Source organism: Rattus norvegicus, chromosome 1 (assembly GCF_036323735.1).
Source record: "Rattus norvegicus strain BN/NHsdMcwi chromosome 1, GRCr8, whole genome shotgun sequence".
In the NCBI taxonomy this organism is placed as follows: domain Eukaryota; kingdom Metazoa; phylum Chordata; class Mammalia; order Rodentia; family Muridae; genus Rattus; species Rattus norvegicus.
The window spans coordinates 210770432-211040905 of NC_086019.1; the positions used below are offsets into that span (position 1 = coordinate 210770432).

General features: G+C 50.4%; 20 protein-coding genes, 1 long non-coding RNA gene and 1 pseudogene across 90 annotated transcripts; 11 read left to right on the top strand and 11 right to left on the bottom strand.

The window, feature by feature from the left end:
• Window positions 1–14719: 14719 nt before the first annotated feature.
• Gstp3 (glutathione S-transferase pi 3) lies at window positions 14720–17274 on the bottom strand. Of its 4 annotated transcripts, none has more exons than NM_001398780.1 (7): window positions 17219–17253; window positions 17040–17075; window positions 16525–16631; window positions 16320–16407; window positions 15352–15455; window positions 15141–15248; window positions 14720–14965 (listed from the first exon to the last, which is right to left on the bottom strand). In NM_001398780.1, coding segments are annotated over exons 1-7 (633 nt in total). In that variant the 5' UTR covers window positions 17220–17253; the 3' UTR covers window positions 14720–14776. The 4 variants fall into 4 exon arrangements, with proteins under 4 accessions (NP_001385709.1, NP_001127980.1, XP_006230799.1 ...); XM_006230737.3 differs by having other exon boundaries at window positions 14724–14965; window positions 16971–17075; window positions 17219–17274; NM_001134508.2 differs by lacking the exon at window positions 15141–15248.
• Window positions 17275–33679: 16405 nt separating this feature from the next.
• On the top strand, window positions 33680–39510 carry Cabp2 (calcium binding protein 2). 3 transcript variants are annotated; one of them, XM_006230924.5, is made up of 7 exons: window positions 33680–33831; window positions 34744–34951; window positions 37002–37032; window positions 37670–37804; window positions 38368–38477; window positions 38594–38741; window positions 39275–39510. In XM_006230924.5, the coding sequence occupies exons 2-7, from the start codon at window positions 34790–34792 to the stop codon at window positions 39298–39300; spliced, it is 612 nt and encodes a 203-aa protein (XP_006230986.1). In that variant the 5' UTR covers window positions 33680–33831; window positions 34744–34789; the 3' UTR covers window positions 39301–39510. The 3 variants fall into 3 exon arrangements, with proteins under 3 accessions (XP_006230986.1, XP_038957245.1, XP_574595.3); XM_574595.9 differs by lacking the exons at window positions 33680–33831; window positions 34744–34951 and adding exons at window positions 35652–35723; window positions 36239–36397; XM_039101317.2 differs by lacking the exons at window positions 33680–33831; window positions 38594–38741 and having other exon boundaries at window positions 34413–34951.
• Window positions 39511–48723: 9213 nt separating this feature from the next.
• Window positions 48724–52173, top strand: Cdk2ap2 (cyclin-dependent kinase 2 associated protein 2). Of its 2 annotated transcripts, none has more exons than XM_006230902.5 (4): window positions 48724–50662; window positions 50971–51071; window positions 51159–51291; window positions 51917–52167. In XM_006230902.5, the coding sequence occupies exons 1-4, from the start codon at window positions 50581–50583 to the stop codon at window positions 51949–51951; spliced, it is 351 nt and encodes a 116-aa protein (XP_006230964.1). In that variant the 5' UTR covers window positions 48724–50580; the 3' UTR covers window positions 51952–52167. The 2 variants fall into 2 exon arrangements, with proteins under 2 accessions (XP_006230964.1, NP_001102968.1); NM_001109498.1 differs by having other exon boundaries at window positions 50505–50662; window positions 51659–52173.
• A 963-nt stretch (window positions 52174–53136) lies between these two features.
• Pitpnm1 (phosphatidylinositol transfer protein, membrane-associated 1) lies at window positions 53137–66558 on the top strand. 5 transcript variants are annotated; one of them, XM_039083707.2, is made up of 25 exons: window positions 53139–53335; window positions 54261–54379; window positions 55780–55994; window positions 56083–56204; window positions 56367–56591; window positions 57320–57382; window positions 57924–58250; window positions 58337–58432; window positions 58522–58629; window positions 59414–59475; window positions 59566–59816; window positions 60652–60841; window positions 60946–61053; window positions 61283–61440; window positions 61525–61724; window positions 62405–62575; window positions 63080–63244; window positions 63406–63554; window positions 63643–63753; window positions 64139–64255; window positions 64423–64571; window positions 64665–64814; window positions 64888–65071; window positions 65317–65445; window positions 66051–66556. In XM_039083707.2, the coding sequence occupies exons 2-25, from the start codon at window positions 54302–54304 to the stop codon at window positions 66312–66314; spliced, it is 3792 nt and encodes a 1263-aa protein (XP_038939635.1). In that variant the 5' UTR covers window positions 53139–53335; window positions 54261–54301; the 3' UTR covers window positions 66315–66556. The 5 variants fall into 5 exon arrangements, with proteins under 5 accessions (XP_063124228.1, XP_038939641.1, XP_038939635.1 ...); XM_063268157.1 differs by lacking the exon at window positions 57320–57382 and having other exon boundaries at window positions 58525–58629; NM_001008369.1 differs by lacking the exon at window positions 57320–57382 and having other exon boundaries at window positions 53185–53335; window positions 66051–66558.
• Window positions 66559–67041: 483 nt separating this feature from the next.
• Window positions 67042–78260, bottom strand: Aip (aryl-hydrocarbon receptor-interacting protein). Of its 2 annotated transcripts, none has more exons than XM_006230700.5 (7): window positions 78122–78260; window positions 73754–73963; window positions 70413–70592; window positions 68558–68746; window positions 67896–68072; window positions 67654–67795; window positions 67042–67355 (listed from the first exon to the last, which is right to left on the bottom strand). In XM_006230700.5, the coding sequence occupies exons 2-7, from the start codon at window positions 73850–73852 to the stop codon at window positions 67150–67152; spliced, it is 993 nt and encodes a 330-aa protein (XP_006230762.1). In that variant the 5' UTR covers window positions 73853–73963; window positions 78122–78260; the 3' UTR covers window positions 67042–67149. The 2 variants fall into 2 exon arrangements, with proteins under 2 accessions (XP_006230762.1, NP_758830.2); NM_172327.3 differs by having other exon boundaries at window positions 78076–78203.
• A 69-nt stretch (window positions 78261–78329) lies between these two features.
• Window positions 78330–87304, top strand: Tmem134 (transmembrane protein 134). Of its 12 annotated transcripts, none has more exons than NM_001078647.1 (7): window positions 78330–78545; window positions 79411–79475; window positions 79882–79971; window positions 80074–80150; window positions 83125–83169; window positions 83318–83371; window positions 83446–83809. In NM_001078647.1, the coding sequence occupies exons 1-7, from the start codon at window positions 78372–78374 to the stop codon at window positions 83526–83528; spliced, it is 588 nt and encodes a 195-aa protein (NP_001072115.1). In that variant the 5' UTR covers window positions 78330–78371; the 3' UTR covers window positions 83529–83809. The 12 variants fall into 12 exon arrangements, with proteins under 12 accessions (NP_001072115.1, NP_001072116.1, XP_063124237.1 ...); XM_063268167.1 differs by lacking the exon at window positions 83446–83809 and adding an exon at window positions 87285–87304 and having other exon boundaries at window positions 78372–78545; XM_039083754.2 differs by having other exon boundaries at window positions 78372–78545; window positions 83481–83809.
• Cabp4 (calcium binding protein 4) lies at window positions 86792–102000 on the bottom strand. Of its 4 annotated transcripts, XM_063269824.1 has the most exons (8): window positions 101909–102000; window positions 98268–98324; window positions 97396–97707; window positions 91357–91387; window positions 91133–91276; window positions 89357–89466; window positions 88405–88552; window positions 86792–88300 (listed from the first exon to the last, which is right to left on the bottom strand). In XM_063269824.1, the coding sequence occupies exons 3-8, from the start codon at window positions 97489–97491 to the stop codon at window positions 88272–88274; spliced, it is 558 nt and encodes a 185-aa protein (XP_063125894.1). In that variant the 5' UTR covers window positions 97492–97707; window positions 98268–98324; window positions 101909–102000; the 3' UTR covers window positions 86792–88271. The 4 variants fall into 4 exon arrangements, with proteins under 4 accessions (XP_063125894.1, XP_038941382.1, XP_038941368.1 ...); XM_039085454.2 differs by having other exon boundaries at window positions 86792–88552; NM_001108926.1 differs by lacking the exons at window positions 97396–97707; window positions 98268–98324; window positions 101909–102000 and adding an exon at window positions 91791–92201 and having other exon boundaries at window positions 87702–88300.
• Window positions 94907–97402, top strand: Gpr152 (G protein-coupled receptor 152). Its single transcript, NM_001401680.1, has one exon. The coding sequence runs from the start codon at window positions 94913–94915 to the stop codon at window positions 96470–96472; it is 1560 nt and encodes a 519-aa protein (NP_001388609.1). The 5' UTR covers window positions 94907–94912; the 3' UTR covers window positions 96473–97402.
• On the bottom strand, window positions 99426–99877 carry Rpl35a-ps6 (ribosomal protein L35A, pseudogene 6; annotated as a pseudogene).
• A 5-nt stretch (window positions 102001–102005) lies between the features above and the next one.
• Window positions 102006–107445, top strand: Coro1b (coronin 1B). 3 transcript variants are annotated; one of them, XM_006230774.5, is made up of 11 exons: window positions 102006–102142; window positions 102787–102989; window positions 103308–103430; window positions 103535–103664; window positions 103880–104061; window positions 104147–104266; window positions 104812–104916; window positions 104997–105142; window positions 105935–105992; window positions 106631–106894; window positions 107001–107445. In XM_006230774.5, exons 2-11 carry the CDS (start codon window positions 102789–102791, stop codon window positions 107124–107126), a joined length of 1455 nt encoding a protein of 484 aa, XP_006230836.1. In that variant the 5' UTR covers window positions 102006–102142; window positions 102787–102788; the 3' UTR covers window positions 107127–107445. The 3 variants fall into 3 exon arrangements, with proteins under 3 accessions (XP_006230836.1, XP_006230835.1, NP_062095.2); XM_006230773.4 differs by having other exon boundaries at window positions 102018–102156; NM_019222.2 differs by having other exon boundaries at window positions 102130–102149.
• Window positions 107446–108161: 716 nt separating this feature from the next.
• Ptprcap (protein tyrosine phosphatase, receptor type, C-associated protein) lies at window positions 108162–110321 on the top strand. Its single transcript, NM_001024289.1, has 2 exons — window positions 108162–108204; window positions 109529–110321. Exons 1-2 carry the CDS (start codon window positions 108202–108204, stop codon window positions 110117–110119), a joined length of 594 nt encoding a protein of 197 aa, NP_001019460.1. The 5' UTR covers window positions 108162–108201; the 3' UTR covers window positions 110120–110321.
• A 71-nt stretch (window positions 110322–110392) lies between these two features.
• Rps6kb2 (ribosomal protein S6 kinase B2) lies at window positions 110393–117125 on the bottom strand. 6 transcript variants are annotated; one of them, NM_001010962.2, is made up of 15 exons: window positions 116931–117080; window positions 116578–116618; window positions 116359–116479; window positions 116007–116075; window positions 114414–114561; window positions 113005–113062; window positions 112828–112928; window positions 112606–112696; window positions 112433–112523; window positions 112214–112321; window positions 111678–111740; window positions 111490–111567; window positions 111293–111400; window positions 111092–111204; window positions 110393–110804 (listed from the first exon to the last, which is right to left on the bottom strand). In NM_001010962.2, exons 1-15 carry the CDS (start codon window positions 117006–117008, stop codon window positions 110615–110617), a joined length of 1458 nt encoding a protein of 485 aa, NP_001010962.2. In that variant the 5' UTR covers window positions 117009–117080; the 3' UTR covers window positions 110393–110614. The 6 variants fall into 6 exon arrangements, 4 of the variants coding, with proteins under 4 accessions (NP_001010962.2, XP_063124245.1, XP_038939718.1 ...); XM_063268175.1 differs by having other exon boundaries at window positions 110399–110804; window positions 116359–116474; window positions 116931–117019; XR_005488929.2 differs by lacking the exons at window positions 110393–110804; window positions 111092–111204; window positions 111293–111400 and having other exon boundaries at window positions 111486–111567; window positions 112407–112523; window positions 116931–117125.
• A 963-nt stretch (window positions 117126–118088) lies between these two features.
• Carns1 (carnosine synthase 1) lies at window positions 118089–128880 on the bottom strand. 6 transcript variants are annotated; one of them, XM_039101318.2, is made up of 10 exons: window positions 128619–128879; window positions 128233–128259; window positions 126187–126460; window positions 125376–125465; window positions 124624–125111; window positions 124206–124380; window positions 124036–124121; window positions 123113–123344; window positions 122703–123018; window positions 118089–120333 (listed from the first exon to the last, which is right to left on the bottom strand). In XM_039101318.2, the coding sequence occupies exons 2-10, from the start codon at window positions 128233–128235 to the stop codon at window positions 120261–120263; spliced, it is 1737 nt and encodes a 578-aa protein (XP_038957246.1). In that variant the 5' UTR covers window positions 128236–128259; window positions 128619–128879; the 3' UTR covers window positions 118089–120260. The 6 variants fall into 6 exon arrangements, with proteins under 6 accessions (XP_038957246.1, NP_001414721.1, XP_017445769.1 ...); NM_001427792.1 differs by having other exon boundaries at window positions 122738–123018; window positions 128619–128700; XM_039101319.2 differs by lacking the exon at window positions 118089–120333 and adding an exon at window positions 120340–121858 and having other exon boundaries at window positions 122738–123018; window positions 128619–128880.
• A 7309-nt stretch (window positions 128881–136189) lies between these two features.
• On the bottom strand, window positions 136190–143218 carry Tbc1d10c (TBC1 domain family, member 10C). Of its 3 annotated transcripts, none has more exons than XM_006230840.5 (10): window positions 142961–143218; window positions 142605–142782; window positions 141790–141889; window positions 141322–141429; window positions 141129–141235; window positions 140853–140967; window positions 140173–140238; window positions 139869–140058; window positions 137139–137293; window positions 136190–136863 (listed from the first exon to the last, which is right to left on the bottom strand). In XM_006230840.5, the coding sequence occupies exons 2-10, from the start codon at window positions 142754–142756 to the stop codon at window positions 136516–136518; spliced, it is 1341 nt and encodes a 446-aa protein (XP_006230902.1). In that variant the 5' UTR covers window positions 142757–142782; window positions 142961–143218; the 3' UTR covers window positions 136190–136515. The 3 variants fall into 3 exon arrangements, with proteins under 3 accessions (XP_006230902.1, NP_001075449.1, XP_063124262.1); NM_001081980.1 differs by lacking the exon at window positions 142961–143218 and adding an exon at window positions 142943–142960; XM_063268192.1 differs by lacking the exon at window positions 142961–143218 and having other exon boundaries at window positions 142605–142948.
• Window positions 143219–144144: 926 nt separating this feature from the next.
• On the top strand, window positions 144145–147762 carry Ppp1ca (protein phosphatase 1 catalytic subunit alpha). The gene is made up of 7 exons (NM_031527.1): window positions 144145–144267; window positions 144726–144857; window positions 144990–145220; window positions 145725–145829; window positions 146781–147004; window positions 147086–147220; window positions 147321–147762. Exons 1-7 carry the CDS (start codon window positions 144213–144215, stop codon window positions 147429–147431), a joined length of 993 nt encoding a protein of 330 aa, NP_113715.1. The 5' UTR covers window positions 144145–144212; the 3' UTR covers window positions 147432–147762.
• Window positions 147539–212607, bottom strand: Rad9a (RAD9 checkpoint clamp component A). Of its 7 annotated transcripts, none has more exons than XM_063282223.1 (12): window positions 212282–212607; window positions 209019–209224; window positions 154457–154527; window positions 153893–154021; window positions 153415–153529; window positions 153234–153333; window positions 149958–150067; window positions 149765–149874; window positions 149626–149690; window positions 149402–149539; window positions 148466–148676; window positions 147539–148379 (listed from the first exon to the last, which is right to left on the bottom strand). In XM_063282223.1, the coding sequence occupies exons 2-12, from the start codon at window positions 209026–209028 to the stop codon at window positions 148284–148286; spliced, it is 1155 nt and encodes a 384-aa protein (XP_063138293.1). In that variant the 5' UTR covers window positions 209029–209224; window positions 212282–212607; the 3' UTR covers window positions 147539–148283. The 7 variants fall into 7 exon arrangements, 6 of the variants coding, with proteins under 6 accessions (XP_063138293.1, XP_063138250.1, XP_063138223.1 ...); XM_063282180.1 differs by having other exon boundaries at window positions 153234–153301; window positions 153415–153621; XM_063282153.1 differs by lacking the exons at window positions 209019–209224; window positions 212282–212607 and adding an exon at window positions 154610–154781 and having other exon boundaries at window positions 153234–153301; window positions 153415–153621.
• Clcf1 (cardiotrophin-like cytokine factor 1) lies at window positions 167332–176633 on the top strand. 3 transcript variants are annotated; one of them, NM_001399752.1, is made up of 3 exons: window positions 167332–167407; window positions 173310–173476; window positions 174705–176633. In NM_001399752.1, the coding sequence occupies exon 3, from the start codon at window positions 174784–174786 to the stop codon at window positions 175201–175203; it is 420 nt and encodes a 139-aa protein (NP_001386681.1). In that variant the 5' UTR covers window positions 167332–167407; window positions 173310–173476; window positions 174705–174783; the 3' UTR covers window positions 175204–176633. The 3 variants fall into 3 exon arrangements, with proteins under 3 accessions (NP_001386681.1, NP_001386680.1, XP_038941403.2); NM_001399751.1 differs by having other exon boundaries at window positions 175200–176633; XM_039085475.2 differs by lacking the exon at window positions 167332–167407 and having other exon boundaries at window positions 173054–173476; window positions 175200–176633.
• Pold4 (DNA polymerase delta 4, accessory subunit) lies at window positions 185679–187432 on the top strand. 2 transcript variants are annotated; one of them, XM_006230841.5, is made up of 4 exons: window positions 185679–185982; window positions 186258–186347; window positions 186541–186652; window positions 187197–187432. In XM_006230841.5, exons 1-4 carry the CDS (start codon window positions 185886–185888, stop codon window positions 187219–187221), a joined length of 324 nt encoding a protein of 107 aa, XP_006230903.1. In that variant the 5' UTR covers window positions 185679–185885; the 3' UTR covers window positions 187222–187432.
• Window position 212608: 1 nt separating the features above from the next.
• LOC103691274 (uncharacterized) lies at window positions 212609–215554 on the top strand. The gene is made up of 2 exons (XR_590564.4): window positions 212609–212977; window positions 214685–215554. It is a non-coding gene; the product is annotated as an uncharacterized LOC103691274 (long non-coding RNA).
• A 618-nt stretch (window positions 215555–216172) lies between these two features.
• On the bottom strand, window positions 216173–224544 carry Ssh3 (slingshot protein phosphatase 3). Of its 20 annotated transcripts, none has more exons than XM_063269833.1 (14): window positions 224406–224544; window positions 223047–223084; window positions 222247–222474; window positions 220983–221101; window positions 220836–220907; window positions 220589–220654; window positions 220292–220480; window positions 220093–220186; window positions 219769–219897; window positions 219604–219650; window positions 218792–218938; window positions 218360–218560; window positions 217997–218270; window positions 216173–217110 (listed from the first exon to the last, which is right to left on the bottom strand). In XM_063269833.1, the coding sequence occupies exons 1-14, from the start codon at window positions 224542–224544 to the stop codon at window positions 216826–216828; spliced, it is 2028 nt and encodes a 675-aa protein (XP_063125903.1). In that variant the 3' UTR covers window positions 216173–216825. The 20 variants fall into 20 exon arrangements, with proteins under 20 accessions (XP_063125903.1, XP_038941431.1, XP_038941428.1 ...); XM_039085503.2 differs by having other exon boundaries at window positions 220093–220198; XM_039085500.2 differs by having other exon boundaries at window positions 220274–220480.
• A 36-nt stretch (window positions 224545–224580) lies between these two features.
• Window positions 224581–236999, bottom strand: Ankrd13d (ankyrin repeat domain 13D). 3 transcript variants are annotated; one of them, XM_006230842.5, is made up of 15 exons: window positions 236704–236999; window positions 235984–236119; window positions 235739–235855; window positions 234985–235030; window positions 234759–234902; window positions 234358–234547; window positions 228058–228124; window positions 227573–227654; window positions 227312–227373; window positions 227084–227214; window positions 225985–226142; window positions 225763–225879; window positions 225505–225668; window positions 225333–225424; window positions 224581–225090 (listed from the first exon to the last, which is right to left on the bottom strand). In XM_006230842.5, the coding sequence occupies exons 2-15, from the start codon at window positions 236020–236022 to the stop codon at window positions 224877–224879; spliced, it is 1623 nt and encodes a 540-aa protein (XP_006230904.1). In that variant the 5' UTR covers window positions 236023–236119; window positions 236704–236999; the 3' UTR covers window positions 224581–224876. The 3 variants fall into 3 exon arrangements, with proteins under 3 accessions (XP_006230904.1, XP_063124290.1, NP_001101984.1); NM_001108514.1 differs by having other exon boundaries at window positions 224717–225090; window positions 235739–235863; window positions 236704–236938; XM_063268220.1 differs by lacking the exons at window positions 227084–227214; window positions 227312–227373; window positions 227573–227654; window positions 228058–228124 and having other exon boundaries at window positions 235739–235863; window positions 236704–236998.
• A 2828-nt stretch (window positions 237000–239827) lies between these two features.
• On the bottom strand, window positions 239828–260582 carry Grk2 (G protein-coupled receptor kinase 2). The gene is made up of 21 exons (NM_012776.2): window positions 260335–260582; window positions 248515–248591; window positions 246539–246612; window positions 246315–246416; window positions 246121–246195; window positions 245918–245979; window positions 245343–245394; window positions 244988–245079; window positions 244523–244622; window positions 244360–244438; window positions 244144–244274; window positions 243808–243902; window positions 243629–243736; window positions 243391–243457; window positions 242999–243099; window positions 242277–242343; window positions 242102–242197; window positions 241681–241843; window positions 241397–241533; window positions 241194–241307; window positions 239828–241114 (listed from the first exon to the last, which is right to left on the bottom strand). Exons 1-21 carry the CDS (start codon window positions 260445–260447, stop codon window positions 240950–240952), a joined length of 2070 nt encoding a protein of 689 aa, NP_036908.2. The 5' UTR covers window positions 260448–260582; the 3' UTR covers window positions 239828–240949.
• Between the last annotated feature and the right edge of the window lie 9892 nt (window positions 260583–270474).

Genomic DNA, 270474 nt, shown 5'->3' on the forward strand with positions numbered 1-270474 from the left:
CTGGCTGGAACTCTAGGGCCAGATCTGACAGTTCTGATTTCCTTGAGGTCCCATGTGCACAAACACAAAGAGACATACTTTTTTTTGGGGGGGGGGGGGGCTGGGGACCGAACCCAGGGCCTTGCGCTTGCTAGGCAAGTGCTCTACTACTGAGCTAAATCCCCAACCCTGAGACATACTTTTTAAAAATAAAAATTAACGAAATAAACATCTGTTCCTAAAGGCTACCACACACAACCTCACTGTTACACACACCCAAGTGTGTTATCCCACAACCTAAAGGAAGGGAGGGAGGGGAGAGGGGAGGGGGAGGGGAGGGGAAGGAAGAGGGAGGTTACAGAGAGAGAATGAGAGAGAGAAAGAGGGAGAGAGAGAGGAGGGGGAGAGAGAGGAAGGATTGAGAGAGGGAGGGAGAGAGAGAGGAGGGGGAGGGGAGAGGGAGAGGAAGGATGCAGAGAGAGAGAGAGAGAGAGAGAGAGAGAGAGAGAGAGAGAGAGAGAGTTAAAGTTGAATTGACAGCCACACTACTGTCTTCCCTCAGTCTGGCTAAGGCCTGCTTCTTTCTCCAGGCTCCCCTTCCTCCCTGGCTTCTCTCTCCTCCATGTCCTATCTCCCTGGGTAATGGGGATTTGGACTATTCAAGCAGTTGTGAGTAGCTATGTCTGTGTCTCACTCCCCCCAACCCCCCAGCCATTCCCCTTCCCCCAGAACAGTCCAGGCCTTTCTGGCCCTTCAATAGAGCACAGACATGTGTATGGGGGTGTTAAGGGGCTACTAGATTCCTAGTCCATGTTGGACCCCAGCCTGAGCCTGTCCTTTCTTATATGTGTTCATCTACTTCACTCTCGGTTCCTCCACTTGCACCCAGGGTGGAAGTGCTGGTCCCCAGTATGTGGATCCTTGATGGGCACACATAGAACTCAGTGGCCCTCAGGAGCAGCCGCACGCACTCCTGCCTCATATTCTCACCCACTGTCAGCTCCCTCTGGCCCCAGTTCTCATTAATGAGGGTCTGGGCCCTCCTTGAGTTCTCGGATCTTTTCTCTTGCCTGGTGGAATTGCTGGCTCCTAACCATGGGCTCTGTTTAGACTGCATGAGCTGGACTTGAACTTGTAGCAACTCCTCTGCCTCAGCCTCATTGCTGGAATTACAGGTATATATCACTGAACCTTCTACTCTGGTCTCAGAGGGCTGGGTAGATATGAATGGAGAGAGGGGAATCTCTGCCCCCCCCCATACTTTGGGTTACTGCCTCATTCAGAGCATCTGGCCTGAGGGCTAGAGGACTTTATGTAGTAACACGTGTAGATTTTTGACCTGTAATCCTATCACCTGAGAGACAGAGACAAGATTCCTGACTAGCTAGTCAGGCGAGCTGGGATTAGTGACCTTGAATTAATTTCTGCCTCAATTTAAAAAAAAGAAAAACAACACAAAAGCAGAGAGCAATCAAGGACAAAGCCTGGTGTCAGTTTCAGACCTCTACACACAGTTGCACACATGTGAACATGCATTCATACACATGCAAAAACCCACAGAAATACCACATGCACATGCAAAAAGAGAACTGAGCCGAGCTGAGTACGATGATGTGTGACTAGAATCCCAGCACTCTGAGGCAGGAGGATAGTTACTGCAAAAGAAACCTGACCTGTAGACCGAGGCCCTGTCTGAAATGACTTCCTAAAGTGTCATGAAGAAGGCTGGAGAATTTTGTCTTCCCACCAAGGAATCCAATCCCAGGGGGAGGTGAACTCCAGTTCCACAAACTGTGTGTTCTCATGCCTGTGACACTCAGATAAACAGGAAACTCCCAGGGGGAAGAAGAAAAGGGGAGGGGGGGATGGGGGCGGGGGAGGCAAGGGGGTGCTGGAGGCGGGCCAGCTTCTCTGGACAAACCGATGGGATATGTGTGGATGTGAGGGTTTTGTTGCTGAATCATAGTGACTGACTACTTTTGCTACAGTTTATCCATTTACCAGCTGAGGCGCAGCTGAGCTCCTGGGACCAATGGATTCAGGGGCCCTACATGGTTGCACATTGGTTAGGTAAACAGTGGGGCTCACGAACTGTGTGATAGTGTGCAGCAGAAAGATGGCAGAATCAGGTCAGAAGAACACGTGTAACTTGCTAAGGTGCTGCCTTGGTAGCTGGAATATTTTCCACTTCCACCAGTGCTGTGGAAGAATCCTTCCATCCTCCCCAGCAGGACACAGCAGCAACAGCTGCAGCTTTCTTCTTGCCCTTCTCATGGCTGTGATGCATGGCTGTGGTAGAGGACTTGCTCCCTCACACCCTTGCTTTTTTTTTTCTTTTTTTCTGAGCACTGAGGTTTGAATTCCAGCTGGACAGTGGGTTGTGTTAACTTAGTTTCTTGTGTTGAGTTTCTTTTCCTGGACTTGTCTGCATAGCTGGCTGTGCTGTGCCCTGTCTTTAATTTCAGCAGACAGAAGACAAATTAGTAGACCTCTGTAAATTTAAAGCCAGTTTGATCCATGCCCATCAAAGCTACTTCATGAGACCCTGTATCAATAAATAAATGACTGAAAAAATCAATCTTCTGCATATTTTAATAGGATTTCCCCCCTAACTATTCTCTTCTAAAATGTATTTATATAGGTGACGCCATTGACATATGAGATATACCACAATCCCCCTACCAAGACTCAGTGAACATCTCAAAAGAGGGGGGCAGGAAGGAGCAGAGGATGGGGAGGAGAGCTGTGAAATGCTGTCTCCTGGCTACCACACTCCAGAACTCACCAATTACTACCTGCCAGCATTATCAAGCCAGCCATTTTAGCATAGATGAGGATGGGGTTCTGCATGTCCCACCCCATACTGTGGAGCTATGGGCTGTTGATCGTGGCGTAGAATAAGGTAGAAAAGGCCAATTATAAAAGAGAAAAGAAAAAAAAAAGACCAATTATCAAATGCTGATTTATTGATTTCTTTGGTGACCGACTTCGAAGCGCTGATTTTACTGCCTGTTTGCTAAGCCTACTTCCCTCGCTACAGACTGACTTGCATAAGTAGCTGGGACAGTGAGACTCTGCCCTTAACAACCTGACAACCAGCTGACCAGTCTATAGAATCTTGCTTGCTTGCCCCACCACCATGTGGTTTTAAGTATAAAATAAAAATACAAACTGGGGGGTGGGGATTTAGCTCAGTGGTAGAGCGCTTGCCTAGCATGTGCAAGGCCCTGGGTTCGGTCCCCAGCTCTGGAAAAAAGAAAAGAAAAAAAAAATACAAACTGGACCCAGCAGCCTTTCATGAGCTGACCTGGCTTCCTCCCTCTCTTCTGTCCTCTCTAGTGTTGGAGTGCTTATTTCAGAAACATCTCCACAATTCTGGGTTGCCCTCCCCTGCCCCCATTTAGATCTTTATCAGAAAGCCTGTAGCTCTCAGACATCTCCGTCTTCGAGGCTCTGGAACTGGGAAGGACATGCCCCAGGATGATTCCAAGGTTCCCTTCCAATGGCTTAAAGGAACCATAAGAGCCAGGGCTGAGCCTCTCCATGGAAGAATAGGCTAGGCTAGGCATCCAGATCAGGTAAGGACCCCCACATTACTAGATATAATTAATAAAGACAAACATTTAAAATATCACTATGGCACTTCGTTATTATTGCTTTGTTTCTGATATATACATATATATGTATATCATATGCACATACATATACATATACACATACATATACACATACACATACATATACACATACACATATACATATACACATACATATACACATACACATACATATACACATACATATACACATATACATATACACACATACACACATACACATACATATACACATACACATATACATATACACATACACATACATATACACATACACATATATACATACACATACATATACACATTCACATACATATACACATACATATACATATACACATACATATACACATATACATACATATACACATACACATACATATACACATACACATATTTATACACATACACATATTTGAGACAAAGTCTTACAATATAGGGTAGGCTTGTCTGGAACTTTCACTAATACTCTTGTCTCAGACTCTCATGTGCCAGGATTATTATAGCATCAGCCATCATCCACGACCACCATGAAGGTTTGTCAAATTTGAGAAGCCTGACTAATGTAAGCAGAAAGGAGATTTCTGAACCAGGCATGGTAGGGCACACCTGTTATGCACCAGAGGCTGAGAAAATGACGTTTTCTGTCTGGTGCTTTGCTAACACATAAAATATATAACATTTTTCTAGATTATCTTTTCTGACGTCTCCAACACATACATATATCACTCATCATTTTATTCTACACTTTAAGGTGCCATACATACATACATACATACATACATACATACATACATACATATGTACATACATTTGCTTATTCATTAGCCATGTGGACTCTAGCCCAGGCTGACCTCAAACCCTCCATGTTCTGGAAAATGATCCTGAACTTCTGGTCCTCCTACTTCTGCCTCTTTAGTGCTGGGAATGCAGGTGTGTACCACCACACCCAGTTTCTATGGCACTGGGGGTGGAACTCAGGACTTTGTGCCTGGTAAACATACATTCTGCAAACTGAGCTACAAGCCCAGCCCGATATATTTGTATCTAAGATAAGGTCTAGGGATTTTGGGGAGGTTGGCCTGGGGCTCCTGAGCTATAGTTGTCTTCCTGCCTCAGTTTCCCATGTAGTTAGAACTGTAAGTGTCGCTTACTGCAACCAGCTTTTTATATTCTCATCTTTCCGTTTTATATAGTATATAAATCTGTTATTTACTGTTTTAACGTTGAGAAAATCATTTACTTACTATGTTGTGCAAGGGAGTGTCACATCCTGCTTGGTGGCAGATGTCTTTATCTGCTAAGCTGTCTTGCTGGCCCTTCAAATTTTTCTTTTTTGTCCATTATTTATTCTGTTTTACATCCATAACTGTCCTTTTTGTGCTCTATATTTCTAGAATGTGCACTCTCTGTGTGTACATGGTTCTGCAGACCGCTGTTGTAGTTGAGGCATCTGGAACGTGTGAGCGTGCGCCCCCTGGTGGTTAGTCTATTGTTTTACTTAGCCAAACTATGGCCTATTAAAACTCTGGTTTTAGTTGCCAAACAGGCTAGCCTGTGGCTTCGAGAGAAAGAAGCTGAGTTCCAGGGAAATAAGGTGACAGCCAATCTCTTGTCACCCACAAGCAGAGCCTGAGACAAGAGGTTCTTCTCAAGACCCTTGGGGCTGGGAGGAGGCTTCCAGATCTAATATGTCAGTCCTAGGGCATTTGAGGAGAAAGCATGGATGGGAGAAATTCCATCTTCGCCCGAGTGCCTCTCCCCAGCAAAGTCTGCACCCATCTGACTGGGAATGCCTGCGGCTGCATTAGGTCAGTAAGTGGCAGTGTAACAGCAAGGACAGTCCTTCCCCAACCATGGCAGTGATGAGGACTGGGTAACAATGGTTCCTCAGCCTCTCTTTGCCAATACCCTCAGGCACCCTCCGTCTCTAAGAAGTATGTCTGCTCAACAACCCCCAACTTCTTGGGTTTTTTTTTAACATTGATTTTATTTTATATGCATGAGTGCTTCCCCTGCATGTGTGTATGTGCATCATGTGCACGACGGTAAGAAGAGAGTGTCAGATCCCCCCTAGAACTGGAGATGTGAATGCTTGTGAACCACTATGTGAGCATGCTGGACACTGCACCCAGGTCTTCTGAAAGAGCAGCCAGGACTTCTAACCACTTAGCAGTCCAGCTTTTTTTTTTCTCAAATTTTTTTCCTTGAAACTACTTCTCTGCAGTTTGCTACTGGAGTTGAGGTTAGTGTGTGCTAGGTCTCCACAGAAAAGGGCTCACACATGGAGGACCTTGGCCATCACCTGCCTCTGTAGATAAAATTTTGTTGGACCGATCTTGTATATTTGTTTCAAGACAGGGTTTCTCTGTGCAGCCCTGGATGTCCTGGAACTCACTTCAGGCTGGCCTCTAACTCACAGAGGTCTGCCTGTGTCTGCCTCTTTTTTTTTCTCCTCTTTCTTTCTTTCTTTCTTTCCTTCTTTCTTTTTTAAAAGATGTATTTATTTATATGAGTACACTGTCACTTTCTTCAGACACACCAGAAGAGGGCACCAGATCTCATTAGCCACCATGTGGTTGTTGGGAATTGAACTCGGGGCCTCTGGAAAACTCTTAACCACTGAGCCATCTCTCCAGCCCCTGTCTGCCTCCTGAGTGCTGGGACTTAAGGTGTGCTCCAGAACTACCCAGCCATGCCTGTCTTTTACATGGTTGTCTGTTTGCTTTTGTGCAATGGCAGTGGTGGGGAAGATGAACCCCACAGCTACTGTGCTGTCACAGAGATTAAACGCATGCTCTCCATCCAGTGTAGAAACTGCTGACCCCTTGTACCGTGTCCCCCAGACACTGAGTCGTGAGCATCTTTCGGTGTCATTTGCTTCACCAGGGTGGTTGGTATGGAGTGCCCCAGGGCGATGTCCAGCACCTGCCGACATCCCTGTACTGACATCAGGGTCCAGGGTGTGGGAGCTCCAGACATATTCCTGCAGTAGGCTCAGAGGGTGGTCAAGCAGCTTCGGATACTGCCTCACAGCTCGGGGGCAACAGAGAAAACGCTACTGAGCTGGCTCAACATCTTTTCACAGACAGACCACGGCCCCCTCAGAGTGAGTGCTTCTCTCCATAGAATGACAGATCCACTGCTCTGCAATGTGCCAAAGTCACAAAGGCCTCCCAGGAAGCAGAGAGCACGAGGGGAATCATCAGCACTTTTTACATACCTTTCTGTTACATTTTGGTATGAGTGCATGAGTGTGCGTGTGCACACATGTGTGTGTGTGTGTGTGTGTGTGTGTGTGTGCTTGTGCTCACACAAGTGGTGCTGTGGAGGCAAGAAGACAATCTGCTGGAGTTGGCTTTCTCACTCTATCACATGAGATCCAGAAGTAGAATCCACGCCATCCAGTTTGGTAGCAGGTCCCTTCACTCACCAGCCATCTCGATAGCCCAAGGTTCTCCATTCTGACCCTGTGCAAATTAGGCTTTGGTGTGGACATCTAGCTAGGGAGATGTCCCTCTAGCCTCTGTCAGTCGCCACCTCCAAGGGCCTGTTTTAGAGGTGAGGAGGAGGAGGAGGGGATGCACAGCAAACACTGCCTTGGTGTCTGCAGTGGCTGGCACTATGTGAAGTTCACTGTGTGTAGCCTAGAGTCCCGAGTGGGTGGCTAGATGATTGCCTTGACTTTGTAAAGGTGTCAGTGGCAAAGGTTAGGGAAGGGAAAAGGGAGGTGCTGTCACCGAGGCCTTCACAAAGTAGCCAATTATAAGTTAATGTCTGTAGTTTATAATACCAGAAATGAAGTCCTCGCTTTTTTTTTTTTTTTTTTTTTTTGGTTCTTTTTTTCGGAGCTGGGGACCGAACCCAGGGCCTTGCGCTTCTTAGGCAAGCGCTCTACCACTGAGCTAAATCCCCAACCCCATCCTCGCTTTTAAGATAGGGCCTCACTGTGTCAACCAGACTCACAGGGATCTGTGCTTCCTGACAGCTGGGATTAGAGTGTGTCTATATAAATAGAAAATATGTAAATAAAAATGTATCTTTTAAGTGTGTGTGTGTGTGTGTGTGTGTGTGTGTGTGTGCGCCCACATAGGTATGTGCATGTGAGTGCAGTGCCCAGAGAGGCCAGAAGAAGGCAGCAGATCCTTAGAGTTGATTGTAAGTGGCTGTGAGCTGCTCCATGGGAGTTCAGAGTTCCAAACTCCCATCTTCTGGCACAGCATTATGTGGCCATAACTATTCCACCATCTCTCTTGCCTCATAGTTTTAGTTTTGTTTGTTAAATTTAAATTTTTTATCCTGATCCTATATGTTTGTATATGCATGATGTGTGTCTGTGGGTGGCGCTTGTGAGGATCAGAAGACAACTTTGTGAAGTCAGTTTTCTCTTCCACCTTCAATGTGAGCTCTTACCAACTTAGGTTTCCAGGCTTGCTCCACAAACACCCTTATCAACAAAACCACCTTGCCAACATGCTTGTGTTTTTGATGTGTGCTTGAGATCAGTCTCAGGACCTTGGACATGCTAAGTTATTACCCTACTACTGAACTACAACCGATGATATGATTGTTAGTTTTGGATACATTTGGATACATTTTCGTGATCCTCCTGCCTCTGCCTCCTTCAGCAAATCCTACCGATGTGCGCCACCACAACCGGCTGGATACATTTTCAAAACAGGGTTTCTTTTTGTAGCCCTGGCTATCCTGGAGAATTATTACTATTATTTTATTTATTTATTTATTTATTTATTTATTTATTTATTTATTGAGAAAGCAAGACTCTATAAAGAGGGCAATGTGGTTACTGTAATCTCTTTTCCAAAATGAGAAGCCGAAAATAGTGCAGTACTTTCTGAGTGGGGTTGGCAGACGGGGGCGCTGCTCAGGAAGCAGATCAACCCAGACTGCTCCTAGCAGACAGGTTACAAAATAGCAGTAATAAACCATTGCCTCAAAATCCAACCAACCAACCAACCAACCAACTAACCGACCGACCGACCAAACCAACCCACCCACCCACCCACCCAACCAACCAACCAACCAACCTGCCAACCAGAGAAAACACTGGAAACCAGCTCTAAGAGTTAAAGTGTTGACCACCAGGGGGCGCACGCGTGCAGAGGCTGAGGCAGAGGGTCGCTCCCATTCACCAGCCCTCATGAGCATTTTAATGTTTTTTGAAGAATGCTAGCTAATATTCTGCCAGCATGTTTCTATTGTTTGAGTTTTGCATCTTGCAGGCTCTCGTGGCCACAGTTGCTGGCCTAGGTCCCCAAAGTGCTTTTCCTGCGTTTGTTCCAGAACAGGCGCGAGCATTCCTTCTTACTCTGTCCCTCCCACGCCATGCCCCTTGCCGCGCTTCAATCTACCTTTTCAGAGTCGTGCCTTTTTTGGCAACTACAACAATGCGTCTGAAATTTTGCTAAAGTTCTGTGAGCCATTTCAGCAAGTCAATGAACCACTGGAACCCCCAGTTTGGCAGCAAATTTGTCGGGGTACAGGAGGTTTAAGCATTCTTTAATCCCACCGGGGAGGTGGAGGCCGGTGGGTCTCTTTTGAATTGAGGCGAATCTGATCTACATAGTGAGTTCCAGGCTAGCCAGGGCCACGATGTAAGACTCTGTCAAAAAGAGAAGAACAAGACAAAAAAGGAAAGAAGGGCTGGAGAGATGGCTCAGTGGTTAAGAGCACTGACTGCTCTTCCAGAGGTCCTGAGTTCAATTCCCAGCAACCACATGGTGGCTCACAACCATCTATATTGAGATCTGATGCCCTCTTCTGGTGTGTCTGAAAACAGCTACAGTGCACATATATACAATAAATAAATAATTCTTTAAAAAAGAAAGAGGGACTGGAAAGATGGCTCAGTGGTTAAGAGCACTGATTGCTCTTCCAGAGGTCCTGAGTCCAAATCCCAGCAACCACATGGTGTCTCACAACCATCTGTAATGGGATCTGATGCCCTCTTCTGGTGTGTCTGAAGATACCTACAGTGTGCTTACATATAATAAATAAATCTTTAAAAAAGAAAGAAAGAAGGGGCTGGGGATTTAGCTCAGTGGTAGAGCGCTTACCTAGGAAGCGCAAGGCCCGGGGTTCGGTCCCCAGCTCCGAAAAAAAGAACCAAAAAAAAAAAAAAAAGAAAGAAAGAAAGAAAAAGAAAAAAAGAAAAAGAAAGAAAGGAAGGAAGGAAGAAGGAAAGAAAAGACAGGGAGCTTATGACTGAGACTGATGTGACTAAGTCCTTCCCTTGGGGTTCTGTGCTGACTTGGGGCAGCTTAGTGTGAGAATGGAGTTGAACAGTGAGTGTAGAGATAGTGTTGAGCATCTGGTAGTAGGAATGAAAAACACAGTGTGATCCCTCAGGTCTGGTGCAGACATCCGCCTCTGCCTGCTGGACCATCCCTGTTTGGAGGACTAGAACAAAGTCCACTCTCTGTTCTGGGCACTGCTACACCAGCCTGCTACTGAAGATCTAGCTAGGCCAAAATGGAGCTGTAATACCATCTATTCCTGCCTGCTTGACCACAGGAAGTGCTGTCGATGACATCCAGGCCCTGGGCATACACATGTCCCTCTCTGATCAAAGATCCTACCTGCCCTCATCCATGTGCCTCTTAGGAATTGTTTTGTTTTTGCTTTTCCAGAAAGGGTTTCCCTGTGTATCTGTGGCTGTCCTGGGACTCACTCTGTAGACCAGGCTAGCTTCGAACTCAGAGATCCATTTGCCTCTGACTTCCAAGTGCTGAGATTAAATGGGCGGGGGAAGTACCATGCCGGCATGATAAAGACAGCACAGAGACTCATCATTCCTTCTCCCCTCTGCTTGGCTGGTAAAGCCCTTCTTTCTCAACAGGAACCAAATCTTCATGAGTTAAACAAAACTGACCACCATGGGCATGTGACCTGGGCCAGCCAATCATTAGCCACATCTTCCTAGCCATAGTGGTTCCTGAAGGATGAACCTGAGCCGTGGAGCCCTGACAGTGAGGCAGCCCCAGAACACACACTGCCCTGCCAGAAAGCAATGGCTCTGGGCTGGCACCACTAGATCTAAGAAAACCTCTTAGTGACATATCCATATTTCCCATGCTGGAGGAACAGTCTGCCCAAGAATGGAGTCACACAGGCTCTCACAAAGCCTTGGTATGGGCCTTGCAAGGCTCACTAAGAAGGCAGGCATGCAATTGTGTGAGCTGATTCCAGTCTGGTTCTCCACTGAGGCCTATAGTATCCTATGGGTTGCTGGGCAAGGGGTGTCTTGGTATGGGGATAAAGGTGCCGCCTTCATACAGTTTTTCCATAGATTGTCCTGGGGACCCAGCTATAAAGTCAGTGCAGCTGGCAGAGCAGCAAAGTGCATTCCTGCCAGGAGTTTTCCCACTGTAGGTCACTCTTGTTAGCAAAACAAGATGGCGAGAAGTGCAGAGCAGCAGGGAGTATTTGCACAGTGTGCATGAGGCCCGGGGCCTCCAACTCTAGAAGGCGGGGAGGAGGGAGAGAGTGAAGGGAAGAGAAGGGAAGGGAGGTTAAGGTGAAGAATATTAGGTAAGAGAGCAGGCACTGGGCTTGTTACAGCCTGAGACCTTGAACTACATGCCTACAGGAGACAACATATCTAAAATACACAACGCAGTGCCTGGACACATTATGCACCATCAGTAAACGACTGAAAGCAAATTCTCTGACTCAGAGGTCTGGCCTGAGCCGTCAGCTTCTGTGCTGTACCGGCCCTTTGAGAGCAGAGCATTGGTCACTAGGCCATTTCCCAGCATGCATAGCTTTACCGGTATTCACCTGGGATTTTATTTGTTTGATTTTCGTGACTTTTCTTTTTTTCTCTTTCTTTCTTTCTTTTTTTCTTCCTTCTCACTGTCTTTTTCTTTCTTTTCTTTCTTTCTTTTCTTTCTTTCTTTTTTTCCTTCTTTTCCTGGAGCTCTCCTGTAATTCAAGTTGACCTTGAACTCTGTATATACCCCAAGCTGGCCTCAAACCCATGGTCCTCCTGGATCAACCTGCCTAGTGTTATGATTACAATCAAATGCCACTGTGCTGGCTTCACAGCCCTTTTACTATTTTTAAGAAGTAAAATTTCAAAGAAACAAAACAAGGAAGTCTATGAAAAGTTTCCTCTTCAGAGGCTGAGAAAACACATAAGATTTCCTACTTCTCTGTTTTGTGTGTGTGTGTGTGTGTGTGTGTGTGTGTGTGTGTGTGTGTGTGTGTGTGTGTTAAACATGTGCATTCTATATGTGTGCACAAGCCTTCGTATGCTTGTGTGTGGAGGCAGGGGGTTGATGCAGTGTGCTTCCTTTGTTGCTCTCCACCTTATTTTTTTTTAAAAAAGATTTATTTATTTATCTACTTTATGTATGTGAGTACAATTCTTCAGACACCAGAAGAAGGCATCAGATCTCATTACAGATGGTTGTGAGCCACCATGTGGTTGCTGAGAATTGAACTCAGGACCTCTGGAAGAGCAGTCAGTGCTCTTAACCACTGAGCCACCTCTTCAGCCCCCCCCCCTTATTTTCTGAGGCAGTAACCCAGAGGTTACTGATTGTGAACACACACTGGCCAGCGAGCTCTGAGGATCCTTCTGTTCCTGGCCTCTCAGCACCAGGCGAGAGGCATGTGCTACCATGTCTGGCTTTCACATGGATTCTGGGGATTTGGACTGAGGCCCCAAGTGTAGCAAATACTTTACTGACTGACTTAGGTCCGCAGCCCTTTCCTCTTCTTGTTCACACACCGGGTTCTGTATGACCAGATAAATCCAGATTCGGTGGCCAAGCAGCTTAAACACTTTCCTCACCCGATCACAAGTGTAGGGTCACCTGAGTGGGCTAGCATACACCTCGTGGTGTTACAAATCCAGGTCTGTGGTCCACATCACAACAATGGTTACTTGCAAACTCCAACCCCTAGGATGGGAAGAGGTGTCCTCATTCTGAGGAGGCAAATTCTAGGGCTGACAAAGCCAATGGTACAATAGTCCACGTGCCTGTTTTCCCTCGATTGGCTAGCCTTGGGTCACATGTTAGTCCTGCATCTAAGGGACAAGACCTGGCACAGGAGGAGGATGCTGGGGACTAACACAAAGTGGAAGGAAGAGATGCCCTGGCGGGCGGTCGGTGGGTTGGAACTGGGCAGCCATCCCAATGTGTATGTAACTTTGCCTTGGCTGAATTTACTAGCCAAAGGTCACAGCGCCCTATTTTTGGAACAGCAGGAAAAAGCATCTGCCTCAGACTTGCAAAATGGTAACTTTCCACAAAAACAGCCCAGGCAGATCAGGAAGGCCTATAAGCTTCCTGCACCTGAACTTCGTAGGAGAGGTTACTGCCTCACGTGGTCTGGTGGTCATATTTTTAAGACGAAAGCAGCCCCAGGGGCAAAAGTCTTCCTGTCATTTTCTGGTGTGCAGGGGCAGCATCTCTGCCTTCTGGCAGAAAATAACCATTCAGGCACCAGTGAAAACAAGGCTCCTCCCTCCAGCCTCTGGCTAAAGTTGGCAGAGGAATGTTCAGAGCTCAGGGGTGGGGGTGGGTTTGTAGCGAAACAGGGAAGCACTGGGACAGGAGAATTTGGAGGACTGGAATATCCGTGGATAGAGTGAGAAGAGACTCCTGTCTGGCGTTCACCCCAGCTTCGTCCCCCCAGGCGTACAGAGCTGATGCACAGCCTTCCTAACCCAGACACAAACACCCAGACTGCTGGAGTTTGGACATGACCCAGATTTCTGCCATTTGACTTCAGCCTGAGTATTTAATATGTTACTACCACGCCTGTGTTAAGTAGCCACTGCCCTTGGGCAGAGAACATGCAGAAGTTTCTGGGGATGTTTAGGAAAGAATGCAGGTTTAGTATCCACCTGCCTGAGTGCAAAATCCAGCTCTGGCCTCAGTGCAAGGGAGAACAGGCCCAGAGAGGGTCAGCTATGTTTCTATGGGACCCATATACAGGTAAGAGCAGCTTAGAGAGTCCTGATGGCACGGCTGAGTCCCCTCAGGGTATGAAGAGCAGGACACTCTCTGGGAAGGTGGCAGCAAATAGCAGTTGCTCTAGAGGCAACACTAGGAGGTGGTGGAGGTTCCCATAAACTTCCTGCCTGTAGGACATAGCTGAGGAGTGCAGCTCAAGGGCTAAGCCCTGATCCCAGGTCTGAACTCTAATCCTCGGACTAAGTCCTCATCCCTGAGCTGAATCCTGATTTCAGTCCTAAGACCGGCTCTTCATGGTGAGCTCTGACCCCTGGGTTAAACCTATTCCCTGAGCTGATGATCCCTGATCTCAGGTTGGAGTCCTGATCCTCAGGCTGATCCCTGATCCCTTCTCATTTCTCAGCCCTCTCAATCCTAGGAGGGCTATAAAAGGGACACCTTTTGGGAGAATGAGGACAGTCCCCTTGAATCTACTTTCTGTTCTATCCCTAGAAGCAGCTGGCCAGCGCTTTAACCTGGGTACAAAAGGCTGTTCCACCTCCCCAGCTGGAGAGCAGATCCAAATGCTCCACCAGTTTCCAAATGCTCCCAGTTTGAAAACAGTAGGGAGCCCCTGGAGCTGCAGGCCTGCCTTGGGACCCTTGCACTAGGCACTTGCTGATTGCCTGCACGAGGGATAGGAGACTCCAACTGTCCATGGCCTCAGATAACAGCACATGAGGTCACATGCCTGCACATGGGACAAACTCAAGTACATGTGTCACTCCTGAGGGTAAGTATCTGCTCAGAATGAGTTCACAAATTGAGGCAGAAGCTAGCTAATACCCAAAGGAACCTTGTAGGATTAAAGGTCAGTCAACTCCCAGCAGGAAGTCCTCTAGTGGGTCCTGGAGGTTTAGAGCCCCAAAGACCCTCTTTCCTGGCAGCTCTGGGCCTGATATTTTAGCAATGGTGGCTCTAGGTGTCAATCCTATAGAGTGTCCACTGTGTCTTCACCTTTGCCCCTTAAGCCCACAGTGCGGCTTCCTGCCATTAGTTGTTTTGTTTTTGTTTTTGTTTTTTGAGACAGGCCCTGACTGTCTTGGAACTCACTTTGTGGACCAGGCTGGCCTTGAACCCACAGAGATCCACCTGCCTCTGCCTCCCAAGTGCTAAGATTAAAGGTGTGCTAGGCACTGGCTCCTGCCATCTTTTTTATTGGTCTGGGCTGTGGGCTGGGGGAGGCAGGTGGGCTCACATCTTTATGCAAGCAGCAAGGAGACGGTTCACATGCTCAGGAGACTCCAGGAAGGCCTTGAGCTTGGGTCGGGCTTTGAGACGCGCTACATAGGCGGAGAGCAGGGGGAAGTCTTTCAAGTAACCAGGGAACAGGAGCTCTAGGTTCAGAAGTAAATCCAGTAGGCGGTAGTCGGCGAAGGAGATCTACGGGACAAGGGTGTGATACGGCTTCAGCTGAGGCAGGATGGGTTGAAAATCCATGGAGCAAGACACTGGATGCTTCCTGCTTCTACCTCATTAGGGAACTTGGCCTCAGTTTACCTTTCTGAGAAAGGATCTGACAATGAGTAGGTTGGGGAAGGCCTGACCCAGTGCTTACCTGGTCACCAACAATGAAGCATTGGCCACCCTTGTTCTGGGCCAGAAGAGTTTCAAATGGCTTCAGGTGTCCTGGAAGCTCCTTCCTATATTGGCCCTTGTCCTCCTTCTGCGGTCAGAAATGACCCCGTTGGGGGATGTGCAGCCAGATAGACCAAAGTGATTTCCCTTTCCTGACCACCCTGTGGCACTAGCCTATGGCCCCTACATACACAGATATGGAGATAGTGCCATGCAATGCGCCTGAACACGTCTTCCAGTCCGTCGTTCACCATGTCCACCAGTGCTGCCTCTTGCTGGTCTTTGCCGTAGAGCCCTGGGTCAGCAGGCAAGCAGCCAGCTCAGGTTCTGTAATCTTCTCTACATGCCCACTCAGACCTCAGCCTGGGCCTATAGGGCCCTACTCTCTAACCTTGCTTTGGAGGTCTTCCCTGCCTACCTCAGCCATGCCTTACCTTCACAGGGAGGGTACCAACCCCCAGGGCCAAAACCAACTGAAGCCCAGACCTGTTTTGGGGGCCAGACCTGCCATCTGGATCTGTTATATTAAGGAAAGACAAAGACTCTGGCTCGTACTCCCCCTAAAACAATCTGTCTACCTGTCTATCTCCAGGTTATCACAGCATTGTGGAACTCCAGCCATCCCTCTCCTAACCAGACCCAGAGAGAGAACAGCCTGCCTCTGCCTCGGCCCTGCCATTCTTCCCCCCCCCCGGAGCTGGGGACCGAACCCAGGGCCTTGCGCTCCCTAGGCAAGCGCTCTACCACTGAGCTAAATCCCCAACCCTGCCATTCTTCAAACAGGCGAGACCTCCTCACTGTGACTGTGGGTTTCCCAGACTCATGTATGGCCAAGTTAGAAAGACAAAGGACAGGAAGGTCTACTGGGAAGCATCTAGCCCCAACTCACTGTCACACATAGGAACTCATAGCCTCTTATGGAATGTCATTAGAAAAATAATACCACTTGGAAACTCACAGCCCCTGGCTGTACGAACAACAGGCAGCCCAGCAGACACGGGTAGCCTTCTGGAACCTGGGCCCTGCACCATCTCTAGGGTAACCCACTTGCCCTCCAGCCAGGTGGGACATTGATGGCTGCAGGTGAGGCCATTCAAAGCCCCAGGACATTTTGAGGAGCATCTGCTGGTGTCTTTCAGGGCTGGGCTTCAGGACTCACCGAAGGAGTGGCCCAGGTGCCGTAGGATGGCATTCGATTGGTACAGAGTGAGCTTTCCATCCTGGAACTTGGGGATCTGCCCAAACAGCTAGGAGAAGACCTCTCTGTAAGGGGTGCTGAACCTAGCTGCCCCAGCCCTAGACACAGCACCCTAAGGCTGCGTGCGTCCCAATCTCAGACCCACGGGGCAAGGGGAGACACTCACACAGGAAGCCTTGAATGTGCCTTGCTCCCAAACATCCAAGGTCACCACCTCCTCCTTCCAACTCTGGCCCTGGTCGGCTAGCAGCATGCGCATAACCTCACAGTGCCCTGTATTGGGGTGCAGGATGGGGATGAGGCCACAGCGAAGAGACCCACCCTCAGAGCATCCTGGGAGAGTTTGGGAGACTGGAAAGCTGACAAGTGGACTAAACTAGCTTGGGAGCCTCGAAGGGAGGGAAAAAATGTGGTGGTAGAGGCCATGTCCTAACATTATCTTGGCAAGCCAAGACCCAGCCCCACCGGCACAGGGAAGGAGGAAAAGTGACAGACAGTGTAGCTGCCTATGGAGGCTAAGAGGTCAGTCCTGGCCCCACCAACCACAATTGTAGTCCCGCCCCAAGTCTCGGTCTTGCCCCCAACGTGGTCTTGGCCACATCCCTCCAGCACCAGTGTTGAGGGGTTCCCCAGGAGTGACTATGGCTTGTGCCCTTCATCTTGAAAACGCTGAGGCCACACCTCGGGAGGGGAAATAGATGATGGTGTAAGGTGGCACTAGGACAGAGAGACAAAAGGCACGATTAGGGAGGACCCTGCCCAGGCTGCAGGACCCAGGGGAAGGTAGAAGTGGGGATAGGAGGTGGGAGTGAGGCTGTTACTTTGCCCCTCCCCCCCCCCACCTCCGGGTTCCTACTCACTGTAGGGCAGATGCAGTGTGGTGCAAGCTCAGCAGAAACAAAGGAAGTGACCCGGGGGCCTAATATTTACAACGAGGCTCCACCCCCTCAGATATCCCACACTGCCCCAGAATCACGTTTTCGAGTTCAATGTACCAGGTTCCTGGCAGGCAGGGTAGATTCACCTTCATGTCTGTGGTGCTGTTTGCAAGAGGCACACATGGTAAGCCTCACACCTTAACACGCCCAAACCATGCGGATTCTTGTGTCCTCAGGGGTTTTTGGACGGTGGCTTACATGCATGAAGTTCTCCAGCCAAGAGCACATGGTATAATAATAAATGCTCCTTGTAAAAATAAGGCAATACAGAGAGGCGGTGGTTAGAAGCAGAAGCAAGAGGATCTCTGAGTTCAGCCCAGTCTAGTCTGAGAGTTCCAGGGACAGCCAGCACTCAAAATACAAAGAGAGGCAGCCCATTCAAATTCAAGGCCAGCCTGGTCTACACCAAGATCACCAAGTCAGCCAGAGCTATATAGCAAGTACCTGTCTTTTCAAGAAAAGAATAAAGGGATTTTAACTAATGAACCATCCCCTCTTGTCTTGGTGATACTGTAACAGGAAACTCTTAGGGAAGAGTTAAGGCTTACATGTATCAATCCTCAAGACTAGCACTTTCCTGTCTCATAGAAACAGAAACTGAAACATAGAAATGAAGTGACATGCCCAAGGCCACACAGCTAGTAAACAGGATTTAAACAGGCTTGATCTGGTCAGTTCCCTGGGAAACTCACTTTGTCTGTCTGTCTATCTATCTATCTACTTATCTATCTATCTATCTATCTATCTATCTATCTATCTATCTATCTATCTATCTATCTATCTATTGAGACTGTTTCTCTGACCTCTGTGTAGCCATGGCTGACCTGGAAATTGCTGTATAGACCAGGCCAGTCTCAAAACTCATAGAAATCCACCTGTCTCTGTCTCTGTCTCCTGAGTGTGGGATTTAAGGATTGTGCCACCACTGCCAGGCTGGGAACCTCACTTTTTTTTTTCTTTTTTCTTTTTTTCGGAGCTGGGGACCGAATCCAGGGCCTTCCGCTTGCTAGGCAAGCGCTCTACCACTGAGCTAAATCCCCAACCCCGGAACCTCACTTTTTAACTACCCCTCCATACATTCTTGTTGAAGAGAAACAGAATATGTCACCTCACAATATACTTCTGCAACATAAACTGCCCCACTGGAGCACAGGGTGGTAGTGCAGACCTGGACTCTTAGTGCTGTGAGCTCCAAGGAGGAAGGTGCTGAGGGACTGGAGAGGCGGCTCAGTGGCTAAGAGCATGCACTGCTCTCGCAGAGGATCTGCATTCAGATCCCAGCAGCCACACCAGGCAGCACACAGCACCAGCTCCAGGGAGTCCAAGTCCTCTGGCTTCAGAGGGCACCTGCACTTACAGGCACATCCCCTCCACACATTAGTAAAAATAAAATAAATGTTAGCAGACAATGAAATAAATCAGAGCCAGTGAGAAAGCTCAGGGAATTCCCACCAAGCCTGATGACATGAGCTCAATTCCTGAAACCCACAGTGAAAGGAGAAAGCAGACTCCCAAGGGTGCTCCTCTCATCCCTCCAACCACTGTGGCATGCACGCACGCACACACACACGATAGTAATAAAATAAAAAATAAATAAAATTACCGCAAAACTGAGGCAGTTGAGAACAGCTAAGGTGTTAATAAGTGAAGGTGGTGATAAGAATTTCTTCATATCCCTCCCTCCGTCTCTCCTTTTCTGCTTAAAATGTGTGTGTGTGTGATGGGTGTATGTGTATGTGGCATGTGTGTGTGTGTGTGTGATGGGTGTATGTGTGTGTGGCATGTGTGTGTGTGTGTGTGTGATGGGTGTATGTGTATGTGGCATGTGTGTGTGTGTGATGGGTGTATGTGTATGTGGCATGTGTGTGTGTGTGTGATGGGTGTATGTGTATGTGGCGTGTGTGTGTGTATGTGTGTGTGTGTGTGTGTGTATTGTGTCTAACTGTGAGTGTTGTTTCTCACTGCCATCTACCTTTCTGAACAGGACAACAGGTCCCACACTGGGCTGGAACTCATCTAGCAGGGAAGGCTGGGGGGCCAGTGAGCCCCAAAGACTGACCGTCTTTTCTCCATTACATGTTCAACCTTTTGTGTTGTTTGCTTTAATGTGGGTCATGGGAGTTCAAGTCAGGTCTTTGTGTTTGCAAGGCAAGCAGCTCACAGTCTGAGCCATCTCCCAAGCCTGGGAGGCCAATCCTCCTGACACACCCAGGACTCCAGCCAGTCCCCCACTAGGGTCCCTCGATGGAGCAGAGCTCTCTGTGGGTCAGAGCTACAAAGAACCATCCATCTGGAACTTGGGGGCACCAAGATTACCCCAATCAGGAGAACCCTAATAACCAAGGCTCATGGCAGGGAAGCAGTTCCCCTCCCTTGAGCCGGCAGCACTGTGGGGCTAGGAGGGAGTGGAGGAGGTGGTGCCAGAGTTGGGCTCTCATCCCTGGCTCACAGCTGGGGGAACATCTGCCCAGCACAGAGCCGCTTACTAAGAGCTTTCATAGAAACGATCTCATTTCATCCCCCAAGCATCCCTGGGAAGAAGTTATAGAGGAAGGGAGAGGCGTGTTGCCATTATGCTGATGGGACATGGTATCTCAAAGACATTCCTTCCTTAGGTAGAAGCATCACAGACTTGGGAAAGCAGATGCTATACTTTGAATAGGTGACCCCCAAAGGTCTATGTATTAAAGACTTGGTTATCAGACTGTGGTACTGTTAGCACAGTGGTTTGCTACCTGTGGGTCACAACCCTTTGGGGGACAGGGGGATCGAACCACCATTTCCCAGGGGTTGCACATCAGATATCCTGCATATCGGATATTTACATTCAATTCATAGCCGTAGTAAAATTACAGTTGTGAAATACCAATGAAAATAATTTTATAGTTGGGTGTCACTGCAGCATGAGGAACTGTATTAGAGGGTCAGAGGATTAGGAAGGTTGAGAACGAACAACTGTGTTAGGAGAAGGTGGAACTCGTGTGTGTGTGTGTGTGCGTGCGTGTGTGTGTGTGTGTGTGTGTGTGTGTGTGTGTGTGCCCGAGCAAGTTTGCACATGCACATCAGAAGTCAAGGTCAAAGGGTGTGTTTGTCTATCACCCTGCACCTTAATTTTTGAGACATGATCTCTAGCAGGGCTCTCAGTTCGGCTCTGTGGGCCGGCCAATGAGCCCAGGAATTCTCCACCCCTACCCTTATTTCCCCCTAGCACTCTGGTAACAAGACTTGCTGCTGTGCCCACCTTTTTTTTTTTTTTTTCCTTTTCTTTTTTTTTGTCGGAGCTGGGGACCGAACCCAGGGCCTTGCGCTTGCTAGGCAAGCGCTCTACCACTGAGCTAAGTCCCCAGCCCCATGCCTAGCTTTTATGTGGGTGATGGGAATCTGAATTTAGGTTCTTGTGCCTGTGTGATAGGACTTCACCAACTGAGCCATTTCCCCAGTAGAGGAAGTTAGGTTGCTGGTTGCATGCATGCTCTGAAGAGAATGTAGAGAAAATCAGCCCCTCTCTTTCTCTCTGGGAAGTGAACAGTTTTGTCTACACATGGTCCCACCATGATGGGCTCCCTCAGCACAGGACACCAAGACCACAGTCTGAGCCTTCTGAGCTATGAACCAAAGCACACCCTTCACTTCCTACACTGCTGACTTCAGAAATTATGGTCGAGAAAAACTACCTGGTAAATTAATTAAAGATTGATTGAAGAAAGAACGACTACCTGACATAGGAGATCTTTCCTTTTTTTAAGATTTATTTACTTATTATATATAAGTACACAGTAGCTGTCTTCAGACACACCAAAAGAAGGCATAAGATCTCATTACAGACGGTTGTGAGCCACCATGTAGTTGCTGGGATTTGAATCCAGGACCTCTGGAAGAGCAGTCAGTGTTCTTAACCACTGAGCCATCTTTCCAGCCCATAACCCATAGGAGATCTTTCTGTGGCCATGTGGGCTATCCCTCTTCACAGAGTTCTCGGGTGGCTGTCTAAAGATGAAGTTCTTCAGTTCTAACACCCCAGAAGCAGATCCTTGACAGTTCAATGGGCCAAGCAGCTTCCTCTGTTTACGCCCACCTTGAGACTGTCTGTCTACCCACACCTATTTTTAGGGCAATTTAAAGACATAAAGTGCCTTGGTTTGTGTAAAGTTCACCCTAGTACAATGGATATTCTCTCGGCTTTTCTTTCTTTCTTTTCTTTTTTTAACTGTATAGGTGGTTGGTCTGCAAGTTCAGCATGGGCATACACTGCCTGAAGAATCCAGAAAGACATCAGACACCCTGAAACTGGAGTTACAGACAGTTGCAAGCTGTCATGTGGGTGCTGGGAATCGAACCAGGGTCCTATAGAAGAGCATCCAGAGCTCTTAACCACTGAGCCATTTCTCCAGCCTTGTTCTGTGGGTTTTAATATATTCAGCACTGAGCAACTGTCACCGCTGTCCAAGTCCAGAACACTGTCATTAAACCCCCAAAGAAGCCCTGAGCCCATTAGCAGTGACTCCTCATCACGGGGTCTTCCATTGCTGGGAAGAGACTGTTGTGAAATATAAAGTAGTGGTGGTCGGGTAAGAGAGTACCTGGCAGGCCCCTGCCAAGGTGTCCCCCTGAGAAACCACACCATGTGACAGACCTGATATAAGGGTTGTTTATTGCAGGGGAAGGGGAGTGAAGACTTGGAGAAGGAGTAGAAAGAGAACAGAGAAGGACAGAAAGAGAGGAAGAGAGGAAGAAAGGCTGGCCAGGAACATGTGGGAAGAGGGGGGAGGGAGAGGGAGAGAGAGAGAGGAAGGGAGGAAGAGGAAGAGGAAGGAGGAGAAGGAGAAGGAAAGAAGAGGAAGAGGAAGGAGGAGAAGAAGAGCTGAGGTAGCAAGCAGTCTTCTTAAACGCTGCCAGGCCACCCACAACTGGTGGCGGCACAGGTAGTAATGGTGGCAGGTGATACACACACACACACACACACACACACACACACACACATACACATATACACACACATACATACATATACACACATACATACACATAGACATACACACACATACATACACATACACATATACACACGCATACATATACACACATACATACACATAGACATACACACACATACATACATACACACACATGCACATAGACATACACACACATATATACACATACACACACACACACATATGAGGCAGAAAATAAAGTTAAATAGGTTAGGAAAAAACCTTTTTCTTGAGTGTATATTTGAAACCTTTAGGCCCATGGACTTGGTAGTTGGGGGAGAGGAGTTCCCAAACCATGGAACTGGGGGAGGAAGCCCAGCCTCTGGAATAGGCAACAGGTGGGAAACTGGGGCTGTTGACTGTCAGGGGTACTTATCCAGATGGAGTCCATTTGACCCATGAGAGGTGGATCCAAGTGGGTTTCCTGAAATTTACTACACTCTTTTTAGGTTTTCAAAAGGAGATAAAATTTTGGCTCGTTAAATTGTTTGTATTAAAATCCATATTGGAGAAAAAGGTAGTAGATACCATCTTTGTGTCATAGTAGAGGCTTGGTAACAATTTTTTGTTAAAACTATGAGACTCCTTAAGGTGACCTCAGGGAAGAGAAACCTTCTGCAGAGCAGAAGGGGCAAGTGGGGCTTTTTCCTTCTATCTGGAAGACTAGATGCACATAAATTTAGAATAATGATAAACATGTTAAGTCTATAGTTAAAAGATAAAGGAAACAAAATCTTGAACTTGTGACTATGATAATTGATTGTGTAGTGGAATGTTTTACCAGAACTAGGGTAATAATTGACCAGAACTCCATTGATCGATGTTAGAGCTCTGAACTTTTTTTTTTTTTTTTTTTTTGGTTCTTTTTTTTTTTTCGGAGCTGGGGACCGAACCCAGGGCCTTGCGCTTCCTAGGTAAGCGCTCTACCACTGAGCTAAATCCCCAGCCCCTGAGCTCTGAACTTTTAAAGTTTAAATTACAGCTGAAACCTGTTTACCTTTTACCTGTTACCTGTGAGCAAGGCAAACCTATCTGCTTTTTAAACTAGAGTTCTGGCACCTTGACTAGCTAGTGAATTAACTAATGAGCTACCACCGTGGTGGATCACTGTGGGCTGAGAAGCTCATTGCCTGTTCTCAAGTTATCAAGCTACAGTCAGCTTAGTCAACAATGTAATCAGAGATCTGAAAGGATAACTTTTAATGTAGAGGCCATGTATTGATTAAAACAACAGAGATTAGTCCATAGTCCGCTGCCTAGATAGTGCGCCCAGGTTCGTGTGGTCTCTGCGGCATTGCAGGCAGAGGAAGTCTGACCATTAAGCCCAGCAGATGAGGCTTTTTTCTGTGGAGGAGGAACATGGGAGAGATGATTTCACCCTGCCTTAAGACACATTTTCAGAGCTCGCAGGAAGGCGAAACAGCATAAAATAGCAGTAGAACAGATGAAATGATTTAAAAATTATCCATACTTAAACAACATCCAAATCCCTACTACATTAGATCTAGTGGAAAGAAAACCAAGAGGTGGATTTAACCAAGGTGGCTGGTGGCAGGAGAAAGAAACAGAATCCGTTCACACAAGCACGCAGTGGCCAAATACCAGCAAAGACACAAGTGGTTAGACACACATTCTAAATTAGCCCTTGTTAATCAGAATTACCTTTATGATCTTGAAATTTCATCATCATATAAGAAACATTTTAAATCAGGGTTGAATCACATACACAGTGTATTGTAAAAATATAACTTTGATTTTTATCATCACACAAAAATCCACACCAATTTAAAATATGAGACTTGTCGCTTTCTTAGTCTAAAAGATGACAAAATAATAAACTGTTCATTACGGTTGATCAGTTTTAGAATTGTTGCTTCATGTGATATGGTTTTCTTAAGATGGTAAAGTCACATGATTACTAATATCTAAAACATTTTTCCTCGTAGGTATCAATTTTTGTAATTTTTTTCCTTAAATGAGAGTTGCATCCAAATTATATGGATATATACATAGAGTTAATCCAAGTTACATACACATAGGGTTGAATTTGAGTTACATACAAATATATATGTCCTAAACAAGAGCTGAATAAAGCCAAATATTACTGTAGGTTATATAGATTTTAATCCATAGCCAATGAGCAACTTATAAATCCTTAGATGAGAGTTTACAGCATAACCTTAAGATAAAAAAAAAATTGAGAGCAAAATGTAAAGAAATCAGAGATAAAATCTTTTCAAGATTGGGAAAGTAGAATTTTAATGTAGGACAGAGCAAATGCGTATAAGATATTTGAGATCACTTGTCTGTGTCTGTGAGAATCTGGAAATAGTAATAAAACCTGAGTCTACGAAGAAGAGAGACAGCCTTCCTAGTGCAGACCAGCTGCAGGAGTGAGGAGGGGTGTGCAGGACCACATGGGCAGGCTGAATTTGGAATAAAATTTACAGGCAAATGTTAACTCTCAGGAGTCCTTTAACTGAGACCAGGCATGAAGAAATGGGGTTTAGAGAAAAGAGAAATAGAGAACCCCTTCCCATTTCCCCAGTCGCTCGTAGTATTTGTAGAAATATGATTGGAAAGACATTTAGGACCAGTGTAGAGGCTGGAGGTTTTCTAAGAGGCATCCCAAGAGGGGAATGAGAGGATCATTCCTGTGGATGAGAAAGGGAAGTGGAATATCACTGCAGCCTGTAGTCGTGGGCATCCTCAGACTCAGAGAGGAAGAACGAAGACCAACCACAACTCAATGGGGGTCAGTGGCTTAGCCCGGCTAAACCAGAGGAGAGACTCATTGCCTGGTACCAGGGGTTTTGAGGAAGCCAGAAGGTGAGAAGGGGAACCGAGCTCTTGTAGAGGGTATCATCCACAAAAAGGTTTGAGGAAGAACAGAGGAGGGCACAATAGCCCGGTTAGGCCTGCGGAAACGGCAGGGTTGCAGCTCCGAGGACAGGACAGTCTGTGAGTTCCTCGGGCTCCGGGAGAAGTTAAAAAGACCAACAGGGAAACTTACCTAAGTGTCATTGGTGGATGGGGTGATGAGGGATAGGTGAGTATAGTCGCTGCAGGTGGTGGCAGGTTGGATATAGGGTCCTGGAGTGTGACTTAGACCCACGAGAAGCAAACACAGGAAGAGCCTCCGGAGTCTTTTGGTGCCAGTGTTACGAAATAAGATGTGGTGGGGGAGGGGGGGGCGGGAGGCGTGAGGAAGTACCTGGCAGGTTTGTGCCAAGGTATCCCCCTGAGAAATCACACCACATGACAGATCTGCTAAAGGGGAATTTTATTGCTTTTTGTAGGAAAAGGGGGAGGAGGACTTGGTGAAGTGGTAGAAAGGGAGAAAGAGAAGGGCAGAAAAAGAGAAAGAGCAGAAGAGGCTGGCCAGGGAGGGAAGAAGGAAGAGAAGAAGGGAGGGAGGAAGAGGAGGAGGAGGAAGGAGAGGAAGGGGGAGGAGGAAGAGGAGGAGAAGGAGGAGGAGGGGGGAGGAGGAGGAGGAGGAGGAGGAAGAGGAGGAGGAGGAGGAGGAGGAGGAGGAGGAGGAGGAGGAGGTTGGCTGAGATAGTAAGCAGTCGTCTTAAACACTGCCTGATACACTGTTACTAGGTCACTGGGAGGAGTCTAGCAGAATTGTCTGTAAGCCAACAGAGACACCATGACCAAGGCTACTCTTATAAAAGAAAACATTTAACTGGGGGAGATACAGTTCAGAGGTCTAGTCCATTATCATCATGGCAGGGTGCACTGCACCATACAGGCAGGAATGATGCTGGAGAAGGAACCGAGAGCTCTACATCTTTATCCACACACAGCAGAACAAGACTGTGTGTCACACTAGCTTGACAAGGGGAGACTTTAAAAGCAGCATGACAGTGACACGTTTCCTCCAATAAGGCCACACCTTCTAATAGTGCCAGTACCTATGCGCCAAGCGTTCAAACACAGGAGTCTATGGGGACCATTCCATTCAAACCACAACACCAGAGCACCAAGGATTTTCGTCTCTGCCGAGTCATATGAATAGACTCATACAGTATTTATTTGATTTTTCTGGCTCCTTTCACTTAGGGTGATCTTTTCCAAAATTCATCCGTGTTGGGGCATGTGTTAATACTTTATAACTTTTTGTTCTGCTTTTTGAGACAGGATTTCCCTATGTAGCCTTGGCTGTCCTGGAACTTACTTGGTAGATCAGGCTGGCCCTGAACTCATAGAGATTATCCAGTTTCTGTTTAAAGGCATTAAAGGCATGTGCCACCACCACCTGGCTATTTTACAGCTTTTTTCAAAATAATTTATTTCTTTTAATTTTTTGTACATTTTTTTGCCCAAATGTATGTCTGTTTGAGGGTGTCAGATCTTGGAGTTACAGACAGTTGGGAGCTGCCATGTGGATGCCACTGGGACCTCTGGAAGAGCAGTCAGTGCTCTTACCACTGAGCCATCTCTCCAGTCCCCTACTTTATAACTTCTTTATGGCTGAAAAATACTCCATTGTATGGTGCTGGAGAGGTAGATCAGTTGGTAGTGTTTTCCTACCACACACAAAGCTGGCTTGTATTCAGTCCCCAGCACCTTATAAACCAGCCATGATGGCTCCTGCCTGTAATCCTAGCATGCGGCAGTTGGAGGTAGTAGGTTCAGAAGTTCAAGGTCATCCTCAACCATGTAGAGAATTCAAAGGCACCCGGGACCACACGAAACTCTGCTTCAAGAAAGAAACCACGTGTGGTTTTTGCCATTGGGCATGACTTTCTTTCTTCCTTTTTTTTTTTTTTTTTTTTTTTTTTTGAGGTAGGGTCTCCTTTTATAACTGAAGCCCACCCTCCTCGCCAGTGCTGGAATTACAGTTGTGTGCCACCATGCCAGCCTAGATTCTGGACTTACTCGCTGTCTGCTGATGAATCTTTGGGTTGTTTAACCCTAGCTGCTACAAATAATGACTCTAGGTTTATGGAAGATTATGGGGGCTTGTTGTTGGTTGGTTGGTTTTTAGACAGGGTTTCTCCGTATAGCCCTGGTTGTCCTGTAACTCACTCTAGACCAGGCTGGCCTCCAACTCACAGAGATCTGCCTGCCTCTGCCTCTTAAATGCTGGGATTAAAGGCCTGTGACACCACCTGGCACTCTTTTTTCTTGAGTACAGATCTAGGTTTCAACTTTGGGTTTTCGGGGTCATGTGACCACTTGTTATAAAGGACACTGGACTCACTTGGGCAGTGGTCACGCCATTGAGAACTGCACCATCAAGCTAGAGCACTCCCACTTCTCTAGGCCTCACTCACTTTGGCCTGTGTGCGGTGCTTCTCAGGTGAGGCTTAGCCCATGGGGGACAATGTGAAGACTCTAGGAGTGTGGGGGTGGGGGCAAAACTTGGTTTTGAGAGAATAAAAGTTGCTGTCTATAATAACATTTTACCTATCTTGACTCTAGGTGACTCTGAGGTCAGGAGCCACAGGCCTCAGATGATTTAAAGTCCAATTGTTAAAGAGTAATGGTTAAGTAAAGGATTAGTTGCTAGGGCTCCTTTCTCACTTGGAAGCCTTGCCTCTCACTGGCCAGGAGGAGGGAGGCTTGGAGCAATTAACTTTTATTGAACCAGGAGAAGAAAGTCACTCCCACAGAAAGAAAAACTTTCACACAAGCAAATGTGCATAGAAACATTCTTACATTCATACAGACATCCATACATATGTGTACCTTTTTGTTGGGCCCAACAATCTGACCCATCAACTTAAATACTTACACATACACATCTACACTTACCGTCAAATATATATATATATATATATATATATATATATATATATGTGTGTGTGTGTGTGTGTGTGTGTAAGTACACACACACATACATATATATGTATATGTATATATACATATATATATGTGTATATATATATATATATATATATATATATATATATATATATATATGACAGAACAAAAGCCCAAGCACCAGTGTAGAAAGAACTCACTCATTCTGGATGAAAAATAAGCTCCAACCTTCATTGCATAGAGAAAGAAAAAGCTCCTATCTTCCTATTGCTAAATGAAAGAAAGGAAGCCGAGTCTGTTAGAAAAGAGCTCCGTCCTTGGTCCTTGTGGGTAAGAAGCCTGCTCTATCCTGTCCTGGTAAGAAGCCTGCTGCTGCTGTGTGCTCTCTGTGGCTCCTTCCCTGTTCTGTGCTCCACCTGGCTTTGCCTCTCTTCTCTTTCTCCCCAGCTCTGTTGTACTCCGCTGTCTCTCTTCTCTTTCTCCCCAGCTCTATTTTGCTCTCTCTTCTGCTTCTATTTCACTTCTACTCTGTTTCTCGTCTGTTCTCCTCCTGCCTACTTAATGTTTTTAGGAGAATAGATCACATGGTATTCCAAGCCTCTGTTTTCAGAAGTTCACAAAAATGCAAGCATAAATTCAAATTATAAATGAATAAGGAGTTATGGCAGCGGTGTCACATGCATTTCCATTAAGGCTGGCTATCTAAGTAAACATTCATATCTGTCTCTAGCCCCACAGGATCATTGAGAATCTAAGACTATCAATCTAAGTTAGCACGTTTCTGTCAAAAGGCTTATCATCTGCCTCGTGTCTCATTAGTACTGAAGTTTTGTATAGATAAATCCAGTCAATATTTTATCTTCTGTCCTTGCACCTACAGTAAATGATTCATTCTCAGTTTATGGCCTTCAGTTATCGGATAATAGTTTACAGCCTAAAGATCGTTATCTTTTTTTTTCCAGAGCTGGGGACCGAACCCAGGGCCTTGCGCTTGAGCCAAATCCCCAACCCCAAAGATCGTTATCCTTAATCCTAAATCTGTTACACGCCTACTTTCTATCTTCATGCAATTAAATTATGACATATGAAGGCTTGCAGAGTCCCATTTGCAGTTTTCATATTACAGAGGGCCCAAAATTATCTGTATAATTTTAGGAATTCTATAGGATCACTATTAGGAATTAAGAAGCCATCTATTTGTCTGCATAGCATCACCACAAGACAGTAGTACACCTTTGTTGATCTGCAGAAAATCTGCCTGAGGGGTGGACTAATGCCCAGGAATTGTGATGTGAATTTAATAATGGCAGAAAAGGCATATCAGTAGCAAAAATCAATCCTGAGACAAAGTCTCTTGGGTCTTACCTCCAAGAGTTCATCCATCTCAGACCGTGCCAAAAATAAAATAAAACAAAAACAAACAACAGGTGACCACTTCAGGAAAGTCATCCACTAACCTTAGCCTCTCCTTGAAGACTTCTGACAGAGATGACATTATCTTTGTCATCAGAGGTGTTGCATTTGAAAGTCAGGGGATGACAGACATATCTTTACTCATGTGTTGATTATGTCAATAAATGATTAGGGAATACCTTTGTAGCTATGGTTTCCACCCTAAATCATGCTTTATAAACAATATAACCCTGACTACAGAGATGGCGAAATTGGTAAAGTGCTTGGGGTGTAAGGATGAGGACCAGAGTTTGACCTCCAGAACTGAGGTTAAAGATGCTGGTCATGTTGGCATGTAACCTTAATCCCAGTGCAAGGCAGAGACATCGGGTCCCTTGGGGTGTGTTAGCTAGAAGGCCTATTCTTCTTGGTGAGTTGCAGGCCAGTGAGTTATCCTGTCTCAACAAAACAAGGTGGACGGTGCAGAGACATTTATATAAACATCACACACACATGCACACACAAAAGCCATGTTGTTGATCTGCAGAGAATCTGCCCAATAGGGTGGGCTGATGTCACCTGGAGAGGCTAAGGCTAGCAGGTGACCTTCCTGAAATGGCCTTCTGCTTGGTGTCATGTTATAATACTAGGTATGGGCTCCCAAGGTCTGGTTGCCCCCAGAGACAAGGAGATAACTCATACACCAAGTGATGGTATGTAACCTTGTCCCCCAAGTTATCCCTGATTGGTCAGTAAAGATCCCCAGCCTGTAGCTGGGCAGAAGAGAGGTAAGTAGGTGGGCTTTGGTTCCCAGGGGTGGGGTGTGAAGCAGAGACCACAAGGGAGAGAGAGAAAGGTGCCATGGAGTTAAGGGATCAGGAGGACAAACAGATCACAAGGGCCTGTCAGAGTAAGAGCAGCCCAGGTGACAAGTGATATCTTGGGGTTATTTAACAGGGGAGTAGACAAAATAGCGTAGAGAGTTAATATCTGCCCAGTTCTAGTGCTGTCTAAACTTATTATAAATATAAAAGTTTTGTGTCTTTTATCTGGGAACTGAATGATCTAAGGTGGGATAGAAACCCCAATTAAATAGTATTATTTACTACAACGGAGATTATAACTCAGGCACTGGGGTTCATGCCTGCACGTCCAGCACTGAAAAGGCCAAAGCAAGAGGGTTGCCATGGATTTGAGGTATCTTTACTGACCATCTGGGTTACACAGTGAGTTCTAGGCCAGCTTAGGCTACAGAGTGCGACCAGATCCAAAAAGGGGGTGGGGGTATAAGATTCTGCACCTGTGACTGAAGAGATGGCTCAGCAGGTAAGGGCACCGGCCACGCCTCTAGAGGACTCGGGTTCAATTCCTAACATCCTTATGGCAGCTCACAATTGTCTGTAATATTCATGCACGGGCTGGAGAGATGGCTCAGCCGTTAAAGGCCAGACTCACAACCAAAAATGTAATATGCATGCAGGCAAAATACCTATACACAAAATAAAATAAAATAAATATTTTTAAAAGATTCCTGCACCTGCCCTCTCCCTACCTCCATCCATTTGTCTTTCCTTCTATTCAGTCATTTATCCATTCAACAAACACTCACCCATTAGTGCAGTTGGAATATTTTAATAAAACCTGGCACAAGCCACCTCAATGGCTATGTTCCTGAATGAGACACACACACACACACACACACACACACACAACCTTTCTAGACTGAGCTGGGTAACTGCCTGCCCTCCATGCTGTTAGAATCTACCTCCTATCAATAACTCCGAGTTACTACTTACTAATGTCTATGTCCCATCTTGGCTACTCTTAACTCCAATTGGTCAGCCTCCTGGACCACGTTCTCTTGGCACAGAGCCCAGGGTGCTCTCCTTGTTTCTCTACCCATGGCAGCTCTTGTCTCTCTCCTACACACTTTTCTAAGGCATGGTGGCTCTCTCCCCCTTGCTCCTTCCTCATGGTCCCAAGCCCAGGAAACCTAAACCCCATTTATGTCTTTTCTTTCCAACTATTGGCTGCCGGCATTTTATTTACCAATCAGAACTAACTGGGGGCAGGGTCGCTCAATGTCTTACTTGCGGACTCTCTTGTCTTTGGGGGAAACAGTTTTGGGGGACCCATACTAACATTGGAATGCAAGCATTAGGTGCACCCACTACACATCAGTCCACCAAAATGCCCACATACTAATCTACCCACCCAATTAACCTTTACCACCTTAGTCATCCATCTTTTCATTAACCCTTCCAATATCTCTCTAAGCAATCCATCTATCCACTTACCAACATTTGGCTCACCAGATAGTGTCCACCTACCCATTCATCTATTCATGTATACATCCAGCTATTCAATTTCCCCTCCACCAACCCAACCGTCCATCCATCCACCCCTTCTTCTATCCACTTATCTCATTATCTACCCTTCCAACTAGCCACTCATCCAGTCTATCCTGTTGTCCAGCCAGCTGTCCTTCTACCACTGCCAAAGGTTCTGATCCTGACAGACAGAAGGTTCCAGAAGGTTAATCTCCTGCACTCAGACCTGGAGACCTTGGAGTTGACACTCTTGCCAACCCCACCCTCTTGTCACCAACCCCCTCTGTAGAGGCCACCACCTCTTGTCTCCTGAGGGCATCTACCCAGTGTACACTGATCTATTGATTCTCAACCCTGGACACCAGGGTTTGAACCTGTTTGGCTAAATCATTATGAGTTAATTGAAAACACCAAGATGAGCTTTCCAGGACACTGAGATGCAAGCCAGGAGGGGCTTCCAGCCAGGAGAAGATGCCTTTGTCCTCATGGGAAACCTTTGCCTACTAACTTTTGACTAATTATTTCTCTAACCACCTTGGACTATACTTTGAGACACGCATTTCTCATTACTTCCTACCTTCCTAGAGAGAAATACAAGGTTAACCTCCATTTTTGTTTGTTTTTTTTTTCAGACAGATCAATGAACTCATGACTGTTCATGCCTATGTTCCCAGCTACTTGGCTACTTGACAAGAGGAAAGGAAAAAAGAAAAGAAAAAGAGAGAAAAAACAGAAAGGGGTGGAGATGTAGCGCATGAGTGGAGTATTTACCTAGCATGTATGAGGCCCAGGGATCAATCCCCAGTACCAGGAAAAAATGAAAAGAAGGTCAGAAGGTAAAGTACTTTCCCAGGGGACCCAGCCCTGTCGGTCCCCTCTAAGACCTCACAGAACATAAGAGAATATGCTTTCAGGGGACTGTGTTTGAGGATGTCCCTGCCTGGTGCAGAGCGGCTGAAGAAGGCCACATGCTAAGTCCTGTGAACAATAACCAAGAACCCTTCCCGCCCCCGACCACCTGCCCAGGGTCCACACAGCTTTCAGTCTTGCCTGTCCCAGATCTCAGAGCTTTCTTCAGGTGTGTTCAGCCTGTCCCCTCCTTGTGGACGCCACTCACTCCCAGTCACCTTATCTCATCCCCAAGCACAGCAAGTCCTCCCGCCGACAGACAACCTGTGGAACCGTCCCGTATTTTCTCACTGACTGTAATCCTACACTGCCGAAGGTGATGCCCTACCTCATCAAAAGTTTTAGACGTGAGGCTGGTCGTCTGCTCCCAGGCAGAGGGTTCAGACCTGGCACTCAGCCAACTCCACCCTCTGGTGCCCCATCTTCCTGTCCATACTTTCTATAGAGGCCACCAATACTCTCCCCTGCCTCCCAAGGGCTCTGCCCGGTGTTACTTGAGGGTTCCAGGGCTCTACCAGATCACTGTTGATGACTGTCAGCCTCATACAGGGCTACTTAACATCAACAGAACGAGCAGAGCCTTCCTCCCACCTGCCTGGGTGGGTGTTCCCAAGTACAGACAGACTGCTTGGTGGCCCTTGCCTGGTTAGACGCACTTGAGGCTGAAGTCTTCAGAGAAGGTGGGGTCTTTTGCGTGGTCCCTGCTGCTGGCCTGGGACTAAAATCCACCCTAGGGTTTCTTTTATAACCCAGACTGGTCTGGAACTCACTATATAGCTAAGGATGACCTTGAACTTTTGATTCTTCTACCTCCGGGTATTTTACAGGTCCACAACACTACGTCCAGTTGTTCTGAACTGTATTGAGCCCAGGGCCTTTCTGTATGCTAGGCAAGCACTCTCCAAGGGAGATGGAGGCCCCGCCTTCGCCCCACTCTCCCTCCAGCCTTGAGGTTTGCACGCTGGTCACTGAGTCGATGGTAGTCACTAGCTCAGATGGCAGGCATGGCATGCATGGGATCTTGTTCCCTGAGACAAAGGCTGATGCAGAGGGCATGTGAATAAATCATGAGGGGCCCACAGCAGGCCAGCAGGCCATAGCTGACCTCATTCTGGAAGTGAGAGTAAGCAGCTGCGTGGTGAGTGGCTGGGGTGTGGCAAGGGGCAAGGGGCAAGGGGCACCATTACCCTTGTTCCTTGAGAAAAGCTTACAGGTCTGGGTGGTTCACTCAGGAGGTGGGGAAGCAGAGGTGGAAACAAAGGTATCCCGGGGCTCCAGGTGGGAAAGAGAGGCGCAGGTGGCATACTTCCCCAGAATCTTGGAGCTGTCCTGGGAAAGTGAATGGTGGAGGAGTAGGAAGGGCAAACAGACAGAGTGAACTGAGAAAGAGCCCCTGGGAAACAGTGAAAGGGCAGAAAGAGAGAGGGAGAGGAGAGAGAGAGAGCAGACAGGTAGACAGACAGACATATATACACACAGAGAGAAAGAGACAGACAGACAGAGACATACACATATACACACAGAAACAGACAGACAGAGACATACACATATACACACAGAGACAGACAGACAGACAGACGCAGACAGAGAGACAGGGACAGAGGGACAGAGACAGAGACAGAGAGGGGCTGAGGGGAACAGAGAGAGGTTAAGGCACAGAGAGAAACTGAGGAGAACAGAGAGACTGAGAGGGCCTGAGGGTCGTGAGAACACTGCTCTACCAAGACAGAGATGATAGCAAAGGCCAAAGCAGATGGAGAACGAGCAGGACACGGAGCAGGAAGAACACATTGGGACACCAGCCAGAGAGGTGCAGGCAGGACATGGGGCCGAAGGAGGCCAGCCAGCTTGGGAGCCAGCGAGGAGCCCAGGGTGTAGTCTGTGCTCCTGTGAAGGTTGGGAGTGCTCTAGGAGGAAGGTGAAGAGTTCAAAGTCGGACTGAGGGAGCAGCAATGGAAGACAGTAGTGACCTTAGAGAAGCTGGGCTCTCCTAACCCCAGAGCTAGAAACGAAACATAGCCACAGCTCGCACTGGGCCACCTACCTACAGGTTGAGGAGACCCAGCTGGGACAGAAAAGGTACCACGCCTATACCCATGGCCCTACCCGAGGGCCCAGCAGATGGCAGCCTCCCTGAAGGGGACTCCAGTCCATCCACAGGCACCGCAGGACCCAGCCAAGACATAGCCAGCCCTACTGCCCGCAGACGGGCCCTCCTCCGTGAGCTGGAAGCCCAGGTGCAGGCTGCCTACGGACAGGTAAGGGACACAAACTGTTCTTTACTAAGGGACCCCAAGACTCAGCTGACTATAAAACACACCCAGAACCAAATCCACATATAGGTGACCAGAGTGGTCAGGAGAAGCTAGAGAACCCATATGCCACCTCTGTTGACACTGAGGGATCAGTACCCAGAGTTGGCCCTCCATGCACTATGTCCAGCTTTGAATGGATACAGGGTTTTGACAGGCGTGCACAGGAACTTCAGACTGGGCGGAAATAAAAGCAGCTAGGTTCTCTCTCTCTCCGAGGACTTCATCCTCCAGTCCCCAGTTGCCACACTAGGAGTTGGGAATCCAACTGGCACAAGCACTGGGTCCTTACTTCTTCTGGAGGGATCCAAGCATGCTTCTGAAGGGGCTGATTGGAGGAGATTAGTGCAAGGCTGAGAGACGGGTTGGTTGGGGGGGGGCACTGTTCAGAAGACCCTCCTGAGGAAGATCTGGGAGACTGTGCCTTCCAGGGGGCCTTTCCTCTGAGTAAACCCACACACACACTCACAGAGATACTCAGAGATAATCCCGGATTGGATTAGGGCCCAAGCCCCAGGCCCAGGGCTCCCCGCCTGCCCACCCGCTCCTGATCTTGCCCACAAAACCCCAGGAAAATCCTCTCCAGTGCTCCCAGGCTGTCTCTGGAAACAGCAGGGGGCTGGCAGAATCCACAGCATCCTCCCAGGACTCAGGACCTGGCATGGTTCAGAGACCCATGGGGAACTGTGCCAAGCGGCCCTGGCACCGGGGGTCTAAGGTAGGAAGGTGAAGGGGAGACATAGGCCAGAAACCTGGGTGACCCCATGCCTTGGGCAGATAGTACCCAGAGATGTGGTGGTATTGGGCTGGGTTAAAGATTGGCTCCAGAGGAGATGGAGGGGAGATCAGTATGCCTTCTTTGAAGGAGATGTTTTCCTGGACTTCCCCAGGCTTGCCTAGGTCTCCCCTGCTAAGTCGCTAGGCCAGCTACCCATTCTGTGCAGGTTTGACTCTCTCAGCCTTGACCAGAGTGACCAGAGCTAGAGGCCAGGTCTTGTTCTGCCACAGTGAGCTGGCCAAGGCCATCACCTCTTCTGTGCTTTAGTTTACTCAACTGGGCAGTTAGGGGTGAACTCTTCCAGCCTGGAGCTGGGTCTTGTGTACCTAGAGGCCCCTCCCCCTCTGTCAGGTGCTGGGCTCCAGAGCGAGGAGCAGCTGGTGAGGGCTGGAGAGGGGCTACAGGAGACCTGGCTACGCGGGCATTGCTCCAGCTCATGGCTGACTTTGCCACAGGAACGCTGGCAGTGGCCTGGATCCCCCCTAGGGGGCTCCCGCCCCAGCCCTGGCCCCAGAGCTGAGGAGCAGGAGGGGACACAGGGCTACTCAGTGCTCGGCAGCCTGGTGGGGCCAGCATGCATCTTCCTCCGACCCAGCATCGCCGCTACCCAGCTCGTATGTACGGTCACTCTGCCTGCCTGCTGCTCTGGTCCCTTAGCCTCATCACTCCCAAGCAGGCGTGAAGGCTAGAGAGGATGTCAGAGGAAAGACATGCAACCCTAGGGGTGGGGCAGAGCTCGGGGAACCCCTATGCCAGGCATGGGGTTGGGTAGAAACCCAAGAAACAGCCACCTAAGAGTTGGGGGTGCAGCCCGGTGGTGGAGTGCTTGCTTGTAACAAGCTCAGGGTTCCATCTCCAGTACTACAGAAATAGAAAGGAAGTGTTTTCTATTTCTGACTAGACAGGTGGGACAGTCCTCAGGAGAGGGTCAGGGGGCAAGGCAGACCTGCGGAGACGTTGAGGCCAGCTGGGTAGAGTATGAGGTTCTGTCTAACCCTGGGATCTACCTCTGTTAAGAGGAGCTCTATACCTCAGCAGACTGTGGGGACAGGGGTCCTCTGGCAGGTTGCAGGGAAAAGGGATCCCTAAGACACCTAGACAGCTGAACAGAACTGGGTAGAATAAGGCACAGGCTTTGGGTACACTGTGGGGCAGGCTGGATGAGAAACCCGGAGACGTGTGGGCCAAGGAACTCCTAACCATCTGTGTACTCTGCAGAACCGAGAGCTGAGACCAGAAGAGATCGAAGGTAAAGGGGTCAGGGAGGGGGCAGTTGAGGTGGGGTGTGGGATGGGGATTACAAGAAGAGGTTTGGGGCTAGGGCCTCTGCAAGGTCCAGGAGGAGCGAGAAGGCCATGGAGATGAGACTGGGCAGGGAGAGGTGGCAAATCCTCCCTTCTTTGCCAACCCCCTTGGTCTCATTGACCACACTGGTCAAGGGCTGCTTCATATTTGTCCATCTGGCTGACACTTCCTGGATGCCCACTGTGAGCCTTGTCCCTTGCTGAAATCCTGCTAACCAGGTAGATAGCCCCCACCTTCTGGAGACAGCTACAGCCGCTGATGGGTAGAGCACTCTTAGGAAAACCTAAGGATGAGCTGGCCAGGAAGAAATGGGCAGGGAGCTCTTCCTAGTAGCTTTTCTGTCCCTTCTCCCCTCCCACCTTCTCCTACCTTTTATCTCCTAGAAGAGACATACTAGATGCTTCTTATGTTTTGATGAGAGAACAGAATTTAATACCACACGTGCAAAGGCCCTGGGGTAACTAATGGAACTGAGGTTTAGCCACAAGAGGGGATTAGAGCCAAAGGGAAAGATGGGCTGGCCCCAGCTGGCAGGCAGGAGGGCGGGTTTAGGAAGGGACTAACCTCACTCTGTCTGGCAGAACTGCAGGTTGCCTTCCAGGAGTTTGACCGAGACCGGGATGGCTACATCGGCTACCGGGAGCTGGGTGCCTGCATGCGGACTCTGGGCTACATGCCCACGGAGATGGAGCTCATTGAGATATCACAGCAAATCAGTACGTGCTTCAGACCCACCCGAGCCTCAGGCCCTGGCCCTGGTCCAGCCCTGAGGTAGCTGCATGGGCTGTTGCAAGAGCCCAGGATATAGTTGACATTAAAGGGAGAGCCCGTGAACCTGCTGGGAGAGCAGGGAGGATGACATGGTTTCCATTCACCAATAAAGAGACTAAAGCTCAGAGAGAAGTACTTGTCTAGAGTCACACAGCAGGGGCTCAGGGAAACCAAGAACCTGTGTCTTAAGAGCCCAGCTGACTGGTGACACATGCCTTTAGTCCCAGCACTTGGGAGGCAGGCAGATCTCTGATTCTGAAGCCATCCTGGTCTACAGAGCATGTTCCAGGACAGTCAGGGCTACACAGAGAAAACACACAAACTACAAACAGAGCCTAGCTGAGGACAACTCCCACAGGAGCTGCTGACGATGCAGTCGTTGGCACTGAGGAAGGACAGACCAGCTAATGCCATGAAGGAAGGGGCCAGGGGTCAAAGGAAGGCAGTGGGTTGGGGACCATAGGTCAGGTGCTAGGCTGGGGTCTCTAATGGATGGATGTACCCTCAGGTGGTGGGAAGGTGGATTTTGAAGATTTTGTGGAGCTGATGGGTCCCAAGCTGCTGGCAGAGACGGCAGACATGATTGGCGTGAGGGAGCTTCGAGACGCTTTCCGGGAGGTGCACCTGGGGTGGAGGGGAAGGAGAGGGTGGGTGAGACTATGGGGCAGGGACTGAAGGCTGAGTGGATTCAGGGCTCAGTCTTTGATCCCATGCCACCATCAATGCTGCCACAGTTTGACACCAACGGGGATGGCTGCATCAGCGTAGGGGAGCTCAGGGCAGCCCTCAAGGCTCTGTTGGGGGAACGCCTCAGCCAACGGGAAGTAGATGAGATACTCCAAGACATTGACCTCAATGGAGATGGCCTGGTTGACTTTGAAGGTAACACTTCCTCTGCTTAGCCACACGTGCCCTCCAGGATTCTAAACAAGTGGTCCTCAACCTGTGGGTTGTGACTGAATATCAGATATCCTGCATATCAAATATTTCCACAACGATTCATAACAATAGCAAACGTTATAGTTACAAAGTAACAATGAAATAATTTGGTGGTTGGGGTCACCACAACATCAGGGACTGTATTAAAGGGTTGCAGCATTAGGTAGGTTGAGGACCGCTGTTTCTAAGCAGTCCCCAGTTATCATGGAGGGTCAAGGAGGGAGGGATGTCATACTCCCTAGTGGCGAGGGAAGAAATTCAAGTCAGTTCTCAGGAAAGCAAAAGTGCTTACTTGGGGAAAGGAAACAGGGAGAACCAAGACTGTAATCTGGGCAACTGAGGTCCCTCCTGCCTGATACACGGATGCCTTTGAAGGTCTCCTCAAGCATCCTTTAGCCCACCCTGGGGCAGGCAGAGCTGCCTCATCTCTAATGGGATCAGGAGGGTAGACCTAAAACCTTGGTTTGTCCCGGCAGAATTTGTTCGGATGATGTCTCGGTGAACCTGTGTAGCAGCTGGAGTGGACACGCCTGGAGGATCCCAGCCTCCGAACTGCAGAGGATCCTATATGTTCTTTGAAGGTCATTGTGTTCAGGACTGTGCATCTCCTCCCCATACCCTGCCTGGGCACAGTGTCCTCGCCTGTCATCACCCCATATTTTGTCCTGGTTCCGTAGCAATAAAGCAGCTCCCAGCTTGTATATTCCACTCATCCTGAAAGTGTGGTCTCTGACCCCAAAAGTTAAGTCCTGGAACTGGGCTAACTACAAGTCACCTCAACTGTGAGCGCCAGAGGGTGGAAATTCCCTCTTCTTCCTCTCTGGATCCAACCCAAAGCAAGTGCCAAAAGATATCTCTGAGCTGGGCATGATGGTGCTTGCCTTTTATCCCAGCACTCTGGAGGTAGAGACAGTTGGAGCTCTGTGAGTTCAAGGATGGCTTTATCTACAGAGCAAGCTCTAGGACAGCCAGGGCTACATGGTGAAACCTGTCTCTGACCCCCTCCTCCCCTCCCCAAAAAGAAAAACACAAAGAACAAAAAAGACATCTTTGAACTGATACACACACACACACACACACACACACACACACACACACACACACACACACCAGGGCTCCTCCTGGTCTTTGAAATTTCCAGGACAGAGTCCTTCTCTCTGCTCTGTCACATGTACTCCTGCTCCAGCCTGGGAGGGGCACCGCTCAGAGCTCAACCTTCAGCATCCAGGAAGGCGCTAGCTGGCAGAAGGGCTCCCCAGGAAGCGCATCAGTCTGAGAGCTAGGACTTCTTTCCTCTGGGAGCCCCCAGTACTTCCTGAGCACGGTGAGAAGGAACAGGATTGGCCAGCCCTGCCCATTTCAAGGCCCCTCTAATGGACAGTCTATGCTGGTGAGCCTTTTAGCATAGAGGGTAGGACCCACCTAGCAGGAATCAGGGACTCCTTCCCTAACCAGCTGCTGTCCTTTTTCTTTACAAGTATCCCTAACCCAACCTAACCTAAACCTCCACTCTACGAGAGACCCACATCTCCACACACAGAGCCTTTACAGCCCTGGTTCTATAAGCAGCTCCCAGCTTGTATATTCTACTCATCCTGAAAGTGGCCTCTACCCACTCCCACTTTGTAACAAAGTGCCTCAGACTAAGTAAAGTAGAAACATTCTAATTTAACACTCTCATGTCAAGAAGTTAGGAAGGCCAAGACAAGATGCAGGCAGAGACAGTAGGCAGTGACACGTCCTCGTAACCCCAGTGCTCAGAACACTAAGGCACCAGATCAAGAGTTTGAGGCTAGCCTTAGCCACATAGTGAGATCCTGACTCAAAATGGGAAGAAAGGGCAGATGGTGTGGTGGTTCACAATATTGATACCAGCCAGACTTGCCAATACACAGAGAGACCATGTCTTGAGAAATAAGAGGGAGCTGGTTACGGTAGTGCACGCCTTTAATCCCAGCACTCAGGAGACAGAGGCAGAAAAATCTCTGCGTTTGAGGCCAGCCTGGTCTACATAGCAAGTTTTAGGGTGTGTGGTTTGCATATGCTTGGCCCAGGGAGTGACAGGATAAAAAGGTGTGGCCTTGTTGGAATAGTATTGTCACTGTGGGCATGGGCTCAAGTCCCTCACCCTAGCTGCCTAGAACCCAGTCTTCCACTAGCTGCACCAATGCCTGCCTAGATGCTGCCATGCTTCCTGCCTTGAGGATAATGAACTGAACCTCTGAAGATGTAAGCCAGCGCCAGTTTCCTTATGAGGCTTGCCTTGGTCATGGTGTCTGCTCACAGCAGTAAAACACTAAGACAGAAATTGGTACCATGGGTGGGGTTATTGCTGTGATAAGCCTGACCATGCTTTTGTTTGGAAGAATGGATTTTGGGACTTTGGATTTGGACAGCAGTGGGATGCTTTAAATGGGGCTTAATGGGCTATCCTAGTAGGAATATGGAAGACTTTGCTGCTGAGGGTGATTTGAACTGTGTGGACCTGGCCTGAGAGGTTTCAGTGGAGAATTTCAATGTGTGGCCTAGAGATTGTAGTACTTTGGGGGAATATGTGGCTGCTTTTTTCCATTGTCCGAAGATTCTGCCTGAGACTAAGGTGAAGAGATTTAGATTAATTGCTTCAAAAATGGAAGTCTCAAAACAGCCTGGTGTTAATTCTGTTGTGCCGTTACTAAAGTTCACTCTTAAGAAGAGCATTTTAATAAAAAGGAGCAAGCTGAGAAAGGGAAAATATAAAATATATGGCTCAAGTATTAAAAGGATACCAGGAAGCGAAATGGAACTGAATCATGTATTCAAGGATATTAAATTGAATTAAGGGAATAGTGAACTTGGGGCAAAAATCCCAGCCAGCTAAGTTTGGGTCCAGGCACGATAGTACAAACCTTTAATCCCAGGAGGCAAAGACAAGCAGAGCTCTGGGTTCAAGGCCAGCCTGGAATAGAGCAAGTTCTAGGTGAAGAACACACCTTTAATCCCAGAAGACAGGCATGCAGATCTCTGAGTTCATGATCAATCTATAGAGCAAGTTCCAGGACAGCCAAACCTACGCAGTGAAGGAGTTGGAAAAGAGGAAGATGGTGATAATGTAATGGAATAAGGGGGCCACGTTCCAGCCCCAGCAAGCAGCAGAACCTGGCAGCTTTGGCCATGTGGCTCTGGCTTTAGAATCCAGAATAAAAGGGACCACTAGGAAAATCGATGCTAGTTAACTGGAGCTAAGAAATTAGTGGTGGTTAAAAAAAAGACCAGGATCACTGAGGTGAAATCTTCTGGGAAGTGTTTTTTCTAAGAACACAAAGAAGCTGTGTTCCAGAGATAGCCAAGGTTGTACCTCATGCTGCAGCTGTACTTGGGAATGTGTGAGAGTCGCCCAGGTGGTACTGGTTTTGAAGACCTGAAGGCATCATGAAGAACAGCTGAGGCCTGGCACTGTGAGAGGCCATGGAAGGCCATTGGTGAAGGTGCAGCCCCAGCTGCAGTTGATGGCCCAGGACTGAAGGAGTCATGCAAAGGAGTTGAGGCTTGGCACCATGAAGAGAGCCTGTGAGAGACTATTGGTGAAGCCTACTTGCAGTGGAAGACCCCAGTGTACTGGAGATGCCAGTACCATGGGATGATCACCGAGAACAGCAGTGGCAGTGGAGTGGATCACTGAGCTTAGAGTGCTACAGAGGGCAGAGCTGGAGATGGGACCCAAGCCCTTAGGAAGAGCACAGAAGATCATGTGTGGATCCCAGACATTGGAACAAGAAGCTGTAACATTGAAATTGCCTTGGAGACCCCAAGATGCCAGAGCCGTGGGCTATCTGCTGAGGAAAGTTGCTAACAGGGAGTGGAACCAGCCCAGGAGAAAGAGGTTTGTTGCAGTCAACAAAGACGGAAAAGGAGTTGGAGACCTGGAGACATGGAGACATCAGACATGGAGGTGCAGAGTTTGGACTTTGTCCAGCTGGTTTCCTATCTTGCTGTCCTCATCCACTAGCAGCTTCAGATGAAGATGTAGGACTCTCAGCTCCTCCTGCATCTTGCCTGCCTGGATGCTGCCATGCTCTTGCCTTCATGATATTGAACTGAACCTCTGAACCTGTAAGCCAGCCCCAATTAAATGTTGACCTTATAAGACTTGCCTTGGTCATGGTGTCTGTGCACAGCAGTAAAACACTAAGACATAGGGCAAGATTATAAAGTCTCAAATAATGAAGAGGAGGAAGACAGTGGGAAGACGACGTCAGCTGCCAATTTCTGACTCACACACACAAATGAATAGGAGTTGGGGGCACACTGATCCTCACGGGATGGTCTCAGGTAGAGCAAAGAGGCAGCCCCAGCTTCCTGAGCAGCATCTGGACTCTGAGGTGCCACTGCTGGCTTCAGCAGCCTCAGCACCACACATCCTGCAGATCCCAATTAATCCTTAATCCTCAATTAAGTGATCCCTACTGCCAAGCCTCCAGCCTTGAGTTGCCTGAGCCCCGTGACTTTTCCAGAAGCTGACACAGAGGGTACCATCCACGAGAAGATGTCTCTGCAGGAGCTGGGAGTGGCAACCCCAAAATTGATGGGAAAGCAGGCGGGGTCAGATGCTTACTGCTCCCCACAGCCACTCGAGCCTCTGCATATGGATGGTGAAGGCCACCAGAGAAGGTCTTAGTCACAATGTGTCTGCTGACACTGAGAGTGCCCCATGCTCTCGAAAGAGAGCCTCTAGTGCAGATGTTCGGAAAGATCCCAGTTGGAATAGGTCGGGGCTAGAAGGGAAGCTGCCCACAAGCAGACTGCGGAGATCCTGGGTTTCCCAGCTGCTGATCTATGCTTGCCCAGGAGCAGGCTCGCTGCCCGGCTCCCGAGCTCAAGTGTCCTGTGGCCTTTGGGCTTCCAGGATCAACTCAGTTCTAAGTCAGCAGTGGCTCACTCCCAAAGTGGCACTCTTTCCGTATCTTTGAACCAAGTCGATTCTTTGCTTGTTCTCCATGCTCCATCATGGCATCCTACCTTCTAGATTGATTTTTAAAAATTACACACATTAAAGTTTGCTCACTGGTGAATAGTTAACGTCTTCCACTCACCCTCATAGAATCATAGGAAACAGTCTCAGCCTCCTAAAAACACTGCCTAGACTTGAATAACCCTGCTCCACTCCAGACCCCTAAGCAATCTCCTGACCCCTAGCCATCTGCCAGTCTTCTGGAAATTTCCCTTTTCCAGCAAGCTGCGCTGTGGGGATCATACACACTGTAGCTTTTCTTCACTTAGCACCACACACTTCAGATTTATTTATGCTGAGAGGTCCACTCACACCGGGCACCACTCTGATGTGCAAGTACGTGGTGAAGAGATGGGACAAAGGAGAAGTGGAATGGTTCGAGCACTACGAAGAGAGGCAGAGCTGGAGATGTGAGGGTGGAGAGGAGCCTGATGTGAGCTGCCTGCCTTGCCACGTGAGGCTATGATGAAGTCCCTGCCCATGCTGCTGCTGAGGGCCATGTCTGGGTCTGTGACCGTGCAGCAGGAGGAGTCTGTGTCTATGTCTGTGGCTCATGTTACCACCAAAAGCCATGTGGGTGTCCCTGGTCTAGGCTGCCCCTTGGGAGCATGTTGATGTTCGAGAGCTGGCCTCGGTGGCATGGGAGCAGGAGAGCTGGCCCTGCCCCCTGCCAGCGGCAGTTTTGTGTGAGTTAGCTCGGGCAGTGCTGGAGAGTTTGCCCTGGTGCTGTGGGCACAGGAGAGCTGGCAGGCTAACACAGTTACCACCCAGGCCCAGAGCCAGGGTTATGAGTTGGCTCATCCCGACATCTACCCCATCTGTGAACTGCATGTGAAGGAGCTGGTTCTGCAGATGCAAAATTGCAGGAGCTCCATGACACAGAGGACACAGAGCAATGACAAGATATCCAAGAGGAGTCCCACCGAGGACCAGTGTTGACAGTGTAGGCAGAGAGAGGTCTTGATCCAGACCAGTGACTCATTGCAATGAACATTTGCAAGTAAAGATGTATAGACAAAAGGGTATACTGTGTTGGGGTTGGGGATTTAGCTCAGTGGTAGAGCTCTTGCCTAGCAATCGCAAGTCCCTGGGTTCGGTCCTCAGCTTCCAAAAAAAAAAAAAAAAAAAAAGGCATACTGTGGGACACACTGTGACACACTACAGCTCCCAGAATGAGATGTTTTTTATTTTCTCTTCATGGAGAGGGTGCAAGGGCAGAGGGCAGAAGAACGGGGAGATGAATGGGATTGAGGTGCCTGATGTGAAATTCACAAATAATTAATACAAAGTAAGAAAAAAGATTCATCTATGTCATTGTTGTATGGAGAAATGGCTCGGCAGTTAAGGCTGCTCTTCTAGAGGACCCAGGCTCTCTCCCCACCACCATTATGGAGGCTCACTCTCTCTGGCCACCAAGGGCATTAGGGATGCATGTGGTGCATAGACATACATGGAGGCAAAACATCAATATGTATACAATAATAATTAAAATAAAAATATTTTACCTGTGATACTTTATGCTAGATATATGATTTCTATGTTGCCGAGTAAAATTCCATTGTTTGGATACACCACAATTAATTCATCCAGACACCTTTTTTTTTTTTCTTTTTGAAATAGAGTCTTTCTATGTAGCTCTGACTGTCCTCGAATTTTCTGTGTAGACTAGATGGTCTTAAATTCTGAGTTCTGCCTGCCTCACCTCCCAAGTGCTGGGATTAACTGCAGGAACCATGACACCCACCTGTTCCTATTCACCCATCGAAGGGCATGATAGTTTGTAAATTACATTTGAGACAAAGTCTGGCTCTGTTACCCAGCCTGACCTCAAACTCATGGCTATGGTCCTCAGTCTCTGACTGAGCTCTGGGATTCCAGGAGTGTACTATGCTTGAATCCTGACTCTCTCCTCAAAGAGTCACGTGTTGAAGGTTTGGTTCCCCCAGTTCACGCCACTACTTAACTAGGAAGAATGGAAGCTCTCGGATGTGGGCCTTCTAAGGTGAGGTCACTCTTCTTGCAGGGGACAGTTCCTGGACATTCAGATCCTGGATCTTCATCTTTTTTCATGTTTCATGAAAGTTTCACAGCCATGAATTGGACAGGTTCCCTCTGACAGAGGCTCCAACCAGAGTAGAACAACATCGAACTGAAACCTGAAGCCATGAAACGCCCTAAGCCTTCCTCTGGGCAACTGTCCGAGGTGTCCTGTCACAGGAGTGGAACATCCGCCCTGTTGCAGGTCATAAAACTGACAGAAGCAGCCACACGTGCTCACTCTGCAGGGACAGACATCCTCAAATCAGTTGGTCATCGCCCATTCTCTGGGTCATTGTGGTAAGACTATAATTTTGGGAGAAGCTACTGGACTATCTTCTGTGGTCGCTGTGCCAGGTGTTCCCACCAATGGAGAAGAACTCAGGCTGCCGATGTCCTTGTCAGCCATTGGCGAGGGTCAGTTATCCTGGCGAGGTGTAGAGGTATCTCTCTGCTTGTGAATCCATTCATTTGTGAACATTCTAGTATGAAACTTTACAAACATAAAGCCGGTTGTGAGTCTAGCCTTTAACAGCCGAGCTGTCTCTTCAGCCCTAAAACGTTACAGACATAAAGTGGGGAGAAATATACAGAAACACAATTTGGAGGCAGCAAAATGGCTCAGTGGTAATGGTGCTTGCTGCCAAGTTTGACGACCTGAGTTTGTTCTCTGGGACCCACATGGCAGAGGAATCGACCACCTGAGTCCTGTTATGTTGTCTTCCAGTCACTACATATGCACCATGGCACATGCAGCCACACACATAGAGCCCCACGACACACAGGATTAAAAAAAAAACAAAACAAAAAAACCAACAAAGAACAAAAAAACAAAAAAATAGGTTTTTTTGCTTTTGTTTTGTTTTGAATTTGCAAAAGACTGGAGAGATGGTTCAGTGGTCAAGAATACCTACCACTCCAGAGGCCCTGAGTTCAATCTCCAGCACCCATGTTGGGTGGCTCACAACTGCCTGGAATTCCAGTTCCAGGAAATCTGTCAGCCTCTTAGGGACTCCTTAGGTTCCTGCCATGCCTTGCCCTGCCTTGCCCTACCCTGCCCTGCACATAGCCACACAGGCACACAGACATACACATAATTAAAAATAGAATACATTTTAAAAGTACTATTTATTTAATGAACACTGTAGCTGTCTTCAGACACACCAGAAGAGGGCATCAGATCTCATTACAGATGGTTGTGAGCCACCATGTGGTTGCTGAAAATTGAACTCAGGTCCTCTGGAAGAGCAATCAGTGCTCTTAACCGCTGAGCCATCTATCCAGCCTGACTTCTTTTTTAAGTAAAGGAAGAACAATGTTAGCTATTCATATAAAGTTACAGATGGTTGTTGAATGGGTCAGCCTGTGAGGTAACTGAGTCTGTGGGTCTCACTTCACCTCTGATCTGGATGATGCCATTCTGGAAGGTTCCCAAAATGCAGGTAGGCTGGGTGACTCACACTGTAAGCCAAGCTTAAGAGGCAGAGGCACTGCTATGAGTTCAGGTCTAGCTTGAGCTATTTAGCAAAAATCTTGTCTCAAAAACAAATACACACAAACCCCAGGGACTGGGATAAGGATGTTTATTCTGCAAGCAGGAGGATCTGAGTTTGAATCCGTAGTTGAACATTGAGGTAATAAAGCCAGGCATGGTTGAATGTTCCTGTGACCCCAAAATTTAGGGGCTGGGGTAGAACTGGGGGGTCCCTGGCCAGTGGAAATGTGAACTTCTGGTTCAGTGACACACCCTGTTTCAAGGCAGTGGGGCAAACAGCAGTAGATGAAAACACCGGATATTCTTCTCTGACCTCCTCAATTATACGCATGAACTTTAGCACCCACACACTCCCATCTATGTAACACACACACACACACACACACACACACACACACACACACACACAATTACAGGCTGGGGAAGGGTCCCCCTGATAAACAGGGTAAGAGGCCTTTGCCAGTTTCCCCCTAGTGAGCAGAGTCTGGTCTTTGGGTAGGCTGCAGCTGTCAGCTCTAACCTTCGGGACACATCCTGTTCCTCAGGGAGGATCCACTCTCTAAAGAGGAGGACCATCCAAAATCACTTCAGTACAGTGTTCAGCCCACTCTCACTTCCCCCAAATGCTTAGAGCCGAACGCTTGTGTGTTCCCTTAAACTCACATGTGCACCCCTAGTTCTCACTGAGGCTGAATCTAGAGGAAGGTCTCTAAGGAAGAAGTGAAAAATGAAGGTCAAAGGGCAGGACTCTTACCTAGAAACCCTTTGTGAGGTCAGGAAGAAAGCCCACACCAGGAATCCAGGAGGCTGGTGCTCTGACCTCAGACTTTTAGCCCCTAAGCTGTGCAAAAAATAATCTTCTCGATTTAAACGACTCAGTCCATGGTATTTTGTTTCGTTTGGATATTACTCAGCCCCACGCGGTGAACATATGGAGCAACGGAGAAAGCAGGAAGGCTTAAGGCTGAATGAAGGGGAACTGGGGCATTCCTAAAAGGAGTGTTTTACAGAAGCTCCTCTTCACACACTCCTACCCACCCACTGGAGCCTTTCCCTCAGTGAAGTCTCGTTGACACACGTGGGGGTTATCTTGGGTGACCTGACCAGAACTTTTATTTTTTGGGGGAAGAAACCGGCACTGACTTCATGATCCTCCAGCCTCAGTTGATGTTATAAACTCTCACCACCATCCCCAGTCGATATTTTAATTACTCACTACAGAATTCTAAAGAGGCATGACTAAAAGTCAGGGTTTTGTTTTTAATTTAAGGAATTTTTTATTGTTTGGCTTTGGTGTTTAAGATTTATTTTATGTATTTGAGTACACTGTTGCTGTCTTCAGATACACCAGAAGAGGGCACTGGATCCCATTAAAGATGGTTGTGAGCCACAATGTGGTTGCTGGGAATTGAACTCAAAACTTTTGGAAGAACAGTCAGCACTCTTTTTTTTTTTTTTTTTTTTTGGTTCTTTTTTTCGGAGCTGGGGACCGAACCCAGGGCCTTGCGCTTCCTAGGTAAGCGCTCTACCACTGAGCTAAATCCCCAGCCCAATAGTCAGCACTCTTAACCGCTGAGGCATCTTTTTGGCCTTTTGTTTTTCAATAGTCTTAAAAAGGGAGATTTATTTAGTTGAGAGTGGTGGTACATGCCTTTAATCAAAGCACTTAGGAAGCAGAAGAGGATCTCGGTGAGTTTAAGGCCAGCCTGGTCTATATATTGAGTTTCAGGTTAACCAGAGCTAGATAGTGAGACCCTCTCTCAGAAAAAAAAATATATATATATGTCTAGGGTGTTTTCCCAGACTGTATGTTTGTGTACCACATGTTTGCTTAATGTCCACTAAGAACAGAAAAGGATATTGGGCCCACTGGAAATGCAGTTACAAATGGTTCTGAGGCACTGTGTAAATGCTGCGAATTCTAACCTGGGTCCTCTAGAAGAGCAGCCTGCCTTCTTTCCTGCTAAGCCATCTCTGCAGCCACTTTTTTCTGCTTTTTTTAAAAAGAGAGTTGGAGCTAAAGGCATGGCTCAGCAATTCTGAAGACATAGATGCAGGCATATACACAAAATAGATCTTTTTTTTTAATTTTAAAGTGAATTGATTTCAAGGAAATAGGAATGAGATGGCCAGACCCAGGTAGGAGTTTCATTAATGAAGTCAGAACAATAATCAACTGTGCTTCCACCCATATAGGGCCGACTCTCTTCTCTATTTCTCTGCCCACTTCCTAGTTTATCGTCCAGGTATTATTATCCTCATGTTTCATACGAGGAAACTGAAGCATATTAAGACAAGAATCTGTGGCGAGTGCCTGTAATCCTTAGCATTTGGGAGACAGAGCATCAGGAGTTCAAGGTCATCCTTGACTACACAGGGAGTTCGCGTTCTGACAGGACTACTTGAGACCTTGTCTCAATCCCATCCAACCCGCCAAAAGGAGAACCCAGGAGGAAACCATCAATGAGGTGCTGAGATTTTAGCCAAGATCTTGACCCGGGTCCTGACTTGACCTAACGCAGTCCTTCAGTGGAGAAGGTGGGAGACTTAGGGTTCAGGCCTTGAGCAGTGTCGTCAGCTGCCTTGTACCCACCTGCCTACTAGACATAAGGTGTAAACCAACCTAGAGAAAGAGCTTGGTAAAACCTTTGGTGAAGGAACCGTTGCCATGGGAACAAATACAGGCCTGAGGCGCGCGCGTGCGCAGAGGCGAAGGGGGGGCACCGAACCGGTTAAAGGTGACGTAAAACGCTCCGGGTAGGGCGGAGGGTTCATACTGGGGGAGCCGTGGCCTTGTGAGGGAAGTCACGAGGCGGTGAGAACTAAGTGTGTTCGGCGGCCGGCCACACACTACCGGAGCAAACCGCGGGGACCAGACTGGCCCGCTGCGGAGGCCCCGCCTCTCGGACCTCGGGACTAATCGGATTGAAAGCGCGCCGGCCCCGGGCCCCGAACTCGCCAATTGAGGAGGACGGCGGTCACCGCCCAATCCGGGGCAGACAGGTGCGAGGTCCGGAAGGTGGAGGCCAATCGGAAGCGGTTGCGGCCTGCAGGGGCAAGATTCAGCCAATGAGGAGGCTCGAGTGACAGCTGAGCACACCAATCGAGAGTGAGGAACGGTCGTGCCCGCCCGCCCTTCCGGCCGGAGCTCTATTTACCAGGGGCGTGCAGATCGCTTGCCAATCAGAGTGCGGCTGAGCTGCCGGACAGCCAACCCCAGAGGAGCGGCCGGCTGGCGGCCGCCGCACTAAGGAGTTGGGATGTCCTACAAACCTATCGCGCCCGCCCCCAGCAGTACCCCCGGCTCCAGCACCCCCGGGCCAGGCACCCCGGTCCCTACAGGTGAGGCGCCAACTCCACCGTTGCTCGTCTTATTCGGGCAGTCGAGGTCTTGTAGAGAAACGGCTCGAGTTTTGCAATACAGGGCCTGCTAGGCGAGCCTGGCTCAGCCTCAGTTTGCTAGCCTGAGAAGTGGGCGTGGTCACGTAGAGATTGTAGGTGGAGCGCAAGGGGGAGGAGTGTGTCTCTGAAGTTGTTCAGAGTGGAATGAAGAAGCATGCCTTTGGAGGTGGTCAGGAAAACGGTCCTGGGCTTGGAAATCTGTAAGGAGGTCCTTGTCACACTCTAACCTCTTACTCGTGTCGTTGCAGCCGGAAGTGTCCCATCGCCATCGGGCTCAGTGCCAGGAGCTGCAGCTCCTTTCAGACCACTGTTTAACGACTTTGGACCGCCGTCCATGGGGTATGTACAGGTGAGTGTGGCTAAGAGCTTGCTTATGGATAAGGACAGGAGATGCCCTCGGGGTCTGAGGTCACAACTGTATTTTCTTTTGACACAGGCAATGAAGCCACCCGGTTCCCAGGGCTCTCAGAGCACCTACACGGACCTGCTGTCTGTCATAGAGGAGATGGGCAAAGAGATCCGACCCACCTATGCTGGTAGCAAGAGTGCCATGGAGCGCCTGAAGAGAGGTAGTGAAGCCAAAGCCCACCCTTGTTCTGCCCAGGACACAGACATTAAGAATTATGAATATTAAGACATTTCAGTAAGGATGGAGGATATCTAGAGTCAGTTCAGGACATTTGGGCCAGCCTAGATTAGAACAGAACCTGTCCAGGAAGGTGTTTGAAATGAACTTGAGTCAGTGTTCAAGAAGGTGCTCGGGAACTCAGGGTGAATGTGAGAATTAGCCAAACCCTTAATCTCATCCAGCCACACTAGATTAGGGGTGATCTTGCTGAACCGTGAAGGGCGGGAAGTGTCTGCTCTGCAGGGTGACTGTGGGAGGTTTCTGAGGCCCTGCTTCTTACGTCCCCATCCTACCCCGCCCCACCCCAGGTATCATCCATGCTCGGGCACTAGTCAGAGAGTGCTTGGCAGAGACAGAACGCAATGCCCGCACGTAACAGGAAGCACCTTGACCTCTCCGTCGGGACCTTTCCGGCCACTGCAGAGCACCTGCTTCTCCCTGGCCTTTGCCCCAAGTTGCTTCCTATCCTGGGCTTCCTGTCCTGTGTTCCTTGGTGGGCACCTTTCAGGAACCAGGTAGCAGATCTTCATCCAGTTGGCTGTACAGACTGGTCTCTCCCTCTGCAGGAGTGCTGAGAGGCCACCGTGAGTCCCATCTGTGACCTGATCACAGTGCTGATCTAACTGGAGCTTCCTCTCTGTGGTCCCACCACATGGCACTTACTCCTTAACTCTTAGTCCAGGCCGCCTCCTCCCTCTCCAACAGGGGTGCAGAAGGCCTCCCTGCCTCATCTCTGGGGCCACAGCTGACTCTTTTTTTGGTGTGTCTTTTACTAAATATGCCCTTTTTATATAAATAAAAGATGATTTGGAGCCATTCTCTCGGCTCTGAGCCTTTCTGTGTGTGATTCCTCTGGGGGAAGCCTGCTTGAACCTATGCCTTCCCACCCTGTCCTTTGCCACCTCCAGCTCTGTGCCTTCCTGCTGGGGGAGTAGCTGAAAGGCCAGAGCACCAGTGGTGGGGAAGTCTGCATAGGGAGGTGCCACCAGAGGGCAGTGTAGGGCCTTGGCTGCCTTCACAGCTGGAGGTACTGTTGGGCAGCCTGAGCCTGAAGGGCCCTTGCTCTGTACTGTTGGGCAGCCTGAGCCTGAAGGGCCCTTGCTCTGGATTGGCAGGCATGCCTGGCAGGGTGGAGATACCAGTTCACCGAAGTCCCACCTTTGAATGCCTTAATGCCCCTACACTACCCTCCACTTTAAACTATCTTTGGAAGGCTCCGGATTCGCCAGGTCTCTGACTCCTTAGGGAGGCAGTTAGAGGCTCCCTTCCCCCCAGCACCTGCAATCCACTGTCCCGACAACTTCCACCAGGCTGGGTGTGGCTCCATGAGCCAGCTATGGGTGTCTCAGCCTTTGTACAGAGTCAGAGCAGTTAGATGGGTGGCCGAATTTGAGAACCTAGCAGACATAGTAGAGAAGGACTTTGGCCCCATTAAGGGGATGGCCTCTACCCCCCTATGTAGCTAAGTAACCCTGTAATGCCAACCCTAGGCAGAAGCAAGTGAGAGCTTCCAACTTCTGTCTAACTGGGGTACAGCATTTCCTCTAACCTGGGATCCAGCCAGGAGGGCTGCCCTGGCTGGGCCCGGGTGGGAAATGAAACCGAGAGTCTTTGGGGTGTACAGACAGCACAGAAATAAAGAACTGGCATTTGGAGACCGGCCACTTCCCAGTCTGCCTTGAAGAAGGAAGGCAGGGACCAGCCCTGCTGCACCGCGGGCGGGGCTGCCCCCGACCCTGCCGGGGTGGGGAGGACTAGCCCAGGAAGGGGGCGGGGCGGCCGCAGTGACGCGGCGGGGAGGGACAGCAGGGGCGCCGGCGGACAGACTGGGGGAAAAAGGTCGGGGCTATGGGCCGGCTCCGCGCCTCCAGAGGGTCGGGCTCCGTCTGGAATCCGAGGCCGAGACTGGGGGCACAACGAACTCCCACCTTGTGGCCGGCCGCCCCTGCCTGGGTCGGGTGAGGGGCGCCCACCAAAAGCTAGAGGTGAGCGGGGACGTTGGTGAGCGGGCAGATCAAGAGCGCGCCTGGCTCCAGGGACGCGGAGCAGAGGGAAGTGAGGACCGGGCCTCTCGCCTGCCCGCTGGGTGCGAGGTGGGGGTGGAAGGGGTGTCTGCAGCGGAACTGTGGCGCCAGGCCGGGACGCAGGTGGGCAGAGTGGGCCTCCCAGGGCGGAGGCCAGAAGGGATACCAGTGGACCGCTCCTGCACCAGCCTGGAATGGGCAACTTCCAATGGGAAGATGATGGGGTGGCTGTAAGGACGAATGGAAAGTCGGTGAAGACCAAGGGTGCATACAGTTCAGGACCCGCGTCCCGGCTAGAGTGGTGAAAGCAGGTGGGAGGGGGTGGCCGGCACGGAGGTTTTTTTCTGGTGCCATAAGGTAAGTTAGCATTAGTAGAGTTGCACAGGCTCATGAGGGCTGCTTCCAGAGAGACACCTTGGTGGACATGGGTCTAGGTGGACGTCTAGGAGTGAAGTACACGGAACCCCACCGACTTCGGGGGATGAAGTGATGAAGGGGGCGGGTTCCTAAGGTTCTGGTCTTGGAAGCCAGGCGCGGTCCGGAGGGATGCTGTTTTGGTAAGCGCTGGACGCGGACGCAGTGAAGATGCGAGGATGGCCTTGCGGCGTGTCGGCTCGCATCCGCCGCTCTGGGGGGCCGCGTCAGTGCGCGGTTGCCATGACGACAGGCGGGCGGGGGGCGGGGGCTACGTGGAAAAGAGGTCAGCTCTGAGCCTTTCTGCTGCTCTGGGCTCAGCAGCGCGGGAGGCGACACTGGGTTCGCCTCTGCCTCCCCCGCGGCGGGCCCAGGCATGGGGTTCCGCGGCCCGAGCCCCTCTGCAGGCGTGCAGGGCTCGGTACCGCGCACCACCGCCCTGCACTGACTGCCGCGCGGTACCCTGCGCTAGGAGGAGCAGAGGCCGCACACGGTCAGCGGAGCGGCTTCAGGATGCTTATCAAGGAGTACCACATCTTGCTGCCCATGAGCCTGGACGAGTACCAAGTGGCCCAGCTCTACATGATCCAGGTGAGAATGGTGGGGAGGGCTATACTGGAGCCATGCTTCATGGTGGAGTGAAGAAGGAATTCGCAGGCCTCAGGGGGATAGTCCCGCTGGATCCCCCACAACCAGTTCCTTTAGTGGGTTCTGTAGCCCATAAGAAGAGAGAGAGACATCATCCTCTTTGGATGTTCAAGCAGAAGGGTGGGACAGAAGGGCAAGAAAGGCCAATGGGTGCTTTCCATCCATTAAATACCCAGCCTACATATGGTCTCCTTTAATCCTAAGAATCTGTAATCCTGTCGGGGGAAGGGAATGCAGTCTTGCAGTCTATGAGGAGAGTGGGGAGCCAGGAACACTAGGTGGTAGGTAGCTTAAGCAGGGGTTTCTGGGGAAAGGTGTAGAATCTGGGCATTCCCAAGAGATCAGAAAAGAGATATGTGGATCAAGACCTCAGACTGTGCTAGGCACAGGGCAGGCAGAACTAAATGTTGAGGAAGGCCTTGGCTGTGAGAAAAATGCTGGCTGGAGGCAAGCCAGCAGGGCTTTAGGTGGTCTGAGCTATATGTTCTTTAGGCCTATAGAATCTGCATCTAGGAGGAGAGAGGGCCATATCTCACCTTGTGGGGGTTGAGTGGGCCACATCTGGGCTTCAGAGCTATGAAAGGATACCTGGAGGCTCTCACACACTGAAAGATGTCACAAAAGCTGGGAATGAGGTTCCAGAGGGAAAGGGCAAGTCAAGTCTGTTGAGAGGTGGTCTTGTTGCTATCCCATGAACATACTCAGCATGCTCTTACCAAGCTTGCGCAAACTTCTCTCCTTTGAGCCCCCATATATTCAAGCCATAGCTATGGCCCCTCCCTCAGATCTGTGACCCTCTTACAGCATTCAGTTTCCAGGTCTTCATCCTTGCTGCACCTCCTTTTCCTTGTGGCACTTACTGCCTTCCTGTTTTCTGTTTCCCTCTGCTGCAGCCTAAGTTGTGCCAGGAGTAGGTGCTGTCTGTCAGCAAACGCCAGTTCTACATCACTCACCCCCAATTAATGGCAGGATCAACTGCTAGGTTGCAGAACCCCGTGGGAACTGGGCAGAATCCATGATACCAACTCCCAGAACTTTACAGGGACTTGAAAAGGCTATGCAAGCTGCAGAGATGGCTTGGCTGTTAAGAGCGATTGCTGCTCTCGTGGGGGATCTGGATTTTGTTCCCAGCACCCACATGGCAGTTCACAATCAACAGCTATTCCAGTATCTGGAGATCCAATGTCCTCTTCAGGTAGCAGACACGCAGGTGGTGTACACACATATGTAGTCAAACACTCAAACACTTTTTTAAAAAGGTGATGCAAAGAATCAGAACCAACCCGGGGACCCCAGAATTTAAGCTCGGGGCTGAGCTCCCTATTTTCTGTCCTGGGCTGCAGAAAAAGAGCCGGGAGGAATCTAGTGGTGAGGGCAGTGGTGTGGAGATCCTGGCCAACCGGCCCTACACAGATGGACCCGGAGGCAATGGGCAGTACACACACAAGGTGTACCACGTGGGCTCCCACATCCCAGGCTGGTTCCGGGCACTGTTGCCCAAGGCTGCTCTGCAGGTAGAAGAGGAATCTTGGAATGCTTACCCGTACACCCGGACACGGTAAGTATGTGAGCCAGGCACAGGCTCAGGACTGGGAAGAAAACAAGTGTTGTGCACACAGCATGACTCTCCTACTGCCCTCTGCCAGGTACACCTGCCCCTTTGTGGAGAAATTCTCCATTGAGATAGAGACCTATTACTTGCCTGATGGGGGGCAGCAGCCTAACGTCTTCAACTTGAGCGGGGCGGAGAGAAGACAGAGAATCCTGGGTGAGGCCTTCTTGGGTGGTCCCTTGCCGTTGACTTGGTGGGCAGTCTCCAACGAGCCCCTAGTCTCATCTTCCTGTCTGTGAAAGGCTTTTCCTCCTAATCCTTGGGGTGGTCGGTGGATATTAGAAAAGGTTTGCTTAGTGCTCACGGAAACCCCTTCAGATACCATCGACATCGTGCGGGATGCAGTGGCCCCAGGAGAGTACAAAGCAGAAGAGGACCCTCGGCTGTACCGCTCAGTCAAGACAGGCCGAGGGCCACTGGCTGATGACTGGGCACGGACAGCAGCCCAGACAGGACCTCTCATGTGTGCCTATAAGCTGTGCAAGGTTGAATTCCGCTACTGGGGCATGCAGGCCAAGATTGAGCAGTTCATCCATGATGTAGGTGAGCATCCGGATGAGGAGTACCCAGCATGCACTAGGCCTGTGTTTGGAACCAGGAATGCTCCCAGTCACAGGAGAGGGGAGAGGGGAACAGTAGAGCCTGGCTAGGAATCAAGGGAGCCTGCGTTAGGGTACCCAAAGAATTAGGAGGGCAAGGAGCTGGCAGTATGGTGTCTGAGGCCCATGCTATCTGATACTCAAAGACGGTGCTGCCTTAGTGAAGCCTCTGTGAGTTTGGCAATACTGAGAGCCTCTCGGGAGGGTCACCAGGTGAGGATGGTCACCTCACAGATTTGTTGAGGATTGCAGGCCTAGGAGCGCTTTGATTCCATTACTGCTTTCCTCAGGATGCCCTCCTTTCTCCAGCACTGTGGCCCTGATATTGAAGACCCAGTTTAAGCCTCTTCTGAACTGAGCCCTGCTTCCTTGTCGGGTCTGAGCTGGGCCACCTGCAGACACATAAAAGGACCATACCCAAGGTGGTACAGTCTCGTAGCCTGGGCTCTACTTCCTCCACTACTGACCCCCTGCAGTGGTTCCAGCAAGCTGGGAGGCATCTCAGCACCCTAATGTTCCTTTCTGACATGAGAAAAGGAGGGGACGATAGTGACAGCCAGTGCCTGAGTGACTGACATGGACCAGATCCTTGAGAGTCACTTACAGCAGGATCTCCCTTCACACCCTAGACAGCACTCTAAGATAAGAGCTACCGCTGTTCCCATTTTGCAGATAAGGACACTGAGTTTAGAGAGCGGTGCAGACTCCCCTGTAACGCTTTTGGGAAAAGCACAGGTAGGAAAATGGAAATCACCAACATATAACCTCTGTTAGGATGCTAAGGCATTTCCGTCCGAGGTTTGCAATCCAACCGTTACTACTTTACTTCCTAGATTCTTTGGGGTCTCTTAACTTTCTTTCTCTCCTTAAGACGATATGAGAATGGGTATCATCTTTCTCTCCACCCTCTTGAGGATTGCCAGAATTTCCATTAACTATTAACACCTTCATTAACCGTGACATTTCATTAACTGTTACTACCTTAATTAACTGTTAGCTCCTCAGCAGGAAGCCAGGTGAAAGCAAGCCACAAGCCTTGGTCATGTCTGCTAGAGCGACTGCATCAGTGCTCAGAGGGGTCAGAGAAATAGACCAGAAAGGACAGGGGGACCAATGTCCGTCTCCTGGCCTGTCCTCTAGACAACACAGGCCCTGCTGTACTTGTGGGTGGTATGCCTAAGGGAGTCGTTACTTAACCTTGACGCCTGGGTATACAGCTGCACTGGCAGGGAAATGAGGGTGGGAGGCATGGTTTTGACGTCTGGGGCTTCTGCAGGTCTGCGCAGGGTAATGCTTCGGGCCCATCGCCAGGCCTGGTGTTGGCAGGATGAGTGGATTGAACTGAGCATGGCTGACATCCGGGCACTGGAAGAGGAGACAGCACGTATGCTGGCCCAGCGTATGGCTAAGTGCAACACTGGCAGTGAGGGACCGGAGGCCCAGACCCCTGGGAAACCCAGCACTGAGACCCAGCCTGGGACCAGAACGGCTGGCACCCCTGATGGGCCTGAGGCCCCTCCTGGCCCCGACGCCTCACCAGATGCCAGCTTTGGGAAGCAGTGGTCCTCATCTTCCCGTTCCTCCTACTCATCCCAACATGGAGGTGAGACTGGGGTACAGGATCCAGGAATGGGAGGGAGCCACACACCCAACCTGGGCTCCCAAGCTGAAACCCAGGTGGTCCTGCAGGTGGTGTGTCTCCACAGAGCTTGTCTGAGTGGCGCATGCAGAACATTGCCCGGGACTCTGAGAACAGCTCCGAGGAAGAATTCTTTGATGCCCATGGTCAGTACAGAAGCCACATTTGTGGAGGATGGGGTTACTGGAGAGTTCCTAAGTCACCCTAGCCATGACACAGCGCCCTGTCTCCTCAGAAGGTTTCTCAGACAGTGATGAGGTCTTCCCCAAGGAGATGACCAAGTGGAACTCCAATGATTTTATTGATGCCTTTGCCTCCCCGACTGAGGTAGAGGGGGTGCCAGGTAAGGATCTCACCCCAGGATACCAGACACCAGCACTCTGTGTGCCACAGGGACTTAGAACAGCTCAGCTCTAAGTGAGCAGGACCTGAGAGGAGTTTCAGTCTGGAGAGAGTTCCCATCAATACCTAGTTGGCAAACTGATGGATAAAGGGTGGAATGATGGAAGAGACAAGTTCAAACAGGTCCAGGTGGCACCAGGGAGGGACTGCCTGGGTATCCAGGAAGGCTTCCTGTTAGTACTGATGTCTATACTGGGGTTTTAAGGATTGAACCAATGCTGTCCAACAGAGCTGTTTTAAGACAGTGGATACCTGTGTGGTAACAACCAGCACCATGGGACTAGCAGCCACTTAAGATGTGGGGCTTACCTTTCTTATTTTGCATTTTATTTCATTTTAATATAAATAACCACGTGTGGCTTGTGGCTCTGGCTACCATGGTATTCCCCTGAGGTGATTGCTGACACTGTTGTTTATCTTTTAGGATTTTTCTTTTCTTTTTTCTTTTCTTTTTCTCTCTTTTACTAAGTAACCCTTTCTGTATCCCCTGTATCCCTGTATCTGTATCCTCTGGATCCCTGGTTCACTGCATCAAATGGGTCAGAGTGAGAAATTTCCTACTTTGTGGTATCATCACAGGGCCAGCATGAGGAAAAGCCTAGAATGTAAAATGGTCTGGAGGTTTGGGTGGGAATAAATTAGGGGACATCAGGCAGTCACCTGAAGGGCCAATGCGAGGGTTCCGGTGATCTTTGATTCCCCTCACTGGTTCTCCATTGTCTTAGATCCTGCAATCATGGCTACCAAAGGCATTGAAGATGAGGCCCGAGCTCCCAGGGACTCAGAGGCAAGTATGTTCAACTACTCTATGTCCGTGTTCTGCTCATTTGCTGGCTGGCCGCTGATCTGACACTCCATACCCCACTGTGTCCCTCAGGGCCTGGATGGAACCGGGGATCTAGGGGTTGAGGCATGCTCTGTGCATGCCCTCTTCCTCATCCTACACAGCGGCAGCATCCTGGACTCTGGCCCTGGAGACACCAACTCCAAGCAGGCCGATGTTCAAACACTGAGCACAGCCTTTGAGGCCGTCACCCGAGTCCATTTCCCCGAGGCCCTGGGTCACGTGGCACTGCGGCTGGTGCCCTGTCCACCCATCTGCGCGGCTGCCTATGCTCTTGTCTCCAAGTACTGGCCAGGGGTGGAAGGGTGGAGCACACACAGGGTCCCCAAGAGGCAGTCATCTATTTGGGGTGCTCCCAAGATCAGGGCAGTTCTGAGGGTAGAGAGAGGAATCACGCACCCGGATCAGTCCTGATCACGAATGAACCAGTTCTATATTGGTTGGTTTGATTTTGTTCTTACTGCTATTTTATGTGTATGGGTATTTTGCCTACATGTCTATCTGTGCACCTCACGTGTGCTACAAGATGATACCTGATAACTTGGGAACTGGAGTTTCAGTTGTGAGCTGCCATGATGGTGCTTGCGATCAAACCCGGGTTCTCTGGAAGAGCAACCAGTGTTCTTAACTGCTGAGCCACTGCTCTAGCCTCTGACTTTGCTTTTTTGGAGACATGGTCTCACTTTAGCCCAGGTTGGCTTAGAACTCATAGCTGAGGTTGGCCTCACCTTGTGGGGATCCTCCTAGTTCAACCTCCAGAGCAACTGGTTCTCAATCTGTGGGCCTGGATTTCCCCAAAGACCGTCAGGAAACATTGATATTTACATCACAACTCCTAACAGTTGTGAGGCAGCAGCAGAAGTAACTATGGTTGGGGGTCACCACGACATGAGGAACTGTATTAAGGGATCGCAGTATTGGGAAGATGGGGAACCTCTGCTCCTAGTGCTAGGATCACTGGGTGCACCCTCATGCCTGGATCTGAATAGACCCAGTTATGGGCTCCACCTCAGATGTCCCTCGGGTCTGACACCCCACAAAGGACACTTGCTAGCAGGCCCAGGGGAGTTGGTGGCAGTGGTTAAACTGAAGCCTTCCCCCCACTTTCTCCTCCTGCAGCCTGAGCCCCTACAGCCATGATGGGGACAGCCTGTCCCGCTCCCAGGACCACATTCCACTGGCTGCTCTGCCACTGCTGGCCACCTCATCCTCCCGCTACCAGGGTGCCGTGGCCACTGTCATCGCTCGCACCAACCAGGCCTATGCAGCCTTCCTGCGCTCATCGGAGGGCACAGGTTTCTGCGGGCAGGTCAGGGGTTAGACAGGCTACCAGGAAGCATCCAGTACCCATGCAGCTGTGGCCCCATCTAGGTTGGTGACATGGCCTCTCAGTTGTGCCACCTTCTCACTCAGGTGGTGCTGATCGGAGATGGTGTTGGTGGCATCCTGGGCTTTGATGCGCTCTGCCACAGTGCCAGTGCAGGCACAGGGAGTCGAGGCAGCAGCCGCCGTGGGAGCATGGTCAGTGTGGCCAAACCCAGCCTCCTCAGGAGGGTGGTTGTCTCCATCTCTAGGTCTCTGCCCCCCTGGAATATGGCCTCTCTGCATGTGGGCAGGGCCCCAGTTGCAAAGTTGAGTCTCCTATGGGACTCTGCCTGGTCCAACCCCAAGCCTGTGTCCTCACTTCCAAGTTAAGTAAGAATCAGAAGGTCTCAGGCTTAAGGATGCTTCTATCCTTCGTTCGTTCTAGAACAATGAGATGCTCTCCCCAGAAGTTGGTCCAGTACGGGACCCGCTGGCAGATGGGGTGGAGGTACTGGGTCGTGCTAGCCCAGAACCCTCAGCCCTACCTGCTCAGCGCACCTCCAGCGACATGGCTAACCCGGATCCTGATGGCTCTCAGAACAGGTGCTATCTCTGCCCAGTGACCCCTGCCCTAAGCACAGGCTGGACCTCAGAGGCAATAGCACTGAGTTTCTTCTTCCCTTACAGCCTACAGGTAGCCCCCACAGTTACCTCTGGGGAGCCCCGTCGTGCAAGCACAGCCTCCTGTCCACCTGCCAGTTCTGAGGCTCCTGACGGCCCCACTAATGCTGCTCGACTGGACTTCAAGGTCTCAGGCTTCTTCCTCTTTGGCTCCCCACTGGGCTTGGTGCTGGCTCTACGCAAAACCGTCATGCCTGCCTTGGAGGGTGAGCCCTGGGTGTAGAAGGGTTGCTCTTCATCTGCTTCTGTTTGTTCCCTTCCCCATCTCTGCTAGCCTTGCTGGCTCACTGGAGACAAGGGAATTCCTACTGTTCTTCCTCAGTGTGGAGTAGTGGCCTGGTTAGAGGGGGAAACGGAAGGCCCAGAAAGGATATGCCAAGGCTAGGTTCTAAAGCGGATCAGGAGGAACTTCTTGTGGGAAAAGGTATTCTGTATGAGAAGGGGCTCCCAAGGCTGGGAAGTTGGCTCAGTGGTTAGAAGCACTTGTTGCTCTTGCAGAGGACCTGAGTTCAATTCCCAGCACCCACATGGCATCCCACAACCATCTGAGCATCTGACACCCTTTTATGACCTTCATGGGCATCAGGCACACACATGGAACACATACATACATGCAGGCAAACACTCATACACATAAAAGGCCACATGCAGGAAGTGCTCCATCCCATAATACAGCAGCCAGTGAAGGCTTCCACTGCCGCTTGGCCAGGACACCCCTGCAGTGCCTGGCTTAACCACACTCTCCCCCCTAGGCTGGAAGAATGGTACACACCTTTAATCTCAATACTTGAGAGGCAGAGGCAGGGTAATCTTTGTGAGTTCAAGGCCAGTCTGGTCTCTACAACAAACAAACCAAACCTCTCCCTTCTTTCTACTGGGTCCGCAGTGGCTCAGATGCGTCCAGCCTGCGAACAGATCTACAATCTCTTCCATGCCGCTGACCCCTGTGCCTCCCGCCTGGAACCCCTGCTGGCCCCCAAGTTCCAGGCCATCGCCCCCCTGGCTGTACCTCGTTACCAGAAGTTTCCCCTAGGAGATGGCTCATCCCTGCTGCTGGGTACAACTCCCCTGCCCCAGCCAAAATTAATGGGAGAGAAGGACACAGTAAAAGACAGGAAGTAACTCCCACATCATAGATAACCTCTCATGTCACCCCTCTCAGGTACAAGGGTCACTCCTCCCATAGACAGTTAGGGTCCCTAGGAACCTTTTGACCTGTGCCAAGTAGGAACCAGTGACTAACTAGAGAGGGGACTGAGGGGCATTGGCATGTTAGTGTGCACGTGTAAGACTGTACCTCCATGTGCACTTGGTTGCATGTACTAGCGGGGAGCATGTATGTGTTTTTGTGTTTTGGGGTAGCAAGCATTCTGGTAGGGATGTTATTGACTACTGCATACAACTACAGACAACACTGTCTCTCCCCTGAAAATCTTCAGCTTCAGCCAACTAGAGAGGCTAAAAGGGCAGAAAGTAGAGGCCCAGGAGCTAAGTTATGCTGGGACCTCAAGAAGAAGAGACACAGGGGCAGCCTTGTGCTTAGGTTGGTTCTCTTCCCCAGCTGACACTTTGCAGACCCATTCGAGCCTCTTCCTGGAAGAGCTGGAGATGATGGTGCCCTCCACGCCCACCTCGGCCAGTGGTGCCTTCTGGAAGGGCAATGAATTAGGCAATGAGCCGGCAGCCCAGCCAGCAGCCCCCAGCACCACCAGTGAGGTGGTTAAGAGTAAGTGAGCCAGCACTGGCCTGCCCTGCCTGGAAGAGTATCACTTCAGAAAGTACATTGTCCTAGGTGGACGGGAAGGAGGGAGGGAAGGTCCCCCATAGACCAGGTGATGGACAGTGGCAGCAGGCCACCCTGACTCACTGCCCACCATGGCTATGTAGTCCTGGATCGCTGGTGGGGAAACAAGCGCATCGACTATTCACTGTACTGCCCTGAGGCACTCACCGCCTTTCCCACCGTCACGCTGCCCCACCTCTTCCACGCCAGCTACTGGGAGTCGGCAGACGTAGTGGCCTTCATTCTGCGCCAGGTGAGTGGAGTCAGGGATGTGGGCCGGAAACCAGGAAGCCCAGGACTATGGAAGAGGGCCATTGTTTCCTGCCTGGTGTCCTGAGCAGGTCATTGAGAAGGAGCGGCCACAGTTGACAGAATGTGAGGAGCCATCCATCTACAGCCCTGCCTTCCCCAGGGAGAAGTGGCAGCGCAAACGCACACAGGTCAAGATCCGGGTATGTGCCTGGCTGCCAGGAGCCAGCTCAAGCATGTCCCCAGCATTCCCAGGGTCCTGGCCTCGTATCCTCCTTGCCTTGGCTCTGCCCCTGGAAACCTCAGGTTCCTCTGCCCACTTCTCCTGAGCCCTGGTTGTTAGTCAGGCTGGATCCTCATTCACCCTCACCTGCCATCCTCTGCATCCTGTCTAGCTCTGACTGCAGAAAGCTTCCCGGCTGCATACTCCTGTGGGTCCACAGATGCTCCCATGCTCAGCCTCTGTGGTCTCCCATGGCAGCCCTGTCCCCTCGTGCTCCACCCTCAGAGTGGTCCTGAATCCAACTCTTTCTCCCGACATATACATCCGTCCTCTCCTGTCCCAGCTCACCCTCTCTTTCCCACCAGAACGTCACTTCCAACCATCGGGCAAGTGACACCGTGGTATGCGAGGGCCGTCCCCAGGTGCTGAATGGGCGCTTCATGTACGGACCACTGGACGTGGTCACACTCACTGGCGAGAAGGTCAGGACCCGATGCCCATGCTCCTGGTGTTTCCTACCCTGCCCTAACAGCTGTTGATCTGCCGATCAACAGCTTGAACTTCCTGCCTGCCTGGCCAGCCTCTGCTCTCACCTGCCTCTAAAATAGTACATAGGAGTGGTCTCCATAGCCCTTCCCACCCCTGCCAGGTGGATGTCTATGTCATGACACAGCCCCTGTCGGGCAAGTGGATCCACTTTGGCACAGAGGTCACCAACAGCTCAGGCCGTCTCACCTTCCCAGTGCCCTCAGAACGTGCACTGGGCATTGGTGTCTACCCTGTGCGCATGGTGGTCAGGTAAGCAGTGGGTACTCGGGCTCCTCCTGTGGAGGGAGCCGGGCACTGCCCGCCTCACCTATTCCACTCACACCATGCTTCCATGGACCACAGGGGAGACCATACCTACGCCGAGTGCTGTCTGACTGTGGTGTCCCGAGGCACAGAAGCTGTGGTCTTCAGCATCGACGGCTCATTCACTGCCAGTGTCTCTATCATGGGCAGTGACCCCAAGGTGCGCGCTGGCGCAGTGGACGTGGTCAGGTAGGACCCTGGGCCCCACCCACAGTGACTGGTCATCACTCTGGACTGGAGCTGACAAGACTCCATCTCACAGGCACTGGCAGGACTCAGGCTACTTGATCGTGTATGTAACTGGCCGGCCTGACATGCAGAAGCACCGTGTAGTGGCCTGGCTGTCGCAACACAACTTCCCCCATGGTGTTGTCTCCTTCTGTGATGGCCTCACCCATGACCCACTGCGACAGAAAGCTATGTTTCTGCAGAGCCTGGTGCAAGAGGTATTGTGGCTGAGAATGGCCCTAACCTGCCCTCACCCCATTCCTCATTGACAGTGGTCCCGCTCTCCTCAGGGCCCTTGTCCTTAGGGCCAACAGGGGAGATTAGCTATGTTGACTAGGACCTTGCCCCCGTCTCTTCACAAATAACAGTGCCCCTGAAACAGCAATTTGGGGGAGGGGGTGCATGCCATTCCACTGGCCCTATGGCTCCACAGGCGGGGCTGCTGACCAGCTTTTCTACACAGGTAGAACTGAACATCGTGGCTGGGTATGGGTCACCGAAAGACGTTGCAGTATATGCGGCCCTGGGACTCTCTCCAAGCCAGACCTACATTGTTGGTCGTGCAGTGCGTAAACTGCAGGCACAGTGTCAGGTAGGACCCAAGGGCAGGATGGGAACAGAATTTCAGAGCCAAGGCTAAGGACCACCCAAGGTGTTGAGTCCTGCAAGAGAGGGCAGATGTAAGGCATTTGTGGCCCCAGGAACTACTTCTTCTTCCTGGGACAGGAGCGATAGGCTATACTTGCTGTGTACAGACCAGAAGTGATCACAGGCTGTGACTGTTCAAGGTCTCGGATACAGATCATCTTACCATGGCCTTGGGCAGGTTCTGTGACCTTTCTGAGCTCGTTCTGTGGGGAGTGAATGGTGCTAGCATTATCTATACTCATTAGCTTATAACAAAGGTCTCATCATCACTGCGGGTCAAAGGCTCAGGGCTAGGCCTGAGCTTCCTCAATGCTAAATGCTGTTATTTCCCCAAGATGCCAGCTTGAGGATGAGTCAGGTCTAGAGAGAGGCAAATTGGGAGTAGAGCCAAGGTGCCTGGCTCAGTCAGGGGTACTACGTAGTGGGAGAAAGTTTCCTGATCAGGCTGAGCCAGGCTGCCACTGCCAGCGTCACCCAGTCTATCTACCCTGTGCATGAGCCTTAGGGAAGGCTAGTAGTTCCCTCATCCCTGCTTTCTTCTGCCCACAGTTCCTGTCAGATGGCTATGTGGCCCATTTGGGCCAGCTGGAGGCAGGCTCCCACTCCCATGCCCCCTCAGGACCTCCAAGAGCTGCTCTGGCCAAGAGCAGCTATGCTGTGGCTGCCCCTGTGGACTTCCTCCGTAAGCAGAGCCAGCTGCTTCGATCCAGAGGCCCCAGCCAGGTGGACCTCGAGGGCCCAGGAACACCTCCTACCACCCTGGCCAGGGGCAAGACTCGAAGCATCAGCCTCAAGCTAGACAGTGAAGAGTGAGCAAACCGTGGCTGGACCTGGGTTATTTATTGATACTCAAGGGGCCTGAGTGACTGTGGGAGGCTGGGGCCTAGACCTTTGGCCCCAGCCCTGGCCCCACACCCTGTATGACTACTCCTCAGTATTACTTCCCTTAGTGGGGGATTACTTCCTACCCCCGAGGGGAGGAAGGAGGGAGTGGGCTAGGGTCCAGCAGCTTTTCCAATGTGTGAACCTATAAAATTAAACTGCACTCTACCAAGGCCTTTCCTGTCTGGGACTCTGAGGTGCTAAAAGGGGCCAGGACCTGCTCAGGGTCATAGAGTAGGGCAACTGGAGCCCCTTCACTTTCACTTTCCCCAAGGGCCCTGGCTGTACTTTCCTAGGGCATTTCCTAGATAGTCTGCCTATCCCTTCTCCTGTCCTCAACCTCAGACACTGCTTGAGTCATGTGGAGTCTAACTCTACAGCTCTCCTCACCTATGCCCCTAAGGAAACTTCTGTCTCCAAAACCAAAAGCCAAGGACTGAGGGACCTAAGGCTGGAACTGTGGCCTGTGTGAACCATGCCTGCTTTCTCTACAACTTAATACTAGAGGAAGCTGGTACTTGCCAGAAAGAAACTCCCAGAGACTTTACCACAAACCAGTAGGGAACTAGGTAAGACCCTGAATTCTTCCCTCCCACTGACTACCAAGCACCTGGCCACTGAGGACCAGCCTTCAGGACGGATTAGCTCTGCAAAGCCAGAGAGATAAATAAGGCCTTTATATACACAGAAGCACAAGGTGGCAGTGGGGGATTGACAGGTGGTGGCAGCAGTGGGCTTGGCAGGGCAGGGCAGAACTGAGGTCCTGTTAGTGGGAAAAGATGCCCCGGAAGCGGGCTTTGTCCTCCTCATCCTTCTGCCGGATCCGTGCCTCCAGGGCCCGCAGCTCTCTGCTTACCACAGGCGCCAGGGCAGGGTCGAGCTCCAACACCTTGGCAAAGTCAGCCTGGGCCTCCTGGGCATTCCACACAGCAGCATGGGCCTTACCCCGCTTGAAGTAAGCCTTGACATTGTCTGCGGGGACACCAGAAAGCAGAAGGCATGCAAGCGGCATGAGAGGAGACTGGCCAGCCTGTCTTCTGGCACTAGCCCACCATGGGGAGAGCTGGTACACTCTGAACAGCAAACCACCCATCACACTGTACCACTCATACTTCCTGGACACGACCCCTCCCTGCTGGCATGGAAGCTCTGGTCAGGCTCTTGTGGGGAGCTCAACTGAGGGAGATGTTAAAGCTGAGGGTCAGGACCAAGTGCCCACAGCGCTGGGTGGGAAGAGGCCAGTCTGAAGTGCAGAGGGCCTGGTGCTCACCATCATACTTGTTGAGGATGGAGGAGCAGTGATCCAGCACCTCATAGTACTCCTGAGCCACCAGCTTGCACTGGCAATAGTTGAGTAGCAGTGGTGTGATCTGCAAGTCCAACTGGATCCAGTCGGGTGATCCAGGCTGCTCCTGGGGTGTGGGGAGGCAAGGACAGTGGAGACGATGAGACCTGGCCCTAGCCTCTGCTTCCTCCATGTGTCCCTCCCCACACATGTCCCTCTGAGGATACCTTCATCTGCAGGTTCTTGAGGCAGGCAATGGCATCGTAGTACTTGGCAGCAGCCTCCTTCACCTGCCCCTCACGGTATAAGCGGTTGCCCTCTTGGTGGATGAGTGGTACTGCCTTTGCTTTCTCCTCATCTGTCATTGCCCATGGGTCCTGCTGGTAGGTGCCAGGGCTCTCCACCTGCCAAGGCAGGAACCAATTCAAAGCAGAGGCCATGGGGCACCTTGGAGTCCTCTGCAGCAAACCTGATCAGGCCTCTGACATTAGGTGCTGGAAACCATGTCCCCTGACCACTTGTCTCTCAGCACGCACTCATCAGCCCCTGCATGCCGGGGCATACGGAGTACCAAGTACTTCACGTAACAGTGAGGATGATGGCAGACACCCACGCCCTGGCAGAACATGTTCCATGGGAAGTAGCCTATGTAGACAAGAGGAGCTACCTAACCCCTCACCTTCAAAGCACGGCCAGCTGTGGAGGAAAAGATGGGCTCAAGGACAAAGCACAAGAGTCAAGGTGGTGATCAGTGAGGCCTGAGAGGCATGGGGCCCTAGGAGCGTCCAGTTTTCCTATCCTTGCCCCTTTCCACAGACCAACCCTGGGCAGCGGGATACAGGAGGTAAAGGGGGTTAGTGTCACTTTGAGACAAAGGGGAGGGTCTCACCTTCAGCATCTCGATGTGGAAGATGAGGGGTTGAGGGTTCTGCTGCAGGGCGTCCAGGTCCGCATGACCCAGGGAGCTATGCTCATGCATTTGAGCAATTCCACAGCAATGCCGCTGGCCCTCCAAGGGGTCCTTGCCCTCAGCGATGTTGCGGAGGCTCTTGGCCACCAGAGGATACAGGACTGTGTGCTGCAGGGGGGAGGCAGAGGCACCGTCAGTGTTTCTCAGGTGCTCACTGGGCACAAGAGAAGTCTCAACATCACCACCCACACAGGGAAAACCAGGAGGCTTTTCTCCCTCTGCTTGGTTTCTTCCTTCCTTCCTTTCCTTTCTCCCTTCTTTCTTTCTTAATTTTGTTTATTTTGTTTTTCTTTCTTTGGGGGAGGAGAGTGGGGTTCAAGACAGAGTTTCTTCATGTATCCCTGACTATCCTGGAACTCACTCTTTAGACCAGGCTGGCCTCAAACTCAGAGATCCCCCTGCCTATGCCTCCTGAATACTGGGATTCAAGGTGTGCATCACCGGTGCCTGGCTTCCACCCTCACAGTGGAACTTTGCCATGATCTCTGGCCACCAAATCCAGCACCTGCCTAATTCACAAACAGACCAACAATTCCCTTCTGTGTCCTATTGGTCTTGATCCAGTATTAGGCTCTCCTCTTTCTCCCCTCCAGGCCCACAAGCCAAGCTCCTTACCACATCCCGTTCCCAGCACCACCTCTTCCTTCTGCTGCCCACTTCTATTCGTGCAAAGGCCCACCTCAGAGTCAAGCACAGGGCAGCAGCTTCAGATCTCCAGGGGAACTGGGCGTGGTGGTGTACACCTTGGCAGATGGATCTCTGAGCCCTGAGTCTGAGGCCATTCTGGTCTACATGGTAAGTTCCAGAACATCCAGGACTACAAAGAGACCCTGTCTCTAAAATCAACACAACCAAACAACAACAAAAACAACAGCAGCAACAACAACATAAAGAATCCCCAGGGGAGCTGCCTGGTGCATTGGTGCAACCATTATTACTAAAGAAACCATACCTGTTTCTATCTAAGGAGTAGGACTGAGTATGTAGCTCAGAGGTAGTTAACAGCCCAGCATGTGCAATGCCCTGGTTCAGCCCTCAGTACCAGGACAGACAAAACACTGGAAAGACGGAAACAGAAGACTTAACCTAGAACCCTTAGAAAGATGTAGGGATGGTGGAACTCATATAATGGACTCCTCACTGTCCCCTGCTCTATGCACACGGTAGATTACCAGCAGACATCCACACGCAGATGGTTTTGGACAAAGGGCTCTGCATTGGCTCCAGTTGGAAGCAAGAGGTTCCCAGTTCCCATCATGTGTGGGTACAATTAGACAGAGGCCAGATCCTGACTATCACACAGGACATGAGGGTAGAAGAACCCAGAAGAGGGGTTCAAGAAAACCCTTAGCAGTCAGGGGGACTTCCCAGCAGTGATAACCATGAATTGGCTTTGAAGCCTGAGGAGAGGGCAAGTGATAGGAAATGAATGAGAAGGAAGAGCAAGGAGTTCGTTGTCTAGGAGCAGACATGTGAGCAGCCACATATAACCCACCCTAATAGTGACCAAGAGCCATAGAATGTGAGGTAATGGGTCCTATGGGCCAATTGCAATTAAAAATGAGTCCCTAGCTGAAGTCTGGTTTATGGACCAGGAAGAGAATAGAGACCAGGATGCAAGCCTGGTGGTGGTTTGAGAGAATGCTAAGATTAAAGGCATGCATCACCACCTCCCATCTTTATTTAGGCAGTTTGTGGCCAAGCCAGGGCAGGGGCCCTGAGGATCAGACATAGAGCATGTCTAGACAAATGCCGCAGAGCCCAGAACTGTTACCTTGACATCGCAGAGGAACTGGGCCGTCTCCCCCTCACGCATGGTACGCACGATGGTCTCCCACACAGGCAGCTTGAACTTCTTGCCGATGATGAGCTCCATGGGCTTGCCGCGTGCTCGGCTGTCATCTATGACGGAGCCCTCCGGGTCACTATGCAGCGTCCGGAAGTGGAAGGTGGCCTGCGAGACCACATGGGACATCAGGTGAAGGAACAGAGCCCCACTAAAGTCCCAGCTCAAATACAGTGCTTGTAAACACAAGGGATGATACTCTCCTCGGACCGCCAGCTAGCGCTGCACCTGGCTCTATCCCATCATCTCAGTGAGAGCCACATCTCAGTGAGAGCCACGTCTCAGTGAGAGCCATGTAAGGACAGGGAAGCAAGAGGATGAGAGCCCGTGGATACTGGGGGACAGGGCTGAGACAGCTCATTTTCTTTTTTTTTTTTTTTTTTTTTTTTTTTTTCCGGAGCTGGGGACCGAACCCAGGGCCTTGCGCTTCCTAGGCAAGCGCTCTACCACTGAGCTAAATCCCCAACCCCCCGAGACAGCTCATTTTCAATCATGCTTTCAACATAGGCCTACTGAGCTCCTACTATATGCCTACACTCTGTGTAAGACACACAAAGAAACATAAGACGCCACAGAGCCACTGAGGAGCTCCCACGGTCTTTCTAGAATAAAGGAGGGAGAGCCAGACGAAACCATATGCTATGTTAGTGGAAAATGAATTTGCTTTTTTTTAGCATTTTAAGAAAAAAAATTTACAGAAGTAGGGCAGGGGTTTCTCCAAGGAGGCAAATTTTAAGCAGAGAATAGGAAATAAGAAATAAAGAAAAGAGTGTGTCAGGCAGGGGACTTAGGTAGTAAGTTTCTAGGCCAAAGGAACAACAGGTACAAAAGCACACAATGGATCAAAGTGTGGGGTGTTCAAATCAGCAAGGCCAGTGCCACAGTGTGAACAAGGAGTGCAGACTCCACAGAGTCCCAGCAATGAGTAGGGTTGAGGTCCACAGGCACATAGACCATGTTGAGGAAGTGAGTTTTTACTCTGAAATGAGAGCCACTGGTTGGCTCCTAGCAGAAGTGGGATATAATCCAATTTAGGTTCTTGTTGCTGTGATGTGGTCACTTTTAAAGGGATGAGGATAGTAGGAGGGGGCAAAAATGGACAGTTTCTGTATGATCCTGGCAACTCTGCCTGGACTAGAGTCAGCACATGGAACAGATTAAGACTGTGTGGTTGGGGTTGGGGATTTAGCTCAGTGGTAGAGAGCTTGCCTAGCAAGCCCAAGGCCCTGGGTTTGGTCCCCAGCTCCGAAAAAAAGAAAAGAAAAGAAAAAAAAAAAAAAAAAAGACTGTGTGGTCATAGCTGGGCATGGTGGCTCCCATCTTTAAGCCCAGCACTCATGAGGCAGAGACAGCTGTATCTTTTGAGTTCAAGGCCAGCCTGGTCCACAGAGTAAGTTCTATGACAGCCAGAGCTACACAGAAACCCTGTCTCAAAAAAACCAACCAACCGTCCAAACAAACAAACAAGAATACTGTGGTGCCATTCCAACATCAAGGGCAGAAGGGTGAGGGGAGGTAGACACCCACATTTGGGTGTAATCTGGGCATGGAGTCATTTCAAAAAGTTGACTCTAGATAAGATCATGTTAGAGTGAGGGCAGCCAGAGGAAAGCTTGAGACGGAAATCTCAACAGGATATGGTTAGCTGAGCCCACACTCTTAACTGGTATGTGGCTGTGCTGACTCTCTGAAGTCGGTTTCCACATCAGTAAAACAGAATCACCCATACCTGTCTAGCACTGTGGGAGATGAACCATGAACATGAACCTCCGGGTTCACTGGGCTGGGCCTTCTCTTTTACTTTTCTTCTTGGGATAAAATCCAAGGCCTCTACATCCTAGACTCTACCACTAAGCCCCATCCCTAACCCTGGTGATATTTTTATATTACATTTACTTATCTATTTGGGGGCTCACATATGATACAGTATTTGTATGAGATCAGAGAACAACTTGCAGAAGTCACTTTCTCCTTCTGCCATCGAGGTCCTGTGGATCTGACTCAGGTCATCAGTCTTGGCAGCAAGCACCTCTATTCACTGAGCCACCTCACCACTGGAAGACTGTCTGTGCTGCTGACCCCCCAGTGATTGTTTAGTCCTGCCTGCTCCTATTTGCTGGGTGCCCCTGCCCACAACTCCTCTGTCCTTGTATTGTATCCTAGTCTGTTCCATCTGGAATCCCTCTTACCGGGCTTCCTCCAAAGCCTGCTCTCTACCTCCATCGCTCTAATTTTTAAAGCTGTGTCTCATTAAGTATCCCTGGCTGGCCTTGAACTCATGATGTAGCCCAGGCTGCTCTTTAACTTTCAATCCTGCTGCCTCAGCTTCACCAGTGGCTGAGATTGTAGGCCTATGCCACTAGGCCCAGCTTGGAGATACCTTTTTCAAGCAGGGCTGATCACTGCCACCACAGGCCTGCTCTCTCTTTCTCTCAGCATTTACCCTCACATCAGGTTCTCTGCCTGGTGGCTTAACACCACGGGCCAGCGGGCATACTTTCATTCACAGAATTCTTCCTTTCGACTTCACTGGTATCAGCTCACACGGTTATTAGAGATCTACAGCAACAGAGCAGGGAAACCTAGAGATACGGAGTGTCTCAGGGAAGGGGTACCTGAGCTCGGTGCCCAGATATGAAAGCAGTGCTACCAGCTATCAGAAAGCTGATGTAGGAGTTTGGTCTGGAAAACTAGATCGCTGGGACTCTGTGTTTTTTAGTTCCAGGACCTCAGTTTCCCTATGTAAACAATGAGGGTTGCCCTAACTGCATGAGCTTTGAGCCTTCAAGTACAGGTATCAGCACTGAGGTCACACCCACACCAAAACCCCCATTTTGGGATGACACAACACACACAACACACACACACACACACACACACACACACACACACACACACACACACCACACACATACATACACACAACACAGACATACATACACACAACACATACACACACACCACACACACACACACACACACACACACACACACACACACACACACACACACACACACACACACACACACACACACACACCGGTCCAATGTAGTCCTAAAGCAAAGCCAAGGGGCGGAGTAGACATATCTGAATTTACTCCCACTTAAATCCAAACCAATCAGCGTCGAGCTCCGCATGTAAGAGGTAGGGTGACTAGCAGCTGCGCTTTGGGCATGCGCAACCTCTCACCTACGGCCTCCTCCCGCCTCGCATGCGCACCGCGCTTCAGAAGAGAGGCTGGGAAAAGGGGGAGAGGATGGACACAAACCTTAGTGCCATCCTGAAATTCCGGCAACTCTCCTCGGCCCTCCTGTATCACACGCTTTTGGATCCCGTCCTCTCGAAGTCTTGCGATGAGATCCGCCATCCTCCTTCCCCGCTGCTCCCTTTCGGCAACTTCCGGACTCGCTCGGTAGCTTCCGGACCTGTTTCGGCAACTCCTAGAGCCTGGGCAGCTTCTGAGCAAGCGCCATTTTGACTGAGGGCAGAAGCCAAAAAGGGAGGGAATGAAGGAAAGAGCCGTGATTGGTTCTTAATGCTGCGGCTTTACCGCGGAGCTGGGGGCGGGCCCTGAACCTGCTTAGGGGCGGAGCCTAACCAGTGGGACGCGACTGTGGCCTCCCCTGCCAGTTGTGCTCAGTTGGCTTTATTGGGACTGCAGCTCTAGTAGCTGTGTGCCACTCCATTTAAGTTATAGATGCCCTATTTAACGGCATTCCAGTTAGAAAATAAAAAACGAAAAAAACAGCTCCACCTGTGTATTCCCTTTGGCCCTTTTTATTTTGCATGCTTAGCATAAATTATGACATCTAGATTCTGGAGTCTAGATTCACTTGTCTTCAGAAAAAAAGGGAAGGAAGCCTGGTGTGGTGACACACACTTAAAATACCAGTACTCAGAAGGTGGCAAGCAGAAGGATCAGGAGTTCAAAGTCATCCTTGGTTATACATAGGCCAACATGGGGTACGTTAAGCCCCTCAGTTGGTTAAATGGTTTGTCTTAAAAATAATAATAAGTGGACTGGGTTGGGATGTAGCTCAGTGGTAGATTACTACTTGGAATTGTTTAACTATCCCCTCCCCACCCTTACCCCTTAAGAGTTTAGGGTCAGTATCCCCATGGGAACCCCAACGCGTTGGGTTTGGATGAATCTGGGTAGTGCATAATAAGTGCCCCTACATATTAGAGAAAAAATGGATGGTAGGAAAGAGCTACTTTAGGGGAGAAATGGTCTGTCTCTCCTCCTGGAATCTAGCTGTAAACAGCAGCTGTGAGACTTTCCTGCTCTCACAAGGTAGGGGAGTCTTGGGACCTCTGCAGTGTCTTCATCCCTCATCATAACCAGGAGGATTAGTGTGTTTCCCCTGAGCCCCAGGTGCTAAGTGCTTCACACACTTGACTGCTTCACTTTCCAGCAAGAAGTCCTCCGAGAAGGGCTTCTGAAGGGAAGAGGAAACACACTTGGTTTTGTTTTCCATCAACAGAGAGCTTACAGGCAAGCTATACCGAATGTTAGTAAAACATAATCTGCTGTGCTCGTGTTCCAGAAAGTACAACAGAAGGAAGGCTGACTGATATGGCTGATAAGTATACACCACTGCATGGAAGATATGAACAGATAAAAATAATATATTGGGCTGGCGAGATGGCTCAGCAGTTAAGAGCATTGACTGCTCTTCCAGAGGTCATGAGTTCAAATCCCAGCAACCACATGGTGGCTCACAACCATCTGTAACATCTTCTGGTGTGTCTGAAGACAGTGACAGTGTACTCATCATATATAAAATGAATAAATAAAATCTTTTTTAAAAAGCAATTTAAAAAAAATAATATATTATCCAGGTGGCTGTGGTGCACACCTTTAATCCCAGCACTTGGGGGGCAAAAGCAGGCAGATCTCTGAGTTCAAGGTCAGACTGGTCTATAGAGAGAGTTCCAGGAGAGCAATAGCTATACAGAGAAACCCTGTTTTGAAAAACCAATAATAACAATAACAACAACAACAATAATAATAATAATGTTAATCTAGGGACTGAGGGTGTATCTCACTGAGGGTGGAGCATTTGCCTGGCATTCGAGAGGCCCAGGGTTCTTTCTCTAGCATACACACCCACAAAGTAAGCTAATTGAATACACTACATAATCCTACCAATATTCTCAGTGAACTATCGGTCATGAAAAAATACTGTATGGGCTGGAGTGACGGCCAGCGGTTAAGGGCACTGGCTACTTCAGGGGATGTGAGTTCCATTCTCCACACCCACATAGGCCTTCATAACCTCCTGTTCCAGCACACTAAATGTGCTTTTGTGGCCTCTGTGGGCACCAGGCACAGGTATAATGTACATACACATTTAAAAATGCTGTATGATCCCACTTACTGAAGTGTCTGCACAGGCAGCTCATAGAGACAGAAAGTAGAATGGTGCAGTGGGAATGGGGAAGTTGTTTTTTAAGTAAATAAGGACTGAGTTTCTGTTTTACAGAGTTAAAAAGCCCTACAGACTGACTGGCCATACAATACTGTGAATACATAACTGAACTGGGCAGTTTGAAACTGCGAGGGTGGCAAGTTAATGTTATGTGTATTTTACCCCAAGAACAAATTTTGTCTCAAACACACACACACACACACACACACACACACACACACACACAAATGCAAGATGAGACAGACTAAAGAGCAAGTAGTATTTCTCCCAATGATGTAAGACTGGCATAATGTGAGATAGATTTATTACACAGACAACTTAATGGGAAAAGTACTTGAGACAGAGTGGTAGGATGGCTCTGTGGTGTAGAGTGCTTGTTGCTCTTCCAGACAACCAGGGTTTGGTCCCTAGCACCCACATGGCCACTCACAACTATCTGTAACCCCAGTTTGAGGGATCTTCTGACCTCTACAGGTCCCAGGCACACCATCTGATACACTGGTATGCATGCAGGCAAAACACTCATACACATAAATTTATATAAATTTATATAATTTATATAAAAGAATGTCAGGGCTGGAGAGATGGCTCAGAGGTTAAGAGCACTGACTGCTCTTCCAGAGGTCCTGAGTTCAATTCCCAGCAACCACATGGTGGCTCACAACCATCAGTAATGGGGTCCGATTCCCTCTTCTGGTGTGTCTGAAGACAGTGACAGTGTATTCACATACATGAGATAAATAAATAAATCTAAAAAAAAAAAAAAAGAAAGTACAGAGAAGAGAGGGTCTGGTAAAGGCATCTGCCACAGGCTGATAATCTGAGTTAGATGCCCCTGAACCCACATAGTGGACAAAAACATGCCTACTCCCAGTAAGTTCTCTGACCTACATGTGTGCCGTAACATAGGCATGCACACACAGACTTGTGTGCAAACACAATAAATAAATATGTTAAGGCAGGAGGGAGGAGAAAAAAGGAAGAGGAAGGAAGAGTGACAGAGGAAGGAAGGAAGGGAAAGGGAAGGCAAGAAGGAAGAAAGAAACCATGTGTAATGGTCAGCCTGTAATGCCATCATTAGGCTGAGCCAGGAGACCTATGCATTGTCTACATAGCAATTTTCAGCCTGGTGAGAGCCACATAGGAAGATGCCAGTGTCGAAAATACCTCACCAATCAACCAAAAAGGCCAGGGAAGGAGAGAAGCATCTCTTTGTGTCCATCAGAACTACCAGCTCTTAGGAAACTGGATGCCACCATGGCCTGAGAGAAAGGCCTTGGGGTAGGTGTTAAGGTAAACCCCCTATGACCTAGACAACCACCTGCTGGAAGAGGAGGCCTCCTACCATCCATAATAGACAGCAGTGATCTATGCATGAGGCAACCTCAGCCTGATTGCTGTGGGGATGAGTGCTGGAAGCCCAACTGGTACCTCGCCTATAGTCAATAGAAACAGCAAACAAGAAGCATGTGGAAAAATGGAAAAATGCAAACAACAGAATGCACTTGATCCGGGACACCATGTTTGTAAATTGCAAACACACCCACACAGAAGACAATGCCATGTGTGGGACGGGACAGGCAGGGTCTGTTGAAGCACTGTGAGGCTAGGTCTTGGGAGAAAAAGGGAAAGATGGAAAGGAAGGGGAGGAAAAAGGGAGGAGGGAATGGGAAAAGGGGAGGGAAAAATGAATTACAACAAGCAGAGAGGAGCCTCTTTCACCATAAACTGAGAAATTGGGTTGACTCAGTCCTTTATGGGAGATCATAAAATGAGAGGGTGGTTGGACATGGAGGAGGACAAACACTTTGTGAGCTAGGAAGATGTAGGTTCAAATCCCCGATGTACCACTTTGGCAAACTGCCTACTCGGTCCTGTCACAGATATTTATTGAGCATCTATTCAGTTCCAAACACTCTTGAGCACGGAAGAGAAAGCAGTGAACAAAGAGAAAGCTTCGTTGGAAGCTGTGGTGAGTAGGATGGAGGAACAGGTCCAAGAGTTTCGATAGCACAAGAGTGCGAGCTAGAACGCAGGCCACCCCATGAGGTTTGAGCAGCTGGGCATAGAAAGCAGCCACACATCCACCCACACCCACCAACCCAACGCCCCACCTCCCCTACCTCCCCAACCTTCCCCACACCCACTCCACTCTTACAAGAGCAAGCCTAGATAGTTCCGTCACAGCCCGGGCTGTCGCTCACCAAGGTAGCCTCTGGGTGGCGCCGCGAGTCCCGCTACCCGCGAGACTCTGACGTGATTCCCGAATCAACTCGGCATTCTGCACTCAGGCCTGTGGAGGAGGAGCGGGCAGGGCGGGGCCGTTGTAGAGGGCAAATCTTCGCTCCTAGGGCTACAGGGCAGGGCCTGCAGGGGCGGGACCTGTTTGGTGGGCGGGGCCGTGGCGGGCCCAAATGGCGGCGGCGGCGCTAGGCGCCTAGGCCGGCGGGGGCCATGAGCGCCGCCCGGCCCCAGTTCAGCATCGATGACGCCTTCGAGCTGACCCTGGAGGACGCGGGGCCTGGGCCCGAGTCGAGCGGGGTCGCCCGCTTCGGGCCGCTGCACTTCGATCGCCGGGCCCGATTCGAGGTGACTGATGAAGAAAAGCAGTCCCGGCTACGCTACCAGGTGAATGGCCCTGCTGTCTCACCTTCTTGTCCGGGATAGGGCGGGGCCCCAGGTCCGGCCCCGGAGAAGTCTAATGCCGGAGCCTCTTCCTAGAGATGCCAGCGGAGCGGAAAACTGTCCCCTAGATGTGTCTGCTCGTCCAGAGTTATGTCCTTGCCCTCTGAGCTTCTAGTTCGGTCCCAATGCAGCTTTGGAGAGCTGCAAACCCAGACTAGGAACTCAGGCCTAAGTAACAGTGGAGAACCCACCTGTCCTGTAGAGTGACACCCCAATATCACTCCTTGGAGTTTGGGGAGTACTTCCAATCTGAACCAGACCTTGTCGGTTCTTACAGCATCCCTTGGGCCCCAGGCCACATGACCTCTGGAGAATCTGCATCCCCTCTGTTTTGAAAATCATCCTAAAAGTGGAGGTCCCCACACATGATGTGTTTGCTCATCTCTTAATTTCAACCACACCATAAATCATTGTCTCAGGTAGCTTCCCCCAACCCTATCGTTCTTTGGGACATAGGAAACAGAAGCCTGTGCTACGCTACACCAAATCAGAGTCTCTATGTTGGGTCCCTGAAAAATCCTAAGGGCCCTATTTGAGTGGTCACCTGCCCCTGGGAACCATGCTGGCAGCCCTCCACCCACTCCTGCTGGCTTCTGTGCTGAAGCCCCCAACAACCACCTACTTCCTACCCAGGTTTTGGTTTCTGAATCATCAAACCAGTTTTGCTGGGAGGGCAGGGAGAGCCAGGGGAGCAGCTAGCTGCCAGACCTGCCAGGCAGATGCTGTCTGGTTGCTTTTCTCCTCACCCCAGAGGGGAGTGAAAAGGCCCAAACCCTGAAACCTCTTTGGACCTTATGTTCTGGAACAGAATCTGGAAAATGATGAGGATGGAGCCCAGGCCTCTCCGGAGCCTGATGGGGGAGTCAGCACCAGGTCAGAGCCAGGTGGGGACCCACTCTGCATCCCAGGCCCATGTCTCAGGCTCCTGTTTGCAAGAACCTGCCCAGTCCCCAGCCAGATGCACGTATCTGTCGTGTAGGGACCCCAGCCCTATTTCCCTCGTGGGATCTTCTGTCCAGCTGGGTCACCTTACCCCAGTACCCCGTGCCACCACCTCATCACTGCCGGGCTTTCTATATTTGAGGAGTCCTCTGTTTAACCCAGTCCCCACCCTTCCCTTTTTCATTCCTCTTAACACACACCCCATTCTATAATTCACTCTCACCCCCCTACCCTTGACCTCTCTATCCTGCAGAGGTTAACCTCAGTCCCTATATTTACCCTGAGTTTATCTCTGGACTTTATCTTCCCCTCCCGCCACCGTCCTTCTGTCCTTCAGGGGTTCTGGGCACATGTCTATCCGTAGCTCCCAGTGGTCCTTCAGCACCATCAGCAGTAGCACCCAGCGCTCCTACAATGCTTGCTGCAGGTAAGAGCCTCCTCACTTGGGGTTCAGCTTCCAAGCACCTTCAGCCCTGGCTCCCTGCCTGCTCCACCTCCTTGACCTCTGTCTTGCTCTCCTGCCACCCAGCTGGACCCAACATCCTTTGATCCAGAAAAACCGCCGGGTAGTGCTGGCCTCCTTCCTGCTTCTGCTGTTGGGACTAGGTGAGTGTCCTACAGGTCTAACTTCCTCCCTCCTATGAGCAGATTCTGAAGCCCCTTAGCACTCTAGGCCTCCCTGTTAGAACTGAGCAAGTGGGGCTATGAGAGGATTAGCCCCACAGCCCTGCTCATCTGGCCAGAGAGGCACAAAGGGAGGGAAAAAAATGGAACCTAAGTACCGGTTCAGTATTTTTGTCTTGTTTTGTTGTTGTTATTGTTCTTGTTTGAGACAGGAGTTTCTCTGTGTAGCCCTGGCTATCCTGGAACTCACTCTATAGACCTGGTCTGGAATTCTACCTGCCCCTGCTTCCCTAATACTAGGATTAAAGGTGTCCACCACCACCACCACCATCACCCAGCCTTTTCTTTTTTTAAGTTTTTTTAAAAATTATTTTTTATATTTTTGTTTTATGTGTATGCAGATGTTACCATGTGTGAGCAATCTCCAGGGAAGTCAGAAAAAGGGATTGGATCCCTAGGAGCTGGAGTTATGGAGGGTTAGGAACCACTGTGTGGGTGCTGGGATCCAACCCTGGGTCCTCTGCAAGAGTAATATATGCTCCTAACACTGAGCTGTCTCTTCAGTTCCTTACCCGCTTTTTGAAAGACAGCGTTTCATATTGCCCAGACAGTGAGGTATGATCTCGAACACTTGATCGTTGTGCCCCTGCCTTCCGTATTCTGGGATTACAGTTATATGCACTATGCCCAACTCACTTCCTGTTGATTGATTGGTTGGTTGGTTGGTTTTTCAAGGCAGGGTTTCTCTGTGTAGCCCTGGCTTTCCTAGAGCTTGCTATGTATATTAGGATGACCTCAAACTCAGAGGTCCTGCTTCTGCCTTACAAAAGCTAGGGTTAAAGGCATATGGTGCCTGTGCTCCCCCCCATTGTTTGGGTGTGTGTTTGTTTGTTTGTTTGTTTTAATTCAACCTGTTTAGTCTGCCAGAGGACAGAGAGGTAACAGTTCCCATTTATTCTGTGTTGCCTGTTGGCAGGTCCATTTTTTTCAACCTTACAGAAGTGGCAAGTGAGGAGCAGGGTCCAGAATCTGTTCCTGAAGGCAGTCCAAGTGCTCAGGATACTAGTGTCCCTGAGGCCAGGTATCAGGCCTGCTTCTCCTGTGATCTGTGATCTGACCAGGACCTTTCTCCATCCCACATTGTTCAGTGAGGGAAACTGGGGTCCAGTATAGGCAGATTTCACATCCACATATTTCTGTCTTCTTTATGGGACTGAGATGCAAAGTTCCAAGGCATCCAGGGTTGGGATCAACACAGGGCCATAAAGAAGGACCAACTGTGGCTGCCTCCCTAGGTCCCCTTCCCTTTCTTCTCCAGGAAGGTCAAAGCTCCCAGCCATCTAGGTCTCTAGGCCAGAATCTAATCTCCACCTCTTGGGGGTTTTTTTTGTTTTGTTTTGTTTTGTTTTTTCTTTTCTTTTTTTCGGAGCTGGGGACTGAACCCAGGGCCTTGTGCTTGCTAGGCAAGCGCTCTACCACTGAGCTAAATCCCCAACCCCTCACCTCTTGGTTTTTGAGTGTAGGAGACAGAGCTGCAACTTGCTAGCACCACTTCAGGCTGGGCATTGGTGACACCTACTGCTAGCTTCTCCTCAACCCAGGAAAGCAAGTGTTGATAGCATCCTGGTGTGGGAAGTAAGGACCCGAGCTCAGGCAGGAGAGTGGGCTTCCTTGGGTTGCAGCTGGATAGCAGATGGCCTGGGGTTGAGACCTGCCCCATGACTGCCAAGCTTTGGGATCACCAGAAAGCCACCAAGGGCTCTAGGCATGTTGTTCTAAGAAAGGATGTTTACTCTAACCTGCAGCCGGAAACCAGGGTCAGGGAATGAGTGTGAACCCTGTTTTTGGGATGCTTTTTGTAGAACATGAAATATACAAAAGTCCATGGTGGCCCCCTGGCTGTACCCTCCCCCAGCAGTGAGTCCAGCTATGACCTCTCCAGCAAAGGCCATAGCCATGCCTCAGATAACGTGCTGTCCCAGAATCCTCTCCCAGGTTTTTCTTGTTCAGTCATCAAGTGCTGGAAGCTCTTAGAAAGTTTCAGGTGCCCTCCAGACTCTAAGACTTGGCTGTGCTGTTCCCTCTGCTGAATTCTCTCTGCCTGGATTCTCATCTGTGGCTTCTCCTGTGTCCCACCAGGTCATGGTTTAGTTTATCAAGTCACACAGGGCCTGGCGGTCCAATCATTCCTGCCCTCCCGCCATGCTTAGAGGTCACTGTCTCCCTGGGCTGAGTTGAGGCAGTTGTTTCAAGCTCCCACACAGACCTCTTTCCTCACATAGATCATAGCTTTCAGGATCTTGTGGATCCGTCCACTAAAAAGGCCATGGAACAGGGACTTATCCATCCTTCTGTCACATTCTTTGATTTGTGTGTATGTGGGCGTAGGAGGAGGGTAAATGTATGTCACAGCTCAGCAGAGGGAAACTTGTAAGAGACAGTTCTCTGCTTCCACCAGTTGGGTCTAAGGAATTGAACTCAAGTAGTTGGGCTTTGTGGCAAACTTCTTTACCCACTGAGCCATCTTGCTGCCCCCCCCCATCTGCCTTTTGCAGGGGGTGGGAGGGATACAGGGTCTCTTTATATAGCCCTGTTTGTCCTGGAACTCGCTATGTAGACCAGGCTGGCCTCAATCTCACAGAAATCTGCCTGCCTCTGCCTCCTGAGTGCTGGGACTAAAGGTGCTTGCCACCATGCCAGGTGCTTTTTGCACCAGCCCTGCCTGCTTTTTGTGGTGGAATTCTTAGTACCAGCCATTCAGAGAGTATACTGTAAAACTCCTATTTCATAGCTGTTTCCCAGGGCCTGCCCACTACCCTTCCCTGAAAACATAGCTTGGTGAGCATCCTGGGAGGTATTCTGCCCAGGGAATATCAGTTTAGGTGGGAGATCTATCAGGCTGAAACCTGCCCTCACCCCTCCTGTCCTTACCCTCCACAACCCCATATGTGTGCAGTGCTTATCCTGGTCGGCGTGGGACTGGAGGTGGCCCCCTCACCAGGTGAGTTTCGTTCCTGCCTGGGTCTTTTGGCAAACCCTCCCAACTCCCAGCACAAATTAGCCACCCTCCTGGAGAGAGGGAGGTCTTCCCAGGCAGCCATCGTCCCAGGGACCCCTGGTCCTGAGCTGTCTGTTTCTTTCTACCATAGGTGTTTCCAGCGCCATCTTCTTTGTGCCAGGCATCCTACTGCTAGTCCCAGGAGGTAAGAGTGCTGTGAGAGTGGGGCATGGGTGGGACAGGGACAAGTACCTTCACTGACAGACACCACCCCCACAGTCTACCATGTGATCTTCATCTACTGTGCTGTCAAGGGCCGCCGGGGCTTCCAGTTCTTCTACCTGCCCTACTTTGAGAAGTGAGCTGCCAGTGGCTTCCCAGTGATCCAAGGCCTCAGGTCACCTCCACGTGTCCACAGGGTATTCCTCCAACCTACACCCGGTTCTGTCCCTTTCACCTGGAAGACAGAGGCCCTCTGAGACCCTCACCACCACCAGGCCTCTTTGGATTTGCTCAGGAAGTTTGGGACATGCCAGCCTGGGGATATTGCCCTTATCTGATGTGTGCCTTAACTTATCCCTGGGCCCTGGACTCCTGGGTTGGTTTAATTTTGTGCTAATAAAAGGGTAATTACTTCCAGCAAGGACAGTTGCACTTTTCTGCCCCACCAGGCCTGGCCCAGCACACTAATAACCATAGCTTCCTTCTACAAAGGTTTAGTAAATGACTCACCTGGGGCTGTAGAGGACCACCAACCTCCCATGGCAGCAAGGACAACCTGGATGATCTCAAGTGTGCCCAAGGTCACCATACGTCTAGGGCAGAACTGGATGAAGAAGTAATCCCAGCCTCTCTGCCTTCAGCCCTGAGGAGATTCAACACCACACACACACAACCCCCAAACACACACACCTATGACAGTGGCTCTGGTAGCCCTAGCCAAGGGCACTGAGAGGTGATACACGCTGGGGCCTAGAGGCTGGTACCCTGGTGCCCGCCTGGCCCTGTAGCACTAGGCTGTCATAGCTGTCTCTAAATGTGGGTCATGTACAGGCAGCAGTGCCCCTCTACCAACCCACTGCCCTATTTCCAGACCCAGAGGTTGGGAGAACCAGGGAGCAGAGGGTGTGGGATCATAGCTTCTCAGCAGAGCAGCACAGTGACAAAGAGATACTTAGAATCACCAAATATTTGACACATCTCAAATGTTTAGAAAATCAGGACTTTTAATAATGTCTGAAACTTAAACAAGCAAAAACTAGAATCTATGGAAATCTGAGCTCACAGTAGTTCACGTGTAACATGCTGTGTGGAGAACTTCCCTCAAATCAAGTCTTAGAATCCTCATGGGCTCAACTCCATTTCACAGATGAGAAGATTAAGGCCCCAGTTTATAGGTAGGGACCAACTCACCAAGGACAAAACCACAACCCAAGCCCCTTCTAAAACCCAGGGAGAGGAGAAAAGAGGGAAACCAGGCTGATGTCCTCTGCAGACCACCAGAAGACCAGCTAAGTGGGTGTCCTTCTTTCAGACCAAACCATGTGTGTCCACAGAGAAACAGCAGGATGCTGGACACCTTAGAGTCCTGTGCTTTAATTGAATGAGTGGACGGACACCTAGTCTTTGACCCACTCCTCTCCTGGCCCACCAGCCCTTCCAACCTCAGACCTGCAGTCAGAGCACCTTAAGTAACTTGATGCTCTGCAAGTAGCTAGGACTATAATAGCTGTACCAGAGTCTTGTGAGATGGCTCCAAGCATTAAGGCTCTTGCTGTGAAGACTGACAACCTGAGTTCAATCCCGGAAACCCACACGAGAGAAAGAGAAGACTCCCACAGGCTCTCCACACATGCCCCATAGGACACTTGAGCACAAATACATAAATATGATTTTTAAAAACAGCCAGGCAGTGGTGGCACATGCCTCTAATCCCAGCACTTGGGAGGCAAAAGCAGGCGATCTGAGTTCAAGGCCAGCCTGGACTACCAAGGGAGTTCTAGGACAGTCAGAATCACACAGGGAAACTCTACCTTGAAAAAGGAACAGTGAGGGCTGGAGAGATGGCTCAGCGGTTAAGAGCACTGACTGCTCTTCCAGAGGTCCTGAGTTCAATTCCCAGCAACCACATGGTGGCTCACAACCACCTGTAGTGGGATCCAATGCCCTCTTCTGGTGTGTCTGAAGACAGCTACAGTGTATTCATATATAATAAAGGAAGGAAGGAAGGAAGGAAGGAAGGAAGGAAGGAAGGAAGGAAGGAAGGAAGGAAGGAAAAGTGTCCAATGGACAACTGGGGGAGCTGGAGGTGAGCAGTGGACAAAGCAGCTCGCCCTGCGACTTGGGATCCGAGTCAGAATTTCCTGGCCACACATAAAGCTAGACACAGTACTGGATGTTTGCCATCCCAATTCCTACAGAGATGGAGACAGGAGAATCCTCAGAAACTTACAGGCCCAGTGTCAGAAGTGCTAAGATAGCAGAAGCCACTGCCAGTCTCAAAGCAGACATGTTGGAGCAGCTGAGACGTCTTCTGACCTTACATGTGTGCTATGGCAAACTCGCGCCAAGGAGGTAGTGAGCCTCCATGTGGTCCTTTGTAAGAACCATTGGGCCACCTCTCCAAAAAGTGACAAAGACAAAAACCCAAGCCCATAGTTTATATTGGCGGTGCATTCACACAGTTATAGTAGGATAAACAATAATGAAAACATAGAATGAAAAAGGAAAATTACAAAACTGCTTAAAAAGAAAGCTGGCAAAAACTGGATGAAAGCAGTTATTAAACTTACCTCACAGCTTGGATTTGAACCCCAAGTCCTACTGTGTAAAGGGGATGGGAAGTCCCCCAACCCATCTTCTGCCTTCCACATGTGTGTCACAGCAGGCACCCTCGCTCACAATAATTTTGCTTTTGTTTTTGTTTTTTTTTTGTTTTTTTGTTTTTATTATTGCTTTTGTTTTTGTTTTTTTTTTTTTTTTTTTTTTTGGTTCTTTTTTTCGGAGCTGGGGACCGAACCCAGGGCCTTGTGCTTCCTAGGTAAGCGCTCTACCACTGAGCTAAATCCCCAGCCCCTGCTTTTGTTTTTTTAAGACAGAGTTTCATACTGGAAGGTAGATTCAGACACCTTTAATCCCAGAACTCAGGAGGCAGAGGCAGGCAAATCTCTGGGTTCAAGGCCTACGTAATGAATTCCAGGATTGCCTGGGCTACACACAGATACCCTGTCTCAAAAAACAAAACAAAACAAAAGCAAAAGCAAACAGCTTCACTGTGTGCGTAGCCCTGACTGATTGGCCTGGAACTTGCTATGTAGAACAGGCTGCCCTCAACCTCAGATCTGCCTTCCTGTGTTTCCATGGGGCTAGCATTAAAATGTGGGCCACCATGACTAAAAAGAACTTTTAAGTGAGCAGACACGAGTCAAATTCCATTCTTTGACCCAGTATAAATCACTTAAAATTGTAACCAATGAGGTTTTTCTTCTGTTGTTAAAATCACATGATTTATTTGAGAATGAAGGGTCATACATGCAACATCCTATGTGGCAATGTCAGGACAACTGTGGGAATCAGTTCTCTCCTTCCACATGTAAATCCCAGGCAGGGTCATCTTTCTTTCTGGCTTTTCTCTTTCTTTCCTTTTTTTTTTTTTTTTTTTTTTTTGCACTTGAGCCCAGGACCATGCCAGTACCAGGCAGGCACTGTATCACTCTGTATCACTAAGTCACACTCCAACCCAGAGCTTGCCTCTTGCTGGATAACTGACCAAATCCAGATGACACTGATCACACCCCACTGGTGGAAACAAAAACTCTAAATGGACACTATAAGCAGTATCTCTTTATCTTGAGACACACTGATAGGCTTAAAGATTTCCTTAGTGGCTATAGTAGGTGGTACTTGCCTTCAATCCCAGAATTTGAGGGGAGGAACAGAAGAAGGAGGGTCTCTGTGAGTTCCAGGACAGCCTGGCCTACATAGGTTGTTCAAGACCTCAAAAGAAAAAAAAAACTTATTTCTTTCCCAACCTCCTACTTTAAATCAGAATTCTTCGCTTCCTCCTTGCCCCTCCGCTGGGTTATTGAGTGGTATACTGTGTATCTGTTCTCTTCCAGGCTAACCTTCAATGAAGTCACAGGGACAAGTGCAGAAAGGCCTGACCCTTCCTCACTTCCCTTCATCACCTTTGTCTCTGCAGAAACTTTTTCCACTCAAGGCCCTGACCGGTCACCCTCAGCCCTGCCACTCTCTCATGCCTGAGTCTTCTTCTCGGTTCCTTTTCAGACTTTGGAATGTAAGTAGGTGACTCGTGCCTTCCCCCTGGGATCTCTGTCCCTGGTGAGTGTTATAATCTAGGTGCCCAAAATTCAGTCTGGAACTGAATTCCCCGACGCCTGCTCACCCCTGAGGCCCAACACTGAGCTCTGGGCCAGCCCTTCCTCTCAGGTTCTTTCGGTGTTGGAACTTCTGCCCCTTTTGCCTGGGCCTCCTATATATACAGAGATTACTAGTGTGAGCCACCACACACAGATTCAGATTCAATTTTCATTTATTTATTTATTCATGGTAGGAGTGGGGTGGGGGTGGGGGGATAGAACGTTAGCATACCAGAGAACAACTTTGTGAAGTTGGCTCTCTCCCACCTCACAAGCTTCAGGGATCCAGTTCAGGCTTGGGAACCAAAAATTTTACCTGGTAAGCCATTACCAGGCCCAAGTTCATTTTTCAAAAACAACACTTTGTACACACAAGTAGTGGGAAGTGATCAAGTCCCCCTCTCCATTCACTGCATCCTAGGAATCCCCCTCAGGGCACTGTGCCTCATTTGTTTGAATGCAGATGGTGCAGGGGAGCCCCCTACCACTCCAGGATCTAAAGAAATTCAAATCTTGTTCTCCAGTGAGAGCTGCAACCAGCTTCAATTTTTTTCCCCTCCACAGTTTGGGGGTGGGAGGAGAAGATAGCACAGGCAGACCCTGGAGTCGGGTGTGGTCAGAGGTAAAGTACCCTAGGGGTTAGGGGAGGGGTATCTCTCCCTTGCATAGCCTGGTTCCTGCTGCTGTCTTGGCCCCCAGGGGCAGTATGTTGTCCCTGAAGGTGCCTCAGCCTGTAGATAGCATCATTACAAACTCTGCAGGAGAGAAGGGAAAGGAAAGGTCGATCCAGGTCAGGGACTGGAGGAGGTTCAAGGTGCTAGAGGCATGGGAGAGGTGTCTGTCTGTAGGGGTGACTCACCGTCAAAGTCTATAGTGCCATCGCCATTGAGGTCCATGTCTCTCAACATCTCATCCAGTTCAGTGCCCTCTAGTGGTTCCCCCAGCAGAGCGGGTGCTGCCTGCCGCAGCTCCGCCACTGTGATCCGTCCATCTCTGTCCTTGTCAAACTGTCAAAGTAGAGTCCAAGCAGGGCTCAAACGCCATGTTGCCTCCATACTTGGCTCTACTGGCCTCGTTTCCTTTTTTATTTAAAGCAGAGCCTTACTATGTCCTCCTGCCCAGACTGGCCTCACACTCACAGTCTCTTGCCTCTGCCTCCCAAGTATTGGGATTAAAAGTGTGGACCACTATGCTCCCATCTTCGGCTTTAGTTGATGGGTTTGTATGGTTGAGACAGTGTCTCCTGCAGGCCAGGCTGTCCTCAAACTCAGCACAGCCTTGAACTCCTTATCCTCCTGCCTTTTCTACTGCCCAAGTCCTGGATTACATACATGTGTATACCACCGAGCCTGGGTTTCTTTGGTGCTAGGAATTGAACCCAGGCCTTTGTGCATACTAGCTATACACTTTATCAACTGAACTACATCCTATTCTTGGTTCTACTCTTTTTTTTTTTTTTTTTTTTTTTGGTTCTTTTTTTCGGAGCTGGGGACCGAACCCCGGGCCTTGCGCTTCCTAGGTAAGCGCTCTACCACTGAGCTAAATCCCCAGCCCCTCTTGGTTCTACTCTTGACCCTACCTGATGCCAGGCAATGATGCTACTCACCAGCTGTCTAACCCTCCCCAACTTCAATAACCAACATTGTCTCCTATGGTGGGAAGTTTCCCTGATTTGAAGACCTGAACTAGGAGTCAGCCAGCCTGTCCCTGGACCCTAGTCTTGCCTCTCTGGGCCTCCTGAAGGCTGAGGCTTCCTAGTAAGAATGTAGTCCATGTTTGCCACCCATTTGCCACACCCTTGTACTTCTTACCTCTCGGAAGGCGATCCGCAGCTCCCGCACACCCAGCATGTGAGCTGTCTCCTCCCTCAGTTTGGGGCTTATCAGTTCCACAAACTCTTCAAAATCCACAAAGCCCCCCACTGTGGACCCAGGCAGAGCATCACAATCTGCTTGTCGGCGATGCCACACTCTGTCTTTCCACTAGGGTTCTGAATCCACAAAGGCACACCTAGGTCCTTGCTCAAAAAGGGGTTTCTTGCATACTGGGGGTCAGGGATGCTCCTGATCTCCATGAAGCACCAGTGGGCCCGAAAACGACCTGGCTTCAGAGCAGGCAGCCCAAGTTCAAATCCTGTTGCCATCTGAGACCTTGGGTGGCTTACTAACCATCCTGCTCTCATCCTGGGATGGGCCTGGAAGGAGCTACTCCATGGAACAGGGCTATGGCTGCTAGAAAACAGGGCTATAGGAGCTAAGTAGAAAGCACTAAGCACCTTTCCAAAGCACTGCCACACCATCCAAACCCAAGACGCCAATAGGCAACTAAGACGCCAATAGGCAACTAACAACTCTGGGGGACCAAGATGAATGACCCCAGATGCTCTTTGTGCTTGAGGCAGGGTTTCTCTATTCAGTCCTCACTGGCCTAGAGCTCACTAAGTAGACTAGATTGGCCTTGAACTCATCATAGACACCCTCCTGCCTCTGCCTCCCCAGAGCTAGTATTAAAGGAGTCTGCCGCTGCTCTGTTTTGGGGGCTTTTTTGTTTCATTTTGTTTTGTTTTGTTGGTTTTTGTTGTTTTATTTCGTTTTTGTCAACTTGACATAAGCTAGGGTCATCTAGGAGGAGAGAACTTCAGTTGAGCATTGCCTCCCTCAGACTGGCCCATAGACCAGTCTGTGGGGCATTTTCTTGATTAGTGGTTGATGTAGGAAAGCCCTTGTGAGTGGTACAACTCCTGGGAAGGTGTTCCTGGAAGAGCAAGCTTGGAAGCAGCATTTTTCTAGTTTCCATTCAGTTCCTACATCCAGGTTCCTGCCTTGAGTTTCTGCCCTGACTTCCTCAATGATTGAATTGTAAAATATAATACAAAATAAATCATTTTCTCTCCAAGTTGCTTTTTTTTTCCCCTTTTCTATTTTTCGGAGTTGGGGACTGAACCCAGGGCCTTGCGCTTGCTAGGCAAGCACTCTACCACTGAGCTAAATCCCCAACCCCTCCAAGTTGCTTTTGGTCATGGTATTTATCACAGCAATAGAAAGCAAACCAGGATATGCAAATGAAGGGCAAATCCCATGCTCCTCTTGGAAATTGTAAAACTAAAGAAAGAAGCCATAGGGGCTGGAGAGATGGCTCAGAGGTTAAGAGCACTGACTGCTCTTTCAGAGGTCCTGAGTTCAAATCCCAGCAACCACATGGTGGCTCACAACCATCTGTAATGAGACCCGATGCCCTTTTCTGGTGTGTCTGAAGACAGCTACAGTGTGCTTAATAAATAAATAAATCTTAAAAAAAAAAAAAAAGAAAGAAAGAAGCCATAGCAGCAGAGGTCTCCGTGGACAAAGGTGCTTACCACCACGCCTAATGACCTGAGTCTCAGTGGACCCCTGGAACTCACACGATAGAAGCATTCTTTTCCACCAACAGCTAGCTGAATTCTGACCTCCAAATGCACACTAGGGCACACACATCCCATCCCCCACTAATAATACCTAAAAATAAAGGTAAGAAACCATGGCCCACCCACCCTCTGGGTAACCAGGCTGGCTCCCAACCCACTCACCCAGCAGGGCCCCATCACTCACTGCGCATCTTCACGTGCTGGGACACTTCGAGCAGCTCCATCTCCGTGGGCATGTAGCCCAGAGTCCGCATGCAGTCACCTAGTTCCCGGTGGCCGATGTAGCCATCCTGGTCAGTGTCAAACTCCTCAAAGGCAGCCTGGAGCTCTGAAGGGATTAGCAGAGGTCAGGCCAGGAGGCCAGACTCGGGTCACCTTCACCTCCCAGCAACAGCAAGGGACACTCACCTTCCAACTCCTCAGGGCCCAGCTCACGGTCCTGTACAGGAATAAACCAGCATGTCCCAGTCTGCCACAGCTCTCCCAGCCTCTGCAAGTGCACTGGGCAGGGCTGGCCCCACCAAAGCAGCTGAAGACAGTTGAAATCCTAGAGACTCCACAAGCAGAGAGCAACCTTCTCCCCATGCTTTTGTAACTTCAAATGCATTTCCAAGATATCAGGCGTGAGGTGTGGTGTTGCCTCTGCTTACTATACCAGCTGGCCTGAGGCCAACCTTTTCCCTCACTGGCTTTCCTGATCTAGGGCACAAAAGGCCACAACTCTACCCTCTCTTGTATTTCTCAATCTGAGGCACAAGAAGCAGGAGGCCTTGGCATACAGGAGCAGGAAGGGATAAACATGAGAAGAATTACCCTCAACCGCCCCTCCTAGACCCCCTGACCTTTCCAAACATGCGGTTGAGCAGGGGCCCATAAGTCCTTTGGGCAGCATCCTGTTGAGGGTCAGAACGGTGTCGGTGGGACTGTCGGTGAGAGGCTTGCCGGGTAGGTGCTGAGGATGGTTCCTCCTGCCCCACTTTGGTCCTTGAGGAGTTCTTGCTGCTTCCTGAGGCCTCAGAGCTCTGGCTAAAGGACTGTTCCTCAGAACTGGCTTTCTGGGTCCCTGGGTGCCAATTCTCCTTCTTGCTTCTTCTCCTGGTCAAGGCAGGGTCTTCAGCAGCACTCCTTGGAGGAACAGCTCCTTTAGGGATCTTCTGGGGGGCAGGAGCCAGCTGTGCACTGTGCTCTGTTGCCATGTAGAAGATGGCAAGACTCAGAGATGTAGCTCCCTAGAGTGCCTGCCCTTGCTTCTCAGGCCCAGAAAGCTGCTTATGGCCCCCCAGGCTAGAGTTGATCACCTGGGATCCACAGTGAAGGGGATTAGGGTAAATGAGTCAGGCAGCCAGCCTAATCCCTGCCCTCTGCCCCATGGTGGCCTGGCAGCACCAGATGAGTCTTGAAAACTGTTCTCAAGAGTGAAGAGGCCAGGGTGCGGCAGCTTCAGGGAACTCACACTTAAGCTCAGCTACTCTTGCCAATTCATCATTCCAAGCCTCAGTTTCCCCATCTGTGAAATGGAGACACACTGGCACGTTTATCCCTGAGTGTACCGTAGCTGAACTTCGTGTGGCCAAGAAGATCAGTGAAGGCCCCGAAGGCAGGAGGAGGCATACTAGAAAAGGCTGAGAATTGTCACCTTGAGTCTCTTATGGAGTAACATCCCAATCGGGGTATAGGACATATGAAACTTTGAAAAAGAGGCCAGGCCAGAGGCCTTGGTTGCTGATGGGAAAATGAAGGTGACACAGCCTGCCCTGGGCTGGAGGAGTTCCTATCAAAGGGTCTCTCCATTGTCTGACCTTCTTGGAATGGGGAACCCTGGCTGGCAACTTAGCCCTGTGGGGCCACGGTTAGGGTTTCCAGGAGAGCAGACCCATGAATGATTAATGCTCCCTCAGCTTGGGTTTCCTGCCTGTCTGCCTCCATATCGACACTGGGTGCCATGCAGCAAGCTCCACCGTGGGACCGGTCGGTGGCTGGACCTTGGGCAAGCAGGCAGCACCCTGCTCTCTCTACCTGGCTTGTGCCTCCCAGGTAAGCCAGGCCTTGAGAGAAGGGCATCCAGGCTCTGAGGCCAGAGGGGCTGGAATTCATAAAGGAGGCTGAGGTGGGGAGCCATGGGCATAGTGGCTGCAACCATGGTTTCCGGGCATGATCTAGATATGTTCCAGTAGCCAGTCCCTCTCCACCCTCAGAGGGATGCTTTCTTCCCTCCACCAGTTGTGAGAGGTAGAGTGACAGCAGAAGGCTGTTCCCCCTGGCCACCTCATTGCCATCATCCTGCAGAGCCGCTCTCTCCCCTATACAGAGCCTCCAGTGACAAACAGGGCCACCTGTGCTGAACTGTGAGGTGCAGGGAAGAAACGCAGGTGGTACTGCACGGCACTGGAGCCACAAGCTGCTCACAGGACCCTCCTAGCCACAGCCCGCCAGCCTGGAGGCTCAGCCCTCACCTGACATGCCGAGGTGTCACTAATGGCACTCTCATTCCTGGGATTTAAACATTTGGATCAGGATTTTGTGGAGGGATGATTCTGTACTTTTTCTTTCTCTTTTGGGATAATGGCTTATGTATCCCAGGCTGACTTCAAACTCTCAAGAAACGAAGTCTAGCCTTGAACTCCTGACTCTCTTACCCATTTCTCCAATGTGACATTGCAGGTGTGTGCCAGCTGTGGTCATTTTGAGAGAAGCTTTTAAACCTCTGTAGTGTAGGCTGGCCTTGAACTCATAGCAATTCCCCTGCTTCTGCTTCCCAAGTACTGATATTACCAACCTCACTACCTTAAAGTGGTTTTAAAGTGTCTTGTGGAACACTAGGGGGTTGCTCCCACAGCTTTAATTCGGAGTACCATCTCTCCACTGACACAGATGTTCCACTAAAGCACTTTATCCTAAAACAGGACTTACAGCTGAAGCTGGGCACGGCAGTGTACTCCTCATAATCCCAGCACTGTGGAAGCAGAGGCAGGAGGATCATTTAAATTTTAAGGCTTGCCTGGTCTACATAGTGACATCCTGTCTGAAAGAAACCAGAGGCAGGGGTCAGGAGATTTGAAGTTGGTAGAATGCTTGCCAGGCAAGCAAGAGGCCTTGGGTTCAATCCTCAATACCGCATAATGAGACTGAGGTCAGTTTTGGCTACATGAGATCTTGTTTTAAAAACTTTAAGTCAGAATTGGAGAGAAAAGATGGTTTGGCTGTTAAAGACATTTGTTGCTCTCATAGAGGAGCAAAGTTCAGTTCTCAATCTGATGTGGTAGCTCTTAACTCCCATGTAACTCTAATTCTAGGAGATCCAACCTCCTTTCTGGACACCAGAACACACTCTTAGCTGGCCTGGAAATTTCTATGTGGGCTAGGCTGGCCTCGTACTCATAGATTCACCTGTTTCTGTGCCTTCTAAGTGCTAGAATTAAAGGCATTTGACACCATGCCTGGCCTCAGATAAATAAATCTTAAAACAAACAAAAAAACAAAGCTGGCAGCACAGGCTGGCAATCCCAGCATTTAAAAGACTAACACAAAAGGATTACTTCAAGTTTGAGACCATTCTGGTCTATACGGCAAGTTCCAGGCCAGCCAGGGTCCCACAGCAAAACCCTGTCTGAAGACAACATTTAATAGTCTCCCTAAGAAATGCACTTGGGCACGTGGCTTCCATGTAACAAAATGGTATTGTTTAGTCTGCATTGCTGACATATCTGTAACCTTCACCAAATCAGAGTTAGTGGACAACCATTTCCTCACTGGTAAAATTGATTATAGGGGGACCATATGAGGTTATCTATTTAAGTGCCCTGCACAGGCTAATTACTCAAAAGGTAATAATACTGGCTGGCCCAGAGAGGGCCAGTGACTGTCCTGAAAGTGCACAGCATCATCTCTCTCATACCAAGCCATCACGCATTTGTTGATTCAGCAGACTGGCAGTCCATGTCCTGCACTACGCTGAGGACCCAGAATGGACACTGCTATGGAAGCCAACCTGGGTGCTGCTGGCCACGGTCCCCGCACAGAGCTCAGTGATGAGGACTACTACCCTCAGGGCAGCTGGGACACAGTCTTTCTGGTGGCCTTGCTGCTCCTGGGACTGCCAGCCAATGGGATGATGGCATGGCTGGCTGGCTCACAGGCCCGGCACGGGGCTGGCACCAGATTGGCCTTGCTCCTGCTCAGCCTGGCCCTCTCTGACTTCTTATTCCTGGCAGCAGCGACTTTTCAAATCCTGGAAATCCAGCATGGAGGGCACTGGCCGCTGGGCACTGCCGCCTGCCGCTTCTACTACTTCCTGTGGGGTGTGTCCTATTCCTCCGGCCTCTTCCTATTGACAGCCCTCAGCCTGGACCGCTGCTTGCTGGCGCTGTGCCCACGATGGTACCCGGGGCGTCGTCCAGCCCGCCTGCCTCTCTGGGTGTGTGCTGGGGTGTGGGTGCTGGCTACACTCTTCAGTGTGCCCTGGTTGGTCTTCCCTGAGGCTGCTGTCTGGTGGTATGACCTAGTCATCTGCCTGGACTTCTGGGACACTGAGGAGCTGCCTCTGCGGATGCTTGAGATCTTGGGGGGCTTTCTGCCCTTCCTCTTGCTGCTGGTCTGCCATGTTCTCACCCAAGCCACTGCTTGCAAGACCTGTTGTGGGCACCAACCTAGGCGCATGGCCTGCCAGGGCTTTGCCCGTGTGGCCAAGACCATTTTGTCAGCCTATGTGGTCCTGAGGCTACCCTACCAGCTGGCACAGTTGTTCTATCTGGCTTTCTTATGGGATGTCTACCCTGGCTACCTGCTCTGGGAAGCCCTGGTCTATTCTGACTACCTGATCCTGCTTAACAGCTGCCTGAGCCCCTTCCTATGCCTGGCGGCCAGTGCTGACCTCCGGGCCCTGCTACGCACTGTGTTCTCCTCCTTTGCAGCTGCTGTCTGTGAGGAACGACCTGGAAACTTCACACCTGTAGAGTCACAGACCCAGGTGACCTCTGAGGGCTTGACTCTGCCAGGACCAACAGTTGAAGGCCAGTCAAGGTTGGATCCTGTGGTCCAGCCTCAGGGGAATCCCTCTGTCCAGCAACAGTCAGATTCTGTGGTCCAGTCTGAGGTGAGCTCCTCAGTCCAGCCACAGTCAGATTCTGTGGTCCAGCCTGAGGTGGACTCCCTGATCCAGCCACCAATGGACACTGTGGTTCAACTTGAGGTGAACCCTTTGACCCAGCCACAGTTGGATCCCACGGCTCAACCTCAAGTAAACCCTTCAGCCCAACCACAATCAAATTATGTGATCCAACCGCAAGTGGACTCCCTGACCCAGTCACAACTGGATCCTGTGGCCCAGTCACAGTCAAGCATAGAGGCCCAGGCTCCTGCCTGTGGGGCTGAGTCAGCCTCTAACCCTGGTGAGGAAAATTCCCCTAGTCCATCCCCAGATCCCACTCCTGGGGTTCCTGAGAATGTAGACAGACCAGCTGTTCCCCAGGAAGAAAGTCCTAGCAATGTCCCCCCAAAAGAAGCCCCCAGTGCAGGACCTACTTGAGTGACAGGAGGCCCAGGCCCACCAGGGCAGTAGAAGAAATCAGAGAGAAAGCAGCTGGGCAGAGGTGGGAACATGAAGAAACCCAGCAGTGAAAAACCCCATTGAGTCCCTTGAGCTTGCTGGGAGGGCTGAGGGGAAGTGAAACCAGTCAGCCAAAAGTCCCAGGCAGGGTGCTGTGAATGTCTCCACCCTGTTCTCACCAGGGTTTTTTGCATTACTACCCCCATCGCATACAGACACCCAACATCTTTGAGCCAGTGAGGAGGGTCCTGCTGGGTTCTATCCTCCAGTCCCCCACAGTCCATGATTCCTTCCCCTTATTGCCTCTATCTGCCTGGAGGAAGATAGTGTGAGACATTTTCTCTGGGCTTGAACCGATCTCTTTCTAATCTTTCCCTAACTTTCCCCATTCCTGTCTGGTTTTCTGGCTTGGGCACCCAACAAAAAATTTCCTGTAGAGAAGGGAGGCTTCCAGGCGCCCACAGACTCTGGCAGTAGCCAATCGGCCTGGCACAGTCAAGCTGTCTCCGATGCTCGCCTACCCCCAGCACACAAAGCCTTGGACAGGATTTCCCTAGTAAGGTGCAACCAAGAATGAGGCATCCAGGCAAGGGTCAGGAGCAGCCAGGCCTGGATTCAAATCCAGCTCTGTCAAGCCCTGGCTTGGGAAACCGCCATGCTCCTGAGGGCCCTTTGAGGATTACTTAAGAAAGTGAGTGTGGCGCATGCTGGAGTCAAGCCCTGGCTTGGGAAACCGCCATGCTCCTGAGGGCCCTTTGAGGATTACTTAAGAAAGTGAGTGTGGCACATGCTGGAGCCTGGCACACGGTGAGGCTCTGGGGCAGATGCCACTGACAGAAAAATGGCCCCCAGGGCCTGGGACTGCACGGCAGGAGGACAGCACCACCATCTCACTGAAGTACCTGAGGTCCTCTGACTGCTTGGGTGGCAGACCTCAGGGTGCCCTGAGGGTGCCTTGAGGGTGAGAGACTCAAGAAATCCTCAAGGTCTAACTCCATTCAAGAGCAGTACTAATGTCACCTGTCACTAGCCCTCAGGGAGGGCTGGATCGGATCTGGGAAAACTGCAGGTGCAGAGTGCACTACAATTTGAACCCTGGGATACAGACAAGAAGCTGCCTAAAGGCACAGGGCCCTGGGCACCGTGGTCCCAGGGAGGGCATAAGCTCCGGAAGTCACAGAGCTGAGACTGCTCTTCCTCTCCAGCTGCAGATGCTGCAAGGGAAAAACAAAACAAAACAGGAAGTTCTGAGAATGATTTCCCACATGCTTCTCTCCAGTCACCCCCTCTTTACCCAAACCAATTTTCTCTTCCCAGCCTCTAGCGTTCCCAGATCAGATCTCCCTCCCTTATCCCACTGTCCTCTCCTGTTAGTCAGTGAGTGGCTGAGAAAATGCCCTCAGCCCAGACGTCCACAACAGTGGTGGTTTATGGGAAGCTTTTCCCAGGAAGCTTGCATCTTAAAAAGGCAAGGCGGCAGGCTGTGCAGGCAGCGTAGAGGGGTACGGGCACATCTGCAGTATTGCAAACTCCTTAAGGGCAATTTCCTGATCCGTATGATGGGGGGAATGTGCTGGGCATGGCTCACTCCTGTAATCCTAGGACTCAGGATGCAAGAGTCTCATGTTTAAGACCAGCCTGGACTACATAGTGAGACCCTGGATCAAAAGAGCAAAGGCTGGTGGGATAGGAGCATTGGCTTAGCAACTAAGAGAATACAATATTCTCGTAAAGGACCAGCATTGGATCTCAGCACACACATATGGCAACTTACACTCATGAAACTCCAGCTCCAGGGGACCCAACACCTCCTTCTGATCTCCATGGGCACCTACACACATACAGACAGATATACATAAAAGTTAAATTAAATAAATCTAAAGAAAAGCAGAGGCTGGTGATACAGCTCAATAGTAGGGTGCTTGCCCGGAACACTCAAGGCCATGGGCTCAGTCACCAGCACTCCAAAATAATGGAGGGTTTGTTCTCTTCCTTGTGGCAACAAGTGTGGGGTTCACACGAGAAGGCCACAAAATGGCCAAGGCAGTTTCAAAGCACACTGGTAGCATGAAGGAATGATAGGCCCTGTCTTTTTTTTTTTTTTTTTTTTTTTGTTCTTTTTTTCGGAGCTGGGGACCAAACCCAGGGCCTTGCGCTTACCTAGGTAAGCGCTCTACCACTGAGCTAAATCCCCAGCCCCTGATAGGCCCTGTCTTAATCACTAGTCTATTGCTGTGAAGAGACACCATGACCAAGACAAGTCTCATAAAAGAAAGCATTTGACTGGGACCTTGCTTGTAGTTTCAGAGGCTTAATTCATGATCGTCGTGGCAGGGGATCATGGTGGCAGGCATAGTGCTAGAGAAGTTGTTGAGAGCTACGTTCACAGGCAGAGAGAATGAAGTGGGCCTAGCATGGGCTTTTGAAACCTCAAAGCCCACCCCCAGTGACTCAGTTCCTCCCACAAAGCCACACCTCTTAATCCTTCTAATCTTTTTTTTTTTTTTTGGTTCTTTTTTTTTTTTTTTCCGGAGCTGGGGACCGAATCCAGGGCCTTGCGCTTCCTAGGTAAGCGCTCTACCACTGAGCTAAATCCCCAGCCCCAATCCTTCTAATCTTTATCAGAGTTCCACTCCCTGGTGACCAGGCATTCATACATACAAGCCTACAGAGGCCACTGTTATTCAAACCGCCAGAGGCACTAAAGCCAGTGGGATAGATCTTTCTGAAGTATTTGTTGAGTTAATTCCTCTAACAAATATTTAGTGAGAATTTACCAAAGAGCTTTCTGGACAGCCTTTCACTTTACAGACATGTGTAGGGCTCAGGGCATCTCTAAGGGTTATTGGACCTTGTCTCCACCACCCATTCACTGTGTGGCCTTCAACAAAGTTCTTCTGGGGACTTGCTTTGCCCATTTGTTTTTGTTTTGTTTTTTTTTTTTACAAGAGCACAAATCTACTTTTATTTATTTACTCTCCATTAGTTTAAATCCGGGATGGGTACAGCATCACACGGATTCTGTGTCCAATGGCCTTTGCAGGAAGGTTGCTTCGGAATTTGGCACGAACCATGCCACTGTTTCCATGGGCCCGAGTTACTTTTCCCCAGATCACTCTGGTTTTGTTTGGTTTGCCTCCAGGAGTCACTGTATTGTTTTTTGCTTTGTACACATAAGCACACCTCTTGCCTAAGTAGAACTCAGTTTCATCTCGGGCATAAACACCTTCAATTTTAAGAAGAGCCGTGTGCTCTCTTTGGTTCCGGAGGCCTCGCTTGTAGCCAGCAAAAATGGCCTTGCACCACAGCCTTCCAGACATACTTGTTTTTTTAGAAGTCCTGTTCCCAGCAGGCCTCCAAAGACGCCAAGATGGCGGAAAGAGGCTTTGCCCATTTGTAAAGTGGGTATAGTAATGATTGGCTTTTGGTAGATAAGTCTTCGGTTACTGACAGCCATTATCTGATACTCTAGCGGACACCCTGAGACCAAATGAGGCCTAGGCCAGAGCCCTCCGCCTGGCAGGTAGCCTGGGAACCAATTATCTGCCCCTTTACACTGCCATGTGCCTCCTCTTCCACAGGAAATGCTCACCTCCCCCGCCCTTCACTGGACCCCACTGACTCTAAGGGCAGAGCCTGAATGTCTGTCTCCCTTGGGACACTCTGCTACCTTCTCCTAACAGGGGCCCTAAACCCTTTCAACATGGCGGACAGACCAGAGAATAAAACTTCCCTGCCCACCCCATCTCTCAGAGAGGGAACCAGTCCCACCTCCACGGTCCTCAAAGGGAGTCTTACCCATGAGGGAGAGTTGCTACTCACAAGGAAGGTTGTACAAGAAAAGGAGGAGTTTTCCTAGTGGCTCACAGGTTTGTGTTAGAGAAGATGGAGCCAGAAAGGGAGACCTCAGTCTCAAAACTGTCCCCAGCCTAGGCAACTGCAGGGGACACCTTCTCCCTCCACATGAGACCCCTGTGTTTCTTCGAAGGAACCAGGTGCTGGTTCTGAGAGTTGTGAATATGAATATTTTGCAATTCTATATTCAGGCCTGCTGCTTATTCATTCACCCAGCACGAAGTGGTTTCACGCCGGGTGCTGGGTGGGGTCTCCTTCTGGGCATTGGAAGGCAGTATGGGGGTGACAGGGTGGTGGTGTACAAGATAAAGTCCGTCTTTTGTTTGCTGGCATGTATCTTAGCAGGATGCCAAATTATTACATGGCGTAGCGTCTGGGACTAAGAACAACTGATGGGAACAAGGAAGAGCTACACAGGGACTGGGTGAGAGGGGAGCACAGAAAGGCCCACAGGGGAAGTGACATGTGGGGCCTGGAGTCCTTGACGAACGAGGTCTTCTCAAGGCAAGGAAGAGCTTCCAGAAGGAGGAAGGGAGTGGGATGTGCTAGCCTGACATGGGAATTTGGTGTCACTGGGACACATGCTGAGAGGGGACAGTGGTGGATGTCCTGGGATCAGACAGGAATTCTGGCAGAGGAACATGGGACTATGGATTTTATTTGAAGTGGGCTGATGTGGGAATGTGAGGGGTGGGGAGTGGTATATAGAATTGTAGCCACCTGGCCTCATCTGGGCTTCCCTTTGAACATCTGCTATCCAAATCAAGCCACACTTCTGCCTGCCTGGCTCCAGGGTGTATGAACAGTGAGAAATCCAAAGACCTTGGAAATAACAAACTAGGACGGAATCCCAGCTGGGAGGTCTCAATCAAGCACCTGTCCCCTCTAGGCCTGCTTCTTCAGAGTGTAGTGACCACTGCGGCGGACACTCTTACCCTCCCACACACAGTTGGGGGTTCACGAAGGCTAAACAAAGCACCTTTTACCTCTGCTTTGCCTCATCGAGTGCTGGCCTCCTATCACCACTGGTTACTCAGGAGATGGACACAGAGGAAGTGTTCTATTACTACTGTGGGTCCTAACAGGTACCTAAGTCCTCCAGGATGGGAGGAGATAGGGCGAATCCTAGGAGGCAAATCTAGGCTCTGATGAGATGGAGGAAGGAAAGGAAGGTATATGGTATCCACTGTCATCCTCTACTTCCATTTTTCTCTAAGTCAAAGCAGGAGCCACAGGAGTCCAGCGAGATGTACGACATTGCCTTTCACCTCTTCAATGTTTATATCTAACTGACATCATGAATCCCCAACTTTAAAACCCGTACCTATAGCCGGGTGTGGTGACCCATGCTATTAATCCCAGTACTCGGGAGAGAGATATCTGTGAGTTCTTTGCCAGTTCCAGGCCAGCAAGTGTGCAGAGTAAGATCCTGTCTCCAACACAAAACAAAAAACACGTGAAAACGTTGGAAGCGGAGCGAGAGAATCCTTTTGGGTATAACTGGGTAGGGAAACAGAGGGCAGGCTTCACCCCTCCCCAAGAGACTCCCACAGTATGTACCTGTGGCTCCAATCAGGCCCGCCCCTCTCAACAAACCGCCCTGGGCCTTGCAACTAGGCCTTGCCCCGTGGGCGGGGCATTCCAAAGCCCCGCCCTCTGCGCGTGACCTTGCCCCGCCCCCGCCCCACTCGTCTGTCACTTCCTGATTCCCGCTTCCTGCTTCCCAGAGGCCGGGATCCGGAGCCGCCCGAGGTCGCCGCCGCAGTCCCCGGCGCCCCTGGGGAGCGGAGAGCGGTGAGCGGTGAGCGGTGAGAGCGGCAGGGACAGACTAGGGGTTGCGGACGTGGGCCTGGGGCGGGGGGGGGGCGCGAGCCCGATGAGCGCCGCGCCCCACCCTCATTCCCAACTCCTCCCCCCCTCAGCCGTCCATCTCTCCCTTCCTGGGCAGGGATCTTTGGAAGTTGGGTTCTGGTTCACCTTGGACCGTGCTATGAGGCTACTTTGAGGACCTGGCAGGATCCTCGACCCCTGTTCTGCCAGGGTCCCTGGGCCGGACTTAGTGCAGCTCTTTGCACATTCCCTGCGACTCAGCTGCGGCCTAGTAGGAAGACCAAAAAACCCCTTTTGCTGCCTCTTCTCCCCATCACCCAGCCTTCAAATTCTGGGCGTGGAAAGCTCCTTGGAACCATCTGGGACCTAGGGAAAATCTAAGCACTGTCTCCCTTTCAGCAGCCCATACACACACACACACACTCCCTCTCTCTCCCTCAGAGCCTAGCCAGGGAGGGTTTGGGGGGAGAGTCTGTTGGTCTACATCTATGAATCCGTTCTATAACTGGAGAAATAGAGACTCCCAGCGTTATCATGTCACATCCCTGGTGACATGCTTGTGTGTCTCTTTGGAGGGCAGAGCTGATCCAGGTGTCTCTGCCCTGCAGACATGTCCTTCCGAAAAGTTGTGCGGCAGAGCAAATTCCGGCATGTATTTGGTCAGCCAGTCAAGAATGACCAGTGCTATGAGGACATTCGAGTCTCCCGAGTTACCTGGGACAGTACCTTCTGCGCAGTCAACCCCAAGTTCCTGGCAGTGATTGTGGAAGCCAGTGGTGGGGGTGCCTTTATGGTGCTCCCTCTAAACAAGGTGGGCCTCAGCGGGGTCAGGGTGGAGAGGAGGACCAAGGACACACTGACCACACCTGTGGGCAGGGTAGTTTGTGCCACTTCTTGACCTGTGGCTGCTGCTGGATTGTTGGTGCAAGTAGAAAAAGTATTTATTGCCACCAAGTGTGGATAAGAGGCTTCTGGCATTTCCTCATATGCTGGGTGGAGCAGAGTCACATCTGGGCCACCAGGAACCAGGGTAGTCATATCATTCTTGCACCTTGGAGGGCCCACAGATACTGGGAGGAATGGAGATGAGGACTTTTGGTTCTTCTCTGACTACCCTTCATGCCTACAGACAGGCCGCATTGACAAGGCCTACCCAACAGTGTGTGGGCACACAGGACCTGTTCTGGATATTGACTGGTGCCCCCACAATGACGAAGTCATTGCCAGTGGATCAGAGGACTGCACTGTCATGGTGAGCAAAGGACTGTTCGAGTCAGGGTCTCAGGGTGTGGCTGAAGGAGACTGGCAGCAGGGGCAAGCACAGGTCTGAGTCCATCCTCCCTCTTCCTACCACAGGTGTGGCAGATTCCAGAGAATGGGCTGACCTCCCCTCTGACAGAGCCAGTAGTGGTGCTTGAGGGGCATACCAAGCGTGTGGGCATCATCACCTGGCACCCCACAGCCCGAAATGTGCTTCTCAGTGCAGGTTTGCACCATTCCACACCCCTTCCTCTCTACCCTTCTCCAGGATGATCCTGGAGTGTCCAGCAACCTCTCACAGGCCAATCTGACAGGGGAAGTGATGCCTACAAAGGTGGTGACCAGTTCAGTACAAGAGGAGGGGGCAGAGTGGGCCTAGTGGGCCGATGGTCCTACGAGTGCATGTCTGGCTGCCTGAGCTGATGACCACTTGCCCACCAGGTTGTGACAATGTGGTGCTTATCTGGAATGTGGGCACTGCAGAGGAGCTGTACCGCCTAGACAGCTTGCACCCTGACCTCATCTACAATGTGAGCTGGAACCACAACGGCAGCCTCTTTTGCACAGCTTGCAAGGACAAGAGTGTCCGAATCATCGATCCCAGGCGGGGCACCCTGGTGGCAGTAGGTATCCCCAAAGAGCAAAGATGACAATGTCCAGGCTCAGGGTCTTGATCTGCACTGTACTGACCACCTGTCCATCCTACAGGAACGGGAGAAGGCTCATGAGGGGGCTCGGCCCATGCGGGCCATCTTTCTGGCTGATGGGAAGGTGTTCACCACTGGTTTCAGCCGCATGAGTGAACGGCAACTGGCACTCTGGGACCCAGTGAGTGATGCAACGAGTTTAAGGCGGGCAGGATTGAGACCTGGGCCTCACCCCAGCATATTCCTCCCTGGGCCAGGCAGACAGATTAGCATGGAGGAGAAGTCTGTCTGTATTACTTAGATTCTCAGCCTGGCCCCTGAGACTTCCGGGACCTTGTTAACCCTTCCTTCCCTGTTTCCAGCTCCCTGACTCTCCCTAACACTCCCCCAGTGCCTCTCACATCCTTATTTCTATTTGCACAAACCGTAAAGGATCCCTCTCCTTAGAGCCTCCAGTCCCAGAGTAGGAACACTGGCACAATCCGTTCAACGGCCCTTTTGAGGCCTGGGCTGGTACCACCTGGGCCCCACCCTTCTTGTGGCCAGATGTCTTCCACACTTGTCCATTAGTTTGAGAGTAGTCCTGAGGCCTGGAGAAGGCTGGGAAAGCAAGAACTGGAAATGGAGAACCCACCAGCATGTTGAGAAGTGCTACTGACGGAAGCCAGTCCAGCAGGCCTTAGAACAAGAAGATGCTGACTTGACCCAATTGTCCCTCGTGCTTAGGAAAACTTTGAGGAGCCCATGGCCCTGCAGGAGCTGGATTCAAGCAATGGGGCTCTACTGCCTTTCTATGACCCGGACACCAGTGTGGTCTACGTCTGTGGCAAGGTGAGCTTAGGTGGGAGTCCAACTTGGGCTGAGCATAAGGGAAGGACCTGGCCAAGTGCTGAACTTCTTTATTCCCACAGGGTGATTCCAGCATCCGGTACTTTGAGATCACAGATGAACCTCCCTACATCCACTTTCTGAATACCTTTACCAGCAAAGAACCCCAGAGGGGTATGGGCAGCATGCCTAAGAGGGGCTTGGAGGTCAGCAAGTGTGAAATTGCCAGGTATGAAGGTCCTCTGAGGCAGCCATTTGTAGGCACACTTTATTCAAGGACCCTGCCTGGCCAGGTGGTCAGGCAGAGCAGGGGCCAGGTTGTCAGCATCCAAGGTGAGAGTTTTCAGATTGTGGAGGCTAAACTGGGCGTGGTGCCATCCACCTGTTACCCCAGCATTTGAGAGGACTACAAGCTAGACTATGCACATAGTAAGTTCAAGGTCAGTTTGAGTTCTCTAGCAAGACCCTGTCTCAAACAAAAACAAAGGAAAGGAAAGGAAAGGAGCGGACATGCAGCTCAGCTGGTGCAGTGCTGCCCAGCATAGATTATGCCCATGGTTCCCAGCCCTGTAAAGCAAAGGCTGTAATACAGCCCGTCATTCACTCAGGAGGTAGACCTGGGAGGGGCAGAAGTTCAAGGCCATCCTTAGCCCTGTAGTGAGGTTAGTAGGCTCAAGGCCAGCCTGGAATATATGAAACCATGTTTCAAAACACAAGGGAAGTAGCACATTCCTTTAATCCCAGCTTCTGGCAGAGGCAGGATGATCTCCATGAGTTTGAAACAAGGCTGGTCTACCCTGTCTCAAAAGAGAGAGAGAGCGAGAAGGGGGGGGGAGTAGAATCACTATCATAAAGTTAATCATGAATAGGTCATGCTCTAGCGGCCCTAGAGACAGGGAGGCCATGAGCTCACCTCAATGGCAGCCAGTATGTGGGTACTCAGCTCTACCTGTGGGGACATCCAGGTGGGGAAACTGGAAAACTGTAGGAGGTTCCACCATGGCTCCCCTCCCTTTCCCAGGTTCTACAAACTGCATGAACGCAAGTGTGAGCCCATAGTAATGACTGTGCCAAGAAAGGTGAGACTGCTGGTAACCCTGTCCACCTACTCTCTTCCCTAGCAGAAGGGCCACACCAAGGCAGTGGGTGAGGCTGGTGAGTGGGTGTGGCCTAGGGGCTGTACCGATGCCAAGGTGGCCTGAATTCTAGTGAGTTGTTGGAGGAATGGCACAGGTTGAGCTGAAGTCCTGCAGTGACAGACCAGGCACTTAAGAGCAAGATGAGGGGACAGAGGGCCTCCCCTAGGAGGCTGTACTAACTGTAGGGCTGTGATGGTGTTCTGTGGGAGGCGGGGCTGGAAGAGGGCCATGAAGAAGGACAGCGGCTCTGGTCATGAAATCCATGGGGAGGAGCCTGGAACACAGTCCCACTGTCCTCCAGCTGCTGTTTACAGCCTGCCAGGCATGTCCTGCAGCAAAGCTCATAGTCTGTGGGCCATAGATATGGCTCACAGGACTCCACAGAGCCACATAGCTGGCCCTTGTGGTTTGCTGGAGATGGTGCCAGCAAGGGCTGTGCCAGGAAGCATCAGGCACTTAGAGGATGGGTTGGCAGGGATACAGTCAGGAGGGTGATGAGGATGCAGCCACTCAGGCCAGATGTGAGACCCCTGACAGGGACCTCCAACTGATTCTGACCTCCCCTACCCGGTGCGCAGTCTGACCTCTTTCAGGATGATCTGTACCCTGACACAGCCGGACCCGATGCTGCTCTTGAGGCAGAGGATTGGGTTAGTGGTCAGGATGCTGATCCAATCCTCATCTCACTACGGGAAGCCTATGTGCCCAGTAAACAACGGGACCTGAAGGTCAGCCGGCGCAACGTGCTATCGGACAGCAAGCCTGCCGGTTACAGCCGCTCCGGAGTCTCCACAGCTACTGCAATTACTGACATTCCCAGTGGCAACCTTGCTGGGTCTGGTGTATGTGCCCTACATTTGAGAGTGCTGTCCCATTGGCTGGATCTCGGGCCTCTTCCCTAGGGGTGGGCTATGGCTGATGGCCTCTGACTTCCTTATGTCTTTGTAGGAAGCTGGGAAGCTGGAAGAGGTGATGCAGGAGCTTCGGGCACTTCGGGTGCTGGTCAAGGAACAAGGGGAGCGTATCAGCCGCCTGGAGGAGCATCTGGGCCGCATGGAGAATGGGGATACATAGGACCACCAGGGACCTGCTCCCGATACTGCCTCCTTCTCCTCCAACCCTTCCCACCTAGCTTCTGTGGCCAGGTCACACCAGGCAGTTTGCTGCTCAGTGCCTCTGTGGCAGGTCATGGCCAGTTTGCACCTCTCCACAGCCTGGGGCCCAGGTTGGAAGCACCACCTGGCTTTTGGAAGATTTTTGTACCAAGGCAAATTCCCAAGTACTCTAAGGGACCATCTCCTCGACTTGCCCAACCCACTGCCCCCTCACTAGAAAAAGCAGCAGAGATGGGTTCTATATTTTCATTCCAAATAAAATGCTCTTTCTAAAGCCAGGTTTGACCTACTGTTGTGGAGGGCTATGGGTGGATGCTAAGAAGGGAAACTGTAAACCTTAAATGGAAAGTAGCTCCTCCCCAACCCCGCCCCTGTATACCAGAAATCCACCGTAAAGAGAAACTGAAGCAAAAAAGGCTAGAGAAGCGTGTGGGAGATGGGTGAGTGGGCAAATTCACTTGCTGAGCAAGCCTGATGACCTGAATTCAATCCCTGGAATCAACAGTGGAGAGAGGCATCTGACCTCCATATGTCCCCACATAGGCAGTCATGTGCAGTTTTGTTGTTAAGGCTAACCAGATACCCACTTCTAGTCCCAGCACTCCAGAGGCAGAAATAGGATCTTTGAGTTCCAGGCCCGCCAAAGCTACATAATATAGCTAAAGCTAATATATATATATATTTATTAGCTAAATATTTATATTAGCTAAAGCTAATGTATATAAATATATATAAAGCTAATAAATATACATATTGCCTTAGATGCATACCTCCTCTCTTTGGAGTTCTGGTCACAGATCCTGTGGCCCTAACCTCACCTAGAGGTCCATGGAAGACCTGGTGTGGGTCTGGGTAATCCTGAGGCTGAGACCCCCAATGAGGGTCCTCTAATAGGCCAGAGTGGGTGGGGCATTTGGGGCAGGAAACGGAAGTCAGTAACTCCTACTAGCTACTGTACTGAGCTCCCAGGGTTCACTTCTCACTAAACACAGCCAGACTCAGAGGTGGGTGCCCGTGCAAAGGCCATCGGATCAATGGTGAGCTGTGGAACCCTTTGGGTTCTTGGGGCGCAGTGGGTGGGGATGGAATATCAAGGTTCCAGGAGTTAAGGGTCTCCTTCCATAGCCTTGGTTAGCAAGACCCAGGACTAGAATGGGTTGGAACTTGGCCCTCACCTCAGATCTGGGCTCTCTGGAATTAAAGGTAGGTCCTCCAGTTCCTCTAGGCACAGCCCTATTCCAAGACCCTTGGGATAGCCTCCCATCTGGTCCCCTGATAAGCTGAGCTTGGGTATAACTCCTTCCCCGGAGCCTGGTGTGCTGAAGGGAAGCCTTGTGACCTGCACCCTTCCCCCCTGCTACCACACACCCCCACCTGCTTTGTTCCAACCGCAGGCTTCCTCTGATAGCTACACATGCTGCCCCCAAGCTGGGTGGCCCTGCATGCCTGAGGCCCTTCAGGGTAGAGTGGGGAGCTGAACGGAAACCCTGCAACTGGGGCAGCAAAGTTGAGAAGAGGGGCCTCAAAGACCCCTCATTCTAGAACCTGCATCCGGTCCCCCCCCCCCCCCGAGCTGGGGACCGAACCCAGGGCCTTTCGTTTTCTAGGCAAGCGCTCTACCACTGAGCTAAATCCCCAACCCTCATTCTAGAACCAATCAACCTCTGAATTGGTCTAGATATCTTCATCACAGCCCCCAGAGAGCCACCTGCCACTAGCCTCTTAGGGCCCTTAAACTCCCTCTACTGCAGGGCAGGCCACTTATCTTCTAGCTAATATCCACTGAGCATCTATGTGCCACACATGGTTTTAGATGCTTAGCCTCCTCACCCTCCCAATCCAGGTGGGAAAGGCAAGGCAACAGAATAGATCAAGAGAGTATTCTCCAGTGTGGGGTTTGGGGGGAAAAGAGTAATCAAGGGGACCTGCGGTTGGTGAATGGGTGGGCTGAGGTCCACCCAACAAGTTAGCTGTAGAAGTCTTGCAGGTCTGGGAGGGGGTGACGCAGGAGAAGAGTAGTGATCAGAATGTAAAGTGAATAAATTAAAAAAAAAAAAAAAAGTCTGGGCAGGGCCTCATCAGTCAGGCCTACCTAGACAAGAATGTAGCCATGAGGCTTTGGAAGTTGTGTCTAAACAGAGGGAAGGCAGTGCACAGGCCTTAGGCAGGCACAGGCCTCAGGCAGTAAGAAGTGAATTACAGGGTTGAGTTTAAGGTAAGCACACTAGAGCAAGGCCCTGACCAAATATGGGCTGAGGATTTTCTGCTTGACTGTCCCTATTTTGCCTGAGGCAGCTGAAGTCTTTGTCAGAATCCTGTTGGTCTCATCAGGTGACAACTCCTCCCTACTGTCTCCCACAGGCTCTGCCTGGTACCCTCGGATTTGGGGTGCTGCTGGCCCTGCCAGGAGCACTGGCCTCTGGGTCAGGCCCAGATGATGGTGCGGGCTCCAATGTGGTCACCATCGTCCTGCTGCTCTTGCTCCTACTGCTGCTGGTCACTGGCCTAGCCTTGGCTTGGCGTCGCCTCAGCCATGCCTCAGGGGGGTACTACCACCCAGCTCGCCTGGGTGCCATGTTGTGGGGCCGCACTTGCCGCCTGCTCTGGGCCAGCCCTGCAGGCCGCTGGCTTCGAGCTCGCACTGAGCTGGGATCCCCAGAAGAACCAGAGCCGCAGGAAGATGAACAGGACGCAGAAGATTTCATGATGGATGGTGGCCCCGAGGGAGCTGATGCCAAGGAAGAGGAGCAGCGCTGTGAGGCACAGCAGACCCCAGATGTACATGACACAGATAGTGAGGGGGGCCTGGGCCTCAGCTCTCAGGGTCCTGTGGGCTCAGGCAGCAGTGCTGAGGCCCTTCTGAGTGACCTGCATGCCTTTTCAGGCAGTGCTGCCTGGGATGACAGTGCTGGGAGAGCCAGGGACCAGGGCCTTCGTGTCACCGCACTGTAGGAGTCAGCTTGTTCTCCGGTCCTGCCCCAGCCTGACTCTCTTCCCATGCTGTCATGGTGAGATACAAACTGCCTTGGACCTTCATCATCAACCCTCACGTGAGCTCCTTAAACTGACAGTCCCACCAGTTCCCCGAAGTGTGTGCGCCCCAGATAGACACTGGACAGGTGATATACCGAAAATAAAACTTTGTAAGCAATGAGGTCCATGGTCCTTTAGAATCCCCTCGGCTCCCTAAACAAGCCACTCTTGTGTTCTGAAGTCCAGCCAAAGTCACTCTGCCATGATTCAGTCCTTTAATCCTATGAGGGCACAGGTCCAAAGACAGGCCAAGTCCCTTCTGATGGGATGGGGGGTGGGAACACCTCCAGTGGCTGCAGCCTGCAGCCCTCCTGTACACGATTGTAAGGCTCACCCTCCCCCCACACAAGCACACTCTCATCTCATCCACAGGTCGGAGCCAGTCAGGTTCTCACAGCTGTCTCTTCTATTCTCCTAGCGCCCAGGGCGGCCCCGTCCCTTCTTGGACTTCTTGGTTCCTGAGGGGGGACGGATGGGAAGTGGGGCAGTACTTGTGGGTGGTGGTGATGATGGTGGTGGCAGGAGTGGAGGTAGAGATGGCTCCATGGGCTCTGGTGGGCCAGGACTGGGCCGGAACCCCTCAAAGGGAGAGAACTTGAGGGGGCTGCAAGAGAAACCAAGGCACAGTGAGAGCCTCCTAGGCCTAGTCAGGAATAGTGGCAGCAGATGAGGGAGGTTAGGCACTCTATCTACTAAGGCACACAAGTTGTAGGTCCACAAACTACCACTTTAGCAGCCTCTGTTACAGATGTATAGGGACTGGGGTCCCACAATGAGCAGGAGCCTGAGGCTAGCTTCTAACTAAAGAAAAGCTTGACCAGAGTGCCCACAGGTACCTGTCTATGCTAGGGAACCCTGCCCCAGCCACATGCCTGCCCTGTCCCTGGGTACCTGATAGGGGTGCGGGGACTGCTGTTAAGGCGTCTGGGGGAGCGCAGCTTAGGCTGGAAGGAGAAGCCCTCTTTGATGCTGTCCAGTACAGAAGGTGCCACATACGTGAAGCCCTGTGGGGAGAGGCCAGGCCAGGTGATGCTGACTTTTAATCCCTAGCTGCAATCCTTGTTCTGGTGCCCATAACTCCCAGGCTCTTACCAGGAAGGCTTGGTTGGCACTCTCACTGAGGGCTGTGTCATCTGGACTATCTACTGGCGTCTGCCGTGTGAATCGCACATCAAACTGGCTCACGTCCTCTTCTGATTGCTTCAGGGAGATCCATGAGGGGGTTAAAGGAATACAAAGTGCAGGACCTCCACATGCCATGTGGCCAAAAAGACTCCCCATACACTCACCAGACTCGGTCTGAAGGGAGGGTCTACACGATGGGCCAAGAGGTCATCCCAATTGATGTGCCGGAAAAACGGGTGCCTCTGAGGGTAGAGAGTGCCAGGGAATATGTCAATTATTCACCCTGCCTAGCCCACTGCTATAATCTACTTCATCCTTTGGCCCCAATTCTGTGTGACAAAACCAGACTCACCTGCACATCAGCAGCATCTCCTGGGCCACCCCCAATTCGATGAGTGGGATTCCGCTTCAGAAACTGCACAAAGGAAGAGGTAAGGGTGGAGAGAAGCTGATGGGAAGCCCAGCCTCCAGTATGGGGAGGAGGCAAGCAGAAATAGGGTAAAAGATCTAGAACATGGCCTCTGCCCACTGAACCCCTCAATATTTTCAGAGTTGGGTCAACAGTGCCCTCTTCAGGAAGTCTTTATGGCATTCCCCTTCCTTTAACAGGCTGGTACCGGCCTGAAGGAGCAGGGCTAACTCACAAGAACACCCTGCTGATACAGACACAGACCCAGTACTGCTCAGGGTTCAGAGCCCAGGCCTGAACTCAGGGTTTTGAATCTCAAAGCCAATGTTTTTGTCATTCCCAGAGACCAACTGCACAGGCAGGCGGGACTGGGGGTGGCCTTCCCCAGAGCCTAGGGACAGTCAATCATATGTGCAGAGTTGCTGACAGGGCTTAGGGGAAGAGACAGAGACATGCCCCTAGGTGAGAAAGAGCCCCACCTTTTTGGCAAGGTCCCGGGCATCCGGGGTGAGGTAGGGGGGCAGCACCAGCTTCCCTTTAATGATTTTATCCATAGTTTTCTTCCGGTTCTCTGCGGTGAAGGGCGGCTGGAGAAGGCAGAGGGTGAGGGCAGCCTAGGGGTCCTCCCACCCAGTCCTGCCCCAACCTGGAAGGGATCTCCCCAGCACCCACCCTGCTCCCAAGGAAGCGGGACTTGCCGATCCAGTGAGCATGTCGTACATCAGGGCTCCCAGGCTCCACCAGTCCACTGCCCGGTTGTGACCGATGCGCACTAGAATCTCTGGGGCCCTGGGAGGCAGGTGGAATTGTCAGTAAGGGCAGGCCCTCTCTGGTTATTCTTTCACACCCTGGCCAGCCATGTGCTACTTACATGTACTCAATGGTGCCACAGAAGGTGTGAGTGATAGCACCCTCATGAATGGACTCTTTGCAGAGTCCAAAGTCTGTCAGTTTGATATGGCCTGAGGAAGAATGTTGAAAGAGATGCCATGGGATGACAGATGGCCAGGCCTGCTTGTGGGCTCCTCAGCCCTGTCCTGCAGACCCTGGCAAGACAAGGGGTAATGCCTGTGCACGCATGCAACATGCTCACCCTGGCTGTTGAGCATGATGTTCTCGGGCTTGAGATCCCGGTAGATGATGCCTTGGGAATGGAGATGGCCCAGGGCTAGTGTGATCTCTGCCAGGTAGAAGCTGCAAAGACAGAATAAGGTAAAGGCAGGGCAAAGGTTGGGGCAAAGGCAAGGACAAGGCACCCCCAGAGACCCACCAGGCTGTGTCTTCCAGGAAGATGCCTTCTCGCTCAAGATGTGTGAAGAGCTCACCACCTGTGACACAAGCACATGAGCAGCTGTGCACTCGGGCCCAGCCCCATTACTGTCTGAGGGTCAGTTTCTTCTAGAGAAAAATGGGACTTGTAGATCCCACCCTACCTGCCTCCCAGAGCTGCCGTGGGGACTCAATTCAATCAGCAAACATCTACCGTCGCCTACTCACTCGGTGCCTGGCCCTGTGCTGCGTGAAGCTGGGGCAGAGTTGAGGAGACCCAGCCATTGCCCTCAGGACGCTCAGTCTAATGGGAAGACAGACATGTGGACACTGCTCTAGGATGCCAAGCACAGGCAATAGCTCTGGGAACTTCCTAGAACCTCATGATAGAAGGCAGAGGACGCTAATCTGGATACAACAATGGAAGACTGTAGTGGAGGTGTGGCTCTGTGTCTTGACAGAGTGGAAAGGGATGCCAAGCATGCAGGAAGAAGCTTGTAGGGCTCAGCTGGTACTGGGCAGACAGGTAGAAGGAATGGCTCTCAGTCACTCTTGGTGAGGAATGGGCATGACCGAAAAGACCAAGGCTCTGTTTGGGTGTTTAGAGATGCATGCTCTAGGAAGATGACCTAATTAGTGGAGGTGACACAAGAACCCACGTAAGCTAGACCCTCAAAGCTAGTTTAGAAACGGACCTGCCGGGTGTAGTGCCACATGCTTTTAATCCCGGACAGGGGCACGGAATGTCTTTGAATTCTATGTAGTGAGTTCCAGGCCAGCCAATGCTATATAGTGAGATCCTGTCTCAAAAAGACAAAATAAGAAGGTGTGTAACACACGCCTTGAACACCAGTTCTCAGTATGCAAAAGACAGGCAGATCTCCTGAGTTTGAGGATCTGAATTCAGGGTAGACCTCCTGAGTTCAAGGACAGTCTGGTCTATACAGTTACGTTCCAGGCAGGCCAAGGCTATATAAGCAGATCCTGTCTCAACAAAACAAAAACAAAAAAACAAACTAATAACAACAAGAAATAAACCTTATAGAAACAGTAACCACCCCTGAGACTTCCAAGAAGGATGCAGCTAGATGAGGCCTGACTGGGTGCCTGGCACACAGGGGACAGGCAGGAGAGGTAGCAAAAAGTGGATGAAATTCTCTCTAAACATCAGTTATTACAAACTCCCACCAGCCCCACCCACCCCACAAACACTAGGCACTGGATGGATGTTTGCTGAATGAATGAACAGATGGAGAGACAGACAGATGGACACATGGCCAGGCATGGTTGTGTGAGCCTCTTAGCCATCCTCCACAATCATACCTCTCAGGATTCCCTAAGTCCCCACCCACTGTTCCCGGGCTGGCTCCCTGCTACACACGCCTAACTAAACCTGACCCACACACTTACCACTGAGGCACTCCAGGATGAGGTAGAGTTTGCCACCTGTCTGGAAAGCATAGGCCAGTTCTACAATGAAGGGGTGCTTCACCGATTCTAGAATGTTCCGCTCAGCCCGGGTATGTGCTGTGTCCTTGGCACTGCATACAATCTTGGCCTAGAGATGCAGGAGCAAGTTAGAAGGTGAGGCACCCACAGCACTTTCCTTTTTGCCCTGCTGATTTATTGTTGCAGAATACTCAACCTCAGTATTGAACTATACAAAGGAGCTAGTGTTCCAGTACAAAGGAAGTCATGACTCTTGTTTCAAATAAACACTGAAACACAACCTGGGTATATAAGTGTCTAGACTCTAAGTCTGCATAGACCATGGCAGTTCAGTGATATCATCGTCATCCCACCAGTAGTAACCAACCCATAGAGTCAGGGTACCAAGGGTGAAACAGTATCACAATGAGCCCCTTTTTTCTAGAAGCTTCTCCAGTCTGCCCTCCATAAGATCCGATCATGACAAAGACAATGGGAGGTGAAAAAAAGAGATAATGGGAGGACTGGGCACAAGACTCAGAAGTTAAAAGCGCATGCTATGAAAGCACAAAGATCTGAGTTCAAATCTCCAGTACCAATATAAAAAGCCAAGGATGGCTGTTGTGTGCCTGTACCCGGGTCTGTGTGAGGTGGACACAGAAGGATCACTGGGGCTTGCTAAGCACCATATTCAGTGAGACCTTGTCTCATGAGCGTAAGTGATAGTAAGTAGGGTATCCTATGCTCCCCCCTGCCTCTATACATGGGTAAATCACCTGGCATACCTCTGTTTCTCTCTCTCTCTCTCTCTCTCTCTCTCTCTCTCTCTCTCTCACACACACACACACACACACACACACACACACACAAATTAAAATGATTAGAACTTCTGAGTGATTATTAGTCAGTTACAGTTAGATACTGCCCCCCCCCCCACGCGCCTGCCGCTATCTCCCCACCAGACACACACACAAACACTCCTGTCTTTCTCTCTTGCTTCTCGGCCATTACCCTTCTGCCATCTTTGGTCACTTGAATCTCTTCTGTAATTCTGCTGCTGTGAGCAGTAAACTTTACTTTTCTGGAACTGGTTTATCCTCTCATTTCCTCACCCTTGATACTTTTCTGTTTGTTTGTTTTGAGACAAGGTATCATTATGTAGCCCAGGGTGGCCTACGGCTCACTCAGATCCTCCAGCTTTATCCCTTCAGGTCCTGAGACTAAGGATGTAACCTACCAAGTTCAGCTAACCTGGACACTACTGACACTGAGCCAGGCAATTCTTTGTTGTGGGTTCCTGCTGAGCTGCATCTTGGGCTTCTATTCACTGAATGCCAACAGTACCGCCTGCCCTCGGGAGTCCTGAGAATCAAAACTTGTCATACGTGCTCTAGCAGGCAAGTTGCTTCCATTTAAGAATTACTCCAAAATAGTATATATGACGACAGAAACTAAGTCAGCAAGGGCCAAGATAAGGACCGACTTTATCATGTTTCTGGCTGGCTTTCCAAGACCTGGCACAGGTTGCTGGGGGTGGCAGCTACTCTGTCTTTGCTGTCTGAGCAAATGACTCACCTTTCTCAAGACTTTCATGGCATATATTTTGCCCAAGTTGGTGCCTTGCACTTTTCTCACCTGGAACACCTGTAGGGCAAGGGAGACAGGATTAACTTCCCTGACCACATCCCATTTTCAAGGAGCCCCACCCTAAAGCTCTAGTATTGGGACCAAAAGGGTTAAGGTCAGCTTAAGGGTGGGACAGTAAAGATCTCCACCAGATTTTGAAAGGATCTGCCCTTCCCTCCCTCAGGTTTTCAGTTCTGAATCCTATCAGAGACTCAGTAGATTTACAAGCCTATTGGGTGTGAAGGTTGGTATGCTGTCTCAGGCTAGAGCTGGTCACCATGAGGGGAAGGGATGCTAGTACCTTGCCATAACCCCCCTTGCCCAGAACACTCAGTAGCTCAAAGCAGTGGGGTCCGATGCGCTCAGGACCCAGGTTGACGCTGCTCTCTGTCAGTTCCACCTCCTCATAGTGTCCCACTGTCCTAAAGATATAATGAGTTAATGAAGGCAAGGCTCTAGTATACGCCAAGTCCCGTCCCCTACTCCATCCCCCAATCCCCCAAGCAAGACCCTCACTCACTCCAGGCCAGCAGCCCTTAACTCGCCAAGGGGACACACGTCCTGTGAGAAACCAAGTGATAAGAGCTATGAAAAGTGCCAGCACATCTCCCAACCTGGGCCGAACTGCTTGAACCAGGGGAGAGGACCAAGGATAGGAAGACAGCAGCAGGGATGGAGAAAGGTTGGGAAGGACAGACCAAGGATAGAAAAGGGAAGATCGGGTCCAAGGGTAGGGGCTAGTGCTGGGGCTGAGGCTGGTGCTGGGAAGGATGGGGGTTTGTAGGTGTCACAAACCACTCTGTAGGGAGCGCCAGGGCTTTGGTTAACCAGCTGGGTTCCTGGGTCCAGTCCCGCCCGGAGGGAAACACTCACCGCAGGGTTGAACTCCGGCTCGCCCTCGCCCTCACTTCCTTCCTCGGTCTCCAAGTCTAAATCAAACACGGCCGCCATGGCCCCGCCGGTCCCGCGGGACCCTTGGCCCGGACCAGGCAGCGCTCTGACTGACAGCCCTAGGCTTGTGCTCTACGTCATCCCTCCGCGATAGCAGCCGCGCGCTCTGTTGACGCAAGCTAGCCTCACCGCCCACTCTCAAGTCGGGTTGGAAGAAAAAATGGCGCCTGTCGGAATGCCTCTCGGGAGTCGTAGTTCCAGAGATCTGAACCGCCCATCCTGCAGCCTTATGAATAGGCTTTACTAGACCAACTTCCTAGTCCGGGCTTTCTCCCGGGCCAGCTGTCAACCCGAGCCGCACGCACAGAGGTTCCCATTTTGACTCTGGGGCAAGTTAAAGATTTAAAGGGCGGAATTACAGGTGCATGAAGGTTTGGGTTTAAATGGCAACTCCTCAGCTCTTCTTAGAGCTGTGAGCTGCCCTGAAAGAAAAGTTGTGTCTGTTCGATTGTATTAAGGAGCAGCAGGCTGTATTAGGGATACTCCTTACAACCTTGCTGAAGCTAACAAACCCTGCAGGTCTGACACTTTCTGGGCTTTGTTACAAGGCTCCCGTTCTGAAGGGTTCAACACACCTAAATATGGCCTTTTGCTAATTTAAGCATACCAAGTATTCCTGCTGCTTAGCCCAGAATAGATACTTTAATAGAATATGGTTGAAAGGATGGATGAGAACTGGAGAGATGGTTCAAAGGATAAATCACTTGCCACACAAACCTGACTGCTTGGGTTCAATCCCAAACCAAGCCTGTGCATTTTGATGGAGAGAGTCTGGATAGCCTCTCCATTACACAGGAGACACCCACTGGGATACAGGGTGTGAACTCAGATGAGCAAAATTTAGGCGTATCCAGGTCAGCAGAGGGATGACTGCCTAAATGTGACCTAGGATTATAATTCAAGAAAAAGACATCCTCAAACTTAGGCCTACATGTAGGTGTAAGGTAAGCTCCTGGCAAAGGTCAACCCTGGGGCCCAGCCAATAGGATGTTTTTCCACTTCTCCCTCCCACTTCCCAGCTCCCCACCTACTGAACCCAGATGGGGGCACTATCTAAAACAAAAACTGGATTCCAGATACTTCACTAGTTCACAAGTCTTTATTTGGGTAGGCATGTTTTGGGAGCTGTCCATGGCTCCCGTACTGGGCAGAGACAGGAGTTTTCAAAGTAGCTAGCTTCCCAGAATGAGGAAAGGTTTGTACACAGAAGTCCCAGGGCCAGACTAGGGATGTATGCCAGAGGCCAAAGCAACAAACTGGTGGGGAACATGCATGGTATATGGGAGGGAGGTGTTATGGAAGGGAGGTGTTCAGGAGTCTGAAGCTGCTTATGAATGAAGATAGAAAGTGGAGAGGACCTGGAGGCTGACAGAGCACGTAACACAGTAAACAGAGAAGGTGCCTCTGCATCCTGTTGACATCCACTGAGCTAGGACCTTGGAGGCAGTCGGTTTTTTCCTCTCTGTGCCTGCTTCCTCATCTGTAGCATGGGGGCACTAGGGTCTGCCTGAACGTGTGAGGGGAAATGGTTACGCCTATTGCTGATCACAGACATTTGCTTTTACTGCTCAGGCCAACGGGCACGGGGAAGCACTGCCAGACATTTTCAGCAGGCTCTACAACTGTCCTGGACTTTGCATAAAGACTGGTGTGCTAATCTCAGATTTCATGGCCTTTGTCCAAGGCTAGGGGTCAGCGGAGGTTCTCTCCTTGCATAGGTGACAGGAAGAGACAGACCTGGAAGGTTGGAGGAGTGAAAGAGGAGGAGCCAGGGTTCTACCATTCCCACCTGGGCTGGGCACTGATAGTGTGGTGCTGATATTTGTTAGTTCTTTAAGGCTAGAGTCCTGGGGATAGCTGGGACTAGATGGAGGCTTTCTGGAAGGCAAGAGGACCCAGCAAATTCCAGATCCTTGTTTTATGGTCCTTGAATCCAGAAGACTTTGATGTCAAAATGGCTCTACTGTTCTGGAATAGACCTGAGGCATGGGAGTGTGCTGAACCAGGTTTGGGGCAGAGTGACAGAGAGGAACAGGGAAACAGACCACCACAGTCCTTCCTCCTAGCACTCCATGCCTGCTGCTCCTGGACCCCAGTGCTATTTGAAATGAGACAGGAAATGGGCAACTGGGTAGTTGGGCCTGTCAATGCCCAAGCCCTGACAGATGCCTAGCAGGCGGTGACGGGCCTCAGCAGGGCTGGCCCCAGCACAAGCCACATTGCAATAGGGCTCCTCATACTGGCCAGGTATCAGGGCCTCCTCCAGCAGATTGAGTCGTAATTGACCCTGGTCATGGAGAGCTTGCAGAGTCTCTCGACTGCCAGGGGAACTCAGCAGCTGTAGGTGCTGGGACACCAGGCACATGATGCCCACTAGGTAGCCACGGGCACGAGGGTGGGCAGGCAAGGCAGGCTGCAGGCCACAGGCCACCATTGCAGAAGCCAAAAGCAAATCCACACCATAGAGTTCCAGGATCCAGTCTCGAAGGTAGAACCCTCCCATTCGAGGGTTGATCTCAATGAGCCTCGGCCCAGCCCCAGTCATCTTGAGCTCCACATTGAAAACCCCATCCAGCAGCCCACAGCCCAGGCAGCAGCGAAAAGCTGCCTGCACCATCTGGGCCTCCTGCTCTGGTGCTAGCCCAGTGGGCATGCAGGCAGCAGTCTCTGTGAAGCCAGGCAGCCTTGTGGGGCCATTATCAGAGACAAAAGCAGCCAGCAGCCGTCCACCAAACACCACCAGGTCCACGTCATGCTCTGTGCCCTCCACAAACTCCATCAGTAGCATGGCATTGCCCCAGCCCAGTCCAATGCCTGGGTGGTCAGCCTCACCCTGCAAGTCATGGAGGATCCGGGAAAAGTGCTCGTGGCACTGTGGCCCATCCTTCACCAGCTGCACGCCTACGGCTCCTGACCCAAATTCCAGTTTCATCACACCGGGCAGAGGTACCTGGTAAATGGCTCTCTCTACGTCAGCCTCGCTCTCCAGTGGGCAGCAGGCCACGGCATGGAGGGAAGTCGAAGGCCAGGGTGGGCCCTGGCATCGCAACAGATGCAGTTGGGTGCGGCTCTTCTGCTTTGCCAAGCACATGGCAGCTGGGGGGCTGCAGGGCAGACCCAGCTCACGACAGAGGAGAGCAGTAAGCACCAAGCAGTCATCCCAGAAGGAGAAACAGCCATCTAGCTTCAGGTTCCGTGCCCGTACCAGCTCAGCCAGCAGCCGAGCATTCTCCTCATCCCTCCGGTGCTCAGTCACATCAAAGTGGATGAAGGTCTGGACCAGCTGGGATGCAAAGTGGTTGGGGTCTGATTCCACCAAGTGCAGCTGAAACAAACCGGAGGGACATTCGTGTGAGCAGATGCTGGGCCAGGGAAGATACAGGATGGTGTTCTACAGGGTAGACACCACGTGTTCAATATATGTTTACTGACAACTTGAATAAACATGTAAACACCTATGTCAGCCTGGATGGGGGAGAAGACAGAAGACAAAATCTTCAGGAGGAAAGGGCAGGCTGAGTGAGAGGAGCAGGGTGCGAGAAGAGTACACCAGAGGACTCATCACAGGCAGCTTCCCTGCAGGGCTTGGAGACCAGCCGTCAGGGTTGGGGGCTGGAGACCTGTGGCTTGTTTATCAATCCTTCTGCATGTAATGTGATGTGCAGGACTCCTGAGGAGCCCCGTGTCCCCAAAGCTTGTGTTTTGCTTGGTGAACAGTGATACAAGGCAGCTGCTATTCAAGGCGCAAGCAGCCACTGATGAGGGAGAAGTGGCTGTGCATAAGGTAACTTGGCATCAGGAGTCTGTCAGTCCTTCAACTGGCATATAATATACACTATCAGGAAGGAATTGTGATGCTAAGGCTGTGGAGAATTCCTCAGGGACTGTGCATGGTAGGAAATGGACAAGGAGGCCACTGTGGTGAACTAGGGCCAGCCTGAGAAAGACTCAGCTTTCTTCTCTTTTTTTAAAAGATGTATTTATTTATTTAATTTATAAGTACACTGTTGCTGTCTTCAGACACATGAGAAAAGAGCATCAGATTCCATAACAGATGGTTGTGAGCCACCATGTGGTTGTTGGGAATTGAACTCAGGACCTCTGGAAGTGCAATCAGTACTCTTAACCCCTGAGCCATCTTTCCAGCCCAAGACTCAGCTTTCTTATCTGTTTCAGTAGGAATGATGATGTCTGTTGACTGGCTAACTCCAGTTCCTACAATGTAAGTCCCTGTCTGCCTTCTTCCAACAATAAACTTAACTTGAAATCAATAAAGTGTTCATATTACTCCTGGAGCATCCTATGTGCCAAGCGGCAGGAATTCGGCTTCAAAGATCTTTCTCCCTAGGGAGAGCTAACCTTCTTCCTACCCAGCTGTTCAAGACCTAGTAGCTACAAGATTTGGTGATACATACTTGCAATTCTAACGTTTGGGAGGCTGAAGCAGGAGGACTGTGTGTTATGTGTGCCAAGTCTGGGCTACACAGTAAAAATCTTTGGGGGGGGCTGTGGAGGGGGAGCTCAAGAGAGTGGGAGACAGAGGTAGGAAGATCTCAGAAAGTTTCGTGCCAGCCTTAGCCACTAAATAAATAAATAACCATGAAAATAAACAAAATATAAATATAAAGTAGCACTCCTAAAATCCCAGAATCTGGAGGTGGAGTAGGAGAATTAATTCAAAGCAAGCTTCAGCTATATAAGGAGTTTGAAGCCATCATGAGTTATATGAGAACATATCTCAAAGATCAGGCATTAAGAGAACTTGCCGCTTTCACAGAGGACAGAGTGCTTAGCACCCACTTCAGGTAACTCTGGATCTGAGGACACCCTTTTCTGGACTCCAATGACACCTGCACACATTTATACAAATACATACTTCAGACCCAAACACATAAAATTTAAAATGTAAAATAAATCGGGGCTGGAGAAATGGCTCAGTAGTGAAGAGCCCTGGCTGTTCTTCCACAGGACCAGGTTTGATTCTCAGCACCAACATGACAACTCACAACAGTCTAGGTCCGGTTCTAGGGGATTGATGCCCTCTTCTGGCCTCTGTGAACACCAAGCACCTACATACATGGTGCACAGACATATTTGCAAGCAAAATACCCATACGCATACAATTAAAAATTAATAAATAAAAATAATGAAATCCCGGGCTCTAGCTCAGGGATAGAGAGTTTGCTCCCATAGTATATGCAAGGCCCTAATTCAATCCCTAAAACAGCAAGAAAAAAAAATCTAAGCGTGGTGGTGCACTTTAAATCTAGATTAGGACGGAAGAGGCAGGAAGATCTCTGGGAATTTGAGGCTAGCCTGATTTACATTAAGAATTCCAGTCAAGGGGTTGGGGATTTAGCTCAGTGGTAGAGCGCTTGCCTAGGAAGCGCAAGGCCCTGGGTTCGGTCCCTAGCTCCGAAAAAAAGAACCAAAAAAAAAAGAATTCCAGTCAATCAGGACTGTATAGTGAGACTCTCAAAAATAAATAAAATAGAGAAGTGAGCTCCTCTGTTGACCTGTAATACCGCCTGTCTCCTGCCCACTCCTGCCTATTTATTCCACCTCTTCCTTTGTTTTTTCTGAGGGGCCCCTCTCACTGCAGCAGGGCCCGCCCCTCGCCAGGAAGGCCCGCCCCCGGAAAGCGGCCGCTCTTGTCTGAAGAACTAATCCCGCCCATTCATAGCCCGCCCTCACCAATCAGAACACGATTTGGGCCGCGTCCCGCCCACCTTCAGTCCGTAGTCCTGCGCCGCCTCCCACACGAACTTCTTGCTGACGCCGCCGGCGCCGATCACCAGCAGCTGCTTTCCGTCCATGAGGTGGCGCCCTGAGCGCCGCAGCATGGTCTCCACCAGCGGTGCGGCTGCTGCCTCCTCAGCTGAGCGTCTCAGGCGTGGCATGGCCCACAGTCCCTCGAGCGCGCCGCATGTCTCTAGGCACAGGCCACTATTCAGCTTAAGGACCACGGGAGTCAGCGTGCGTCCGACCACTGTGAGAACGAAGTCCACGCCTGGGCCGGGCGAGAATGCGCGGACTGAGCTAACATCAACCCGATCCCCACGCCGCCCAAGCCTTCCAGCCCTAGCCGCTCCTCCCGTGCTCACCGAGGAAGTCAGTGTGCACTTGGCGTCCACCACGCTGCTCCACACTCAGTCCGGCCTCCAGGGCCAGCACTGCGGCCAACGCGGCCTCAGCTGCTTCTTTGATGCCCTGCTCCAGTAGCGCCACCTGTGCCTCTTCTTCCAGGCCACACTGGGCCAGCGCCACCCCCAGTGACCTCGGCAGGGTATAGTGGTGCCGCACGGGTTGATCCCCTCGGCCCACGCCACACACCACCTGACCACAGTGCAGTTCAGAAGGGGCTGGACTGGGAGAAGTCCGGCCAAAGCTCACCTTTCTAAGTACCCCTTTGATGCCTGCGCACCTTCCCTACACCAAGGTCCAGGCCCCACCTTCCCTGCACTTCAAGAACCCACTTCTTCCATGGAGAACTAATCTTTGCAAATCATTCTCGGCTTTACTGACCATCTGGTACCCAGATCTCTCAGGGTTATGCTGGCTTCTAGGCCCAGCTCGAAGATTCCAAGCATGCTTGCTCCAACCTGCTGTAGCTACTCTGTTTTTTTCCTAGCCTTAGCATGGTCTCTTGGAAAACCCTCATCATCTCCCTAGAGTTCTGCTGAGTACCCAGGAGGTCCCCAAGCCTTGCCGAGTTCCTCAGCTTGGTACCTTCCTATGGGACTGACCCTGAGTTTGTTTCTTCTGTAAGGAGAAGCATTCTGGAAAAGGAATCAGGCCCCCAGGACAAGGAATAGAGATTAAGCACAAGAGCTTGGGCTCCTGATATAGAAGGGTTAAGGAAGGTTGAAGAGGAAGAAAAAAGTGTCAACCTAGGAGTCCCCTTGAAAGTAAGCACCCCTTCCCCCAAATCATATCCTCTCTGTACCAGGCAGGCTCTCATCAGATCAGTGGGGTTAGGCAGAGCTGGGGTTGACAGGACTATGTCCTAGACCTGAGCCATTCTCACCTTACTCAGTAGGGGCCTATCACCCTGAATCCGACACACCACTGCACAGATACGCACAGCCAGCTCAGGGCCAGGTGCAGGACTCCCTGGAGGAACATGAGAAGTCTAAGCCCAGAAGAGGTCTAGAGGTCAGTCTCTGCTCCCAATTTCTGGCTGGCTCAGGAGAGAACCTGGTAAGGGCAGCCGGACAGGTGGGCACATGGCCTCCACAAGGACACTCTCCTCCTCCTCCAGCTTCTCCAGCAATCCCAGCACTGTGTTCACCACTGTGGATGGCTCTTCCTGCAGGTGCAGAGGCAATACCTGCTGTCCCCGCCAGCGCCAGCCACTGAGCCTCACAGCCACCTAGAGCAGAAAAGGAAAAGGACCATCCTCACCACCACTAGGTCATGTGCCTGGAAGGTAGGATGCTCATGCCACAGGCGCCAATAAGTAAACAGAGGTAGGAAGGCACGGGGCACTGCTACGGAGACATGGGACAGTGGCAGAGTTTGGGATTATTTCCCAGCAGGATTTGGTCATCACAACATGGGGTCCCTCCTGTAGGTGCCCACACAGACCTCAGTGCTGAGAGGGGCCTGTTGTTACCTGTGAAGCATCACCCAAGGCCTTGGAGTGCACAAAGGCCTCTACTTCCTCTTTCACCAGTGTTTCCTGGCCCTCCTTCCCACTGAGCTCCACCAGCCGTAGTCCAGGGCTGGTATCCCCTCCCCGAAGCAGCCCTGGAGGCCTATAAGTGAAAGCCAGGGTAGCTGGCACAGCTACACCACTCTGCTGGGACAGCAACCACCTCATCAGCAGCCGGTCCTCCAGCAGCCGTGCCAGCTCCGATGAGCCTCCAGTGGGGCAAGTGAGATGCCGGGCCAGCTCTGCCGCCTCCTTGCTGTGGCCAAATTCTGGCCCTAGGCCTGCCAGGAAGTAGGTGGCATGGCGAGGGGGAACAAAATCATCCAGGAATGTCAGGCCTCCTGGATAGAAGCTCACAGCCTTGGAGACCAACAGGTCTGCCTCTCCCTCTTGGCCTGCAGAAGCCACCTTCATCAGCCAGGCAGGGGACAGGCAAAGGAGCATGTTTCCTGCAGGCAGAGGGAGGAAGGCAGCTGGCTGGCAGGGAATGCTTAGTTATGCCGCCGACACCTCCACCCCAGTCCGGGCTTCTGTGTCATTGGGGGGTGGGGGGGGTCAGTGACTCCCAGAACCCACCCCTATTCAGAGCATGGCAGCTGGCCTTGTGGAATGCAGGCAGTTGCCAAGGTTGGTGGGTATTTTGGGATGTGGCTGGGCTAGGACAGGGCTGCCCTTTCTGTAGGAGAGGGTGGGGAACTTGGGCACACACTCACCAGGGCTCTGGACCCCGCCCTCCAGCAACAGAGACAGGAAGGTGCTGGGGGAACCCAGAATGCACAAGGTCACCTCTGCCCCAGGGCAGCCTGGGGGAAGAGAACATTGCTACGTTCACCAAGGATCCTCCTCTTGCTGCCCTTCTGCCCACTTTCCCCTACCTCCACATTCCCACCCTCACTCTTAGGCCTCCCAGGCCCTTCTTAGGGGTCAAATGAAAAGAAGACAGAGGGAGCTGAATATGAAAGCGGAGAAACCCGACATCCTGCCTTGAGACTGGCTCTGTTTTATCTGCATCTGATCCAGAAGGCACTGGAGGATGAATCTAACCTGAGTTTGGATTTTGCACATGACCTCAGAAAGGCCACTGTTTCTCTAAGCCTCAGTTTTCCAGTCTGTGTGATGGGAGCGAGTTTGTGATTCTCATGTATTCTAGCTGAAGATCATTTGGTCCACACAAAATTATCCATGACCCACCTGATCTATGAAACAAGGAGGCATCTTGGGATCGCAACTGCTCAGCTGCATCCATAGCATCTCCTAAGACATCGCTCTAGAAGTTTCAGCTCCACAGAATATGCAAATGATATCGTGGATTTCCAGGGGGCAGGATGGGTAGGGTGGGACATGGTGGGGAGCCCTGACCTGATGTCCTGGGAGACATGCCCTGCCTGCCCTAGGCCCTCTGGTTTTGCCTTTAGATGGAACCAGAGCCTGGGGGAGGAGCCAGCCGGGACAGACAAGGGGAAGCAGCTGAACCGAAGGTCCCTCCCTGTCTCTGGGAGACCCATTTGCGGAGCCCTGAGGCACCTGTACGAGGTGCCTGGCTGCGATCCTGGGTCTCAGGAAGGCCAGCTTGCTGCAGACAGCTCTGAAGGAGACCGTAGTAGTACACAGTCCAGGCCCGAGCCTCAGCCTCTTCCGGGGAGCCCTTGCAATCCAGGCTAACATCCTGGCGCCAGGGCCCAGGGAAGCAGTCTGTGGGTGGCAGACCAGCGCCTCCTTTCCATGGTTCTTCCTCTCCATCCAGGTCCTTGGAGCCCAGGGGATGGTCCCACTCTGTACCCAGTGGATCCAGGCAGAGCTGAGCAGGGGACAGAAACAGTATGTCTTGGGCAGGATTGGCAGAGGAGCATTTTAAGTCACTCAATGGTATAAGCCAGCCTCCCAGTCCACCCACCTGGGTCAAGTTCAAAGGACCAGAAGAGGAAGGAGTTGGGGGGACGGAAGGCTTGCCGAGTGGGAACTGTGGCTAGGCACAGTACACTGATAGATACAGTGTCTTGGGCCAGTGAATGGGAAGGGACGTACTCCCCATTGGACTGCTGGCCCCTATCACACCTAGGGTCTGTCCCACCCTAGGGTCCTGGGGTTTGTTCTCTTGTCACTGCAATCCCAGCTCTACACAGTGCTGACACACAGTAACTGGTTCACAGATGTCTCCGACCTGAAATACTTCAACCATTGTTTAGCCCTCGATAGTTCTCGCTGAGACTCAGTGACTCATCTACCATCATGGAGTTTGCTGTTGCCTATCAGGAGAATTTGTTTCCTCCTCAGCATCCCAATGGAACACGCTTAGTGAGGGCTGGCATCCTTTTCATTATTGGTGTTTGTTTTGTTTTGAGACAGGGTTTTATGTAGTTGAGGCTGGCCTCAAACTTGCGTGTAGTGGAGAATGACCTTGAACTTCTGACTCACCTATCTCTGCCTCCTGAGTGCTGGGACTATAGGCATGTTCCACCATGGCAGATTTACATGGTGCTGTGGATAGAACTCCGCCTCGTGCAGACTGAGCCAGCACTCTACCAACTGCCTCGCAACTTCAGTCCTTCCTTCTGTTCCTTTTTCTCCTTCATTTTTCCTTTTCTTTTCTTTTGAGACAGGCTTTTGCTTTTTAGATCAGGCTGACCTCAAACTCCAGGCACTCTGCCTCCCAGACAGTGAGATGACAGGTGTGCACCACTATATCGAATTTCATACGGAGCCAGGAATTGAACCCAGGGTCCACTACATGCTAGGCAAGCATCCTCGAAACAGACTAGTTTGTCTGGCTGGTTGGTTGATTGGATTGCTATGTGGCTCAGAGTGGCCTTGAACTGGCAATCCTTTTCCTTCAGACTCCTGAATGCCTGCATTAAAAGCCTGTGTCACCCCACCTGATTCAACATGTCTACAAGTGTATGGAGTTCTGGCACTATTTTCTTTGCAGGAAGTCTGCAGGAAGAGGACACCCCTGTCCCCTCTCTGAGGATGACAGAAATGGGACCATTACTCCTTGCAGTGCCTTGGCCTGTACAAGTCTGGTAACTGGGCCTGTCTTTCAGGAGATACACTCAAGCATCCACTTTGAACAGGTTGTTAGCTCTCTCTGGCTTGGTGGCAACCTGGTGCCTGTCTTATTCCCACCCCACGGGTGCTGTCTTGCCTGGGGAAATCATCTGCTGGCTCAGAAACTAAGCGATGGCTCAGACATCCAGGGCTGGGCCTCAGACCTTTCCTTGCATCTTAGGACACCAGGGCTGAATCCTTTGTGTCCCTTCCTAGGAAAGCACTCTGATGTCATGGACCCGTGGCTCATCTTTGTGTCCCTAAACCCAGACAAGTGCTGGGCAGGCAGGTGGTACACCACAGGTGCTATTGGGATGAGGAGCCGTTACTGGGCTGACAGCACCTACCTCCTGGGGATAATGTGGCACAGGTGAGTGCCTGGTACACTGGGTAGGGATCCAGTGCTGGAGTTGGTTATGGGGTGTAAGCTGACAGTCCGCAGGGCTAAGTTTCTGGGTGCCAGTCCTTGCCCTCCCTCTATCCAGGGACTTGACCCTTTGTGAGAAGGGACCACAAGAGACTCACCATCTTGGAGGTAGAGAAGCAGAGAGACTAGGGGACAGAGAGACAAAACAGGGATCAGGGCATTCTGGTCCCTATCTGGCCTTTCGACCCTTAAGATTCAAGGAGCCCATACACCCTCTGTCCTATCCCCACCTCACCCCCACCCTCAAGAAAAAAGGAATTTCCATTTCATGGACCCCAAGAGCCCGGCATCTCTGAGTCCTCCAATCCCTGGTTATACCAGCTATGCTGGGAACTGGGGTGTTGGCTCAGCCCCTGCAATGGTGGGATGACCAGGGTTCCCATGAATGTGTAAGATTAATACTAAACTCTGCAAGCTCTCAGGGTCCCCAACCCAAATCCCCACTCATCCCCACTCCCATGGGGTAGGGCAGGAACCGGGGTACCTGCTGGTAGCAGCAACTGGAGCAGGCTAGGCAGGCGGGCAGGTGAGCAAAGAACAAGGGAGTTCTGCAGCGGTGGAGGCACGGCACTGTGGCCAGTGGCTTGTCCTTATATAGTGAGCCTGGCCATGCCCAGGGCGGGGCTGCTTAGACTCACGCGAGGGCCCCGCCTCCCCCCTTCCCTAGCGGCTCCCTCCTCCGCAACCCAGGCTTCGGACAAGAGACTGGGAGGGTGTTGGATCTGATGACCGACCCAGAGACAACCCACAGAACAGAAAACAGCCCTGAGCCAGAGCCTAGGGCTCCCCAGACACAGATCTACAGCGAGACCCACAGAGGGAAAATAGAGGAAAAGCTATGGACTGGGAGGAATGGCATAGTGGGGGAGCGCGCTCAGCTGGTTACTGCCTGCCTGGGGCACTGGCTCCACCCTGCCCTTAGATGGAGCAATGCTCCCAGCCAGGCAGCTGTCAGTCCTAGTCAGGAGCCACTGGCTACCTGGCACAGCAGTCTCTCAGTGTCCTTCCTGAGCCAGGATCTCTGACAGTTAGGTAGCATGAGGACAGCCAATGAAAATGCTGGTGGTGAATGAAGCCGGCAGTCTATACTTCCTTGCCCTGGCAGGGCCCACATGCAGGAGCAGGGCTTCCAGGAGCTGGGCTTCCAGGAGCAGGGCTTCCAGGAGCCCACATATCTGATTTGTGTAAGTGCAATTACACCCACAATCGCCCTGAGAACCACACAATCAATCATCCCTGGAGGCTCATGCCGTCTGCCAATGCACATCACACTAGTAGGTCCCAATCTTGGCTCTGGGCTGCAGGATCTGGAGAGCTAAGGTTTTAGTCTTGAAGCTTCTGCCCTCATAGTGCCTAGCCCCATATGTATGAAACAATCTGATCCTCCTTCCCCCTGCTCACTCCCCAGGACCTCCACTGTCCTCAAGAACATCTAGGGAAGGGGGTTGGGGATTTAGCTCAGTGGTAGAGCGCTTGCCTAGGAAGCGCAAGGCCCTGAGTTCGGTCCCCAGCTCCGGAAAAAAAAGAACCAAAAAAAAAAAAAAAAAAAAAAAGAACATCTAGGGAAGGACAGTATTAAGGAGCCAGCAGCACTCCTTGGGAACAGAGGTAGCAGCTTTCCTAGTTTCCCCGAAATCACATGTATAGAAGTCTAGGAGGAACACTTCTGTCTGCCACTCAGAGGGAAGGTGACTTATCCAGGGCTCCCTAGTCTCCCATGTGCCCCCACTCCCACTGGATTTTCCACAGCCACTGTAGACCCCTCCTCCCCAGTTGCACACGTGCCTCAGGTGACAGTCCCTACTCTAACTGATTCCTACCGTGAAGGGCAGCCAACTCAGGAGCCCCACTTCCTTGCTACATGTGTGTCCTAAACTACAGAGGGGTCCTACTGTGGGGACAAGGTGGAGTACAGATAGCTTATGCAACTTCTGAAGACTCAGCTTCTCGTGTTCAAATGGGGATTCCTGTGCATTCTTAACAGGTAGGACTTAGTAGTGGGCTCTGGATACTAGGTGGCTTGTGATTTTCAGCAAGGGCTTATTCTTTGTTTTGTTTTGTTTTGTTTTGAGACAGAGTCTCTCTGTGTAGCCCTGGCTGACCTGGGAACTTGCTCCGTACGTAGACTAACTAGGCTGACCTTGCATTCACAGGTCTGCGCCTGCCTCTGCCTCCTGAGTGCTAGCATTAAAGTCATGTGCCACCACACCTGGCCTGTCCATGTTTCTTCCTGTAATAGGCACTGCTAAAAGAGAGCAAGCAGTATCTCAGTTCTTAACCCTGTGACAGCTGTCATGACTGCCTTTTTGCATTGGGAAGTAAGGCTCAGAGAGGTGGTACAATCCACCCCAGGTCACACACCTGGTAAGAAGCCAGCTAGCCTGGATCTTTCCTGTACTCCAACATGTGCACAGGACTCAGGGAATAGCATGGTGCTGTCCCGCCCCCAGATAAGCCTGCCTGGGGGTTAGGTTACTTGTGTTTGTCTAGTAGGTGAAAAAAAGAAAAACTCTGAGATGTTTTATTTACAAGTGGTGGAAGGGAGGGAAAATAGAGAAGGGAACCAGTCATCAGCTTTCTAAGCCTATGCTGAAAGGTTGGGCCCATCCGAGGAGTTTAACCATGAGGGTGCAATTGTTTTTACTGGCTAGCCCGTTAAGGAGCACTATTGTCAGGCTTGGTGGTGCAGCCTTGAAATCCCAGCCCTGGGCAGAAGGAAAAATTGCTGCAAATTCCAGCCCAGCCTGCTATCCCAGATACTTGACTGTTTGGAACAGGAGGATGACAAGGTCATACCTGAGCCAGCATGGGTAGTTTCATAAGACCTTTTCTCAAAACGAAAAGTCAGAAGGAGAAGGCTTGGGGTGTAAATCAGTTATAGAGCAGGCCTGGCACAAGTGAGGGTCTGAGTTCAATTCCAGTACCTTAAACAAAGCAATATAGCATAGCAGTGGTGGAACTTGAGTGGCAGAGGCAAGTAGATCTCTGAGTTTGAGACCAACTGGGTCTACACAGTGAGTTCTGGGACAGCCAGGGTTACACAGAGAAACCCTGTCTCAGAAAACAAGCAAACAACAACAACACCCAACAAGACAAAGACACTAGCTGGGGCATGGAGCACACTCAGGCAATCTCAGCAATCAGTAGGCAAAGGCTGGAAGATGGTGAGTTGAGGACTGGCCTGAGTTAGGCATGGTGACCCACATGTAATCCAAACACTCCAGAGGCTGAGAGAGGAGGATTGGGAGGAGTTCCTTTTAGGCTACATACGGAATTTGAAGCCAGCCTGGGCAACATGAGAGATTTTGTTTGAAAACACAAGCAGACAAGGCTTTGTTTCAATAAAATAAAACCAGCTAGTCATGGTGGCATTCACTTGTAACCCTAGCACTCGGGAGGCTGAGGCAATAAGATCACCATATTTGTGGCTAGGTTTTTCTACATAGCAAGTTTCAGCCCAGATTAGGCTACCTATCAGGATCCTTTCTAGAAAATCGAGAGAGAGGAAAAAAGGGCCAAGTATAGTGCATACACGTGTAATCCTACCACATGAAAGATGGAGGCAGGAACAGGAACTAGAAGTTCTAGGCCAGCCTTGGCTGCATAGTAAGCTCAAGGTTAGCCTGAGCTATTTGAGAATGTGTTTCAAAAAACAAAACAGGTGGAATGCATGAAGAGCTGGCTTAATGATTAGGAGCGTCCACTGTTCTTCCAGAGGACCAGGGTTTGAGCCTCAGCAGCTGTACACTAGGTCTTAACTCTCTGCAATCCCAGTTCTATGATATTTGACGCCCTCTTCTAACAGCCTTGAACATCAGGCAAACACGTGGCGCACATGTATACAAACAAGCAAAAACACTTACTTATGAACAAACAAAAATGGCTGATAGGATGGTTCAGTCGGCAAACACACTTGCCACCAAGGCTGAGATCAAACCTGAGAACCTGAGTTCAATTCCTGGCAGCCATAGAGCCAACCCCTGCAGGATTTCCTGTGACCTCTGCACATGCTACACTCACACAGATAGACACATGCACACAAACAACACAGAAAACATGAGCCTATATCTCTTGGCATTTGACCTCCCATACTTGAAACTTTGCCCCATATGTATAGCCTAGCCCTTTTTAGCCATACTCAATTAAGTCATTTATACTTCCTTTCACCCCAGTTTTCAGGATAGAGACTCTGACTTTGTAGTTCTGGAGCCGTTTTTCCAGGTGTTCAGCCTTGCTGCGGGGCGGTGCCAGAACTGGTCCAGTGTTCTGGCCACTGTCATAGTGATGGTTCAATAAGCCATAGTAGTTCATGAAAATTTCTGTCTCAAGAGTTGTGAAAGGGGTGATCAATCCAAGTTGGGTAACTTAGTTTGTGCTCAGGGCACTGAGATACAGGGTAGGCATGTAGGCAGAAGTGTTTCAGTGTCTTTTCCAGGAAAGAGGTAATGTCACCCAAGGCTGAGCTGGATCAAGCTAGGATAGAGTGAGATAAGGTGATTCTGCCCAGATGTCATTGTGAGAGTGAGATGGGCCGGGAAACCAAGTGGTAATCTGCCCATTATCTGTAGGGGAAAAGTGAGGGTCTGAAAAATCTTGAAAGTCTTTCCAATTCAAGAACTTGGCAGGAGGTGGTACATCTTGACTCTAAACCTGGGAGGCTTTGGGGAAACTTTTGTAGTGGATGACAGTACAAGATGGAGATCTTTCCAGCTGGGTGTGGTGGGGGGCAGAGGCAGGTGGGTCTCTTGAGGCCAGCCTGATCTACAGAGCAAGTTCCAGGGCTACACAGAGAAACTCTTGTTTTGAAAAGACAAGAAAAAAAGTCCCTTTCCCTCGTTCTAGGATAGGATTCATGTGGACTTTCACTCCCAGTATGAGCTCTGCTCCTGTCTCAGCTCAAATCATTTGGGACAATACAGATTGGCAGACACCTCCGGGCACCATCCCAGCTTTTGTCTCCACTGGTTGAACGCCCTCGATATGCTTCCTGACTCTGAGCCCTTTCCTAGGCAGTTTTCGAAGGAGCTGCTAGGCTCATAGGAAATGGTTCTCAGTTGCTTATGGCATAAAGGCACTGAGAAGTCACTTGCCACTGTGTCACATCATATATCCCAAGAGGAATGCATGGGTCCATGTTGCCTAGAGTAGCTGTCTTCTCCTGGGTAGTACAAAAGTGTTAGAAGGACTGACACCACTTTGTGGAGGAGGTCCCATCAGAATGTGTGAGTACAAGTGTTCACATTAAAGCTGGGCAAGGAGGCACATACCTTTGATTCCAGCAGAAGCAGAGACATTTGGATCCCTGTCAGTTTGAGGCTAGCCTGGTCTACATAGTGATACCCTGTCTCAAAACAAAAACAGACAAACAAACAAACAAAACCAGCTATTCACATAAACCAGGCACACTTTTTTTTTTCCGGAGCTGAGGACCGAACCTAGGGCCTTGCGCTTGCTAGGCAAGCCCTCTACCACTGAGCTAAATCCCCAACCCCTACCAGGCACACTTTTAATCCTTGTACTTGGAAGGTAGATCACTACCAGTTTGAGTCTAGCCTGGTTTACATAGTGAATTCTAGGCCAGCCTGGGCAATATAGACAGAAGCTATCACAAAACAAAACAACTGTGCTTGCACAAGGAGAAGGAGGAACCTATTTCTCTTCTCTGACTTCTCAGCGTTGCCATGGAGATGGCTGGCAATAGGACCTGCTCAAGCGCTACCCAGAGACTGCTTCCCAGAGGAGGAATAGCAGTAACTATGCCCCAGCCAGGGTCCTGCTGGAAAGCACCCAGGGCTAGTGAGCCACTGCTATAGAGGCTGTCTGAGCTGGTGGCCAGGCAAAGGTTGTCCCATCCCTATGGGCTCTCTGTAGAAGGAAAGCAGCACGTGGGTGGCCTCCCCTACCTAGGGCATGCCTGAGAGCCCCACTCTTTCTGTTTGTCTGAGACAGGATTTCTCTGTGAGGCCCTAGCTTCCCTGGAACATGCAGTGATCTATCTGCCTCTGCCTCCCACTGTGGCCCTGGGCTGCCTGCTCAGCCTCCTAAGCAACTTTCCTCTAGTAAGGATGTGAGGACCTGAGCAGAGACATGGGCAGGGGATCTGAGGAACAGCCTTACGAACCCAAAGTGAAAAAATTAATAAGCTGCAGGTATCCCAGGGAGTGAAGACGATGAGGAGCCCTGTGTGTCTTTTTCTTTCCCTTATGTAGTGGGGATGGACTCCAAGGCCTCACACAAGCTAGACAAGCACTCCTCCACTAAAGTACATTGCCCAGCCCTGCTTCCTTTCTTGCTTTGAGACACAGTATCCCTAAGTTACTCAGGCTGGCCTTGAACTTAGTGGGCTTTGTAAATCTTGAACTTGTGACTCTCCTGGCTCAATGTTGGGTGTAACTGGGAATAAAGGCCTGCAGCACCAGGCCTGACTTTACAAAGTATTTAACATAGGAGTCTTCCAGGAGAGTAGGCCAAAGTGGAGGTCCAAGGATGTGGGGGTCTGGGTTGGTGCTAGGTTCATAGGATACCAAGAGTGGAGGTCAGGGTAAACCTTTGGTCTGCCATGGTTGTAAGGATTTGGCTAAGTTCTTTCTACTTCCCAGCCTCTGTTTTCCTAGGGAAAGTACAGATACTAGTCTGGTCTCCTATAAGCTTTTCCTCCAAAGCAAGCTCCATGTGAGGGGACAGGTCTGCCTAGACTTGATGGGTGCCACAAAAGCATAGACGGTGTACTTTTCTTGCCTTTTTTTCTTTTCTTTTTTTTTGGGGGGGGGCAGGGGACAGGGAAGGAGGGTTGAAGGAGGGTATCACTAGGTAGCCCAAGCTGGCTTTGACAATCTCCTAATTCTTCTACCCCTACTTCCTGGATGCTTGGATTACAGACGTGTATCCTGACTCTGCTTACAGAATCCATTTCTGTAGCCCTGTGACTAGAACATTCCAGATCCAGTATAGGGATCTGGATAGGGGCCATGCCAAGTCCCAGCACAGCTGATAGGACTCTCCTACCAAGGAGACGTCGATTATGGCTAAGTGTGTTTGCTGGCAGGTGGCTTCCCCTTTGCACACTGGCTCTTTCTCCAACACTGTAGGAACTGATACCAGGGACTTGTCCTGAGCAGGGTAGTGTAATCATAACTCCAAGGATACAAATCTTACACAGGGAAAATCTTATTTAAAAAAATAAAAAGACACACTCGTGAGCCATGAAGAACAGCAGGTCTTAACCCATTGTCTCAGAACATCCTAACATTTGCCCCTTCCCTTGTTTGGGACAGGAGTGGAATTGCTGGTTTCTCTCTGACTCAACACTGTCCCTTTCTCCTCGAGTGCAACATCTCTCTCTTCCCCTTTCTCTGCGCAATCTCACTTCCGTTGCCTCCATCACAGCCACCGCATGGTTTTCCAGGGAAGAGAGCCTCCAAGTTCTCCTTCCCAACTCCTGCCTGTTCCCACCTTCAGGTGCTGGGAAGCCTCCGAGGGAGTCAGAGAGCCAGGGCAACTAGGACTCAACTCTCTGGAGACAAGCCAGCACCACACCCAGCCCTGTTGTCTTGACAACAGCTCATGTCCCAGGCACCCTGCGCACCCACAGGGGCAATTAGTGAGTGTGGGAGAGGGTTTCTATGGTGGCGGTCCCAAAGGAACACATCAGGGCTTAGGGAAGAACAAGGACCAGCAGGACCTTTCTCCTTTGTCCTGAGCACACTAGGCCTTTGTTCTACTCTGGCTCTCTTTGACAGATGGGACCAGAAGCATGGTTAGGGAGGACAACATGGTTTAGAGTCCCCCACCCAAGGGAGCCCTGAGCCACCTAGGAGAGGCAATGGAGGCTAGAATGCCCCTCTGGAGCCTAGCTGTCTGTGGGGAGCTTTCCTCTGGCAGGAAGAGAAGTCTGACCTGTACCCTAGAGGCTGGCTTACTACAAGCTCCCTTTCCTGTAAACACCTTACCCAGCAGCCAATGGCAGCCTTGGTGTTTCCCATGTGGGACTGGGACAGAAAGCGTGCACAAAGGCAGGAGAGAACACAGCAATAAGTCCAGGGTGGAGAGTGGAGGAATATTTGATCTAACTTTATCCAGTATCTCTCAGTCAGGCTTTATTTGAGCATTTCCTTGCAAGAAGCCCATGAGGTGCCATACCTTAGCCAGAAGCTTTATTCCCACAATCCTTTGGTGCTGGCTTTGATGCTGGCAATGGCAGGCACCAAACAGCTCCCCACAAGCTCCACTCGGTATTATTCCTTGATCTTTGTGCCCGACACAGTCCTCAAGGTGGTCCCTGCTGAGTCATACAGCCCAGCAGTAAAGCGCAGTCCTCATTGCTGGGGCTGGCGTCACTGTTCAGATGACTGAGATGTGGTGGCACCAAGTGCATGGTACACTTAGAATCTGGTGTCCAGGAAAGAGGCAGAGCCTCTGTGGGACCTGGAGGGACCCTCAATAGGGGGTCCCCTGGCCCTTATCAGGAGCCCATGGAAAGTCTTGCCACGGGTCTGCGGCTTGCGACGTGGTGGATTGGGCTCCTCTGGAGGCTGCACCACAATTCGAGGTATCTCAGGTTTGGCGCCTCCTCGCATCCCAGCCAGCTGCTGGGACTCAAAGATGGCTTGAGCCCCAGGAAGGCGGGCCTGTGGCAGAGGGACTGGCCCAGGTGATGACTTGGGCAGCTGGGCCAGCTGGATCCTGATTTCCCGTTGCAGGTCTCGCTCAGACAGAGCTACATTGTGTACCTGTGGGGAACAGTTGATGCTAACTTTGCCTGGACTGGGGTGTCAGGGAGCAGGAAGCTGAGGTCCCCATGGGGCAGGCGGTACACAACCCCAGGAAGTGGCTGAGGGCTGAGACACAGCTCTGCTGAGACCTAAAGGAAGACAGTTGAGGCCTGGGGTTCTCACATTTTCTGCAGCTCAGAGCACAGGAACTGTGTCTTACTCTCACCCAGGCTTAGTTTTTCGAGCTATGCAGCATGGCAAGGCCGTGGAGGACTGCTAGCAGAGATACCCACCTGGGACATGAAGACCTCTTCCTGCAGCTGGGTAGGGGGAATGGTTCGTAAGGCCCCAAGTGTCTCCAGGAGCCCTGGGCATGCTGTGCGCTGTTCCACAGTGCCCAGTGCTAGGCGCATCAGTGTCAGCCCTGCACGGAACAGTACCTTGGCACCTGTAGAGAGGGGAGAAGCTTGTTCACAGGAAACTAGCCTGCCCCGTCACCCCCTCAGTTCTTCAGCTGAATCAGCCCTCAGACAGGCTCCTTCTACCTCACTGCAGCTCACCACCCCGCTCAGGCATGGAGAAATGCCAAAAACTATAATTTATTTGTTTACTTTTTGAAACTGGGTCTCATGTAAACAGACCTCCATCTGCCTGCATAATTTGACCTGCTGCACCTCAGGTCTCTTCCTCTAGAAAGCTGGATAGCGGGCATGTGGCGCCACAAGTGGCTGGCTTGCTTCCTTTCCTTTCCTTTCCTTTCCTTTCCTTTCCTTTCCTTTCCTTTCCTTTCTTTTGAGGCAGTCTTACTTTGTAGATGTGGCTGGCTGGAACTTACTATGAAGCCAGGATGGGCTTCCAATTCACAGTGGATAGCCTCTACTTGCCAAATGCTCAGATTAAGGCTATGTCCATGTCCAGTGTTTTTCGTTTGGTTGAGACAGGTTGCGTAGCTCAGGCTGCCTTGGAATTCATTATGTAGCAAAGATTTGCCTTGAACTTGCAAGAATTCTCCTGCCTCTGCCTCCTGAATACTGGAATTACAGATGTGTGCCACCACACCTGGCTATTTACTCAGTGTGCGTGTACTGTGTGCCCGCCACATTACACTCGCGAAGGTCATAGAACCTCTTGTAGGAGTCAATGCTTTTCCTCTACCGTGTGAGACCTGGAGATCAAGCTCAGGTCATCAGGCTTGGTGGCAGGCTCCCTCACCCACCTCACCGCCTCACACACCTGGCTTTTAGTTTTCTTGAGATAGTGGCTCACTCTGCAGGCCACAATGGCCTGGAACTATGTGACCCAGCCTTGCCTTAAACTCACAGCAATCCTCCTGACTCAGCCTTTGCACTGGAATTTTAAGTATGAATTATGATGCTCAGAAGGAATATAGCCTTCCCCGCCACCCCCTCAGTTTGAGGGCACAGGACACTGACGAAGTCAAGCCGGTCTCAGGACGCTGACACTTCTGAGAAGGACAGCCAGTCAGGAGCCAGGGGCTGCTAACTGCTAAGCCGTCTCTGACCTCAGCATCCTGTTTCTTTGAGGAGTACTCGGGTCGGTGCATATTAAGTACTTTTCATCTTGAATCTGCCACCTCTGATTCTAGAACGGTTCTGTGCAGAACTTTTCTTCTTACAGCAAAAATAGCACTCATGTACAGACACACGGACACACACACACACTAACCCTTGCCAGTCCTAGGACCTCACAATCCCTTTCTGGCATCCTCTGAACCGATGAGAGCAGTTAGCATTTCAGGGAGAGCTAGTGACAGCTGTGACTTATAAAGTACCAATCGCCACCGACAATGTCATCATTGTTACTAAAGGGAGCCTGTGTGGTGCTTGTCCTCAGGTACAGGGGACAGGGATCAGATGGACCACCATGATCAGCCCTGCCTCTTGAGGACTGGGGTTAGAGGGGAGGTGACACATGTGCTTTGGATACCTGTGACATGACTTTCTCGTTTGTTTGGAGTAGAATCTCATGTAGTTGAGGTTGGCCTCAAATTCACTGTGTGGCCAAGGAGGATCGTGAATTTCTGATTCTCTTGCTACTGTCTCCCAAGGGCTGTGATTACAGGCATGTGCCTCCATGATCAATTTTATGTAATGCTGGAGATTGGACCCAGGGCTTATTGTGTGCTTACTGTGAGCACTCTGCCAACGAAGCTAGTACAGTACCAGCCCAAACTGGAACCTGACTGTAGGAACAATCCCTAGGCATACGGCAGCATAAAGCCCTAAAGATCCGGAGTCCACCTGGGCTCTATTCTGATGTTCCTTCCACTCTCAGTCCCTCCCCAACCCTCCCAGCACCGCCTTTTCTGTCTTTACCTTTCCATGTTCTTCCTCCCAGTAGTCACCTGAGTGGCCTGGTCTTCCTGCTTGGTGGTCTTCTGGCCTCTAACCTCCACCTGCTCGCCTTCTAGTTTACCTCCGCCATAGAGCAGCCAGAACTGTCTTTAAAAACAGCAGCCACCTCCCACTGCTCTCCTGACACTCTGTCACATCCCTGGATTTATCTTCTTCGTGGCACTTATGACATTCTATAAATAACTTCTTAATTTAGGTACTGTCACCTCCTAGCCCTACCCCCACCAATGAAGGTTTCACAAGCTAGCTGTCAGAGGCAGCTTCGCCGGGCTACTTAGGAAGAGCCAATGGGTTACAAGGCCCCAAGAAAGAGAAGCTCCTCTGGCTGTGGACCATGACTAAACCTTGCACGCCCTGAGCCACTCACGTTCCACAGCAGGTGCTTTGACCAACCCAGTTCCCTCACACTGACTCCAACCTCATCAGAGACTTTCCTATCCATGTTCTCAGCCTCCCACAGTGGTGTTTGTGACAAAGTAGAGGCCCTCATTCATCACTCTGGGATTGTGTCTGTGAGACCTTCTGTTTTCTCCACAGACATACTCAGGTCCACCTCACAGAAGGCTCCAAAAGGGCTGAGAGTAGGGACAACAAGCACCACAAATTCAGAACCGTGAGCTATCCCCTCCGCCCCCATCCCTAACTCACCCTCACTGAGGAAGGCATCCCAGATGCGAAGCACGATGGGGAAGGGCAGCGATCGAGTGAAGAGGCACAGGAACCACTCAGGCAGGTAGAGCAGGGGGCCAACGCCTACCTGCTGCAGGTGCTTGTACACACGTGGGAGCAATCGCCGCAGTAGAGCCATGAACACTTCGGCATCCAGCTGCACTGCTTCCTACAGCCGGGCTCCTTATCAGTCTGGCGAGCCCGTGCTGCAAACCTCCACTCCCAAAGCCCCAGCTTCACATCCATCTCCTTCCATCTCCTACCTCCCTACCCAGCCTCTTACCATGTGGGGCCCATAGTAGCCAGGGAGGTAGACCTCACAGATCTGCACCAAGCACCAGAAGGCTTCCTGAGGGCAGGGCACAGGCCTGTGAGTACTCAGGAAGGAATTGTCCATAGAGGGGAAGGAGGGGTGGGACACATGCACAGGGGCCTGGATTCCTGCCACTTCCACCCTGCTCAGAGCCCACCGTGTCCAGGAGGGGAGGAGTTGGAATTCACAGGGCCTGGGGTTCTATATTTGAGGGCCATACGGTTGTAGCAAAAGTTGGGAGACTCTCAGAGCTTATATCCCAGAATCCTAAGGTCATTTGGGTGCCTCCCACCCCAACCCACGGCCAAGGCCACAGTGCTCCAGATCCTCAGTGCCACAAATTATAAGACAGGGAAAGTCAATGTGAGGGAATGTTCCTGGTAAGCCTTGGCATGGTACAGATCTCAGAATCAATATTCAGAATGTTAAAGTGAAATTTTTTTCAGACTCCTAGATCACTGGAGTAAAGGTCAGGATCAAAGGTCCCAGGTTCAGAAGTCAGGGATAATAAACTTAAGGGCTAGTGAGATGGGTAGACATGAGGCTTTGGTCGCAAGAACAGGGCTTGAAGTAAAGGAACACAGATTCCTGAGGTCCGAGTACCTGGGGTTGGGGTTGGGGTGTCTCAGAGCAGGGTCAAGGTCACTCACCTCTGGGGGCAGATGCATGAGCAGCACAGCAGCTACAGGTCCCTGAGCCTGGCAATATCCCTGTTCTGGCCGGTACAGGGTGTAGGCCTTGAGAACCTGCAGCAGCCCCTGCTGCCTGTGCCAGAAGATCTCATTAAGGCTAGCCTCCCAGGCATCCCTGCCCTGCCCTCTGTGGCCTCTGCCCAGGCTATGGTCTCCCTCATCCAAGGATGTAAAAGAATGACTAATGGATCTAGCACGAGGACCTGGTGTCACTGGGTATCCCTTGCCTCGTACCCATGTCCCTGGGGTGACACAAACATCTCGTGCAGAGGGAACTGCCGGTGCAAGTCCCTGCCAATGGTCTCCATCCACTGCGGGTCCCCTGGGGCCACTGCCAGCTCCTGTGGGTGGTGGGAAGGTACATGTGAGGGGTCAGATGGCAGGGAGCTCTGAGAAGGAGTAATAAAGATTCTGCCAACTTTCTCACCTGATAGGTGCCAGGATTGTTCTTCTGACACATATGGGCCCCACACAGTAGGGGCCAACACCGGGCACGTAGGGCTGAGGGGATGCCCTTTCGGCACTGTATCTTTACCTGTGGGTGGGGTCAAGGTGTGTCAGGTTAACTTGTCTTGCTCTCTTGCAGGTCCCAAGCACAGAAGCACAATTTCCTTCCTTCCTTTTCTTTTGTTTTTTGTTTTTGTTTTTGTTTTGAAACAGGGTTTCTTTGTGTAGTACAGTACTGGTTGTCCTGGAACTCACTCTGTAGACCAGGCTGGCTTCCAACTCATAGAGACCTGCCTCCCTCTGCCTTCTGAGTGCTGGGATTAAAGGCACACACCACTACTGGTCAGCTCTAAGGACAGCTTTTCATTGGTCAAGAGTCCACTTGGGCAGCAGAAGCAGGGGGATAAGAGCTTTGGGAACCAGTGTACATAGACCTCTCTTTCCTTACCTTCTTATATCGTCGAGACATGGTCTTCTCCCAGTGTAAGGTCATTTCTACCCATTTCATCTCCCGCTGGCGAATAAGGTCTGCAGGGGGTTGACCAAGCCTGGAGGTACAGAGCAGACACAGTACCAAAGTATTCCTTGGAACATATACCTTCCCATTCCAGTCTATCAGAGAAACCCCAGCTCCTGGTCTGGGGCTCTCTGAAGAGTCCTGGGAAATGATCTGTGGCCCAGAAGCTGCCAATGGCTGTACAGGTAAAGGAAGGGATTTGGGCCTCAGTAGGGATGGAAGCTGGCAAGGCCAACGGGATGAGGAGACGCGTATTTAGAGAAGGTCTGTTTGGCTGTCCTCTAAAACAGAGACAGAGATGGGTCACAGGGAAGCTGGGTGGGCAGGACAGTGCCCTGCACTGGAAGGCAGAAGCCCTGAGTTTGAATCTGCTTCTGTTTCTGATCTGCTATGTGATGTGTCAAGTTTCTGTCTGAATCTGATTAACTGTATTAGGTAAACCTGGAGAAGAGAATGAAAGACATCCGAATTCCCATCTGGAGTTCTTGGGCCAGAGATGAAAAGGGAAAAGATGTTCAGTTTGAAGAGAAAGTGCAGACCCTCGGGGGATAATAGAGATGTAAAAGACCTTCCCTCCACCACCCTTCTTACCTTAATCCCACATGGAACCTGAGGAGTGACACTGGAATGTCACAGCTGAGTTCTGGGCTGGTGTCTACAGCAAGACCCTAGAGGCCAGGCCTGATTCCAGAACTCAGTCCTCAGCCTCTGTCCCCTACCATCTCCCCTACCCATGCCTCACTTACCCCAGCTCAGCTGAGTTGCCCCCAATGAAGCCATATCGGTCAGCCTGACGATATGGGCTGGACCCACTGATCTCTGAGTCGGACCCTAGAGAGCTAGAATCATCCTGTAGTTCTGACGGTAGCAACAAGTCCTCTCCCAGGGCCTGGGCCATTCTGCCCTAGACCCCAGTGTCACAGGCTGCAAGACATATAGAGAGCCAGTGTGAACAGCCAGACTGAGGCTGGGGTTCCAGGAACCAGTCCTCAGTCACGGGGGAGTCAGGTAGTCCCTGAGGTACCACAAAGACCAAGTCTCTGTGTAGAGACCCACCCCAGGCCTGGCCCCTAGCCCAGCTCACCTCCTTGCTGCACCTCACCTCCTCCTCTCACTTCCTCCTCAGTCTCAGCTTCAGCAGCCTATTGGGGGCCCCTCCCTGGTGGGGGGACTCCCCCCTTCCTCTATGAGGTTCTTCCTGCTTGCCTTAGTGCCTGAGCCACGGACTCCTCCCATCACGGATGGGAGGTGTGAAGAGTCCCCGACTTGCCCAAGTTGAAGATGACAGGCCACTATCGGTTTTGAGGTTACTTGCGTGTAAAACCAACTCATGGTTCCAGTAATAATTATGCTTTAATGTCGTCCCACCACTCCAACCCACTGTCCTGGGTTTTCTTTTTTGAGAGTGAAAGGGTACAGTCTGGGAACAAGGGTCTCACGTAGCCCAGGCAGGAGATGAACTCACTATGTAGTTGAGCATGACCCTGAACTTCTGATCCTCCTGTGTCCAGACTCCTGAGTGCTGGAATTTCAGGCACTGGAATTACAGGTTTATGATACATTGGGTTCTTTAATGTGTTACTGTTTAAAAATAATACCTTTCCCCCCTTTTCTTTCTTTACTTTCCTTCCAGAGCCGGAGATAAAACCTCAGGCCTTGCACATGCTAGACAAGTCCAAGCATTCTACAAAGGACTTACAACAGGAAGGAGATAAAATAGTATTACATCACTTAACGAAAAAAAAAACCTGACGTAGCAGGCACCAAGGCAACCTGGACCAAAACATTGCTTCGAGTTCAGTAGCAGGTGTTCATGGGTCTGGCCATAAAGACCGAGGTGAATGTGAGGCTCTGGAGGTTTGGAGCTCACTCTCAGTGTCATTGAGCCTTAGTTCCTTTTTCTGCACTTCGAGGAATTACTTTACAGTGTTTGAGAAGTCAGCGATTAACATGCTCACACCACAATCCCACGCAGGGCTGGGGTGGGAAGAGACTTGGAAAGAGAAAAACAATTTCTACAGTACTTCCGGTTCTAACTCATCAGAACGCAGCAGGGCGATTCCTCCTGGGTGGAGCCGACCCAACTCCGCCCTACAAACCCCGCCCTCCACCCCTGCCAGGCCTCGCCCGGCCGCCCGAGGCCCTCCCCGGCTGCAGTGCTTCCGGTCCAGGGGAGGCGCTAGAGAGCAGGGAACTACGGACGCGGCAGGGCGGGGCGGCCGGCCGAAGAGGCGGGGCGGCGGGCCGAGGGCGGGCTGGGGAGGGCGGAAGGAGAGCCAGGCCGGAAGGAGGCTGCAAGAGGGCGGGAGGCAGGAGAGGGCCCGGAGCTGGTGGGCCGGAGCGGCGGCGCCGCCATGTCCGACAGCGAGAAGCTCAACCTGGATTCCATCATCGGGCGCCTGCTGGAAGGTGGGTAGGGGTAGGGAAGGTGCGCGCGCGCCGAGCCTGGGCCCATCGCCGTCCGGAAGTAGAGCGCGGGCGGGCCCGCCGCTCTCGGGGGCTAGCGTCGCTTGGGCGGGGACAGGCCGTGAGGTTCTATGGCCACGGCAGCCCTCCCTACTCCCTGCGCCTAGGCTTTGGAGCGCGCTCCGAGGCCGGGGACGCTTGAGTGGCCGAGACTCAGGGTGAGACTCCTGCGAAGCTAGCTGGGAAGGGGTTCTGAGGCGAGGAAGCTTCGGTTGACAGGCTGCTGAGCACAGGCGTGTCTCTGGAGGGCCTCCGGGTGGCTAAGGGGTCGTATCTTGCCTTTGAAGGCCTGATGCAAAGGTTTCAGCGGGGGCTCCCTTGCAACAGTTGCTGGTGTTGGGGAGGGGCGCATGACATTCGGTCTGCGAGGTCAGGGTCCCAAGACCCTATTCCGTACCCAGTGCAGGGCTCACGGCCTGGAAAGAATGTGCAGCTGACAGAGAACGAGATCCGTGGTCTTTGCCTCAAATCCCGGGAGATTTTCCTGAGCCAGCCTATTCTTCTGGAGCTTGAGGCGCCTCTCAAGATCTGTGGTAAGCCCTTGCTCAGAACCCCTTAGCTTCCTCAAAATAGCCCCTTACTCCTGCCCCAGTACCTGTGTTTCCGTTGCTGGCCCTGGGTTCAAGTTTACATCTTGGACCTACCTAGTCTTCTCTGGTTCCCAGGTGACATCCATGGCCAGTACTATGACCTTCTACGGCTGTTCGAGTATGGTGGCTTCCCTCCAGAGAGCAACTACCTCTTCTTGGGGGACTATGTGGATCGGGGAAAGCAGTCTTTGGAGACCATCTGCTTGTTGCTGGCCTATAAGATCAAATACCCGGAGAATTTCTTTCTACTACGTGGGAACCATGAGTGTGCCAGCATCAACCGCATCTATGGCTTCTATGATGAATGTGAGTGCTTTGAATGTTGCTGGTTGCCCAGAACTACATTTCCTGCACTTCATGGGCCCCCTAAATTGTTCTAGTGCTGAGAACCCTGATGATGGGTCCTGCAAAGCCCCAACCAAGCTGTCTGTTATCCATGGCACCAAGGAAGGGCCTGGTGAATGGATGTACATGCAGGGCTGCCCGTTTGCTAAAGCTTCCTCCACAGCCCTGCCCGATGACACTTCCCTCTATTGCATCCCTTACTAAGCATTTAGGGTGCATGTTATGAATAAACCAGACACTGAGGTTAGGCCAGACTGGAGTTCAGGTTCTTGTGGACCCAGGTGTTGGAATTCTGGAAGGTAGATGAGGGCAGAGCAAGGAAACTGTAATAAGCTTTCTTTGCCTTCTAGTCTTTGCACTTTGTCAGAGTAACCCACAAAGTACCCTGGAGGAGTGCACAGAAAACTATAGACTGGGTTTTGTGTGGTGGGTGGTCTTCCCTACGAGCCATTTTCTTCTGTGCAGGCAAGAGACGATACAACATCAAACTGTGGAAGACTTTCACCGACTGCTTCAACTGCCTGCCCATTGCAGCCATTGTAGATGAGAAGATCTTCTGCTGCCACGGAGGTCAGGATGGTTGTGGGGTCTGTGCTTGGGCTATATCCTTAGGGGCCTTGGAAAGTTAACAGAACTCTCCTGTTTCCTGGAGTAGCTCTCCTTGAATTTGGCTGTCACTTATTACAGGTCACCCACAGCCCAGTTTGTTTTTGAGACAGGGTTTTTCTGTGTTCTGGAACTCACAAGAGTTCTGGTTATCTCTGCCTTCCAAGTGATGGGACTAAAGGCCTGCACCACCTCACCTGGCTACACACCCCAGTTCGACTGCGCTTTCCTGTTGTGGTATTTAGCATGCTATAGGCAACTCATTCATCTCCTTCCCCCACGGAGGTCTACTCTTTTTTTTTTTTTTAAATATTTATTTTATTTATTATATATGAGTACACTGTAGCTGTCTTCAGATACACCAGATCTCTTTATAGATGGTTGTGAGCCACCATGTGGTTGCTGGGAATTGAACTCATGACCTCTGGAAGAGCAGTCGGGTGCTCTTAACCGCTGAGCCATCTCTCCAGCCCGTACTCTTTGTACTTCTAAAAGCTGAGGGATGGCCAGGTGGCGGTGGCATACAAAGGGAGTTCCCTGGGTTGGGGATTTAGCTCAGTGGTAGAGTGCTTGCCTAGCAAGCACAAGGCCCTAGGTTCGGTCCCCAGCTCCGGGAAAAAAAAATGTTAATACATAAAATATCCAATAAAAAAAAAACTGAAAAAACATATTCCTAAAAAAAAAAAAACAAAAACAAAAACAAAAAAAACAAAGGGAGTTCCCAGACAGCCAAGGCCACATAGAGAAATGGGGCCAGCAGGAATATAATGAACTCTGTTTCCCTAAACTTAAGGAGCCCAAAAGATGAACCCAGCGTTGGTGGGGAAAGTGGAGCTGACCCCTGAGACCTTTCTGGGCATGGGATAGTACCTGCTTTTCGGTGTAAGGAACACTATTCTCACTCTACCACCCCAGGCCTGTCTCCAGACTTGCAATCCATGGAGCAGATTAGACGTATTATGCGGCCCACGGACGTGCCTGACCAGGGCCTGTTGTGTGATCTGCTGTGGTCTGACCCTGACAAGGATGTTCAAGGCTGGGGCGAGAATGACCGTGGAGTCTCCTTTACCTTTGGGGCCGAGGTTGTAGCCAAGTTCCTGCACAAGCATGATTTGGACCTCATCTGCAGAGCACATCAGGTGGGCTAGTGGCCTGGGGCAGGCTGTGGGGATGGCTAGCTGCTTAACTTAAGAGACCAAATGGTTCCTGTCCTTGCCCAGGTTGTAGAAGATGGCTATGAGTTCTTTGCCAAGAGGCAGCTGGTGACACTCTTCTCAGCTCCCAACTACTGTGGCGAGTTTGACAACGCTGGCGCCATGATGAGTGTGGACGAGACACTCATGTGTTCCTTCCAGGTGGGTGTGGGAAGAGATCCTTATGCGCTCCTCCCAGGTGGGTGTGGGGAAGAGGCTGCCTGGCTCAGTGCCAGGACCTGATCAGGGTTCTCTCTTTCAGATCCTCAAGCCCGCTGATAAGAATAAGGGGAAGTATGGGCAGTTCAGTGGCCTGAACCCCGGAGGCCGTCCCATCACTCCACCCCGCAATTCTGCCAAAGCCAAGAAATAGCCTCCATGTGCTGCCCTCTGCCCCAGATGACGGATTATTTGTACAGAAATCATGCTGCCATGGGTCACACTGGCCTCTCAGGCCCACCCATCATGGGGAACACAGCGTTAAGTGTCTTTCCTTTATTTTTTAAAGAATCAATAGCAGCATCTAATTCCCCAGGGCTCCCTCCCACCAGCACCTGTGGTGGCTGCAAGTGGAATCCTGGGGCCAAGGCTGCAGCTCAGGGCAATGGCAGACCAGATTGTGGGTCTCCAGCCTTGCATGGCTGGCAGCCAGATCCTGGGGCAACCCATCTGGTCTCTTGAATAAAGGTCAAAGCTGGATTCTCGCCATGGCCTCTGTCTCCCTCATCCCAGATAGTGGGCCAGCAGTCCTTTGGTACAAAGCCACCGGGGAGGGCAGACAGTGGCTGGACATGGGCCCAGCCAGGGCTAGTCAGGTCTAGAGGCAATTGGGATTCTAAGCCAAGGCCCAAGTGTTAGGACCACAGAAGGGTCTGATGGGAGTTCATGATTGGCAGAGAGCGTGTGTTCAACATTGATCTTTTTTAGAGGCAGGTGAGCCTAAGGAAGCTTAAGTTTCTGGCTCTGACCAGATACTGTAGAGCCTCAAAGTAAGAGGTGAAGAATCTGTCAGGTGATAGCCGGGCACCAGAGTATAGGCTGAGTAAACAGACCAAACATGGTTGCCTAGGTAGCTCTGAAGCAGACAGCCAAGTGGGGCCTACCCAAGGCATAGACCTTTTCTCATGTCCTTTTCTCATGTCCAGAGACTAATGCCCAACTCTGCCTGTGGCTGGGCCTGCTTCTGGTCCGTGAGCCTTTGGACACAGACTTCAGTTTCTCAAGTTCAGCCTTCACCATCACTGTCTTCAGCCAGCACAGGGTTGGGACCCTGGGGGGAATGTATAGGGGCCAGGATGGAGCCAAAGAAAAGTGAACGAAACTGGAAAGAGAATAGAGAAAGCCTAGTTAGTTCTGGAAGCTGCTTCCTTCCTTCCCTCAGTTCCTATCCCAACCTTCAGCTTTTACCTTCTTGGGTGGGGGAGTCCCAGGCACTGTACTAGGCTCAGCTTCCTCCTCTTCCTCCTCTGAGGGAGGGGCAAGGTCATGGGAGGCCTGGGGAACAGGTGGGAGGGAAGTGGAAGGCTGTGCCCGGGAGCTCTCGTTGCCCACGGTGGTTTCCATGGCAATCATGTAACAGTCGATGTCATCATTGGTAAAGTCATCTGAGTGGGGTGTGCTGTAGGCAGAGATAATATCAAGAAGGTACAGAGAAAAAAGGGATACAGAGGCAGGCCCCACTTTGGAGGGCTCAGAGGAGGGCTTGAGGCCTCAAGACTGCTGGTGAGCTTTCAATTTTATTACTTCCTGATTTGGCTGGGAGGATAGGATGCAGGGGTTAAGTGGGAGCTTCCTGGAGGGGGTGGAACTGGAACCCCTTTGATCAGAGTTCAGGTAGGGGCCTGAGGGAGGATCCTGGGGCCAATTTAGCTCAGCTGGGGGAGGAAAGCAACAAGTCCTGTGAACAGGGCCACGTGGGGCCCAATCTCTCACCTTCCCAAGGGATAGGAGCTGGAGAGCTCAGGAGCCCAGGGATATGCTGGGCTGAGAGCCAGACCAAACTTCCTCTGCTTCTACTCTACTGAGCCCAGCCTCCCAACCCACCTGCCCTTCCAGCCACCTGCTTCTCTACACCAGGCGGCTCCCTGCCTCCCAGCAGCTTTCTTTCCTAGTCTGGAAAGAGGCTCAGAGGGGAGGCCTCAGCCAGAGAAGGAAGCCAGCAGGACCTTGGGGATGCCTCTATGGATGGGAGGGGTCTCAGTACAGCTGACCATTAAGGCTGGAAGCCCTGTAGAGGCTGGGCCTGACAGGAAGTATGCATGGGGGAGGTGCAGAAGTGAGAAGTAGCAGGCTCAACCTTAGTGTGCAGAAATGGAGGGAAAGTGAGGTAGTTAGCACCCTTACCTGTGTGGCTGCTTCTGAGGCACTGGCTGATGGGGCTTTGGGGAACACAGGTCCTGGGAACATGAGTCTTGCTCTAAAAGTGTGGCCAAGACAAAGTGGGCATCTAGCAAAGAGTCCTCAACGGTAAAGATGACTGGCCTGAGTGACAGAAAGGCTAACTGGGTTATCCTGCTCTGGGCATCCTAGAGCCCTACTTCCTACCCAGCCTAAAAGCCTGGAATTACCTGCCTGGAACATCAAAGTGGATAGTAAGAGGCAAATTTGCAGACTCTGCAAAGCTCAGGAGCCCCTGGGAAGGAAGAAGCAGGTAGTAAGAGCCTGTGTTTGGCTGAAAAGACCAGGTGACAGCCATAGTAAACTCACCCGAAATTCCTTGAGACAGAAGGTGACAGCTCTCCCTTCTGGGGCATGCAGCTGCTGGAAGTCCTCCTCCCCAATGCTCGTCTCAGTCACCATGGCCTTGCTGGTGCTATCTATGTGGCAGGCACAGAGGAGTTAACATCCTTGAGTCACTCCTAGCTCTTGTGCCCTCCTGGGACAGGTCTAACTCCCTCACCTGCCTCCTCTTCCTGGTAGCTGCGCAGGATGACGCGTCGGCCACGGCCAATGCCCAGGGTCACCTCAGTCAACGCAAGGGGAAAGGACAGAACCGCCTCTGCCAGAACCCTGTGACAAGGACAAACATCGGATGTGCACGAGATGCTTTGCCCACTCTTATGTTACTTGCCTGGTGAGAAGCTCTTAAGGCAGTGGAAGCGCAGACTAAGTAAAACCAAAGCCTAGACACAGCAGAGGGGCAGGCAAGGCAGGTTGCTGTGGGAGCAAAGAGCCTTTTGCTCAGGGACCCAGGAACGAGAGCTCGGAAGTGGGGGAAAGCAAAGCTGGGTACAGGACAACATTGCTGTTAGTCCCAGCTACTTTTTTGGGGATGGGTGGGGGTTGTTTTAAAACAGGTTCTTTACATTTAGCCCTGGCTGACCTCAAACTTAGCAATCCTTCTGGCCTTTTGACTCTACCCCCCCCACTTTTTAAGATTTCTTTTATTTATATGGATATACTGTAGCTGTCTTCAGACACACCAGAAGAGGGCATCAGATCTCATTATAGATGATTGTGAGCCACCATGCAGTTGCTGAGATTTGAACTCAGGACCTCTGGAAGAGCAGTCAGTGCTCTTAACTCCTGAGCCATCTCTCCAGCCCAACTCTACCTCTTAAAAAGAGCTGGGATGGGGTTGGGGATTTAGCTCAGTGGTAGAGCATTTGCCTAGCAAGCGCAAGGCCCTGGGTTCAGTCCCCAGCTCCGGGAAAAAAAAAGAGAGAGAGAGAGCTGGGATTACAGGTGTGCACTATCATACCCAACCCAGGGGCTCAACATATCAACCCAGGGGCTCAACAACACCCTGCACCCATACCCAGAAGTGGAACAGCGATAGGTCTTACTATATAGCTTGAGCTGGTCTTGAACTCACAGAGATCTACCTACCTCTTCTTCCCAATATCAGGGATTAAAGGTGTTGAACACCAACCCAGGCCTTGCCCCCATCTTCTAAGGATTTATAATGCTGAACGTTTATAGAAAAGTAACTCCTAGATTTGCCTCAAGACTATAGTCTTTGGGTTCTGTCCCTAGCATGAGATGGAGGTGGGGTATCTGGCATCTATATTTGAATTTTTTTTTTTTTTTGGTTCTTTTTTTCGGAGCTGGGGACCGAACCCAGGGCCTTGCGCTTCCTAGGCAAGCGCTCTACCACTGAGCTAAATCCCCAACCCCTATATTTGAATTTTTAAAACTTATTTTGTGACTGTGTGTGCTGTGGAGAGAAGAACAGCTCCGACGCTCTGGTGCACATGTGGAGACTAGAAAACCCATGGGAGTCCATTCTTCCACCATGTAGATTCTGGGGATTTAAAACCTGACAACTCAACCAGTCAGGCTAAAAAGAAACAGGCTTAACTGCTGAGCCACCATCCTGACTTCTATATTGAAACTATATGAGGAAGAGAAGCAGTTAGGGCTGGGAATTTAATTTAGCTCAGTGGTACAGAGTACCCAGCAAACACAAGGTCCTGGGTTCTGTTGCCAGTATTTAGGGGGGAAATAGCCCCTCCAAAAAGGAACTCTTATCACTATTAACAGACCCTGGGGAAGATGACACTGGGACCTGAAGGGACTTCAGTCTGAGAAATGAGTGGGACCTTGGGCTACTTGCATGCAGTGTCCAGCACAGGCAGGGGATGCTGGGAGAACCCACTGCATTCTGGGCTTCAGTGACCACCTTAATGTCAGCTGGAACACTCTCCTTGCCATGCCTTGTCTTGACGTGGGCTGTCGGGCTGTGCAGCAGCCCTCCTAGACTCCAGCTTCTTTGCCCAGGTCCTTCCTTTGGCCCAGAGTCTAGAGCCCTGGCAGTTAGGAAGAAGCCACTATAAGAGGAATATAACACTACCCGGCTGGAGAGATAGCTCAGTGGTTAAGAACACCCAACTGCTCTTCCAGAAGTTGTGAGTTCAATTCCCAGCAACCACAAGGTGGCTCACAACCATCTGTAATGGGATCTGATGCCCTCTTCTAATGTGTCTGAAGATAGGGACAGTATACTCATACATTAAATAAATAAATCTTAAAAAAAAAAAAAAAAGAGGGACACTACCAGAAGAGTGAGAGGTCAGAGGGCTTTGAAACTGTGACACAGGGTCAAGGACAGGCTGTCAGGGTTATTCAGGTCATACAAGAGATCTGCAGGGGGCTGGAGAGATGGCTCAGAGGTTAAGAGCACTGTCTGCTCTTCCGGAGGTCCTGAGATCAATTCCCAGCAACCACATGGTGGCTCACAACCATCTACAATCAGGTCTGGTGCCCTCTTCTGGCCTGCAGGCATACATGCAGGCAGAAAGCTGTGTGATGTATACATAATAAATGTTTAAAAAAAAAAAAAGAGATCTGCAGGCAGGTCATAGGTTCTCTCTAGACAAGCAGAGCAGGCCTCTGGGATACACAAGGCAGGACCCACAGTCAGTGGGAATGGCGAGAGACAGCAGCTTCTGTTCTTGAAGAGCAAGGTAAGCGATGTGTGGCCTTGACACAGAAACCCCGAGTTTCCGCCTTAGAGGCAAAGGTGCTTTTGTGTTGTGTGAACGTGCATGGGCAGAGGGCAGAAGACATGCTCAGTGCTGCTGCTTCTCAGGTGCTGCCCATCTTGGTGTTTGGTTTGGTTCCTTTTTTTAAAGACAGGGTTTCTCTCTGTAGCCCTGCTTGCCTGCCTGCCTGCCTGCAACTTGCTTTGTAGACCAGGCTGTCCTCACAGAAAACCACTGCCTTGCTAAGTGCTGGGATTAAAGGCGTGCACCGCCGGCCAACTGACATTACACATTCTTATCTAAGCGAGGACTCGGAACAGGCACCCATGCTTGTACATCACACATTTACTGAGTTATCTCCCCAGCATATGCACCCTTTTTTGAGACTGTCTCATAATACCTAGGCTAGCCTAGAAACTCACTGGCCTTGAAACTTCTGACCTTCCCACCTCCATCCAGAGGTGGGAAGCCCCACCTTGCTGCCACAAGGCGCTCTAGGAAGAGTTAAGTGCCCTCTGTATACACATGCAGCCTCAGAAGACAGGGCCCAAGCTGATGTCCCAACAACTCAAGAGGAAATAAACTGAGCCGAAATACCTGTCCACCATCACCCTGTAAGGCCGAGTGAACGCCAAGCCTAGGTTCCCCACTCGCCATCCTCATCTCATTCTGAGAGTGAGATATCCTAGAATAACACTTAAGGCCCCAAAGGTGGGAGAGACTCAGGTGAAGTCCGAAGCAGGCATGCTCACCGTGCTGGGGTGCGGAGTAAGTGGGGGCATGAGGCTGGGTCGAAGACAGCCTGCAGGGATTCACAGTCCTGGAAGGAGAGGTTGTGTGTCTTCTTGACCCCTGGATAGGGGAAATGGTCTCAGTGGGCTTGACAGCCTTCACTCCACTCCCCCACTCTTAGCTGGCCAGCTGCCTGCTCACCATATTTGCAGTGAAGCTGGACCACCAGGTGGCTGTTGCTGCCACTGAGGGAGATGCAGCACTTCTCCACAGTCTTCTCCACCGTTGCCAGAGAGCGGAAGACGGACAGGAAGGACTGGGCAGGGTAGGACATCGGCCTGGCACTCTGCTTCCATGGACCAGCTCTACATCCCATGTAGGCCCTGGTCCATCACTGGCCCAACAAAGCTGTGAAAGGGGGCTCCCACTGCATGCAGGATGTCTGCACATTACCAGGCTTGTCCATGCTGTTCTCTTTGCTGGGAAGGGCTGCTAAACTTTTCTTGACCAACCTGAATGTCACCACCCTCTCCAGTGCTCTTATAACCCTCTAGAGTCTAAACATCTCGACCTCACTGCATTTTGCATGGACTAGCTCCCATATGAGACTAACTCCCTAGTCATCATTTACTGAGTACCTGACACAGGCACAGCTGTGGATGCTTCAGGTGGTCCTTACCTTCATCAGGATCTTACAGCGCAGCAGATCCTGACCAGGGGAAGCTTCCTGGTATTGCTGGAAGAAGAGGGGGGCAAAGAGGAAGCAGGCATAGGCAGAACGGGAAGAGTTCACAGTCCGTAGGGAGAGCTGAGGCACAAAAAGCAGGGAAGATAATAGTCAGGGGCCACGTCAGGCTCACTAAATGCCCTGCATTTCATCCAGCGGCAGTTCTCTTCCATCGCTTCCTAATGAAACTCCCCTTCCCTTTCTGTGTGGCAAGACCTTCTTGCATGTAGATCTCCCAGTCTTCCGCGGCTCAGGGTCTGCCATGCTTGTTTTTCCCTTAAGTTACTTTAGCCCCACCTTGCCTGCCACAAGGCGCTCTAGGAAGAGTTAAGTGCCCTCTGTATACACATGCAGCCTCAGAAGACAGGGCCCAAGCTGATGTCCCAACAACTCAAGAGGAAATAAACTGAGCCGAAATACCTGTCCACCATCACCCTGTAAGGCCGAGTGAACGCCAAGCCTAGGCTCCCCACTCGCCATTGAATCGGCCCCCATCCCTGCGTCCCAGTCTCTTACCCCGTCCTTCAAGGGTTCCAGATAGAGCTCGTCCCCGATTCGGGATAGCGAATGGACAGCCTTTCCCAGCACTACGGAAGGAGAGCAGAAAGTGGTTAGGGGGACTCCAGGGGCTTGCTCACATGGTCTGCTGCAAAGCAGGTCTAAACTTACCCTTCACGTTGCCCCCAGTGATCAGGCACTTCATGGTACATAAACACTGAGGCCGAGCTTGTTTTACAACCAGACCGGGACGGGATACAACCCACAACGAGTCCCAGCAGCTACTAGGAATGCCTAAAGTTCTCTTCCCGCGCACCGTCCCCTCCCCGCCGCCAGCCTGGCCTCCGCTTCCTTATTGGTCCACCCGGGGTTCCTCCGTCACGTGAGAAAAACGTTCCTAAGCTCGGCGCCACGTGATTCAGTCGTTTCCTTGGGTGTGGCCTGGGTCACGTGACTACGGAGGGAGCGCTCCTGCGTCCTTCATCGGGTCTGGCTTTCCCACCCTGCAGAGTTCTGCTGCTCCACCGGGCTCCCACATTAGATGCAGTTCCGAGGAGCAAGGTGCCTGCACCAAGGATCGAGTTCTGGACCAGAGTCCGAACATGGGAAGAGTAGACCCTCTGGAGTCACTAACTTTAGTGTGTGGGGTTACAGGGTCAAGGAAAGTTCGCGCTCAATCAGGGCCAGGGATGATTCTGTTGTGGCAGCAACCACCAGCTCCCCTCAAAAAAAAAAAAAAAAAAAAAAATTAACGTAACTTGCTTCAAGAACCATGAAAAGAGGCTGTTCATTCTGATTTCAGGATCCTTCACTGACCTTCATAAATACACGGAAAGATCAGAAGGTTCTGGGACAGAAAAGGGTAGAAGGATGGGTCTGTCAGAAGCAGAGGCACAATGGGGTAGGACCATATGGCTGGGTGGAGTGTCCCGAGCCTTGAGCCCGTCAGGGCTGAAGGGATGAACTGGGAAGTCGTGGAAAGGCTTAAGCACTACACGTAGTTTGTGTACACGTTACCAATTACCCAGACAGTGTCAAGGATGAGGGCTATCAGCTGGGATGCATTCAACTTTCTCTGGGTTTTAGTTACTTCAAGTGTGAAAAGAACAGCCTAGAGCAACACTTGCATTTCCCTGCTGTGTCCTGTGGGTTAACGGGAAGTCTGTATTAGTTATCTAACTCCTCTTTTTTAGGCTCCTCTCCCTCTCTAGCTTCTCCTTTCTTAAAGCCTCCGGGGAGGAGACTGCTTTCCCATTCCACATCCAAGGCAACCAGTGTGAGCAACATAGAGGCGTCCAGTTCACTGTTAGACTGGAGTTAGCTGTTAGCATCCTCTCCTCCTCATCTGATCAGTTCTTCAGTGGATTCTGATTACTTTGTTACCAAACAGACGGCAAAGTGGCCCTCCTTGTCTCCACTGTCCTCAGCGATCTGCCTCCACCAGCTTAACTCTCCAAAGTCTGGTCTCTTAATCTGGAACTTTCAGGATCCAGGTCCCACATGTCTTCACTGTATCCTACCTCTGATCACCTATCTCCAAAGTCCTGTCAGGCCCTTGGCTGTCACTCTGGCTGCTTCCAAGGCTGTGGCCTGCTTTTCCCATGCTGGCTTCTCTTCCTAGGCTCAACAGCAAAGATTCCCTCGGCACAGAACACTCCATGGTGCCTATCAGTTTTCCTGTGTTTAATACTTGTGCTCCCTGCTGTTGTGGCTACTACACGTGGGCTGGAACTGCATCAGTTTTGTCTGTTGCTCTGTCTTGTGTGCGTCACACACAGCTTAGGATCAATAAATAGGTGTTAAGCCAGGTATGGTGGCTCATGCCTATAATCCTACCACTAAGGACTTTGAGAATTTGAGATGCCAGCCTGGGCCACATAGCAAGACCCTGTCTCGGAAAAAAAAAAAAAAAAAGAAAAAAAAAGAAAGAAAGAAAGAAAAAGAAAAAAAGGAGGGCCTAAAGAGATGGCTCAGCTGCTCTTCCAGGGGACCTGAGTTCAGTTCCCAGCAACCACATGGTGATCTGATGCCCTCTTCTGGCATGCAGGTGTACAGATAGAGCACATACAATAAGTACATCTTGAAAAGAAAAGAACGAAGTTGAATATGTGGCACAGTTAAGCCTGACTGCTTCAAGCCACCCTCCACCCTGTGCCCACAGTGCCCCCATTCCTGATAATTCTACTCTTCCCATACTTAGCCTCCCAAAATGTAACTATAGGCATGGTCGCATAGGTTTGTAATCTCAGGGTCTTGGGAGGCTGAGGTAGAAAGACTGAAAATTCAAGAGGAGGAGGGTTAAAAAAAATAAAATTCAAGGGATTTGAATTTGGCTCAGAGATTAAGAGCACTGACTGCTCTTCCAGAGGTCCTGAGTTCAAATCCCAGCAACCACATGATGGTTCACAACCATCTGTAATGGAATCCGATGCCCTCTTCTGGTGTGTCTGAAGACAGCTACAGTGTACTCATAGACATAAAATAATAAACAATTCTAAGAAAAAAAGGACAATTCAAGGCCTGTTGAGATTAGAGAAAGTTCAAGGTGAGCCAGGGCTGGTGGGGGTGGGGCATGAGATGCTTGCAATCCGGAGGACGTGAGCTCTACAGCCATCATCCACGGCAGAGGAAGACTCCTGAAAGCTGTCCTCTGACTTCCCCAAGTGCTGGCAATCTCAAACACACTAACAATAGATGAAAGAAAAAATAAAGGGCTAGAATGTAGCTCTAAGTACAGCACTTGCCTGACATTCAAAAGCCCTGAGTTAAACTACACCTGATGGGCATTCATTTAATTCCAGCAGAGGCAGAGGGCTGTACAGTGAGTTCCTGGGCAGCCAGAGCTACACAGAGAAACACTGTCTCAGAAACAAGCAAGCAAACACATGCGCTGGGTCAATCCCTAGCCCTGGGTCATTCCTTGTGCTGCTTGTTTCTTCCTCTAAAGATATCCTCCCATCCTATCCAGGACTGGGTGAGACATTCAAACACCCCCTACTTCCTCCCCTGCCTCCTGCCTGAGCAGCCAGTCTCAACAGGAGACAGAAGGCAAGGCTCCCTGGAATCAAAGAGAGGCTGTTGGATTAGCCTGTCTCTGTCCCTGACGTGCTGGGTGTAAGACGCTCCACCTGAGGTCCGAGGTCGTACATACTAGGAAAAGGGGATACTCTGGAGTGGTCACCCTCCTGCTTCCTTGCTCAATGCCAGAACCGTCTGTAGTACACGGAATGGGGAAGGACAGGGAACAGGATGCTCACCCTGGCCCCCTCCAACCTGACACTTAGATCCTGAGGGGCTCCTCTGTGGTGTAATCCTGGGGGAAAAACTCTCCTAGGTTGTTTCCCCATCCTATTCCTGGACTGTAAGTCTAGTAGGGAGCTTTTCAGTCCACCATTCTGTCTTGCAGTTGCAGACCCAGTCGTGCCCGAGAAGCACAGTAAGAGAGAAAGAGCTGGAACCCATGGATGCTATGTTGGGTGAGAGGTGGACTTGGGTCCATCCTGAAAGCAGAGCAAAGTGTGACTCCAGCTCCCCGTGTAGACGGCCTGGGACAAGTCAGGCCCCTCTGCATCTCCATTTCTCCCTCACATGCAGCTGGAAGAGATGGTGAGATGACCCCTCAGGATTCAGACCCCACTTACGGTGTTCACCTCACCCCATGTTGGAGGCAGCTTCCCACAGACGTTCATCTATGTAAATGCAAGTGTATCTGGGATGGCGATGAAGACTGGTTGCCACTTCAAATCCTCAGAATCTTTCTCTGTCAGGGATCCCTTCCTCTCAAGTGCCACTTCTCCCCAGCTGGTTAGGGCTGAATCACAGGAAATTGCACAGTGGGTGCAATTTTCCAAGTTTGGGACAAAGACAAGATAAAGCCCCCTAATCTCCAAGTACAGTGTGTAGGTGCTACAAGGGAGAAGGACAGAAGGATGCTGGGAGAGGAGAGGAATGCTGGGGGAAGAGAGCCTCCTCTAGAACAGCATGTCCAGGTTAGGCATTTACCTGAAGACCTGAGGGAGGGTCCTGCAAAGTGAGGGTCAAAGCTCTGTGGCTGGGGTGGGAGGGTCCCACAGGGACTGTGACTGGAGACAGCTGACAAAGAACAAGGGCTCACCAGTCAGTGTGAAGCTGCACCTTGGAGAAAGTCAGGAATCTGTGACTCTGGGAATATGCTGTCACAAAGGCTTATCAGGAGGGCTTTGTCACTTTGTGGTGTGTCCTATGCAGTCTTACTTATAGATGACACAAGTAAAGAACGGAAATGCAGAAGGGTTTGTGGAGTCGGGGTTCACTTGGGTTTGTCTTGATTTAGGCTGTAGATATGGCATTTGTGTGCGTATTCTGGGATAACCATGTAGACATGACAGCTCTGAGCTGTTGGGGCACTGGGAAGGGACAACACCATTTGGACTGCCTGTGATGCATGTTTAGCACACCAGGTGCTACCAGCCCCCGCTGCCAAGCCCTGCCCAGGTTTCTTGTTCCCTGGCATCTGTCCCATCACTCATAACAATGTCTGGCACATCGCATTAGTTTCATGCATCTATGCTGAATACCTGAAGAGTACATATTCAAAACCTTGGCAGGATTTGAACTGACGTTGTTTGCTGACACACAGTGAGGTCTAGGTGCCAGGTCTGCCTGGGTCTGAATCCTGGCTCTGTCATGAGTTGTGTGAAAATGGGCATTAGGCTGATGCTCTCTTTTTTTTTTTTTTTTTTTTTCGGAGCTGGGGACCGAACCCAGGGCCTTGTGCTTGCTAGGCAAGCGCTCTACCACTGAGCTAAATCCCCAACCCGCTCTTTTTTTTTTTAAGATTTATTTATTGTTTGTATGTGAGTACCCTGTCATTGTCTTCAGACACACCAGAAGAGGACATCAGATCTCATTACAGATGGTTGTGAGCCACTGTGTGGTTGCTGAGAATTGAACTCAGTACCTCTGGAAGAGCAGTCAGTGCCCTTAACCATCTCTCCAGCCCCATAGACTGGTGTTCTTAAAGTCTGAATTTTCTAATGTATAGACTGGAAGTACTCAGGGTCACTTCTTTGAGAAGCTACTGTGCACATGTATCTAGTTCATGTGTGCAAAGCTCTTCCAATCTGCTGCTGCAATGATGATGGTGTCCTGCCTCCTTTATCTGTGTAGTTCATCCTTACTGTAGCCAAGCACCAGAAGGGGCAACAGAGCAGACCATCAGATTAGTTCAGGAAGAAGGGATCCTGGAGGAAAGTCTCCCCAGTATAAAGGTATAGAGAAAGGCATGGAGCCCACAGGCTGGAGAACCTTCTATGACTGTGTCTGGGACAAAAGGAAGAATCAGCCTTTGAGGGCAGCTAAGAAGGCGGGCTGCTGCTGCTGCTGCTGCTGCTTTGAGCCACCATGTGGTCCTTCCATTCTGGACTTTCACTGGTCCTTAGCCTCCAGAGTTGGGAGAATGGTAGTGCTTATGTCTGTCAAAGTCTGCTGGAGGCTCCCATGAGATAAAGATGTGGCCACACACCAGACACGCAGACACGAAGCACACATGAGAGATCAGGTCTTTTCAGTCTGCAGGGCTGGAGGTAGAGGGAAGATGGAATGGAATTTTTCAAACCCACAGAGAGATGGAAAGGGGGAAGCTCAGCTTGTTCACCAAAACCTGGCATGCTGGAGTTACAGGGCCCCCTTGGAGTGCAAGTGAGGTAAGTTTAGGACAAATCAAAGGCAGCGTGCTTCACCCAGCAGGGGAGGACACCGATGGAACTCATTACCCCAAGATGTGGTCCCGGTTGGAAATATAAATAGCTTCACAAAAGGTTTAGATAAATCCGTGGATGACAGCTCCATTCATGAGTTAGAAAGGGAAAGAGGCTGTTTGGGGGCCCCCTGGGCAGGCATCAGGGAGGCGACCTGACCTCCCTAAAGACCACCCCTTGGGGTCCTGTTAAAGACAGTACTATGGACACAGGGATTCCAGAAGGCAACTTTGGCATTTCTGTGGACCAGGGTGTGGCCTGAGTCCCCTGTCTCCTGAATGTCCCCAACATTTTACCAGCCGCTGCTGGGGAGGCATGGACCTCAATCAGCTCTAGGGAAAGCAGTTCGGCCAGGCTGTCCCCCTATGGGACCAGCAGAGGGAGACAGACACCACATCCAGTTCCAGAGCCCAGGGCAAATCCAGGGTGGCTGGCCTGACCCTGGGTCAAGCATGCATCTGTGGGTACCAGTCTTGAGCCCTGCCTTATTCTAGGTCCCATAGGGGAAATAGCAAAAACCCTAGGTGTCATCCTAGGGTTTGCTTGTGGGCATGGAGGTGGAAAGAGGCCGTCAGGGATATAGGGACAGAACGGCTAAGGGGCCTCTCACTAAAGGCAGAGCTGCTTTAGAGCTGAGCTGCCTGCCTCTATGATCTTAAGCAAGTTGTACAATTTGGCTTCAAGCTGGTGGATCTGGGCCTCCACTCTACCCAGTGCAGGGGATCGAACTCAGAACCCTGCTTGTGCATGCTCAGTCACTGAAAATCCCAGTCTGAAATTTCTGATAACAAAAAAACCTGATGGGGGCTGGAGAGATGGCTCAGCGGTTAAGAGCACTGACTGCTCTTCCAGAGGTTCTGAGTTCAAATCCCAGCAACCACATGGTGGCTCACAACCATCTGTAATGGGATTCGATGCCCTCTTCTGGTGTGTCTGAAGACAGCTACAGTGTACTCATATACATAAAATAAACAAATCTTAAAAAAACAAAACAAACAAACAAACAAAAAACCTTGATGAATCTGTCCAGAGTCCTCACGAGTCGGAGGTTGAGGAAAGGCTGGCCCCGGGCACCCTAGTCTGCACTGGAGCCTCATAGCAAGCTTCCCACTTGTCTAGTCAGTATTAAAGTCACCTTTCCATGTGGCCCTGGAAGGCAGGCTGTGTCTGGTCCACATTGGGCAGTGAGATACACAGCAGCTGCTTTGGGAAGCCTTTGGGAGGTAACAGGATGGCACAGACATGGGTACTAGTTCCTTCCCAGGCCTATACTCTTCTGTTGGCCATGCAACTTTCTCTGACCAATCAGAGAGGTCTTCCAAGCTCCACAGCCTTCCCTACCTCTCAGCCCCTATCTCATCATCATTGTTTTGTTCCGGGACAGGACCTTATAGCCCTGGCTCACACGATGTGCCCACGACATGCCCATCATTACCATTTTTTTTTTTTTGGTTCTTTTTTTCGGAGCTGGGGACCGAACCCAGGGCCTTGCGCTTCCTAGGCAAGCACTCTACCACTGAGCTAAATCCCCAACCCCCCATCATTACCATTTTGTGTAGATGCTATTTGTCTGTCTGCAGAGCTGGGGACCAGACTCTGGGCCTCATGTATGGTAAGGAAGCACTCTGACACTGAACTCCAACACCAGCTCCTGATCCTATTGTACTTATGCAGATACTCTCTTAGGGACCAACCACAAGGACCTGAGGACATGGAAGAGTAAAGGGGATAGTGGCTTCCCCAAGGTCATGTAAGTAAAAGAGGAACATATTCTCTCCTCTGTCACTAAGCCTCTTCATCAGTTCATTGTTGATGGTCTCAGGGAAAGTGGCTATCTCTGACTCTTGGCCTGGACAGCCTGGAGAGACCTGAAGGGAGGATAGTGGGGAGAAGGGAAGGGTGAAGGCGGGAGGAGCCAGCAGTGACTCAGCAGGGCAGGATAAGGATCTCCCAGCCCAGGGAGAGGTAACCCCACTCCTCTGCCAGGGGAGACAGAGTCACAGAGCCTGCAGCATGGGTTGGCCAGGGCAATGGAACATCGTGGGAGAATGGCAAGGACAGCTCTTGGCAGGCAAAGGAAGTCAAGCACCTGGGGGTATCCCTTCTGCTCGTCTGCCCACACCCATCACCCAGACACCCCATGGAAGACAGATAAAGCCATGGTGAGGCAGAGGGGAGACAGCCAAGGAACCACATAGCTGTACAGTGCAGGTGAGTCTCAGCTTCCTCCCAGTTCCAAGGGGGAAGTGGGGTGGGGTGTCCTTTGGGGAAGCTTGAGCTGGGCCAGGTATGGGTGGGGGAGCCAGGGCAGGGCAGGGAAGTTGCTGAGGTGAGAGGAGCCCTCTGCCCCTGGGGTTTCCGCTGACATCAGGGCCAGCTCAGGGTGAGGCAGGGCCCTCTGGGCTGGAGTGTGTTGGAGGAAAAGGGAAAGCACCAGACAGCTTTCCTATCCTCAGCCTCCTCCTGCCCTCCTCACACCACTGCAGGAATTTTTGGTACACTGTGTAGAACACTCCCAAGGATATTTGGATTGAACCCCTGAAGCTATCCAGGGAATCTCTTTGTGGACCAGTATAGAAGGAAGCCCCTTTCTTGCTGCTTTAGTAGATGACTTTAATGCTCACTGTGTGGCTTCAAGCTCCCTCCTAATGGAATCCAGAATCTACCCGAGGTTTTCAGTGTTCTTAGGATCTGCCTCTCTTGGACACAGGAGGGCGATGCTAAGGCACCTGGCGCAGCTTACAGTGCTACATGTGGCAGAGGGGCCAAAATTCTACTGCTCCAAGTACTAGAATAATCTGTACATGTCTCAAGGAACACCTTGGTATCTTGAAGGACCCCTTTGCCCACAACCACAGACCTCATAGCCAGGGGACTCAATAAAGTTTTACAACACAAAATGTGCCCTCAGCATCTTCTCTGTGGAATCCTCTCAAGGCAGTCTCCAGGTTGGTACCTGCATAGTATAGTTAAATGGACATAGTCCCTGAGGTCACACAATGCTGGGTCCTCATCCCTGTTCTACCCTGCAGTCTGGTGTAGTATAGTGGAGTGACTTCACCTGCTTCCTTCTCATTTAAGGACAGGATCTATATCACAGGGTTTCTGCAAAGATAAGATCAAAGGACAGAGATGGCCTGAAGAGGAGGACTACTGCCTCTGAGGAAAGGGTGCTCAGTGTTTTAAAGGGCTATTGTAATCTTTAAGCCAAATAACCATCAAGAAGAGAAGACTTAGCACTCAAGAAGCAGAGGAAGGTGGCTCTGAATCTCTGAGTTTGAAGCCAGCCTGGTCTACAGAGTGAGTTCCAGGACAGCCAGGGTTATACAGAGAAACCCTGTCTCAAAAAACAAAAACAGAACACAACAAATAAAGCTTGACTAGGCTGAGGAGTCATTCCTGCCTTCCCTATGTATACCTGGGCCAGCCTCTGTCATTCCACCCACAGCCCCTTAAGGCTCCTCTATTTTTCCTTAGTAGCCGGCATGGAGAAGGCCCTTAAGAGAATGTCTAGTGACCAATGAATTAAAAAATGTCCCTACACCCTCTGTAGGCTTGTCCAAGCCCTTCCTGATCACCTGTCAAGAGGAAACAAGAATTGGGACCTCCTTAGGCCAGGACCTCGTCAGTGCCAAAAGCTGTATCAAATACAGTATTTTTGGGGTACCTAGAGAGCTCCCTCCCGTGACAGTTCTAAGATAAAAGAGGAAAGGGAGACAGAGGGAAAGAAGAAAAGGGCGGGATTATAGCCAGTGCCTAAGCTAATATCCAGTTACTTTTAGTTCTTCCTTGGAGAGCAGTTTGGTTGCCAGTGCTGCCCCTCACCCATCACATTTCTTGGGTCTACTTGCCATCCATCGGTAGCCTGCTACCTGGAAGGTCAAAGGAGGTAGCAGCATTGACTCACTGAATTCCTGGAGAAGGAGGGTAGACGAGGTCAAACCCCAGGTACCCTGAGTTGCAGTCTCACTCCCACCCTGCCTGCAGCTGCTTCTGGGAGCTGTGTGGCTGATGCCCAGTGGACTCTCCTACTGTGGCTAGTGATGGCATTTAATAAGTGTCTCCAAACCCAACTTCTTGAAGGCAATATTGGGATTTCCTCTTCTGTTTATTACAAGACAGAGTATCCTAATAGAAGCTGAGAAAGCAGCCTAACAGGATCTCACAGGACAAAGAGGATGATTCTCTCTCTCTTCCTGAGAATGCTTATCTGGAGCTGGGGGTGGTATCTAGTTTCTCCTGCAGTCTCTCCCCTACCCCCACTCCCAGACGCTTGGGAGTTGGAAGGGCCCTGACCAGGTTCTGAGAGCCAGCAAGGGTAAGGAAGGGAGAACAGGAGCTTCATCAGCTCCTCAGCTGAAAACCAGAAGACAGCACCTGCCCTGCCCCACCCTGCTCCACAGAAACCCTGGGGGGCTCTCCTGATTCACTTTCCTTTCTTCCTTCTCCCCCAAATTCCAGCAGCCCACCCCTATTGGGGATTTGGCAGGAGGCAGTCTTTACTCTGGCCCCCACCCCACCCCAACTGGCAGCTTCTAGCTTGCTGCCTTTGCCCAGACATGGCAGAGGGGCACTGGCAGCTTGGAGATGGAGTTGATTTTCCCTTTGGCACTGTAGGAGTTGGGGGGTGGCCCCCACTGTGTGAGGGGAGAGGGCAGAGAGGCAAGTCCAGACATGGGGCTATGGGAGAATTTGACTTTCCTAGAATGTGGGGTCACTACATTAAGAATCAAAAAGCAAACAGGGAGCCCCAGGAACCATATGTAAAGCCAGTTGTCCTGCTCCCTCCCGACCTGGGCTGGATCTGCTGGGAACAAGTGCCCACAGTTTCTGCAAGTCAATGTCTTTCGAGACACAGCTGGGTAGAGTAACCCCATAGACCCTTCCCTTCAGTAACTACAGCTTTCCTCATTCTATTTGTCTCTCTGTGTCTCTTCCCAGATCCTTCACCTTTCTCCTTTCTTTCCTCTCCCCCTCAGCCCTCCTTACTTCTCTCTTCATCGAGGCTGTTCCCCCTGACTCAGCAAGGTGCTTTATAAGGTGCTGAGGGGCTCAGCCAAATCCAAACCACATTGTCTGCAAAGCCTTTCCACCAGGGGCGAGCTGTGGAACTGCACAGCCCAAGCTGGGCTTTCAAGCTGCTCCTTCCCTTCTTGCTCCCTTCAGAAGGGGTCGTAGATGCCAGAGGGACCTCCTGGTCCACTCTGGGTCAGTCACTTGTGGGCATCTGCCTTCTTGACCTTGGCAAGCGCATCAAGAGATAGTTAGGCTCATTGGCCAAGAATGTCATTGAAACTCCAGAGCCCTGGCTGGTGGGGGCTGGGAGGTGGGGGAGGAAGGTCTAAGCACTTTTCACAGGGCCCCTCCAAGGCCCTTTTCATCAGAACAGCGACTGATGCTCTAGGAGCCCCTGCCCCCACCCAGACCAGCTCTCCGTTCTCAGCTTTTTCTACTTGTTCAGAAGGGGGGGGGTGAGGGAGAGAGAAAGGAAGGGGGGCGAGGGAGAGAGAAAGGAAGGGAGAGAGGGAAAAAATAGAAAGAAATAACCAACAACAAAGTCTGTCCCACTCCAGTGAGGTAATTGAAAACAAACTTCTTCCCCACCCCCCCACCCCCCCACCCCAGTTCTCCAGTGCAGAAAAGGGAAGTGCTGCCCTGGGAAACCAGCACTAGCCATGACTGATGCCTACTCTGACCCACAGGCTGGAGGGGCTGTGCTAGACTGGCAGAGTGCCCTCCTTCCCCAGGGGTACCAGCAGAAGTGGGGGGTGGATATCTCATGCCATTCCAGAGACAGACATCACCTTCCAGGTCTGGCTGCCACCCGTATCTGCCCCTGTTGAGACTACAGACAAACAACTATATTAGCAACTTATCAGATGACCTAATTGATGGTATGCTTCTACAAGAACCCAAGATTGGGGACCAAATGACTGTCCCCCAAGAAAAATCACAAAATGGGGCTGTCTCCAAGCCCCAGATGACAGCTGCTTCCTCTGCACTAGCTCTCTTGCTCACTCGCTCTCCCTGGCAGCCCTTTGGAGAGGGAGGAAGGAGGAGGAAAGGAGACCCTCCTGGGAGGGTCTAGGCTTATGGGTCCCCTAGGTCTCCCACTCAGAAAGTCCCAACCCAGGCCTGAGGGGAAGGAGGGAGAGTGCTCGTTGCCAAACCACCCCTACCTCACCACCGGAAAAACCAACAACCCAAAACCCCAAAGGGAAGAGGATGCCAAATGTCTCGATGGGGAAGCATTTCACAAACGGGATGCTAGGTCTATCCATGGCCTTGAATCTTCGAGTTCCCGCTGAGTCACCCGTGAAGCCTCTGGTGTTGAAACTGGTCCGGTGCCTTGTGCTGATTAATGAATTACAAATCCCCCACCCATGTGCACTCTCCCTGGTCACTGGGAAGAATGAAAACCCTTGTGAACTTGACTGAGAAGCTGGGCCCTGGTGCCCTCTCCCCTCCTCAGGGGGCATTGTGAGCTGGTTAGTCACCTGCCCCAGCCCCTGGAGCCTCACTTAGCTCTAGCTTTTGGAAGTGGGACAAGTGGCGGGACAATAGGCAAGGGGGGCGGTCAGCCCAGACAAAGGGCAGCAGGAAAAACACCATCACTTGCTCGGAGGCCAGCTTGCTGGCATTTGAGAGAATGTGTCATTGCATTTACTCAAGTGGGAGGGGGAGGGAAGGTTAGAAATGAAGAGACAGAGGTAGGGTGGGTATAGGGACCCTAAACCCGGCAAGGAGCGGAGGGAAGGAGGCCAGCATGCCCTGGCGGACACCAAGGAAGAAGCCCACACCAAGGCCAGCTCCCTTTCCAAGCTCCCAAGAGTTTGCAGAGGGACGATGCCCTCCCTGCCCCCTCCCCCAGGAGGTCTAGGGTGGTACCGTCGCAGCCTTGCCTCACCTCACCACCCCCCCCTCAATGTTGTGGGAGGGAGAGGAGCCCCAGAAGCCCTCCCTTCCCTCCTCCCCCCTCTTCCCCCCACCCGGGGAGGGCTGCTACAATTTGTGGTTACAGCTTTACACGTCAGAAAAAAAAAAGTTTGCAGAATGTCCCACACCGAAAAAAAAAATGCGAAACCGAGAGAAAAAAACCTGCGAGTGGGCCTGGCGGATGGGATTATTAAAGCTTCGCCGGAGCCGCGGCTCGCCCTCCCACTCCGCCAGCCTCTGGGAGAGGAGCCGCGCCCGGCCGGCCCGGCCCCCAGCCCCATGGACCTCCGAGCAGGTAGGAGCCAGGCGTCCGAGGCCGAGGCCTCCGCCCCCGCCCAGCACCAGTGAGATCCGGTTCCCGTCCTCCTCCCCACCCTCGGAGCCCCAAGCCAGGGCCGGGCCGGGGAGCAGAGCTCGGGCTGGGGAGGTACGGCCGGGCGCCCTCGAGAGGGGCCGGGTGGGGACGCGGCATTCCTGGAGTCCGCTTGGAGGAGCCTGGAGGTGGCTGAGAACGCGGCGGGGAGCCTGGACAACCCTCAGACCTGGACGGGCGGCCACCTGGAGCCACCGCGAGGCGGGGTCCCAGGGAACCCGCGGACACAGAGCCCCGCGCCAGAGTCGGGGCGAGCGAGTCCGAGGCGGGCAGCGAGGGTGCGGGGAAGGGGGGACGCGGCGCGAGGGAGGAGGGGGCCAGGAGAGGAAGAGGGAGGGAGAGAAACAGAGGGGGAGCCCGCGGCCGAGCAGCGGGAGGCGAGGGGGAGGCCGACACCTCGGGCCGCGCTGAACTCTTTCCTCGGCCCGCGGGGAGGGGAGGAGGGCGCGCGAGAGGAGGGCGGAGGGCAGAGCAAACCTAGCTGGGCCGGGCCCGGCCCCGGGACTCCGGCTACTACGCTGCGCGCGGCGTAGTGGCCGGAGCCCTTCCATGCAGCCCACCGCCTGGGAGCCAGAGGCAGGTAGGCGCGGCGGGGTGGACGGGGCCCGCGGACCGCAGTGGCCTGGGAGTGATTACTGCGGGAGGGATTTGTGGGGGAGACGCTGCCTGGCCGGACCCAGCAGGAAAAAGTCCGTCGGCGGCCCGGGAGCGCCGAGACTGCCGGCAGCGCCTCGAGCGGCTGCCTGACTAGGCGGCCCGTGGCAGGAGGGCGGGCCGGGCAGGGAGTGGACGCGACGGAGCGGGCAGCGGCTCATTCGAGCCCCGAAGCCCGGCGCCCGGACCCCGCCTCCGCCCCCGCCGCCGCCGGGAAGGGAGCGGGCGGGGGGGCGGGGCTGGGGGCGCCGGGGCCACACAAGGGGAAGGCGCCACTGCCACCAGGAGGGGTCCGGGATCGAGAGGTCATGGTCAAGAAGGTAGGGCCAGCGAACTGCCAACGCCCACCATCCCAGTTCTTGGGGCTGGTCCCCTCAAGCAAAGTCCCCGTAGCTTCTTCAAAGTCCCCAAACTCATGTTCTCACCTACCTTTCTACTGCACTGGGGTGCAGAAGGCTTCCCTTTAGGAGACCCCCAGTTCTGTGTTCTCCAGAGCCTAGGAGCAGGAAGAACCTGCCAAAAGAAGGAGGGCAGACAGTGGATGGATGGCAGCGGCAGTCCAAATCTTAGAGAAACATCCTGCGCACCTCTCTCAAAATCTGAGCAGGGAAATCTCTGGCTTTCATTGTCCCTGACAGGCATCAGTCTCAGTCTAGTACACACTGCCATCCCGTTTGCCCACCTCAGCACCGGACATAAGTTCTCTAAAAGACAAGATGCACCCTTCTAGCTCTAGTGTCTGGTAGCCACACATCAAGGAAGAGAAAGAACAACTAGAAGTGGAAGCCACTGTCCCTGGTCAACCTCAGAAGAGTCTGCTGACTGGAGTAATGGGCTCCCCAGGCTGCACACTGAAGTGTCCCATTCACACTTCTACAAGCCTAGCTACTGATTCCTGACACTTGACATTCCTCCCCATAATCCCACCTGCCTGTTCACACCCTGGCTCCTGCACACTCTGCAGCCCCTCCCACACCCTCCTGTAAGCTCTTGACCACAACACCCTTTCCAGTTCACCCACACACTTGCTCTGGGCTATTTCCTTCATTTCTTTTTTGGCGGCCTCAGCGGGCTGCTCAACTCTAAAGCTGTGGCTTTACTCTCATCTGCCTGAGAAACCAAGGGCCCTCTTGTGGCATATTGGAGCAGCTTTTTCCTTAGCCTAAGCGCAACTCCTGGATTGACTTCACAAGGAAAGGACTTGCCTTGCCTTGTGCTTTTCTCCCCCCTGACACTAGCCTATCTTTTGGACTAGAAAGGAAGAGAAGGGAAACGAACTGTTGGAAAGGACACAGACATGGGGCTCCATAGGATCCATCTGGGAGGAACCTTAGCACACTGCAGTCTCTTTATGGGAGCCACTGCCACCAGATGGGTTCATAGTAGAGCTCAGTCTCCTCACTTCCAAGCCTACCTCCATTCCTCACCAGCCATGGGGGAAGGGAACCTAAGACTGCAGAAGTGAAGGAAGGAAAAAACAGAAGGGGCAGCCATTCTTGAGGATGGAAAAAACAGGTTCCTGTGGGTTTTTCTCTGGGTAGGACCCCTGGATCTCACACTACGTTTTAGGTTGCTCCCTCCAGTTCCCCTAAGTGGACTGCAAGTCACCCAGTTGCTGCCTCAATATGGACCAGGCATGACCTTTCCTGCTGGCTCCCATATTTAGACTAGACTGTAGACTTCTGGACCCAGCTTCTAGGACTTACAGCTGTTAGCCCCTAGTCCCAGGTGCAGTCTCCCCATCTACCCTGGACATCTGCACTGCTGAGCTCCCCATCCTCACTGAGGGTGGTCAGCCTGTGGGTTAGGCCAGGAGCTGAGGGGAGGCTGCTGAAGGCCTGCTGTGTAGCATGTGGGGGTGGCCTTTGGGCTTGCCAGGGATAAGGCTGTGTGTGTGTGTGTGTGTGTGTGTGTGTGTGTGTGTGTGTGTGTGTGTTCGTGAGGGGGGCCTGGTTTCCCAGGGCCCTGGGATCTGGATAGAATTAGGGCTGGCCCTGGCAGGGGCCAGGATAGGGAGTGGAGGGTGCTGCAGCAGGAAACGTGAGCTGCACTCATTAGCTCCTCACGTGCTCAGCGGATTTATAAACACAAGGAGAAGGGGATGTAAACAATCAGTGGGCAGCAGCCAGAGGCAGGGCTGGGGCTGGGGACCAGGGCTGGGGGAGGGGATGGGATGCAGCCTTATGGTGGGGTCCACCTGCATACATCATGAGCTAGAGAGAAAAACAGGGAGCCAAACCTATCCGTGGGCATTGGGAGTCCCTGGCTTAGTGCTCATCCTGAAGTCAGGTGTTTTCTGTTCAGGCCTTCCAGTTTGGCTGCCTGAGATATGGGCACATCTTGTCCAAGATCAGAGTTATCATAGGACAGAGCAGAGTTCTCTATAGTTCAACTCCCCTTTCACCTCTACTGGCCTCCACTTTTGATTCCTACAACTGACTCCCATGCTTCTTTCTGCTTCTCTCTAGGACTGGCCAGTAGGCTCCCCTTCTATTCTCCCGTGTGCCCCCACCCCCCAGCTTGCAGTGACATAGTTACCTCAGAACTGAAATATTCCTGGAAACACCGGCCTCGTCTGGTTAATTTCATGAGCCGTTTTTCTGCCCAGATGACTTAGCTTTTGTTTATCCAAAGGCTTTTTCTCTCCTGTTGTCCCAGTGTAAGGAGCTGTTCTCCCCAGAGATGTCCCACAGGACCCAGGAAGGGAGGGAGGAACAAGCTTCATGCTAGGCTCCTGACTATATCTCCTGTTATAAGACAGACAGCCTCGTCCAGGACTCTGGATGACAGGGCTGCCTCCGGAGAGTCAGGTAAAGAGGCCAGCCAAACCTCCAGTTCTGCTTTGGCAGGACTTTGGCAATGCCACTAACTTCCAGCAAAGTCATACTCCATCCTTAGAGCTGTCTCGAGATTGGAAGAGCCACTGTTCAACTCATCAGGGCCCTGGTCTCCAAAAGTAACCCTACATGATACCCACAGGATCCTACAAGGGACTTAGCCAGATGCTCAGGGCGTGGTACAGAGGAGGAGGACTTGGATGTATTTGGAGATACAATGATCAAAGAATAGAAACAAAAACAGAGGCAGGTAAGAACTAGGGGAAACAACCAAGGAAGGAACACAGGCTGCAGATGAGAGAGAGAAAAGTGGAGCCCAGGGACTGGAGAGATGGCTCAGTGGTTAAGAGCACTGACTGCTCTTTCAGAGGTTCTGAGTTCAAATCCCAGCAACCACATGGTGGCTCTCAACCATCTGTAATGGGATCTGATGTCCTCTTCTGATGTCTGATGTGTCTGAAGACAGCTATAGTATACTCATATAAATAAATAAATCTTCCAAAAAATAAAAAAAAGAAAGAAAAGTGAAGCCTGTCTGTCCAGGAAACAGTTAAACCCTGCTGTCTGAAAATAGATGTGAACTTGCACGCGTGCGCATGCACACACACACACACACACACACACACACACACACACACACACAGGAGCTACCCACTCTGCCACCCACTCTGCCATGCTCCACCTGAAAAGCTAGCTCATCAAGCACCTGTACTGTGTGTGCACCATAGCAAAAGACCTCAGCTGACTTCTGTAGTCTAAATGTGACAGACAGTCTTGAAGAGTAACCTCCAAAGCCCTAAAGACTTAGCATTACAACAGACTCTAACCCTAGTCTCCGTGCCTCCTTAACTCCAAACCCTATCTTGAGTCTGAATACAGCTAAATGGTTAAGCCTATCCACTTGTTTCTAAGAAACATGTCATTATAGAAAAATCTGAAGTATAAAATGTAAACTAAAGGAAAGAAACCACTTGATCTCATACCTATCCAAGCTTAAAGCCCAAACTAGTCCTGTGTTTTGTGACGTGCCAAACACCATTCTCTTTGATGGATAAAGCAGCAAATCCGCAGGTCTTGGTCCCAGCTAACCTTCTGCCTGCCCAGACCTAACCACATCCTCCTCCTGGACTCAACTCTCAACCACACTCACTCAACCAAATCCCAGTCTAAATTCAACTGAAATGTTAAGGCCAACCTAGTCTTCAAGTCTAACCTAGCCCACTGCCTATTATATTCCTACCCTATCCTAGCCCCGATTTTAATTTTGGACCTCACCTAAAAATCTCTTTAGGAAAGCACGTTTCCCACCTGATTCTGGCCCTTCTCCCAGCATCAACTCCTAACTTCTGGAATAATCAAACCCTCTGTTGCCTTTGTGATCAGCCTCCCTCTTTAAACTCACATCTTTCCCCTTCATGCTCCCCCTACACCACCCTAGATAAAGATGGGGGAGACATTGGCAGTCAGGGCCTGTAGGGACAAGCCTGTAATTCCAGCTACTCTGGAGGCTGAGGCAGAAAGATTGTAAGTTTACAAGTAGCTTGGGCAACTTAGGGAGGGAGACCCTGCATCGAAAATAGAGAATGCTGGGGCATTCAGTGGTAGAGCACATGCCTGCATGCACAGGCCCTGTGTTTAATCCTAGCACTGCAGGAAAAGAAAGGAGGGGAATCAAACTTCTACACTGCTAAAAGAGGAATGCTATAGCTCCTTCAGTTAACCCTATCCTGCCCTCACAACACCCAGGAACTATATCCTAGTATATACCCTCCACTTGTCACTCCACAAACCGGTTATCTTGGACCCTTGGCCTGACCTCAGCTGTGGAACACTACTCCTATCTCCCAGAGCCGCTGCCTCTCCTCTCACTCTTCCACAGGGTTCACTGCTCACAGCTTGCCAGAGCTAACATATGTCATATTCCCACCCTTTAGTTCCTGCTGCAATGGAACTGGAAGACTTGGAGAAGAGGCTGGACACAACTGGAACGTCAGCATATTGACACAAAAGTCTCTAAAGCCAGGCCTGGCCCTCTGAGTAGACACGTGCACACATATTTGGCACATATAGGGAAGACATGCCAAAGACTCGGCTGATAGCAGTCGAGAATCTACTGACAGACACACATGCCAGGACTGTTCTCGCAGACAGACCTCCACATACACTCTTGACCACAAGTCTTTCCCCTCCTCCATCCCCTCCACCTTCCATCTGGTCTCTCTCCCTCACCCCCTTCCTAGCCCAAGGTGGGGACAGACACCTGAGGGGCTGCCAGCTGTTTCCCCACGTGGGCCTGGGCCCACCCTCATACTTCTTGCCCATCCTATCCACAGGGGACTCGTGGGGGATGTTAGCTTGCCTCTGCACGGTGCTGTGGCACCTCCCTGCAGTGCCAGCTCTTAATCGAACAGGAGATCCAGGCCCTGGCCCCTCCATCCAGAAAACCTATGACCTCACCCGCTACCTGGAGCATCAACTCCGCAGCTTAGCTGGGACCTACGTGAGTATCCCCTTTGGCAAAAAAAAAAAAAAAAAAGCAGAGGCTTTTGGGAAAAGAGAGCATGGGGCAGGGGTCCTAGTGAATGATGGGGTGATGAGAGGTCTTTTGGGTCCACACAGTTTTTCCATCTGGCCTATCTTCTGCCCTTCCCTCTCAGGTGCCCCCCCCCCCAATCCTGGCCTCAGGAGTAGGCATGTGGGCAGGCCTCGAACCCGCCTTGGCCCATTGCCCCATTGGCTGCCAGCCCAGCTGCCTGCCTCCCCCTGGGGGCTGGGGAAGTCTCCTCTGTTTACACCGTGTTGTGGTGTCTCTTGCAAGGGTGGGGCTGGGTGGGGATGGAGGGGCCCCACCTTCTATGCTTGTGTTCCAGCTCGCCTCTACCCCCAGACCTGGGGCCCTGTTGTTCTGGACCCATGGTCCTCCCTCTGTCTGCCTCTCCCACCCTTCACAGACCTCTTAGGGGGTCGAAGGAGGGGTCTATAAAGAATCTAAGGCAGTCATGGCAAGGGGTTCAGGGTATGGAGGGTGGAGGAGAGAGGCTCGGAGGCACTGAGGACCATGGGGAGCAGGCCCTCTTCCCGTGTTCCTCTTCCACATCCCAGACCCTACTCCTGAGCCAGGGAAGAAGAGGGAGGAGGTGGCGGGGGAGCTGGCTCCGGCCCCAGGATACACCGAGGAAATTAGTTTGTCTCTGTGCTTGTCAGCGTGTGAACCTCCCCCTGGGCCCTGCCTATCCCAGGCCTCGCCCCTCTTCTCTTTCCCTCCCAGTTGCACATCTCCCACATCCCCTTCCCTGGGCCTCAGGCCGTTCCCCTGAGACATTGGCAAGGCCTTTGCCCTCTTCCTATGCTAGTCTGCCTCCCATGCCCTTCCTCCTGTCCTCTCTTCAGATGTCCTCAGTTTCTTCCTTTTACAGCTCTGCTGCTAGCAACTGAGCCCTCTCCTTTGGGGTGCTGGTGAGTACACTGCAACCTCTTGTCCCTTTGGCTTAAAGTACTGGGCCTGCTGAAGTTTTGGTGCCGCCAGGTCCTTTGCCTTTGATAAGGATTCTCCTCTGACCGGTTTCCCTGCGCAGAAAACCTCTGCTTAAGTCTGCTACCCTCTCTAATTCTGAACCCTCTCTCTCCTAACTTCCTCTGCCAAATTTCTTAAAGGAGTCGTCTACACCCTCTGCCTCCACTTCCTCTCCACCCCCTCACTCGTTAACCCCCTGCAATCTGGCTTCCAGGCCACGGCAACCATGTCTCCCAGGTCATCAGGCATCTCCTCCTCACCAAACCCGACAGCATTTTCTGCGGCTCACTCTCATGTTCTGCAACTGCCCCACGGAGCTCTGCTGCCTCCCTGAGCTCTCCCCTGGCCTGCACTCTCAGAGGCCACCTTCTACCTCTCCAGCCTGGTCTCCTGGCTCCTCCGGCTCCTCTTCTTCTCTGCCCTGCCCTATGGTGGGCATTCTTCACCCAGACAATCAGCACGTCCCTCCTGAGTGGCTCCTTCGTGGTTTTTCTCTTTCTACACCTCTCCATAGGAGAACTCATCACCCCACTGCTTCACCTGTCTTCTCCATGCAAATGACACTTGCTGGAAAAACTCGGGAGGTCTGTGACCAGAGGCCTCCCATGTCAGGGGTCAAGAGCAATAGAAGCTTTGGGAGGAGGTATCTCTCTGGTGACAGCTGGCAGCTCTGCTCTGCCCCTTCCCCATTGCCCTCTCCTTTTCACAGCTGAACTACCTGGGGCCCCCTTTCAACGAGCCTGACTTCAATCCTCCTCGGCTGGGGGCAGAAACTCTGCCCAGGGCCACGGTCAACTTGGAAGTGTGGCGAAGCCTCAATGACAGGCTACGGCTGACCCAGAACTATGAGGCCTACAGTCACCTCCTGTGTTACTTGCGTGGCCTCAACCGTCAAGCTGCCACAGCTGAACTACGACGTAGTCTGGCCCATTTCTGTACCAGTCTCCAGGGCCTGCTGGGAAGCATTGCAGGTGTCATGGCAACTCTTGGCTACCCATTACCCCAGCCTCTGCCAGGGACTGAGCCAGCCTGGGCCCCTGGCCCTGCCCACAGCGACTTCCTCCAGAAGATGGATGACTTCTGGCTGCTGAAGGAGCTGCAGACCTGGCTATGGCGTTCAGCCAAAGACTTCAACCGGCTTAAGAAGAAGATGCAACCTCCAGCAGCTTCAGTCACCCTGCACTTGGAGGCCCATGGTTTCTGATCTCTGACCCTTCACCCCCACACCTTCAGCCCCAGTCAACTGTGCTTCCATTGTGGGGTGAAAAATCCTCTATACCAATATTTGTTGAGCCAGGAGCCAGACCATAGTAGCTCTACCCTCCTCGCCTTGGATGGGGGTGTAACTCAATAAGCCCTCTAGCTCCTTGAGTCCTAGGGTCTGGGGAAAAGGTACAGTGGGCACCAAGAGGTAATGCCTGAGGGAGTCGAATGGCTCAGTGGATAGAAAGGCCCTCTCTGCCTCCTGCTTTCTGCTTGCCACTTGCCAGTAACCACTCAGTTCCTCATGTGGCACTTGCAGAAACATACCTGGAGGGCATGGGTGGGGGCCACTGTAGCATGTGCCTTTCTGGGATAAGGCCCCTTGGCTTCCCTCCCTCTCCTTGGATGGGTGTTGCTTCCCTACCCCAATAACTACATATCCAGTTCAGGAAACAAAGTGACCAGTCTAAAGAAGAGTGTGATAGAAGTGGAGGGGTAGGGTCTGTGCTGGAGGTGGCCTAGAAACCAGAAGATGTAATTCTAAAAGAGAAGGGCAGGGACAGAACAGACCCAGCAGTCACCAAGACAGTGGTGGCACAGGGCGGAAAACAAAAGCCATGTTGAGCATTAAGACCTTGCCTTGAATTTTCTTGCCAGCATCTTGGTACCTCCTCTCTGCCCCCTTTCCCAAGGTATCTGTGGTTGCCTGGGCTGGGGAGGGCAGCCATAGCCATAGCCACAGGGTTTCCTGAAAGTTTACATTGCAGTAGCATTGTGGGGTAAGGGGGATGGCTCCCCAGGCTCTATCCCCAGCCCCACCCACTCATGACTCTTAAGTTTGTTGTATTAATATTTATTTATTTGGAGATGTTATTTATTAGATGATATTTATTGCAGAATTTCTATTCTTGTATTAACAAATAAAATGCTTGCCCCAGAACTTGGACTCTGTCTAGCTTGGTAATCTTCCTGGGGGCCATTGCTGGTGACCCTAGCCCTGCCTGCCATGATTCTCACTGTTTCTTTTTTTTTTTTTTTTTTTTTTTGGTTCTTTTTTTCGGAGCTGGGGACCGAACCCAGGGCCTTGTGCTTCCTAGGTAAGCGCTCTACCACTGAGCTAAATCCCCAGCCCCTCACTGTTTCTTTATAACATAGAGGTACACCAGGCCTTGGAGCAACCTGTCCACTCCCTTGCCACACCCACAATGACTTGGTCCTCCCAGATAGCTGTGTGTGTTTCATATTGTCTGCCGATCTTCCTCGACTCTGGACTGTTTGTCTGGCCTCCCAGGTCTGTCTGGCCTTGAATCTCCCCACTCTAGCTCAGCTGCACCTGGTGGAAAAAACTTATGCTCCTCTCTGACTGGCTGATCGCTAACCCCTGACATTCAGTTCCAAACTTTCCCGGGCTTCCATTAGTTCCATAAGGGGCCCTCACCTTACTCTTCTCCTAGGAAGGCTGATGGACAGTGGCCACATCCAAGTTCCTTCCTATGGATCTGCGCCTTTCCCTCCAGTCTAACAGCCTATTTGGAGGAAAAGACTGGGATAGATGGGAGGGATAATCTAAGCTCCAATCTTATTTTATAGCCTGTTACTTGGATAGCCTTTTCAAAGTTTTCTGGTCTTTGGTTTCCATATCTGTAAAGTGGGGATAATTAAATATCTTTATGCAATTTGGAGAGGGTGATAGAAATATTAAAGGTATCTGGCTATAGCAACAACCATTGGAATAATTACAGATTAGTTGGGACACACCACTGTGTCATGACACTCTAGTTATGAGCTACTGGGCAAATTAATGGGTTAATTACTCCCAGGAAACACATGGATGTTTTATGAGAGTTTCCAAAACACAAGGCCTTATGCATTAAGGAAGTAACAAATGGTGGTAGTGTCACTCAGTGGACAGCTTCTTTAAAGACTTAATTACCTTCCCTTCACTACGCTCTCTGGGTATATTGAAACCAAGAGAAGACTCAAGCCTAACTTGACTCCTACTCTTGTGGAACCTAAATCTACGTGGGAAGGAAGCTTGACTTCCCTGAGATAATAAAGCACAGGATCCCATCACATGATTCAGTGGACAAGACCAGTGCATAAGCCCTAGAAAACGCTGAGATGAAGGTGCAGGGTGAGGAGTTTCTGACTGCCAATGTATGGGCTAGCTAACCTCAGCAGCATGCCCTAGGTCTCCTGTCCCAAGTGGAACATGTCCTGATTCTGTGGGCTGAGATAACCTGTCCAGTCACTCAACACAACTCTGCCCCTTTGCCTAATGAGACACACTAGAAAGGGGTTCAGGCTTTCTCTACACACAGGCAAAATGTATCTTGGCTTGTGATATGCAAAACATTAAGCAAGGATATATGAGGACAGCAGAGGGGAAAGAAAGGGTCCTGTTTTCACCTTGCAGTATTAGCTGGTGAGTTTCTCAGAGGCCAACACCAATCTTCCTCTGTAGTATTCCCCCATCTCTCCCTTTGTTCCTTCTTCCTTCTCTCCCCGCTCCTCCTTTCCTCCCTCCTCTTTTTTTCCTCTCCTCTTTCCCTCCTCTTTGTTCTCCTTCCCCCACCCCAACTTTTTTTCTCTCTCACTCTGTAGCCTAGGTTGCCTTTGAACTTGCAATTCTCCTGCCCCCACCTCTGCAGTGCTGGTTTAGAAAGCATACACCACATCATCTGCTCTTTCTTTTTCCGCTCTGCCCAGTTCAGGGCCAAACCTAAAGGTGTTTCATTAATGTGTTCTGTAAGTGTGGACAAAGCAATCTAGAAAAAGGAGTAGGATGGCTGCTCATAAATGTTAGAATATGGGGCTTGGGAGATGGCTCAGTGGTTAAGAACACTGACTGCTCTTCCAGAGGTCCTGAGTTCAATTCCCAGCACCCACATGGTGGCTTACAATCAACTGTAATGGGATCTGATGCTCTCTTCTGGTGTATCTGCAGACAGCAACAGTGTACTCACATAAAGAAAGAAAGAAAGAAAGAAAGAAAGAAAGAAAGAAAGAGAGAAAGAAAGAAAGTATGTTAGGATATGAGAAGCAGATTTACTTAAAGGTAGAAAGACCTAGGCAATGGGCCAGTGAGATGGCTCAGTGGGTAAAGGTGTTTGCTGCCAAGCCTAACCTGAGTTTGATCTCTGTTACATGGTAGAAGAAGAGAACCAATAAATATTAGGAAAGGTAGGGAATCAAGCAAGCAGACCCATCAAATGAAAGTGCAGGACAGAGGGCAGCACCTAAGGGGTGAGGGGCTTAGGCTGAGAGCACGTAGGAGGAAGCAGTGTGTCTCCTACTGATATGTGCAGTGCTGGCACACAGCAAGTGGTTGGCGTACCTTTTGCGTAAAGGCACAGGGTGAAATTTAGTTCCTGTCAGAGGACAGGAAGACTTTGGATAGGCAGAGATGGGTTAGAACACAGATAGTTTGGAGGTAGTCCTCAGGATTGCTCAGCCATGCATCCAGATAATGTTTAGCATAATGCTTGACATAGTGAAATCCTTGGTAATTTGATTTAAACTGATGTAAAGAGTGTCCAAAACAAGAGTTTTGAAGGGGGCTGGAGAGATGGCTCAGCGGTTAAGAGCACTGACTGCTCTTCCAGAGGTCCTGAGTTCAATTCCCAGCAACCACATGGTGGCTCACATCCATCTATAATCAGGTCTGGTGCCCTCTTCTGGCCTGCAGGTGCATACATGCAGGCAGAAAGCTGTATGATGTATACATAATAAATAAATAAATGTTTTTTTTTTAAAAAAAAGAGTTTTGAAGGGTTTAGAAGCCGAACGCTAATCGGCAGTCTCATGCTCTAGAGGAACTGAGAGGAGAAAATAGACAAAACCCACCAGCTTGAGCAGTTAGGAAACACAGGCAACTTGTTTGTTTTTGGATAATAGGGAGCTATGTAGACCAGGCTCACTTAAAACTCACAGTGATCCTCCTGCTTCAGTGTCCTAAGTGCTGGCATTATAGGCATGTACCACCATGCACACCCCATAGAGCCATTAAAATAGCAGGTGAGAGGCAGACACCCAATTGTGAGTCCAAGAAAGATAACAGTGTGAGGGGAGTAGAAATGAATACATACTCTGTGTCCTGTGGTAAAGGCAGGATCAAGGAAGGCTTGTCATTTGTCTGTTTTAAATAGACGAAATCTAAACATGTTATTGCCAAGTGTGGGGGTGGTGGCTGAAGAACGGAGGGTTTGGGGTATGGAAGAGATAAGAAAAAGAGAATCCAAAAGCTTGCTGGGCAGACGCAGGGAAGAACCAGGTGACTGTAGACACATCTTTCTTGTGGGTCCCATCTGTGGTGTTTCTCAGCAACCCGGAATCTGCTTGCCTCTACCTAGGCCTCCCCAGGACCTACTCTCAGCCTCCAGGAAGCTACCTTCTCTCCAAGGTGCCGGTTTCCAGTGTGACACATGGGCTCCCTGGGGAGGTCAGGGGGACATCAACCCCACTCATTTGCTCTCTCCTCCCTAGGACACAGGACTTCTGGGCACAGTGCTCTGCCTCTATGGCACTGCAGAAATTGATTTGTATGTTAATTTCTCAATACCTGGGCTTCTGACTCAAAGACCTTAAGAGTTGTAACTTGGGCTGGAGAGATGGCTTAGTGGTTAAGAGTACTGACTACGTTTCCAAAGTTTCTGAGTTCAAATCGCAGCAACCACATGGTGGGATCATCTGTAATGGGATCTAATACCCTCTTCAGATGTGTCTGAAGACAGCTACAGTATACTGTATATTTACAGTATATAAATAAGATTAAATAAATCTTAAAAGAAAAAGAGTGCAGCTCTTGCAGAAGACGGAAGTTTGGTTCCCAGCACCCACACACAGTGGTTCACAATGGCCTGTAACTCCAGCTCCAGGGGGAATCTGACTCCTTTGGACTCTGTGATCTGTGAGAATCTGCACCCATATGTCAGTGCCCCTTGACTGAATATATAACTAGTGGTAGAGCACATGCCTAGCAAGCATAAGGCTCCGAGTTCAAATCCAAGTACACCTTCCCCCCAAAAAACAAAACCCCCAAACCAAATAACATCTCCAGGTACCTCAACGATACCCCCCCAAAAAAAAAACAAACAAATAACATCTCAAAAAACAATCTGACTTTTGCTAGGCCTTTTTATAATGGCCTTTTGCCATACTACAGGTGTATGCCTTTAATCCCACCACTCAGGAGACAGAGATAAGCAGATCTCTGTGAGTTCAAGGCCAGCCTGGTCTATGTATCAAGTTCCAGAATTCCAGAATAGCCAGCGCTACACACAGAAATCTTGTCTGAAAAAATAAAAACAAGAAAAGTTGTAACCTAGATGGCCAAAGACAACTCATAACAAAAATGTACATTAACCAACCTTCTCTTTTACCAGAGCTACCAGCCCAGTAACAGACACTCCCACAAGATGCTCAGTAGGATACAGTGCCAAAAACCCTGTCACTGTGATTGGGAATTACTAATGGGTATGTCAAAAACTCAAGTGGTGTGCACATCTGCAATCCCAATACTTGGGAGATGAAGGCAAGAAGATTAGGAGTTCAAGGCCAGTCTTGGCTTACATAGTAAATTCAAAGTCTTGAGATAGTCAAGAAACTGTTCCAAAAAACAAACAGAAAAAAAGAAAGAAAAAGAAAAAGAAAAACCCTAGAGCTCTGAAGTGTGCTCTCTGAGCCTGTTCTCACCTGTGGCTGCCCTGGAAGGTCCCGCCCTCACCTTCTGTGTGAATTCAGTGTTCCCCACATGAAGCTTCTCTTCCATCCACTCCCGCCTTTGTTCTTTCTAGTGTCTATTCTGTTTGTAGTGTGTGGCACAATGGCTCACAACTGCTCAACAATGCCACTCTAGTGCCTAGGGTTACCATGTCTGTCTTGCTAATCCTCAGCATCGGAAATGCCCTCTCTTCACTTGGCCTCGATCTCTTTCTTGCCTAGGTCCCCAGAAGTCCTGTGTCGTGGGGAAGAGAGTGAAAATGAGCAGAGTTGAAGTCTCCCTGACCTCCCCAGGGAGCCCATGTGTATTGGAAACCGGCACCTAGGAGATAAGGTGGCTTTCTGGAGGCTGAGAGCCAATACTGAGGAGGCCTAGGTAGAGGCAAGTCACCATGCCTCCCTCACCAGAGAATGATGCAATGGCCAGGACTCAGGGACCCCCTTGGCAGCAAGAGAACTCATCCAAACACTCATCTTACACAATACATTGACCAGTTACCACAGCCACAGTCACTCAAAATGGGAAGGCAGAGCAGGCCTTTGCTTTCCTTAGCCTAGAGCACAAAGGTTAGTAATTCTAGGGAGCCATAATTGTCCCTGCCTTTGTCCTCTCAATTCTTGAGCTCACTCAGTCTGGTATCCAAATTTCCTAGCAGGGATAAAACTCTTGCCAGCAGACTAGTACCAACGACCCAGAGGAAGTGACTGTGAGAGAGCTGTGGCTCTGAGCCCCAGTTCCTTCTGTTTTACCCTTCAGGTCCGGTCCCTAACCTGGCTAGTTCACAGATAACTTGAGATACCTCCCCAACTTGCCAGACCTCCAGGATATGGCTCTTAGGGACGAACTAGGACCTCTTTCCTGCTGGACAAAGTCTGCCACCTGGTGGCCACAGTGAGGAATGACCAGAAGGGAGCTTTTCTTTTCTTTTTTAAAAAGGTTTATTTATTTATGTGTGCACTGTAGCTGTCTTCATGCATACCAGAAGAGGGCATCAGATTCCATTATAGATGGTTGTGAGCCACCATGTGGTTGCTGGGAATTGAACTCAGGACCTCTGGAAGAGCAGTCAGTGCTCTTAACTGCTGAGCCATCTCTCCAGCTCTGAAGGGAGCTTTTCAAATCCCCAGAATTTCTTCTCAACTGTTGGCTCTGGTGAAAGGTGAGCTGACCAGTGGGGCTGGTGTGGAAGGCTCCTGAGCAGGGCAGGGTAGACACTAGGGGCCCAGAGAAACTGTCCTATTTTCTCACCCTTCAAATACAGGAAACTCAGAGCCTACCAGGCTAAGGTGTTGGGGCTGAGAGGGTAGAGAGGAACTAGGAGGAGCTCCTGAAGGAATACGGCACCTGAGGAAAGGAATGAAGGCTTGGATGGGTAAGATGTTTGGGGTGTTCACCTGGATGCACAAAATCCCCTAAACTGGACTGATTTTCAGCTCAGAATGAATAGCTGGGCCTGAGGGGGGAGTTGCTAAGGAGAGAGAAAGAAATGGGAAAGACCTCACATCCCTCTCCTCTCCTGTCCCATCTCCTCAGCTCTCTCTAGCCCCATCCATATGACCCCTCTCAAACTGAAGGAGAAGGATTTCAGGATGAGTATTTGTGTGTAGTGCTGACCCCACCCTGAACGGTCACACTGAGTAAAGCCAAGCACAATCTGCTTTCCACTTGAGCCATGCACAGTGAGGCTCGGCCCCAGGGACTCCCAGTTCTGGGCTTCTGTTCAGGTTGTTTGTTCTCGTGATCTCCAGGACTTTGACCTTGAACCTTTGGATATTTCCAAGGTGTAAGTTAACTCTGTCTACTTCTATCACCAACTTCTGGAATCAGTGCTGACCAAAGACACTTCCCATACAAGGCAGAATTGAGCCCCTAACTTAGACCAGCAGTTTGGTCTCCACTCTAAGAACTGAAGAGCAGTTTGGTAGGGCCCAAGAAGCTGCCTGCATCAAGCAAAGTGTTCTAGGCAGGAAGGAAAATGCCCAAAGATAGGAGACCAAGTCTGTGCCTTAAACACCTTAGAGAACCACTGGATGCTGAGCAGGCCAGGATGACCCCAGTTCTCACCTGGAGAAGACAGCACGCTTCCCTAGGGAGAACTCCACCTCCGATCCCCTCCCTCCCCCCACCAGAAGGCCAGTGCTAGGGTTCCTGCACTGAGGCAGAACATTCCAGATCCCTTAGGGGCTGAGGGAACCTAAAGCCCCTGGGAGGTATCTTTCCAGACAAGTGTAGGAGAAGCCACCTGGACCTGAGCCAGGAGATCTGGGGTGGGGGTGTGAGGGGGAGCAGGTAGGGACGGCCCAGCCAAGATCCCCAGAGCAGGTCAGGGTATCGGTATCAGGAGCTGCCAAAGGAGAGAGGGGAATAGGCCCAGGCAGTGGTGGGAGCTGCTGTGGCCGCCCAGCGGCACACCCCATTTCACGCTCCCTGGGCGGTGGCAGGCCCCACGGCTATCAGCTTTCAGAGGTGGGAGGGACCAGGAATGAGGAGGGGTCTGCCCCACCCAGGCTTCCCTGTTCCCTCAGAGCTTTGTGGACTCAGGAAGTGGGTGCCACATACCTTTGGGAACAGCCTTAGAGTATCTGAGGCCTTTTAGGAGGAGTGGTCAGTCCCATAAAGCCTAGGAGCTACCCCACTATAGGGCACTTGGCCTGAGTAGACCTAATACCTTTCCCTTTTGAATAGAGAATCCTCTCTGTCCCCCTTCTCAACTCTGTGGGGTTTCTTCTCCTAGATGTGGGCTCCACTGTCCAGGAGACAGATGGAGTTATCAGACTTGGGACACCCCAGACAGTGGGTCAGAGAAAGGTATTCCAGGTCTTTGTAGTTGTGCCCGCATCTCCCTCTTCTTCCAAAAGCTAATGGGGGAAGGCTAGGCAAGAGGAGACCCTGGAGACACACCCTTCTGCCCACCACTGCTAGGCTCCTCTCTGGAGTGACCCTCCTCTCTGCCTCCACACACACGGGAGGCCAGCTGAGTGCTTCCTAAGCTAGATCTCAGAACTTCTGAAAAGGAGGGCAAAGGCCTCTAATCCATAGACCTTGCACCCCTGGAAGGAAGAACCGGATGGGCGCTCCAGAGGGTGATTAGTGCTGGGTCAGTCCCAGTGCTGGTTCCCAGACTCCCACAGGCCAACACTTTCACCCGCTGCCAGGAAGTTGGTGAGGGGGAGGTGGTAGTACGGGTGAGTCAGCGATGACAGGAGCCCCAAAACAAAGGTCATGGGTAGAAAATTGAGAGACACTGTTTACAGCAATTACCTTCTGGAGGTCTTCTCCCAGTGCCTACCATCCTCCTCTAGCTCTGAGGAGTTCTTACTCCTGCTCTTCTGTCCAGGCCTGACAACTGTGTTTGACCCTATACCTTGTAAGCTTGGGAGCTTCTAGAGCACAAGGAAGGCTAGTTAGTTACACAGTATCTGTGACTAAGAGTACTGATCACAATTTGCCTACACTTCCCACTTGCAAAAACCTCTTTTGATATCTATTTTGAATTAGCATGTGGGAGATGCTTAGAACTTGGCACATGGTAAATCCAATATGAAGGTTAGGTTTATTGAAATTATTTTCTGTTCGTGATACACATTCAGAAAACAAAAACAAAAACAAGAAAAAACAGAGCAGATCTGTCCATTAAGAACTGGGAATATGAACCCATGGAGAGTGGGGACTATATTTCTGGTGTCTTCCTTGGAATGGAATCTTCCTGACTAGCAAAGGGGACAGAGGCAGGCTGTGGGACTTGACAGCAGGCACAGCAACCGTATGCCTGGGTTGAGTGAACAGTGTCTCTGCCAGCAGACTGTGAGAAAGGAGCCTTCTGAGCGCATGGGTTTCTTCAGCAAGGTCTCCTGGGGCCAGTAGGAGCAGGGAAGGACCTGGTCAAGTCCAAACTCTCTTTGGACCTACAGATCTGATCCCACAGCGCTCTAGGGCCAACCGGCAGGAGTAAAAGGTTCTCAGGGGACTTACAAACTGGCCACGGGGATTAGTGAGGCTGAAAAGAACATTTGCCTAGGAAGGAAAAACGGGAAGTGAGAGGCCGAGGATAACTCTCTATACGTCCCTGGGGACCCAAGTAGACCAATGAGAAACCCGAGGAGGTGGTGAAGTCTGGGGCATCTTGACAGGTTCTTGGTTCCGCCTAACCCCTCCTCAATCGGAACGCAGCAGCAGCTACCCCGCCCCCTGCTTCTGCCGATTGCCATTGGCTAGAATTAAGGCCCCGCCCCGCAAAGGCCGTTTGCCATTTGCTTAGGTCTCTGATGTTTGCATGCTTGTGGGGGCGGAAGACAGGCGTCATTCCCTGGAACTTAAGGACTTCCTCTCTATGCTTGTCTGGGTCAACTTGTCTGTCCATTGCTGGCCTATCTTTCTCTGGCCCCCTCTCTCACTCTCAGCAGCTGTCTCTCACAGGCCCGCTGCCCTGCCTTTTCTTTGCCTCCTGCTCCGCCTGCCTGGGTGGCCGCCATGGGTCGGAAGCGGTTCATCACAGACTCCTACCCTGTTGTGAAGAAGAGGGAGGGGCCCCCTGGGCACAACAAGGGGGAGCTGGCACCCGAGCTAGGTCTCTGAAATGTGGGGGTGGCAGGGAGAAATGGACATGAAGTGACCAGAAAGGACTCTGTGTGTGTGTGTGTGTGTGTGTGTGTGTGTGTGTGTGTGTGTGTGTGTGTGTGTGTTGGCTAAAAGGAGAAGCTAGCATGTCTCGCACTTCCGATGAGCTGTCTGTCTGCCCGATGGCAAAGGCAAACGAGTGGGGAGATAGCCAAGAAATAGAGGCACAGCTCTGAGTCCAGGGCAAAGGCCTGGATGAGCCTGAGGAGCCACATGTTATTGCAGGGGAAGACACCCAGTCCCTCAGCCAGGAGGAAACAGAGCTGGAGTTGCTGAGGCAGTTTGACCTGGCCTGGCAGTATGGGCCTTGCACAGGTGAGAACCCCATTTCCGGCCCCTCCCATTAGGCACAGTTCTGTCATCAATGTGCCTCAGAAGTAGTCCAAGTGCCTGCCTAACTCTTGGACACCTGTTTCCTGAGACTGACGTATGTAGGCTCAAGAAACTGCCCTCTGTATTCTCTAGCCCAGACTCCCCTGCCCATCCTGACTTCTTTCCCCGGTGGTAGGTATCACAAGGCTGCAGCGCTGGCATCGGGCAGAGCAGATGGGCTTGAAGCCCCCCGTAGAGGTGTACCAAGTGTTGAAGACACATCCTGAAGACTCTCGCTTCCAATGCAGGTCAGGACAAGCTGGGACAGCCTTCAGGGAAACCAGGCACTTCTCCAAGGGTTGCCACCCTCTTGGTCTATGTAGGGGCTGCCTTGACTTGGAGAAATGGGTACAGACTTAGAGAGTCCTTCCTGACAAGCAAAAAGGGTCTTCTAGGTGCCTGGCTTGAGACAGTTCTCTACAATGACCTTACCTCTATGAGCTAATGGTGGGGGAAGAGTATATCTAGGGCCCATGGGGCTATCCATGCATACTGGGGTGTTCACCAGAGCCACAGAACGATAGGCAATAGTTACGAACTAGAGATAGTCCATCAGGGAACAGAGCCAACTTGGTTATGCATTCCTTCTCCCACCCTGTCTTCCACAGCCTCTGGCATCTCTACCCACTCTGAGGTACCACCTAGGTTGTCCCCTTGGCATCTCCTAGCCACCAAGAACTTCAGGGCAGACATCATGGCTTTCTCTGATCACCATTCCATTTTTGGATAACAAGTTAGCAGGCTGACTTTGGAGGTCTTCCTGGTCCAGCTTCTTATCTGTCTACACAACAGGCTACTGAAGCTCCTGGGGACCTGAGAAGCCGAGCAGAGCACCTCCAAGCTCTAATCATGAGCACTAGATGTCTGCCACACCCTCTCTGACCTATGGTGTGGCAAATCCAGCACAGTCTGGCATAAAGCCAGATGTAGTCAGGGCCCACCTAGGGCATCTTGCTGAGAACACAACTGGCTGAGTTCTTAATCAAAAAGTTCACTAATGCTTACAATAAAGTATATTAAGCCTGAAATCCTGACTTTAGTCTCTTAATATGCCCTACTCTAGCTGGCAGTTCCCAAAATGTAAGTAGTCTGGAGAGCCAGCAACAGCTTTTTATTTTATTTTATTTTATTTTTTGGTTGGTTGGTTGTTTTGAAACAGTTTCTCTGTGTTATCCTGGTCCTGGAACTTACTCTGTAGACTAGGTTGGCCACAAACTCAGAGATCTTCCTGCCTCGATTCCTGAATTTTGAGATTAAAGGGTTTCAATATGGGGGGGGGGGGAGAGACACTATGATCAGAATGTAAAGTGAATAAATTAATTAATGGGGAAAAAGGTCTCATAATATGGTCCTGTCTGTCCCAGAACTCACTCTATAGACCAGGTTGGTCTCTCTCTCTCTCTTTTTTTTTTTTTAAAGATTTTATTTTATTTATATGAGTACACTGTTGCTGTCTTCAGACACACCAGAAGAGGGCATCAGATCCCATTACAGATGGTTGTGAGCCACCATGTGGTTGCTGGGAATTGAACTCAGGACCTCTGGAAGAGCAGTCAGTGCTCTTAACTGCTGAGCCATCTCTCCAGCCCCCAGGTTGGTCTCTTAACTCACAGAAATCTACCTGTCTTTGTCACCCAAGTGCTGGGATTAAAGGCTCATGTTTCTTTCTACCCCACCAGGCTTCCGTATCTATTTTTCTAAGGCAGTCTTTTCAAAAGATGAGTGACCTCTGGTGTCCTCTGGTAATACTTAGAAACCCACTCTAGGGGCTGAAGAGATGGCTCAGAGGTTAAGAGCACTGACTGCTCTTCCAGAGGTCCTGAGTTCAATTCCCAGCAACCACATGGTGGCTCACAACCATCTGTAATGGGATCTGATGCCCTCTTCTGGTGTGTCTGAACACAGTGACAGTGTACGCATATACATAAAATAAATAAACAAATCTTAAAAAAAAAAAAAAGGAAAGAAAGAAACCTACTCTAAGTCCCCTTCCCTGACAAGCCAGCAAAAAACCTGTTTAATATGCCCAGCTTATGAGCAGCTTTAAGTTCCTGCTACCATAGGTCCCCATGGGGTGTTACTATTACTGAAAATATAAATATAGTTATGTCGTGTGGTGGTCAGCATTAAGTAAAATTAGGGTGAGAGGTTTGTGGGGGGGTTAGAGAATGTCAACGAGATATTTTGGAGAAGTTGGACAGGAAGGCTCCATAGTAAGGGAGCATTTGAGAAGAGACACAGAGGAAGTAAGGAAGAGAAGGCTTCTACCTGAGTTAATGTCTCAGACAGAAAGAATGACAAAAAAGGCTCAATGGCAGGAACATTTCCAGACTGTTCACACAAGAATGTGAAGGTCAGAAACAGGGGACAAGGGGGAGACAGAAGGGAATGAGGCCAAACAGGTAGCAGACCAGTCCCATTGGGCATTGCAGACCGTGGTAAGAAATCTGGATTTTACAGTGAGTGAAAAGAGATATGGACGGCTTTACGGAATGACATCATTGAACTTATGTTTTGAAAATACAAGTGCAGCTGTGGGTGGAAACGGTCTGTGGAGTTCGGAAAGCAGGCAGGTGATGAAACTGCTCTGCTCAGCAAGGGTAACGAAACCTGTCTGAGGAGAGGTGACAGAGATGTGGTTTGAGGCAGGTGGGGAGATGGGACTGGTGAGAAGTGGCCACATCTTTTTGAGGGGACAACTGACCATCAGGGGCTGCTGCTGTTGACTGGCATTTAAGGGGCAGGGGGCAAGGATAACCCCAAGGATTTGGGCTTGAGTGACTGGAAGGTCAGATCCCTAGTAGATAGGGAGCACTGTGCTGAGAGGAGGAAGGGAGCAAAGAGCTTTAGGTGCTTGGCTTTGGGGAGGGGCTGTGGGTGGAGCCTGAGGTCTTGCCTATAACAAGCAAGTGCTCTATTACTGAGCTACACCCCCAGTCAATATGTTACTTTTGAAGTGATTGCAATGTATCCCAGTAAAGATGGGATGTAGGCAGAAGATATGGTAAATCCGGAATTCTGGAGAGGTCTAGATTTGAGATAAAACTTTGAGGGAACTTTCAAATGGCATTTAAGGTCACAAGAATGAGCTGAGCACAGTGGTGCTTGATCACTTGTAATCCCAACGCTCTGGAACCCAATTCAGGACTGAAGTTTCAAAGACAGTCTGGCAACATAGCAACACCTTGTCTCCAAAATGTTCTCAGCACTCAGAAGACAGAGACAGGAAGATCTCTGAGTTCAAGTCTAGCCTGGTATATGTAGAGAGTCACAGGACTATTAGAGCTATATAGAGACCGTGCCTTAAAAATCCAAATCCATCAATCAGTATATTAAGAGTATTGACAGAAGAGGGATCCAATGACAACCCAGCCCTACTCCTAGGCCAGGGAAGTGGAAGAATGGAGCAAAAGAGACAGGTAAGGGTAGCCTGCAGAGCCAAAGGAAGAGCAGAACAGTGGGGTAACAGAGAGCCTGGGGAATCATGCAGAGAGTTTCAACCCTTAGGTGTTCCCAAGAAACTGGTAAAATACAATTTGAGAGGGTTCAGCCACACAGAGGTCCCTGGAAACTTTGGTAAAAACAGCTTTGTGGTGTGAGGTAAGAGCCTGCCTGGAGAACTGGGAACAGGGACTTGTCTGTTTTGGTTTGATTATTTTGGCTCCTGGGTAAAGGCAGTATTATCACGCTAGGGAAGGGATAATGGCCGGAGTGTCTCTGCCTCTAGCACTGGACTGTGAGGAAGAAAGATCTGGAGTGCTTCACCAATTCTATGCCATCCCATCTTTCCAACTTCAGTGTATGTGCTGCCGAGCTGAGCATATGCCGGCTCCTTGAGAAACGTTTTACTGTAAAGGCGTGGAGACTGTAGATGGAAAGGGAATGAGATCAAAGGAAGGGTTTGTTTGGTCTTTTGTCTTAGATGGAGCGGCAGAGCAGCTTAATTACACAGTGTTCACAATCAAGAGTGGTGCCTAGGACAGGATGTGATGCACTGCCAGGGGGTCACTGCTAAGGGCAATCGGGAGGCCTGGGAACCTAGGTAAATGACTGAGAGCGTGCAAGAGAGGTACAGGGAAGGGATGTCTTGAGCACTGGGGATATTGGAGGAGCAGATGCTCGCTGAGAGCCTGAAATGCTGGGTAGCGTGGCATGTTTGCTAGATGCTTATCCTGCCACCTGCTGTGCTGAATACTGCATATTATTAGTTAAAGCCTGGGAGTAATAATTATTGTCTCTGCTTTACAAATAAAGAAACTGACGCTGAGAGGGAAAATGCTCTGCACAGCTAGAAAACAGCAAAGCCAGCCTTCACAGCTGCCCCATCAGGCTAGCCAAACACCTGCACTCCAGATGTTAGGATGGACTTGATGAGATAAGGTCTACATATGGGGAAAGTTAAAAAAAAAAAAAAAACCTCATGTAATACAAATGCTGCCCCCAGGCAACCTAGAAATCCAGAGACACAGAGGTGCCTGGTTCTCAGGAAGCAGAGAGCATCTGGGGTAGGGGTGTGCAGGAACCATTCTGCAGACGCCTCCAGTGCACATGGCTCCCCCTGCTGCACTGAAGTCACCCTGCTCACCCTCATTGCACCAAGCCTTTGGGTTCACAGTGTTCCTTCTTCTTAGACCTTCCACTATCGAATTAATGCAGTCTCTAAGTACTCTCGGTAGTTTTGTGTTTGGTCTTTTAAAAATCTGCCAATTTGGGGTTGGGGATTCGGCTCAGTGGTAGGGCACTTGCCTAGCAAGCACAAGGCCCTGGGTTCCGTCCCCAGCTCCGAAAACAAGAATAGAAAAAAAAAAATCTGCCAATTTTACATTTGAGTCTAGACTCTAGTGATGTGTCGGAAGTAGCTGTTTCAAAAAATAAAAATAAACCCCGTCAGGGAGATGTGTTTGTGCATCCTAAGGCTGGCCTCATAAGCCCCTGACACCCATCGCAGCTCAGCTCAGTCTAAGCAGCACTGTGCAGCAGTAAATAAGCACTAGGCCAGAGGAAATGGAAGGTCTCCAGTCCTTGAAGGGTAAGCTAGAGCCTGCAGGCAGAGACTGGCACTCTGGCCTGAACAAATAGAAAGTGTGCATGTGTGTGCTGGGGACGGGGGTGTTTGGTGGTTTTTGTCAACTTGACACAGGGTGGAATCATCTGAGAAGGAACCTCAGCTGGGGAAATATTCCCATCAGATTGGCCTGTAGAGGTTTTTCTTGGCTAATGATTGATGTGGATGAGCTCAGCCCATGGTGGGTGATGCCATCCATGGGTAAGCGGTCCTAAGGTGTATGAGAGCAAGCCAGGAGGACCAAGCCAGTAAGGAGCATTCCTCTATAGCATCTGCCTGAGCTCCTGCCTCCAGGCTCCTGCCTTGCTTGAGACTTGTCCTGACTTCCCTCGGTGGTAGACTGAAAGTATAAGATAAAATAAACCCTTTCCTCCTGTAGTCCCTTTTGGTCATGGTTTTTATCATAGCAGTATAAATCAAACTAAGACAGGGGCCATGTATGATCTATGCACGGTATGCCATACATGTGATAGTACAACTAAAAGCTATCTAGGGGGCTGGAGAGGCGGCTGCACAGCTCAGCTGGAGAGATGGCTGCACAGGTTAAGAGTAGTTGTTGCTCTTGCAGAGGAGCTGGCTTTGGTCCCCAGCAACCACATGGCATCTCACAAGCACTTGTAATCCTAGTGCCAGGGGCTCTAACACCCTTTTCTTGCCTCTGCTGGCACCAGGCACACCAGTGCTACACATGCACACACAGAGACATAACATTGGAAAAACACCAAAAGACATACTTATGTGTCCAGCACTGTGTGTTTTTTATCCTCACAGCTACTCTAGAGGAGACTATATTACTTCTTACACAGCAATTTTGAAAAGGCTGTACAGCAGAGAAAGGGAAATGTTTGCTCTGGGCGATTGGCATGTGAGCTTTGCTCCTAAAGTCCAGCTCCAAGCCTGTACTCTTTATCTTGTGTGATAAAGCCAGTTAGGCAGGCTGGGCTGAGAAAGGGGTTTTGAGCTATGGTAGTGGGAGTGCCTGAAGGTTTCTGGGTAGAAGAGACAAAACCAAAAGAGCCATCCTAAACAGTCTGTCAGGCCAGGTATGGAAGAACAACAGAAAGATTATAATCCAGAATGGTGGCACACACCTTTAGCATTCTAGAGGCAAAGGCAGACAGATCTCTGAGTTCACGGCTGGCTTGGTCTACACAGCAAGCTACAGGATAGCCAGGGCTACATAGAGAGACCCTGTCTCAAGAGAGAGAGACAGAGGGCTGGAGAGATGGCTCAGCGGTTAGGAGCACTAACTGCTCTTTCAGAGGTTCTGAGTTCAAATCCCAACAACCACATGGTGGCTTAAAACCATCTGTAATGAGATCCAATGCCCTCTCCTGGTGTGTCTGAAGACAGTTACAGTGTACTTATATATAGTAAGTAAATAAATCTGAAATAAAAAAAAATAAAAGAGAGAGACAGAGAGACAGAGACAGAAAGAGGTTGTCTTAGAGCAGGGGAGCAGTACTACAGGGAGAAAAACCAAATAGGAAGCTAATGAATATTAAAGATATGGAGTGCTAAGACCTTGGATTAACAGGGACAAAGGGAAGGACAAAGACTGTTATGAAGGAAGGTGGGAACAGGAGGAGGCATCAGATCTGACTTTTGAGTTTGTGTGATTGAAGGAACACTGATTTTCGAGCAGAGAAGTAGAGATGGGAGGGAAACAGCTCAGTTTTACACATGGTTGCTTTGAGGTGATGACAGATATCCAGAGGGAAAACTTGGTTGGCAATGTAAACAGAGTTAAGTCCAGAAGTGAAGACAGGGGAGGGATGACATCCAGAGACAGAAGAGACTCATGCACAGAAGTGACCACCAACCCCAAGAATACAGGTAAATCTTTTGAGAGAAAAGAGACGGAAAAGGTGGGACCAGAAGACCAAAGACAGCACTTAGGAAAATTCTGTTTAGATGTTGAAAGAAGATCCAGCCAACCAAAGAGGAAGGTCTTAGCATGGCAGGAAGACTGAGGGGCAGCATCACGAGGCTGACAAGGAGGTTGGCTGCAGAGCTCTCTGGACAGCACTGTTAGGAAGAACAGAGGAGACGAACCCACATTCCCCCCACCTCTGTTCTTGCTTTGCACATCTATTTGGACTTTCTCCATGCCTTGGTAATGATGGGGACCCCAGTAACCCTGGGGGAGCACACTGACTCATTTGCACTGATTCAGGGGTGGCAGCATTCATCCTCCCTTAGACTATGTTCCCAGGCAGGGCCAGCCAGATGGGAGAGCCCACAGAAGCTGCCTAAGGACGAAGCAGATGAGCCCACAGCAGGGCTCAAGTGATTATAGGTAATGTACTAGGTCCAAGTCTTTCTTGGGCCCATGTTTGGCTCTTTGTAACTTGAAGGATAAGGCATCCTGCTCTAACTTTGAGGCTATCTCTGATGCCACACTGTAAGATGCTAATGGTTCTACTCTTGCTGGCTCTAGCTTTTCCTGCACCCTGGTTTTCTCTCTCCCTGCTCCCTGTGGTGGCCTGTTTGTATTTGTTATGGCATATCATGTTAGGACAACAGTCCAAACCATTGACCTCACTGCTAGAGAGGATTTGATCTTTGCTCCCCTCCCCCAGCAGGGTCAGTTCTATGGCTGACAACCTTCCCAAGTCATGTTCACATCTGTTTTTGGTTTATTTCTCCAGCCTGTGAAATAATTTACAGTGTGAAGGCTGCTCCTAAGCTTTAGTGAAACTAAGGCTCGACCTAAATCACTCTTCTGTCAAGTTCAGAAGCAGACCCTTTCCTGTTTGCAAGCCTAGGCCTCCAGTGGCCAGCCTATTCAGATGCACTGAGGGACACAGTAGAGACAATCATCTCCTAGGTCACTGCTACCGTTACAGCCCCTCACTGCTGAAGTGCAGACTATCCAATTCCAAGGATATTAGTTTGACATCATTCATGGAAATCATGAGTGTAGATATAGCCCTTTCAGCCTCTATCGAGAAACCTATCTGGCAGGTTCCCTATTTGTGGAAAACACCTGACTAACCCTTTCTGTAAGAGCAGAATATAAGTGTGTAAAAGCGCCAAGAGTGAAGTTTAGGGACCCAATGGGTAGAGAGCTGCAGAAGTTCCACAGACTGGTTCATGAATTGGCTTCTTTGATCTAACTCTAAGGCATATAGAGCAGTGAGGAGAAGATTTGCAGAGAAGCATCTATTTGAGCAAAAAGTACATACATATAATGCTGAATGCATATGACCTTGGGTTTGATTACAGCAACACACACACACACACACACACACACACACACACACACACACTTGCTTTATGCATATAGTACTTCTAAAAAGGCACCCAAGAATTTTATGCCATTAGGGCTGGAAGACAAGACAGTCGCCACCAAGCCTGAGTTTGGGCCTCATGAGTTGGAACCTCATCTACAACCAAAGGAGAGAACCAACTCTCACGAACTGTCTTCTGACCTCCACACATGCACCATCGCATGTGTCCCCACTACCACTAAAAATAAATAAATGTAACTGAAATAAGAAATTGATAATATTTGTTGCCTTTGACAGGAAGTTAATTTGTGCCTTAGAAGATTGGAGTAAATCTGGGTACGGTGTGCACACACTTTTAATCCCAGCAGTCAGGAGGTAGAGGCATGTGGCTCTGTGAGTTTAAAACCAGCCTGATCTACTCAGTGAACTCAGGTCAGCTAGGGCTAAAACATGAGACCCTGTCAAAAAAGGAGAAGGGCTGGAGAGATGGCTCAGTGGTTAAGAGCACTGACTGCTCTTCCAGAGGTCCTGAGTTCAATTCCCAGCAACCACATGGTGGCTCACAGCCATCTGGAATGCCCTGTTCTGGTGTGTCTGAAGACAGCAACAGTGTATCCAAAGATATGAAATAAATCTAAAAAAAAAAAAAAAAAAAAAGGAAACAATGTATTTGAGCAGTAACTTTGATTTATTTAATTAAATTACCTGTTCAATCAAGTTAAAAAACACTTATTACCAAGTTCATGCTTATGTGTTTAAAGAATTTTAAAAGTAATAGAAATACCAAACATTGGGGTTGGGGATTTAGCTCAGTGGTAGAGCACTTGCCTAGCAAGTGCAAAGCCCTGGGTTCCGTCCCCAGCTCCGAAAAAAAAGAAGAAAAAAAAAAAAAAACCAAACATACCTATAACTACAGCACTTGGGAGGTGGAGGCATGAAGATTGGGAGCCTCAGCTCTACTGTGAGCTCCAGGTCAACATGAGTTCCTTGTGACCTACTCACAGAAAAATGATGATGGTGATGATGATGGTAGTGGTGGTGGTGGTGATGACAGAGGAAGAGGAGGAGGAAGAAGCAGTGTCTCGGGGTAAAAGGCCACTGTTCCTCACACTGCAACATTTCTATAGCTATGTCTGGACTCACAATGCTGCCCTCTGTGTGTTACAGTCACTGGGAGAGAAAGGATTCCTACCCAGTCCTGAAGTAGGTATCCTTTCCAAATGCTATTTCTAGTGGGCCTAGTACCTTTTACCTGGCAGTGCCCTAGCAGTGAGACAAGGAGCAACTCGTCAAGACAGCAGATGTAGAAGTTCAAACGTGATGACTTTAAAATGAACACAGACACTTTCAGTTAGTTGGTTAACAAGCCCATATGGGGGCTGGAGAGATGGCTCAGTGGTTAAGAGCACTGACTGCTGTGGTATTGTGTGAATGGCAGAATACTGAAAACAGCCTGCGACCCTACCCACAGGGGGCTGCCCAGTGTGGCTCCACAGCTTGAGACATGGAAGAGGATGTCTCTTCCTGGCTGATGTGCAGTGACTGATTTCCAAGATAAATTGTAAATACATAGGAAACTCACTTTGTTTTAGGAAAGAGAAAGAGGTAAACTATGTATTTGATGAATTAAAAAACAAACAAACAAACAGGAAAGGTAGAGTAGAAATGTCAGGTTGGGGGCTGGAGAGATGGCTCAGTGGTTAAGAGTACTGGCTGCTGGGGTTGGCGATTTAGCTCAGAGGTAGAGCTCTTTTTTTTTTTTTTTTTTTTTTTTTTTGGTTCTTTTTTTCGGAGCTGGGGACCGAACCCAGGGCCTTGCGCTTCCTAGGTAAGCGCTCTACCACTGAGCTAAATCCCCAGCCCCAGAGGTAGAGCTCTTGCCTAGCAAGCACAAGGCCCTGGGTTCGGTCCCCAGCTCCGAAAAAAAGAAAAGAAAAAGAGTACTGGCTGCTTTTCCAGAGGTCCTGAGTTCAATTCCCAGCAACCACAGGGTGGCTCACAACCATCTGTCATGGGATCTCTGGTGTGTCTGAAGACAGCGACAACGTACTCACATACAAACAATAAATAAATCTTAAAAAAGAAAAAGAAAGAAAAAAAAGAAAGAAAGAAGTGGGGGGGGGGGAGTGGAGAGATGGCTCAGTGGTTAAGAGCATTGGCTGCTTTTCCAGAGGTCCTAAGTTCAATTCCTAGCAACCACATGGTGGCTCACAATCATCTGTAATGGGATCTGGTGCCCTCTTCTGGTGTGTCTGAAGACAGCAGCAGTGCACTCATATAAATAAAAATTAATAAAAATTTTTGAAAAAGAAGTGTTGGGCTAGCTAAGAATGGAGGGAGGGCGCCAAGCCAAGCCTCTCTGAGGATGTGTCGTACAGTTTGGTTCTTGAACTATAGAACTATTTAAAGACGTTCTATGACATCTTCATATTTATATTTAACTTAGGAACCTTGACTTCCAGGACTGCCAGGATTACACAGAGCGACCCTCCCCCCAAAAGGTCACATACTGTGGAAAAAAAATGGAGAAAAATTATGAGACAAAACCTTCCGGAGTGGGATTTGGAATTAGATATATTAGTAATGTGCATTTTTAAAAAAACATCTTTACTGAGCTATAATTTATCTGCAACAACATTACAGGGTTTTTGTTTGTTTTGTCTTGTTTTTGGCAGTATTGTGATCAAGCCCAGGGTCTTGTGCAAGCTGGGCAACTGGGATCAGATACAAACCTAGCCTCCAAAATTAGATTTTAAGTGCACATCTCTGAAAAATGTGGAAACTACCTTAACCACCTATGCCACGGTAATCTAGAACATTCCATCAGCCCAGGAAGCTTCTTACTCTTCTTTGTATGTATTCCCTCATCACATACAATTTGGTTTCTGTAACCAGAGACATATCTTGTCTTTCCTAAAAATCTCTCACAAACACCAGCATGGGCCTGCCAGCTTCCCTCCACTTCATCGTATGTGTAAGAGGGCTCATGAGATGGCTGAGCCGACGAAGGTGCAGGCCAGGTAAGGTGAATCGATTCCTGCGACCCGCACGGATGTCGGTGAGGGCTGACTCCACCAGGCTGTGCTCTGACCTACACAAGGCTATCCCACCCCTTTAGCCTGACTTTTGCTATTTTGTGGGCCTTTCTTTTTCTACCCTTCTCCACCTGCCCTCCCCCCTTTTTTTACCCTTTCAACCCCATACCACAAGGTAGGAGAGAAAAAAGGGTAGAAAGGAAAGGAGGCAAAGTTATTGTTAGGCTACTTCCTGCTGATTGGAGGTGACGGTTCTTTGGGGCAAGTTTTGATCTTCACAGTCAGGATATGTAATTTCTTCTTGTTTCTTCTCTGCACACAACCACTTAACGAACAACACAACAACAACAACCACCAACAGTCACCCGCGTGGGGCTGAGCATTTATGCACCCTCTGACGTCTCCGGAATCCCAGTCACACTATCACAGAAACTATCTGCAGCTGTCAGGGCAGCTGCTAGAGCTCGGGGCAGGCCATACTCGGGTGTGGCAGACAATCTGAAGCAGCCTCACATCCCACACCTGGGATTAAAATGACAACATATAATAGTCTGTGGTTTCAAAGAAACCAAAACTCCAAAATTGTCACCATACCCCCCCAAATAAAACTTTTTTAAAGATTAAAATTAGTGATCCCCACAAGGTCCAGCCACACTGCTCTTCATCAGGCACTTTGTTCACTGTGTGAGGTGAGGACCAGTGAGAGCAGAGCAGGGTTACGGTGAAGGAGATGGGGAGGGAGGTTCAGACCACACTGCCCTTCCCTGCCTGATAACAGCCAGGGAGCAGTGTGAGTAACAGGGCGGTGGGCTCAGGAGTGAGATCTGGAGATAAAAGACCAGTTAGCTCGAGAAGACTGAGGTCTCTGTTGCCCAGGCCAGGCCAGGGATGAAGGAGTGAGTACCTGAAGACTCTGTCTCCATGGCCACAGGCACAGGCTTGGGGCAGAGGCAGGTCACAGATGAGTCAACTGAACTTATTCATCTTTTTTTTTTTTTTTGGTTCTTTTTTTCGGAGCTGGGGACCGAACCCAGGGCCTTGCGCTTCCTAGGTAAGCGCTCTACCACTGAGCTAAATCCCCAGCCCCGAACTTATTCATCTTTATGACTGAGTAATATTCCATCGTGTGAATAAGCCCAGATGCATTAGCCATGTGTCAGCTGGTGGACATTTCAATTACTTCTAGTTTTGAAACCTGCTGAATAAAGCTGTTATAAACAGGTGTGTACAAGTCTCTGTATAAAGTTTTCTACTTTCTCTTGGGTAAATGCCAAAAATTCAGATTACTGGATTGTATGTGATATGTGCAATTTTATTTAATTTTTTTTTCTATTCTTTTTTTCGGAGCTGGGGACCGAACCCAGGGCCTTGCGCTTCCTAGGCAAGCGCTCTACCACTGAGCTAAATCCCCAACCCTCAATTTTATTTATTTTTAAAGACTTATTTTTTTCTTTTCTTTTCTTTTCTTTCTTTATATGAGTACACTGAAGCTGTCCTCAGACACACCAGAAGAGGGCATCAGATCCCATTACAGATGGTTGTGAGCCACCATGTGGGTGCTGGGAATTGAACTCAGGACCTTGGGAAGAGCAGTCAGTGCTCTTAACCACTGAGCCATCTCTCCAGCCCCCGAGTTATTTTATTTCATGTGTACGAATGTTTTGCCTACATGTATGTCTGTGCACTATGTGCATGCCTGGTGCCCATGGAAGCGGAGAGGGCATCAGATCTCTGGAACTGGAGTTATGGAGGACTATGAGCTATCATGTGGGTGCTGGGAACCCAACCCAGGTCTAGAAGAGCAGCCAGTGTTCCTAACCACTGAGCCATCTCTCCATCCCATGGATATTAAATTTTAGAATAAATAATAAATTCATCTCCCAAAATGAGTCTACCATTTTAAATTTCCATCAATATGTAGAACAGTTTTAGGGGATGTGCCCCAAATGCTGCTAGCATTGGTACCTCGAGTGTGTGAAGTCCTGAGCTCCATCCCCAGAATTGAAGAGTGGAGATGGTTTAAGAGCCTTATATCCACACCAACAACTAGTGGTGCCAGCCTTTGGAGTTTCAGTCATTCTGTAAAATGTCTGTGCTGGGGTGGGCAGATAGCTCAGCAGTTAAGAAAGCTTACTGTCGGGGGCTGGGGATTTAGCTCAGTGGTGGAGCACTTACCTAGGAAGTGCAAGGCCCTGGGTTCGGTCCCCAGCTCCGAAAAAAAAGAACCAAAAAAAAAAAAAAAAAAGAAAGCTTACTGTCCTGTTAGCAGGCAGGGCGATGTGCGTGTGTGCAGACACGCAGTCAAGGACATGGCAGAGAACAACTTTGTGAAACTGATTCCCCTTCTACCTTTACATGGGTTCTGGGGATTGAACTAAGGTTGCCAGACTTGGCAGCAAGGGTTTGTTCCCTCTGAGCCATCTCAGCAGTCCATGTAGAGAAATGGCTTAGTGGTTTGGAGCACTAACTTCACACAGATATACATGCAGGCAAAACACCAATGCATGTAAAGGAATTTTTAAAAGATTTTAAGTATGATGGGGCTGGAGAGGTGGCTCAGAGGTTAAGAGCACCACCTGCTCTTCCAGAGGTCCTGAGTTCAAATCCCAGCAACCACATGGTGGCTCACAACCATCTGTAATGGGATCTGGTGCCCCCTTCTGGCCTGCAGGCATACATGCAGGCAGACTATGTATACATAATAAATAAATAAATCTTTTTTTTTTCTTTTTTCTTTTTTTTTTCGGAGCTGGGGATCGAACCCAGGGCCTTGCGCTTGCTAGGCAAGCGCTCTACCACTGAGCTAAATCCCCAACCCCAATCGTGGTAGAGCGCTTGCCTAGCAAGCGCAAGGCCCTGGGTTCGATCCCCAGCTCCGAAAAAAAGAACCAAAAAAAATTTTTTTTTCATTATTTGTGTGTGCCGAGGGTTATTGCACTGTGTGTATTGTATGTGTGTCTGCAAAGACAAATTCCTCTGATGTCGGAGTTACAGGTGGTCATAAGCCATCTGATGTGAGTGTTGGGAATTCAACTTGGGCCTATGGAAAAGCAGTACATGCTCTTAATCAGGGGACCATATCTCTAACATGATTACTTGGTTCAACAACATTCCAATCACTCCATAGAGAAACTCTGCAGCTACCGACAGTTCCAAGTCCCCTTGGCAACAGCCAACATATTTTCAGTCTCTATGGAGTTCCCTATTCTGAACACTTCACACGGATAGAATCATGCAGGACGGGAGAGATGGCTCAGTAGTTAAGAGTCCATGCTGCTCTTGCAGAGGATAGGGTTCAGTTCCAGCACCCACGTGGCAGCTCAAACCATCTGTAACTCCAGTTCCAGGGGTGTGGTCCTCTTATGGTTTTTGTGAGCACTGCAGGCAGGTACTGCACAGATACCTGCGGCCAGACACTCATGACATTGAGTAAACTGATATGAAGATAAACAAATAAACTGTGGAATTTTGTCCTTTCTTTTTAAAGGCACGGGCACCCAAGCTGGGCCTGTTCCTGTGCTTTTGTGGAGGTTGTGGGGGACATGTTTTTGGCTTTGGTTTTTTCGAGACAGGTTTCGCTGTGTAGCCCTTGCTGTCCTGGAGCTTACTCTGTGGACCAGGCTGACCTTGAACTCAGAGATTTGCCTGCCTCTTCCTCCTGAGTGCATCTCTGTGAGTTCGAGGCCAGCCTAGTGTACAGAATGAGTTCCAGGACAGTGAGAGCTACACAGAGAAACCCTGTCTTAAAAAGGAAACAAATGGGGTTGGGGATTTAGCTCAGTGGTAGAGTGCTTGCCTAGCAAGCGCAAGGTCCTGGGTTCGATCCCCAGCTCCGAAAAAAAGAAAAGAAAAAAAAAATGAAACAAATGAGCTGGAGAGATGGCTCAGCGGTTAAGAACACTGACTGCTCTTCCAGAGGTCCTGAATTCAATTCCCAGCAACCACATGGTGGCTCACAACCATCTGTAATGAGATCCCAAGGGGCCTCCTCTGGTGTGTCTGAAGACAGCTACAGTGTACTTATATAAATAAAATAAAATAAAATAAATAATAAAAAAGACCCTGTCTCGAAAATGAAACAAACAAAATCACTTAATTATTTATGGAGTGCTAAGTGGTTGGCTCAGTGGTTGGGAGCATTGACTGCTCTTCCAGAGGACAGGGTTCAAGTTGCAGTCCATACATGGTAGCTCACAACCATCTCTAAGTGTAGTCCCAAAGGATCAGGCACTCTCTTCTGTCTCTGAGGACACAGCATGCATGTGGTACAAATATACATGCAGGCAAAACATCCACAAACATAAAACAGTTTTTAAAAAATTAATTTATTTTTATTTTATGTGTATTGGCTTTTTGCCTACATGTGTGTCAGTGTAAGGGTGTCAGATCTTGGAGTTTGAAACAGTTGTAAGCTGCCATGTGGTTGCTAGGAATTGAACTCAGGATAGTGCTCTTAACCGCTGAGCTGTCTCTCCAGCCCATAGTTTTAAAGTTTTTAAGAAACACTGTATTTTAATTTTTTGTGCTTGAATGTTTTACCTGAACATGTGTGTGTATGCATGCACCTGTGTGTCTGTGTGTCTGTGTGCCTGTGTAAGTGCCTACAGAAACCAAAAGAGGGTGCTGGATGCCCCGGAGCTGGTTGTGAGCTACCCAGCATGGTACTGATCCAAACTCTGGTCCTCTGAGAGAGCAATTAGTGCTCTTAAACAGCAGAGCTATCTCTCCAGCTTCCTCTCCTTGATCTTTTTGCAACTTGAATTTAGGATGTATTAGACAAGCTTGGGATAGCTTTGTTCTACAGAAGGGTTTAGAAATGACCTCTGAAAATAGCAAGACAATGAGTTCAGTTGTTCCAGCCCATACCATCTCTGCCACTGTACTATAGATTAGCCAGGTAGAGAAAGCAAGCAAACACACAGGTTGTAGTGGACCTGTGGTAGGCCAGATTTGGGGGTCTCTAGTTTGTCTTTCCAGCTTCTAGGTCATGGTCCCTATTCCTACAGCATAAGTTCACTGAGGTCTCATGTCAGCCAGAATATTAATGAAGTATTTTCATTCTGATTAACCCACAATCCAAATTCTCATAGGACCGTGGGATCTGTAGAATCTCGCCTTCCCTCTCAGCCTCACAGCAACAGTAAATCTGTCAGTTCCCACAGTCACCCTGCACATGTGTAGCTAGCCTCAGCTAAGGGTTCACAGAGAAGCCACACACAGACTGGCAGTCTCCACAGCTATCTTCCCCGCAGCTTGCCTTTGGATTTCCACCTGCTTTAGTGGCCCTCAACCATGCGCTCTGCCTTCCAGTGCAGCAGAACTCCTGTGTTCTGCTTGAGTGCCAACTCTGTGCTGTGTCAGGCAAGGGGAGGAGCCAGTTGTCTGGGGTTTACCTCAAATCTTTTCTTCTCTCAGGATCATTTCTAATTATCTCTAAAAGCCAATAACAGGCCATGTCCCAATTTTAGAGCCATTTACAGTGGCAGGCTCTGCCCTGGTCTGAGTCAGCAGTCCTAAAACTCAAGTCCTAAACCTCCCATTTACCATCCATCCTAAAAGCCTAGAAGCAATGCATGCAGCAAAGAGCATATCTGGAGTTGCTTTTAGTTTCTGAAAACAGTTTTCCCTCTTAAAGAACCTGAGATCTGGGCTGGAGAGATGGCTCAGCCGTTAAAGGCTAGGCTCACAACCAAAAATATAAGAACCTGAGATCTCTGAATGAATGGTAATTTTCATCAGGGTAGATCAAGGTGTACCTGGAACAGTGTCCTGTGACAGGAGCAACAACGTGCTCAGAGACCTAGGGTCAACTGTAGGGGCTCCTACTGCCTAAACTTGAGTACCAGAAAGATCACTGTGGGGCTGGAGAGTGGCTCCACTGATACTGCTCTCACAGAAGATCCAAGTTTAGTTCCCAGCACCTACATTCCCCAAAGCTCATAACTTCCTATAACTCCAGCTCCAGGGGATCCAACACCCTCTTTTGTCTCAGTGAGTACCCACTGCATATAAACACACTCAGGGACATACACATACACATTAAATAAGTCCTCAAAAACAATACTAATCGCAATGATGTAACACATTGAATCTGCAGGGGTAAATGTGACAAGAAAAAAATCTTTTTACTGAAAAATAATAGCTTACTAAATCAATCAAATGTATAATATAGAGAAATTACACAATTTTTAAAATACAGTGAAATAAATAATTTAGGCAAGACTATTACCTGATGTTAAAACTAGTATTTGAGGGTTTAGGGGTGCAACTTAATAACAGAGAACTCGCCTAGCATACACAAGGCCTTTAATGATCCCCTAGACACACAAAAAGTAAATAAGAATAAAACCAATGGTTGGTAGATTATTGGGGAACATAATAACCACATAGTTTCAACTTATCACTTTGTAAAAAAACAATGGAAGGGATGAGTCTTTGATAGAAGAGACAGTTCAGGGGGTTGGGGATTTAGCTCAGTGGTAGAGTGCTTGCCTTGCAAGCGCAAGACCCTGGGTTCGGAACTCAGCTCCGGGGGGGAAAAAAAAAAAAGAGAGACAGTTCAGATAGTATGAGTGTGTGTTTGCTAGGTTTGTTTGTTGTGATTATGGTCTAGAGCCTAGATTTTCCTCATTATTTCTTGGTTGGTATGGATGGAAAACACTTTGGCAGTTTCTCATAAAGTTGCTCAGAATGATCCAGCAACCCCACTCTCAGTTGTGTACCCAGACAAAGTGAAAGCTGGGACTCAGGCACACACAAGACAATGCCCGCTGCAGCATTTCTCACAGCAGACAAAGGCTTAGACTCCAAATGCTTAAAAACGTGAAAATGGATAGGTAAACTGCATGAATACGTAAAAGGACTATCTCTACCTTAACAAGGAATGACATTCTGGAATATGGAACGACTTGGCTAAAACCTGAACACATTATGCTAAGTGAATTAAGCCACATGCAAAGGCCCAAATGAGGTAAGATTCCATTCCCAGCAGTACTGAAGGAGGCAGATTCACAGAAAGCACACTGTACCACAGGCGAGTTTCTGTTTGTGATAAGGAAACGTTTCTAGACGTGGATAGTGCTGAGGCTGTATATTACAAATGTACTCTGTGGTGCAATGCTGGGGACTGAATCTAGTGTCTCACTAATACATGACAGGAAGTGCTCTGCCTCTGAGCCATAGCTGCAGCCTGTGCATACAGTTGACGCTACAATTTATACTTGTAAAAATTTAAATTATATTAATTAAAAATTTTGACCGGTTGTGGTGGCGCACGCCAGTAGGATTTGCTGAAGGAGGCAGAGGCAGGAGGATCACGAGTTCGAGGCCAGCCTGGGCTACATGTTTTTGGGGTTGCGGATTTAGCTCAGTGATAGAGCGCTTGCCTAGAAAGCGCAAGGCCCTGGGTTTGGTCCCCAGCTCCAAAAAAAAGAACCAAAAAAAAAATTTTTTTTGGGTGTGTTGTGGAGACAGGATTTCCCTGTGTAGCCCTGGCTGTCCTGGACCTCACTTTGTAGACCAGGCTGGTCTTAAACTCAGAGATCCTCCTGCCTCTGCCTCCCGAGTGCTGGAATTAAAGGCATGAACCACCAATACCTGGCTTATACTTCAAATCTTTATTTATGTATTTTTATGTATATGGATGTTTTGCCTGCATGTATGTTTGTGCACCACATGCACATCTGGTGCCTACAGAGGTCAGAAGAAGGTGTCAGATCCCCTGAGACTGAAGCTATGGAAGGTTGTGACTAGTGCTAGAAATTTAAGCCAGGTCCTCTGAAAGTTTTAACTACTCTTAACCACTGAAGCATTGCTTCAGCCCCCAAACAATTATGTACTTTGTTGTTGTTGATGATGATGATGATGATTTTTTGAGACAGGAGCTCTTATAAAAACCCTGGCTATGCTAGAACTTTATATGTAGACCAGGCTGGCCTCAAATTCTCAGAGATTCACTTGCCTTGACTTCCAAGTGCTGGGATTAAAGGCATGCTCCACCATGCTTGGCCCAATTATATATTTTTAAATGACTAAAGTAAATTATAGTAGTGCATGCTTAGAATCTCAGCACTCAGAAGGCTGAATCAGGAAGAGTTTAAGGCCAATCTAAACTATACAGCAAAAACCTGTTTTACAAAAAGGGATAAAGTAGTAAATTTTATGTTATGCATATTTTTACCAAAATTATTTTTAAATACTATTTATTTAATGTATGAGTATACTGTAGCTGTCTTCAGACACACCAGAAGAGGGCATCGGATCTCATTACAGATGGTTGTGAGCCACCATGTGGTTGCTGGGAATTGAACTCAGGACCTCTGGAAGAGTAGTCAGTGCTCTTAACCACTGAGCCATCTCTCCAGCCCCCTGTTGTTTTTTCAAACGGTCTCACCATGAAACCTTGGCTGGTCTGGAACTCACAGAGATCTGCCTGGCTTTGCCTTTTGAGTGCTGGGATTAAAGGAATGGGCTACCTTGCCTAGCCCTATTTTTAAGTTTGTAAAAGTTGTTTTATTTTCATTTTATTTATATGAAATGTCTTGCCCATGTACCTGGTGTGCTAGTATTTTGTTTTGTGGATATCTGTGATATGTCTGTGTGCTAGTGTGGATCCATACATGCCACAGCATGCAGGTAGTGGCTGGAAGACAATCTTGGGTGTTGGTCCTTGCCTTCTACCTTCTTCAGACAGGATATCTCTTCTTTACTGAGCATGCACCAGACTTCCATAGGTTCCCTTGTCTTCTCTCCCCATAGCAGCACTGGGGTTACAGGTGCCTATGTTATTGTGCCTGAGTTTACATGGGTTCTAGGGATCTGGGTCTTCGGGGTTACATGGCAAGCATCTTCTACACTCAGCCTTCTCCCCACTCCTGTAAACAGGTTAGAGGGGCCTTCTAGGCAGAGCAGGCAACTTCTAGGCAGAGAACTGAAGTGTCTCAAAGGAACAGTTATTGTGATGGCCCATACCTCTAATCCCAGCACTCATGAGCAGAGGTAGGCAGATCTGAGTTGGAGACCAGTCTGGTCTACAGAGTGATTCTACAACAGAGAAACCCTGTTTTAAAACAAACGAACAAGCAAACAAACCTAAACAAAAGAGGAAAGAAAGAAAGAAAGAAAGAAAGAAAGAAAGAAAGAAAGAAAGAAAGAAAGAAGGAAAGAAAGAAAGAAAGAAAGAAAGAAAGAAAGAAAGAAAGAAAGAAAGAAAGAAAGGAAGGAAGGAAGGAAGGGAGGGAGGGATGGAGGGAGGGAGACACAGGCTAGGATCCTGGAAGATAAAGATAGAAAGGCAGGGCAGTGCCATGTGGAATGGCCCTGAGTCATGAAGGAATGCACCGCTGAAGGCACTGGACATGGAGTAATGTGAAAGTGATGTGAGGCTCCAAAAGATGGCCCGAGTCTTTGCGCTGATGGAATGACACAGCCTGTCGTTAGCCTAGAAACAGCAATGAAAGCCTAGGAACCATGAAGGCATGGTGACAGGGATGGGGGCAAGGTCAAGGACATGGGAGCAAAAGGGAGATGTCTGAAGAAAGACCATCAGAGTCTGGATTGCCACCCAGAGGCTTACGTCTGGGTGTGAGGGGTCTGGAAGTAGAATTGAGGAGGCAACAGGAGGTTGCTCGGAGCTCCCACACTCAGAGATGAGCTGCAAGGAAAGAGAATGGACTTTGTCCCAGCTGCTCTGTCACACGAACCCTTCAAGGCCCTCGTACTCCAATCCACCATAGTTCCAACAAGAAAAAGAATCCTTCCAAGGGCAGTTCCTTGCTCAAACCAGCCTTTGCCTGCCCCCACAACCCACTGCCAGAAACCTTGACGCCCAAGCTACCTTAGTTCCCTGGCCTTCAGTTCCATGATGTCCTCCCTTTAATGGAGTCCCTTCTCACCTAGGCTCCAAGTTCCTGGCATTGCTGCCCTGCCCTCCCCCCCCCCCCGGAGCTGAGGACCGAACCCAGGGCCTTGAGCTTGCTAGGCAAGCGCTCTACCACTGAGCTAAATCCCCAACCCCCCCTGTCCTCCTCTCTTATCTGGGTCCTTTCTCCTTTGTCAGAGAAGAGGAATCAGAGATATCTTCCTGGAAGTTCAGTACAACAGGGACACACCTAGGACAAGATGCAGAGGCCCAGCAAGTGGCATGTGCTCCTGTGCTTCAGCTGGTCCTGCGGGATGGCAGCAGCAAGACCTTCTGAAGACACAGAAGTCATCCCAACACAGGAGCATTCAGGACAATGAAGTCTTCAGAATGTGGACAGACAAGAAGGAGGTATGTAGTTGAACCATCAGTGAGTGGGTGGTATGGTCCTGAGGGCTTCTTAGGCTGGGAATCAGTTAGCCAAACCAGGATGGCTGCTTGGGAAGATAGGGTAAACCCACCTATCTCTAAACCTCCTCAGGACACATGAGAACAAGTCATGTAGGACACACATAATCCCTCTTGTCAATGAGCCTCCTACCCAGACCTATCTCACCTGACAGCTGTCTCTGCTTTGACCTGGTCTTCCTGTCTTTGTGCCCTTCCTTGTCATTCTCACCTGTCACTGTACCTCTCCAGCTCCCTGAATCTGGAGGACCAGCTGGGTGGGGTAGGAATTCCTACCCAGGCTAGCCTCGCCAGGCAAACTTTTACAGCTTCCTTCCCCATGCAGGTGGGGAACAGATTCCTATTCTTTTTTTTTTTTCTTTATTTTCTGAGCTGGGACTGAACCCAGACAGATTCCTATTCTTGCTCCTATAGCCAGAAACACAATTCCCCAAGTATCTCAGCTATCTGGGTACTCATGTGCCAGAGGGTAAACCTGGCAGAGTCAAGGAAAGGAGCTGTAACTCTCAACGGGATTGCACACATGGGAACAGGTTTGCATCCAATGAGTCAAGAGAATGAGAGACTCTCTTCTAATATATCTGTGAATAGGTCCTGTGAATAGGTAGAAAATAGGCAGGAAATTCTGGCTGAGTTGGGAAGAGAGAGAATTGCTTTCTGGAATCCAGCTGAGGATTGTGGCCTCCCAGTCCCTTAGCGATATTAGGCAGGAAACTACTGGTCTCAATGCCGTCAGTTAGCTCTTAGATCTATACCCTAAGAAGAGGACCTTCAGATTGAAAAGTGAAACTACATCACAAGAATCTGCTGCTGCTGAGACCAAATGAGATCGCATGCAAGCGACGGTGCTCTGCAAATGGTAAAGGACCATTATACTCCCGAAACCGGCAGGCACAGGCCTCCTTGGTAGACATGGAGCTATCATGACTTCTTACCCAGCAGGCCTGGACTTACCAGACTTCATCTGACAGTGAGCCGTGAAGGAATCCCACACACCGTGCAAGCGGTTATCTGCAGCCAGCGGAGATGAAGCAGACGCAGAGCAACCGCAGGCTTCCAGGTACAAACCAGGGCGATCTTTCGGGTAAGGTCTCTCCTGGGTTTATGTTTCCAAAAAGGGGAGCACTCATAGTCTCCTGAAGGTCTGAATCATCCCATATCTAGGACAGAAAAGGCAATTGGTTGTGTGCTCCCCTTTTACACCGTCTCCCCATTTCCCTGGTTTGAAGGTGACCTTGCACCCACCTCAAGTCAGATGACTGGGAAACTCGGACCTTTTTCAAGAGGCCCTGTCCCCCAGGCTTCCTCCTCTAGGTCTTGTCTATTTGTGCCTTACTTGAGAGACACTGCTGCCTCGACTCCCTGGACCCCTGTCTCAGAAGGCTAACTTCTGGGCTAGGAGAAAAGTAGGACCCCGAGCATCCTGGAGATGGAGTCGCTTTGCTCATCCTTTTGCAGCGGCCTGGCAACCTGGTGTGGTAGAAGTAGCTTCCTGCTGCCAAGGGCATCATAGATGGGAGGTTATAGTGGGTGGCTATGGGTTGTCAAATATGGACATGGATTGAAGGGGTGTCCCTTTGTTCTTTAAGGTTGCCTCATGGTCTAGGTTTCATTCCTCCCATTATAGCTCTTCCTTAAAGCTCCAGGAAAGGAGGTTCATAGACCTTTCTACACATCAAGACACTATTAGTTTGCTCTCTCAGTGGGTTGGTACTGTACAAAATATGCCACAATCTGGCTCTTGCCCCATAACCACCTGCCCGGTCATGTTCTTCCTCCTTAGGAATGTAAGAAGGCCTCCAGTCCTTAAGTACCTAGCCTGGTCCCATACAGGGAAACTACTCACTGATATATATTATATGCTGAGATATATGAGGAGAATACAGAATCTGTCTTCTAGGACCATCTAGTCAGGAGCACAGACAATGCTCTTCTATGATCACAAGCTGTAAGAAGGGTCCCCAGAATACCTTGTCCCTAATTTTTTTTTTTTTTGGTTCTTTTTTTCGGAGCTGGGGACCGAACCCAGGGCCTTGTGCTTCCTAGGCAAGCGTTCTACCACTGAGCTAAATCCCCAACCCCCACCTTGTCCCTAATTTTTGACGTGTACACTTTACATTTTCTAATACATATCATTAGGAAGGTCATGTGAAGCCTCCTCTTTTTCTAGGTATATTGTGATTTGGGAGTGGGCTCTCCTGCATTGGAATCTCCAGAGCACAGTGACCTAGACCTTGAATGCTACATTAATATTTACTTTTTTTTTTAATTCTTTTTTTCGGAGCTGGGGACCGAACCCAGGGCCTTGCGCTTCCTAGGCAAGCGCTCCACCACTGAGCTAAATCCCCAGCCCCACGTTAATATTTACTTAACTTAATGTTTGGACTCTGTTTTCTGGGGGCAGAGGTTCTATTTACATCATCACATTCCTCAGAGTACCCATACAGTATCACATACATAATAGGTGTTTAAGTGCACGGGGGTTGGAGGGATGGCTCAGTGTCTTAGAGTACTTGTTACTCTTGCAGAGAACCCAGGTTTGATTCTCAGCACCCATATGGAAGCTCAAAAGCATTCCTAATGTCAGTTCCAGGAGGATCTGATGCCCTCTTCTGACCTCTGTTGGCACTGCATGCATGTTGTATACAGACATCCACAGGCTAAATACCCATACATATCAAGTAAAAGAATGAATATTTTGAAAATGTTTTTTTAAGGGCTGGAGAGATGGCTCAGTGGTCAAGAGCACTGTCTACTCTTCCAGAGGCCCTGAGGTCAATTCCCAGCAACTACATGGTAGCTCACGACCATCTATGAACATGCAGATAGAGCATTTGAATCTTTTAAAATATTTTAAGTATATTCAGCAACTTTCATATAACAAGTAAGTGCCCACATCCTCTATGAATCCTAAGGAAGGAAAAGCATCTTCCCCACCCCCTGATGGTGGACCCTGAATCCTCCCTACATGCTGGGCCTGTAAGTGCCCTGGCCTTCAGACTCAAGCCTCCTCCTCACAATCCTGCCTGAGAAGCATTACTTAGAATAGTGGTTACTGTATGTAGGCATTGAACTAAAAATGTAGGGTGTGTGTGTGTGTGTGTGTGTGTGTGTGATCTCTGTGAGTTTGAGGCTTGCCTGGTCTATAGAGTGAGTTCCAGGACGGTCAGGGCTACATACAGAGAAACCCTGTCTTGAAAAACAAAACGAGGGCTAGAGAGATGGCTCAGCGGTTAAGAGCACCCGACTTCTCTTCCAGAGGTCATGAGTTCAATTCCCAGCAACCACATGGTGGCTCACAACCATCTGTAAAGAGATCCGATGCCCTCTTCTGGTGTATCTGAAGACAGCTACAGTGTACTTATAATAAATAAATAAATAAATAAATAAATAAATAAATAAATAAATAAATAAATAAAAGAAACAAAACACACCCCGAGGTGGGGGCCTAGCTCAGCACGTAAGAGCACTTGTTATTGCAGGGGACTAGGTTTGATCCCCAGCACCCACATGAAGGGTTCATAACCATCATTAACTCCAGTTCCAGAGGATCTGACATCATTTCCGATCTTCATTAGCAACAGGTATTCACATGGCACACATACAGGCAGACAGTTAAAGTACCCAGGCACATAAATCTGTACCCAAATCACAAATCTAGGTTGTCTAGATCCCAAGCTGAGAGTCTTGGTTAAACTATCTCATTCCCCACCCTCCACCGCCATTTTTTCTTTGCACTTGGGGAGAGGCAGCAACTATAGCTGTAGGTAAATTAATTGCATGGCTAGAAAACATCTTAAGGATTATTTGTTTCGAGTGCCATTTTATTTTATTTTATTTTATTTTATTTTGAGACAAATTCTCATTATGTAGCCTTGGCTGACCTGGACTCAAAATATATGTCGAGCTGGCCTTGAACTCGGAGAGGTCCACTTCTTCTTAAGGCGTGCACCACCACAACGTGCTCAAGTACCTTCCTTATTTTACAAAGACTGAAACTTCGGTTCAACGAAATAAAGGGGTTTGTCTTCTATTCCAGAGCAAACCCAATTGTACTGAGTGGAACTCAGGGATCAGCCTGGGGTTCGGACTTCTTTGGAGACAAGAGTCGGGTCCAAGCCCCAGTTGCACCGGTCTCCTCCCGGACAGGATTCTACTTCCACGTTCACTCAATACCCACCATCCCCACCCGCTGTCCGCTTGTTCCCAAGGAGTACCTGTGTGTGTTGCGTAGGCCCTGCGCTGGAGGGTGACAAGATTTAGAAATTGGCTCAAGGTGAGAGCACCTTGCAGGCCAGAGAGCCAAACTCTGGTCTCGCCGAACTCCTCAGGACGCCGAGGCCCCGGGAGCGCGCGTACTCCAGGACACCCCGGAGAATTTGGCAGTGTTGGTCCCTGGAGGCAGGTGAAGTTCCCCCACTTTGTCCCCGTAATTGTCGGCAAATCCGGTCCTGCCTTCCTTTTATCTGAGGGAGCAATATTCTAACTAACCCCTCAGAGAAGAACTGTCCCGATTACTTGGGGTCGAGGTTCCCATGGAAACGAGAGGACATTCATTGCGCCTGTGCGGTTGCGCTAGGCACGCTGGGAAATGTAGTTTCCAATTTGCCACTAATAGGCCTGAGGAATGGACACAAGATGGCGCCCGAGCGTCGCAGTTGGTTCAAACGAGCAGTAGTCTCTGCCGACGCTGTTGCTGCGGCCTGACGAGAGGCTGCCCAGGCCTGAAAGGTCGAACTCTTGGATGCCCTGCCTCTGGGGCGTCTACCTTGCCGAGTAGGGGCCGAAGCCGGAGTTAAGAGGAGGGTTTGATATTGCTGTGTTTTTAAACAGCCTAATGAGGTGTTACCCTGACTCTGGGTATGGGGTGACCACTGGTGATCCTGCGTCGGCATAAGGAGAAGGCTTTGAAGGTGGGACCTAGCCCAGGATGGGGGTAGCCTGAGAGAGATATGAGAGCCTCATTACCCCAAATGTTCAAATCAGGGCTGCGGTATCGGGGGAATTGAATGGGGCCCCTGATCGCAAGGGTGTCTGACCCTGACTGTGGGAGTTGTGTGTTTCCAGGCGTTTTCCACCCAGAGCCCTGCTTCAGCACCAGTGTGAAGTCAGTGAATTGACCTCTGAGAAACCGCCGTCTCTGTGTCCAGAGTTAGACTCCTGGAATGAAAATCTAGAAACCCAGAATCTGATTCAGGCTTTATTAGATATGTGATAGTTTCTGTTGTGTCTCAGTTTCTGAACACTGGTGGTTACAAGGCCTGCCCTTTGCCCCTCTGAGAGTATTATAAAGTGACTTGGGTGTGTAGGCTGGATGGCTCTTTAAGGAGATAGACATTCCCACTTACTATAAAAAGGTGCAACTTCCTGGAAGGAAATTAGGCGATATCTCATGAAATTAAAAATGTATATAGTCTTTGCTTTAGCAATTTTAGAAATACAACCTACGGATTTAATAGCAAATGAAATATTTTTGTAAACAAAAATACAGACAAAAGTGCTTAGTAGTATGTTGCTTGAAATGGGTTTTTTTAAAAATGTAAAAAGACTTTATAATAAACGGTCACTTATATAGCCCACCAAGTGATACACACATTTGATCGCAGTACTGGGGAGACAGAGGCAGTCAGATCTGAGTTTCAGGCCCTTGGGTCTGCAGAGTGGGTTCCAGGATAGTCAGGGTTACAAAAAGAAACCCTGTCTCAAAAAATAATTTAAAAGGTCACTTAAAATACATAATGGGGAGGGTGGGAAGGGGGTGGATGGGGGGGGAACACCCTTATAGAAGAGAGGAAGGGGATGGGATAGGGGGCTTATGTCCAGGAAACTGGGAAAGGGACTAACATTTGAAATGTAAATAAAATCCAATAAAAGAAAAAAAAAGAAAAAATATGTATATGGCAATAAATGAAGTCTGAAACAGTTCTACACAAGTACAAAAAATGCATAATAGATTCTATAACATTGACTACTTATGCTTATTTAGGTTTTGTTTGTGTGATGCTTGGTGTTGAACTCTGGGCCATGAACACACCAGATAAACTCTTTACCTGGGTATTTAAAAAAATTGAGGCATCTCTTTACGTGAAAGGGATGTGAAACTCATAGTTTGAAATTATTTTAAAGTTTTCTATAGAACATGCTGTTGTCTAGGGCCAGTGAGAGGGCTCAGTGGATAAGGGTACCTGTCACCAAGCCTGACGACCTGAGTTTGATCCCTGAAACCTACCTGTTGGAAGGGGAGAACTGACTCCCTGCAGTTGTTCCCTTGGCCGCCACACACAAGCTGTGGCATATGTGTACACATGCACACATACAAAGTATAAAATTGTAATTAAAAATGTAAATGCTATCACCTACATTTCAAAAGAATACACACGAGTGTATTTGATTTCATCACCATGAGGCTCCACCATCTTTGGGGAGCCTCAGTAGCCAGGATAGCTGTTGCCTATGAAGATGGGTGTGAGTCACTAAAGGGTAGGACAGAGACCCAATTCTCCTTTTAAGTTAAGGTAGTCGGTGATTTGTTTAAGCTTTGTACACACATATCTTAGTTATTTGCAAGTACTTTCCTTTCTAGTCTTTGTTTTCTCTGATGCTGAGTATTTATTTCTTAGGGTCCTTGTGGATAAGAGGTTGCTTGGAGAGGCGTCCATGACTGTATCCCTGCTTTTTAAGCTGAGCATGCAGGACGCAGAGCTGCCCGACACTGTTGATCTCACCAGCCTTCAGCACTAGCTCAGCAATCTGATGTGACTCCTGCTTAGCTGCCGGAGGAAAGGCAGCCCCAGATTTGCTCAGTAATGGAACTAGCTTCCCTGTATTCCTCCTTCTGACCTCACGGAAACCACACAGACTGATTTAAATGACTCTTATTCCAGAGAGACTCAGAAGCTGAGCCCTAGCTGTGTGTAAATGAACTGCGTTGCTTTAAAACAGAAACCAAAGAGACAAGGGGGTGCTTATGGCTTTCCAGTTTTGAGTACAGGAAAGTGATGGAGCCAGGGCTGAGGCCCACAGTTCCCCTCCCAGAGATACCCAGCTCTTCTGGACTTTAGTGTGAGGATAGGCCTGGGAATTCCCCCAAGGGTTTGGGAAAGGCACATTTATGAAACTGGATGTACTGTGATGTTCATGTCTGGTGTCAGTTCCTCTCAGGACATTAAGGGAGGCACTGGGCACACTTACCCCTGATCCGTGTAGTGTGCCAGTGTCACAGGCACAGAGCACAGTCTTGGCACTGGGCACACTTACCCCTGATCCGTGTAGTGTGTCAAATGTCACAGGCACAGAGCACAGTCTTGGCACTAGGGTGAATAGGATAATGATGGGAGCACTAATTCAATTATTTCTTTATTTTTAATTTTTTTAGACAAGGTCTTACTGTATAGCCCTGGGTGTCTTCAACCTCCCCATGTAGGCCTCAAATTCAGAGGTCTCTCTCCCTCTCCCTCCAAAGGGTAGGGAATAAAAAGCCTGTGCCCCTATGCCTTAGCCACTAAGTGTTCTTACAAGCTGAGATGAGCAGAAGCAGCCCCTAGGTGGGTGGGGTCACTGATAACCATGGGCTGGCTTTGAAAACCAGGCTTTCTTAGAACCCAAAATAGAAAATATGTTTAAGAAGTAGCATCGAGGGGTTGGGGATTTAGCTCAGTGGTAGAGCACTTGCCTAGCAAGCACAAGGCCCTGGGTTCGGTCCCTGGCTCTGAAAAATAGAAAAAAAAAAAAAGTAGCATCGAATGTCCAAAAGGGAGTTCAGCTTCAAGGATAGGCTTGGTCTCTTAACCATATTGGTGGCAACAGCTTCTACTTCCTCATAGTTAACTCCTTTTTAGCTGTCCCAGCAGAACCAAACCCCTGCTCCCATACAGGGTTGCTCCCCCTGGACCTGTTGATGGACAGAATGGCTAACATCTTCTCAGGCCTTGCCCTAGAGATGAGGAGATAGCACGGGCTACCTCTATCCCTCCTCCAACACCACTCAACCAGAACAGGTCTGTTAGAGGAAACCTGAGAGACATGAGAAGCTGGAGAGGGCAGTACAGACAAAATGCAGAGAAGATTCTGACCGAATGACAGACGGCTTTGTCACAAAGGGAAAACACTTAATATGAAAATGTCTTTTATTTCTCAGTACAAAGCCAGATACTATACGACTATGAAAAACTTGACTAGCCAGAGATCTTCAAGAACAAGAAGACTCTCTTTTTAGCTCAGTGCCCTGTGACCCAGTGTGGGGCATGGGAGAAATGAGGGCAACGGCAGAGACTCTGGTCAGTTGTGTGGGTGGGTGGTAACCTGGGAGCCCCCTCAGAGCCTGTGGGACTGGGGGCTGAAAGTGCTATCTGCCTTTGTGGCCACTGGTTCCCTGGCCTAGCTGCCTGTAGGACTGCGGTAGGAGAGGGTAAAAGACACAGGGTGGAATGGCCAGCAGTTGAGAGCAAGGGAGATGTGAACTAGAAAACCCACCCTAAAAATTTCCGGTTTTAATTCCAGGGCTGCACAAAGTGTTAAGAGAGTGAGTGTAAAATGAAACTAGGGTGTTGTTACCCTTAAAGGCACCTTGAATGGTTCTAACCCATACCCTATGTAGAAAAAGTCTTGAGCCCTTAACAGGTAGACATGGGTCTGAGACCTAAGGTTGCAGGAAGTGACAAGGGTCTGAGGACTGCTGGGAAGGAGCTATAGGGAGTGTGCAGGCCCAATGCAAAGTGACCAATCATTGCTTAGTGTCTAGGTGGGGATATGGCATAAGGCCTCAGGCCTTGCCCTCCTCCCTGCTGTCATCTACACTGGCCTGCCTTATCACCTTCCGGAGCCTAGGTGTAGAAGATGTACCAGTCTCCCTCTGCTCTTGGCCCTGCCCTTGCCCTTGCCCCTGGAAGGCTCGTGCCCTGCTAGCCACCAGGGCAGCACTATGAAGGGCAACCACAGACTGTCGAGACTTCAGGGCAGGCCAAGGTCCCTTGCAGACCCGCTGGCCACCTTTGGCTCTTGAAAGCTGAGAGAAGGGATGAAGAGGTTCTTCATCAGAAGAGAAAACCTGGGTCAGGAAGAGAGAGAGGCAGAGGAAGTGGGTAGGTGCACACTTCCCAAGAGAAAACTGTGTCCCTCCCCTGCCCATTGGCTTGGCCTGGCTTGAGCTTTCTTCTAGTCCCTAGAAGCCTTTTTAGCCCAGTGAACCTGACTTTAACACCTTCTCTTCTCACCCCGCTGCCTTTGCACATTCAGTCCAGTGAGCCACAGCTGAAACCTTGCCAGGTGCCAGGCCCTGAAAAGGGCTCTATGAAACCAGTGTCTCCGTGCCTCCTAGGACACTTGCTTTTGACAATAACCACCATTAATCCCACACCTCCTATTAGTCTACACACAGCACCTAAAATGCATCGACTCCTTTGGGACTAGCCACGTGACCTCATGTGGGGCCTGCTTCCTGTCCTAGCTTGTGCCCAGCAGCTCTCAGCATGCAGCACGCCTGTCCACTTAGTCAGAAGGTGGACTGTGAGTCCAAGGGCTCCTCTGTGCTCTCCTCAGCCTTAGGAGAAGCTTCAGGAATGTTGTCCTACCTATCTGCTTTAGTGTAGCTGGCAGCGGAGCTCAGGGTCCCGGGGGCGATGCTCACTCCAAAGCTAGGAGCCAAGCTCCTTAGGAAATGAGCCAGTGTGTTAGGCTGGGGCTCGACTGTCCCTTGTTCCCAGTCAGACCTGCAACGTTCTAACCTGGGACTACTGCTCTTGTCTAGCCTGGGGTAAAAGGGAAGATCCTGAAGGTGCTCAGATTCTCAGGGCAGTCTTGAGTGGCCTTGTACAGAACGGTGTGAGGTGGTCAGTGTGGAGGGAGTGAGACCCTACTGTGTGGCACCTGCCAGTCTTCGTCAGGCTTGTTGGGTCCCACGTTCTCTCCTGAAGAGCTCCCCAGCCCAGACTCACTTCTGGCAGGTCTCCAGCCTCTGTGGTACTCTCTGGCTCTGAGGAGGGCTCCAGAAGACTGATGGAGCGCATGACCCCCCGGAGGTTGATGCGGGGCCGCAGTCCAAGCTCTTCTTTTGGGGTTTCCTGGCTTCCTTTCTGGCCCATAACCATCCCCTCTCCACTGCCCCCTGGTTCTGGTGGAAGAGGTGGCAATGGTGTAGAAACTTCAGGTGCCAAGGGCTCCTCTGGGGAGACCACACCCACTTTCTGCTCCCAGACGTGGCTCTGCCGGCTGTGAGGAGGTGGCTCTGAGTCAGCTTTGAGTGACACAGCAGCCAACCTTCAGTATACACAACCCCTCCCTTGTCCCCTCCCCCATACCTGGCAGTCAGAATGCCCTGGTAGGTCTGTAGCTGGCGCAGGAAGCCAGGGTTGGGGCGTACAATGGGCCGGAGCTCCTGCACGTGGATCAGGGCTTGCTCGAGGCCCCAGCCATACTGTTTCATGGCATAGGCCAGTACCGTGGCAGCAGAACGGCTGACGCCCATCTTACAGTGGACTAGCACCCGAGTGCCCTGTGCTCTATGGAGGTGGGATATGGTCAGTCCATTCCCTTTCAACCCCAGTAGCCTGTAGACTGGGAAGGGGCAAGTAAGGGCTTAGGACCCAGCAGCGAGAAGAAAGTGAGGGTAGAAAAGGCAGTGAAGGAAACACAGAGTAAAATGGGCAGGAGGAGGGCACCAGTCCCCACTGGAGGCTGGAGCTTAGCCACTTATATGTGGGCTGGGGCAACAGAAGCTGGGAGTAGCCAACCTGGCATCCTCAATGAATCGATGTGTCTCCTTCCAGTGGGGTAGCAGCTGTGCTGACTCTTCGTCCCAGACACGTACATTGTGATAGGTGAATCGTTCGGGGAAGAAGTTGTCAATCTCCCGGGCCATGTTCAGGATGTGACTTACCCTGTACCAGAGGGTCCCAAACCAGACTCATGTGGCAAAGGAACCAGGCTCCCTGGCCATTTCTGTTGGGTTCTTGGTTCTGAGAGTCAGGGGATGGCGACACTTGGAGTGGGGAGAGAACCGGGCCAGCCATCAGCTGACTGACCTTGGGCACATGTTGTTTTACTCTGTTGGGCCTGAGTTTCCCTGACGAGGGGTCAATACTAACTCTCTTCCATGACTCTGTGACTGCAGTTAGACTTCAAGCTAAACTGAGATGAGGGAGCTCCCGGCAGCAGGTTATAAAGGCTTCAGTGGGTCTCCCAGAAGCCCGTGGTGGAGGGGTGACGGATACCTTTCAGAAGGGGCAACCACGTCCCTATGAGAAGAAGGCATTTCCTTCTACCTGAACAGGTAGCCAGGTGGCCTGGAATCTCTTCGGCTTGACAAGTCCCACCACTGTCCCTCATCTTGGCACAGCTGAGACCTCGTTTCTACACTATGGTGTGTGCTTAGTGGGGTGCATGACCTTGGAGCCCAGGTGAGTACAGCATCCTCAGGAGTGGGTTAAAAACAGAAACATCGAAACAGCAGTGCTGGGGGTAATCTAAGGTTCCAGAACTTGGTCAGGCCATCTCACAGAAAGGCTGAGAGAACAAGCGGCAGTCCCGAGGCTGAGCACCCTACCTGTTTCTCTGAAGTTCCTCCAGGTTGGCAGCATTCCATTCAGAACCCTGTAGAGAGTAAGAGTGGAGAGAAACTCCAGGCTCCCATGGCCTGCCTCTAGCTAGAGGACCTGTCAGAGCTGCTGCATTGAGGATCTGGTCCCTACCTCCTACAGTCTGTACTTACCAAGTAGAGGTGGGGGAAGATGCGGGAGGCCCGGTCTTGCTGGGCCATGAGCAGCAGCATCTGGTTGTCAATAAAGTCACGGTACTGCTGGAGAGGGCATCCTAGACGCAGCTCCAGGGCCTGACGGATCTACAGGGGTTGGCGGGGGTGGGGGGTCATGCAAGAGAAGAGGGTCTACCGTGAATCCTCTGAGGATAGTACCCTGACCATCTACACAGAGCTGAGGTCAGGGATTGGGAATGGCTTAGTGCTAGAGGAAAGCAAGGTGAGAAAGGGCCCAAGGAAAGGTGAGTCTCAGGCTCTGGGCCCAGCCACCCTGCCCACCTCTTTAGACGTAACACTGTCCAGGTCACTGGCATCCAACACCTGCCACAATTCAGCCAAGATTGCCTGTTCCATCTGCTCTTGTTCTGAAGCCCTGGTAGCGATCCTTTAGTAAGAGGCCATTTCACTGAAGTACTACCTCCTCCTCCTCCTCCCCTCCTCCCCAACCCCCCACCCCTACCCCCACCCCGGCACTGACTGTCCAGGCTCAGCATTAGGTGGTCGAAAGGACTCCAGGTCAGACATGGCCATCCACTCATTGAGGCAACCCTGGTCAGAGTTCAGTTTCTCCTGGTAGTGAGTGGCCCAGGCAAGGGCACTGCCACCAGGCACAAGGCCACTGCCTAGAGCCACCTCACATGCCTGGTGCAATACCTGCAGTGTGGCCCTGGGACAAGAAAGAGGGGCTAAGTCACATAATCCTACTTGGTTCCCCCTCCTGGGCCTGGCTGCCATCGAAGAGACTGGCCCAAGGCTAGGCTTCTGCAGCACTCACCACATGGTCTGGATAGAGACAGGCTTGAAGATTCGGCTCTGACCACCAGATGTCACACTGAAGCCCCTACAGGAGACCCAGGGAGGGTGGAACCAAGTACCAGGCTCTCAGAGAACCTGTTCATTTGCCAGATGTGGGGATGCCCAAGATCATATAATGTAAGAAAGTAGGTCCCAGCTCTGGCCACACTGCTCAATGTCTGCCTCCCTGTTCTCCTCTGCCCCCCAACCCTGTTGCCACTTCTTACCCATCACCATCCAGGTACACCTGGGTATCACTCCAGAGGGGCAAGACCAGGCCCAGGGTGCAGCTGTGGGAACTGGCAGGGGACAGGAGAGCTATTGTCCCTCAGCACCTCACAGCCTTGGCCCAACCCAACTCTCCCTGCTCCTACCTGCTGTCAGGGAAGTCCACCCCAAGAAGGATGGTCTCCTCCTCACTCAGACCCTCTCCTGTGGACACTACCAGCAGATAGCGAAGCCTTGGGGGTCGGGCTGCCTCCAGCTGGGCTGCCTGGAAAGATGGACGAGGTCTTGAGTCACAGGGGCTCCTGGATCCCCTCTTTCACTCCCACATGGACAAGTCTTCCCCTTGCCAGCCCCTGTACCACCAACTCCCAGACACGATCAGTGGCTACTTGAGAATATGGTGATACTCAATTTTTGCAATTTGTGGGTCAGCAAACTGTCTTTTGAAGTCTGACACACAAAACTGTGCTACATGCTGGTAGTATCCACAGGAGAGTCTGACCGAGGAGGAGACCATCCTTCTTGGGGTCTTGAAAAGACAATTGAACTGGGGGTCCTCTGGAAGAGCAGTCAGAACTCTTAACCCCTGAGCCATCTCTGCAGCCCTGCTACTTGCCAATATTTTATTTGAGAAATGCCTTCTACTACAGATTAATAAAAACACTTAATCTCTGTTTTTCGTGGTGCTAGGAATTGGATGTGATTCTCTCTTATACTGGGTTAGAACATTCCTGGGGCTGGAGAGATGGCTCAGTGGTTACGAGCACTGCCTGAATCTTCTGAAGGACCAAGGTTCAATTCCCAGCACCCACATGGCAGCTCACACCTGTTTGTAATTCCAGCTCCAAAGCTTCTGATACAGTCACACAGATATACGTGCATGCAGAACACCAATGCACATAAGAAAAAAAAAATTACAAAACACAAAAACCTAGCACTTCTGTTCTAAACCGCTTTACCAAAGCTTGCATCTTCTTTTTCATACTTTGCTGCCAACAGCAAGTGTCTGCCTCCACATACTTTCCGGAGCTGGCCCTTAGGCTCCAGCAGACCCCAGCCTTCCTTGGGTGCTCTGTTTGCCTGACTGGCACACAGCTGCCAAGGCATGCTACACAACCCTGGGAGTAGGAGTCCATCTCTGGGCAACTCACTAGTATCAACTGAGGCCTCCTGTGGATTAACAGAAACCTCCCTCACATAACCCCCACCTCCTGGCTCACACAGGACAAACCTCCCTTGTCCTTTCCCAATGCTCCAGAGACAGATACGGCCTTGCCGTGCTAAGATATCTTTAGATGAAGTGGCAAAGTTCTCGAGGTTTGGGTAATCCCCCTCCAGCTGCCTGGGTGGCCCCCAATCTCACAGCATTGTTCCTAAATAGACACGAGAGAGCTCTGGATGGTTCCTTACCAGGCGGATATCATCCTGTGGCCTCAGCAGCTCCACCATAAGGTGCAGGTGCCGCTTCTGCACTTGTTTCCAGGGACTCTGGGACCCTTGCCCGTTGTCAGTCTGGTCCTCAGCGGGCTGCTCCTCACCTGAGGGCTTCTCCATTGGCTCAGGGTCAGCCTCAGCTGCATCATTCCCTTCCCCTCCATCCTGAAGTCCCAGGACAGCCCCTCGGAGAACAGCAAAACTCTGCCTGGCAGAGTGATGGGAAAATGGTTCAGGTCATAGGTTTTCAAACCTCAGCAAGGGTGAGTCCCCTGGATTGCTCAGATGGGCTGCTGGCCTCCTCTCCAGAGTCAGAGGGGCTGGAGTGAGGTACAGTTTGCATTGTTTTAACCAGGACCCTGATAGTGGCAGGCACTGGGAGCCAGCCTTGGGCTCTCAAGCTTTCTCATCTTGTTTTGCGTCTTTGGGGTGTATTCCTTTTTTTGGGATGGACTCAGATGCTATAAACATGCTTAAGCACCAATACTTCTTCAGATCCTGTCCTGCCCTTGGTCCTGGGGATCACTGGCCTGAGCCAAGGTCCCCGTATGGTTTGAAAGCATCCACTGACCAGGGCCAAGTTAGCACTACTGGTTCTTCCACAAGCCAGAGATGTGATGTTTGCCAGCTCCACCCACAACATCTGGCTCCCACCTAAGCGTGAGTTTATCTGACAACACTTCAGTGAGTCCTTGGTCCAAGCAAGCCACCTGGAGCCCACAATGGCAGTGGCTAGGCCACAGGCTATTAAGGAAGATGTGTCAGAAGGGACTCACCTGCGTTGGAGCCGGCCTCTGCGTCTTATCACTCGGTCCTGCTGAGGAAGCAGCCCAGGGATAGAGTAAGAGAGCAGCTTCCAGGACAGGAAGCGCCCAAAAGCCTCTCCTCTCCCTATAAGGAAGCGCGCTAGGTGGGAAAGAAATCTCTTCCCTCTGAAGCTGCTACCCTCCAACAGGCCCCAGAGAAATCCCGGCCTAAGTCCAGGCACAGCAGTGCTGCAAGGATGGGGGGTTGCAGAGCATAGGAGGTATTTGGACAGATCTGGGCCTCAACAGACCGGGCCGGTTCTCAGGACTCCGCATCTACCTAGGTCGAGCTTCTGGGAGCCTCAGGACCTCCCAAGTGCCCCAAAACATGAGACTCAAGGTCCCCCTCCGCTTACTCCCAGCCGGCTGCTAGGGTAGGACGTGCTTCCTCAGGCCTAGCTAGCAGCCAAATGCAAGAGCATAAAACCAAGCTAAACTCACCGTGGGTCCCACAGGCGTGGAGTGGCCACTTGCCGGTGGCGAGCGACTCACTGTGACCAGCGCCATAAGGCAGGCAGGCCAGGAACACCTGGGCGAGCACCCGGCACGACCCCTCCCACAACTATACGGTCAGTCCCTGCCTTCGCACAACCAGGAAGAAGAGATTGGAGCCTGGCACCTCCTCGGGAGCGGCCCTTAAAGGGCCCGACTCATGACCAGTCTGGCCGCATAGAGCCCGTACCGAGCGACAGCGGCCCCGCCCCTGCAGTCTCGGTTCAGCTCGCCCCGCCCTGTCCACGCTGGAGGCGTGGTCGAGGGCGCAGCCCAGGTGAGGAGCTCAGACCTTACTTTCTCTCCTGGCTTTGGTCCCTTTGCCCACACAAGGCTTCCAACTCTCCTTGCTGCACCCAGTAAGACTTGGACCCCCACTGTTTGGTTTATGCTATGGTTTCTTGGAAAGGAAGGAGCAAAGGCAAGAGTTGTTTTGCGTTTGTTTTTTGAGACAAGGTCCCACTATGTAGCTCTGACAGGCCTGGAACTCATTATGTAGACCAAGTCTCTGAAACTCAGAGAGTCACCTGCCTCTGCCTCCCAAGCGCTAAAATTAAAGACATAAGCCACCATACCTGGGAGGCACTGGATCTTAAAGCTACCATCCCATCCCCCAAACTTGTTCTCTTTTCTGCTTGGCCGTCATTCCTCTAGTCTTGAGATATGGGAGACCAGAAGGGTTTTTGGGGTCTTAGCAATAGTCCCCAAAACCTGTACTCATTTCAAGTCCACCCTAGTGATGACCAGGGCAGGGCTGAGACACCCCCTCCCTCCAGCTACCATGTGGGGAGAGTGCTTAGTTTCATTCTGGCAGAAAATATTTGAAACGGTAGGAACCTGTGCCTGAGCTGCAGGGATCTGGGCGTGGGGTGCTCCCCCCACCCCGTAGGTAGACTAGGAAGATCCAGCCTTTTCTTCTCTCCAGCTGGAGTGTGGACCATGGAGTTGGGTGGCAGGCAGAACCTGGGGTTATCATCCAGGGAAATTTCAGAATCTCCAGGAACTCCTGTCCTATGACGAAGTGGTCTTATTTTATTGCTGTAGAAATGGAGGACCCAAAGCCACTCGGTGACAGCGCTAGTGAGGACTATCCATCAATAATCCCCCATCCAGTGTCCCTTGGTTCCAGTCCACGGAGGACAGCAAGCCTACTGCTGACGGTCTTTTTATTTCTACCTTAGTCTCACTGCTAGCCTACCTCCAGTGCCCCAGGCCCAAAGCTCAGCAGCAGACAGTTTATAAATAAATAAATTACAAAAACAGGCAGAAGGAGTGGCCCTGGGGAGCCATCCCCAGTGGCCAGGCATCTCAGTGCTCTGTGAGTGACAGCTGCAGAATCCGCTGTAAGTCTTCTTCCTCCTGCTGACCCCGTCGCTCCAACTCCTCCTGCTCCCTTGAAGACAACTCCAGGGCCAGGCGAAGCTGCTCCTCAAAGCTTGGGGGAGCAGGGGGTGGAGGTGTCTTCTGAGGAGACTCTGGACCCCTGGATTCTGTGGACAGCTGTAGGCTTTCCTGGAGGGCCCTTCACGGTAAAGGTTGAGGGGAGAACAGACCAATGAGAAGGCTTGGGGAGGAGCCAAGAGCATGCCGTTTTAAGGTCAAGGTGTCAGGGATAGAGACCAGCAGGCCCTCTCTTGGCCTTATGCTCCTCATGGTGAGCGGCATTTGTCTTGTGAAGGTATGGAGCCCTTGGGTCAGAACTCCCTGGCTTCCCACCCACCACCAGTCATCGAAGGACCCACACACAGCTCCTGGGGGACTCACTGCTCCAGCTGAAGCTGCTCTTCAAACACTGTGACCCGGGGAGGAGGGTGAATGCCAGGTCTTGTGTTGGTCAGGGCTTCCCACACAGTCACCTGCAGCAGCCAGAGCCCATAATTGTCACCTCGGGCCTGTGGCTGTAGAGGCCATGACCCACCTTCCACTTGCATCCCACCTGCTCTGCCTCTGTGCCAGCCTCAAGCAGGCTCTGCTGGATGGCAAACTGCAGCAGGTCATCGTCCTCATCTCGAAGGGGCTCACTGCGTTCAGCACCCAGCACACTGTACCCCTCGGGCACCTCGAACACAGTGGGGTCCACCTCACATGGAAAAGGGCTTCCTGGGCAGGGCAACAGAAGGGTCACATTCAGCCTAAAGGCTGATCGGAGAGCTGCACTACCAGTTACATATGCCTCCTGTAGCTCTAGTCCTACCTGAAGCAGAAATGGCAGAACTGGGTTTGGGGACGCACACGGAACTCACAGGCTCGTCGCAGCCGCACAGGTTACTGAAGGTGATGCGGGCATTTAGCACATGGAAGAGGGGAATCTCTGAGGGGAGAGGGCCAGGTTTGAGCTGCTTGCACCCTTCAGTAACCCCAAACCTGAGGAGGGCATCACGCCCAAGTCCTGGTTACCCCTCGGTTGCCCTCTCACCAATCTTGACGGGGAAGCCTGGTGGGAGGCGCAGAGTGATGAAATCCCGAAGCTTGGCAAAATGAGCGTTGCTGATGGCCATGAGGTCGATGATGGGTGTCACCTGGTCACCCAAGGACAGTGGGTGCTCCTCACTTAGCCACAGTGTTGCCTTGAACCTATCCAGTGGACCAGAGCATGAGGGTCAGGGACACCCCCTGGTGCCTCACCCTTTCTAGTCACCTGCCTGTGGCACCCTGTCCCTGGTCTGTTCCTGTTGATTGCTGCCCTCAGGGACTCAGCACTGGCTCTAAAGCCTGAGCAGCCGCTGGCCCACTCCGGTGCTGATGATGGCTTTATACCACTCTTTTGAGCTGCATGAGGAGAGGCAGAGTCAGCCTGTGGGCTTCTCTCTGGGCCTTGCCCACAGCCTGATTTTTGTCCTCTGTCCAAAACTGGTCAGCACTATCCCTTGACTGTGCTAGGCACACACACATGTACAAAAATGTGCTGTGTTTGAGTGTCAAGCACAGCCCAGGGGTTGGGAGCTTTGGGGTTTAAGTCGCAACTCCAACAGTGTCAGAGGCATAGGAGGCTGTGTGAGTTATGTTAGACCTGCTACAAGGCATCGTCACCATGACTACATCCTTGGCGACCATGCATCTTGGGTGGAAGAGAAGAAAACAGACCCCCAGAAGGGAAGATTATTTCCTTGTGATCTGTCGTGCTCTGGTCCCTGACGCATGCTCAGTGAACAGAAAAATCAGGAATGGTGTAATCCCACTACTTGGATTGTGTGGAGTTGGAGATTAGCCTGAACTACACCTAATGAGCTCCAAGCTGGGGCTACAAACTGGGACCCTGTATCATAAAGCAACAAACAAGCAAAAGCAAATACATTGGTGACATCACCTGAGTATGACCAACTCCTGGGACCCAGGTGCATGCTAGGTTCTCAGACTGTGGTTAGAGAAACATGGCTCCCACCCTCTGGAAGAGAGAAGCCTACTAGGTGAGCGGATCCCTCACGGTGACGGTGACACACTCCATGCATGACAGGTCTCTGCCAGTACTCAAGGTCCTCTGATGGGGGACTCCCCAACTTTTCCCCAGACCTCACCTCTGTACTTTGCTAGACATCTCAATGGGGCGGCCAATGTTTCTTGATTCCAGGCTGAAGCTGGGGTCAAAGTACTCCTCAGCAGAAATGGCTGTAGGGTTGGTAGGGCTTGCTGCCTGCTGCACTGGAGCCTGAGTGGACCCCCCCAGGCAGGAGTTAGCCCTCAGTACGAAGAGACAGTGCCCCACTCACCCAGGCTTGTCCCAGCCCTCCCCTAATCAAGCTCACCGCAGTATGGGAGGAGTGCTGCTGGGCCATTCCCAGGAAGGACTGGAATGGAGTCTTACCCCCTGAGAAGAAGTAGTAGGAACCATGAGGGAACTTTGGGCTACTCCCCAACCTGTGTTCTGCCACTGCCTGCCTAGGAGCCTCCCACTGGGTGGCAGATTCTGGCAGGAAGAGGGAGGCCTCCCATCCTGCCTGGGGTTGTTGAGTTCTGGCACCAGACCGCAGGAAGACTGGGTAGCAGGCAATCGCACCTGGGTTTACCTTTGTTCCTTAACTTGTCCTGATCAGAGAGGTGTTCTGTTCTTGTGCGTGTCACCAGCTCCACATTGGTGGCACTGTACACCTGGGGATGGAGGGGGTTGGGGGAGAGACATGGAGAACTCAAGGTTCAGAGCCCATTTCTCACATTCAACCTCGTCAGCCCAGGATCTAAGTTCTCCTGTTCTCAGAAACAAACTGTTCCCACAGTAGAGCGGGTGGCACCGTCTGAACCCCAGGAGTCACGAACAGGGACATGCAGTTAGAGAGCCAAGAAAAATAAAACAAAACAAAAAACCCCACCCATTATTTCATCTCGGAGCCTAGGGAGGGGCCAGCAGGAGGTAGGGCTCTGGACCATAGAAATCCCCTTCGACTGGCAAGGCTTGTGGTGTGAAAGCTATTCCATCACTCCCTCCACAGTTTAAGGGGGTGAAGCTCAGTCCCTGGCCTATTCCCAAGTCCCCTAGCCCAGTAGCCCCTCCTGCCTTCGCTTCGTAGCCACTAACGGTCTCCATCTTCTCAGACCGCCATCCCCAGATACCACATTTGTTCCTGAAACAGACCAGACAGAAGTAGTGAAGACCAGTACCTCTAATACACAACAAAAGCCCCTTTACCTAGCTGGCTCTGACTATCCAGTGTCCCTTCCCACAGTGTCATATGGACAGCTAGAACATTTGTACAAGGACCAAGGACCAGAAGAACAAGAGAAATTCTTCAGATTTTTTTTGAGGGTTTCTCTGTGTAGCACAAGGATTGGCCTGCCTCAACCTCCCTAGTTTTGAGATTAAAGGTGGGTGACAGCATACCTGCCTCTTAATTTTTAATTTTATTAGGCATGAGAATTGTGGTGTGGCTCAGTCCATGAACGCAGAAGCATTTATTGCTGAGATAATAAGATGTCTGAGATGATTTTGTTGTTGTCTTGTTTGTTTCACAATGTTGTTTGAGACAGGGTCTCTCTATATATCCCTGGCTGTCCTGGAACTCACTCTGTAGACCAGGCTGGAACTCACAGAGATCCACCTGCCTCTGGCTCCTCAGTGTGCTCACATACACACAAAAATACAGTAAGACAATAATAGCAATTCAGATGAAATGAACACAATTCTCGCGAGGCTCAAACTACTGAAACTTACTTAAGAGGAAATAACTCTAGATAAGGTGTTTATAGCCAGTGAGGAGATGGTTCTTATTCTTTTTACCATCATCTACCCAGAGAGGAAAGTACAGGACTGAGTGGCTTTGCCATATAATTCTCTTAACCATTGAAAAAAATCTGTATCAGGTGCTTTACCAACTCTTCTACAAAATGCACAATTTGGTAATAATTTTCAGCTTGGCGGGGTGGTGGTGTACACCTTTAATCTCAGTACCGGAGAGGCACAGGTAAGCGGATCTCTGTGAGTTCAAGGCCAGCCTAGACTAGAATTCCAACACTGCCAGAGCTACTCAGAGAAATGAGAAATCCTGTCTTGAAAAACAAACAAACAAACAAACAAACAAACAAACAAACAAACAGGTCTGGTGAGATCGATCAATGGTTAAGAACACAGAGTTCTGCAGTTCCAGAGAACCTGAGTTCAATTCCTAGCAATCACAAGGCAGCTCACAACCATCTGTAAAGGGATCTGATTTCCTCTTCTGGCACGCAGGTCTGCATGGAGACAAAATAGTCCTACACTTTTTTTTTTCTTTTCTTTTTTTCAGAGCTGGGGACCGAACCCAGGGCCTTGCGCTTGCTAGGCAAGCGCTCTACCACTGAGCTAAAACCCCAACCCCAATAGTCCTACACTTAATTAATAAATACATAAGTATGTTAAAAAGAGAACAACAATTTTTTTCAACTCATGCTATCAAATATTGCCACATATCAAGAGCAGACAAAGACATGAAGAGGAAACTGTGAATTCTGGATACAAGTCAACAGAGTGCCTGCCCGGTATGCATGGACACCAGCCCAGAAAGAAAGAGAAAGAAAGAAAGAAAGAAAGAAAGAAAGAAAGAAAGAAAGAAAGAAGGAAGGGAGGCAAGCAGGCTGGCTATGGACCAATATTTCTTAAAATACATAGACAAAGTCCTCAGCCAATTATTAGCCAGTAAATGCTTAGAAGAGATGGAAAGAATTCTATACCACCATCAAGTAACATTATCCCAAGAATGCAAGGCTGGCTCAATATCAAAAGAATCACTGTATGTAACAAATCATATGAGCGGAAAGCTTTAGGAGTGTGGTGGTTTGAATGAGATGGCCCCATAGGCTCATCTGTATGAACGCTTAGTCACGATGGAGATGGATTACAATGATTAGGGAGCAGGGCCTGGTTTGAGGAAGTGTGTCACTGTGGTGGGGCTTTAAGGCTTCAAGAGCCCATGCCAGGGCCAGTCTCTTACAGATCTCTGCTTACAGATCAGGGTGTAGCTCTCAGCTACTATTCCAGCGCCATGCTTGTGGCCATGCTCCCTGCCACGATGATAATGGACTAAACCTGTAAGCCAATCCCAGTTTTCTTCCTTTTTTTTTTTTTTTTTTTTTTTTGGTTCTTTTTTTCGAAGCTGGGGACCGAACCCAGGGCCTTGTTCTTCCTTTTTTTTAATAGGAGCTTCAGTGATCATGGTGCCTCCTCACTGACTAAGACAAGGTGGTACTGGGGATCAAACCCAGGGTCTTACATATGCTAAGCATACATTTATTACTGAACTATAACCTCCTACCCCCAAAAGAAACTTAAAAAAACAACAGCCCACATGTCATATCAATGAGGCACTGAACAAATCCAACACTCTTTCATAATATATGTATGTATCCAACTTATTCAACAAATTAGAAACAGGGGTTGGGGATTTAGCTCAGTGGTAGTGCTTGCCTAGCAAGCGCAAGGCCCTGGGTTCAGTCCCCAGCTCTGAAAAAAAGAAAAGAGAAAAAAAAAATTAGAAACAAAAAAAAAAAACTTCTTCACTTGATAAAGAGTATCCCCAGAACCTCATGATTAGTATTAGGTAATGATGAGACTGAATATTTTTCCTTTAGGCTGAGATGTCAAGGTTCTTGTCACTTCTAATTAGGAAAGCAAAAGAAAAACTTCTATATTGAAAAGAAACAAGGGCTGGAGAGATGGCTCAGCGGTTAAGAGCACCCGACTACTCTTCCAGAGGTCCTGAGTTCAATTCCCAGCAACCACATGGTGGCTCACAACCATCTGTAAAGAGATTTGATGCCCTCTTCTGGTGTATCTGAAGACAGCTACAGTGTACTTATATATAATAAATGAATAAATCTTTAAAAAAAAAAAAGAAACAAACACTCTATTTATTGATATGATTTTATATAGCAAAAATATTGAGGCTGGAGAGATGACTCCACTACCGGGTGAGAATTTGGACTCTGGGACCCATAAGGCAGCTGCACCTGCCTGTTCCTCCAGCCCCAAAGGCGCTGGCCACCTCCTTCTGCCTCCTCAGGCAGTGCACACACAGGGTGCACATACATGAGTAAGCAAACACTCTTTCCAAAAAAATCTTTTTTAAATATGAAGTTAACTAAATATCTGGTTGAAATGAGTACAGCAATGTTCCAGTATATGTGGCCAGCTTAAAGTTATATTTTTATATTTGAATTGAGTTATATTTTTATAATTGTGTTATATATTTTTATATTCACCATGAAGAAATCCATATTTAAAAAAAATGAGAAGTTGGAGAGATAGCTAAGTGGTTAAGAGCATTCATTTCTCTTTTAGGGGAGAAGGTTCCATTCCGAGTACCCACACGGTGGTTCACAACCATACTTGATTGCAGTTCCAGGGGCTCCAACAGCCTCCTCTGACCTTCAAGGATACTAGGCACACACATTGTACACATACATACATGCATGCATGCATACATACATACACACATGCAAGCAAAACACTCTCACATAAAATAAAACACATAAATCTAAGTTTTAAAAAGTAGTGAACAGCTAGGTGGTGGTGGCGCACACCTTTGATCCCAGCACTTAGGAGGCAGACCCAGGCGGACCTCTGAGTTGGGCATCAGCCTGGTCTATAGAATGAGTTCTAGGACAGCCAGGACTACACAGGGAAAAGAAAAAAAAAGCTGAGAAAATGGTTCGAGAACTAAATCCCAAAGGCTGTCCTCCAACTTCCATATATGTAACGTGGAATGCCTGTGTGCATATTTCACACACACACACACACACACACACACACACACACACACACACACACGATTAAACATGTTGGTTTTTTTTAAAGTACAAAAAAAAAAAAAAAAGAAGACAAAACAACAGTCATTAAGAACCTGAGGAAAGTTGGGTGTGGTGAGGCGGTCCCCACCTTTAATCCCAGCATTCAGGAGGCAGAGGCAAGTGGATCTCTGTGAATTCTAGATAAACCTCATGTACAGAGTGAGCTCCAGGCCAGCCAAGGGAAAACCTGTCTTTTAAAACAACAAAACAGAGCAAAAACAAAAACAAAAACAAAAAAGAAGGAAAACAAAAAGATGACTTACAGAAATGCAAACAGTAATTGCAGATCACACCAGCAGTGTTTTATAGTTAGGGAATATAAACAAAGCCATGTACGGCGGCCATGCCTGCAACCCCAGCACTCAGGAGACTCAGGCTAACAGAGTGCTACAAGTTTGAGGTCAGCTTGGTATTAAAAGTAAGATCCTGTATCAAAAAATAAACGTTAAAAACAACCCCAAAAGTAGAATACATAAAGAATTTTCCAGGCAGTGGTGGAGCATGCCTTTGATCCCAGCACTCGGGAGACAGAAGCCGTGGTTCTGTGAGTTCAAGGTCAGCCTGGTCTACAGTTCCAGGAAAGACAGGGCAACACCGAGAAATTGTGTCTTGAAAAACCAAAACCCAAATCCCAACCCCCCCCCCCCAAAGTGCCAGACAGACTTAAACATAGGCACTAAAGAATTAGAATAGTCATTTGTCAAAAAATAAAAATGAATAAAATGACCCAATTTGCACATGAAAAATGCTCAGTGTTAGCCATTAGAGAAATGCCAGTCAAACCTTAATGAGGCGGCACATCTTATCCGTAAGCCTCGCTGGAATACAAAAATCAAAGAATGAGGGTTGGGGATTTAGTTCGGTGGTAGAGTGCTTGCCTAGCAAGCACAAGGCCCTGGGTTCGGTCCCCAGCTCTGAAAAAAAAAAAAAAAATCAAAGAATGACCAGTCTGGAGCACTGGTGAGAGGGCAGAGGAACTGGAACCATCATGCACTGCTGGTGGTAAAGTAAAATCATCTGTGCCCATGGGCAAACAGCTTGGCACCTCATCCAACACAAAGCACTGAGTTCTTACACGATCCAGCAGCTCCGCTAAAGGCTAGAGATGCATCCAGGGGAAATGAAAACACGTGATCACACAGAATTTACATAAAAGGATACAGTATGATTATTCCTAGTAGGCAAACAACAGAAACAACCCAAAAGTCTACTGATGGAATTATATAAAGAAATGTACAGGGCTAGAGAGATGGCTCAGTGGTTAAGAGCACTGACTGCTCTTCCAGAGGTCCTGAGTTCAAATCCCAGCAACTACATGGTGGCTCACAACCATCTGTAATGGGGTCCAATGCCCTCTTCTGGTGTGTCTGAAAATAACTACAGTATACTCAGATACATAAAATAAATAAACAAATCTTTAAAAGAAATATAGAATAACTATAGGGACTGGAGAGATGGCTCAGAAGTCAAGAGCATTCACCTCTGCTTTTGCAAGGGACTGGTGTCAATTCCCTGTACCTACATGGTGGCTGACGATCATCTATTACTCCAGTTCCAAGGGTTCTGATGCCCTCTTCTGGTCTCCTTTGGCACTGCAGACACATAGTGCACATAAACACATGCACGCAAAACCCTTATACACATAAAATAAATAGATCTAAACCCAAAAAGTAATTATGGTATGTCCATACAGTGCATTTAGCCATAAGAATAGGAGAAGAGAGACATGCTACAGTTACAGTGTGGATGAACCTTGAGAATACCATAAAGTGAAAGAAATCAATACACAAACAGCAGCAAATCTGCAAACTCCAGTCCTGTGCAAATTCCAAATAGGGAGATCTTATGGAAACAGAATAGATCATTGGATGTGTAGGCCTGGGTGGAGGGAGAATGTAGTTAAATGATTGCTTCTTGAGAATAAATTTTTCAAAAATTGTTATGATGGGGGAAGAATTTCGGGAGGGGGTGACTGGGAGGGGTCAGTGAGCAGGATGTAAAGTGAATAAGTAAAATAAAAAAAATAAAAATTTTTAAAAATTAAAACCCCATCCCCAGTAGCACACCTCTTCCAAGGCCACACTTCCTAATCCTTCCCAAACCATTCCACAAACTGGAGACCAAGTATTCAAAATGAGTTGGTGGGGATCATTATCATTCAAACCAGCACACTTTCCCAAGATGCTTTTGGTCCTGGTGGTTATCACAGCAATAGGAATCTAACTGAGAGCAGCTTTGATACTTCCAAACACATATATGAAATGAAAAAAAAACAGAGAGCCGTAGCAACCCCTGCACCTCAATCTAAGCAGCCTCCCATAGGTGTCAGAAACCTTAAGGATAGTGCTTTTTATCAATGGTGATTTACACTGAACATGAAGACACATACCTATAAAGGCTCTCAGGATATGAGGTAGGAGGGTCTCTGGTTCAAGACCAGTCTGGACTACATAGTGAGACCCTAACTTTAAAAAAAAATGTGGGTTTTCTTATCTCTCCTCCATCCCCATCCATAGTATACCAGGCCCCAACTGACCTCTCAAAGGCTACATTGCGAGTGTCCAGGTGGGTGGAGACAATAGGAGAAGTGAGTCGACTGGCCACATGCTCCTCACTGGGCCGCATGGCAGCCAGCAGCACTTCCGGTTCATGCAGAGCTGGACCTAGTGTCTCTGTGTGTACCACCTGCCGGTCATGATCCACTTCCATTACCAAGGCTCCCGCCTCTGTCAGCCACAGGGGTGTCACAGGAGGGGACCTTATTAGTGCCAGGCTCGACCAGTGAGCTCTCCTCAGACAACTGTTGCTAAGGAGATAAGTCCTCAGCCCCTAGATCCCCCTCCACCCTCTGCTTCAGCCTCCACTTTCAGGAAGCACAGAGATAGAAGGATACCATCCTCACAAGTCACCAGGGAATCTGAGGGTGACAGAGCTTACCTTGACCCCTGAAGATGAAGCTCCTCCGGCCACGCTGCCAGGCCATGTGCTCAAAGCCCAAGAGACTAGTGTCTACTCGCAGACTCTCGCCCCGCTTCCACACACGGTATACGTCGCTCGGGCACATCTTGGACACAAGAGGCACTGCAAGAAGTCTCAGAGTCACTGGGAATCGTCCCCAAATGGCCCACTCCAAATCTCAGGCAGCCAACTGAGCCCCACTCACCCCAGCTAGTGAACTCCCACTTCATTTCCACGTAGAAGTCAGGGGCCTAAGAAAAACCAGAGCTGCCTGTTAGGACCCTCCATGGCCTGGTGCCCCAGCCTAGTAAACCTTGGGCCTCACAGTCCACCACTATTCTTTGGGAGCCCACAAATTCTGATACACTGCTGTGGCCCAGCTGTACTCCCACTCCAAACAAACCATGCCAAGGAGAGAGCCCAACTAGGCCCTAAAATGATCTACATACATAGAAACTATAAGCACTGGGGGCCTGGAGCCAGTTTTGACATGGGCCACAGCCCACTGTGGGGCCCTACAAGGTCCTGTCTTTTCTGTCTCTGAGTCCTTATCTGTAGAGGGGACACAATGGTCCTCCCAGGCCTTCACATGTGCGGAAGCACAACTGTGGCTGTCCCTTGCATGCTCAGGATGGAGTACACAGATCTAGGCATGCCAGGGTCCAGGCTATCTCTACCCACTCATCCTTCTGGAAATTTACATTCTCTAGGAGACCCAAGGCCTACTATTCTACCCAAGAGACTCCTGGTCTCAGAGACCCTTAGTGCTGGTGACTCACTCTCCAAAAGACTCAGTCTCATCTGCATGGGCCTGGGATCCTCTATTTCTTACAGGACCCTTGGCAGAAGAGTTCAAGACACAGATGGTGGGAGAGCACACTGCACAGCCTAGATACTCTTCCAAGGGAGCAGGATAGCCCTGTTATGATACCCCACTTCTTTGCTATACCCTACCATACCTGACGGAGTTTGTTGAGCAGTTCTGGAATGCCAGCCAACCTCTGTGTGGCCCTCTGGAAGTCCCGATACTGGAGTACCAACTGTACCATCTCAGGGTCTCCAGTGCTGACTGCCTCCTGCAGGACTGGAGATGATCAACTGCTGGCGAAGCCCTCTTAGCGACCCCAGGTACCGTTACTTACTCCCATTCACCAACCAACCTGAATGCTAGTCTCAAGGGAAGACCCTCTGCCCTGCATAGTACCTGCCCAGCCCTGGTGGCTCTCTTTGCCCACGTTGGCATTATGTCGAAGGAGGACTCTCACAGACTCCAAGTTCCCCAAGGTCACAGCCAGCTCCAGGGGGGTTCGCCCTCGGGGGTCCTCCTGTTCAATGTCATGCTGAGGGAGATTGGACACTCAATACAAGGCAAGAGAGAACCAAAGCAAGGAGGTCACTGGATTGAAAAGGGCTGGAGTTACTATGGGAAACCAGAGTAACCAGGTCAGTAAGATGATAGAGGGTGGCTTATGTGAACTGATGAGTCTCGGGATAAAGAGGACAGTGAGGACCAGTGGGAAGGAACTGCTCATTTCTCCTGCGCTCTGCTACCCACAGAATTGAAAGCCTGGTGGCAGTCTAGCGAGACAGATTCAGGCTAGGGATGATGAGAGTTTAGACCCGCTTGAGGACTAGAACAAGGCTCTTGTCCTCATTTTAGCTCAGAGGTGATGAGAGTGAATCCGGAGCTTAATGCAATACGAAGTGGGCAAAGAGCAGAGCAAGGCCCAGCCAAAACGGAGATGCGCTAAACAAATGCTCAAGCTCGAGGGCAGGTGACCAGGCTTTAGATAGAGCTGGACCTAAGGACTCAGGATGCAGCTGCGGAGCACAGCAGGCGCAGGTGAGCTACGGGGTGGATTCCGCACCTTGGCACGGGGGTTGGAGTGAAACCAACCGGATCAGATCCCCTGCAGGGCCTCACCTTGCGGCTGTGCAGTGCGGCCTCCAGTTCGCGGTGCCGATTTGCCCAGACTAGCCGGTGCAGCGGGAAGGTGGGGCCCAGGCCGGCCATGCTGGGCCTCAGCACCGCATCCCGAGTGAACGGCCCAGCCCTTCTTGGCCTGCGCCTGGCACGTCTACTGCGCCTCCGCTCCGAGCCGCACCTCACCTGCACCCGCTGCAGCCCCGCCGACCCCTGGAAGGAGCCGCGGCAGCAAGAAGAGCGCAGGCGGCAGGGAGGGCGGGGCGGGGCCGGGGGCGGGGCTACATGGAGTTAGGGCGTGGCCTCGGACTCTGCGCCCCCTCGCCTCCCGTAGCTACGGCAACCACTGCAGGCCTGCGCGCTGGGGGCGGGCGGAGTGTGTGTGGGGTGCTGTCCAGTCTCCAGGGCAACCATACGCGCCCCAGGAACAGCCGGAACCTCATTTCGAAGCGCCAGGGTCGGTGGGGGCGTTCCGGAGGGCGGGGTATTGCTGCAGCTCCACCTGTGCCCGCAGGGGGCGCCCCAGACCCTGGGCAGATCTCTTAGTGGTCAGAAAGGTGAGGGAGGGCCAGGAGGGGAGCAGGGAGGCTTGGTTGCGCTGGGATTGGGTCCAGGTCTGTTGTTCTTGCAGGCCTCCGCCCACAATGTGTCCGTCCATCTAGCCCACTCCTGCGTTCCACCAGCACTGGCGTTTTATAGGCCAGTGAGATGGGAAGTTTTGGTCTCATCCTTGCCAGACCCGGTGCTTAGCTTCTGGAGATGGGCACCCAGCAGCAGCCCCTAATGCTGACCAATCAAAGCCTCTTTCCCAAGGATCTGCCTGGCCTTGATGTCTAAAAGACATCATACCATGAAAAGGGAACCCTCCAGCAGCACTGGAATCAGGAACAGGAATATTGGGGAACACAAGCTCAGCAATAGCTAGGGCTTTCCTGTTTGGGAGATTGGCTATGGTGCACACTACCACCACATGGGTCCATTTTGCAGAGGCTGCATTTTACTGCCAACAGGGAAGGAAGAATTTCGAAACAAGGCTGGCACTTCCAGCCCACACAGGATGTAGGATTCAGGCAATCAGGCAGCTTAGTTGGGACCCCTGCTTCTCTTCAGTCGACCATGGGGTCTCTGATCCTGGTCTTGCTGGGGGGTGAGGTGGTAAACCACTTTGCAAAACAGAGCCACTGGTCTCTCTCTTTTTTTTTTAATTTTACATTTAATTAACTATACATTCATTCTTGTGTGTGCTCATGAGGTAAAACAAAAACAAACAAAAAAACCCAAACAACTTATGAGAGTTGGTTCTTCCCACCCCTGAACTCAGATTGTCAGGTTTAGCAGCAAACACCTTCATTGGATGGCTCTGTTTCCCTATCTGTAAAACTTGGTGTGATAGAAAAAGGTCATCTAATTTGAGGCTCCCTTCCTGCCCTAGGATGTCATCTCTGCAGCCTGATTGCCACCTTTCTCCCTGTGATCAGGTGGTTTATAATAGTCTGGGATCTAGGCCACCCACCTTGTGTGGTGTGGTCAGGTCATCTGTGATGTCTGAACTTTGGGGAAAGCTCAGAGGTCCTGAAGGTTCTGCTGGTCTCTGCTTTCCTGAGACTGTTCCTCCCCCACATCTTCACCCTGGACCTGCTTGCTGTAGTCTTGAGCATTTCTCCACCAGTCCTTACTGCTCTGACATTGACCCTCTTTTCCACATGACCCTCTCCTACCTGACAGCATCCACTCCCATTCTCTCACTGCTACACTGATGTCACTTCCAGGACACCTTTGGTCTTAGGTATTCCATGCTGCTTCATTAGGTTGTCAGAAGCCAAATCTAAATGCCTTTCTCTCTTCCTTCCAGGCCACCTGTGCTGAGCTATCTCATCTCTTTGTTTTGTCTTTTGAGACAGGGTCTCACTAAGTAGCCCTGACTGTCCTGGAATTCTCTTTGTAGACCAGCTAGCCCCAAACTCATAGATTTACCCAGCAGTACTCCCAAGTGCTGGTGTTAAATGCGTGCTCTACCAGGCCCAGCTCTACCTTACCTCCTGACTAACAACATGGCTTCCCTCATATGCTCCATATTCTCATCCCTAGGCATGGCCCAGCCTACTACACTGTTCCCATTTTCTCCTCTCTGGCCTTTCAGTTCTTCCTTCACTGTCACCAATTACAAGGACATCTTTCTTGGACAGAAGGAATGGCCCTATCTCCCTACTTCTTGCACTGACCAACTATTTGTTTTAGAGCAAGTTCTAATGACCTCAGCCTGCCCTGAAACTTGAGACCTAGCCAGATATGGTAGCAAACACTTGAGAAATGGAGGCAGGAGGATAAAGAGTTCAAGGCCATCCTTAGCTACATAGTGAGTCTGAGGCATTATAACCTCTGCTAACCACCCAGAGTCAAGCAAGTTCAGCCCTCAGTCTGTTCATAGCTCCCGGATGCAGTCACTGAGTAATCTGGGACTGTGCTAAGTTAAGGCTAGCCATTCAGGGCCACAAGGCCTGGTTCCTTCCATTGTGTATTGCTGTCTTATTATACTCATTAAGTGCCTGACCATTTCTGCTGTTAGGAACATCTCCACTAATGACCACATTACTGCTGGAGGTCCAGTTCAAATGCCACTTCATCCAAGACCCCACAGTATCTGCCCCAGAACTGTCTCCTCTGTGCACTGAACAGGGAGGACAGTGGTGCTTACATGTTGTCACTGGCTGCAATGGCCTGGAGCAAAGACACAGGAAAAAGATAGTTCATTCTCAGGAAAGGTAGACTTGATGCTGAGGTACTCAAGCCCAGAGACCCCGGTACAGGTTACATAGTGAGGCCACAGAGAGAGCAATGCTAGACACAGTCAAAGGCCCAGAGATGCAGTGTGGAGGAGAAAAAGGGGATTAACGCAGTGCTTGATGTGCAGGGGGACTTGCTAAGACCAATATGTCCCCAGCTATTCCAAACATGACAGCTGACATGGACTACGGGCCACTCCTGCTTATCACTCCTGCTTATCTGGGAGGTGGACAGAATAGTCTACTCCTCTAGGGAGGGAAGGATGGTTACTAAGATCCTCTCCTTTCAGGCCCCAGACTGAAGTGACTGAAAAGTGGTCACCAGACACAAAGAGTCTGAGACAGCAAGGAGTCAGGCACCATTTTTTATAAAAACGCATAGTCTCATTTTCCACTCTTTAAAATCACATTCAAAAATCGGCAAAGAAACGCCCCAGGAGTGAGTAGACAATAGGGGAGGGTGCGCCCACCCAGCCCCAGAGGGAGAGGGCGCGACACCACACACAGCTGCGCGACTGGCACAAGGGGGCATGCGGTGGGCAAGGTGGCACCTGTGGATGGTGGCCACTGACATGACATGGGCTAGGGGGCTGGACAGTGTGGGTGGGGGCACACTGACCAGCCAGGACAGGGAGGGCCGGCCCCAGCTGGGTTCTTATGCTGTGCCACCCACCTGCCCAGGCTGTCCCACTGTGGTCCTGGGCAGATGAGCCTCACCCAGCCCAGAGTTAGGGATCTAGGTTCAGGCTAGGCCAGTGTGGCCCAACAATCTACAGTCGTTTTTCTATGCTCCTGAGTCCAGGCACGCAATGGGAAGAGGGGACTTGCAGGGAGGCCAGCAGCAGCCACTGCCAATGGCAGCCTCCTGATGAGGCAGGTGTCACACACAGGCTTTTCCTAAACAAGGACCCAGGAGCCCGTCACTGTGGGAGACCGCCAAGTCTGGGGAGACAAGGGCCTTCTCTCACCAGTGGCAAGAGGGCAGGACAGAGAGGTCTGTCCCTCTGTGGCATGGGAGCTATGATAGGAAAGTTCAAGTAGTATCCCTGTGTTGCACCTTCCTAGGGTAGGGGTGCTGGGCCACCCAGCTGGGCCTCAGGCTGAGTGTAGCCCACAGAGCCTGAAGTGACACACCCACCGACTGTGGCTTCACCCCATGGAGGGGCAAGAGGGCTGCTGAGGGTTGCTCCTCTTCCCAGTAGGAAGATACTGGGAGCAAGGACCCTAGGGGGATGCGGTGGGGGCGGGGCAGGGGTGCTAGACAGTGGCTGGGTTGGTGGCAGCAGGAGCTGAGGCAAGCAGGCCCCTCCCTGGGGGCTGGGCCAGGCTGGGGCCACAGGAAATCACAATAATTACAAAATAAAACCTTTTCCGCTTTGCGGGAAAACAAATAATAAAAATTCAACAAAATAAATTAGAGGTTTATAAAAGGCGGGTGGGCAGGCGGGCAGCAGATGGGTGAATCAGAGGCCGTTGGCACTGCCACGCTGAATCAGTGGCACCTTGCTCAGCTCCACCACAGGTGAGCGTGGCTTGTTCTTCATCTTGGGCACTCGCTGCACCAGCTGCTGGGCCTCACGGTAAGCATCGCGCAGCTCTTTTTTCCATTGCACCAGCTCAGGGTCACTCTGTACACATCCAGGCTGTCAGTCTCTGCTGGCACCCACCCACCCACCCGCACCCTAACCTCCCCTCCCCCGCTCTTACATCACACTGCAGGACAAACTGCTTGCCACCTCGGATCTTAAGCAGGAGACACTTGCGTTCCTTGATCTGTGTCTCTTCCACCGACTGGATCTCTTCCATGGTCAGGAGGCTCTGCTGCAAGGTGGGAAGACAGAGCAGGCTGTGAAGGAAGGCCCTGAAACCCACCCAGTACCCACACCACGTCCTAGCAGAACCTTTCTTACCGGAGCCTCGCCTTCACCCCTCCACTCAAGCCGGTTGGGGAACAGGTAGAAGTATCGCCGCTGCCACTGGGTCAGGAAGGGGTTGCCCATCTTGGACATGTAGCCATGCATGATGCAGTCCTTACCCAGGGCGTAGTCTGTACAAGAGATGGGTGCAGGCTCAATACCCCACCCCCACCCAGACACTTGCTGGCTGTGGTCTTGGTCAGTTTCTTAGCAGAGCCCGCTTCTCATTTCTGCAGTGTGCAACAGGCCGGGCTTCCCCCACGGTCTTAAGTCCTCACCCTCCTCGTGGCCCAGCTGTTTGTTTTTGGCTTTCTTCCGTGCCTCCAGCCGGTCTGTCTCAGCATTGATGGTATCAAAGACAGTCTCTGCCACCTCCTGTTGCCACCGCTCAGAGATGGTGAGAGGGAAGTTGCGGTACAGTTCCTGGTCACTGTCCAGTAACTTCACCAGGTGGACATGGCAGGAGCACATGGATAGACAAAGGGTGCCAGGACATTATCAGTCACAGGCCTGTGTAGGGCCCTAAGCTAGGGATCGTCTCATGAAACCACCCTCCCCAGGGAGGCTGGGGGATGGGGAAGTATGGCCCATGGCTCACAGGGTAGCCAGTGTCTCACAGGGGCAGAGAAGGGGCAAGGGCCATCCAGACCAGACCAGACCAGACCAGGTCCAGGGGTCAGGGCCAAGCAAGGTGCATACCTTGATTCCTTTTGTGTCCTCCTCATCAAAGGAGCCAATGTCAAAGGCGTCCGCTGCATTCACCTCCCCGCGTGGGGGGATCAGTGGAGGAGGGTACTGTGCAGAGCAGAGGCTGAGCATCAGCATGGGTGAGGGGCCATGGGGTTTCCCATCCTACCCCTGGATAGACTTTTACCTTCTGTAAGAAGACCATCTGCCAGTCCAGGGAACGGAAGAAGGGGCTTTCTTTTACCTCTTGAGCCCTATGGAGAAACACCCGTCACCTGGGCTCTGCACTACCCACGATGAGCTAGGTCCAAACTGTGGGGTCACCAGCTTAGGTCTGACTCCTGACTCAGCTACCTTTTGGTCTGTGACCTTAGGCAAGTTCTGGAACTCTCAGCCAATTTGCTCATCTCTAAATGGGAGAAGCAGCTCTCACATCCTGGGGTTGATGTGAGTTTTAATACTACTTTGTCTGATAATTAACAGATATCCCGGTAGACCTACAAAGTTGCTATTAAGCTGGGTGTGGTGGTACATGCCTTTAATCAGAGGCAGACGTGTTCAAGGCCAGCCTCAACTACAGAGTAAGACTAACCTGGCTTACATGAAACCTTGTCTCAAAAAATACCCTCCCCCCTATGCAAAAAAAAAAAAAATAGTCTTTGCTACAAAGATTTTCTCTGAACCCTTTGAAAGCCCATCCTCAGTTGATTCGAACTGTGACACACTCAGCTGCCCTGCTACCTTCAGGGCATAGGGCCATGACCTCCCTTGTGAGCTCCATGGAGGGGTTTAAATGAGGGGACACAGCCACTGTTCTAAGGGGGCACAGCCAGAGGCCAACCAGGCTGGTCCAACAGACCACAGCAAAGACTGAGGAAGTCCACATGGTGGAGAGGTCAGAATGCTCACCCACGGCCCAGACAGCCTAGTCTCCGATTGACATCCCTCTGCAGCAAACCTTCCAGCAGGGATCGGAGTTCAGGGGAGAAGGAGTCAGGCAGCTCAACAGCCTTTCAGGACAAAGAGAAGGAGGGTGTCAACAGAAGCCAGGAAGAGTGAGCCCTTGGTTCTGGGGGAGGGTGAGAGGCCAGCAGAAGGAGATGAGGCCCAGCTTCCTACTGGTTCTCACCAAGTGTGAGCTCTGACATCATAAACAAGGCAAGAGGCTACAGGGCAAGAAGCCTATCCCTTAAGGAAGGGACAGAGAAGGGATGACTGGCTCAAGAGCTCTGCTGGCTAGAGAGAACCAGGAGTTTATGCTTCTGGCATCACATGCACCTTCACTGCACTCTTACACTTACCATTGTCAATGTCATGCGGTCAATCTCATGCTTGTCTTTGGTCTTGTGCTGCCGGAAGGGGCTGTGTCTGGACAAGAGGTCAAAGACCAATGTCAAAAAACAAGAATGGGAAAAGTGAGGAAGAATGATGGATGAGGCTGGTAAGAGATAAGGGAGGCTCCACCTCTAATACCCAGGCCATAGAGGGCTCCCCTCTACGCTACCTATCTGTACCGGCCACCTGGGATAGCCTACTCACCCCCGCAACAACTTGAAGAGCATGCAGCCCAGGGAGAACCAGTCGGCACTGCTGTCATAGGCCACGCCCTTCTGTAGGACTTCCGGGGCCATGTACCCGTGTGTGCCCCTATGGGAGCACAGGCTATAAGTGAAGTGGAGGAGGGTTGGGAAGGGCATGGGGGATGGTTAGGCACTCACACACTGGCATGAGGCTTCTTCTTGGAGAAGTCACAGGCTAGGCCCAGGTCTGAGATTCTCACATGGCCATGCTCATCCAGGAGAATGTTGGCTGGCTGTGAAGGAAGCCCAGAGAGCTGCTGAGCCAAGAGGAGGCCAGTTTGGGCCCTCACTGGAGGGAACTATAGGTTTTTGGGACAAGGCCCCAGGTAGGACATCCCCTCTCCCTCCCACCCCACCCCATTACAACTGAACTCAGAAAGAGGCTCAGGCAGGAAGGGGAGGGGGGTAAGGCAGGAAGATAGGCTGGCCTTGTTGCAGGCCTAGAGGGAAAGATGCATAGCAGCAGCCCCTCACCTTTAGGTCCCTGTAGACTACAAAGCGATTGTGCATGTGTTCAAGGCCCAGGATGATCTCAGCTGCGTAGAAGCGCATGTCGGCTTCAGAGAAGACTCCATGCTGAGACAAGTGGTAGTGCAGGTCCCCACCTGAGGGGCAGCCCCCCAGGTGAGACTCAGCTTCCTGCCCAGGTCCAGCCCTAGGTCCACCCCCTAGGGCTGGTCCTGAGCTCACCGTTCATGAGATCCAGGATGAAACTGAGCTTGTCTGGTGTGTGGAATGCATATGACATGCACACGATGAAGGGGCAGTCCTAGGAGGGAGGGGAAGGTGAGCACAGGTGGCTGAGGCTTGGGTCAGAGGTCACTATGGAGGCCCACTTGGCCACCCAACTCACCCCAGTGCTGACGAGGGAAAGCATGATCCGCTCGTTCAGAGCCAGGGTCTCTCCCTGCTTCATCTTGATGCGTTTCTTGTCCAGACACTTCATGGCGTACCTATGATGGGGGAGTAGGTCAGCTATGTCAGCAGCCCTGCAGGGTAGAGCCCCAGGCTGCTTCAGTAGGCTGCTGCTGAGACCAGATGCAAGACTAACCACATGACACAACCAGTGCTTTAGAGAGGGCAGAAGGTGCTGGCAAGTTAGTCTCTGAGGAGCCTGAGGGAGATAGCATAGCCAAAGCAAAACAGGGAGGAGGGGACAGTGGCAGGAGTCACTCCTAGGCAGAGATTCAGGATGACAAGCTTGGGACGCTGACCCCCGTAACAGCTCTTCTTTAGAAGGCCCCAGTCCCTCATATCTCTAGAAGTCTGACTCCTCCCTCGGGCACCCCACCCAGTTCCAGCTGATTAGGGTGCTCACATCTTGCCTGTGTCTGCTTTCCGGCACCCATAGACCTCACCGAAGCCCCCACGCCCGATGATTCGATGCACACTGAAGTCATTCATGGTCAGCTGCAGAGTGGCAACAGCCAGGGTCACTGCAAGCCTCCTCGGCCCCACAGCAGAGGCATTTGGGCAGCAGGGACAGGCCTTGGTACCAGGGTCCCCTACTCCTGTGATCTAGACACACACTTACCTTTCTCTAGCCTCTCCTACTGGGATCCCAGCACGGGCCCTCCTTCCCCCAGAGCCACCACTGTGGGGCTGATGGCAAAGCCCTGGCCACTGCATTTCCCCAAGGTCCCCTGGCAGACCAGCTCCCTAAACCCACTCACGTGGATGTTGAGCTCTACATTCTTCCACTGGCAGAACCGTGTGAACTTGTCACTGGGAAAGAAGGAGGACACACACTCAAGCAAGCATCGAGGCATTGAGAGGTCATCAGAGCCTGTTCCACCCACTGCCCACTGTCCTGACACATGGACACAGAGACATCCTGAGCCTAGTCAGGCCACAAGCCTCAGCAGCCTGAACCATATCGTCCTGCTAGGATCACAGAAATGGTTTCCAGTCAGACCTCCACCAAGGCATAACACCTGCTGCTCACATACCCCCAGCCAAGGGCTCATTCCCAGTGCTGTCACCTTGTCAGACCCTACTGCCTATGGCTGTGACTGAAAATGCTGCTCCTAGCATTCTGTCTAGACTCTGGTGGTTCATACCACAGAAGGAAGTGTGTACTTTAGGGTCTAGCCCTGCCTCCATAGCACAGGGAGACACAGGGTGGAAGAAGAGGACATTAGATCTATGTGATCCCCTGTGATGGGGCAGGGAGAGACCCCACACCTGGCAGCTCAGAGCCAAGCAGGCTGCCTGTCCGAAGACCATTTATCTTGCTTCTCCTACTCACCTCTCAATGAACTTGTGGAACACATCCCCTCGGAGGTTCTGACAAATCTCCTCAATGTATGGCTATGGGGAGAGAGCTGGGAGTCAGTGACCAAGTCTATTAGCCCCTGGTGACCCAGGTCCTGCATCCAGCCCCAAGCTCCAGGACCCCAGCTGTCTTAAGTGGGCAAGATGGGGGCAAGAGGAGAAGTGCCCAGCACGAACCTGGAAGAGATCTGGAGGTACCTGCTTCTTCACCAGGTGGCCCTGGACATGCTCCGTGGCATTCTTTGAAAAGGGCTGGAGAGGACAGAGGTGGCTGTGAATCCTATACAAGGCCCTTTCTTCTCTTGTAACCCCAGGTTGCTGGGGGTCAACACATGAGTTCACACCCCAAAACAGCTGACCAGGATACTCACATGTGAGCAGGCCAGCAGTTCTTTCATGATGTAGGAGTCAAAGATCTCCCGGCTGCGGACCACACGTTCCTCCTCCGTCTCCAGCTTCTCATATTTCTTGATCTGGTGGAAGGAACACCTACAGATGATGATCTGTGGCCAAGGCACAAGGCTAGATGCCAGGTGTCTCACAGACACAGCATGTGCTTACACACCCTTATCTCAGTAGGCCTTGCCCATCTTACCTCTTCATAGAACTCCACCAAGGGCTTGGCCTCTTCCAGATGGTTCAGGCAGAAGTCCCGGAAAAGCAGGTATCCTGAAAGCAAGTCTGGTTACGCTAAGCCATGCACACCCTCCTCTAAGGGGCCTTCTAATCACTATGAGTGGAGTGAGCTTGGGGATTCCTGGACAAAACTAGTCAGGGCAGTAGCAGAGACCATCTGTACTGTAGGAAGGGTCTGGGCAATGTGGCCACTTAGGCTGCCACCAGCCTAACAAGTTCCACATTCCAGGTTAGGGTCCTTATACTTCTGTCCTATCCCCAGAATATCGCCTCTGTAGATGATGGCTAGAAAATGCTGGCACTATGGCAAGGTATGGAGGAGAGTGGGGTTGGCTCTGGCATTAGGCAGTCGGTCGGGGCAGTGCTATGCTCTAACCCGTCTGTGCTGGAGACACTATCTACTCTGGGCAGCAGTCAGGTTCTTGGTGGAGATGGCATGATGGACTGGTCAGGCTGTAACAGGAGGGACATGGCACACAGGACAGAGTGCCTCTCCCTACACTCCTTCACATCTAGAGGATTTTCACAGTATCTCTCAGAGAAAGGCAATTCCAGTTGGGAAAACTGAGGCTCAGGGACACCCGTCATACGAACTCAGAGCTGTCTAAGCCATTGGAAGATCCCTGGAAAAGTCAGGCCAAGGGTGGAGGTCTCAGAGTAGCTTCCAGACGGCAGAGCTGAGAGTGGCTTCCCCGTCAGGCCGCTAGTCCAGCAGGAATGCCTGAGGGTTTTGTTGTTGTTTTGTTTTGGAGACAGGGTTTCTCTGTGCAGCCCTGGCTGTCCTGAAACTTTGTAGACCAGGCTGGCCTTAAACTCAGAGATCTGCCCGGCCTGTCTCTACCTACCAAGTGCTGGATTAAAGGCTTGTGACACCACTGCCCAGCTGGGATGGCTGAGTTAAGCTGGGTGGCTTTCTATGCCTCTCTGAGGAGCACTGGTGGCCTAGTGTTATTAATGGCCTCTAGTCAGGCTTTTCTGCTAATGCTTAAAGCCATCAATTCTTCTAAGGGCAGTCTGGTGGAACCTTCCAGTGACTTGTGAACAAGCCTTGTGGAGAGAGGTTTGATATTACAAAGCACTCTTACTGACATCACTGACTCAGGTCCATCCTGTCTGCTGGAGCAATTGGGCTCAAGGTCCCATTTCTCAGATTTGAAGAACTTTTGAGGCTCAGAGAGGAGAGGCAACTTGCCCAAAGCCAGAGAGTACAGACCTGTACCCCCAGGCTGTATTCTTTCTGGCCTACTGCTCAACTAAGGACGACTTCCAGTGCCTGATCCTTCCAGGACACCCTCAATTCCATCCTGAGATCCTACCCTCAGGAAGCCCAAATCTAAGGCTGAGGCCCTGTGTGACTACAGTGGCTTCCTGGGACATCACCCCAAGCTTGCCCTTTAGGCTGGGCATTGGTGTAGATAGCATGACACTTCTAAGATAACCCAAGTTTACCAGCCCCCCCCCCCCACACACACTCTCACACTCACACCAGAGGAGGAAGGATGGAGGGGCCAGCTCTGAGGCAGGTTGCTCGCTTAGGGCCTGGGGGGTGTGAGGGGTGGAGGCGGGGCCAACCACAGCTCCACAGGCACCACAGGAAGGGCCCCGCCTCTTCCTGTCAGTTCTACCAACGGCCCAAAGCAGCTGTGGCTGCGCCAAGGGGAAGCTGCAACTCTCAAAAACAAAAACCCCAAAGGAGGAACTTCCCTGGCGCCTGGGGAAGACTGATGGGTCCCCACCCCCACCACAGGGCTCCCTGGGCAGAAGCCAGGGGCTGGGAGGCACAAAGGGTCACCATTCTTTACTGGAGGGGGAGCCTGAGTAGTGGGGAAACTTCTGGGGCAGGGGTACATGGCACAACCAGAGGCAGGATAACAGGAAGCTGGCCCCAGAGTTCTCTTGGAGAGACCTCAGCGTGGGAGAGGTGCCTGTACTTACCTAACTTCTGTGAGAAGATCTTTTCAAAGGTCACTTCTCCTCGATCCTCTAGATACTTCTGCATGACGCTGCGGATGCTGAAAGCCAAGGAGTACAATGAGCAGGGCCCACAGAGACCTTGGGCCAGAAGTCTGGATCAAGGCACTCATTTTCTATAACGAATGTATTAACACACACACATACACATGAGTATCAAGGTGTGTAGAGGTCAGAGCAGAACTCATGGGAGTTGGTTCTCTCCTTCAATGAGTCCCAGAGATCAAACTTAGGCTGCCAAGCTTAGGAGCAACACTTTATTCCTTTACCCACTGAACCATCTCTCCTAGGTCTTTTTTTTTTTTTTTTTTTTTTTTTTTTTTTTTTTTTTTTCCGGAGCTGGGGACTGAACCCAGGGCCTTGTGCTTGCTAGGCAAGCACTCTACCACTGAGCTAAATCCCCAACTCCTTCCTAGGTCTTTTTTTAAAAAGAGTTATTTATTATATTTAAGTACACTGTAGCTATCTTCAGACACACCAGAATAGGGCATCAGATCAGATGGTTGTGAGCCACCATGTGGTTGCTGGGATTTGAACTCAGAACTTGTGGAAGAGCAGCCAGGGCTCTTAACCACTGAGCCATCTCTCCGTGCCCCCTGCCCTCCTTTTTTTAAAGATAGGACCACATCTGGTATCATACACCCTTAATCCCAACAGAGGCAGTGGATCTCTTCAAGGCCAGCCTGGTTTATAGAATGAGTTCCAAGACAGCCAGAACTACAGAGAAACCCCATTTAGAAACAAACAAGCAAACAAACAATGCTAGAATGACATCCTATAGCCCAGGCTAGACCATGTCTGTTTGGAATGGAACCACTCTTCATCTCAGTGTCATCACATCCTCTAGGGAGCTCCTAGCCCTTCGGCTAGCCTGGTCACTCATTCTGTCCACAGGTTACTTCAGCAGATCCTCGTTTGTGCCTACTGTTTACAGAGGTGTGTGTCACATACTGCTAATGCTGACTCTGGAAAAGCCAGGACGAGTCCATTGGTTGGATAATGGACAGAACAGCAGAATGTGGCCATCTTATGGTCTGGCAGTAGAAGGAAGGGAGCACTGATACTTGACAGGTTGAGGACCAGGACCAGGTAATGAATGGCGGCCTCAGAGCACTCAGAGCTGTATGAAGCCATCCACATGACTCCAAGACAGGTTCACTGGCAGACTCAGGTTTGTGGGTACTAGAGACTTGGGGGAAACTGCCAAAGGGGCCATGGGTTTTTTTTGTTGTTTGGTTGGTTATTTTGTGTATGTAGGTCAGAGGACAACTTCTAAGAGTCGGTTCTCTCTTCCCTTATGTGGGTTCCAGGGGTCAAACTCGGGCTGTAAAACTTGGTATCTTTTTGTTTGTTTGTTTGTTTTTGTGTTTTAATAGCTGAGCCATGTCAATAGCCCAGGGGTAGGGTTTCCTTGGGAAGTGATAGGATGCTAGGGGTGAGGACAGCATAATAAAGTGAACACATGTTATACAGAAAACACCAAATTCTTCTTTACTTCCTGGTGGTCTTGGAGGGACAGGGCTTTGCTGTGGTAGTTGAGGATGGCGCAATCCTTCAGAGTGCTGGAGTCACAGGCATACATCACGGCACCAGCTTTGAATTGCACTCCTTGATGACTTTATATTGTATTTCATCAGCTTTGAATTGATTCCTTAATGACTTTATATTGTATTTCATCAGCTTTGAATTGAATCCTTAATGACTTTATATTGTATTTCATCTTCATCCTAGCACTCAGGTATATCGGGGTTCAAAGCCAGCCTAGGTTACGAGACCCTGTCTCAAAAAAGGAAAGTTCAAGCCTCAGTTTGTGTGTCCCTAACACTTGGATAAAAACATGTCCCCTGCCTAGACCACCTGGTTAGACCACAGCAGAAAAACTGATCACCAGAGTTCCTGAGACATTTTCACAACCACCACCTTGTTTACTCATTGCGACACTGCACAGCCTGGGGAGATCTCACCGAGCTACATTCCATACTTCAGAGGCCTCCTTGTCCTCACCCTCCTCCTCTTCTGGGCCACTTGCATCCTGGACCTGCCGACCTGTCCCAACATCTCTTCAGAGAACACACAGCTGCCCAACTGAGGGCGTGAGAAGCCAGGGGATGTGCTAGGCCAAATCCTAGAGAATGTGTGGAACCCCAGCAGGCCTCTGCCCAGGAAACTAAGGCCCCACACCACAGTTCAGTTTTCTGTGCTCGCCTCTACCTCCCCTAGACTCCCAAGCAAGTTAAGCACACACTAGCCTGGTCACTTAGAGTCAGGCACTGTTCATGGAATGACACCTTTACCTACTTCTAGGTAGGTCTTTCCCGGATACAGGCCACTGGAATGTGGTATCAGTGGGTGCTAAAGCCTTGGGGGCCTGTGGTAAAATCAGCTCTGGGTGGTGGGGAGCTGCTGTGTAGAGATGTAGACTTTTGCTGGCTTCCTGAAGTGCAAACAGGATGTCACCAGGTGGTGAAGCCCAGGAAAAGGGCTGGGAGTATTAAGACAGGTGGAGAAAAACTGGCCCAGCAACAAAAGGCCCACAGGATAGAGAAGGTACAGCAAAACCCCATGGAGGAAAGGACAGGAATAGGGTGCTAGGGGATTTCAAAACCAGAGTCCAGCCTGAAGGTATGGCCCTAGGAGGCTGGATGTAAGGCAGAGCAGAGACCCCATGGGGTCACTATGTGAAAAAGTCCAGGTAGACACTGCTAAGGTGAGAGGGAAGTGAGGCTGGGGAGGTGACGCAGTCCGCTGAGCTGTGGGTATAGGAAGGGTGTCTGCCAGCCATACGTTACACTCTGAGCTTCCAGAGTGTACAGGGTTAGGAAAGATGACAGCTATGGTCAAAAGTAAAACTGGGGGGGGGGGGTGTTGGGGATTTAGCTCAGTGGTAGAGGGCTTGCCTAGCAAACGCAAGGCCCTGGGTTCGGTCCCCAGCTCCGAAAAAAAGAAAAAGAAAAAGAAAAAAAAAAAAAAAAGTAAAACTGGGGAGAGTGGTGCCTGGGTTGCAGTCTCCAGGCCCAGCCCTTCCAGAAAGGCCTCTCACCATAGTAAAACATGCTGAGCTGCCCAGGGCCCAGTCCTGAAACTGTGACCCTCTCAGCTTCCCTAGAGGCTGGGAGATACCACAGGTCTACCAAAAGCTGTCTCTGACAGGAAGTGGGGCTCTGATGACCAGACCAGGTCTTGGTGACTCTGGGCTTCCAGCCTGCAACTCCTACCCAAACCCAGACCCTCCTATACAGTTGCCTCACACCTGGTTCCCTCTGGTAATGCAGAGGCACCAAGGTCAAATGCGCCCTTCATCTACACTGGGCCAACTTCTCTTCCTGGGGACCATCCATATCAACATACGTCCCTGTCTTCAGAAGATTCAGAGGGCTCAGAATAAATAGGATAGACTAAACCTCACAGACATGTATGAACAACAGGAACCTGGAGAAAAACTTTTAGTTTGAGAAAGAGTCCAGCTGGGTGGTCCGCACCTAAATTTCCAGCACTCAGAGGAGACTGAGGCAGGAGGTTTTCTCAAACCTCCTATCTCAGACAAAACTCAGTGAAATAAATCAGATGCAGCCCACTCTCTGCCTGCAGATGGCAGCCTGGCCAGGCAACTCTGCCCATGGGAGGCCGATCTCTCTGATCTGACAAGAGAGTGGCACTCCCCAAAATACGGCAGGCAGGCACGGAGACGTGAAGCGTAGGAACCTGTACAATCAGGCGCTTGAGTCTCATCTGGCAGACAGGCCAGCAGGGTGAGACCGTCACCGTCCCCAAGCACTGGTCCTGGGTGCTGTGCTCATCACCCAATATTTATATTCTGGAACATTTCGGTCCACAGACAGGCAGACAGGATATGAAGCAGTAAAGTGATGGTGGAGGTGTGTGTGGGGGGGGGGTTGTCAGCTTGTCAGTTCTCCATGCAGTGAAGAGTCAGACGGACATGGTCAGGAAGGGTCAGGTGGGATATATGGCCAGAAAGATGCAGATGACAAAGACCACAGCTGTTAGGGAGACCTCACCAGAAGCAGGGCAGGGCACTGGGAATGGGGGCTCTGGGTACAACTGGGATACCCTCCTAACCCTGTACTGGCTTCTTGAGAACTGACAAAACAGGCTATCTTGGCTGAAGGCATGCCCACACAGGGTCGGGGGCCATGGCCTAGAGCAGCTGAGATATATGTGTATACATGAGCCTAACAGAGACAGTGCTTGTTAAAAGACCCTGCCTTAGACGGCAAGAAGTCAACAAGACAGGACTCTCTGCTTTTCCCCTGGGCCTGGGACCCAACAGGAAGTCAGACTTCAGGCTGGAGACTGTCCTTCCCATGAAGGGCTACACCTGGGCACAGACATATTCTCCCCAGCCCACAGTACCTCATTTTTTTCCTTAAAAGAAAAAATTTTTTTTAAAATTAGTACTACCCCAGAACCAAACATAAGGTCAGGCTTGAGCAGAGCCCTTGAATGGAAGGCCTTCCAGCATGGCCATTTTAGGATTTCCAGTTTATCCTCATGGAGGTAAGAGGCTATGGAAGCTGGCAGATTAGAAAAGGTATCAATGGACAAGATTCCTGGCCAGGAAGCAAGTGCAGGAAGACTTGCACAGGGGGCAGCAGCCTCCTGGATGGGTCCCTGATGCTGACAGTACCTGGACATGTGACATGCTCTGAGTGGCACCTCTGTCCCCACCTAAACCAATAACCCACATCCATCTTGAGGTACATGGTTCTCAAAGTCTCCACTTAGGAAGCTGAGGCCAGCACATAGTAAGTTCTAGCTGGTCTGAGCTACAGAGTGAAAGGCAGTTAAGACTGCCATTACTCTGGAGTGAAAGGCAGTTAAGACTGCCATTACTCTGGGTGGGAGACATCAGAGCCCCTGTGCCTCAGCAGCTGGACCCCCAGAAGGTCATCACAAAGCGTGTTTTCCTCTTTTGACATATGCACATATATGTGTTCACATGAACTTTGGCACATGTGCAGATGCAGGTACATGTAAAGAAGGTGCCGTCAGATCTCTCCCTATCCACATCATTTACCAAGGCAGAGACTTTTCTGGAACTCAGAGCTGGGGACTGAGCTAGTCTAGCTGGTCAGCTTGCCCAAGGGACCCCATGTCTCTGCTGTCCGAGTACTGGAGTTACAAGTGAGCCATAAGCCAGTCTGGCCCTTATGTAGGTGCCAGGATCCAAATTCTAGTCGTCACGTATACAGCAAACTTTTATCTACTGAGCCATCTCTCCAGCCCTATTTTAGTTTTCTGATATAAGGTCTTGCTATGTAGCCCAGGCTGCCCTTAAACTATCTTCCTGCCTCAGCCCCCAGAGTGTTAGAGCATGTGCCACCATGCTCACTCAGCTAAGATACAGACTTCAACGCTGGTTTCCTCTTTTGCAAAACAAGAGTGTCAAGGAAATGGAGTTGTAACTTCTATACGGCATATTAGAAAGCTTGAGGGGCTGGGGATTTAGCTCAGTGGTAGAGCGCTTACCTAGGAAGCGCAAGGCCCTGGGTTCGGTCCCCAGCTCCGAAAAAAAGAACCAAAAAAAAAAAAAAAAAAAAAAGATACACATTTTTCTAGTAAAAAAAAAAAAGTACGATTTATGAGAAAGAACTCAAAATATATTATTTATGGGGTTGGGGATTTAGCTCAGTGGTAGAGCGCTTGCCTAGGAAGCACAAGGCCCTGGGTTCGGTCCCCAGCTCCAAAAAAAGAACCAAAAAAAAAAAAGAAAGCTTGAAAGGTCTAAAGGGGAGGGGGTGCTCCCGGGGTTCCCAGTCTTCTGTGCCATTGTGAGCCTGCTTTTCTCCTCTTAGACATTGAGACATGGTTATCCTAAGCTTTATTATCTGGCATTCCACAACTCCTAACTGCCCACATTAGAACATGATTCTGTGCTATGCTAACCAGTCCACACTCGTCCTGTACTCAAAGGAAGGGGCTATGGCCAGGCAGTCTCAGAGAAGCCGAGCAGTGGCCAGGGCCAGGCCCATTGGCAGGAGGTGAACCCAACAGAGTGGCTGCCACTCCTCGGGCCCAGAGAGCAGCTTTAAACTCCCATGACTCCACCCTAGAGTACAGCAGAGAGCTCCATACCTGTTCTGCCAAAGAATTGAGGGCATCTAGGCACTAGCATGCTTAGTGCCAGGGTGACCTACCCCGTCCCCATTCCTCGCACCTCTAACACCTAGGGTGCCTACAGTTTGAGGAGTAGGCCTGGCCTGACTTCAGGAGTAGGAAGAAGGAACTTCCTCTCTCTTCACAGTGACTAAAGTGAGAGGACAGCAGGAGGGGAGGGAGTGGCATCTAAAAAGAACTTCTCCTAAGAAAGGTACCACGTGCTCAGTATGAGAGCAAGTCCCACACTCTGGCCTGGTGGCCTAGTACGTCAGGTATGTCCTCACAGATGGCTCCCACGCAGGGAGCTCGGCTGTATGGACTGGGAGGGCCTGAAGAAAGGAGTCTGAAGCAAACACACCCATTTTGATAGTAAGACCAGGAGTGGAAGAACCCACTGGAGGTCCACAGTAATCCTATGATAAAGTAAACATCCAAATTGTCTTTGAGTAATATCTCAGCAGGGGATGGGAGGGGAGGGCCTCAGGACCAGGGCTTATTCTACCTCACCAGAGGCCTAGAACATGGCTGCATACCTCCCAGGAGCCTGCCAGGCTAGAAGGAATAGTCCTGGCTGGTACACAGTTCTGGTGTTTGTGTGACGATGACACTGATGTTGTGACACTCAAGAAGCTGGTGCAGAGGCTACAGGTCTCCAGGCTGGTGTGTCTCAGCTGGCCACATTGGGAACTGTCACACTCTGGGAGGGAACAGCTAAAAAGCTGTGGCTGTAGCTGGGGCATTCCCTGGTGGCATTTCCAGGAGCCTGGCACAGAGGTGGCAACAGCAGAAGGAGGTCCCCTGGGGCTTCTTATTAATATTTCTCAATGACTCTCCCCGGGGCTCAACAACGTTCTCAAAGTTCAAGAATGGGGCTACCAACAAAGAGGAAAGGACAAATGTAACCACTATGTCCCAGTGAAGGACGATGCTGGATGACCCCGAGCCCATGGTCAGTGTCCAGCAAGCCCCAGACCACCGGGATCTCCTGCAGGATGTTTAGGAAGAGACACTTCAGCCATCACAAACAAGATGTAAACAGGCACCCTGCACCTTACTGCCTACAAGGACAACAGGAGTTGAGATCTTGTTCGTGTGCATTGAGAACACCATTCTAGGGGTCCTTGCCTGGCAGTCACTGGAAGGAGGTTGTCCCCTATTCTAATTCTGGGGCAGCTTCCACCCTCAGAGAAGTGACCCCCACTTTATCACCAAACACCCACGTCTGCATCACCAATGCCGCCCTTTTCAGTAAGCAGTGATGTGAGACAAGATGTCGTTACGGAAAAATGCTGCTGCCAAACGCCTTACTTTTGGGCTCTCATCTGAAGTGGGCCTGAAATAACCTAAGTGTAACTATCCTGAAGAAACGGCCTTAGGAGGCAGTGGGGAGCACGGAAGGGGCCCAGAGAGAAACCGCAGGTACAGCGGAGGCTGTGCATTCCTCAAAAACCATCACATGCTCTTGGCTCCTGCTGTTTATTCCATAATATCCTGAGAAAAGCAGCCATGTGCAGGCAGCTGGAATTCCCTGGGGCCTTAGGGCTCTCAGCTTCCTACACAGCAACCTGGGCACAAGGAGAAGCTGCTGCAGAGTGTGCCTGCGCTTGACGTCACCCAGGATTTACTACTAGCATGGATTGTGCATTAATAGGACACATCATTCCCAGGCTGACAGAGCCCAGATTCCTGTGCACGGATCCTGACCTGTGATGCTCGCACTCCCTTCAAATTCATTTACTGAGTGCACAGTGGAGAAGCAAGCAGAGCTGAGCAACTTAATAGCAAATCCATGAGAGCCTCGCTCCGGAGAGGAGGACAGATGGGAAAAGGCATCTCGGAGAGCCATTCCCAGGGAGCAGTAGCAGCTTCAAAGGCCCGCAGGGATAGACTGCAGAAAAGATAATCTTGTTTTCAGGGGCAGGAGGGGGTGGGTCTCTGCTACTGGAGTGGAATGTTCTGGTAAGGGGTAAAAGGCTGGCAACTGCAGGCTTTCTGCTAGTGATGGAGAAGTGCAGGGAGGAGGAAGAGCAAAAGCCTCTTAGCTCGCCTTCTCAGCTCGCCTTCCCCCACCAATCTAGGCAGGAAGTCCTGGCTGTAATGAGTTAACAGGAACGAAGAAGCAGAGAAGGAAGAGTAGCAGGGTCTGGGGAGACCGGGGAAACAAGCACGGGGCGGGCAGGGGCGGGCAGCATCAGAGGAAGCTCGTGGTGGGGGAGGGACCAGGAAATAGCCCAGAGAACCAGAAGGCTGCAAGAGGCACCCAGCTCCCACATGCTGCCGCTGGGGCTGCCACTGTCACTGGGGAGAGCAGGGACATCTCCCGGGACCGCCCAGGCAAGGCTCCTCACCCAGGAGCCCTGAGATTAATTACACAGGGCCTTAGTGGTCATATTAAGCAAATGATGCTAATTACAGGACTGCAGCAGCTGCTGGAAAAGAGGCAACAGCATCTGTATGGCGAGGACCACACCTCAGCCCCACAGCCCTGGGAGGTCATTGGTGGCAGATAAACTGAGGCACGTCCAGTCAGGACAAGTGTGCCTGGATCCAGTGTGAGCCAGTGTTGCAGGAGTGAGAAGCCAGGACCCCTGTGTTCTATCCATACAGAACCCCCACCTGAGAGAAGGTTGGGAATGAGTCTGCTTCCCCAGATCCTCTAGGTGACAGAAGGAAGGGGATATCTTTCTGCCAAGTTACAGTGGCACTATGCCCAACAGTTCCCAGTCCCCAACCCTGGGAAATAAGAGCTGCGATGCCAGCCAAGCTCAGCCAAGCCACAACCCTGGGCACCAGCCACAGAGAGGCTGCCAAGATGGCCTACCCCAAAGTGGAACAACTCCCATTGGCATACGGGCACAGGAACGAACCCCATTGCTTCTTTACCTGGCTCTAGCTTCAGGGTGGGGAAGCAGGACCTGTATCTAATGGAGGCCCTGGCATGGGATTGTCCTTCTATCTGTGCATTAGCTCTGCCAGGGCAGCCTGTTTCTGTTTCAGCAACTGGCGAAGGGCTTGGGTCCTGTATACTGTAACCACTGATGATACCAGAAACTGCCCTGCTACTTTCAGGCCACTACCCAAGACCCACAAGCTCCCACGACAAGTGGCTTCAGATTCTGGTCACAAAGCAGTTCTACGGGACTGGGAGGAAGAGACAAAGCACAGGTAGGAAGAGTACTGTGGTCAGGACTCCAGAGATCTGTGATCCAATCCCAGAGCTTCTATGTGACAAGCCTCAAAGCCTCTCGGTTGTAAATGAGAGAAATGCAGTCTGCTGGGCCAGCCAGAGTCCCAGAGTTGTGAAGACAAGACACTCCACACATTGGGACATATTGGGCACACCTGAGACATGATGGTAACCACCTTCAAGGGCAAGAGATCTCTGCCTTGAGAGTGCGCAAAGTACACCATGAAGGGGACCTGCTTTCTTTCCATCACTGGCGGGGGTGGGGTGGGGGGACGGGAGCGGGGGCGGGGTGGGGGAGCATGCATGCCTAGGGCCATGGCTACTGCAAGGCGACTCTTCTGAGCACACCAGTGACCAGAATTAGAGGCTCCTAACCATTCACAGATTGAGCGGTTGGCCCAACAATGTACGACTGATGGTGACCCTGCACCTGTGGTGTCGTTCCCTAGAACTTGCAAGCCAGCTTCAGTTTTGCTCACAGAAATCACCCCATCCTGGTAACTGTTGGCCTTGCCAATTTCACATGTTGGTTTTTGGATCAACTGAGATGACAGATGTCAAAATAAATAATGAATTATTAAACTTTCCATTCTTGTTTGATCGCATCACATCATAGCTGCCGCCATATGAAAAGGTAAAAAGAGAGAGAGGTACAGATCATCATCTGTCAGGGTTCTTGAACACCAGCAGGGGAGACGACCTGAGGTGGGCATCCATTAAGAGCAATTCGTTCTGGGGAAAGACTATCCAGACATGGAGAGTTCTAGAAAAGGCACCACCTCAAACTTTGCAGACCTCCCACCTGCATTAGAATCCCACAGCTGTGGCTACCCAGGAGAGCTCAACAAGTACCCTAGATGCTGACTGCACCTCCCCCACTCTTCCCTCTAAGTTTTGTCATTTCTGAACTCATTTCCATCCTAACTGCTGCTGCCCCTAGACAGCCCCAGCTGACACTCAGTCTAGTTCCTGTTTTGAGAAATCTGATTGCAAATGTCTTAGAAAAAAGGGGGGCCCAACGGCCTCTTCAAAACACAGACCAATTTTTCCTCTACTGGGCACCGTTCTCAGTCAAACTGAAACCCAGTGTGCAGCCACTGGAGGAGGGGCCCAGTGAGAGGCACAGCAGCAAGCCTGCAAGCTGCCCACCCCACTCTAAGGACTGAGGCCACTAGAGGCCTATTTCACACTGCCCACTGGGGGTGGGGGGGAAACTCGCCCCATGTCCTATGACATAGAATGGCAGTAAAATCAGGGCCAGTTCTTGGCTGCTAAAGGGGTTGGTATAAGAAACTGGAGGGACTGGCCTCACCACCCACCATGTGGCATCCTGGTGGGTGGACACATCTCTTCCAGATGCAGGACATCCAGGCCCTTCAGGTCAGGATGAAACATAAAACCAGAAGCTGAGAGCCCTGATGTGGAGGCCAGGTGCCACTGTGGATAACCCAGGTGACACTATACAAGCCATCCAAGTCTGAGCTCTCTCACACATACCTTGTTCTATGGGAACAAAACTACACCTGCCTCACTCACTCTCTGATCTCCTGAGCAGTTCACATGGGAAGATAAGTCTATTTGCCATAGTATACTGGACAAGCCCCAGCTACACCTCTCACATCCTGCCCTACTCTGCACCCACATCCTGGACAGTTTAAACTTTGATACCAGGTGCGATGACATCAGTTGTCTTGCAGAGAGGTGGCAGCACGTCCAGTTGCTGTAGGATGGGAGGTCCCCTGGTCAAAAGTACCCACAAGGAACCACATGTGGGGAAAAGGGTAAAGAAGGGACTTCCCTCACCCGAGCGCAGCCCTCAAGGACGGTACACTGCACTGTCCCCAGAAAACACTCCCAAACCCAATCTCATAGTGACCCCACCGTAGGCGAAAGCAAAAGAAAAAAAAAGTCTCCAGAGTGGTCCTCCTCACTCCACAAACCTCACAAGAGTGTTACCCACTCCAAGGGGAGTGGATAAGGGTAGTGAACACCAACGGGGGTGAGTGGGTGCTGGGAGCAGGAGCAACAGACTGTGTGATACAATCGGGTAAACAGAGGCAGACTTGAGGAAGGGAACCACAAGAGGACACAGAGGGTAGAGGGCAGAGCCAAGCATCAGGGTGGAATGAAGGCTGCAGCAGAGCTTGGGGCTGACAGCGACCAGGCCCGGCAGTGAGATACAGGAAGCGGCAAGGCGGCCCGGGGAACGCGGCTAGGAGCTTGGACTTGGGGCGCTCTGTGCTCACAGACACCAAGCTTGCGGCGGCAGGGGCAGAGGAAGTCTCTGAGTCCTGGGGCGGCCAGGATAATGGGGTCTCCGGGGCAGAAGGTCCCCGGAGTAGAAGGGGTTCTTGGGTCATGGGGCAGCCGGGATAGTGGGGTCCTGGGGCAGAGGGTCCCCGGAACCTAGGACGGAGAGAGGGGTCCCTGGGGCACTGTATCCCGGGGCGGCGCGTGGGGCCCGGCACAGGCGGGCTCACCTGGGCTCTGGCAGCAGGATCTTCTTGCTGGCGCGCGCGGCCGGCGTGGCCTTGCTCTTCTCCATGGCCATCAGGTAGCTCACATCGGCCAGCACCGCCTCCAGGTCGGCCATCTTGGCGGCGGCGGCGCTGTTCCTCCCGCCGCCCGAGGCTCCGCTCCGCTCCCGCTCGCTCGGCCCGGCCCGGCCCGCGCGGCTTGTCGGCCTCGGCGCCGCCGCCGCCCCGCCCGGTCCTCGCTCGTCGCCCGCTCACAGGCGGCGCCGCCCCATGGCGCCGGCTCGGGCCCGGCCCGGCTCGCGCTCCGCTCCCGCCGGGACTGCAGTCGGGGCGCCGCCGCCGCCGCCGCCGCCACCACCACCCGCCCGCCCGCGCCCCGGAGCTGCCGCCGCCGCCTCCGGCCCCGCCTGCCGCGCACAGCGCCAGCGAGCCGCCGAGGGGCCGAGCCGGGCGGGCGGCGGGCGGGCGGGCGGACCGCAGCACCCCCTAGAGGCCGCACCGCTCGTGTCCGGGACACGAGTCTCAGTCCTGGACTGTTGTTACCTGAGTCTTGCACCAGATCGACCCAAGACCCCAAGCCATGGCCACTAACTTGATCGCATCTCCGGATGCTAAACTCCACGCTCCTACTCGGGCCTTTACCCAAGACCGTGGATCATAACAAGAATCCTGACACCGATCAAGACCCCATACTCAAATTTCTGAACATTCTCTCAAGATCATCATCTGACCTGACCTGACCGCAGACCTTGGATGACAATCCTGGACTTCAAACTCCCAACAGGACCCCAGACTCAGATCTTGGGCCACCCTCCTGACCACGAACATTTGTTGTTGTTCTTGTTTTAGAGAGGTTTACCCGTGTAGCCTCGGCTAGTCTGTAACTCACTATGTAGAGCAGGCTGCCCAAGAGATCTGCTTGCTCCCAAAGGCTGAAATGGATTAAAGGCATAGTCCATCAAACCATACTCTGATGAGGGCCGAACCTATTGTTTATATGTTTGTTTGTTTATTGTGTATGCCCAGACGGAGGTTCGAAGACAGGCAATTTGACAGTCAGTTCTTTCTTTTTACCACATAGGTCTCTAGGGATAGAATTCAAGGTCCTCAGGCTTGGTGGCAAGCATTTTACCCGCTGATCCCTCCTGTGTGCCTTCTTCCTTAGCCAACTCCTTCCTACTCTGTCTGCCCAGCACATGGGAGGCAAAAGCAGGTGCATTTCTGTAAAGCCAAAGCCAGCCAGGGCTAAACAGTGAGACCTGGTCTCAAGCTAGAGCACCTCTTTGCTTTCCAAGGACACTTTCAACCCAGTCTTCCCACTTCAGTCTTGGACACTTAGAAACTAATTCTCCTATCAACTCATGTCCAACAAAATAAGCACCCCCACTCCCTTGACTTCTTGACTACTTCAGGTGTAAACAAATCTGGGGGGGAGGGGTGTCAGTGGATGGCATCCCTAGACAGCCAGGTCTAAACCCAGACTGCTTTTCCCCACCTGCCACTATGCCCCCCCTCCTATGTCACCACTGACCTATCCATCTCTCAGGATTCCTATAACCGCTGCCCTCTGATGCAGGCTCCGAACAGAATGGTTGTCCTCAAATCTAGATCTGATGGGATTACTGTCCATTTAAGGCCAAACAACAGCTTAGTCTAGTCCCCCAGAGCTACCAAGAATAAAAAGTCTTGTTTTTGTTTCTGGTTTTGGTTTTTCCAGACAAGGTTTTTCTGTGTACTCCTGGATGCCCTGGTCACTCTGTAGACCAGGATGACCTCGGACTCAGAAATCTGCTTCCTTTTTGTTCTCCCAAGTGCTGGGGTCAAAGGTGTATGCCACTATACCCACTTGAGACTGTCAAGTCTTGTCTGGTTTTGTTTGGTTTGGTTTTTCAAGACAGGGTTTCCCTGTGTAGCCCTGGCTGTCTTGGAACTCGATCTGTAGACCAGGCTGGCCTTGAATTCAAACTCAGAGATTCACCTGCCTCTGACTTCCAAGTGCTGGGATTAAAGGCCTGAGCCACCACTGCCTGTCAGAAGTGTAAAATCTTTTTTTTCCCCCCACATGGAGAGGTTTAATGAGAGAAGAGTAGAAAAAGAGAAGAAAGGTGGCTGGCCATGAGTACGTGGAGGGGAGAATGGGGGCAAGAACAGAGGAGAACAAAGAGCAAGAGGGGGAAAGGAAGGTAAGAGGGAGTAAGAGCAAAAGTATAAAATCTTTTTTTTTTTTTTTTTGGTTCTTTTTTTCGGAGCTGGGGACCGAACCCAGGGCCTTGCGCTTCCTAGGTAAGCGCTCTACCACTGAGCTAAATCCCCAGCCCCAAAAGTGTAAAATCTTAAGGGGGCACTTTGGACCCCAATTTTCTGCTGCCCAAGCCAGGTTAGATGAATGAACGATAACTTGCATTTTGCTTTTGTGAAATAGAGTCTCACCGTGTAGCCTTTGGCTAGCTTGGAACTTACTATATAGACCAGGCTAACCTTGAATTTATAGAGATCTACCACCCTAGTGCCTGGCCTAGGCTAGAGTCTCTCTTTCTCTCTCTCATCCCCCCTCCTGCCCTGTTTTTGAGACATGATTTCTCTATGTAGCTGTGGCTGTGCTGGAATTCACTCAGTACACCAGGCTGGCCTCAAGCTCACAGAGTTTGCCTACTCCTGCCTCCTGAGTGCTGGGGTTAAAGGCCTGTGAAGGTGTCTTATGCTGAAGCATGAATGAGGGAGTCCTGTTGCCTTCTTTAGCTTGGTTCCCACCTTCCTCCAGGAACCTCATGGCTCATTGTTTGCTTTGCTTTGGGTTTCTGCTTTTCCATGGACCTGGAAGCCCTTTTATGTGCCTTCTTCCCTAACCAACTCTTACTTACCATTTCAGACTCACGCCCTGACCCCCTGACCCCAACTGTATCCATGTTCCATTCTACATTTAGCACTACTAGGACCTATTGCTTTTGTCTAAAACCATTGCCAATTAAATCATTCACTGTTGTACATTTTAAATTGGGGGGAAGGCAGACACTACATTATTACATCTCTGCACCTGAATTTCAGAAATGTTGATCTATGAGGAGAGAAAATCCACTGACTTCACTGTAACTGATGATCCATGGTTCATCTCTCTCTTGTGTGCAAATGAACATGTGTCACAAGTATGTATGCATATTCATGTGAGTATGAGTGCATGCTATGTGCAGGTATGTGTCTTTGCAGAGGTCTGGTCAATCATATATAATTTTTCAGGAGTCATCTATATACTTATTTTAATTAATTTTAAGACATTTTTTACATAAATCTTTTCGGAAAGAATTTATTCATTTTTAGAGCATTGATTGGTGTTTTGCCTGCATGTATGTCTGTGTGAGGGTGTTGGATCCCTTGGAATTAGAGTTACAGACAATTGTAAGCTGCCATATGGGTTCTGGGAATTGAACATGGGTCCTCTGGAAGAGCAGCCAGTGCTCATAACTGCTTAGCCATCTCTCCAACCCCTTAAATAAATCTTTTAAATCTTTCCATTTATTTTTATGTGGATTGATGTTTTGCCTGTATGCGGCATATCTGTGTATCTGTGTGAAGGTGTCAGAACTTCCGAAGCTGGAGTTACAGACAGTAGTGAGCTGCCGTGTGGGGGTTGGGAATTGAACCCAGGTCCTTTGGAAGAGCAGTCAGTGCTCTTTTTTTTTTTTTTAAAGAGTTATTTATTTATTCTATATAAGTACACTATAGCTGTCTTCAGACACACCAGAAGAGGGCATCAGATCCCATTACAGATGGTTGTGAGCCACCATGTGGTTGCTGGGATTTGAACTCAAGACTTCTGGAAGAGCAGTCAGTGTTCTTAGCTGCTGAGCCATCTCTCTAGCCCCGTAGTCAGTGCTCTTAACTATTGAGCATCTCTTTAGCCCCTTAAGATTATTTTTAATTAAAAAGTTGTGTGTGTGTGTGTGTGTGTGTGTGTGTGCGCACATGCACACACATGCTCGTAAGCATAACTGAATGTGGGTCATGAGTGCAAGTGCCTGCAGAATCAAGAATCAAGAATGGGGGTTGGGGATTTAGCTTGGTGGTAGAGCGCTTGCCTAGCAAGTGCAAGGCCCTGGGTTCAGTCCCCAGCTCTGAAAAAAAAAAAGAAAAAAAAAAAAAGAATGGGTGTTGGATCCCCTGAAGCTGGAGTTACAAGAATTTGTGAGCTGCCTGCTGTGGGAACTGGAAACTAAATTCAGATCCTTTCTACATACATTTTCTTAACCCTTAACCACCGAGCCATCTCTCTAACCACCTAATTCAGTTATTTTGAGACGGTCTCTCAAGTGGGACACGAAGCCTCATAAATCCACTAGTCTCCACCACCGCCATGCTGAGACCATAACTGCCTGTCACTGTGAGAGGCTTTTTATGTGGGTATGAGAAACTGACATAAGGTTCTCATGCTTTTTCAGCAAGCACTTTACCAACTGAGTCATCTCCCCATTATTCCTGGCTTATCTCTTGCCCTGCTGTGTCCATTTCAGGCCCAGACTCAGACAGTCATCGAGGTTTGATGGATGAATGAATGAATGAATGAGTGACCACACTCCTGAACACATGAAATTTGAAGCAGAATGGGGCTAGCAGCTCCAGCAGGACCAGTGCCTCTGACCTTTCCACAAGCACTGCCCTGACTGACTTTCCGAGACTGGGCCTGTAAGCACAGCCCCGCCCTGGGTTTTCTGGAACAGTTCCTATTTAAAAAAAAAAAAAAATCTGCTTGAAGAACTTGTCAGACAAGAGTCTGAGTGTGGGTTTGGAAATGCCAGCCCTCCTTTCTCTTCACTACCTGGAAACCCAGATGGGCTATCCCACCCACTGCCCCCACCCACTGTCCCACCCAGACCTTGTTCCCAGGGGCTGGTCTCCAGGGCATCCTTCAGGGATTCTTGAGATATGAGAAAGCAGTTTCAGGCCGCCAGGGAACCAGATAGTGTGAGGAGGTCTTTGAGATGGTGCTGCCCCCTGGTGGCGTCCAGAAGGAAGGTCAATTGTAAACTTGACCTTTCAGACCAGTTTCAATCATTTCCTTCTTTCTACAAATCATATCACATATCCAGATTGTTCTGGATTGGGCCACATGAGATGCTGACAGTGCAAAGAGGAGAGGAGGACCGTTTCTGCTCAGGGTGATCATACGTTTTGAAAACTCAGTCCACACTGAGCTCGTGATCCCATCCACCTCTCTAACCTGCTCCCTCCTCCCCTTGAAACCTCCATCTTCCAAAATATTATGAGTCTTCTTCAACTCCTTGCCTGTCTCTGATCCCCATAAACTCACCAGCACCATCTGTATGAAGCACAGCGGCCTCTTCTCAGCCTCACTGTCTCTGCATTGTGCCTTTCCCTACTTGAATTAAATGATACTTTGACAGGTCTAGGGCCTAGAATAATTAATGCCCATCTGCTTCCAGTGGACTGTGAGACTTAACAACCCTGCCTGGCCTATGCATCTCTCGGTTAGGTGTCCTCCCTCCCCTTCTCTGCTCTCCAGCCTGAGCTGGACTGCCCACCTCTCCTCAGGTCCTCTGCTCAGCCTGCTGTTCTCAGAACATTACCTTCAGAGGGTAAAGGGCTCTGTCTTTGTGTTCCTGTTTGTGCTGGTCAGTGTAGAATCCCTCATGGCCAGCATATAACTCGGGTTGATCTTGAACTTGTGTGGCAACTTTCCTGGTTCTGTTTCCCCAGAGATGGGAACAAACTACTACCTCCCTTCTCCCCCACTTCAGGGGATAGAATTCAGGACATTTTAGTGCTGGAGAGATGGCTCAGGGGTTAAGAGCACTCGCTGCAGTCTTTTAGAGGACCTGGGTTTGATTGCTAGCACCCACATGGCAGTTTACAACTTTCTGTAACTGCAGGAAATTAATATCATCTTCTGACTTCCATAAGCACCAGGCACTCATGGTACACATACATAATGTAGGCAAAACATACATACACATGAAATAAAATAATTTAGAACCTTTCACATGCTCTAGTACTGAGAATTATTTCATTTGAGGTGTGTGTGTGTGTGTGTGTGTGTGTGTGTGTGTGTGTGTGTGTGTTTTAAAGGGTTTCACTATGTTGCTTTGCTGTTGTCTAGACTGGAACTTACTATGTAGCAGGCTATTCTTGAACTCACAGAGAGCACCTTTACCTTCCCAGTAGTGCCTGGAAAAAAGACATGCTACCACTGGTGGTTTGCTGACTGGTCTTATGTCGACTTGACACAAAATAGAGTTATCAGAAAGGATGGAATCTTGAGAAAATGCCTTTACAAGATCCAGTTGAGGCTGGAGAGAGAGATGGCTCAGTGGTTAAGAGCACTGGCTGCTCTTCCAGAGGTCCTGAGTTCAAATCCCAGCAACCACATGGTGGCTCACAACTATCTGCAGTGAGATCTGATGCGCTCTTTTGGTGTGTCTGAGGACAGCTACAGTGTACTTATATAACATAAATAAACCTTAAAAAAAAAAGAAAAAAGACGATCTAGCTTTTTTTTTTAATTATTTATTTATTTATTTTATGTGTAAGTACACTATAACTGTCTTCAGACACACCAGAAGAGGGCATCAGATCTCATTACAGGTGATTGTGAGTCACCATGTGGTTGCTGGGATTTGAACTCAGGACCTCAGGAAGAGCAGTCAGTGCTCTTAACCGCTGAGCCATCTCTCCAGCCCCCGATCTAGCTTTTTTAAAAAAGATGTATATATATATATATATATATATATATATATATATATATATATATATATATATATATATATATATATGAGTACACTGTAGCTGTCTTCAGACACATCAGAATCAGAAGAGGGCATCGGATCCCATTACAGGTGGTTGCGAGCCACCATGTGGTTGCTCAGAATTGAACTCAGGACCTCTGGAAGAGCAGTCAGTGCTCTTAACTACTGAGTCATCTCTCCTGCCTGATCCAACTTTTTAAGAATGAAATGTGGTTGCATTTTCTTAATGTTATTGATAGAGGGGGGCCAAGCATTGTGGGTGGTTCCACCCCTGAGCTGGGGTCTTGAGTTCTATAAGAAAGCAGGCTGAGGGCTGGGGATTTAGCTCAGTGGTAGAGCGCTTACCTAGGAAGCGCAAGGCCCTGGGTTCGGTCCCCAGCTCCGAAAAAAAGAACCAAAAAAAAAAAAAAAAAAAAAAAAAAAGAAAGCAGGCTGAGCAAGCCAGTCAGCAGCACTCTTCTATTGCCTCTCCATCAGTTCCTGCCTCTAGGTTCCTACCTTGTTTGAGTTCCTGTTCTGATTTCCTTCAATGATGAAAAGTGCTGTGGAAGTGTATGCTGAATAAACCCTTTCCTCTCCAACTTGCTTTGGTCATGGTGTTTTGTTTTTTCACAGCAATAGAAAACCATTAACTAGGACACCTGGCATTAAAAAATTGTTTTTTTTTTTGAGGTAGGGTCTTACTATATATCCTTGGCTGGCCTGGAACTTGCTATACAGATCAAAGTGGTTTTAAACTTCCACTGATCCTCCTGCCTCAGTCTTTGAAGTCTGAGTTTCAGACATGAGTCATCACACTCTACTTCTTGTGTTGTTGCCATTGTATTTTTTTTAAATTATCTATTTTATGTATATGAGTACACTGTAACTGTCTTTAGACACACTAGAAAAGGGCATCAGATCCCATTGCAGATGGTTGTGAACCACCATGTGGAAGCTGGGAATTGAACTCAGGTCCTCTGGAAGAGCAGTCAGAGCTCTTAACCACTGATCCATCTCTCCAGGCCATTGCTGTTATTGTGTGCATGCGTGTAGTGCATGTGTGTGGCTGCGTGTGCTGTAACACGCATTTGAAGGTGAGGAGACAACTTTGTGAGGATTGTTCTTTCATTTACACTGGTTCCAAGACCTAACTTAGATTCCCAATCTGGAGGGTCCTATTTGTTTTAGACAAAGTCAATGTATGTTCAAGCTGGTCTCAAAATCACCATCTTCTTGTCTCAGCTACTCAAGTACTGGGATTACAGGTTCCTGCCACCAGAATGCAGGTTGCATGTTCTTAGCTTCTTACCAGATTCTCATGACCCTCTTCTGAGTAGCAGCACTTTCCCAGGGACCCTTAAGGTCATGCAATTCAGCCCTGTCCCAGCTCTATCTGGAACCTGCTTTTCGAAGTTTTTACAGAGGCTAAGATTCCAGCTTCAATGTTCTGGATCTCAGCTAGACCCCTAGTTTTGGCCTCATCCCTGCCATAGTTTTGGTCCCATCTAGACCCACCCTTTTAGATTCAATGTGCATGTATTTCTGCAACATATGGAGGTAGTGTTCATGGAGGTCCCTTCTATGACAGGACACTTAATACTGGCTTGTAAATGTTTGATTTACTGTCTGGTAGCCCTCACATTGGTACTGAAGTGTTTGATGGCTGGATCTGAGAACTATCCTTTACTAACCCTGTCCAGTGCCTTGGTCGTTTCTTATCTGTTCTGAACCAGCATGGGTGAACAGATGATGTGCAAAGCTCTGGTAGGGTAGAATCTTGGCCTGTTGACTCTGCCACCAGTTGAGGGGTCTTCTCATTTTTTTCTCCAGGCATCCTCTGAAGTCTTTTATCTCATTTCTCTTCTGCCCTCTACCTGTCTGTCACTTTTCCACTTTTGGGTCTCTCAAAGTGCATTACTGTTTTCCAGCACCCTCCTGGCTCATAGGAGTCAGCAGCTGGAAATCTCTGTACTCAGCCTCTAGAGTAGGATTGACAGGATAGGGAAAGGTAGGGGACTGGATCCGGCCTAGTGCTTTCTGGCTTCCAGCTTCTGTCCTGGCTTGGACTATATTTGTGGCCTGGAAATACATAGGGAAGAGGAAGAAGGATTCTGCATCCAGAGTATAAAGCAGCTAATATCCAAGCCACACTTAGCAAATTGGCCTGGGGGTTGTTATGGGGGCAAAGTTGGCATGGGGGACCCCCATATATATCATTTGAAGGGCCCTATGCAAATAAAATAGAAAGATGGTTTATTAGTTAATATCACATGCTATATAATCATAGAGCCCTAGTTCAGATTCCAGTACCTAGTAAGCCAGTCTTGCAACTCCAGCTCCAAGGAATATGATGTCCTCTTCTAGCTCCAAAGCACACAGGCACATACATCTCTTTCCAGCTGAACACACACTCTCTGTCCCTGTCTCTGTCTGCCTCTCTGTCTCTCTCTAATAGGCTCTGGGCTGGAAGGATGGCTCAGCGATTAAGAGTACATATTGCTCTTATAGAGTACTATCCCAGCATCCAAGTCTACTACAAACTCCCATAACCCCAATTCCAGGAAATCAAATGCTTTCTTTGGCCTGAGGGCACTGCCCTTGTACACAAACCATACTCATCCACATACATAATACACATAACTAAAAAACAGAAATCAGGGACTGGAGAGATCATCAGTTAAGAGCACTGGGGTTGGGGATTTAGCTCAGTGGTAGAGCACTTGCCCAGCAAGGCCCTGGGTTCTGTCCCCAGCTCTTGGGGGGGTGGGGGGGAGCACTGGCTACTCTTCCCAAAGACCTGCCAAGATCTAATTTCAACATTTGTAACTCCAGTTCCAGGGGTCTGATTCTTCTTTCACCTCCATGACACTAAACATACACATGGTGGTACACAGACATACATGCAGGCAATGAATATACACACAAATTAGCTGGTTATAGTAGTTCACACCCTTAACCCCAGCTCTTGGAAAAGTAGAGGCAGGTGGGTCTCTGAGTTTGAGGCCATCCTGGTCTACACAAGGGTTCTAGAATAGCCAAGGCTCCATAGAGACCTTGCTCCAAAAACAAAACAAAAAACCTTAAGTAAACTAAAAGGGAAAAAAATTTAAGATAGGGTTTCTCTGTGTAGCTCTGACTGTCCTGGAATCACTATGTAGACCAGGCTGGCCTTGAACTCAGAGATTAAAAGCTTGCAAGCACCACTCCTAGCTCTTTAATATGAATTTTAGGTATTAAATAGCATCGGGGTCAGTCACTGAAATGCTCTTGCTCCTGAGTTGGACTGAAAAACATTGGTCCTCAACCTTCCAAATTCTGTGCCCCTGGTGGCAAGGATGAGAAGAGAGGCAAAACTGACAATTCCTTCTTCTCTGCTAACACCCAAATAGCTCATCTTCAGGAAACT

Coding starts and splice junctions, on each gene's coding strand:
- Cdk2ap2 (NM_001109498.1), top strand. CDS start 50,581: ATGTCCTACAAACCTATCGCGCCCGCCCCCAGCAGTACCCCCGGCTCC. Junction 50,663..50,970: donor AGGCACCCCGGTCCCTACAG/GTGAGGCGCCAA, acceptor GTGTCGTTGCAG/CCGGAAGTGTCCCATCGCCA. Junction 51,292..51,658: donor CATGGAGCGCCTGAAGAGAG/GTAGTGAAGCCA, acceptor GCCCCACCCCAG/GTATCATCCATGCTCGGGCA.
- Pold4 (XM_006230841.5), top strand. CDS start 185,886: ATGGGTCGGAAGCGGTTCATCACAGACTCCTACCCTGTTGTGAAGAAG. Junction 185,983..186,257: donor GGAGCTGGCACCCGAGCTAG/GTCTCTGAAATG, acceptor ATGTTATTGCAG/GGGAAGACACCCAGTCCCTC. Junction 186,348..186,540: donor GCAGTATGGGCCTTGCACAG/GTGAGAACCCCA, acceptor CCCCGGTGGTAG/GTATCACAAGGCTGCAGCGC.
- Aip (XM_006230700.5), bottom strand. CDS start 73,852: ATGGCGGATCTCATCGCAAGACTTCGAGAGGACGGGATCCAAAAGCGT. Junction 68,073..68,557: donor TCCACATCGAGATGCTGAAG/GTGAGACCCTCC, acceptor CTGCCTTGGCAG/GTGGAGAGCCCTGGCACCTA. Junction 67,356..67,653: donor CATCCTCAACAAGTATGATG/GTGAGCACCAGG, acceptor GTGTCCCCGCAG/ACAATGTCAAGGCTTACTTC.
- Clcf1 (XM_039085475.2), top strand. CDS start 173,054: ATGCCAAAGACTCGGCTGATAGCAGTCGAGAATCTACTGACAGACACA. Junction 173,477..175,199: donor GCAGCTTAGCTGGGACCTAC/GTGAGTATCCCC, acceptor TCCTTTTCACAG/CTGAACTACCTGGGGCCCCC.
- Cabp2 (XM_574595.9), top strand. CDS start 35,667: ATGGTTCAGAGACCCATGGGGAACTGTGCCAAGCGGCCCTGGCACCGG. Junction 36,398..37,001: donor GCATCGCCGCTACCCAGCTC/GTATGTACGGTC, acceptor TGTACTCTGCAG/AACCGAGAGCTGAGACCAGA. Junction 37,033..37,669: donor GAGACCAGAAGAGATCGAAG/GTAAAGGGGTCA, acceptor TCTGTCTGGCAG/AACTGCAGGTTGCCTTCCAG.
- Ssh3 (XM_039085500.2), bottom strand. CDS start 224,544: ATGATAACCCCAGGTTCTGCCTGCCACCCAACTCCATGGTCCACACTC. Junction 219,898..220,092: donor ACAGTGTTACGTCTAAAGAG/GTGGGCAGGGTG, acceptor CAACCCCTGTAG/ATCCGTCAGGCCCTGGAGCT. Junction 219,651..219,768: donor TCTTCCCCCACCTCTACTTG/GTAAGTACAGAC, acceptor TACTCTCTACAG/GGTTCTGAATGGAATGCTGC.
- Ppp1ca (NM_031527.1), top strand. CDS start 144,213: ATGTCCGACAGCGAGAAGCTCAACCTGGATTCCATCATCGGGCGCCTG. Junction 144,268..144,725: donor CATCGGGCGCCTGCTGGAAG/GTGGGTAGGGGT, acceptor TTCCGTACCCAG/TGCAGGGCTCACGGCCTGGA. Junction 147,005..147,085: donor TCATCTGCAGAGCACATCAG/GTGGGCTAGTGG, acceptor GTCCTTGCCCAG/GTTGTAGAAGATGGCTATGA.
- Cabp4 (XM_039085440.2), bottom strand. CDS start 92,144: ATGGCAACAGAGCACAGTGCACAGCTGGCTCCTGCCCCCCAGAAGATC. Junction 91,388..91,790: donor TCAACCGCATGTTTGGAAAG/GTCAGGGGGTCT, acceptor ATTCCTGTACAG/GACCGTGAGCTGGGCCCTGA. Junction 88,553..89,356: donor TGCGGATCGCCTTCCGAGAG/GTAAGAAGTACA, acceptor CTACTTTGACAG/TTTGACAAGGACAGAGATGG.
- Coro1b (XM_006230774.5), top strand. CDS start 102,789: ATGTCCTTCCGAAAAGTTGTGCGGCAGAGCAAATTCCGGCATGTATTT. Junction 102,990..103,307: donor TGGTGCTCCCTCTAAACAAG/GTGGGCCTCAGC, acceptor TCATGCCTACAG/ACAGGCCGCATTGACAAGGC. Junction 103,665..103,879: donor AAATGTGCTTCTCAGTGCAG/GTTTGCACCATT, acceptor CTTGCCCACCAG/GTTGTGACAATGTGGTGCTT.
- Gpr152 (NM_001401680.1), top strand. CDS start 94,913: ATGGACACTGCTATGGAAGCCAACCTGGGTGCTGCTGGCCACGGTCCC.
- Carns1 (NM_001427792.1), bottom strand. Junction 124,381..124,623: donor CCTTGGGTGATGCTTCACAG/GTAACAACAGGC, acceptor TTTCTGCTCTAG/GTGGCTGTGAGGCTCAGTGG. Junction 123,019..123,112: donor AGTGCACACTGACTTCCTCG/GTGAGCACGGGA, acceptor CGCCCGGCCCAG/GCGTGGACTTCGTTCTCACA.
- Tbc1d10c (XM_006230840.5), bottom strand. CDS start 142,756: ATGGCCCAGGCCCTGGGAGAGGACTTGTTGCTACCGTCAGAACTACAG. Junction 141,236..141,321: donor ACAATCCTGGCACCTATCAG/GTGAGAAAGTTG, acceptor CACCACCCACAG/GAGCTGGCAGTGGCCCCAGG. Junction 140,968..141,128: donor GTGTCACCCCAGGGACATGG/GTACGAGGCAAG, acceptor CTTCTGGCACAG/GCAGCAGGGGCTGCTGCAGG.
- Pitpnm1 (XM_039083707.2), top strand. CDS start 54,302: ATGCTTATCAAGGAGTACCACATCTTGCTGCCCATGAGCCTGGACGAG. Junction 59,817..60,651: donor GCCTATGCTCTTGTCTCCAA/GTACTGGCCAGG, acceptor CTCCTCCTGCAG/CCTGAGCCCCTACAGCCATG. Junction 64,815..64,887: donor GGCGCAGTGGACGTGGTCAG/GTAGGACCCTGG, acceptor TCCATCTCACAG/GCACTGGCAGGACTCAGGCT.
- Tmem134 (NM_001078647.1), top strand. CDS start 78,372: ATGAGCGCCGCCCGGCCCCAGTTCAGCATCGATGACGCCTTCGAGCTG. Junction 79,972..80,073: donor TCCTACAATGCTTGCTGCAG/GTAAGAGCCTCC, acceptor CCTGCCACCCAG/CTGGACCCAACATCCTTTGA. Junction 83,170..83,317: donor GGAGGTGGCCCCCTCACCAG/GTGAGTTTCGTT, acceptor TTTCTACCATAG/GTGTTTCCAGCGCCATCTTC.
- Rad9a (XM_063282153.1), bottom strand. CDS start 154,643: ATGAAGTGCCTGATCACTGGGGGCAACGTGAAGG. Junction 153,622..153,892: donor GCTGTAAGATCCTGATGAAG/GTAAGGACCACC, acceptor CCCCTTTCACAG/CTTTGTTGGGCCAGTGATGG. Junction 149,540..149,625: donor CACTTTGATGTTCCAGGCAG/GTAATTCCAGGC, acceptor TCTGTCACTCAG/GCCAGTCATCTTTACCGTTG.
- Rps6kb2 (NM_001010962.2), bottom strand. CDS start 117,008: ATGGCGGCCGTGTTTGATTTAGACTTGGAGACCGAGGAAGGAAGTGAG. Junction 111,741..112,213: donor CCCGGGACCTTGCCAAAAAG/GTGGGGCTCTTT, acceptor TCCTTTGTGCAG/TTTCTGAAGCGGAATCCCAC. Junction 111,205..111,292: donor GTGCCAACCAAGCCTTCCTG/GTAAGAGCCTGG, acceptor CTCTCCCCACAG/GGCTTCACGTATGTGGCACC.
- Grk2 (NM_012776.2), bottom strand. CDS start 260,447: ATGGCCGACCTGGAGGCGGTGCTGGCCGATGTGAGCTACCTGATGGCC. Junction 248,592..260,334: donor ATCCTGCTGCCAGAGCCCAG/GTGAGCCCGCCT, acceptor CTTGGCTTTCAG/CATCCGCAGCGTCATGCAGA. Junction 243,100..243,390: donor ACCGCATGACATTGACAATG/GTAAGTGTAAGA, acceptor TTGTCCTGAAAG/GCTGTTGAGCTGCCTGACTC.
- Gstp3 (NM_001398780.1), bottom strand. Junction 15,456..16,319: donor GCACCTGGGCCACTCCTTCG/GTGAGTCCTGAA, acceptor CTGCTGACCCAG/GGCTCTACGGCAAAGACCAG. Junction 15,249..15,351: donor GGCACTATCTCCATATCTGT/GTATGTAGGGGC, acceptor TTCTGACCGCAG/AAGGAGGACAAGGGCCAATA.
- Ankrd13d (NM_001108514.1), bottom strand. CDS start 236,793: ATGGCCGGCCTGGGCCCCACCTTCCCGCTGCACCGGCTAGTCTGGGCA. Junction 225,669..225,762: donor TTCTGCCATTTCTGCTTCAG/GTAGGACTAGAG, acceptor TGCCCTGCCCAG/GAAGCCCTTTTCCATGTGAG. Junction 225,091..225,332: donor GAGCAGCTTCAGCTGGAGCA/GTGAGTCCCCCA, acceptor TTTACCGTGAAG/GGCCCTCCAGGAAAGCCTAC.